At 52.1% G+C, this 230,049-nt stretch overlaps 6 protein-coding genes and 1 pseudogene across 12 annotated transcripts; 2 read left to right on the forward strand and 5 right to left on the reverse strand.

The window, feature by feature from the left end:
- Positions 1-26,668: 26,668 nt before the first annotated feature.
- Positions 26,669-34,674, reverse strand: IRAK1 (interleukin 1 receptor associated kinase 1). Of its 4 annotated transcripts, XM_032846325.1 has the most exons (14): positions 34,444-34,673; positions 34,188-34,355; positions 33,940-34,071; positions 33,737-33,846; positions 33,360-33,548; positions 33,062-33,126; positions 32,796-32,910; positions 31,914-32,032; positions 31,260-31,467; positions 30,817-30,882; positions 28,899-29,135; positions 27,907-28,342; positions 27,379-27,522; positions 26,669-26,886 (listed from the first exon to the last, which is right to left on the reverse strand). In XM_032846325.1, exons 1-14 carry the CDS (start codon positions 34,577-34,579, stop codon positions 26,825-26,827), a joined length of 2,187 nt encoding a protein of 728 aa, XP_032702216.1. In that variant the 5' UTR covers positions 34,580-34,673; the 3' UTR covers positions 26,669-26,824. The 4 variants fall into 4 exon arrangements, with proteins under 4 accessions (XP_032702216.1, XP_032702213.1, XP_032702212.1 ...); XM_032846322.1 differs by lacking the exons at positions 26,669-26,886; positions 27,379-27,522 and having other exon boundaries at positions 27,628-28,342; positions 33,360-33,563; positions 33,737-33,837; positions 34,444-34,674; XM_032846321.1 differs by lacking the exons at positions 26,669-26,886; positions 27,379-27,522 and having other exon boundaries at positions 27,628-28,342; positions 33,360-33,563.
- A 10,060-nt stretch (positions 34,675-44,734) lies between these two features.
- On the reverse strand, positions 44,735-101,436 carry MECP2 (methyl-CpG binding protein 2). The gene is made up of 3 exons (XM_032846326.1): positions 101,293-101,436; positions 47,925-48,275; positions 44,735-46,592 (listed from the first exon to the last, which is right to left on the reverse strand). The coding sequence occupies exons 1-3, from the start codon at positions 101,352-101,354 to the stop codon at positions 45,509-45,511; spliced, it is 1,497 nt and encodes a 498-aa protein (XP_032702217.1). The 5' UTR covers positions 101,355-101,436; the 3' UTR covers positions 44,735-45,508.
- Positions 101,437-118,945: 17,509 nt separating this feature from the next.
- Positions 118,946-129,780, reverse strand: LOC116860346 (annotated as a pseudogene).
- A 9,517-nt stretch (positions 129,781-139,297) lies between these two features.
- On the forward strand, positions 139,298-151,842 carry LOC116860307 (long-wave-sensitive opsin 1). Its single transcript, XM_032846314.1, has 6 exons — positions 139,298-139,409; positions 143,585-143,881; positions 146,277-146,445; positions 147,647-147,812; positions 148,787-149,026; positions 151,432-151,842. The coding sequence occupies exons 1-6, from the start codon at positions 139,298-139,300 to the stop codon at positions 151,540-151,542; spliced, it is 1,095 nt and encodes a 364-aa protein (XP_032702205.1). The 3' UTR covers positions 151,543-151,842.
- A 92-nt stretch (positions 151,843-151,934) lies between these two features.
- TEX28 (testis expressed 28) lies at positions 151,935-176,987 on the reverse strand. Its single transcript, XM_032846361.1, has 5 exons — positions 176,909-176,987; positions 163,343-163,442; positions 159,327-160,081; positions 152,967-153,102; positions 151,935-152,355 (listed from the first exon to the last, which is right to left on the reverse strand). Exons 2-5 carry the CDS (start codon positions 163,352-163,354, stop codon positions 151,999-152,001), a joined length of 1,260 nt encoding a protein of 419 aa, XP_032702252.1. The 5' UTR covers positions 163,355-163,442; positions 176,909-176,987; the 3' UTR covers positions 151,935-151,998.
- On the forward strand, positions 169,623-192,751 carry TKTL1 (transketolase like 1). 2 transcript variants are annotated; one of them, XM_032846359.1, is made up of 13 exons: positions 169,623-169,771; positions 173,582-173,699; positions 177,149-177,246; positions 178,365-178,556; positions 178,640-178,767; positions 179,779-179,972; positions 183,789-183,953; positions 184,454-184,610; positions 185,750-185,880; positions 188,047-188,130; positions 190,645-190,741; positions 190,874-190,993; positions 192,391-192,751. In XM_032846359.1, exons 1-13 carry the CDS (start codon positions 169,635-169,637, stop codon positions 192,561-192,563), a joined length of 1,794 nt encoding a protein of 597 aa, XP_032702250.1. In that variant the 5' UTR covers positions 169,623-169,634; the 3' UTR covers positions 192,564-192,751. The 2 variants fall into 2 exon arrangements, with proteins under 2 accessions (XP_032702250.1, XP_032702251.1); XM_032846360.1 differs by lacking the exon at positions 169,623-169,771 and adding an exon at positions 170,765-170,838.
- Positions 192,752-207,895: 15,144 nt separating this feature from the next.
- On the reverse strand, positions 207,896-229,962 carry FLNA (filamin A). 3 transcript variants are annotated; one of them, XM_032846378.1, is made up of 48 exons: positions 229,846-229,962; positions 229,132-229,619; positions 225,902-226,150; positions 225,724-225,821; positions 225,468-225,615; positions 224,827-224,945; positions 224,667-224,744; positions 224,413-224,575; positions 224,117-224,317; positions 223,488-223,625; positions 223,279-223,402; positions 223,052-223,188; positions 222,774-222,967; positions 222,506-222,619; positions 222,263-222,406; positions 221,476-221,599; positions 221,231-221,391; positions 221,054-221,144; positions 220,794-220,963; positions 220,415-220,532; positions 220,055-220,317; positions 219,237-219,834; positions 218,969-219,142; positions 218,717-218,879; positions 218,478-218,638; positions 218,218-218,388; positions 217,776-217,899; positions 217,530-217,686; positions 216,686-216,875; positions 216,507-216,530; positions 214,051-214,298; positions 213,858-213,953; positions 213,577-213,679; positions 213,350-213,490; positions 213,124-213,252; positions 212,740-212,913; positions 212,498-212,659; positions 212,182-212,385; positions 211,953-212,105; positions 211,701-211,823; positions 211,342-211,608; positions 211,067-211,204; positions 210,772-210,887; positions 210,108-210,240; positions 209,218-209,394; positions 208,820-209,038; positions 208,502-208,705; positions 207,896-208,155 (listed from the first exon to the last, which is right to left on the reverse strand). In XM_032846378.1, the coding sequence occupies exons 2-48, from the start codon at positions 229,502-229,504 to the stop codon at positions 207,968-207,970; spliced, it is 7,944 nt and encodes a 2,647-aa protein (XP_032702269.1). In that variant the 5' UTR covers positions 229,505-229,619; positions 229,846-229,962; the 3' UTR covers positions 207,896-207,967. The 3 variants fall into 3 exon arrangements, with proteins under 3 accessions (XP_032702269.1, XP_032702271.1, XP_032702270.1); XM_032846380.1 differs by having other exon boundaries at positions 219,237-219,588; positions 229,846-229,961; XM_032846379.1 differs by lacking the exon at positions 216,507-216,530 and having other exon boundaries at positions 229,846-229,961.
- Between the last annotated feature and the right edge of the window lie 87 nt (positions 229,963-230,049).

Consider the following 230,049-nt stretch of genomic DNA (forward strand, 5'->3'; position numbering starts at 1 on the left):
AGGCTTACTGAAGGGTCCTGTGGAGGTTTCCATCGGACAGACCCAGCGCCTGGGCTCAGCCAGCCCTGCCTCCCGCTCGTCAGTGCGCCATCCACCCGCTCGTTTCATCCGCTGTCATCGGAAGGACATCTATTCTTCAAAGACAAAGGTGAAGGCACAGTTAAAGAGGACACCGTCTCTGCCCACATGCACCTGCTCAGTGTCCCCCAAGGCCCCTCCCTGGGGCCTGCGGGTTGGCATGGGGACCATTGCAGTGACTGCTCAGATGCTTTTGAAACTGGGTACCTGGACGCCTCCCAAGTGCGTGGTGGGCCTGAAGCAAGCCGTCGCCTGGAGAACCCTGATGACCGACCTCTACCCCTCCCGCAAGGCCTGGGCAAATGGTGTGGCCTGGCTCGGGGACGGGGGCCCAGAGGCCGGGTACGCCAGCAGGTGAAGAGCGGGGTGGCACTTCCTTGGGTAAACAGCTTTGTCCCGTCACGGTGTCCCTAGGGAGGCCAGCGGGAGGGAGGGGAAGATGTGCTTCCTTGGGTGGCCCAGGTAGGAGTGAGGGTGGGAGGGTGGGGGCAGAGGGGACCAAGCTCTTAGAGGGGCTGCGTTCTTCACCGAGTAGCTGAGAGGTCCCCCCCACCGTCCCCCACGTTTGCTGTTTGCCTCGTTGCTAGACACGTCCTTCATTTGATTTCATCCCATTTCAGTAAATAAGCCTGAGACCCTTCTGGTTTTCACAACACTTCTGTGTCAGTCTGGGTCTGCACAGGAAACAGGTGGCATGCCCAGATTCGCGTGACTCAGGACAGTTTCATGGAGAACTAGACACACCGCGGTGGGGGTTGGGGGGCTGCAGGCGGGGCCCTCTACCATGCCGGGGCCAGGGCAGAGACTTCTTGAAGCCCAACCCCTTCTGGGCTGCCTGTCTCCCCTCCAAGGCCGTCAGATAAAATGTAGCACCACAACGATGTTTTAGTCCAGCCTGTCCCAAATACCGCAGGAGACAGGCTTGTACTAAAAAATTGTTCACTGTTTATCTTAAATTCATATTTAGCTGGGTGTCCTGACTTTGTATTTGCTCAATCAGCTAACCCAACCAAAGTCAGGGGCCTGGAACCTTCTCTCTGTGCTCCCTATCTTCTCAAAGTGTGGCTTCCTGCGTCCTCTCCAGCCATGGTGAGCCCCAGGTTCTCGGTCCTGGGCCTGGCGTCCCACACCACCTCAGCCCAGCACTGTCGGAGCCGCTGGAGGAAGAAGGCTGGTGGCCACGCCGCCCCTCCCTGTCTCCACCCGCATTCCCCACCCCCTCTGTCTGCTCTGTTTCTCCATCTCACCGCTGCACGGCTGAGAAGCCAGTGGTTACCAGAAGGGCCCTCTGCCTGCTCTTGGCCTAAACGGCTTAGAGGTCCCCAAAGCTGGGAGACGTCTCCGAAATCATCTGCCCCAACCCCCTCATTTCACAGAAAGGAAACTAGAAGTCCGACTTGGCTGACAGTTGCATCAGAAACCCGGCCTCCCACCCCCTGCCCAAAGTCCTGCCCATGACCGTGGCTCTACCCCTCCCTGGTGTCTCAGCCTCTCTTCCTTGTGCTCCCATAACCACAGCCTGGGATGTGCCCCCCCAGTGAAAACAGTGGGGTGCTTTTGCTGACTGTGGAGGTGACACAGGCTCCTTGGGGTGGGACCGCGGGAGTGGGGGTCGATGGACACGCCGCAGCGATGTACTGTCCTTGGCGGGGCCGGTCCGGGCTCCTTCACCCTGTGCACGCGCCATGCCCCGGAGACGGGTTAGCACACTTTTTCACTTTGTGCCAGCCTGATGGGGGCAACGCGTGTTCGCACCGTGAGTTTGCCTCCTGCCCCCACATGCCCCGTTGGAGCTCCTGCCCTCGGTGGAAGTTTGGGGTTTGTTCTTCCTCATTCTTGCCTTGTCTTTTTTCTTCTTAGTTTGTAGGAACTCTGTTTTCTATTATAAACACTAATTGGCCATCTGGCATACAGATGATGAACACGTTTTGTCAGCCTATCATTTGTCCCTTGACTTCGTGGACTGAAGGTTTGCATGGTCCCGGGTGTCTGTGTCCGTCTTTCTCTACATCGCTTTTGGGTTTCTGGTCTCGCATTGTCCAATCCTAACATCTCCTGTAGCTGCTTCAGATATTTTTGGCTCTGAAACTCTCATTATGAAATTGCTAAGAATAGGGGCCCCTGTCTGGCTCCATCGATGCAGCGTGTGGCTCTTGATCTCAGTCAGGGTCGTGAGTTCGAGCCCTGCGTTGGGCATAGAGATTACTTTAAAAAATTATTTAAAACAGCAATTATAAAAATAGTTAAAATTTACGTTTAGCAATAAAACTGTTCAGCTGTTATTGTCAACACGACGGTTTACCAAACCGGAGTCAGCGGGTGCTCTCTGTGATCACGTCGACTTGAGGAGAGGAGAACTTCTGTGTGAGAAGTTTCGTCACAGCCCGGGGAGGCAGAAGCGCTGCCAGCAGGTAAAGCACTTCCCCCTCACGTCCGGAGATCTCCGGAAGCTGCAGTCTTTGGATGAGCATAGCCCAGATGGTTCGGGTCCTCCGGTGTGATTGGAGAGCCCCTCCTTCCCCTTCCAAGTGGAGGCTTGGGTCCCGGTTCCTTTCGACAATCCCCATGCCCGTCGCAAAGACAAGCAGCCTTCCTGCTAGCTGCGCCCTTGAGCCCCTGCCGCCTTTCTGCCCCACAAGCTGGCGGCCGCTGGGCCACACGGCTGCACGCCAGGAGGCGTTGCCTGCGGTGGCCGTGGGGCTCACTGATGCCAGGGCCTGGCCCCCGTGGGTCTGGTGAGCCGCCCAAGCCTGCCTGCTGTCTGCAGCCTGGGCCAGGGTGGCAGAACAGCTCCTTCCAACCATGGTCATGTTTTTCTAGTCTTTTCTCCCACTTCCTGCCCCTCGCTTTGATCTTTGCCCTCTGTTTCTCTTCGGAATCGCTGACTTCTGGTTTTACTTCTGTCTCTTTTCTCTCGGCCCCGCCTGACTTCCACTGGGGCCTCTGCCGGGGTGTGTGCATTGTCCCCGCCTTGGCCGGCTCAGGGCTCTTCCTTTGAAAGACACGAAACCTGGCAGATGAAATGGGAGCCCCACCCTGGCCTTCCTGCCCCAGAGGTAACCCCCACCCAGGCTTGGGGATACCCTGTTCCCCCACTTGCTCATCCCTTTCCCGGTGCATCCTTTTCCTCGTGCACTGTAACTTTCTATAAATGCCACGCAGGGTCCAGGCCTTTCTCCCACCGGCTGTGGAACTGGTCTCCTGGGGTGCCCAGTGACGTAATCCCTCCCTGGGTACTGTGTCCATGCATCCCTTCTGAGTATCTGCTCGTGCACAAGTCCCCAGATCCGTCACCAAGAAGTCGCCGGAACTACTGCCCGCCAGAGTCCCCACGGCTCCCTGTCAGCCCTGGCACTCGGTGCTGGCGGAGGACTGACTGGGGCCCACGCAACGGGGGTGAACGAGAATTTCATTTCCTCCTTGGTTGCCTCTCCTGACCTAAAGTAGAGGTTGTCTGAGCAAATTAAATATGCATGCCGTTGGAGCCAGCAGTGCCACTGCTGGGTGTCCCCCCAAAAGAAGTGAAAGCAGGGGGCTGGGGAGAGATGTGCACCCACGTTCGTAGCAGCATGAGTCCCAGTAGCAGCCCCAAGGGCCCCGAGGGCTCATCGAGGGATGAACGGAGAAGCCAAACGGGGTCTCTCCACGCAGAGGAACGTTCTTCCGTCTTCAGAAGGCGGGAGCTCGGTCGCCGGCCGCGACCCGGCTGAGCCCGGGAGCCATTCCGCGGAGCGAGGGACGCCGGCCGCGAAAGGGCAGGTGCCGCGGGAGTCCGATCCGACCCGGCGCCGGGAGCAGTCGGGCGCAGAGAGACGGGGCGCGGGACGGCGGGCGCCGGGGGCGGGGGGCGCTGGGGGAGAACGAGGGGGCGCCGGTGTCCAGCGGGGGCCGAGCGTCAGTACGGGAAGATGGAAAGATTCTGGGAAAGGACGGTGGGGACGACCGCGCCGCTCGACGTAGGAATGCGCTTCGTGCCGCGGACCTGTGTGCTTGCACATGGCTAAGGTGGCACAGTGGATGGGCTCTGTATTTAACCACATTTTTTTTTTTTTTTTTTTTTTTTTAGGGAGAATGAGCAGTGGGTTGGGGGGAGGAGGAGGGACAGAGGAAAAGGGAGGGAGGGAATCTCAAGGAGGCTTCATGCCCAGCATGGGGCCCCAACGTGGGGCTCTATCTCAGGACCCTGAGACCATGACCTGGGCAGAAATCAAGAGATGCTCAACCGACTGAGCTCACCCGGGACCCCCTAAGCACATTTTTAAGTATCAGTGTTGATTTTTGCCACTGGCTAGTTTGGGGGGTATTCTGAAAGTTCTCTGGACCTCACTTGCCTTCTTGTTCCAGGGCTGGGGGGTGGGGGTGCGCAGCTCCGCGGGCGCCTGCGTGGTAAGTGCCCTTCGTGGCACTAATTAGGGGCTTCCCGTCTGGGAGAGCGAGTTCAGAGAAGCTGAATGACCTTTGAGTTCCTGTTGCTGCTACTTTGTTGTTTGTAACTGGAGCCCTCGTCACCGGACTTGGGATCCAAACATCGTTTTGAAAGCACACTTTTCAGTTGAGACAGAGGTCACATCCCGTACCATTCCCTGTTTGGTAGGTTTTAGTCCTCTCACAGGGTTCAACAACCATCACTACTGTCTCCTTCCAGACAGTTGTCATCATCCGCAGAAAAAGGCTGGACCCATTAGCTGTCGCTCCTCATTCCCTCTTCCCCCGGCCCCCGGCACCCACTCATCTCCTCTCGGCCTCCGTGGATTGACCTGGAACGGACATCCAGTGTAAATGTCTTTTGTGTCTGGCTCCTTTCGCTCAGCATGTTCGCAAGGCTCATTCATTTTCTGATGCGTCAGTAATGACTTATCCATTCCTCTGGCACCACGTTCCCCCCTTTTGGCTCTTACGAAGAATGCTGTTGCAAACAATTCTGTATCCTTTCCTGGGCGCACAGATGTTCTCCCTTCTCTTGTTGCTATTATTTCCTTATGGCCATTCTGGTGGGTGGGAAGCTTTGAAAAGACATTCTTGATTTTCAAAAGCCTCCGATCAGAACTGTAATAGCACACGCACTGGGACGGGGTGGAGGCGAGCGGTGGACGAAGGAGGCCCCCAGCACCAGCTTCACCAGGGAGAACCCCACCTTTGTCCGGTGAGCAGTTCGGAAATATCTGACATGGGAAACTCTTCCTCTCTGCTATTTGGATGGGCTTTTTTTTTAAATATTTTATTTATTTATTTGACAGACAGAGATCACAAGTATGCAGACAGGCAGGCAGAGACAGACGGAGAAGCAGGCTCCGCGCTGAGCAGAGACCCCGATGCAAGACTTGATCCCAGGAACATGAGACATGACCTGAGCTGAACGCAGACGCTTTAACCCACTGAGCCACCCAAACGCCCCATCGGATAGGCTCCCCCCCCGCCCAGATGATTGTTGCTTGTATCGTACAACCCAAGAGGTCAGGGTCACTGAGCCTTCAACACCCACAAGGGACTGAGCCAGACCCACCGCAGACAACACATGTCACCTCTGACGGGACTTCAGACAGGGACACTGTCAGAAACTGTCATAGCGTATCAAAACTGCAATGTCCAGGCATATGCCGGCAACCAGACACACCTAAATAAAGTATGAGTGCACAAGGTTACACGTGAAAGAATGAGAGAAAAGACACACTTCAGCACCTGCTATCGGGCGAAATATGCATTGGGACCAAAGAACAACATTTTGGGAACAATGTGAAAATCGTTTCGAGACACATAAAGCAAAACCGGGCAGGACTGCAGGGCAAGATGGACGAATCCAGCGGCCGAGAAGGAGCTTTCTACGGGTTTCCTTGAGGGTATGTCAGTCAAACAGAAAATAGTTTGGCGCCGTTGCTAGAAACATGAACAAGCCCGTGACTCTGGGTGCTCAGATGGGCCAGTGCCCCCTGTGCCCGCCCCCATGCCCATGAGTGGCATCGAAAGCCAATGATGACCTCGTAGCCACAAGCAAGAAGCAAGTATGTTCGCAGACCTGCTGTCAGACCGCGCTCTTGGAGCCCAGTGCAGCTAGGTCAGAAGCAGTAACACAAGTACCGCACGCTGCAAAGTTGTACAAATCACAGTAAGAATTGTTTTTTTAAGATTATTTATTTATTTATTTGACAGAGAGAGAGAGATGTCACAAGTAGGCAGAGGGACAGGCAGAGGGAGAGGGGGAAGCAGGCTCCCTGCTGAGCAGAGAGCCCGATGTGGGCTCGATCCCAGGACCCTGAGATCATGACCTGAGCTGAAGGCAGAGGCTTAAGCCACTAAGCCACCCAGGTGCCCCCGCAGAATTTTAAAATACAACTACATTAATTAAAAATAACTACATAATAACACTGGTCAGTGATGGAACTTCAAGTGAGCCTTACAACAGGGGAAGGTGACATCAATTCTTTCTATGAGCCTATTAAGGGTATGACTCGAACTTTCCACACACATACACTGGAGGCCCCAGCAAACCAATCCCCAACGGTAAACACTACTGTGACCTCTATCACCACAGATTGGTTTTGCATGTTCTAGAACTTCCCATAAATGGAAACATATGACATGGCACATCTATATGCACACTAGCGTGTACATTCCTTTCTAGTACTAAGCGTCATTCCGTAGTACTGAGTCACGGAAACTAAAGGGACCCCAGGCAAACCTGCTCTTTTTTGTCTCCTATTCCTGCTTCTGTTCTTGCTAGGAGCTACAGCCCCACCTTATACAGCACTTGGCCTGCTATGCCCCTTTGCTTTAACTGGGTGACTTCTGCCCACTCAGCAGCGTGGCCTTGAGCAGGCCGCCTAAACTCTCTGAACCTTCCCCCTTTCACCCCTAGAGTAGAAATAGTATCTGTGGCTTCACTGTGTTCAACTCTGCCCACGGAACCTGTCATCTGCAGGAGGACACTGTAGAGTGATGAGGGCACTGCGCAAGCAGGCAAGAGTGGGAGTTCATTCCAAGAGCGCAGAGATGAATCAGTTAGGAATCATGTTGCCATTGTTAGTGATATTAATGTGTCAAAGGAGAAAACATGACATCAGTAGATGTCAAAAAGGTATTTGAAGTAATTCCACTTCTGGGTGTCGACTCCAACGAACGGAAACAGGGCCTGGAACAGACACTCACACACCAGCGCGCAGAGCAGCGTGACGTACAGCAGCTGGAGGGGGGCCGCCCAGGCGCCGTCACCCGATGAACGGAGGAACATGTGGGAGAGCCTACGACGGAATGTTATTCAGCCTTAAAGGGGAATAAAGTTCTGTTTTTAAGGATTTTACTTTGGGGGCACCTGGGTGGCCCCGTCAGTGAAGGGTCCCGCTCTTGGTTTTGGCTCAGGCCGTGATCTCAGGGTCCTGGGATCGAGCCCCACGTCAGGCTCCGCCCTCAGCTGAGTCTGCCTGAGACTCTTTCCTCCTCCCTCTGTGCCCCCCCCACAAATAAATAAATAAATCTTAAAAGAGAGAGATTTCATTTTTAAGTAATCTCTATTCTCAACATGAGGCTCAAACTCACAACCCAGCGATGGAGAGTCATGGCCCTACTGACTAAGCCAGCCAGGGGCCCCCAAAAAGGAATAAAATTCTGATATCTTTCAACGCTGATGAACTTCAAAAACATCCTGAGTGAGATAAGCCAAGATAGAAAAGGGTACACAGTGTGTATGATTCCATTCTATGAGATGCCTGCAGTAACTCAGAGAGACAGAAAGTAGGATTGGGGTGTTGGGGGCCTGGGGAGGGGACTGGGGAGTGAATGTCTAAATGGGGCAGATTTCAGTTTGGGAAGATGGAAACATTCAGGGACAATGTGAGTGATTTGAGCTTAAACGGCACTGAACTGTACTGTTAAAAATGGTTGAAATAGGGGCACCTGGATGGCTCAGTGGGTTAAAGCCTCTGCCTTTGGCTCAGGTTATGATCTCAGGGTCCTGGGATCTGAGCCCTGCATCGGGCTCCCTGCTCAGCGAGAAGCCTGCTTCTCCCTCTCCCACTCCCCCTGCTGTGTTCCCTCTCTCGCCGTCTCTCTTCTCTGTCAAATAAATGAATAAGACTTTTTTTAAAAAGAAAAAGAAATATACATCACAAGCCAAAAGGTAGTGCTATGCCTAATGGTGAAAGCCGGGAGCATTTTCATTAGCCAAGAACAAGACAGTATCCTCAAGATCACTGCTATTATTTGACACTGAAAAAGAGAAACACGAGGAGTGTATGTTGGAAAAGACAAAGCCAAGTTCTCATTATTTGCAGATCAGATGATCGTACAGCCGAAAATTCCAAGAGACTCAACTGCGAGAGAATTCTAAGAAACTCGCGGAGGGCCCTGCTCTGTAACCATTTCCTGCAGCCGCGCCACCAACCAGAGAAACTAACCGACGCGCGAGGGAGCTGTGGTCGTCACTCTACCAAGCGTTGCCGGGTGAGATGCCAGTCCGTGCTCCGTGACAGTCCCAGCCCCCGTGGAGAGGGTTCCTGCCCCTGCCGCGGCTCTGACTGCGGCCGCAAGAGATACACGGCGGCTGCGAGCCCAGCGGGCAGCCCTCCTCGGTCCGGGAAGCGTCCTGCGGTTTCATCTGCCGGAATCGTCTTGCCAGCCTGGATTCTAGTCTCTTCCCTGGGCCCGACTCGAGACTGGGCCCCACGGGCTCTTCAGGCTTGTCCGACTTCGCCCCGGGCTCACGCCTTCGCCCCGGCTTGGAACCACGCGGGCCTGTGGGAGAGGACACACGCGCTGGTTTGCCCGCACGCGCGACCGCCCCTCTTCCGTGACTCTGAATCCCCCTCTCCATACCAGGGGCCAAGCCTGTCGCTTCTTAGGATTCCCGTGGTCCTTCTCCTTCTGCTTCGTGACATCCAGGCCGTTCATCTTCAAGCAGGCGCCTTGCACCCAGTTCACAGCACCCCCGCACGCGCACTTCTGCGCACCTCGGCCTTACCCGCGCCACGGCTCCGGGGGCCGACGGCCCTCCCGTGGGCAATCCTTGCTGCCGGAGCCTGCGACACAGGCCATTTGAAGGCCACGATCTCCTGGTGTGGCCCAACGGCGGCCGCCGATGGGTCCGGGTACGCCGCGCTGGGAGCCCCGCCACTGAGTCATGCAGAGGACCAGCCCCCCATCCGCTCCCCTGAAATGTCACGCCAACTGGCGCTCCCTGTTGCCAGGGCGCTCGCGTGACACAGCAGGGCTGCTGGGAGGGCCACTGCCACTCCCTTACGCCCCTCAGCAAGCTCCAAGGAGAGGTGGTTCCCGCGAGCATGGCAGCTTTTGACCTCAGGATGGGAGCTACTCAGCCGGGACCTGAAACCGTGGACGGTCACCCGGCCTCCGGCCTCCGGGGACTCACACGCCCCTCACCCCCACCCCGGGCGGTTCTTGTCTAAGAAGAGGAAGTTGCAAATCACTTGATTGTGTATTTCAGGAACTTCCCCAAAATCCATTTATCCAAACATTAAATTATTCGAGTAGCCTTCGTCGGGGTAACAGCTCCCGCCAGAGGACACTAGCGGGCGCCGTGGGGCCTTCGAGGGCCCCTCCGAGGCCCGTGCCTGCAAGCGTCGCCCCCCAGCCTTCCACAGCCGTGCTCGCCCCAGTCGCTGTCACCGAATGTCCCGCCGAATCCGCTAAAACCAGCGCGCCCTGGGCCTCACGCTCCCAAGAAGCTTGGTTTGGCCCGACTCGCAGGGGAGCGGCCGCCACCGCGGGCGCAGGGGTCTGTCGTGTGCGACTGAAACCGACGTCCCTTCCTAGCGCCGCGTGACTTCCTGTCGCCAGGAGGAGCAGCTCGGAGACAGGAATCCCTTCCCGCACCGTCGTCAGCCTGGGTCAGAGCCGAGTAAACGGGCACCTCGCGCCGGAACGTGCCTGTTCCCGGACGGCAGGGCTGGGACCCGGCACTTCGGCGAGCCTCGTCTCGGCTCTTCCTGAGTCACGGCCCCGGGCCGCGGCCGCCCGTCCGACGGGATGACGCCGCCGCCCGGACTCCCAGGCTCTGTGAGCTCCTCCCGGTTTCCTCCGCCGAGGCGGTGCTCTTCCTCGTTGCACGGAGTCCAGTCAACTCGGCTTTGCTTGATCAACAGGTTTTCCCGGTGGTCACTTCAGGGGGCCCGGAACCGAGAGCTACAATCCGACGATGGGCTGGGGACCGCCTCATTACCTCTGACGGGGCTAGTGGCTCTGGTGGAAAGAGACGGTGCGCGTCCTTAAAGCAGGTCGTGTTGGGTTCCCAAGTTAATTAGCTCAAAGATGCAGAAGAGTGTCCAAAGCCAGCTGCCACACTGGCAGGGCCACATCTGCCCCCCCCCAAGTCCCCATGTGCCTCAGCTTGACAGGACCTCCGAGTGTGGGAAGAGTTCGTGTCTTCTCACATCCGAGGCTTCCTGGGCTCCCACCTTGCGTGACCACCTTCATGGAAGCCAACATCGGTTTATTGAACACGACTGTGGATTGTGCCTGTCACATGGCTGGGCCTCTGGCCCTTTAGACACTGGGTCTGTGCTGGGCAGCTCCACCCCAGATACGATTATTGTCCTGTTCCGTTTTTCTGCTTCTTTTTGAGACGGTTTCGGAGCGTTCTCTTTTTCAAAGAATGTCATAGGGACCATGCAGCTTTTCATCTTGAGGTTCTGAGTTTGAGCCCCATGTTGGATGTGGAGCCTCCTTAGAGAAAAAGTAAATAGTATATGGGTGCCCAGGTGGTTCAGCGGGTTAGGCCTCTGCCTTCTGCTCAGGAACTCAGGTTATGATCCCAGGATCCTGGGATCAAGCCCCACGTACGGTTCTCTGCTCAGCGGGGAGCCTGCTTCCTCCTCTCTCGCTCTCTGCCTGCCTCTCTGCCTACTTGTGATCTCTCTCTGTCAAGTAAATAAATAAAATCTTAAAAAAAGAGTAAATAGTATATTTATCAAAATTTCCAGTTGGAGTGTACCAGGAGGAAGTGCTGTCTTTTCCTGGTTCATCCTAATTTCTTAGCACCGCACTCAGTAATCTGTCTGATTTCCATTTCTTGGAATTGGTGAACAATTTCTCTGTGACCCACAGCATGGTATTTTTCTGAATGTTTTGTATGTGCTTGGAAAGTGTGTATCCTCTGTTTGCCGGGCACAGTTCTCTGTGTATCAGATCAACGTTGGTCTTTTGCATCAAACATTTAAATGTTAAAAGATAAACTCTTAACAAAGAAAACACAACTGACCTTTCTTTTTTTTTTAAGATTGTATTTATTTGCTTGACAGAGAGAGATCACAAGTAGGCAGAGAGTCAGGCAGAGAGGGAGGGGGAAGCAGGCTCCCTGCTGAGCAGAGAGCCCAAGGCGGGGCTCGATCCCAGAACCCCGAGATCATGACCTGAGCTGAAGGCACAGGCTTAACCCACTGAGCCACCCAGACACCCCCACAAGTGACCTTTCAAAATGATCTTGAACTGGGGATAGCCAGAAGCCTTGAAGTCAAAGATTAGTAAATTTTTGCATGGAAACTACCACGAACCAAGTCAAAGACACGTCACAAACCAGGGTAGCATACTCACAACACATGTGTGCGCAGATCAAGGTTACGATCGGGAGTACGGAAGGAACGCTCTTTCTTCCTTAAGTACCAATAAGAAAAAGTTGTGGAAATCTGACCACAGATATGACTAGATTGGACATGGAAGGGAACTTTGGGGCACCTGGGGAGCTCAGTCAGTTGAGTGTCTGACTCTTGGTTTAGGCTTAGGTCATGATCTCAGGGTCATGAGATGGAGCCCCGCGTTGGGCTCTGAGCTCAGCATGGAAGCTGCTGGAGATGCTTCTTCTGCCTTTCCCCACCCTGCTCACAAGCGCTCTCTCTGGTAAGGTCTTTCTCAAATAATTAAATAAGTCTTTTTCCTTTTTTTTTTTTCGTTTTTTTAAAGGAAGGAATTTCAAAGTCCAGTAAAGACAATAAAGCAGTGTCTAACCTCACTCCTACTGAAAGAAATGCAAATAAAAAGCAAACTCTGCTTTTTCACTGATTAGATTTACAAAGGTGAAACTTTTGCCCAAACGCAGCAAAACGACCTAGTAATCCGGCTTCTAGAAGTCTCAGCTAAAGATACCCTTGCCCAAGTCCGCAAAAATAAACGTGCAGGGATTCCAGATTGTTTATGGTGGTAGAGGCACAGACAGAAAAGCCGGGAACGATGCAGCTGCCGCCCCCAGAGTACCCGCTGAAGCTACGTAGAGCGTCTTCGTACTGTGTGGACGGGGCAGTTTTGCCGAAGAGCGAGAACAAGGCTCATCTGCACGGAGCGCGGGGGGGGGGGCGGTCGGCGCGTGCAGCGTGAGTCCTGGGAGGCGGCGGCGGAGCGTCGTGGGGCCGCTCTTGGCCGGGCAGAGCCCAGGCCGGGAAAGCGAGAAACGGTTCTTCTTGTTCTGTGCGGTTTGGATGTCTTTGTAATGAGCACGTATTTTTAAAAGGCAAACTTTGTTCCAAAAAAAAAGACTCTAAAAAGTGTTCTGGCTAGGGAGGGGGAAAGGCCCCGTGGCGGCCGGGAGAGGGACTCCCTCTGATCCCAGGTTGGCTGGACTCCCGGCCCGCTCGCTGGTTGCCGTAGAAACGAGCTGGAAGTGGGGGAGTCGGTGATCGCTGGTAGCCGCTAAGGCAGTGACTCAGCAGAAAACACGACCCAAGAGGGAGGTCTCCATTCACTGCTCCGCCCGCTGACTTCCATTCTCTACTAGCAAAATAACAGCAGGGGAATGCTTTGGTGTGACATTTGCAATCTGGTGAGGGGACGTGGAAGGAAGGAGGCCGAAGTCGCCCCTCTCTGCCCGGGGCTCGTGAGACCCGGGCTCTCCGCCCGCCTCTCCTCGGCCGCTACTTAGCCCAAAGCCCGGACCCCGGGCCCTAGGGCCAGAGCCTCTCGCGGGCTGCCTGAAGCTTCCTTGGGGTTGCCACAGCAACTTGCGGCTCATAGACCAGGAGTTGGCTCTTGGGGATCTTCAGGAAAAAACGAAAACCAAACCAGAACAACCCCCCAGCCACTAGTGGTGGAACTGGGTATGGGTCGGAAACCGACCGAGAGAAGGGCTGAGGGTGCGGGCTGGGCCGGACCCCACTCGTTGCCTGTGCACGGGTCTGTCGTGACGGACGGTAAAGCATGGCAGAGTTTAACATCTTGCTATTATTTATTTATTTCTTTATTTGTGAAGCCACCGCGCTGTGCTCACACTGACAGAACTGAGGGCCGAGAAGCTGGGCTGGGCTGAGCCCCCGGAAGGGCAGGGCGGGAGGCCAGCGCGGGCGGCAGGGGCGGGTGGGCTCAGAAGTTTGGCGGGGATGGTGGTGGCCTGCCTGGGCCCAGGGCGGGCAGGGGAGACGGTACAAGGCAAATGGGAGAAGACAAGATGTGCTGGTTCTCGTTCTTCAAGTTGAAGCAATACTTGAAGAGATAATGGCTTGGAATTTTCCAAAACCCCAGACTGAAGGAGGTTACAAAATTACGAACATTAAACAACGGAGATACAAAGAAAATCAGAACCCGGCACAGCACAGTTAACCTGCTGAAAATCCCAGACAGAGTACTATTCAAAGTGGCCCGTAAAGGCACTGTGACCGACCGCTGGCTATCCAACGGAAAGACCAAAAGCTGATAGGACAGTGCCTGTGGACGTTGAAAGAGAAAGATGGCCAACGTGCAGGTCTATACCCAGAAGAGTAACCTTTAAAAGTGAAGGCAAAAAAAAGAAAAAGAAGGAGGAGAAGGAGAAGAAGAAGAAGGCGGCGGCAAAATCAATATATTTCCGGCCAAGGTTGGGGCCACTCGAAGCTAGCCTGCCCGTACTGTAAGAAATATAGAGGTAGTTCTTTAAGCTGAGGGAAATGATCCTACACATGAAAAGAAGCTCAACATTATTGGTCATTAAGGCTGTGGACATTGAAAGTGCGGTAACATAGTACTTCTCACCGACGAGAATGGCTGCCATCAGATGGATGGATAGTACCAAGTGTTGAGAAGAACGTGGAGAAATTGGAACTCTTGTCCACAGCTGGGCGGGATGAATTCTATCTTAAGAAAGTTGTCTGGGGGTGCCTGGGTGGCTCAGTGGGTTGGGCCTCTGCCTTCAGCTCCGGTCTTCGTCTCGGGGTCCTGGGATCGAGACCCGAATCGGGCTCTCTGCTCAGCGGGGAGGCTGCTTCCTCCTCTCTCTCTCTGCCTGCCTCTCTGCCTACTTGTCATCTCTCTCTGTCAAATAAATAAATAAATAAATAAAATAAAGAAAGTTGTACAGGGTCCTGGTGTGTTTGCCCCAGCCCTCTTAATAAACACATGAAGGAAATGCACATTTCCTCTATAGCATATTTGTTATGTACAATGTTACTTTGAAATAGACCCAAGTCTATGTTGTGGGACCCACGGAGGGTGTTTGGTAATGTTTATAGGAGTAGTCAAAATCAGAATATTTATTGACGTCTCCTATAGTGTGGGTACCCTCTCCTTTTCTTGACCCAATTTTCTGTCAAGAAATGAAGTAACTTGAGAAAGAACGGGAGGGAGAGAGGAAGCAAGGGAGGGAGGAACAGAGGGATCCAGGATGGAAGAACCAATCTGCACTAGGAAGGGAACATGTGAGTGAGTGCACGTGAAAATAACAGCAGCAATGCCTTTGGGGGATTTAAAATATATGAAAAGAACAGTGTCAAAGGCAAGAGGGGATAAATGCAGAGATGCATGAGGGTAAAGATGAAAAAACGAGAAAGGGGGGGGCACCTGGGTGAGGCATCTGCCTTGGGCTCAGGTCATGATCCCGGGGTCTTGGAATCGAGCCCCGCATCGGACTCCTTGCTCAGCACGAAGCCTGCTTCTCCCTCTCCCTCTGCCGCTCCTCTTGCTTGTGCCCTCTGTCTCTGTCAAATAAATAAAATCTTAAAAAAATAACAAAGAAAAAGGAGAAAGGAGGGAACGAGATGGAGCAACTGCCTGAAAGCAGAACTGTGTGTGCGCATGCGTGTGCGCGTGTGTGCTGGGGGGGCATTACTGGTTCAAGGGCACAGAGCTCATGCTGGTAGGATCGAAAAGCCCCAGCCTGTGGAGAGTGGGGATTGCTACACCACAGTGAAGATGTAATGCACAGAACGGTATACAAATAGTCCAGGTGATACGTATTGTCATTTAAATTCGGCACCACACACACACACACACACACACACACGCACGCGCGCGCGCGCACACACATATTGGTAAATACATTAAAATGTTAATGGATAAACAACGATTGCCAGGCTGGATAAAAGCAGGGAAAAGGGGTGCCTGGGTGGCTCAGTGGGTTAAGCCTCTGCCTTCGGCTCAGGCTCTGATCTCAGGGTCCTGGGATTGAGGCCTGCATCGGGCTCTCTGCTCAGCGGGGAGCCTGCTTCTCCGTCTCTCTCAGCCTGCTGCTCTGCCTGCTTGTGATCTCTGTCTGTCAAATAAATAAATAAAATTTAAAAAAAAAGTGGGGGAAAAACTCCAGGAAGATGCTGCTTAAAAGAGACATTATGTTTTTTAAAAATTTATTTACTTGAGAGACAGAGAGAGACAGCACCAGCAGGGGACTAGGTGGACGGAGAAGCAGACTCCCTGCTGCGCAGCGAGCCTGAAACGGGGCCAATCTGAGCCAAAGGCGACACTTAGCTGAGCGAGCCACCAGGTGCTTCGAGACATTATATTTTTTAAAAACAACTTTACTGAACTAGAATTGATACAAAAGGAACTGCACGGTGAAGGTTTTATCTGTGAAACCATCATCCCCAAAGTTTCCTTGTGGCCCTGGCAGCCCCTCGCGCGGGCGCTGCCCGAGCAGCTCTCCGCGCCCAGAGGGGAGTCTGCACCGCCCAGAACCCGGAGCTGGCGCTGTGTGCCCGCGCTCGTCCGGCCACTGAGTCGCTTCCCGGCTTCTTGCACAGCCGTCTTCCGTTGTATGAGCACGCACTTTGCTTGTGCGGTCGCCTGATGTCCATCTGGGTTGTTGCCACCGGCCAGCTGTCGTGGGTAGGGGCGTCGTGAGCATCTGTGTCCCAGTCTGTGTGTGGACGCATGAATGCAGTTCCCCTGCGGAAATCCTGCAAGCGGAACAGTCACACCGCGTCGTACAGGTGCGCGATGACATTGTAAGGCCCTGTCAGACCGTTTTCCAAAGCGACAGAACCATCTTACAGTCCCACCAGCTGTGTGTGTGCAAGAGCAAAGCCGATCAGGAAAGCCCTGCGCTATCACCGGCCGCAGAGATAAACTGGACTTCCCTGAAGCTACGAACCACTCACCAAAAGGCTTCATCAGGAGAGTGAAGAGGACTCGTGGCGTCCAAGACGTCTGTCCTGCCTGCCCACTGAGGTTCGGCACCGCTTGTCCCTGCGGGGATGCACCCCCGAGCCGGGGACACAGCGCTCGAGCGCAGTGAAGATGGGGAAATGCAGGCACCGGGCTCGACGGGCCTGCATGGACGCCAGCCCAGGCGGGACAGCCCCCGGCTAGCCAGGAGGCCAGGAGGCCGCGGGTGGTCTCTAGTCACACAGGGGGACAGTCTATGGGAACGCAAAGCAATGAGGCCCCGCTGCAGGCCGCGCCGAGGAGCCGGCAACTCCAGCATGTGTGTGGGGCTCTTCCGCGTGAGGGATCTTTCTAGAACGACGAAAGTGTCTTTGTACTGCTTTTAAACATGCCCGTGAGCTCTTTGGCACTCCTGTCAGCCAAAGTTGGGCTGTAATTCCTGTCCCCCGGGAGTACAGACCGGCCTTAGCCACTGGCTTCTCCCGATGACAGTGCCCAGAGACCAGGCCGGCGAAGGCGACACTGCCTGCCCCGGGGCTCTCTCAAGACACTCCGCCTTAAATAAGTCAGGCAGAGAAAGACAATTATCATATGATTCCCCCTGATATGAGGAATGTGAGGGGCAGGGCCGGGGCCATGGGGGGCAGGGAGGGAAAAAAAGAAACCAGATGGGACCGGGGAGGGAGACAAACCATAAGAGACTCTTTAAAAAATTTTTTTAATTTATTTTTTAAATTTCTTTTCAGTTTTCCAGATTTCATCATTTATGCACCACACCCAGCACTCCATGTCGTCCGTGCCCTCCCGAATACCACCACCAGGTTCCTCAGAGTCCACAGTCTGTCATGGTTGTCTCCCCTTCTGATTTCCCCCACCTCCCTTCTCCGTAATAGATTCTTAATCTCAGCAACAAGCTGCGGGTTGCTGGGGGGTGGGAGGGAGGGACGGGGTGGCTGGGGGATGGGCAGCAGGGAGGGCGGGCGCTACGGTCAGCGCTGTGAACTGTGTAAGCCCGAGGATTCACACACCTGCACCCCTGGGGCTGATAATACATTATGTGTTAATAAAAAAAAAAAAAAGATGCTCCGCCTCAGCAGCCAGCTCCCTCGCTGGGAAGAAGCCACATGGTTACGTTCGGGTGTCTTCGCCCCAGCAGGGCCCGCGGCTGACAGCGGGGCGCAGGGCCCTCCGGATGGTGCCGACTCGCAGCCCTCACACCGCTCCCGCCGACGCGCAGTAGAGCAGATGAGGCGACCCATCTGAGGCCTGCCCAGACTGCAGGTTCTGGGGCAAAAGGGAGGTCACGGTCTCAGCCCCGAAATTTTGGGGTGGTTCAGGGCAGACAGATCACGGTCTAAGCCGTGCCTGCCACGTGGCTGGATACATACATGAAAAGTCACCGAGCCGCACACGCGCAGGTGGTGTACTTTTCCGCTTGCCGGTTGTCCCTCCTTAATGAAGTCTATTAAAAATGCCCAGCCTCGGGGCACCTGGGTGGCTCAGTCGTTAGGCGTTTGCCTTCAGCTCAGGTCATGATCCCAGGGTCCTGGGATCGAGCCCCGCATCGGGCTGCCCGCTCAGCGAGGCGCCTGCTTCTCCCTCTTCCACTCCCCCTGCTTATGTTCCCTCTCTCTCTGTGTCAAATAGATAAATAAAATCTTAAAAAAAAAATGCCCAGCCTCTGAGGGTCTGGCTCCGACAGCCGGGTGGAAGTTGGGCGGTGGTACTGCTACACATTGACCCCGGAGGCTTCTGGTGACCGGGCAGCCCAGGTTCCATGTTCTCACTGAGGCTTGTGTGGTCCGTGAGACACAGACGAGGACATGTCCAGGGACAGCTGGAGTATGGGTAAAAAGCTCAGGGGAGGACACACTGCTAGGGATGTCATTTGGGAATGACCGATACACAGATAGTGTTTCGAGCCCTGAGGATGAGTGAGGTCAGCACAGGGGTGAGTGGAGGCTGCAAAAGGGGCCCGGGGTGCTCCCACGTTTTTGAGGTTGTGCAAAGGAGACAGAGAGGGCAGTGTTTCAGAGATCGCAAGAGGAGGGTGGTCAGAAGGGTCCGTAGGATAAAGTGAGAAAGGAGCCACTGGGTTTGGCACCACAATCATTAGTGTCCTTGACACAGCACTTGGGTGCAGAGTGGCAGGGTGGGGGCAGATCAGAAGGGGTTCAGTATTCAAAAAACTATAAAGTACTCATGAAAGAAATGCAGGAGGACACAAAGAAATGGAAAAACGTTCCATGGTCATGGATTAGAAGAACAAATATTGTGAAAATGTCTATGCTACCTAGAGTAATCTACATGTTTAATGCAATCCCTATCACAGTACCATCCATTTTTTTCAAAGAAATGGAACAAATAATCCTAAAACTTATATGGAACCAGAAAAGACCTCAAATAGCCAGAGGAACATTGAAAAAGAAAGCCAAAGTTGGTGGCATCACAATTCCAGACTTCAAGCTCTATTACAAAGCCGTGATCACCATAACAGTATGGTACTGGCACAGAAACAGACACATAGATCAATGGAACAGAATAGAGAGCCCAGAAATGGACCCTCAACTCTATGGTCAACTAATCTTCGACAAAGCAGGAAAGAATGTCCAATGGAAAAAGACAGTCTCTTCAACAAATGGTGTTGGGAAAACTGGACAGCCACATGCAGAAAAATGAAACTGGACACTTTTCTTACACCACACACAAAAATAGACTCAAAATGGATGAAAGACCTCAATGTGAGACAGGAATCCATCAAAATCCTTGAGGACAGCACAGGCAGCAACCTCTTCGACTTCAGCCACAGCAGCTTCTTCCTACAAACATCGCCAAAGGCAAGGGAAGCAAGGACAAAAATGAACTATTGGGATTTCATCAAGATCAAAAGCTTTTGCACAGCAAAGGAAACAGTCAACAAACCCAAAAGACAAGTGACAGAATGGGAGAAGATATTTGCAAGCGACATATCAGATAAAGGACTAGTATCCAAAATCTATAAAGACTTATCCAACTCAACACCCAAAAACATATATTCTAATCAAGAAATGGGCAAAGGACATGAACAGACATTTCTGCAAAGAAGACATCCAGATGGCCAACAGACACATGGAAGAGTGCTCCACATCACTTGGCATCAGGGAAATACAGATCAAAACCACAGTGAGATACCACATCACACAAGTCAGAATGGCTAAAATTAACAAGTCAGGAAATGACAGATGCTGGCGAGGATGCGGAGAAAGGGGAACCCTCCTCCACTCTTGGCGGGAATGCAAGCTGGTGCAGCCACTCTGGAAAACAGCATGGAGGTTCCTCAGACAGTTGAAAATAGAGCTACCCTATGACCCAGCAATCGCATTACTGGGTATTTACCCCAAAGATACAAATGTAGTGATCTGAAGGGGCATGTGCACCCCAATGTTTATAGCAGCGATGTCCACAATAGCCAAACTCTGGGAAGAGCCTAGATGTCCATCAACAGATGAATGGATAAAGATGTGGTATATATATACAATGGAATACTATGCAGCCATCAAAAGAAATGAACTCTTGCCATTTGCAATGACGTGGATAGAACTAGAGGGCATTATGCTGAGCGAAATAAGTCAATCAGAGAAAGACAATTATCATATGATCTCCCTGACGTGAGGAATTTGAGAGGCAACGTCGGGGGTTTAGGGGTTAGGGAAGAAAAAAATGAAACAAGATGGGATCAAGAGGGAGACAAACCACAAGAGACTCTTAATCTCACAAAATAAAGTGAGGGTTGCCGGTGGGGAGGAGTGTAGGGAGAGGGTGGCGGGTGATGGACATTGGGGAGGGCATGTGCTATGGTGAGTGCTGTGACATGTGTAAACCTGACGGTTCACAGACCTGCACCCCTGGGGCTAATAATATGTTAATAAAAATTAAAAATTTTAAAAAAAGAAGGGGTCCAAGACGGGTGCCTGGTGGTGCTCAGTGGGTGAAGCATCTGCCTTCAGCTCAGGGTGTAAGGGTCTATTTTACTGTCCCTGCTCCCCTTCCCCCAGGGGACTTAAAAACAAGTCCCGGAGACCAGCTCCAGGTGTGGAGGCCAAGGAAAACAAGGCTGTACCCACCTCGAGTCTGGCCCTGACAGGAGTACAGCCATCTTGGCAAAGCAAAAGCCGGCACCTGGCACTGTAAGAGTGGGTTAGCATAAGAACGGCCATCCTGAAGGCCGGGATGCCATTTCACTGAGCGGCCCTAACCGGCCCACACGGCATACGTGAATTGAGACAACAGAAAGTAGCTAAAACCTGAAAAAACAACTTAATCATATACCACCAGGGCGGTTAGATGGTGGTGCCACAGGGACCAAATGTTAAAGAAAAACAAATACTTAACTTGCAGAGATCACAATCCTGCAAGACAGGAGTCTCCCTTGGTTTGCAAACGTCCTGGTGGTTTACAACAAAAAGGCCATTCTTCAATGGCCCAATTTCCAGAGACAAATGGCTCAGTTCCTCCAGGCCAAAGGTCGTCCTCCCCACCACAAAACTGTGGGAGGTTGAAGGAGAAGGAAATGTAGTTAAGGTGAAAGTTCTTCTGAACCTAAATCTCACTTAACCGCCAGGGTGACACCGGGGTGGCAAAAAGGTTAAACAAAGTTAAACTGTCAAAGTGGGGTGCAAGAGATGTATGTAGCCATGAAGAAGTGCCTTGAAAATTTTATATAAACCCTTGGCTTTGAGTGCTCAGGGTCCTTGTTGAAACCCACTGCGCCGGGCAGATACTTGGACCCCAGCTAGCTGGAAATACACCTCGCTGTGTGACTTGCATTATCGAGAGTGTTCTCTGACTAATTGAGGGGTGGTTGACTCCGTACCCTAACAGCATATAACAAACACAGGTCATGATCCTGGGGGCCTGGGGAGGAGTCCCGCATCAGGCTCTCTGCTCGTTGGGGAGCCTGCTTCTCCCTCTCCCTAACTCTTCCCGTTCATTTGTGCTCTCTCTCAATCAATCTTTTAAAAAAAGGGAGTTGAAGAGGCCATGGGGAGATGTAAGGAAATAGACAACTATTTTTTTTTTCTCATTAAACTTTTGTTTTAATGGGTCTCAAAATTCTGTGACAGATTTTTGGTCAAGTTGTTTCCATTAAATAGAAAACTATTTTGAGAAGTTTGGCTACCAAGAGGAACAGGGGCACGTGGGTGGCTCAGTAAGTTAAGCATTCAACTTTTTAAAAATATCTTATTTATTTGAGAGAGAATGAGAGAGAGAGAGAGAACATGGGGTGGGGAGGGCAGAAGGACAAGCAGACTCCCCACTGAGTGCAGAGCCCGACACAGGGCTTGACACCAGGACCCCGAGATCACAACCTGAGCCAAAGACAGACACACTTAACTGACTGAGCCACCCAGGTGCCTCCAGCATCTGACTCTTGATTTCCATTTAGGTCACGATCTCAGGGTTATGAGATTGAGCCCTGTGTTGGGCAGCATGCTGGCTGTGGAGCCTCCTTGAGATTCTCTCCCTCTGCCCCTTCCCCTGCTCACTCCTTAAAAAAAGAAAATGAAATAAAATAAACTGTTTAAAGAGGAACAAAGAATTGGAGTTGTGATTCGAGAGTGGTGTTGGGTCGAGAATGGATGCTACTGAGACAGATGTGATGATGCAGGAGAAAGACGGGGTGACATTAGGAGTGAAGAACTCCTCAGAAGAAGGAGAAACTTGTGACTCTGGCCATGGCAGATGACAAATACTAGAATAGCCTTCTGGTTGTAAACAACTAGAATGCAGGCAAAATATTGAAAACAACAGGCAGTGCCAGACTGTGATCAGAAGGAAACCAAATGCAGTGACCCCAGTGAGCAGCCTGGACTTCTGCCTTAAAGCTCTTTCAGATCATGGTGCAGGAAGGGGTCTCCTGAGTTGAACCTGTGGCCTCCGTTATTAGCCCTAACAAGCCAATAGTGGAGAGAAAAAAAAAAAAGATCAGAAACATCTGATTAATCCAGAAGAAGTCAGGAATGGAGGAGAAAAGGAACAAAGAACAGATGGGACAAAAACAAATAGCAAGAGGGTAGACTTAAAGCCAACCATTAAATGTAAAAGGATTAAACAGGCCAATTAAAAGGCAGAGATTATCAGAAAGGTTAAAAAAGAAAGAACAAACCACGTGCTGTCTACAGGTGCACTTTATTTATTTTTTTTTTTTAAAGATTTTATTTATTTATTTGATAGACAGAGATCAGAAGTAGGCAGAGAGGCAGGCAGAGAGAGAGAGAGAGGAAGGGAAGCAGGCTCGCTGCTGAGCAGAGAGCCCGATGCGGGGCTCGATCCCAGGACCCTGGGATCATGACCTGAGCAGAAGGCAGAGGCTTAACCCACTGAGCCACCCAGGCGCCCCTACAGGTGCACTTTAAATAAAGACCCAGGCAACTTCAAAGAACAGAACCGAAAAAAAGTATCCAGATATCAATTAAGCATAAGGAAGTGGGAGTGACTACACCCAACAAAGCAGGTAGCAAAAGAAGGAACATTACCAGAGATGAAGGGGGGGGGGTATTTCCTAATAATAAAAGGGTCAGTTTGGGGTGCCTGGGTGGCTCAGTGGGTTAAAGCCTCTGCCTCCGCCTCAGATCATGATCTCAGGGTTCTGGGATCAAGTCCCACATCTGGCTCTCTGCTCAGCAGGGAGCCTGCTTCCTCCTCTCTCTCTGCCTGCCTCTCTGCCTACTTGTGATCTCTGTCAAATAAATAAATAAAATATTTTAAAAAATAATTGATAAAAGGGTCAGTTTATCAAGAACAAGTAACAGTGCAGGATGCCTGGGTGGCTCAGTCAGTTAAACGTCTGACTTCAGCTCAGGTCATGATCTCAGCGTCCAGGGATGGAGCCCTGTATCGGGCTTCCCCAGGCAGTGGGAAGCCTGCTTGTCCCTCCGCCTCTCCCCCCACTTGTGCTCTCGCTCCCTCTCTCTCAAATAAATAAAATCGTTCAAATGGAAAGAGCACATAACACTCCTAAATGTGAATGCAGCCAACGGAACTTCGAATTAGATGTAGCAAAATCTGACAGAACCCAAAGGAGAAGGACAAATCTACAGTTACATTTAGAGACGTCGCTACTGTTCTCTCAGTTGGCCAGAGCAAACTGGGAGAGAAAATGAGTTAGGATACTGAAGACTTGGATACCTCTAGCAACCACCTCGAGCTAATCTACATTTCTAGAACACACCACCCAACTCTAGAATGTACGCGCTCTTCAAATAAACATGGAGCATTCACCGACCAAAACCATGTGCTAAGCCATAAACCAAGTCTCAATAATTTTAAGACATGAAATCAGACAGAGTAAATTCTCTGTGCTACAATGTAATTAAAAGCACCTAAAAAGTGATAGGCAAAATCCCCAAATAATTGGAAATTAAATCTACATCCAAGGGGCGCCTGGGTGGCCCAGTGGGTTGAGCCTCTGCCTTCAGCTCAGGTCATGATCTCGGAGTCCTGGGATCGGGCCCTGCATCGGGCTCTCTGCTCAGCAGGGAGCCTGCTTCCCCCCTCTCTCTGCCTGACTCTCTGCCTACTTGTGATCTCTCTCTCTCTCTCTGTCAAATAAATAAATGAAATCTTAAAAAAAAAATCTCCTTCCAAGGAAGTCATTGGTTAAAGAAGTAATCACAAGGGAAATTGGAGAACACTATGAACTCAATGATAATAACAGAACATATCGAAATGCACAGAATGTTCTCAAAGGGAATTTATAGCTTTAAACGCTTATGCTAGAAAAAGATTTACTTTTTTATTTTAAGTGATGCTTCACTGACCAAGCCATCCAGATGCCCTGAGAAAAAGGTTTAAAAGAAACGATTTAAGGTTACACTTTAAGAAACTGGAAAGGATGAGTAAATTAAGCCCCAAATAAGTTTTATTACTCTAAAATAAGTACAAGAGGGACGCCTGGGTGGCTCAGTTGGTTGGGCAGCTGCCTTCGCCTCAGGTCATGATCCCGGCGTCCTGGGATCGAGTCCCACATCGGGCTCCTTGCTTGGCGGGGAGCCTGCTTCTCCCTCTGCCTCTGCCTGCCATTCTGTCTGCCTGTGCTCGGTCTCTCTCCCTCTCTCTCTGACAAATAAATAAATAAAATCTTTAAAAAAATAAAATAAAATAAGTACAAGAAAGGAAATTATAAAAGAGTGGAAATCATCAATAGAAAATGGAGAAAAGAAGGAGAAAAATTGAGACCAAAACTTGCTTCTTTAGAATGACCAAACAAAATCAATAAGCTTCTATCTATGCTGATCAAGAAACAAAGAAAAGACACAAAACACCAATGCAAGGAATGAGAGGGGCCATCAGTGCAGATCCTGTAAAGGGTGGGTAAAGGGGTATTATCAACTGTATGTCAACTTAGATACAACAGGCAAATTCCTTGAGAGACACAATTACTGAAACAGACACAGGCAGAAACAAAATGCGAATGGTCCAGTCATCTGAGGGAATTTAATCTTAAGATTTTATTTTTATGTAATCTCTAGCCCCGACATGAGGCGCACACATGACCAACAGAGCCAGCCAGGCATCCCTTAAGGAACTGAACTTGTGAGCTTCCCACAGGGGAAGCTCTGGGTGGAGATAGCTTCACTGGTGAACACTGAGGGACACCAAGCACTCCCGAGCCCTTTAAGGACACAGGAGAAGGGAAGGCTTTCCAGCTGGTTTTATGCGGGCCCCGGTACCAAAACCAGAGACATGTTACCAAAAAACTGCAGGTCAATGTCCCTCAGGAACACACAGGCAAAAATTCCCAAGAGATACTGGCAGTGGCTAAAGACAGAATGACAGCCATTTCGCACCCAGGTCTGAGAACAAGGCAATGACGTCCGTCTTCACCACCTCCACATAACATGGGTTCGAGGCCCTAACCAGTGCAGTTGGCAAGAAAAAGAAGGGAAAGGCATACAGATTGGAGAAGAGGCGAGAAGTACCTTTATTTCTGGAAGAAATGGCTGCATATGGAGACTATTCCAAGATGTTTACCCCCAAAATGCCTAGAGTTTCGTCCATTCCTTGATTTTGGTACCAGAGGATGAAACAAAAACCTGCTGGAGCTACTAACTGAATTTAAGCAAACCTAAGTAATGTGGAACACAACTCAGTTGCGGGGATCGAGCCTTACATCAGGCTCCCTCTCCGTCCCGTGGTCAGCGAGAAGACGAAATGAAGGGTTTCAGTGGCTTGCCTGCTGGACTCCTGGTTTGGGCTCAGCTCGTGATCTCAAGGTTGGCAGACGGAGCCTTGAGATGGGCCCACGCGCCGGGCATGGAGCCTGCTTGGGATTTTCTCTCTTCCTCTCCTTCTGCCCCCCCCAACCCAAAGGAAAGAAAATGAAATTAAGGTACCATCTACAATAGCACCAAACCCCACAAAAGCTGTCGGAAGCGGGAACAAGGGCCCCGGAGGACTTGTTGGGGGCGGGGCAGGGTGGCGGGTCTGACGCTGGGCTGGGCAAGCTAGGATCCCCGAGGTGAAAAGCATCGGAAAGACTCGAGCCTCTCAGGGCGACAAACTCCACGAGGACAGCCAGAGATGGACACGTGAGCTTTTATTCCTCCCGGCCAGCTCGCACTTGGGCGGCGCCCGGCTCTGCGGGGCATGTAGTGTGACTGGTGACCGCAGCCGCAAGCTCGGGCTGCTTTCGAGACGACCAATGCCAGGAGACCGGACTCGCTCTTCGGAACGGGAGTCCCATCTTCTTCCTCCCTGTCTGCCTCACTTCCAACTCCCCACATTCCTGGGGCCTCCTGCTGTCGGGGAAACTCGAGGTTGGGGCCTAGCCCTGAGTGAGACCCAGCCAGCGGGCTCTGGAGCCTGGGCTGGCTTGGGTGTCCCCCGGGGGGAAGGGCGGGGGCCTGGCCAGCAGGCCATCACATTAGGCTTTGCCGCAGGGTCCCCGGGGCAGCTCGCAGACACGGGCCTGATGAGAGGGGAACCCCAGAACGTGCACGGCTTACTTTTCCAAGTTACGAACGGCGGGGAGGGCCCCGAGACCCATAGGCTCTGTTCTACGGAGAGGCCAAGTCCAGAGAGAAGGGCAAAGGGCCGCCCCGGCCAGATCCCAGGGGAGCCAGCTCCCTGCTCCACACTACCGAACCGGCGCCCCCCCTCCCTGCTCCTCCTGGGCCTGAGCAGCCAGCAGCCCGGGCACAGGCATTCCTCTCGTGCCCCCCTGCACCCCTCCTGTGAGAACGGCTTTCCTGGCCCCCGAACGCCTGAAGGCAGTCCTCTGAGAGGCCCCGGCCCTACGAACGGCTTCTAGCAGCGGGCCGGGGTGGCTCAGAGCCCGCCCGGGCACCCCGCCCTGGAGCAGCTCTCCGCCCGAGGAGGCCCCCACCGCGCCCCACCCGCGGGCTGCTGAGGACTCGAGAGCACGAGAACTTCCGACTATGAGAACTTCGACTTCCAGGTTTGGGTTATCCGCCGGGTGAACAGATCAACTCTGAAACTCATCACTCTCCTCGGGCCCCAGCCTGTCTTGGGGTCCCACACCTGAGCCTGCGGAAGGAAGGGCCGCCGGTTAGTACACAAGGGCCCAGTGAGCACACAAGGGCGATGCCCCAGCTGCCAGGAGGCGGGGCCCAGGGCCGGGCCGGGCCTCACTCTCAGCCCGGAGCAGTCTGTGCAGTCAGGGGTTCCTGTTCCTGAGCACTTCTTCAAAGGGCACCTGGAAGGGAAAGTACCTTCACATGTTCTGGAAGCAACTGGAGGGGGGGATGGCACCCCTAGTCTAAAGGAAGGTGTTGCTGTCGGGAGGAGGTGAGGGAGCTCCCACAAGGCCTTGTCCAGAACACAAGTTCCCTGAGTTGGGGGAGGGGGCGGTGGCAGGCCGGGCTTCTAGCCTTCGTGAGGAGGCCCCGCCTCGCTGCCCTGGAGCTGTCCCACACCCTCAGGGAACAGACACTGCGCTGCTCGCCTGTCAGGAGGCCCTGGAGGCAGGCCACCCAGCTGCAAGCACGCGAGGGGCAGCAGGGACCAGTCCCAGGGTACCTGGGAGGGAGCCGGATGACAGCAGCTGCAGGCTGTCCAGGACCCCGTCCTCGTACAAGGCCAGCTTCCGCACCATCTTCTGTCGAGCCGGGTTGATGATGATCTGTGGTGGCTGAGAGACCACGGAGCTGCTCAGGATCGATCCTGGGGCGGAGAGAGCACCGTCTCAGCTGGGGGGGGGGGGTGCCACGGGCCCTGGGAGCTCCTCAGTGCCGCTGCTGGCCTCACAGGTCTTCCCAGCCCCCAGCTCAGCTCCCAGCCCCTTTGGGACGGAAGTCCTCTGTGCCATGTCTGCAGGAAAGGCCTGGAAGGGGCCACACTGTTGCCCTGGCTCCCGGCTAGGCCAGGAACCCGGCCCTGAACAAAGCCTTCCTTGTTCCCGGCTTTCAGGAAGTGAGCTCCTGGCCTCTTGTCACCCACCTGGAGGTCAAGGCCTGGAGCTTGCTGAGGACAGACTGGGGGTGGGGTGTGGGGACTGTCACCAAGAGAGGCCCCTGATCCCTCTTCCCGGCACCTGTCCCCAGCTACCTTCCATAGCTGTCAGCTGCGGCCCCGGGCCACTCCCCCAGCTCGACTCCTGGGTGGTGCCCCCTTGAGTCCAGCCGGCCTTCCCCAGGGGTGCCGGGGCCCACGCCGTGGCCCCTTGCCCCGTGCTGCCTGGCCAGGCCGGGTCTGGGGGGCAGCTCCGGCTCAGGCGCCAGGAATGCAAGGCGGCAGACAGGCCAGACACACTCTCGTCACTCTCCACGGGCTGGTTGGGGCCCTTCTGGAGCCACTCTGGGGCCCGGGCTGGTGCTCCCGAGGGGAGCGCCTGGGGCTCCGGGGGGCTGGCACCACACGGGGCACTGCTGGGCTGGGAAATGTAGGAGTTCTCCTGCGGGGAAGAGGGGCCGAGGCCAGCAGAATTGGGCTCCGGGACGGGTCCTGCCACGGCCGCCTGCAGCTTCTCTAGACTCTCATACACCTGTGGGGGGAGAGGGGACTCTCAGGGCAGGACAGGGCCCTGCCCCAGCGTGCTGCCGTCCTACCACAGGGCGGCTCTGGGCCACCCGGGGGCCTCAGGGCTTTTTATCCACGTCACAAAGACTGCCAAGAAGTCACTGGCCACTAAAGCGAAGGACTGAGGGTGGCTTTTGTCCGTCTTCTGGAAAGCAAATCTCACGGCCCTACTGCCCTCAAACGGAGCCTCCCAGTTGCCCCAGTGTCAGAGGGAAGAAGCGGCGCTTGGGCAGGGGCCAGAGAAAACGCAGGTGCAGTGGCAGCGGAGTGCCCCGAAGGGGGCCCCCGTAAAAGCCCTCTGCTCCTCTCCATCTCCCAGGTGGGGTCTGGCGGGGGCCTCCAGCCACCCCAAGCAGAACTGAAGAGCAAGCTAAGAACGTCTGGAGACTCTGTCCCCAGGAAGCGGTGTGGCAGGTGCCATGGGCAGCACCCGGAACATGGGGTTTCTGACAGCCACCCCCTGCCACGGGCAGCCAGTCTCAGTGGCTTTCCATCCCTACCCCACCTCCTCCCAGGGCTACCTGGGTCATGGGGGGTCTCCTCTTGGCCCGGCGGTGCAGGCAGCAGCAAGCCAGCTGGCCCAGGGCCAGCCCCAGCTCGGGCGGGCATGGGCCAGGCCTGGGGTCCAGGTGCTTCTTACAGATCTGGGCGGCAATGGGGGCAGCCCAGGCATCTGTGGCCAGACCCGCTTGCAGTGTGGTCCGGGTGCTTTTCAGAGTCACCCCGGCCTCCTCAGCCTCTTCTTCAACGAGGTCCTTCTGTGGGACAGATCCTATGAGCTCAGCCACCCCCGGGCGGGCATGCCTCCAGCCCCCTTCCCCAGGCTCTCATCGCTGACTCCTGTGGTCTTTGCTGAGATTGATGAAACACCCACTGTGTGCCCAGCTTTGCCTCAGGCCCCTGGGAGCCAGCAGCAGAGCGCCCCGGGCCCACCTTTGGAGAGCTGACTTCCCGGTGCGGCAGAGACACCAACGAGCCTCTAAGGCAACAGGAAAGCCCAACAGATGGGCCACGGGGCTTCTGACTGGGGCCTGAGCAAGTGGTTACTTGGGAGCTGGGATCTGAAGGCATAAACCAGCCAGAGGTCAGAGCCAAAGAGGAAAAGGAGCACCCCGCAGAGAGGTACCCAAGGGCGCAAACAGGACTGGAGGCCATGTTGGCTTTTGAGATGGGAAGGACCAGGAGGAAGCACCTGGGTCAGGGGGTGGCCTTTCAGGCAGAAGGAAAGACTGAAACCAAGGCCCTGGGGCAGGCAGTGGGGAGCTGGCTGAGTTTGGGGGACAGAGAGAAGGCTGGTGATGGCAGGACCTGGGGAGCAGTGGCCACATTAAGGGACTGGGCCTTCACCCCAAGCACAGTGGGAAAGCAGACGGGCTGCCACGATCTCGTTTTATTTTTGAGACATTGCTTTGGCCACGGCATGGAGAACAAATGGGAAAGGTGCAAAGAGGCCCAAAGAAGGACCCCCGAGGGAGCCGGCACGCCGCCCTGGGGCAGCTACAATGTGGAGAGCTGGCTCAGCTCTACACATGGGATGTGCAGACGGACGCAGAAAGTGAAGGAAGGACAGCCGCCAGCTGGCTCCCCGATTCTAGCCCAGACCCCCCGAGACACGATCCCGGACACACACAGCCCCGAGCCGGGGAGGGGAGCAGCAGGCGGGCGCAGGCGTGGACTGTAAGGAGCCCGCGCTGCCCGCCGCGCTCCCGGCACGCGCCCAAGGTCTGTTTGCACGTGGCCGAGCGGGCCCAGCGAGGAGCACCGTCAGGCTGGGACTAGGACCCGCGCCACCTTGGCCCACAGAGAGGCAGACAGAAGCGACGGGGTGGGGGCAGCCCCATTTCCCCCCGCATCCTCTCCCAGGGCCCTGTGTTCTGTTTGCCACTGCAGCTTCTGACCCTGGAGCCCCGGGACAGCCCTGCTGGGATGCCCCCTTCCCCGCTCCCATTCCAGGTGGGGTCTGGAAAGGCCCCAGTGTCTGCAGCAGACAGACAGGTTTTTCCTCAGCAAGGTCAAGGGAAGCTGCTTGGAGCCCTGCCTACTTTCACAGATGAGTCAGCAGTAGCCGAGGCTGGCTTCTGTGGGGCACTGATTCCAGATCATTCCACCCTCCAGGGCTGCACCTGTTGGTTATCAGGAGTAGCGCTTCCCTGCCTCCCTCCCTGCCTCTCTCCCCCCTCCCACCCCCTCTCCCTGCCTGCCTGCCTGCCAGCCTCCCTCTCCCCTCTGCCTCCCTCCCTGCTTCTCTCCCTCCTCCCACCCCCTCACCCTGCCTGCCTGCTTTGCTCTCCCCTCTGCCTCCCTGCCTCTCTCCCCACTCCCACCCCCTCTCCCTGCCTGCCTCCCTCTCCCTTCCACTTCCCTGCCTCTCTCCCCCTTTCCACCCCCTCTCCCTGCCTGCCTCCCTCTCCAGTCCCTGCCCCACCTCAGGACGCTCACCAGGTACTTGGTCCGGGCACCATGCGTCCTCACGGCCCTCTGGCCAGCCAGGGTCTCCAGCACTACCTGGGGAGGGCAAGACAGAGAGTGTGGCAGTGGCTTCCGGGGCCGCAGCAGGGAGGGAGGGCCCCGTGCGGCGGGGCTTGTGGGCTGGATGGGGCGGCCAGGCCCGAAGAGGCCACCGAGGCTGACGGGCACAGCCCTCGGGCGGGCAGATGAGGACAGCGGTTTGGAGGGCCCACGTGAGGAAAAGGATTGCAAAACTGCAAACAGGAAACGAGATGCAGGCAGTGCCCCACAGGGCGGGAGGGCCATGTCAGGGACAGAGGGGCCCCGGAGCCAAGGCTCCTGTCAGCTTCCTGCCAGGTTGGCCTCTGGTCTGCTATGGAATGATCCAGGCCCTCCTGTCTTTGCGTGGCCGAGGAAAGGGGCCAGGCGCTCACCACGCCAAAGCTGAAGGTATCTGTGTCCACGGCCAGCCTCCCCGTCTTGACATAGTCCTCAGGCAGGTAAGCCAGGGTGCCACGCACGGTCTGCGTCCGGGCCACTGTGCTGCTCTGGCCGGGACTGGCCCCTGCAAAACGGCTGAGGCGGGCCAGGCCGAAGTCTCCCAGTTTGGGCATCAGTCTCTCATCCAGGAGGACGTTGGAACTTGGGGAGGGAAGGAGCAGGGTCAGGTTGGCCCCGGCCAGCTCCGCAGCCCATGCTTGCTGGGCCCCGACAGCACCGGACTCGGGGTGGCCCAGCTACCGGGGGGCTCCCTCACACGGTTCAGTCCCTGCTCGCCGGGGGGTGGGACACCCATCCTTGACCTCTGCTTCCACACCTGTCCCACTGCAGGTACTCGGTGACCCAGGGCCCCCAACTCTCCGATGTCCCAGGCCTCAGGGTTCCACCCAGTCCCTCACCTCAGCCTCAAGCGGGAGAGGGCGGACCTGCTCTTATGGGAGACACCCAGAGCAGGGCTCCTTGGGACTCGGAGGGCAAGGGCCTCTGCTGCCTGCTGGCAGAAGGTTTGGGAACATCATTCCCTTGCCACAGCCTCCATCCCCACGGTGCTCAGAGGCCCCGAGGGTCTGGCTTTGTCCCCTCCTCACCTCTTGATGTCCCCATGGATGAGACTGGGGCTGTCCTGATGTAAGAACTGAATGGCGCGTGCTGTGCCCAGAAGGATGTCCAGTCGCTGAGGCCAGGAGAGTGGGGGGCAGGCCTGGGTCTAGAGTGGCAGAGGAAGCAAAGGGCACAGGTGAGGCTGGGAGGCCATGGTTCCTTGACCCCGACTCTCCTTCCACCTGTCACTGTGGGTTCTACACAAGCCGCTTCATTCTCTGGGTCTCAGTTTCCTCTTCTGGGAAATGAGGAGTAAAGTCTGCATGAGCCGCTTCCCCAGGAGGTGGGCCCCGAGCTACTGCGCTGCTCTGTAAGCACGAGCACCGTGCTTCCCGGAGGCACTAGGACTCGGGGCGCTCCTCCTTCTCCCTGGGGCGACCGGGATGGTGTCGGAGGCATTCTCCCCGGCCCCGCCCCACACAGCACGCTTGCCCCAAGAGCCAAAGTGCCCTACGTGCCGCTGCCGGCCCTTGTGGCTTGCGGGCACGTGGCCAGAGGAAGGTCAGCTGCAGGTCCAGACGGCGCGGCTCACTGACCACTGCCCCCCCGTCTCGAGGGCCACACTGACAAGACCCCCCAGCTACTCTGCTCGTAAAAGGAAGGGGCAAGAATCGGGGCCCCGAGTCCATAACCCCCTTGTCAGAGGCAGCATGACCCAGGCTCCCAGGCCCGCGGAATGGCCCAGGGGAGAGCACGGGAAGGGTGCCAGGCAAACGGGCGGCCCACCTCGGGTCCAAGCCTGGGCCTGGCCCCTGCCCACTGGCAGGATCAGCTCACAGGGCCCGAGAGCCCAGGCCACGCACCCCGCTTCAGTTAGGCGCTGAGAGTGCTGTGGGCCCCGGGAAGGGGGCCCGGCTGCGGACGGCTACCTGAAAGTGGAGGCGGTCTTCCAGGGAGCCATTGGGCAAGAAGCCATAGACGAGGCAGTAGAAGCCGCTCTGAGCACAGTAACCAGCAAAGTCCACGATGTTGGGGTGACGGAACCTGCTTGGAAAAGCAGGACCTGAGCACTCTGGCCCCCAGCCTCCACCATGCTTTTCCAGCTGGTTGTGGGGGTGGGCCGGGCCTGGCGGGCTCTGGGGCCCTGACCTGGTTCTCCCTCTGCCCCTAGCCAGGAGGGATGCCCCAGACTCACCGGGACAGCTGCTCCACTTCCGTCAGGAAGCTCTGCTTCACTGTGATCCACTCCAGGTCTGCCCCCTGCAGCCCCCAAGGGAAACAAGGGCGGAGAGGCAGCATGAAGCTCCTGGAGCCAAGGCCTGATGGCCACTCTCACTGCCACCTGTCCTGGGCCCAGAACCACCAAGGGGCTGGGGACCTTGAACTGGGCAGTCAGAGGGCGAAGGAGGTACATGGGGAAGCAGGGGAGAAGAACCGGAAAGCGGGGGTCTGTTGACGACCGGCCAGGGCCCTCTCGAGGAAGGCACACCCACCTCCTTTAGCCTCTTCACGGCGTACAGCGTGTTCCTCATCACCGCCCGGTACACACACCCGAAGCCGCCCTCTCCGATCTTCAGCTCCTCTGAGAAGTTGTGGGTGCCCTGGGAGATCTCATTGAGGGGCCAGCAAAACGGAGAGGCCTGGGCTCCCTGCAGGGGGGACACTGGGCTCTCCGGGTTAGTCTGTGGGCAGAGATCCTGGATCAGGTGAGGTCCTCTGTTTGCCCTGTGGCCTTAAAGTCACAAGCGCCCCTCAGCCCAGCTGCCTCCTGGCTGGCCCTGTTGGGCTGGCTGGGGTGCCCCGGTGTACCACAGGCTATACTGTTTTGCTCCTTGTCTTGAATCTTTCCCTAGGGGCAGGACCCACCTACCTTGGTGGAGGAAGGGGCTGGGTATGGTGGTGGTGGTGGTTGCTGGCGGGAGGCAGGGCTTGGGACAGGACCGAGCTCAGCCCCAGAATGGGTCTGGGAGCCTGGAAAAGCTTCATAAAGTTACCAGTGAGAGGCAGGCACAGAGCATGGTCAAGGTGGCCCTTTCCAAAGGTCCATCAAGCCCGACACCCGGGCCCTCTTACCTGGGGAGGGGACTGTGGAGGCTGACGTCGGCAACGTCCGGGGGCGGGGGACCTCGGCCTCACAGGGCGCATGGGGGCTGCTGGGCCTCGGGGTGCTGGTGCTGGGGGGCAGGAGAGGGGCAGGAGGGTGCCCTGGGACACAGGGGAAGAGAAGGGCGGTTAGGGCCAGGCGGGGGGGGGGGGGGGGGGGGGGGGGGGGGAGGGGCCCCAGATCGGGGTCCCGGGGTTCCCCGGGGCCGCGCGCTCACAGGCCGTGATGATGTCCCGAGCGCGGAGCAACTGCAGGTGCGTGAGGATGCTCACGAGGTCGGCCACGCGGGCGTTGCGGTTGATCCAGGGCCACAGGACGCTGGCCGTGCGCTGTCCGGAGCGCTCGCACAGCCGCAGCTCCGTCTGGTCGCGCACGATCAGGGCGGCTGCGGGCCGGGAGGCGTCAGGTCTGGGCGCCCGGGACCCGCGGCGCCCCTCCCCCGCCTCAGCGTCCGCCCGCCCGCCGCCACCCACCGAACTGGCACCAGTCGGCGGGCTCCAGGGCGTCCATCACTTTGTAGAAGCGGCACATGACCCAGGGCGGCACCTCGTACAAGAAGTGCTGGGCGCCAGGGGCCGCGGGGTCCCCCGGCCCCGGCCCACCGGCCATGGCCGCCGCCGCCGCCGGGCCAGGGCCTCTCGGGGCCTCTCGGGGCCTCTGGAGGCCGCGGCGGGCGCGGGCCTTGGCCGGCCGGGTCCGCGGACACTGACTCACTTCCCCTTTAAGCCGGCCTCGTGCAGCGTCCCGCGAGGCGGAAGGGGCGGGGCCCGGGGCCGCCGCCATCTTGCCCGCGGCTGCCGCCGTTTCCCCCCCCCCGCGACCCTCGGCCGCACGGGGGCGCCGCGCCCCTCGGTCCGGTTGGGCGGCGAGGCGGGCTTCTCGGAGGCGGGGCCGCCTGAGCGGGGCTCTGAGGGGTGGAGGAGCGCGGTTCCGAGCACCGGGGCAAAGGGCATGGCAAGGGCCGGGCCTGGCGGGCGCCCTGGGCGGCCTCCTTATGAACTCTTGGGCTTCTTTCGGGAGGCAGCGGACATCGTCAGAGATCCCGGGCAGGGCAGGGTCAGACGTGGGTCACGGCCGCGTCCTGTCCCTGTCGGCTGGCCCATGAGAACCATCTGGAAGCTGGTACGGCGGGCTGCCCCGGCCCAGAGCGCTGTTGGCCGCCGCCTCCGCCCCCCTGCATCGCATCTTTTCCACCCCAGGCCCCTGCTCCAGCAAGTGTTGGCGCTTTGCGGTGTTTGCAACTTTTCCTTCTCTGGCGCCCTCTTCCCACGAGCGCATAAAGCGGGTTTACGTCTCTTAAAGACAGGCCTTCGGCTTGTCCGCTTCCTCCCTCTCGCGCCGTGCTTCCGGCTCCCTGGGCCCTCCCCGCCCGTGAGGACGGCGGGCTCCCGCCTCTCGGGCGCCGCGTGCGCTCCTAGCCTGCCTGACGCCGTCTTGCCCACCCGCAGCGCTCGGCCGCCGCCGCCTTCCTCGCGCGGGGGGCGCTCCTCCATTCCCACAGCCCTGTTACCTGGCCGTTTCCCCGAACGTCTCCGGTCCATTCTTCCCCCAGCCCACTGCTCCCACGACTCCCTCCTCCCCTGAGGAGCCCCGGGAAAGACCCCAGCGAGCAGCCACAGGGCCTTCGTCTTCTTTTTGTCCAGTCGGACGAGCGCTTGCATGGCAACGGGTCTCCTTCCCTCACCACCCGCCCCCTCCGTCCTGGCCCCAGAGGGCTCCCCTTCGGGAAGGCTCTCCTCTCAAGATGGGCCTCCACGGGAGCCAGAGCCATGGCCAGTCCCAGCCTGGCCCCCAGCGGCTTCGCGCGGGGACGGCCTTGACGGAGACCGCGGGCTCGGGCGGGGAGCACGCACGTGCACCCACAGCTCTAGCGGGGCCGCGCCTCTGTCCTCCTCGCTCCCTGCCGGACAGCGGCTCCCAGGACGGGCCTGGCACGCGACACATGCCCAATACACACGGGTAGAATGCCAACCCTTTGTGTTCACCTTCAAAGCCAGGACGTTCGAGTGCACCTTCCAGCGGCTGTGCCCGCATTTATTTTCCCGTGAAGCTTGCCTCTGAGCGGTTGTTCCTTCCGCCTGCCGAGAACCGCTGTGGCCGCGCAGGCCGCTGAGTGCCAGGCTGGCAAAAGGTCTGCAAACCCCACAGTGATGACAGCGCCCCCTCTGGGCAGGGGGCCTGGTCAGCAGAGGCCACGGGAAGGTGTCAGGCTAGAGGTCCAGGGGCCAGAGCTTGGGGCCAGACAGCCAAAAGCACCTGGACAGAGGGGGCACCCTGCCACGGCCCTCTGGAGCGCGACACTTGTGCGGCTGTGCAGCATGGCTGCGGCGCGCTGGCCTCCGGACCTGGGGCTCGACGCCCGTGCCAGGTCCTTCCCAGCCTGCCACCCCAGAGCTCCCCATCACACGTGGCAGCAGTGTGCCTACGAAGGTGGCCTTGGAACCCAAGGGGAGGCAGTAAGTGTATGGAGCAGGCTGGTCTCTCCTCCCAAGGCAGTCCTGAGAGCGGCTGGCTGTTTGTGTTCAGGGACAGCCAGACGGAATCAGGAAACACAGCAGCATGCTGTCCTGTGAGCTGTCTGATAATGAAAGCCCAGACCTTGAGTCACTTTCACAGAGAGATTTATCGAGAATGCTAACAGCACAGGATACAGTACTTCCCAACAAAAGGTGCAAACGCGTCACTTAGAAAGGCATGCTGAGTATTCTTTGCTTTCACACGTATTAAAAAACTTACAAAAATAAAATAAAACTGCGTGCTGCCCATCTTTTCAAATAGTAAAAGAACCTTATGAAAAAAATCACTTGATTTTACAACAAAAGACACAAACGGACATTTTTATGTAAATTTATAAGGCAAACTCTTTATATAATAAATAGGTTACAGGGATTCAGTGGGGGGGTGTTTTTGAAACGTATACAGGTACATTCAGACAGGTTTACTGAAATGGTACAAATTTCCTTAATAAATTGCCTTTTGTTTTTAAATATATCAGTGCTTTCAGTCATTTGGCTATACACAAAGAACCTTTTTTTGAACACTACAAAAAAGCAATCAATATTTTTTGTTTTTAAAACGACCTACTTATTTTCTAAAGTAATTGTCCCAAAACACAAAAACTGAAGGTGAATGTGATGGAGGGCTTTGGAGACATCTCTAGCCAAGTCTGTCCTAGGCTGCTCCCTATCCCACACACACCTCTCTCCCACCCTCACTGGGCTTCCGAGCTAGAGCCCCTCTGTCTGGGGTGGCCAGTGTCACTGTGACTCAGGAGGGGGCAGCCACTTTGCCTGGTCCCTCCTGATACTAAACCCATGTGCAAATAGTCATGACAGTCAGCACTGTCTTCGCCTTTGGGGGGGGCTGGGTGCTAAGGGAGCACACATCTGTCCCTGTTCGACGAGCCCAAAACAATGTCTGGTGGGGGTAATGGCTTTTTTCAGAAGGATCTGCTTTGGCCAGGGGAAGGGAAGTGGGGTTTCTCATGTCCAAATTTTGCTGGGGATCAGATGACAGCAAAGAGAGTGCACCCCCTCCACCATCGTCACATCACCCAGGACGATCAAGAATCTGGAGGTCACGTTACTGTCGTGTACTCTGGGACTGGGGGGGATGTGATGGGGGGGGTCCTGAACGGTAATGCCCACCACCTGGCCCGTCCAGGAGGAGCTGCATCAGGTGGAGAGTGGCCCATCGGTCCTGTCAACACACACCTGACCCATGGCCACAGCGGAGGTCTCCAGGGAGATGGCCACCCGTATCCTGAGCTCTGCTCCTCAGGCCTGCCCTCCGCCTCTCCCACTGAGGCAAGGTCGGCTCTGTCGCACCCCTCCTGTCTCCCTTCGAAGAAACATCAACCTTGTCTGTCCTTAAAAATCATCACGATGCTAATAATCTCGGGGGTTGGGGGAAAGGCAACAGAATCCAGGGTGGAACAAAACCTGGTTTTGCTCTGACTTTGAAAATGGCAACACATCAGCTGTTTGGTCCGTTGGCTTAGGCTTAACTACTTCGGGTGGCATCTGGCTGCTCTGGGCCGGGGTCACCTCTTCGGATCTCCCCTCCTGGGGAAAAAGGACACCCCCTCTCATCTTGGTCACCATCCCCTCCCTCCAAATTCTTTTGTTTGTAAAGAAAAGGTGTCTAGAAGCATTTGTCTCTGGAACAATTACTTTAAACATGGTTACAATACAGACTTCAGTTCAAACACAGAAGAGATTTACTTAGCAAATTTCCTTTCACCCACCAAAATTACACAAATATAAGCCTCAACACCACAGTTAAGAGGACCAGTAGAGAGAACCTCATGTTTGGAACACAAAAGGAGAAATAAAAACCAAACCAAACCCAAACAGAAAAGCCCCAGAAGAAACGATGGAAGGATGAGGGAGGAGAGGAGAGCAAACACAGCACACGTTACAGTGTCCGGGTACACGGGAGCCCAGCGCGAGGAGAGGGCTCGGCACACATTGAGTAACAGTCCTGGTGATATTTGGTCAAATATTCAGCAACTACTGACTCTGGAGCGGCCGCTATTGATTGAAGCAGTGACAAATCGAACGGAAAAGGAGGCCTTGGTAGCAAGGGAAGGAGCAGGCTTCAAGTTCTGCAAGCCTTTTGCACTCCACCGTCCAGCTCCCCAGAAACACTCAACTGGGTGGGCCCTGCTCCGTCCAGGCGGGCAGGAGGTCACCGGGTGAGGCTAAGTTGGGCGCCAATTTCGGATCTCAGTCAGAAAGCGCACCCGTGGACACATGCGGACACCCACCTGTTAGCGGCAAGCAGCAGCAGCAACGGCCTCCTCGCCTCCTCCGCCCCCATCCCGGGCTGGGCGGGCAAGGACACGGCGACCCAGTGCTAATACTGAGCGCAGGCGGGAGGGGGCCCCACACTGGGCCCAGAGGCTGCCCCAGCTCGGGTCCTCCGAGGGGCATGCGGGCAGCCTGGCCGCCCGAACGGCTTACGAGTGTTTCTCTTTTGGTTCAGGCCTCAGAAGAAGTAATGACACAGGGAAGGAAGCTTTTGGCCCTGGTGATTATAATGCTCTCTGCTTTGGAAGAACGAGTTTCTGGGTGGTGGTGGTGGTTGTTTTTTTGGTGTTTTTTTTATTACTTAAAAAAACGATCAAAAAGAACTGTTACGGCTAAACTCTCTAGCACGTATTGCTCATTAAGAATTACAAAAGCAAATGCAGTTACTCGTAGGATTGGGGAAAAGAGAAAGGGTGTTTCTGGAGTCTTTGCTACCTCCTAGAGGGGACCCAGTGGACTCTCGTATGTGGTTGTGGGGTCCCTGGTGTCTACCCGGTGCAACTCACACATTCAGAGATGTGATGGGCCTCCCATCTGCCCTCCAGCCTCAGCGAAGTGGAAGCCCTACTGGCGGGGAGGCCTGCCAAGCTGGCTGGCTGTGCAAGACCGCTCTGCCTGCGCCCCTGGGAGGGCTGGGGGTGGGTCAGGCCAGCCCCTCCCCTGTGCACTCCAGCTGCCCCACGCAGAGGTCGCAGAGGGCCAGGTGGTACTAGCTACATTCCAGAATTTGCCAGGGCAAGGAAGCACTCCCACACCCGCCCGCTGAGGTGAACTGTCCCCCGCCAGCATCCCGGGACCTCTCTCACAAGCATGGGAGAAACAGTGCAAAACCCGGATGCTGCCCGGAGCCTCCTTCGCTTGGCACAGGGAAGCCCTTGAAAGAAGCGAGGAAAGACCACAGATCTGCTTGGACAGAGGAAGTGACCAGCAGACAGATTTGTAGTTTTTTTTGTGTGTGTTTTTTTTTTGTTTTTTTTTTGTTTTTTTTTTGTTTGTTTGTTTGTTTTTATTTTCCCTTGTCCTATGCTATGGTTATCAGAAATATTGTAATTAAGCAACAGGTATAATTTTAACAGGTGTGTGTGTGTGTGTGTGTAGCCACAAGCAAAATGAGTGTATAATTGTGCAATATACAGATATATATATATAAAAATTCAACTGCTCTGTGTGTCTAGTCGGTGCATTAAATAAAAGGGACAGAAAAACTAAAAGCAAAGCTAAAAAGCAAAACAAAAGCCCAGGATAGAGGAGACCAAGCAGGCCTATGCGTATAGCGTATAAGATACTGGATATAATCAGGGTCACCAGGAAGAACACCTTTGTCACTGGACACACAAACACTGAAGGGAGAGGGACTACCAGTGAGCAGGAGCCAAACCTCTTGGCCTTTTCATCTCATTGTCTCTCGCTGCTGAGGACCTGAGAAAAGGTAAGCTAGAAGGGGGGCAGGGAAGCAAAGGCAATTTGCAAGTTTCCCTAATGCTCTCCAGACTCAAAGGCCGGACTTCCCTTGGTGAGGGTCTCAGTACCTGCTCTTGTGCCTGCCCTCCCTCTGGCCCAGGGGCTCTCGCTGGTGAGGGGCGAGGGGGACACACACCACAGGACATGCTCAGGCCTCTGTCGTCACCTCTGAGTGCAGAAGGGCGCACCACTTCACCTAGACCCTCGGCTCCAAGGACAGCAGACCAGGGGGAATGTCCTCAGGGGACAGGCAGAGACCAAGGGGGAGACCTCACCCTCACCTTCCTAGTTGCGGGGGCGCTAGTCAGAACTCCCTTTTCCCCCAACAAATCAGTACTTGGGGCACATCCTGCAGAGATGAGAAAGGAGCAAGAAACAGGTGGTGCTGGGTGGTGAGGACGTTGCAGGCCTTTGGAGTCACTGGTGACACTCTGCTTCCCACACCAAGCGCTGGGCTTCTACAGCTTGGGGACCAGGCAGGCAGCCCCACAGGCAGGGGGCTCTTCAGTGCTAGGACGGCCCCGAGTCTCACATCCAGCTGCTTCAGGCTGGACTCCCCTTTTCCTGTAGCACAAACATGGCAGGCCAAGCTCCAAATATTTTTAGATCGGCAGTTTTGCAAAAGCTTGCTCTTACTCGTTCGGAAACATCGAAATGCAATTTTCTGCCAAATGTTGTCTAGGTTTTCCTTCTGAATTGTTGTTGTTCACTTTTCCCCCCTTTAATATGTAACTTTAGACCCTGGGGGAGGCAGTATCCTAGTGATATATAACAATTAGACTATGCCTCTTCTAAAGACTGAAACAGCATCTGAAAGAGAAAGACGCAAAAATGGAGACTCGACAAACCCCTCCAGAGTGGACGAGTTTACTGCTGGGGAGAGCAAAGGTGGGGCCCTTACAGGGAACAGAATAAGACCGGGAACGCGACACGGTGGGGCCACAGGGGCAGGGGCTCCACCACAGGCCAGGCGACACTGCCATGCTTGCCCCCTCCCCTGACACCATGAGCCAGGACTCTGAGAACTGGCCAGGAGAACACCCACAGGGCTCTAAACGCAGCTTGCCTGCTGAGGTCTGGGCTACCAGTCCCAAAATCTGTGCGTGAAACTCACATTAGGGAACAATTCGGAGCAACACTGACTAGAAAAGGGTTTCTCCAAGAACGGGCCCCGCAACCTTCCCTGGCTCCGCCCACCCAGAGCTCCAGATGCAGAGCTCCGGGAAGGGGGCGCGGAGCCTGGCTGCCAAGCTCCACCTGGTTATACCCGTGGCTCCCTCCTGCGCTGCCGCGGCTCACTAAGTTACTGAAATCCAGAGATCCTGTCAGCTAAAAAAGTCCTTTCCCCCCAAGCACGGTAGCTTGTTGCACGCTAGGACCTTCCTCCACGATCCCTGTCAGCAACCAAAAGCTGCGCGGAAGAGCAGGTGACAACCTGGGGCCGGTCCTGGGTTGTGGTGCCACCGTCTGCGGCCTTTAGCCTGGAATGGTGCCCCTGAACAGACTGTTGCCCACCCCCGCACAGGGGTCTCAGGAGTAGAAGCCTGGTGCCAGTTGTGGCCAGTGTCCCTGGGCCACCACCACGGCTTTCCCCTTCCCGGGAGCTGAGGGAGCTGAGGTCCTTGGGTAGTTTGGCACGGACGGACTGGGGAACGGGACATTTCTAGGTGTCGCCTGTGCCTTCTGATAATGGGAATAGAGTAGCAGCAGAAGGGAGCTGTCTTTGAGCCTGGCTGTGGCTCAGTGCCCTGGTTCACTACAGTGTCAAGGCCAGCGATTCCACTGGTTAGGGCAGGCCCACCAATGGGCAGGGCAGGGCAGAGCTGGGCTGGGCATTGTGGGAGGAGCTCAAGGGCATACAGCATTCTGTTGGGAGAGGAGGTAGTAACTAACAACTAGAACCAGGGCTGGGGAGACCAAAAGTGACTGTGACCTACCCCTACAAACAGGCGTCTGAAAGCTGTTGGTTAGTTTCTAAATTCTTCACACAGTCCCTAAAAGATGCCCCCAATCTTCGTGATGTTCAAGCACACACAAAATCAAGGTCACACCCCCAAACTGGGCTGGACATGGCTGGTGAGAATCCCATGGCCTGGCTTTCCCTCCAACCTGTCAACCTGACCCAGGACCGGGGTGGTACGGGAGCTGCAGGGCCCCTGCCTGCCAGGGCGACAAACCACCAAGGCGACCTGATTAATGGTGACTTACTTGTGATGCCTTTATTAGGTGAAGAAGAGGGAACGTGGAAGAAAGGGGAGGGGCGAGAAAACCCCAAGGAGCCTCAGGGGCTGCCTGCAGCTTTGGAACTATAAGGAGAAGCAGCTGGGAGCGAGGGGGCTGCAGGTCAGGCTGGGCCAAAAGGAAATGATACTTGAAACACTGCTCTCAACCACCAATGCCCAGTCAGCTCCTGAATGGTCTCAGGTGGAAGGGGGGCGTGGTGGGCCCGCACTCTTCTTCCCCGGACCAGACGGTACTGAGCCGATGGAGAGGCCGGATCTTGACACTGGTTCTGGGGGTCACATTCCACTGGACTAAGTTTAATGCATAAAAACCCAACCGACCTGAACGGACGGCACCTCCAGGACAAACTGGCCGGACACTGTACTCGCGTGGACAGGCATCCTTTGTGGGTGCCTGGAGTGCAAGGCCCCTTCAGGGTCAGGAGTCTTTTGTCCTTGAAGGAAGAGGGATCCTCAAGGACTTGCCCCCTCCTCCGACCCCCCTTCCCTTCCTGGGGAGGAGTCAGAAGTGAAGCCCAGAGGGCCAACAGCAGGGCGGGTCTGGTTGTGGGACTTGCTTTCGCAGCATAAGGAAATGGGTACAAAAATGCTGCAAAGGCCAACCATGATTCTGCAAACAGAATGCGGGCAAACTCCCTTGCTTCTAACCATTCTGGAAGAGACAAACGCGTTTTTTCCTTAAGCTACTGATTGGAACTGTCAGCTACGGTTCCTGATCACTAAGGGCTGGCAAGGAAGTGCTGGACGGTTAGGGTGTTTCACTCCTTCATGGTTACGCCGCAGTAAGGAAGCCAGGGGACAGTAACTGAAATACACGAGACAACACGCACTTGACAGTTCATGGCGGCAGCTCGCATGGGACGTGCTTGTGGGTGTTTCTGGAAGCATTAGACTGCTGTCTCACTTGCTACTTTGATAAGGTACTTCTCAGGTGGACAGATTTAGATACAAGAGACATCTCTGTAAACACAGAAAAGGACAGACCAGTATGATGACGATGTGCAGCTAGATAAGGACTTCCTGAACACAGAACGCAGGACGGGCTCCCGAACGGAGACTGAGCAATGAACACCCACAGCAAAGCCAAGCCTCTCGGCCCCCACACCGTCCCCCGGCACAGAGGTGGACATGTGTCATACGCTGGCCCCACCCATCTCCAGCCAAAGCCAGACGTCTCCCACCAGAGGAGAACTCATGGTTACCTTACAGGAGGAGCAGAGAGGCGAGGGGGAGTGCAGCTCAGGTCTGAGGCAGCTGCATTTCTTCCCATCGGCTGCACTGTCGCACCACACTATGCTAGCTGGGCCTGGCTGAGGCCAAGGTCAGGGCTGGGCTACTTGAGAACTATGGCAGGCCACGGGGACCTCTGTGCTACCCTCAGCTCCCAAATCCAAATCTGCCCAACTTCTCCTGCCTGTTTCTCTCGAGTAGAAGGTTGGGAAGGCCCGGAATCCAAGGTCTGCCCAAGGGAAGGGTGCTCCCTAAGAGAGCGAGACCTTGCTGCCCTCTTGCCCTTCGGAGAGGCCAAGGCCTTAGGGCCAGGAGGACTCAGCAGAGCCTGGGGCTTCCTCAGGGCTCGAAATGGGGTGGGGCTAGGGCTAGAGCTGGCAGTGGGAAGGCCAAGGGCAGGGTGTGATCTGGTGGCCTGAGCTGGCCAGCATCAGCTCAGGTAAAGCTGGGAGCTGTGGGTGCCTGGTACCGAGGGGATGAACAAGGAGGGGAAGAAATGAAAGGATGAATGAAAGAAGGCAGAAATGGAAGGACAGAAGAGAAAGCAATCAGGAAGTCCTTATAAAATTGCAGCAAACACTTAGAGTTTCGGAGCTTCGTGGGAACCCTATGTGCTGAGCCCACTTTAAAACAAGCGCAGGTACAGGTAGTTGTGAACACCGTCACGTCTGGTGGCTTGAGGGACACAGTGTCACCAATTCAAGCCCGTTTGCTCTCAGAGCATGTTTGTTTTGAAGTGGGAACATGAAGACTCAATAGTGCAAATAGTTCTAAGCTGTCCCTAAAGGAGTAGAATTGGAAAGTTTTGGAAGAACATTTTCCCCTCTTTCCCCCGGCACCCCAACTTGCCCACTAGGCCTCTACCTACCAGCCACAGACTGCTCTGAGTGACTAGGAATTCCATCGGCCCCACTGCCCTCTGCCACCCGGAGAAGCCCAGGAGCTCGGGGCCAGCCTGCCTGTGCCTCGTCCTGTTGCTTCCATGCCCCCACCCCCCTGCTCTCTCTCTCTCTCTCTCTCTCGTGCCACTCACTGGAGAGTGGCCCTGTGCCGTCCTCTCACCTGGCTCAGGCCAGTCTACACCCAGCAGCACAAGGACTGACCCCTTCCTAGCCAGGCCAGAACTGGAGCAAACAGGTGCTACTTCCCTGTCCTGTGAAATGTCCTAGTCAGTTTTGGGTTGGGACTAGCGTGGGGCCGGATTTGTGCCACCACGGGTGAGATCACGCAGGGGCTGTAGCCACTGGCCATCTCTGTCTTTTTTTCTAAACGATCCACCTGTCTCTCCTGCCTCACACCTCCTTGTCCCCATGTGGGTGGGGATGGGGAAGGCGGGGGAGCCGGAGGGTGGGGGTGGGGCAGGGTTGGGGGGGAGAGGAGAGCGGAGACGGGGGCACCCATGGCACTCTCTGTCCCTAATGGCCACATGGGGGGGGCGGGGTGAGGTCGGATGGGAGGGGAGGCGCAGGCATACCCTAAGAAGCCTGGTCAACAGCTTGTCTGGTCAGTAGTATCTGCAGCAAGCCTTGTTGAAGGAGCCTAGTTTAGAAAAGTGCAAAGCTACTTCTGGCCCTGGTTAGGTCTTCAACCTGACTGTGCTTGTCGGTAAGAAAAACATCCCAATGCTCCAACTACTCCCACCCTGAAGCCACGAAACTCTAAGTTTACTGAAAGAAAAAAAAATATTTTTTATTTCAGTTAATCGGGAAGCTTTGTCAGAGCCCTACCCAGAAGGAGAAGAGACGACAGCTGCCTTTATTCTTGTTGGTTCGCTCCGCGTCCGCCGGGTAAAGTCAGCTGACTCTCTCGGTCACGGGCGTCCGGCTGTCCACAGGCTCCTCTCTGTTTGGCCTTGGCATGGAGGATGAAACAATGTCTTTGCGCTCTCCCTCCCCTCGGTGTTTGTACTTGTCTGCGGCCGTGGCGGCGGTCGCGACCGCGGGCTGAGTCTTAGCCGGCTCCTTGGGGCAGCCGTCGCTCTCCAGCGAGCCCGCTCTAGCCATCTTCTCCTCTTTGCAGACGCCGCTGCTCAAGTCCTGGGGCTCAGGGGGGCTGGCGGGGTCCTCGGAGCTCTGCGGCTCGGGCGGGGGCGGGGGCGGGGGCGGAAGCAGCGGCGCCGGTGCCTTCGGGGGCTCCGAGTGGTGGTGGTGGTGGTGGTGCTCCTTCTTGGGGGGCGACGAGGCGCTGCCGCCGCGCCCCTTCGGGCTGCTCTCCTTGCTCTTCCGCCCGGGGCTCTTGCAGGTCTTCAGTCCCTTGCCGCTCTTCTCGCCCAGGGTGGACACCAGCAGGGGCTTGACCACCTCCTTCACGTCGATGCTGACGGCCTCCCGGGTCTTGCGCTTCTTGATGGGGAGCACGGTCTCGTGCACGGAGCGGATGGAAGACTCCTTCACGGCTTTCTTCTTGGCCTCGGCGGCAGCGGCCGCCACCACACTGCCTGGCTTGCGCCCCCGCTTCTTGGGAATGGCCTGGGGGTCGGCCTCGGCTTTTCGCTTCCGGCCAGGGCGTTTGATAACCATGACCTGGGCGGACGTGGTGGCCCCGCCCCCTTCGGCCCTGCTCCCTGGTGAAGCTTGAAAAGGCATCTTGACGAGCAGCTTCCCGGGACTTTTCTCCAGGACCCTTTTCACCTGCACACCCTCTGATGCCGCTGCCTTGGGTCTCGCAGTGCCGCTGCCTTTGGGGCGTCCCCGGCCTCTGCCAGTTCCTGGAGCTTTGGGAGATTTGGGCTTCTTAGGTGGTTTCTGCTCTCGCCGGGAGGGGCTCCCTCTCCCAGTTACCGTGAAGTCAAAATCATTAGGGTCCAGGGAGGTGTCGCCTACCTTTTCGAAGTACGCAATCAACTCCACTTTAGAGCGAAAGGCTTTTCCCTGGGGACTGTGGGGACAAACGGAGAGACAGAAAGAATGATTAGAAGCTTCCACACTACTGTACAAAGATGAGGCAGAGCAGAAGACGGTGAACTCTGTGACAGCACCTTCTGCAACTGATCTGCCTGATGACGTGACTGCATGAGAGTCCCATGAGAGAAAAGCCAAAACAGGCGAAAACTAGAGGGGCATGGCCACGGTCACACACGAAGTGACTGGGTCGGTGGGCACCTGCAGGGTGTGCTCTAGTGACTGGACAGCTGGGTGCCGGCTGCTCTGCAGCTGCTGCCCGGACGTCCCTGAGGGTCCACCTGCCACTAAGGCCCCTCCTCTGGCCCCCAAAGGGGCCTGGCCTGGGGACCCTCCTGAGCCATCAGGCTGAGGGGCCACTCTGCTGGCTGGGGCCTGGGCCTGGTCAGTAAATAGAGTACTCCTTTGCCGGAACCTGGGCATGCCGCTTAGCCTCTCTGGGATCGGCTTCCTCATCTGTCCGCAGGACAGTGCTTTGCTCCCCCTTGTCAGAGTTGTTGGAATCAAACGAGGTTGTCTGCAAATGTCCTTCCAAAACCGTTAACCTTTTCTGGATCGCTAAGGGCCGGAACTGAAACGTACTTATTCAGTCCTCCTCTGAAGCTCTGCCTTGGAAGCTGCTGTTTGGACACAAAATGCCCAACGAGCAGACCAGCTCAAAGCGGGACAGCACACCAGGGACAGCTGCAAAGGCACACGGAGAGATGGAGAGGATGTCTCACGGAGCGGACTGAGCCCTGTGAATTCCTACTTCTCCTGGGTCATGAAAGACACGTCACAGAATGACTCCCAGGAAGGAGAGGAGTTTAACAGGTTCTGAGAAGAGCCCCTCAGCTGGCTGTTTTCCAGCGAGGAAATAAATGGGAGGAACCCATAGAGCTCCGTTTGCCTTCCAAGCACAGGCCACTACACGTGGCAGGTCCGGCCTGAGCAGGGCCTTGTGTCCTCAGTGTTTCCCAGGGGACCTCTCCTGGTGTCCTCCCCGTGGCCCTGGGGAGGCTCTACTGCTCTGCTACCTGCTGACAAGACCTCAAGGGCTGGTGGCGAGAAGTCGCACTCTGCTACCCTGTGTCCATCTCACTCAGGGTGGCGAGCTCCACACACCATCGTTCCAATCGTACCTGCCGCGGTCTGCAAGTGGTCTACTGAAGCCCGCAACACAAGAGGGGGAGACGCACACATTTTCCTGCTCTACAAGCAACATAGGACTGCCACTCTAAGGGATCCCCACCAGTGTCTTAGCACCTGTCCCTGACCTCCTGCCAACCCAGCCTTCCCTGCTCTGCAGGTGGGAGTCGCCCCTACTTACTTGATCAAATACACATCATACTTCCCAGCGGAGCGGCCCGACTTCCTTTGCTTGAGCTTTCGGGTCCAACCTTCGGGCAGAGTGGGGTCATCGTACATGGGTCCCCGGTCACGAATGATGGAGCGCCGCTGTTTGGGGGAGGCAGAGGCTTCTGGGACAGCTGGGGCCGAGCCCGAGCCTTCTGAGGTCTCCGCTTTGCCTGCCTCTGCCGGTTCAGCGGAGTGGTGAGCCGGGGGCTGCAGGGGCTCATGCTTGCCCTCTTTGTCTTCTTTCTTATCCTTCTTCACCTTTTTGAACTTCAGGGGTTTGTCCTTGAGGCCCTGGAGATCCTGGTCTTCTGACTTTTCTTCCCTGAAGTATTAAATAAGCATGTAAGTGCCACAGGGAGCACACGAATTTCTCGAGAAAGCGGGCGGCGGCAGGCAAGGCAGGGCTCTGAGAGCCAGGGCTGCCCTGCCGCTGCCGCCTGCCCAGGTCCTGCTGCCACTCCCCTTCATGGATTTCTTTAGGGCCTTGGGGCTTTGCCCGACCCGTCCTGTGACCACTTGGGAGTCCCCCTCCTAGCATATAGGAGAGTGAGCAGCCTGGACAGGGGACAACTTCCTGGGTGGAAGCAGCGTGTGGCTTCCTGGTGCAGCGCCGTGGAGGGGGCCACCTTACAGACTGTGCCCAAGCGCCCCCGGGCCGGGTGGCTCACAGGAGGCCCCTGACTGCCAAAGGGGGCTGCCCACCCAAAACGCGGGCGGGCGGGGCTCCTGTGCGTGCAGACCTGGCCTGGGCGTGACTCTGGCTTCAACAGTTTAAGTTTCCTCAACTATGTGCTTGGTAAAAGCCAGTCATGGGGCACAGCACGACTTACTGACGGTGACAGAGCCTCAGGCTGCCTACTTGGGAGGCGGGCACGGCACAGCGCTGTGGAAAGAACAAGCTTCGGAGCCAGACAACCTGAGCTCAAATCCTGACTCTGTAATTTTAAAACATGGGCCCAAGCAAGTGACCTCAACATCCTGTGCCTTAGTTTCCTCATCGTGACAATAGGTACCAACACCCCAGAGGGAGAGAAGTCGCAAAGGCGCTACGTAAACACTGGCCAACTCGGGCAACCAGAAACTGCTGCCCAGGGTTCCGGAGTGAGAAGAGAAGCCATCCCGGGTCTGGTGAACTTTTATCACTGGACGTTCCCTTACCACGTGACCGACCAGCGGAGGAAAGAGCAAGGACGAAGGCACAGAAGCAGACCTCCCCGCCCCGCGGTGGGCGCCTCCCGTTCTCCCGCACTGACAGAGCGGCTCCTTTCCTGGACTTTGGCTCCACAGGGCAGGGTCCCTTCCTTGCGTGCACTGGAAATGACCATCATGAGGCCCCGGACCCTGGAATCAGAGTCTGGCCATGATGTTCTCAGGGCAGGGCTAAGAGGGCAGAAACACGACCTGGGCTGGGGAGGCTCGGAAAGAATCATGGGCTTGGAATCGGCTGTCTGCTGGCCTTTTGGCAATTCATTCTATTTTTTTTTAAGATTTTATTTATTTCAGAGAGAGAGAGCAGGAGAGAGGAGAGGGTCAAGAGAGAGAAGCAAACTTCCTGACCATCAGGGAGCCTGATGTGGGACTCCCTGAGCCGAAGGCAGACGCTTACCCGACTGAGCTACCTAGGCGCCCTTGGCAATTCATTCTAGAAAAGAATAAGACTATTCTTGTCCTCAGTATCTCAGCCCTAGAGCTGCCCTGTCCCACAAGGCTCGCGTCAGTACTGGTCACTGCCTCCTGGCTGGTCTACCCCAAGCAACTTCCCCCTTGTTCACACTGTGGAGACTCCAGTGAAGGCACTGCGGTGCGCACTGGAAACCAGACTCAAAGAATATGGGTGAGCTGCCAAAGGGGGGTTCGTATCAGGACTCACTTGGCACCATGAGGACATGCCTTTTCTAAAAGGCTCAGGTCAGGGGTCTGGAAACAAAACTGCCCCTAAGTTCCTCCCTACCCTGGGTCATCCCCTAGCAGTTCAGGGCTCTAACCACGGCTGCCGGGGTCACCCCGATTCAGCCCGTGGCCCACAGATCTTTTCCTGCTGTGAAGTGAGGGTCTCTAATCTGCTACAGCACAGAGCTCAGTTTTCAATTCTCACAGTCTTAACGTCTCGGCAGGAAATGAGGAAGACTCTTGGGAAGGTAGGTGTGGTCTGTGGCCTGCATGCCCCATCTGAGAGGGGAGAGGGAGAGCTTGCCAGAGGCACAGAGGCAGATGGACTGGAATGACCACTTCTACACAGGCCACCAGAGGGGCACTGCTGAAGGCCACGGCTGCTCCCTAAACCTGGACAGTCTTGGAGTCAGGGGACAACACCACACCCACGGGAAAGATCTCTGACTCCTCCAGAACGCTCATTTATATGCCCCAAACAGTTTAACCACCATAAGGTCAAGTAAAAAACCACATGCCCCAGCAATGCCTCTTAGAAACAATCAAGAGTATCAACGCCATCAGCGGCAATCCCTTCTAAAACTCTACCCTAGAGAGACAACCCCAGAAATGCAAAACAGCAGGTATATGATATTTGTAATGGCATTGTTTTTCCTGCCCCAATGCTGCAGATCGCGCGGAGCGCTGCCGGCAAGGGCTGAATGAAGGGCTGTCACTAAGCCTACAGCCGGGTAGCCACGCAGGAGAGGCTGCGAAAGAGCACCCCGGCTCACCCACACTGTCCGCAGCCTCTCATGGAAGAAACGAGGGAAGAAGGGCTTTCTAGTCCCAGGGAGGGTGAGAATGAGGTAAGGTATAGGCGTGAGGCAAAACCTCTCTGAATCACGTGGAAGTTTACATAACCAAAATGAAAACAAAAACAAATGGTAACAAAACCCTACTATACGGAAGAACGCAAGCACAAACACATGAATTTAACTATACATCAAACTGGTACCATACCATAGAGAAAAGATTTATTTCAAATACCTCTGACCACAGTGCTCTGCACATCCTTGGTGGGACGTATTTTAAGGCCTAATACGGCCCCCAAGCACAGGGAACACACCCCGTGTCCATGGAGGGAACCAGGCTGGCCCTGAGAGAAGTGGGTGGTTGTGGTTCTAAGGTGGCCTGTAAGGGTAGAAAGGCAGAGGAATTCTTGGACGGAGAAAGAGAAAGTCAAAGGACATAGCTGCTGGTCTGGCTGAAAGGGCTCCTTGCACTAGGTGACACTGTGACAAGGTGAGTGTCCAAAACAACAAACTGACTGGAATACAATGAGGAACAAAAGAAGGAAAAGCCTACAGGAAGCAAGGGGGCAAGTCATGTGGCTCCGTGCCAGAAGGTTCTGGGTAGCAGAGAGGCCTCAAGGGGGATGTGGATGGCTCTGTCAGGGTGCTACTGGGGAGCCCTGGGCAGGGGAAGGGATGAGGGCTCTTATCTTCAGAGGGTCACTCTACTTGCTAGGTGGAAAGCAGACTTCAGGAAGCCAAAAAGGAAAGCAGGGGGACCGGTGGCCCAGGGTGGGGACAGTGGAGGATCTGGGAAGTAACCAGGAGGTGGAGCGACAGAGCTGAAGACAGGCTGGTGTGGGTGAGGGGAAGGGATGAATGAAGGATCATGGCCAATGCCTAGGAGGACAATGGTGTCACTGAGGACAGGGAAGCCTGGGCCAGGAATAGGTGGGGGTTACAGTCACGTCCATGGTTAGAAGTTCGAGGACAGGAGAATATAGCTCTTTGATACTAGCCACTGAGGAAAGACCCAGCTGTGTCCAGACTCTGACTTGGCCCTAAATGAACTGTCTTGAGTTTTCCTTTTTTTTTTTTGGTAAGTTTTTTCTTGTGGTAAAGCATTCATAACATAAAATTTACCTTTTAAACCCTATCTAAGTGTATAACAAATGAACTTTTAATAGCACCAAAGGTGAGGACTAAAAGAACTTTTAACTCAATCGTAGTATTTTAGTTCTTTTAAATTAAGATTACTTGAACCAGGGGCGCCTGGGCAGCTCAGTGGGTTGAGCCTCTGCCTTCGGCTCAGGTCATGATCTCAGGGTCCTGGGATCGAGCCCCGTGTCTGGCTCTCTGCTCAGCGGGGAGCCTGCTCCCCGCCCCCCACCTGTCTCTCTGCCTACTTGTAATCAAATGAATGAATGAATGAATGAATGAATAAATAAATAAAAACTTTTTAAAAATTACTTGAAGCGGTTATGACAATATGGTGATATTCAAATCTGTTCACCGAGGGGGTACCCAGGTTTGTCACTCTATTGTGACTGCTACTTCTCTGCAAGAGCAAACGACAAACACCCACAAAGCACCCTGGAAGTCAGTCCACTGGGTGGGGACTGGGGGTAAAAATGATGCAAAACAGGAATCCACCTGCTCGGTCCCAGGGCAACCCGACTCCCTAAGGCCTCCTCACCCCACCAGGGGGTCACAGAGTTTGCTGAAACACACATTAAAAAAGAAAAAAACAGCCCTCTTCATCCTCCTTTGAATCAGACTATACACCCCCCACACACACATGCACACGCACACACACTCACAAACCTGAGATGAGTAGGAGAACTGAGCAAACACCTAGTTCACACGTTCGTTTATTCTGGAGTTGAGAGGATCCCCAGAAAAGCCACCCATCCAACTCGTCAGTGCTACAGATGAAAAGAAAGAGAAGGACACGAAGTTCCCTTCTGCGCTCGGGGAACTTGTGTGCGGTCCTGGTTGAGCTGATGTACGTTCGTCAACCGCCCTTGCCCTGAGCCAGACTCTGCCAGGGGCTGGAACAACACGGCAGAATGGCCATCATTCTCTGGTATTCAAGAGCCCCCAGTTTAGTCAGGGGGACAAAGAAGTAACAAAAGAACAGTGATACCCTTCCCTGTTCTGGGGCCAGGGGAAGCTCAGAGATGGGGATTCCCTGGAGGAGGAAGGCCTGAGCTGGGTTTCCAGGGTTGAGGAGTTCTGCTGGCTGGCAAGGAGGGCTCAGGACAGACCAGTGACAGCGGGCAGTCGTATGAATAGCTCTATCCCTAGAGGGAGGAGTGACTAATGACTCCTACCCCGTGTCACCAATGGCTCTGGGCTGGCCTTCTCTCCCATATTCTTTTGGATTAAGATGGCACTTCTGAGGAGCCTTCCCCAACCCTATGAGCAAGAAGACCCTATGCCCCCCCACGTAGTTGGAATACACCACTACACAGGTCAACCCCTCCATGCCCTGATAGCGAGGGCCTTCTTCACGGTCTCTCCATTCGACGCACAGTGCCAGGCACAGGAGCACCACGTGACAATCACAGCCCAGAGGCTGTACTGCCTTTGCTTCTTTTGATGACTGTATCCCTCTGATCAAGAGCTTCGAGGAGCGGGGGCTAGGCTTAGCACCCAAAGCAGGCACGGTCTGAGGAAGTGAATAAAAGATGAGTTTGGGTGCTACCATCGCCTGCTGAGCACTGGTGAGCTGGGCAGGCAGAAGATGAGGCTGGGGCAGTAAATGAGGGCCTAGGAGAATGGGCAGTGATAATCTGTGGTGACGGGGAGGACAGGGTCACGGGGACAGCATGTGGGGAATGGAGTAGGCTCCTTGAGGGTCAAGAGTGCACTGTATGCCCCTGGGAGAGCCAGGCTCGAGCAGCACTTCTGAGGGCAGCACAGCGACAGTGACTCAGGGAAACGCGCAGTGCTCAGGTGGCAGCACGCTGGGAAAGCGGGGGAGTGGGGTGGGTGACATCAATGGAAGTGGAAACTGTGCAGGTTGACAGTGGTATTTTGAAGCAGTTTCGGGCAAGTATTCCAACGATTAAGGAGAACACTTTCACATTATATGAATACATTAAGAGGGAAAGCTAGAAACCTTGTTCAAGTGCCTTCTTTCAGTGGCTCAAAGAACCACAGTGGTGTTATCCTGCATACAGTACAGCTGTGAGTGCGAAGGAAGGGAAGGCGTCAGGGTTCTTTCCCTGTGTTTGAAGAAAAATCATTGTAAGGGGCACCTTGCTGGCTCCGTCGGAAGAGCATCTGACTCTTGATTTCGGTCGGGGTCAAGAGTTCCAGCCCCACGCTGGGTGCAGAGATGACTTAAATTAAAAAAGAAAAGAAAAGAAAAGAAAATCACTGCCAAAGGTGGCCTTGCCTAGGCTCCCACTTCAAGCGTCACAGGAACTGTGCAACAGGACCCGCACAGCGTTGCGGGAAGCGTGCGTCTGTGGCTCCCGCGGGAAACGCTCGGCTGACGGCGATACGGGCTGCGAATGCCAACAGCCATTTCAGTGTGTTATGTCTCTTAACCAGAATTTTAACCAGAATTGTCAATGACTCTGTTAGTGAGCTCTAATCACATAGCTTCGGCGTGGTCTACCCCTCCCATTTTCCCCGTAACAACGCTTACTTTTTACTGTGTGACTTGTAGAACGCAGGAGTCTTTCAGGAACGCACGTACCACACTGAAGCACAGGGGCCCTCACAAACCTTAAGTATCTATGAGGCAGGAAAGAAGGCTCTTGAATAATAAAACATCATCTAGTAACTGTGCTTCTAGAACACAAACGTTAGATCAAATCTTTCCTTTAATCTAGCGAAGGAAAATCAGAGTTGCAGGCATCTTGCTTTCAAGCCGCGTTACTGTACCCCAAGGGGCCTGGCAGAGAGAACTGCCTGTACTTTCTTTCACAAGGAAAGAAACCTCCAGTAAGCCTGCAGAAGGCCGCCCTGGGAAGCTGTACCTGGCGCTCGTGTGACCCCAGGCGCCTGTACGTTACAGGGGTGCAGGCAACCGACAGCTGGCAGGTGCGGCTGGCCAGACACCTGGGACTGAGGAGGGGCTACTCAACCCCTGAGACTTTCAGATGAAAAAGAAACCAGGTGAAAGCAGCAGCTGACAGGTGTTTTTCACTTCAATTGGAATCCAGCCTCCTCCCGAGTGAGCTCCCGGGATCCTTCCAGAGGCACAGCAATATCCTGGCCCCATTTCAGTCATGTTTGCACAAGGCCAATTTCAGGATACAGCACTTCTCGGCACGGTTCATTTCTCGTCACCCATTCCACTGAGCTGCAGAAGGGAGGCCGAGCCCCACAACGAGGCCATGACCCACGGGGCCAAGGCGGGGGCTACTCCCCGGGCGAATGGTCGGGCACCAAAGGAGAGAAACGGCCGTCTTGCAGCGGCTACCTCCACCCTGCCACGTCGTTCACTCCGTGCCTCCAACCCTCTCTGCCTCCAGCACGCGCTGCAGACTCCCAGAATCAAGGAGGCTTAAGGCAGCTGCGCCTGGAGATGCCAGCTGCAGTCCCTTTAAAGATCTGAGAGAAGCCCAACTGGCACAGGAAGAGAGCGTCTCGGTGGTCTCTGGGGAGCAACAGAGCAAATGGGGTTCAGCTCCAAGGCTATGGCAGTAGAACCCGAAGTTCAGCGGCTCTGAATTCCGTGTATTTTTAAATACTTCAGCTTTCAGGAGATGCAAGAGAAGCTGTGTTTTGAAAAGCTAAATAAAATACAGCTCGTGACCGTCAAAGGGAGCTCCCTCTGCAAATGAAGGCGCTGGGGCCGTACGACAGATCTCACGTCCACGGCATGCGTCCGTCGCACAGGGGGAAGAAAAGCAGGTTTACACAAACACTGCGACCGCGGAGAACGGCCAGGCAGTCCCTCTAAAGGTCAAACACAGAGTTCCCACAGGACCCAGCGTCTCCACTCCAGCTGTAGACCCAAGAACCGGAAACAGGGACCGGACGAACCGCACACCCGTGCTCACGGCAGCGTGGTACACAGCAGCCGAGATGCGGAAACGGCCCAAGGGCCCACGGACAGATGACTGCGCAAGCAAAACGTGGTCCATCCACACAATGGAACATTATTTAGCTTTAAAAAGAAATGAAATTCTGGCACAGGCCACAACATGTATGAACCTTGGGGACACTATGTGAGTGACATCCGTCAGCCACAAAAGGACAAATGCTACCTAATTCCATTTACATGAAATGTTTCAAATTGGCAAACCCATAGAGAGAGCACATCAGTCATTACCAGGGGCTGAGGGTAGTGGGTAATAGGGAGTGACTCCTAATGATTGTCGAGTTTTGGGTATGTGTGTGCATGTTTTAGTGGTGATAAAATGTTCTGGGACCAGATAGAGGTAATGGCCGCGCAACACTGTGGACGTACTAAATGCTGATGAACTGTTGACTTTAAACGGCTGAATTTCCCGGCATGTGAATTGTATCTCAATTTTTCTAACACCCCACTAAAATGACAGCTGACTCTATTACCATAAATCGTAAAGGTAGGTTTTACGATGCCCAAGCAGTGCTCAGGGCCCACAGTGGTGTCCAAACAACCCTGTCTGGCTACAGGCAGAGCCCAGGCAGCCAACGCTGCCGCCCATCTGAGAGAAAGAGGCCCGCGCAGGACGGAGGGCGATACACGCCAGACTAGACCAGGCCGATGTGCATGTCATCTCTGAAGCCCAGGACATGGTAACCATGGCAGCTGAAAAGAATTTAGTAAAGGAAGTTTAATGACATAAAAAAGTTTAATGACTAGGCATTCAGCCAAGTTGAAGGCTGCTGGCGAAATATTCTGAGGGCATTTGATCAATCTTTTTTTTTTATTGTGGTACAATGCATGTAACATAAAATTTGCCATTAGCAGCACTTAGTACATTCACGGAGTTGTGCAACCGTCACCACTAGCTAGTTCCAGAATATCTCATCACCCCTGGAGGAAACCCCATATCCATTAAGCAGCTACTCGCCCAGGTCGCCTTACTCCCAGCCCTCAGCAGCTACTAATCTGCTTTCTGCCTCTCTGCACTTGCCTATTCTGGACATTTCATATAAATGGAATCAAATGAGAGATGGCCTTTTGTGACCGGCTCCTTCCACGCAGCGTCACGCTTTCTAGGCTCATTCGGGTTGCAGTGTGCATCGGGACTCGATCCCGTCGTTCGGGAACGGCGCGCTTCGTGCGTGCGCCTGCTGACGAGCAGCTGCGGGGTCTCCGCCTTTTAGCTACTCTGAACATCTGCGTGCAAGTTTTTGCATGGGTACGTTTTCAGTTCTCTTGGGTCTACACCCAGAATGGAAATGCTGGGTCATATGGGAATTCTATGTTTAACCTTTTGAGGAACTACCAGGCTGTTTGCCACAGGGTTTCCTCTGATGTTGAAATGGGGCTGAAAATGGTCTGGAACTAGATAGGAGTAGAGTAGGGCAGCAGAAAGTGCCGCCACTCTGGAACGCTCAGTAGGTAGGGACGAACTTTCAACGAAGTCATCACAGGAAGACCAAGGGGCAGGGCGCGCACAGGGCAGTGTTGCAGCCGCTCGCTCACTCAGTAGCTGACATTCTTCTGGGCACTGAGGATGAGCTGTGCTCAGGCCAGGAATGCTGCAGCAAGAAGACAAGCTTTCTACCTGCACCTATGTCTTTATTCTATTTTATTTATTTATTTGCAGGGGAGGTCGGGTAGGAGGGAGGGAGTGCACACATGAGCAAAGAGAGAGAGGGAGAGGGAGATAATCTCCAGCAGACTCTGTAATGAGCATGCAGCCGACCCGGGGCTCCATCCCAGGACCCTGAAATGACCTGGGTCCAAACCAAGAGTCGGAGGCTTAACCGACTGAACCGCCCAGGCGCCCCCTTACCTTCATCCATTTCTTATTTTTCTCTGGTGTTGACTGTCTTCTGAGCAGAGAGTCGGTCATGAAACCATTGCAATTCTACCACATGTTGTGACAGGGGAGATACCGAACGTAGGGGAAGAACTCCGGAATACGGACGCAGTGCAAAACAGTATGGCCTGATGATGTGAGGCTACTAGGGCTGGGGTGGGGGCAGGGCCCAAGCTGGTAAAGCCGGCGAGGCTGTGGTCAGGAGGCGGTTTCCCAACCGGCTGCGCCATGAAGGCAACTGGAGAGGGAGCTGGCCGGGTGAGTTAAGAACCAGAGAAAACCAAGAACCCAATCCTCACTACTGATGTTTCTGCTATTTTATGTCTTCTCCTGGAAAGCCCATGTTGTTTGAATTTGCTCTTCATTCTCTAGCTTTCACATCTGGAAACTTCTCTTCCATCATGTCCCCAAGTGCCTTGGCTCCTGTGCCATGGGGTGCTCACAGTCATCACATGCATGAGCGGCTGGACACCTCCAGCGACAAATACGACAAATACCCAGTCCTCAGCATACCGACAGCCCGTCTCCACATGCGCTCATGTTACACTTGCCTTTTTGGGCCCAGCAATACGTTCCCACAGCTGCTTCTTCCCCAACTCGTCCGTTGATACTGGTTTCTTCTTACCTTTGTATACTTTATGTTAGTTTTATAGGCTTTTATCAAAGCGTTGGCTGCTTTTATCAAAAAACAGAGTATTTGCCAAAATAAATTTTCAACAGAGGCAATGTATTTTTGGGGAAAAAAGAGGCAGAAAGGAAATCTCTAATAATGGAAGCAAGAACTCTGTAAGAGCCTCTCACTAGGGTAGGTCACCTCCTATCTGCATTCTTAACAAGGTTCTTCTTCCCAGTGATGACATCTGAGCCCACTGAAACAGCCAACGACATAGAAAAAAAGGGGCAAATCTGCCAGTGCTGGCGATCAGAAAGGGAGCCACTGACGGCTGCGGCACTCTTAGCGTCTGCGCCGTTCTCCCCGGCTCAAATACAGGAGTGCAGGAGGGACCCACCAGGAAGGTCTGTGGATAGGATTCCCCAACAGAGCCCTAAGAAGTCTTCAAGGCCAGAACAACAGGACCCTGGAGCCAGGCCGGCTGGAGTGCAGTTTGCTGGTGGCAAACGGAAGACTCTGGAATACCACTTGTACCCTCCAAAGAAAGGCGAGTAAGAGGCTGAGGCTTCCCTGGGCACTGCTGAGAAGGGGGACAGCAGAGAAAGGCTGCAGTGCCAAAGGGAGTCTGCATGGCTGGGATACCCAGAAAGCGATACACAGATATGAATGGAGATCCCATTTGTCCCAGCAACCTCCCCAGGTGCACCCTGGGTCCCCATCCTACACTGGCCCTGGTTTTGGACAACAGGGGTTCAAAGCCATGGGGAAGCACTGGACAAGCAGGAGGGATGAAATTTCTACCCCGCAGACAACTCTGGGGACTGGCTAGGGAGGTAAGCAACACGCCTGGAGACAAGTATCGGTGCGTTCAGTCACCTCCCTTGTCTGAGTGCTAGCCGCGGAGAAGATGCCTCGGGGAGCCCGGACACTGTTCCTCCAGTCCAGAGCCCGCTGGAACTCCCTTCAGAGCCTGACGTTTACCTAGAATAAAAGCATCCGAGAACAGCCAGAGAAAGTGTAGGGGACAGGGCCGTGACTTGTTTCCCATGACCACTGCATCACATGCCACACGACAGAATCGATTCCGCGTGGACTAGAGAAGCTTTAAATGGCTGGTTACCACCTCCCACATACTTGCTCTCTCCCAACCTCTAATAAAACTGAGAAACAAAGGTAGGAGGAGGTGTGAAGGGAAGCCTCCGTCAAACAAAGGGACAGAAAACCTACCCAGCAGCCTACTGGGGCTCTGGCCCCTGTCCCACCCCCGGAAGCCATGCTGGGGAGCTGAAAATACCCAGAGACCTCAGGCAGTAAGCTGGAGAGAAAACAACTGGGTGGGAGTCTGTCACTTTTTCCGTTTAGACCCAGGAACTACAGAATCTCCTGCTGGGAAGTTCCCAGAAAGCCAGGTGGGCTCTGTGGGAGGTGACCACTCTGGGGTACATACGGACCCAGGGAACCATGCAGAGCCTGAGCTGCGCCTTTCTCCCGCATCCCTGTGGAATGGCATATACGTCCCTCAAGCAGCTAGACTGAGCCTTGGCATAAGACATTTACTACATTTCTCTGGTCAGAAAGATGAATCCGGATACTGCCGGAGACTACTGAAGGGCGCAGCCTCTCTGACCGCACAACACCAAGCTCAAGACAGCCCGGGGGAGACAGCAGTGAGAAAGGACGCCAAGAGACCAGGAAGAAAAAGCCAAGAACTCCCCCGCTGTACCAAAGCTAACAGAATATCTGGAAATGACATGATAACTCTGCAAACATATTATGGCAAAAAGAAAAAAAAAGGGGGGGGGACAGCTTAGGAAAGGCACAGTCGTTCGCCAAGAAGAGAATATGCTGCAAGGAAAAGGAGGAAATTCTTCAAAACTTTGTAGGAGCGCGTTTTCAGTAAGAATTCAAAGATGAGATGATAAAACACGGTGAAAACAAAGAGGCAAATTCCCAACCTAGACAAACTGCAGACCAAAGCACATCATTATGGAACTAACAGATACGTTTAAAAACAGCCAGAATACACGCAGCTGAAAGTCAGCTCAGACAAACAGTGAACGCAGATGAAAACAACGAAAGCTACAGCACTCAGAGCAGAGCTAACAGCACTGGAAGAGAGACAAAGACAATCCAACAGAAGGATAATTTGAGTTCCTGTAGTAGGGAGCCCCAGAATGGAACAGAAGATGCTACCGAAAGTACAAGAGAACAGACCTGAAACAAAGAGGAGCTACACTTGTACCTTGAGAGAACACAATGTGTTCCCAGGAACATGTGACAAGGAACACTTCGCAGTGAGACAGACTCTGGTCAGCCTCCTCAACTTCCAGGATAACGGAAAGAACGCGCCAGGCGTTCCTAGGGAAGAAGCAAACACAATCATCTTCCAAGGCAGAAACAGCAGAGGACCGGGGCGCCCGGGTGGCTCAGTGGGTTAGAGCTTCAGCCTTCAGCTCGGGTCATGATCCCGGGGTCCTGGGATCGAGCCCCGCATTGGGCTCTCTGCTCCGTGGGGAGCCTGCTTCCCCCCTCTCTCTCTGCCTGCCTCTCTGCCTACTTGTGAGCTCTCTGTCAAATAAATAAGCAAAATCTTAAAAAAAAAAAAAGAAGAAAGAAACAGCAGAGGACAAGGAGTGCACAGCACCCACACAGCCGCAGGGCAGCGCAGGGCAGCGCAGGGCAGCCGTGAGCGGCACAGGCCCGGAGACAGCGGGCAAGGAGCTCACGTCCTGGCAGCGCCATCCGTGCCGCACTCATGGGTGTGCACACGCTGCGCACAGAGGGCTGCAAGATGGGCAGGGCCCTGAGCCCTGGGGGAGGCCTCTCTGACGGGAGCCTGAACCCAGACCCGAAGGAAGTGAGGGGTGAGGGAGTGGGTCATGTAAAGTGGGGCCCAGGTACAAGGAGCAGCAAGAGCCACGGCCCTGAGCCAGGAACAACCTGGCCTATTCTAGGAAAGCTGAGGGGGGGGGGGGGGCAGGACCCAAGGGAATAAGAAGGGTCCGATGAACTCAAAATGAAGCGGGCCAGCCCAAGTAATTTGCAGGGCCCAGTCCAAAATGAAAACGCAGGGCCTCTGGCTAAAAAAAATGGAGGCATTCGAGATAGCCACAGTAGAGCGATAAACTTAACCCGGTTCTTCTAAGGCCCAGCCACTGTGTAGGCTACGGGCCCAGGAAGCTGGCTTTGCTTCCAGGCAATGGACTTCGGATTTCACTCTGAGAGGGTAAGAGGCCCCCAGAGGGTTTTACTCCGAGGACGGACATGACCAGATGAACAATTTAAAACACTCACCCTAATGATGAAGTTACAGCGTGTGAGGCAGGGAGGGCAGGGAGAGGAGAGCTCCCGCACACACAGAGATGGCAGGGGCTGCAGGGCGAGTTCGTGGTATGGGTGCTGAATGTTTATCAGGGACCGACATCCGGGAAGAGAGGGGCAGGAAGCCGGCCTGGCAAGCTGAAGTGCTCCACAGGCCCGACACAGCTCCTGCGCACTTGGACAGAGAAGGCAGGGGTATGTGAGGGCGGTCGTATCCCCACCTGGCTCTGTCACCTGGTGCTGCCCCGGAAACGGTGGTATGACCTTGGCGAGGAGCCTTTTGCTGCTGAGGCGCAGCAGAGCACAAAGGACCTGCAGGCGGCCCACTACCCATGCTCCCGGCACAACAGCCTCCAGGCCGGTGATTCAGTGGCTGGTCTAGATGCTGGCGGCGGAGGGCTCGTGTGCGCTAGGGGCAGGGGGAGTACAGACCAAGCGTTCTGACTTCCAAATCAGATGTTTTCAACACTGAGGCATTTCACCTTCTAAAGATCTAAAGGGCTGCTGGGTATGTAAGCCTGCAGTTTGGGGGAGGGTCTGGGCTGGAGACAGGTATCAGGCGTCCTCAGCACCGAGGTCCGAAGAGGCAGGTGAGTGACAGAGGCACACGGATGCCAAGTGTGGACAGCCCCCCCACCACTATCTGTGGCTGTGATAAAAAGGAGTCAGCAAAAGAGACAGAGGAAAAGAAGTATGATAACGGGTATCTGCCCAGATTATTGGTGGCAACTGACAGAGACCAGCTCTAGCGGATTTATGCAGACAAAGATTTGAATAATAGGCTATTGGAAGATAACAGGTGGTGATGTCCCCATGATATAAATATACTTAACACCACAGAACGCTACACTAGCCAATGGTTCAATGGGTAAATTCTGTCATGAATATTCTACCGCAATAACAAAAATTAAGGAAAAAAGGCTAGTGGGTGGCCAGACGGTCCTTAGAAGGTTGGAGGAACAGGGTGGAGTGCAGGTGGCCAGAAACAGTGTTCCAATCCTGCTGCCAGGCAGGCACAAGGCGGCTAACATTGCCTCTGCCACCGTGAAGGGGGCAGCCCTGACCACCACCACCACGGCCACTTTGTGGCCCAGCAACCTGTCCTTTCAGCATCCTTTCAGACGCTGAGCTAGGGCTCCTCTGCTGGCTATGACCCCCTCTAAGGATGGGTCTGAACACGCCGCTCATACCCATGCCCTTGTGCAAGACTCCGGCAATTTACTTGGTAAAGGGCCAGACAGTGAGTGTTTTGCGTGGCAGACCGGAGGGTCTCTGGCAGAGCAGACGCAGCATCTGCCTGGTACACTGGAGAACAGCTACAGATAAGCATAAAGGAAGGGGCGGAGCTGGGCTGCAATAAAACTTTATTTATAAAAACAGGCAGTGGGCCAGATTTAGCCTGGGGCTATAGTTTGCTGACTGCTACCGTGGCTCATAGGGAAACTGAAAAGGGAAGCATCCAGGGGATGGATGGCTCAGTGGGTTAAGCATCTGCCTTCGGCTCAGGTCATGATCTTGGGGTCCTGGGATCGAGCCCCGCATGGGGCTCTCTGCTCTGCGGGGAGCCTGCTTCCCCCTCCCTCTCTGCCTGCCTCTCTGCCTACTTGTGATCTCTTGTCTGTCAAATAAAATCTTTAAAAATAAATAAAATAAAAAGGGAAGCATCTGGCGTTTAAGCAACTAGTCAGGTCACGCGGCCTCCCATCAAAGTCATAAGGTGGGGGGGGGGTCCCCCCCCACACAGAGGGGGGCTTAGATGTGAGGTGAAGTGTCCAAAGAAAATAAAACTCAGCCAGTGACACTGCACCAGGAAAGGGTGGGGTCCCCAAAGGGACACAAGGGAGGAAGGGTTTCCAGGAAGGAACAACCATGTCAAGAGGAAGACTCACCACTGGCCATGGCAACATAGGCGTCTATAGGGAACATCCACTGGGGGGTAAAGAGACTGCTCTGTGGACTATGGGGGAAGAAAACTTCCATGAACTGGGCTGAGCAGAATAGGAGGTGAGTAGGGGAAGGCGAGTTGTCAAGTCTAGAAAAGCTTGCCCAAAGGGCTAATAAAACTGGGAGGGAGATGAGGAGGGAGTGCTCAGTGAAGATGGGAAATTCTAAAACACGTTCGTATGGTGATGGGCATGAGTCATGTCAGAGGAAAGTGACAGGGTCCCAGGAAGGGTGGAATCTGTGAGCTAAGAGCACAGGAAGTCTTTGTTACCAGCAGAGCTGTTAGAGCTCTGTGGGTAGAGCAGTTTCCAGTGATGGCAAATTCCAAGCTGTGATTACAGCAGTGGGTGGCAGAACTCACTGGAACAGAGGAGGGCTTAAGGGCCATCTACATGCACACGTAAGTCACCTGTGGGATGGAAGGGAATGGGATGGAGACACAAAGACTGCAGGCCTGGTACCAAATCCTTGGCAGAGGGGGAGTGTCTGGGCAGTGAACTAGCCTACAACAGGGGGTGCGTGGGCTTGGAGAGCTGAGTGGCATGAGTGTCACAGCCATGCTTTTCAGGTGGACATGGATCCTAGACACAGCTTCTCCTCCTGTCTGAGGCCCATGGGCTGTGATGGTCTGCAGGCTGCTCTCTTAGCGTGAGGTACTGGTGGGCAGCCAGGAATGAAAGAGGCAGATCTAACCCAGATAAGGCCTAGGGGCTTACTTAGGGTTCTCTTCGGGAAGAGATACTTGAACTGAGTCTTCAAGAGTAAGCAAGAGGGCAAATGTGGCAAGGGAGCGATGGACATAGCCAGCAGTAGGAGAGCAGTTCTCTATAGCCGAGGGGTGCACGTATGAGAGAAAGAGCAGCAAAGAACGGAAGAGGACAGAAAGAGGCAGGGGTCACATCAGAGGTCCTGATGCCATTAGAAGACAGGGGTGGCATTCTTGGGTTTAAAGCAGAGGAGTGAGATTTGACTCTAGGGACCTCGTGGAAGATAGAAATGTGTAGGAGTTGGCAAGTTATTGGAGGAGTCCTAGTAAGATGAGGGCTTGGTGGCGAAGGAAAGGATGTAGAAGACACAGGTGGGAGAAATAAAGGAATGTGGGCAGTGAAGCGTGTGGCAGGTTCCCAGCTTGCATGACTGCTGCTGCCATCGACGGCGATGGAGACTGAGGATGCGGTGTCTGGCTGTTTGTTCTTCTGACCCACCCACCTTATTTTGGGGGAGGAAGGGGGTGGTGGGGGAGACAGTGGGTCGAGGAGAACAGGAGGGAGAAAAGAGGGCAAAAAACCCTCAGATGCCTTGTGTGGTAAAATCTGACCAATGCGCACAAACACCCCATATGCTTTTTCTAACATGAAGCAAAACAAGTTTTCTTTCCCGCATACTTCTTTCTGTGCTCTCTGTCGCCACCTAACGGGACATCAGCTGAAACCGGAAGACTTACCTGTGGACTGACCAGCAGGCAACAGGAGGCTCCTGAGATGGGGATGGGCGGGCAGTATCTGGATGCAAAAGGACCTCTCCAGCTAACTTTAGATGTCTGACAACACCTCTGGGGTCCATGGGACCACCTTCTGGAAGACCAGAGGCTCCTGGAGCTCCCAGAAATGTTCTTTCATTAATAATACCTTGTTCAAGAGCGCCTGGGTGGCTCAGTTGATTAAGCATCCGACTGTTGGTTTTGGCTCAGGTCATGACCTCAAGGTCATGAGATTGAGCCGCACGTTGGGCTCACACTCAGCACGGAGTCTGCTTGAGATTCTTTCTCCCTCTGCCCTTCCCCTCACTTGTGCTCTTTCTCTCTAAAATAAATAAATAAAATCTTAAAAAAAATAATACCTTGTTCAACCTAAGATCATTACCGTGACTTCTCTCCCAGGATCAACTATCAAACTGAAGTATTCTGAGGAAACCACTGTGTAGTTACCACGGACTCTTGTTTGGTGGGACAAAAACTGTGGGGCACCTGAGCTTGGCTGAGCTCAGTTTTAGGCTCTAGTGTTTAATGTGCCACCTTTCCTTTAGGGTTATGAATTTGGGAATGCAAAAAAAAAAAAAAATCTTCCAGTGAAAAGCCCCAGCTACGGGGACAAGATAAGAGCTGCAGCCCCTGCTGTGTATTCATATGGGAGAAGGGTTCCAGCCACATATTAATAATCCCATCATGGGGGCCCGACCCTTATGTTCTCTTCTGACCCTAATTACCTCCCCAAAGCCCCAGCTCCATGGTATTATTACTCTGGGGGTTAAGGTGTGAACACTGAATTGTGGGGGGAGGGGACACAAACCCACTTTCGTCCACAACAATGGGGATGTTGATTTTCTACTGTTAAATGGAAAATGAAAACGCGGTGGATGGCACTATGTACACTGTGTGATACCAATGAAACCTCAGTCTGAGGGGCGCCTGGGGGCTCAGGTGTTTGAGTGGTGATTCTTGATTTCAGCTCAGGTTGCAATCTCAGGGTCCTGAGCCGGAGCCCCACATTGGGATCCATGCTTAGCAGGGAGAATGCTTGAGACTCTTTCCCCTCCCTCTCCTCTCCTCCCCTGTTCCCACAGATGCACATGCCTTCTCTCTCTCAAAAAAAAAAAAAAAGATGAGGTGCCCGTGTGGCTCAGTGGGTTGAAGCCTCTGCCTTCAGCTCAGGTCATGATCCCGGGGTTCTGGGATCGAGCCCCACATCAGGCTCTCTACTCAGTGGGGAGCCTGCTTCCTCCTCTCTCTCTCTGCCTGCCTCTCCGCCTACTTGTGATCTCTGTCAAACAAATAAATAAATAAAATCTTAAAAAAAAAAAGAAAAAGAAGAAGCTTCAATCCAACAGACAGTAGTAGCACGACAATGAGAACGTATTTCATGCCACTGTGAACTATACACTTACAAATGGTCAAGATGGGGCGCCTGGGTGGCTCAGTGGGTTAAGCGTCTGCCTTCCGCTCAGGTCATGACCCCAGAGTCCTGGGATCAAGCCCCGCATCGGGCTCTCTGCTCAGTGGCAAGCCTGCTTCCCCCTTCTCTCTGCCTGCCTCTCTGCCTACTTGTGATCTCTGTCAAACAAATAAATAAAATATTTTTCAAAAATGGTCGAGATGCATGAGCCCTGTGTTGGGCTGCACGCTCAGCGCAGTCTGCCTGGGATCTCTCTCCCTCTGCTTTCCTGCTCATGCTGTCACTGTCTCCCTCTCCCTCTCAAATAAATAAATCTTTAAAAAAATGGTTAAGATGGTAAATATTATGTTATATGCATCTTACACATTTAAAAAAAAAACAATCCAAGAGAAGGCAAGAAAGAAGAAAAATAAAGAACAGAAAGTATGGAAAAAAACGAGTGTACAAATACAACAGGATGAGCAACCTAAACACTTCGGCAATTAAACAGATGTTATCGGACAAAACAGATTCTTTTAAAACGCCACTATTTGCCATTTCCAAGACCTACATCTGACCCATAAAGACACAAATGCGAAGGAGATGAGAAGCGGCAGTGCTGACCGAAAGCACAGGTGGTGCAGCACTACTGCCCGTCAGGTGTGGTGAAGCTGAGGGCAAAAGCACTATTCATGATAAAGACAGTCACTTCATAATGCCAAAGGGTTCGATTCACCAGGAAGAGAAAACGGTTTCTGAAACTGCAAACCTGGGGGCCTGGGTGGCTCAGTCAATGGAGCGTCTACCTTTGGCTCAGGTCATGATGCCAGAGTCCCGGGACGGAGCCCCACATCGGGCTCTGTGGGGAGTCTGCCTCTTCCTCTGTCCCTCTCAGCCCATGCTTGTGCTCTCTCTCGCTCGCTCGCTCACTGTCTGAAATAAATAAAATCTTCTAAAAAACCTGAAAACCTGGCCTCAAAATAAATAATACAACCCAAATTAACAAAGCCCATGAAGAAACGGACGTGTCCAGCAGCAGAGAACACTGAGACACGTGCTCCCCAGCAGTGAGTAAGTCACACAGACAAAATGACAGTAAGAAGAGAGAACACCTCCATAACCCAGGGAACAAGCCTGAGGCGCTGCGCTTGCACGGGCTCCTGCCCTGCCGCCGGGCAGTGCACACTGCAAGCAGGCGGCGCGCACTCCTCCGCGCGCTGCAGGGGCTGGGGTCACGTGCACCACATTCTCAGACCACACCGCAGTTTAGCTAGAACTTGATTTTTTTTTTTTTTTTACGACAGTTAACTAAAACAAAACAAAACACAAAGCCACATGCTTGGAAATTAAAAAAAAAACACATTTCTAAATTACTGGGGGGTTGTCAAACAAAGACTCATAAAGGGAACTGAAAAACCCTTTCAGCTGACTTAAAGTGATGACAGCAGACATCAAAACTTGATGCGCGCAGCTGCGAGAGTCTGCAGGTCAGCCTGAAACGCTTGTATTTGGAAAGAAGGTTGGAAATCAATGAGCTAAATTTACAATTTGAGGAGCAAGAAAAAGAAAAGCAGAGAATGTTCTCCAAGAAAGGAGAAGACGTGACAGAGAGAAAAGCAGAGTGTAATGAGCTGTAGGCGCACAGCAGTCCAGGCCAATAACGCCAGCAAGTTCGATCTCTGAAAAATAAAACCAACAAAATTCCACCAAGACAAGGAAAACAGAGAAGGTACAAGTAAACAACACTAGAATGAAAAAGGAGACCTAAATACAGATGTTGCATAAGTTTATAAAAGTTATGCACAACTACATGCTAGTAAATTTAGTAACAGACATAATGGACAAAAATATACCTTAGCCACACTGACCCGAGCAGGTGCAGGGAACATAAAATTAGGTTTCAAATTGTGTGTACGTGCACAGAGCACCTCACAGGAAATGTACCAGACCCTGGAAGCAGCTGTTCCCCGCAGAGAGGCCAGGGTGGCAGAGACCAAGGGTCACCCTATGGTGTGCACTTCCTGAGTTATGAACGGTGTGCATGGGTCACCCGCTCAACAGCAGAGTCAAGGCCCCCACCTGGCTGGGTGTGCAGGCCGGCCCTGCAGCTGGGGAGTCAGCAAACCCCATTTTTAGTCGGCACTAGGTCTTCTTTCTCCTTCTTTCTGTTCTTTTCATCTTTACAAATTTAGTACATAGAAATGGCATCTTCTTTGTTTTCATGGGTGTCTCTATCACTGAGACAGAATTCTCCTATCATCACTGGCAACCTGCATCTCTTCTATAAACTTCCTGTTCATGCTCTCCGTTGGTTAGTGATGACTAGTGCTAAGTTAGCAATAAGAACTGTTACATTCAACGTTAGGCTGAAAAGGAAATTTTAAAATCTCCCCAACTCACAATAAACAACTAGGGAACAGCCCAAGATCACTGCTCCCCGCGCCCAGTCAGAGGCATGACGTCTAGGAGGAGTCACGGGACGGCAATCTGCAGAACTACCAAACCCTCAGACTCGGCCAAATCCCATGAAACTGCACCCAAGCGTGCCGCACACGTGTGATCGCTCACCGAACAGCCTGTCTGTCAAGCACCAGGCCCTGGTGGCGGCCAGGGTCTGCGCAGAGCCTCGCTCAGAGTGGGCACTAACAGTGCTTCCCGCCCTTCCTCACCTGCTTTCCAGAACTCCAGAAGTTCTGGAGAAAGCTTTCCAGTTGAGGCACCATCAGTTCTCCGACAATACAAGTCCACAGCCCAGACAATACATGGTCCAGCCCAGAGCTCAGAGCAGGACACTGCGCAATACTCTTACAGTCATCACTTTACAATCTCACAGGGGTCAGAACGCAGCAGGGCTACCAAAGGCAGCACTGAGGCTCGAGGAGGGAGAAGTGACTTGACAGCTAGCAGGTGCGGGCTGGGATTTAATCGTAAGGTGACATGGCTCAAAACCCTATGCTCATCCACTACGCTTCAGATAAAATTGTGAGAGTCACATGTTTTTACCTTGCCTAGACCTCACACACTAGAGCAAGTCCCAGGTCGCAAGCAACAGAAAGCAATTCTAGTTAACTTCAATCACAAAGCAGTTCTCTGGCAGATCGGGAAATGGAGAGACGACTCGTGAACTAAGACCAGAGGAGCAGCTGCACCACTGAAAACACAGCCAAGGTTGTACAAAATGGGCCACGGGGCTGGGACACCCACCTCGGGCACCAATACCGCCTCGTCCCTGGACTGGCCACTACTGCTGGCTTCCTGAGGCGTGTGACATGAACACGACTTCTCTCAAGAGTCCAAGTGCCTGAGGATAGCATGGGTTTGGCCAAGCTTGGGGCTCACTATCATCCCGTGGCTTCCAGGGAACAAGGAGAGGGAAGACCTGTCATCTGGAGCAGGCACTGCCAGCAGCTACCCCTCTGCGCCCAGGTTCACTACTGGCCTTCCTAACAGGACCCTGCACTCAGCTAAGGAAAGACATTTTCCAGCTCCCAGCAGAACTGGGATGACTTTCTGGCCAAGGAGACGGTGGCAGACTGCATTGCCTGTCCTGTTTTTCGTGTCTGCTCTTGCCCCACGGACTGTGGGCAGACCAGTCTCCCCGCCCACTGGCTCTGCACTTGCTCATATGTCTGGCTTCCACTGATGAGACTGAGGAGGAAGAGACTTCAAGTGGCTTCTGTGTTTCTGCTCATTCCTTTCGGGAATGACATCTGCCTAAGAAGAGACTGTCCCTGACAGTTGTTTCTCCCTCTCTACTCCTGGAACGACAGGCTTGGGAACAGAGCTGAACCCCATTTGGCAGCTGACCTAGACCTTTGAGTGTGAAATAAATAATTGCTCTAGTCACTTTTCATTCCTCAGTAAAGACTGACAGATGTGGAGACGGAAATGGAAGTTACTGAGTGGGACTAGAAGGTGAGCCCGCAAGTGCTCTTCTGCCTTTCCCCCACACCTCCTTCTTCCCACCTGGAGGCAAGGATGAGACAGCTAAGCCTGCAAATGCCATCCTGTGACCATGGGCAGCCTTGTGGATAGAAGGTACCTGCTTAAGGTGATGGAAGAAAAAGACTGAGGGGCCCTGGATCCCAGATACTTCTGGAGCCTCTGCAGTGGCCATGGACACGCTGCCTCCAGACTTCAGGGCAAAGGAGAGAAGTCAATTAATCCCATCGTAGGCTTTCTTAAGTAGAAACTAAGGTCCACTTCTACCTAAGGGCCACAAAATGAGAGATTCAACACCAAAAAAAAGTATAAAGGTGCTTAGAAACAAACAAAACCCATACCAAAATGTTCACAATAAACCACACGTGAGGTTCACTTGTTACATGGCTTTTTCACCAAGTTATCACAATCACTATAACTCAAGACACTGAAAAATGACAAAATAAATTCTGAGATTGTTTCTATTTCTGTTAGCTAAAAATGCAGCCTTGATTTGTTTGTAAGTGAATCAGAGAGACAAAAATAAACCCAGATAATTCAGAATGTATTGAGGACAACACATATGCCTACTATGTGATAAGCTCCCAGCATTATTTATTCTAAGAAAACTTGCTTTACTGCAAGAAATATAAAAAGCTTAAGAGTAAAACAATTAATGACGTAACACACTACCTCCTCCAACACCAGATTCCTTTCCTTGCCTTCATAGTAGTGGGTGCCATAACCTGACCAGAACAAAAACAAAAACACTGCAAATTGCTGAGACTCTGAAAGTTCAATTAGCTAGAGCATTTTGCTCTCCCAAACTAGAGCCACCGAGCAGGAAAACGAGCAGCCCCAGCCTGCTGCGTGAGCCTGGACACCGGGTCCAAGAAGCAGGCATACATACATGTGGGCCTGGAGGCCATCTGGTGAGCCAGAAACTCTCCCCTTATGACCCCTGGGAGACTCAGGAGTGACTCCATCAGCCGCTCGTGCTGGGCACCGTACTACACAGGGGAACATCCCAAGGAGCTGCATGGGGTCTCTGCTCCAGAAGCTCATAACACACTAGGGAAAGCACAACATGCCAGAAAACCACTGTCCTTTTTAGCTATGGGGGCTACCCTGGATGTCTGCTGGGGTCCTTAAGGGCCCAAGGAGGGGAGCGGTCAGGCTCCTCAGGCCTGAGAGCTGGGGTGGGCAGTGTCAGCCTCTTCTCAGGAATCAGTTCCTGAGGTTCTGCCCAGTCGGGTGAAAAGCCATAAAGGCCATCCTCACGGGTACTTTAAGCAGCACATCTGTTGGTAAAACACAAATGTTGTTACACAAATACGAAGCCACAGATTGCAAATACACCTGACAGTTTTTAAAACTCATTTCTCTGGTTTTGCAAAGCTACACTGGAAAATCATGCTGTTAAATTATACACTCATAGAGGATATATGTTTAAAAAGTGGGGTAACCGTGTGGGTGTTATTTAGGCTTTCATCAATTTGTTCCATGTTTTTGGATAACTGCAAATCCCCAAAAAGTAAATCAAAGTAACCACTCTGCATATCTGCCCTTTATGTGTACTTTCTGACTCCAGAATGTTGGTTTGATTAGCCCATAAACAAAACCGTTCCACTTGGCCACAGAGAAGCTAATGAGCCCACAGCAGAGCAGACTGCGTTCTCTTCTGTCCCTCTCAGCATGAGACAAAATCTTAGGACAAGGTCCCACTACAGAATTCAGTCATCCATGCATGCAGTAAGTACGCATGATTCTAGGCACTGGATATGCAGCAGGGAAGAGGGAAGAAAATCCCTGCCCTCATGGGGCTTTGATTCTAGTGAGAGGAAGAGGGCAGAGGGACAGAGAGAGAGAGAGAGACAGAACACAAATAAAACCAATGAGTAAAACAGCATATGGCAGATGATAACAAGTGCTAGGCTAGATAGGGGGAACTGGTGGGGAAGAGGCAGATGTCAGCTTTTGGGGAGGGCCACACTGAGAAGGTGACACTTGAGCAGACTTGAAGGAGACCAAAAAGGGAGCCGTGGTGAAACCTGGAGGAAAAATGTCCACAACAGAGGGAAGGACAGGAGTATACCCAGAGGGTCCAGGAAGGGAGGCTAGGGAAGCCACAGTGGATGGGTGACAGGAGAGTGGCAGGAGAGGTGATCACACCAGGCCACTGTAAGAACTTTGACTCTAATTCTGAGGTGGGGGGGGGCAGCGAGGGTCCTGCATGTTGCAGGACTGAACAGAGAGGCAGGCGGCAAGCAGCAAGGTTGGAAGCCTGGACCAGGATGGGACCAGCAGAGATGGGAACTTGTCAGGGAGAACAAACAGGGCCTGCGGACAAATGGGACATGGTGTGGAAGCTATGTGGGTAACGAGTACCAGGCTTCCAGCCAAGGAGCAAGAAGACCAGGCAAAGAGAAGGCATGGGGGAATTGGTGGTGGTGTCAAAGCCCAGTCCTGAACAGGTACAGCTGGAGAAGCCCGTCTGAAGACAAGCAGATACTAAGTCAGCACTGGGAGCATGGGTCTGGAGCTCAGGGGACCCGGTTAGCCTGGAGACATAAATTTGGCAGCCAGGGCTTTGCAAATGGCTGGAGAGCCATGAGGCTGGATCAGATCACCTGCGGAGTGCAGGTAGAGAAGTCTGAGCCCAAGGCCCTTCAACATCACAGGGGCCCAGAGGAAGACCCAGCACCCAGTCACGAAGGACCTCTTGAGGACTACCAAGGACCTCTGAATACAGCAGATAATCTTGCTCTGCAGGGATGGTACAATTAAGATAAACATGGCCAGTCACCCATTCTGTTAGAAAGGGACCAATGCTGTGGTTTGGAAGAAACAGGGGGGTCAGGGTAGGCCCCACTGAGAAGGTACACACTGCTGCAAAGTCTTGAGGGAGGGAGGGGACTGACTCGTGCGGATAACTGGGATCACGGACACTGACAGGTCAGGAAAGAGAAGTAACAACCGGCTCCTGGATTTAACACTGCGAAGGCCATCGTTCGTGTTAGCAAAGGGCCTACTAGAGAGAGCTCAGGGAAGCGTGCGGAGACAGGGTGAAGTCCAGCCAGCAAAGGGAAGCAAAGAAGCTGGAGGGGGCAGGGTCAAGGCTGGAGAAGCAGCAGCAGGCTTCAAGGGGGATGGGAAGGATCTGGCACTGAGGAGAGAATCCCCGACACAGGAGAGGGCTGCAGAGACAGCAGGAACAGCAGCAAGGCCGAGGAGAGGAGTGGCGCACAGGGTGGGAGGCAGATGCTGGTGAGGAGATGCAGGCCCTGCTGATCTCTCTGGACCACTTCCCTGCTCTCCGGGAACCAGGAGATGAGATACCAACCTCGAGAAGGTGTGATGGCTGATGAGGAGGGTGGGACAGGCAAGGAGAGACTGGGAAACCGTAGTATGTTAGCCAGAGAAGTCCAGGGGCTCTACCCAGCTGTGTGGCAGGTGGATGACTGATTTTCATCAGGGTTAAGGTTTCGACAACACAGTATGACAAAGTATGAAGGTGGTGAGGCCGTGGAGGTGGCATGCCAGGGAATGACGACGACTGCCCATGCCACTCCCATCGGGAAGGAGAGAGTGAGGATACGGGGAGGCCTGCCACAGGGAGCAGGTGGAGCCTTCACGGGCACCTGAGTGCCTGCAAGGACGAAGGCTTGTTACCCAGCTAGGTACGGAGGCGCTCAGCTAGACACAGAAGACACAGCTGGACACAGAAGGAGCTCTACTTCTGCACATGATGGAAATGATTAGGGCTACGTTTTCTGGCACCAGCAGCTACTGTAAAAGTTGTCTGACTTTGAGAAAGAACAAAAAGTTGTGGCTATGCTTCAGAGCATGTGCACCTTTAAGAAGTCATTTTTTTAAAAAGATTTTATTCATTTATCTGACAGAGAGAGACACAGCGAGAGAGGGAACATAAGCAGGGGAGCAGCAGAGGGAGAGGGAGAAGCAGGGCTCTGGTTGAGCAGGGAACTCAATGCAGGGCTTGATCCCAGGACCCTGGGGTCACAACCTGAGCTGAAGGCAGACAGATGCTCAACGACTGAGCCACCCAGGCGCCCCAAGAAGTCATTTTAAAAAAACAGGCACAAGTGTAAGCACTTTCATGGTTTTTTTCTTTTTTTTTTTTTTTTAAAGTAAGCATTATGCCCAATGTGGGGCTTGAACTCATGACCCTGAGGTCAAGGGTCATATCTTCTACCCACTGAGCCAGGTAGGCGCCCCAGCACTTTCACTTTTTAAATGTCTCACTTCCATGTCTAGTCACAGCACAAGGTAAAAGGAGTATGAGAACAGACTTAAAGGAACCCTTGATTTTTAAAAAAAGATTTTATTTATTTATTTGACACACAGAGAGAGATCACAAGTAGGCAGAGAGGCAGGCAGAGAGAGAGGGGGAAGCAGGCTCCCTGCCGAGCAGAGAGCCCGATGCGGGGCTCAATCCCAGGACCTCAAGACCATGGCCTGAGCCAAAGGCAGAGTCTTAACCCACTGAGCCACCCAGGCGCCCAGGAACACTTGATTTTAACTACACAAACTTCCCAGTGAGTAACAACGCTGTTCGGTTACAGCTCCCAAACTGTGGCAGCCAGAAAGTCGGGAGTTCCATGTGTGAAGACCATTCCGGACAACATAAACACCTCACTAAGTCTCCTCTGGGAGCGCCGTTAGCTGAAATACCGTGGTCGTGCTACACAAAATAAAACTGCATGGCCACTGTCCCTCCCTCTGCTTATCACCTGGATTCTACTGAAAACTACTGTTCTGCAGGGACTCCTGGCCTTCCCCAGGCCCTCCCGCCGTGGTGATGGACAGGCTTCTATAGTGGGTTTAATGGTGGCTCCCAAAAGATTCATACGTGCCTTCGGCCCTGGATCCCCAAACATGACCTTATCTGGGAAAAGGGTCTTTGCAGATGTGGTTAAGGGAAGATCTAAAGATGCGCTCCTCCTGGATTAGGGTGAGAAGCCACGAGCGGATGCAAACACCAGTTGCAGTGATGTGATCATAAGCCAAGGAGCACCTAGGACCACCAGGCAGCGGCCGGCCACTGGAAGAGTCAGGAAGGATCTTCCACTAGAGCCTCTGGAAGGAGTGGGGCCCTGTGACACCTGCATTTTGGACTTCTGGCCTCCAGCACTGTGTAAGCTCTAATTCTCACTAGACAACTGAACCTTAACCAAGGATGCATGTGACTTTAGGACATCTGGGGGGCTCAGTCGGTGAAGTGTTGGCCTTCAGCTCAGGTCATGATCCCAGGGTCCTGGGATCCAGTCCCGCACTGGGCTCCCTGATCAGTGGGGAACCTGCTTCTCCCTCTGCCTGCCACTCTCCCTTACAAATAAATCAAATCTTTAAAAAAAGATAAGGATCCATGTGACTTCTACCCTCTCCACCCTGACCGAAGAGGAAGTTCCCACCCAAAGTCCACCCTCTAGTGGCCACTCTCCGTGCAAGAACTGCTTTTCCAGGGCTCTGGGCCTCCTCCTCATGCAACCATGCTCTCACGCCACCCACCCGAAAGAGCCTCTGCGGCACCGTCACCCTCCCCGCCATGCTCATTTCTCCGGTCCTCATCTCGGCACTTCTCAAAGAGTTGTCTCTACCGCGTCTCTACTGTGCTCCCCTCGGCCGCACATACACTATACCTGATCTCTACTCCCTCACCTCCCACTCGCCCCAATTTGCCTTCTGTCCCCATTACCTCTGATGAAGTTCACTACATTACAGCCACGTGCCTGCTTAAGATCCTTCATTAGACACCAAACTGCACACATGCGTTTGCTACCAAGCGCTTCAAACCCTGAAGAAACAAAGTACAGATGTGGGAAGAGGAAGAAAACTCCAACAGAGAGGACAGCAGGAGTGGACTTCTGAACAGATATACTTCACAAATTTCCAGATGCTGGAAGGAGGCAGAGTATGCTGACTAATAGAACAGAGCAGAAGGTACTACAAAGGAGATGGGAACCCATGTGCTGGTTAGAACCCCGAAGAGGCTCTCAGAGTATCAGAGTACCAGGGACAAGCAGTGCCCCTTGGACTCTCATACACATGGATCACTCGTGGGGCTTCTGAGCGTCAGACTGTGATCCGGAAGGTTGGGGCAGGGCACTTCCAGAAAGCTCTCAGGTGAGGCTAATGATACCGTGGCTGGTCAGTGGAGCACCTCTGAGTGGCAAGGTACCACTTTCTCCCATGGGCAAGAAACCAAAGGGTCTTTTCTAAATCCAGGAAGGGCTGGAATTTTCCCATCTTCCCAGTAAGGCTCCTGGCATGGCTGACAGGCCCAGGTGAAGCCCATCTCTATCTGGCCTCTGAGAGTCCATGGCACAAGGGCTGACTCCTATCTGCTGCTTACCCTGCGAGGCCAACTCTGGTTAACCTGCCCCGCCCCCTACAGAACTCCTACTCCAAACCCTTGTTGCGGGAGAGACCCCACAAGAAACGGGAGACCCCCAGAGCAGAGGCGGTGCGCCAGCTACCCAGGCCGCTTGCTCCCAACCTGCATGGCTCTCTAGGGCTAGGGGAAGAGACCTGGCAGCATGGAAAAGAGAGCAACTCTGTCCCTAGAGGAAATATAATATCCTGGGGAAAAGTCTAGAAGACAATATAGCTATAAAACCAGAAGAGAAGTGTCCACAAACAAGAAAGAAACAGACAATAAAAGAGTTCAGAGATTAAAAAGGATTAGCTACAAATACAAAACAACAGTAAGGCATTGTTTACAATAGGAAAAGGCTGAAAAGGATCCAAATGTCCGTCCAGAAAGAGCTGCTCCACTAGAGCGCAGTTCATTTACAGAGCGGCGTCTATGCGGCAGGCACACGGACGAGGAGGAGCGAACTCCGTACAGCCATCAAAAAGGAGAGAAGCTACAAGGACAGGGAATGCTCTCCAAGACAGACCAAGTGAAAACAAACTAAAAAACTGTGAAACACCCATCATGCTAACCGTCTCGGTCAAGAAGGAGGAGAAACAAGAATGCGTGTGTACTGGCTTATCTTTTTAAGAGGAAACACGAGACGGATGAGCAAAAACCTGAAATGATAACCTGTAAAGGGGTCAAGGGGGGTAGAAACAGAAATATGACTTTGGAGTACACATTTCTTATATAGGATTGACTTAAAAAAATTCAAGTCTGTCCTACTAGATCCAGTAGACGTCATCTCACATTTCAACGCTGCTTACGTGCACATGAAGTGTGGGCATACAAGCCATTAATAAAAAGAATCACTATTACAATTGTAACTTAAATTAGGCTTGACTTTTGAACCATTAAATATTTCACATATTCCAAAAAGAGAAAAAAGCCAACAATGCGGAAAATAAACCTTGCTGTATATAAAATCAATAACATAACCACACAGAAAAGAACTATTCCAAGTGACTTTCCCCCAACATATTATAAATAAATTCAAATATACAGAAAAATTTAGCAAGCTGCACAGAGGACACCCACATTCTCATCACCTAGACTCTGCCGTTGTTGACACGGTTCATCTAGCCAGCAATCCATCTGATTTTTGATGCATTTCTAAGTCTGCACACCAGTACACCCAAATACTTTTGGCATGCATATCATTAACTATAGTTGAAAACTCATTATCATTTTCTTAGGTAAAATTTACCTCTAGTGAAATGACAAATCTTCTAAGTGTATCATTTGATGAGTTCTGTCAAAGGCATGCATCTGTGTAAGCCAAACCTTTTTTTTTTTTTAATTTTATTTATTTATTTGACAGGGATCACAAGTAGGCAGAGAGGCAGGCAGAGAGAGAAGAGGAAGCAGGCTCCCCACTGAGCAGAGAGCCCAATGCGGGGCTCAATCCCAGGACCCTGAGATCATGACCTGAACTGAAGGCAGAGGCTTAACCCACTGAGCCACCCAGGTGCCTCAAGCCAAACCTTTCTTAAGAGAAAACATCACTATGGTTCCCTGCTACCATTTCTCATTCAGTCATACTCAACATCCTCATCAACATCTGGTATTGCCAATTTTCAATTCTGGCCATTCTGGTGGGTGTGCAGTGGTATTTCATTGTGGTTTTAATTTGCATTTCTCTGATGGGTAATGTTAAGCATGTTCTCATGGTTGTCATTCAGATGCCTTCCTTTGCGAAGTATCTATTAAAATCTTTTCCCCTTTTTATTATTGAACTGTGAGTTCTTTACATATTCTAAGTACAAGTCCTCTGTCAAATATATGATTTTCTATTTTCTCTATGAGTTGTCTCAACTATTTTCTCAGTGATTTGTCTTTTCATCTTCTTAATGGTAGCCACTGAAGAGCAAAAGTTTTAAATTTTAATGTTGAAGTTACTAACCCCAGTACCTAAGAATGTGACCTTATTTGGAAATAGGGCCACTGTAGATGTAATTAGACAGGTCATCCTGGAATAGGGTGGAACCCTAATCCACTATGACTGGTGTCCTTATTAGAAGAAAGCTATGTGAAGACACAGACACCTGAGGAAAACACCATGTGATGAGGAAGGCTGACACTACTACACTTATGCAGCTGCAAGTCAAGGAATATCAAAGATTGTCAGCAAACCACCAGAAGCTGGGAAGAGGCAAGGAAATATTTCTCTAGAGGTTTCAGGGGGTGCACGGCCCTGCTGACACCCTGAGTTTTATGCCACCCAGTCTGTGGTATTTTGTTACAGCAACTCTAGAAAACTAACATGGATAGGGTCAAGGTCCTTTTTTCTGGTATATAACCATCATTTGCTATCATCCGGAACCATCTGGTGAAAAGGCTGTCCCTTCTCCCATTGAACTGCTCTGGTGTCTCCGTGAAAGATGAAAGGATCATTGAGGTACCCGGGTGGTTCAGTTGGTGAAGCATCCAACTCTTGATTTCAGCTCAAGTCATGATCTCAGGGTTGTGAGACCAAGCTCCGCATCAGGCTCTGTGCCAGGCATGAAGCCTGCTTCAGATTCTTGCTCTCCCTCTCCAACCCCCCCTCTTCTTGTTCTCTCTCAAACAAAAAAATGATCATAGGACTTTGATCAGTTTCTGGGCTCTCTATTCTATTCACTGAACTAGGTCTTTATCCTTATGCAAGTACCAAACAGTCCTGATTACTGTAGATTTATAGTAAGTCAAAGTCAGGTAGAGTAAATGTTCCAATTTTGTTGTTTTTCAATACTGCTTTGAATGTCTTAGTACTCTGCATTTTCCTATACATTTTACACTCTGCTTGTCAATTTCTATAAAAAGCCTGTAATTATGATTGGAATTACATCTAATCTACAGATCAATATGGGGGAACTAACATTATAAATATCAGTCTTTCAATCCATGAACATAGTAAATCTTTCTATTTATTTAGGTCATTAATTTCTTACAGCAGTGTTTTCAGCGTCAGTGTATAGACCTTATACATTTTTCATTAAATTATTCCCAATGCTACTGCATTATAAATTTTACTTTCCAATTAATTTTTGTATAATTGACCTTATGTCCTGAGACCTTGCTGAATTCACTTTTCAGTTTTAGTCGGTTTTTCTTTCTCTCTCTTACAGATTCTCAGATTTTCTATATTAACTTCAAAAAGAAACAGTTTTATGTCCTTTTAACATTAATGCTTTTTTTTTTAATCTTTTCTTGCCTTATCATACTGGCTAAAACCTCTACTACAATACTGAACGTAAGTATTAAGAGTGGACACCTTTGCCTTGTCTCTGATTTTAGCGGTAGCATGTTCAATATTTTACTATTAAATATAGTTTATCTTAGCTTTCTTAAATGTATTGTATCAAATGAGAAAGTTCCCTTCCATTCCTAATTTGGTGAGTTTCTATTATGAACAGGCAGTGAATTCTGTCAAATGCTTTTCCTAAGTTTACTGAGATAATTATGTTTTTTCTCCTTTATTCTCTCTTTTCAAAAAGATTTTATTTTTTGAGAGCGCGAGCGAGAGAGAGCGCGCGCACAAGCACATCTGAGATCATGACCTAAGATGAAATCAAGAGTGGGCCACTTAACCGAGCCACCCAGGTGCTCCCTCCTCTATTCTTTTTTTTTTTTTTAGATTTTTATTTATTTATTTGACAGAGACACACACCGTGAGAGAGGAAACACAAGCAGAGGGAGGGGGAGAGGGAGTGGCAGGATTCCGCTGAGCAGGGAGCCGGACGCAGGGCCTCGATCCCAGGACTCAATCCCAGGACTCTGGTATCATGACCTGAGCCGAAGGAAGAGGCTTAACGACTGAGCCACCCAGGCGCCCCTCCTTTATTCTCTTAATACAGCAAATTATAGAATGGTTTTTAATGTTAAGTCACATTTTTAAAAGATTTTATTTATTTATTTGTCAGAGAATGAGAGAGGCAGAACATAAGCAGGGGGAGCAGCAGGCAGAGGGAGAAGCAGGCTCCCTGCTGAGCAAGGAGACAGATGTGGGGCTCGATCCCAGGACCACGGGATCATGACCTAAGCCAAAGGCAGACGCTTAACCGACTGAACCACCAAGATGTCCCACACCTTCCTCCTTTTCTAATATATGGACTTAAAGTTATAAATTTCCCTCTAAGTACTCCTATAGCTACATCCTATACATCTTAATACATTTTATTTTCATTATAATTCATTATTGTTTGTAATCTTTTCTAATTTTTCTTTTGACCTCTTCTTTGACCCATGGGCTATTCAGATATGTATTAATTTTAATTTTTTTAATAAAGATTTTTATTTATTTATTTGACAGGCAGAGATCACAAGTAGGCAGAAAGGCAGGCACAGAGAGAGAGGCAGGGAGCCTGATGTGAGGCTCGATCCCAGGACCCTGGGATCATGACCTGAGCGGAAAGCAGACACTTTAACCCACTGAGCCATCCAGGTGCCCCCAGATATATATTAATTTTTAAATAGTTGGGGATTTTCTTTTAGATCTTATTGTTAGGATTTCTAATTAATCCCATTCTGATCAAAGAACATAATTCAAACTTCTGAAATTTACTGAGACTCAAGTTATGGTCCAGCAAAATGATACACCGTTGAACTGTAATATGTACATTTGAAAAGAATTATGTATTCTCCAATTGTTGAGCTATTCTATAAATATCAATTAAGTCATTATGACTGGTACTGTTCAGATCTACATCCTGATTTTTTTGTCTAGTTCTAACAATTACTAAGAGTATTAAAATTGCCAAGTATGATTACAAATTTGTCTGTTTCTCTCTTTAATTTTGCCAATTTTCTTCAGGTATTTTGCAGCTTTGTAATTAGGCACATACATATTTGTGACTGTTAATGTCTTCCTGATAAACTGACCCTTTTCTCATTATGAAGTGTTGTTTCTTTATCTCTGGTAATATCCTTTGTTTTGAAATCTGGATTTTTTTTTTTTTTTGGATATTAGTATTGCTACCCCATCTTTCCTATGCTTACTGTTTGCACAGTATACTTTTTCCTATCCTTTTATTTTCAACCTAGTGGTGTCTTCATATTAAAACCACTTCTTGGGTGCCTGGGTGACTGCCATTAAGCGTCTGCCTTCGGCTCAGGTCATCATCCCGGGGTCCTGGGATCAAGCCCAGCATCAGGTTCCTTGCTCCACAGGAAGCCTGCTTTTCCTCTCCCACTCCCCCTGCTTGTGTTCCCTCTCTCGCTGTGTCTCTGTCAAAACAAACAAACAAACAAAAAAAACTGCTTCTCTTATAGACAACATATAGTTGCGCCTTGATTTTTTTTTTAAGTAGGCTGCTCACCCAACATGGAGCCCAACACAGGACTTGAACTCATGACCCAGAGATCAAGACCTGAGCTGAGATCAAGAGTTGGACGCTTTCAACCAAGTGAACCACCCAGATGCCCTGGGCCTTGATTTTTAATCCAGCCTACAATCTCTGCCATTTAACTGAAGTGTCTAGTTCATATTCATTTAACGTAATTATCTATGTGAGTAGATTTAGGGCTACTGATTCATGCTTTTGTTATGAGCATATTTTCTTATACGTCCTTGAGCATGGTTACGACAGCTGCTTTAAAATCCTTCTCTGCTAATTCCAACACCTGGGTCATCTTGGGGCAGGTTGCCATTGATCGCCTTTTCTCTTAAACAGGGGTGGGCAAAGTATGACCTGCAGGCCCAATCCGACCCACTGCCTATCTTTGTAAATAAAATTCTACTGGAATGCAATCATGCCTATTCATTCATGTACTGTCTACGGCTGCTTTCACCCTACAACAGCAGAGTTGTGTAGCTGTGACAGAGCCTATATGGTCAGCAAAGCCTAAAATAGTTACTATGCACAGAAAAAAGTTTGCTTACCCCTGCTCCTGAGTAAGGGTCACATTTTCCTATTTTTTCAAATGTCCAGACATCATGAATGATACACTGTCAGACTCTGGGTTCTGTTATGTTCCAATAAAGAGTATCGATTTATTTGGCAGGCAGTCAACTTGATAGAATTCAAACTCCAAAGGTCTTCCCTATGGTGGACAGCATCTATAATCTCTGTTCGTTTCTTTTGCCTTAGCTGGAATTTAGCCAAGTTTATAAGAAGAATCTGGGCCCCCTGCCTATGGCTATCTGCTTTCCAGGATTTCTACTCCTGATTTCCAGCTGCTGTGATTGCTGTGAACTCTGTCCTGTGATTCTTCAACCACTAAGACAGCAGCTTAGTAGTAGTAATAACATTATAATTTTATAACTACTTTATGTATATTATTAGAAAAGCAAATAATAAGTATGTTAATTAAGAATCAACATCGTCAGGGCACCTGGGTGGCTCAGGTGGCTAAGCGTCCAACTCTTGGTTTTGGCTCAGTTCATGATCTCAGGTACCTGGGATCAAGCCCCATATTGTCGGGCTCTCCCGCTCAGAGGAGAGTCTGCTTTCCCTCTCCCTCTCCCCCTCCACACATTCCCCATTTGTGCACTCTCTCTCTCTCTCTAAAATAAATAAATCTTAAAAAAAGAATCAACATTTTCAGTGTAAGAAAAAAATATAAAAGGATAAATATTAAAGACGAGCCCTCAAATGTTAAATTTCCACTAAAGACATCATTATGTGTACATTAGTTAAAACTATTTTTCAGCATATTTTTTAGCTTAGTCCATTGAGAGAGCCTAGAGAGATTGTCACCCCAGTAAGAATGAGCACATTTAGCACCCAAATCTTGGCTCCTAAACACCATTTTCCACTAAAAGGAATCAGAACTCTTAGAAAAGCACACATGGAAAAGGCACACGTGCTTTCTTGTGCCAGAAAGCAAAGAATCACTCAAAGACTGAGAGTATGCCAAGAAGACTCAGGTGTCAGCATGAAGGGACTCACACTGGCCACATCTGGAATACTCTGATAAAAAAAATAATGATTGTAGCTGAATTATAAAACATTCAATCAATAAAAATCCATGAGTCCACACTGACCTGAAAGAGAAGAGAAAACACAACAGCAGAGAGTTTGCTACCATCTGAGGGTGACTATCACACCCACTCCTTACTCTGGAATTTAGTAATTAATTTAGTAATTAAAGGCAAAGATTTAGTACTTATGCTGTCTTTTTAGAAGGAAATACAGATCCTCCTTATTTGATGAGGGAAAGTTCTTTACAGAATGCCAGTATTAAATGTAGAAGAGATGACAGAATTAGAAAATCCATCATTTTCTAACTCCCAAAGAAGTAATAGATTGAGGCATGCAAGGATCATCAATGAACGCTAAAATCATTAGATGAATGGTTGTTGGGAAACAGAATCCTTGTGTCATGCCAAAGCATCATACCACATATTACTTGTCAATTACAACAGAGAAGCTGCATCTGCATCTGGAAAGACCTGGCAGTCATCTGCTTCTTCAACCAAATGGTAAAATGTAGCATCAGGAACCACAGGAGAACTATCTAGTATATGCCTCCTGAGCTAATACCAATACAAAATATTTTTTTTAAAGATTTTATTTATTCATTTGACAGAGATCATAAGTAGGCAGAGAAACAGGCAGAGAGAGGAGGAAGCAGGCTCCCTGCTGAGCAGAGAGCCCGACGTGGGGCTCGATCCCACGACCCTAGGATCATGACCTGAGCCAAAGGCCTTAACCCACTGAGCCACCCAGGTGCCCCAATACAAAATAATCTTGCCTAAAATGGTTACCTAAGCAAGCCCATAAATCTAACCTCTCATTTATAATTAATTGTAAGTGATAAACAAGAAAAGAGACACATGGAGAATGAGGGCCTTCTGTGAAACAACTGGGCTAGTGCTTCAAAAAGTCTACGTTGCAAAAAAAAAAAAAAAGAAAAAGTCTACATTGCAGGTGGACTGGAGGTGGAGAGGCTATTCTTATTAAAAGAGAAAAAGGAAACATACTCAAATGTAAGGTATAAATCTTAATTGCTTTCTAGTTCCCCTCTTCCCAAACAGCTGTAAGACTCATTTGGGAAAAACCAGAATTTAGAATAGCTGTCTGATGATAACAGAAAACTGTTAATGCTTTTAGATGTGCTCTGGGTACTGTGTCATATTGGAAAATGTCCTTATTTTCAGGAGATGTATGCTGAAGTACTTAGGGATGAAATGTCATGATGTCTGCGAATTCCTTTCAAATGGTCAGCAAAAAGATATAAAAATGCACACACCTAAACAGACCAAGCAAATATGTCAAAATGTTAACAACTGTTGAATCTAGGCAGTGGGCACACAGGCTTCACAGTAAGTAGAGATAAAGATTTGGCTGAAATGAAGAATGTAACAGAAGGGATGGAAATAGAGTCTAGGAGATCTTCCAAAATTCAGAGTGAAAGAAAACAAAAGAAAAATAGGAGAAGATTGAGACAGAGGACCAATATAAGAAGTCCAAAATTAAGCTGAAAGGAATCTCCAATAAAAAAGAGAAAATGGAAAAATGAAACATATTTTTTTAAAAAAAGAGCTGACCAACAGACAATGACTGAATGACCCCAGTACAATGAATGAAAAAGACACAACTTCAGACACATTCTCATGAAATTTTAAGACACCAAAAAGAAAGAAAAAAAAATCCTAAAAATGTTCCATGGAAGAAGAGAGAAAAGAAGGCCACCTACAAAAGAACCACTATCAGATTGACATCAGATGTTTCTTCCCTTAGTGACTTTGCATGTTAGAAGACAATGGAAGCAGTGCCTTCAAAGTTAGGAGGAAAAATGATTTTCAACTTGGAATCTTATGCTCAGTCAATAGAAGAGCAAAAGAAAAGCATTTCAGATATGCAGTGACTCAGAAGACTTGTCTATTAACAATGCTTTTGGCTGCAAGTAACAGAAAAGCCAACTCAAACTGGCTTACACAATAAGAAAATATATTCTCTCATGTAACTGGAAGCCCAGAGCCCTTCTGTTCCTCTGCTTCCCCATCCTTGGTGACAAAGTGCTGTCACTTTCCACTAAGTGAGGTTTAGTACCTCAATCTGAGGTTACACCAGAGCTGCTAACAGCATTCCTGATTTATGTCCAGTGAGGGGAAGTATAGTCTGCCCTGAACATACCATCAAAGCCCCTCCCTTCATTCTGAGTGGACCAACTGAGGCCACAGGTCCAACCTCAGTTAACAGTTGCTATGGGAATGCAATGTGCAGAATGACTTCAGGATCCTCGCTGGTGGTGGGAGTAAGGTGGAAAGGTGAATTACACCAGGGTTCTGTTAGGAATCAGTAAAGAGGGAACAGACGTGGGTAAGCAACAAGAGTGTCCACTACAGTTTACTACCCACACAAACTATCTCGGTAAGTTATTTAAAGACGTATTCCAGAAAACAAGAAGTAAGCCATGTAAAAGACATGGCTTCTGGGAAACAGTGGCTCCAACCCAAGAGCTTTGTGACAGGAAGATCCAGGCGGCAGCTGTGTACAACCTTAGGGAGCGAGTACTTGCCCAGATTGCAGGAGTGGAATATCAGAGGGGAAGGGGAACTGACACAGAGCTGCAGGCAAGAAACAGCATGGCTGAGGGACACCTGGGTGGCTCAGTTGGACGACTGCCTTCGGCTCAGGTCATAATCCCGGAGTCCCGGGATCGAGTCCCACATTGGGCTCCCAGCTTCCACGGGGAGTCTGCTTCTCCCTCTGACCTTCTCCTCGCTCATGCTCTCTCTCTGTCTCTCTCTCTCAAATAAATAAATAAATAAAATCTTAAAAAAAAAAACAGCATGGCTGAAAAAACTTTACAACAAGATCAGGGAATACTATTAAAGAAAAGCAAAAGCCAATCAGAAACAGTGGGAATATCTGTACAAGAAAGTCAAGATCCAAATATGAAGCAGGGGGCGCATGGGTGGCTCAGTGGGTTAATTAAGCCTCTGCCTTCGGCTCGGGTCATGATCTCAGGGTCCTGGGATCGAGGCCCACATTGGGCTCTCTGATCTGTGGAGAGCCTGCTTCCCCCTCTCTCTCTGCCTGCCTCTCTGCCTATTTGTGATCTCGGTCTGTCAAATAAATAAATAAAAAATCTTTTAAGAAACTGTTTTTTCCATTGAACAGATACTATTTTTATAATTAGAAAATGCAATTTAAGGGGCGCCTGGGTAGCTCAGTCGGTTAAGCAGCCAACTCCTGATTTGGGCCCAGGTCATGATCTCAGGGTCCTGGGACTGAGCCCTGCATCAGGCTCCGCATTCAGCAGGTAGTCTGCTTCAGGATTCTCTCTCTCCCTCTGTGCCTCCCCCTGCTCTCTCTCCAATAAATAAATAAATCTTTTTTAAAAAATGCAGGGCACCTGGGTGGCTGAGTGGATTAAAGCCTCTGCCTTCAGCTCAGGTCATGATCCCAGGATCCTGGGATTGAGCCCCACATCGGGCTCTCTGCTCCATGGGGAGCCTGCTTCCTCCTCTCTCTGCCTGCCTCTCTGCCTACTTGTGACCTCTGTCAAATAAATAAGTAAAATCTTTAAAAATAAAAGAAAATGCAATTAAGTTATTTTTATCTTAGGGAAAGGTGGTATTATCAATCTGTTTTTACGGACATGGGTAGATATCTACAACCTATCATTGAGGAAGGAAGGCAAGTCACAACACCACACTGTATGATCCCATTTATTTAAAATAACATGTATGTATGCACAAGGGTGCATAAGGAAGACTCTGGAAGAATGTTTAAATGCCAACAACAAAGGTGACTTTGACACTATTATTTGTTAAGCAATTTATGCGCTACTAAGTATTCTTGGGTTAGGGGCGCCTGGGTGGCTCAGCCAAGTTGGTTAAGCCTCTGCCTTCAGCTCAGGTCATGATCCCAGGGTCCTGGGATCGAGCCCCATGTCGAGCTCCCTGCTCAGCAGGAAACCTGCTTCTCCTTCTTCCACTCCCCCTGCCAGTGTTCCCTCTCTCACTGTCTCTCTCTCTGTCAAATAAATAAGTAAAATATTTTAAAAAATGTATTCCTGGGATGTTTGGCTGGCTCAGTCGGTGGATCATGACTCTTGATCTTGGGCTTGTGGATCTGAGCCCCACACTGGATGTAGAGATGACTTAAAAATAAAAAAATCTTAAAAAGAAGTATCCTTAGGGGCACCTGGGTGGCTCAGTCATTAAGCATCGGCTCAGGTCATGATCCCAGCGTCCTGGGATCGAGCCCCGCATTGGGCTCCCTGCTCAGCGGGAAGCCTGCTTCTCCCTCTCCCACTACCCCTGCTTGTGTTCTCTCACTGTTGTCTCTCTCTGTCAAAGAAATAAATAAAATCTTTTTTTTTTTAAAGAAGTATCCTTAAACAGTTTTCGTTGCATTACACTTTGCACGGATTCTACAGACTACCGAGTAGGCTCATAAAGACACTCGGGAGAATAAGCCGCAGCAGGCTCTGAATGCCGCGCTGTCTCCCTTTATTGCGCCTGCGCTCTGGGGTCTCTCGAGGCTCTTTCCCCACATGCTGACTACTCAGGAGCTGAGTACTCGATGTTTGAGGCTGCACGGTACGATGTGCCCAGGTGTTCTTAACCTTCTTCTGCCATGGACCCTTTGGGCTCAGTGGTACCCTCCTCGGAAGAGTGGTTTGAAATGCATAAAAATATATGTGCTGCCGCAGCAAGCACTGAAATGCATAAAAATAAATGCATAGGAAATGATTAACAACATATGTCAACATGGGTGCTAGAGTAATATGTGCTTCTTCAGGAAACCACTAAATAACTAAGTCTAATAACTACCCTAGGTCTGATGCATAACGAGGACAAATGATGTTTCTAAAATATCTGTAACTTTAATGTGATATGAAAGCATCTTTCATCTCCATTAGTGACTAAGTCACAGGTACTCCTAATACTACCATGGTCTATGGCCTACATACGTCATTGAAGGAAAACCGAATTTTCAGTGAGAGGTTAGTGAAAATCAAGTAGTATTTTTCCCATCCAAGGTCATGGAACCCATGGATTCTCAACCACGACTCAGAAGCCTTGGCTAGGGAGGCAGAGGGCCAGGAGGATAGCAGGAAGGCAAGACCTCAAAGACAGATCAAATAGTAACAGGAGTTTTCTCCACATGGTGGAATTTCCAGAGTGATTTCCATATACATTTTCTGAATTTTCTGCAATGATGCTTTACTTGTGTAATTAAAAAAGAAACAGCTTAATAAATACTATATTTTAGTTTGTCTTAAACAACCTGGAAGAGTAGCTAATAAATTTTAGACAGTTGTTGGGGCACCTGGGTGGCTCAGACATTAAGCGTCTGCTTTCAGCTCAGGTCCTGATCCCAGAGTCCTGGGATCGAGCCCTGCGTTGGGCTCCCTGCTCCTCCCTCTCCCACTCCCCCTGCTTGTGTTCCCTCTCTGTGTCTCTCTCTGTCAAATAATAAATAAAATCTTTTTAAAAAATTTATACAGTTGCTTATAAGCTACATTTTTATAGGGTCGCCACTTAAGACTTTCAACTTTTCCTAACTCCTTAAGTATTATGACAACTTTAATCATTCCTATGTTCTTACAAGCCTAGGGAAAAAATTCACTAGAATTTTTTATTCTGGAGTTAAGCGGAACAAAAAGACAAACTGTCACAACTGCAGATGTTTGTCTGTTTTTTTTTTCCCAAGTCTAATTCCAAAAACAGCTGAAAATATTAGAGCAAATTAGGACTTAATATGGACTGATACCTTCTGCTGTTTACAAAAACACCAAAAAAACACACAGAAATTCACATTTTAAAAATATATTATTAAATATCTATAGACAAATTTAAAATTTAACTTATCAAAGTAATGTCAAAACTTAAGTATCACTAGAAGTCCCAGAAAAACCAAAATGCTTTAATCTTTTCAAAAACAATCCACATGTAGAAAGTCAGTTTGTGCTTAAAAGTGCTCAAGCTCGTGTTTTAACAATGTGGAATGTTGCAAAGAAGACGGGAACAAAGGGAAATGTGCATATCTCAGAAGCCTTCTTTGCCTTCTTTCAAATCTAAAAATAAAACCTTTGGACTGCCCTATTAATAAATCTAGAAAATGGATGCCTTTTTTTGTAGAAAGCTTTCACAAACAAAGAAATAAAAATATCTTCTTGGTTAATAGGACCAAAGGATGTAAACATAAACCAGATGTCAATGCCTGTTTCTCTAAATTCCATTCTCCCTCTGGGCTCTGGTGGGGCTTCTGCTGCAAAGATGTTTCCACGGCCCAAGGAGACATGTTGAATGAAGGCCTACACAGAGCAACATGGACCAAGCTCAAGAGCCAACTACGGAACGAAAAGAATGAGTTGCAGAATGTTACACAGAGCAGGAAAGCCTCCGGCACGTTTGTGAAGGCAGTTTTGAGTGTTATACGTTATTACGTGGGACACAGCACACAGCTTGCACGGAGAGTGTCCCCCGCTCCCTCTGGGGACAGGCTACCCCGGGGAGGCAGGGCGAGCTAGCGCAGCCGCAGCCGGGACCTCACTGGGCCCATCACACCAGAACCCCCAGGAGGAGGAGGATGTGAAGAGGGCAAAATGCTAACATTTCTTAAGTGTGAGCGCCCGAGCAGCTAGCACCTGAGCAGGAAGGCAGAGGGCCAGGAGGACAGCAGGAAGGCAAGACCTCGAAGGCAGAAGGGTCAGGCTGGCCTGCGGGAGGGCAGAGAAGCAGGCACGCAGACAAGCAGCACAGAGCGCTCTGCTCCAACCTTCTGGGCCCGGGCTCGTGGGGATGACAGTGCCGCCAGCCATGGCGGCTCATCGAAGTGGACCCGGTCCCTGATGAGAGAGTGAGCTCGCCTTACGCACTGCTTCCTGCACCATGAAAATCTTGGTTAAAAAATTAAGGAAAAATCAGAAGAGCTAAGCAGGGGCTTTGGCACCAGAGCTGACTCTCACGATACCCAGCTCCTCTCAGTATCAAGTATGGGAGAAGGAAGTGTGTTGGAGAAGGGGAAGCCCTCTCCTCACAGGTCTCGTGGAGGGAAGGAAGGTTCCATAAAGAGACCTGAAGTGGGAGTCCTGGGGACCTGATGCGTGGGTGGGAAGTCACTCAGGGCAGATGGCCTTCAGAGCAACGTGGGATGGAAAGGGGACAGGATGGATGGCCAGAGCTCCTCACGCTGCCTTCTGGGGCTCACGGACATCTCAGAATGTGGTGCAACTTAGAAGGAAAGCAGAGCGCATCTGGCACAGCTGGTGTGGTGTGTCTCATTTCCTACCAGCGCACTCCACAAACAAAAACGCTCCTTGCCCTCAGGCCCGGCTTGCTGCCTCTGTGTCCTCTCTGTGCTCCAAATTCCTCAGACCCAGCCCACCAGTCAGTTGTCTCTTGTCTTAGCCTCTGAACATGGTCTCTCCCCAACTCGTACTTTCTTCTGGACTAGCTAATGTCGCCTTATTGTTCAGGTCTTGGTAGTCCCTTTTCAAAGAAGTCACTTCCCTGACCCTCACTTCCAAGTGTAGGCGGGGCCCCTCTACCATTTGTGTGCTCCCTCAGTGGTCAGCGCTCTTCCGTCATAGCATCTGGCCCCTTGTAAAGTAAAGGTCTGTTTGCCCATCTGTATCTTCCTTTAGATCAGAAGATAGCTAAGGGTAATCCACAGCATCTCGTACAGCACATGACACATAATACATGCTACACCGGTATAGGGTCAATTAATCAAGTGTCGCTCCGTAAAGAGTACAAGAATTGAAGAGAAACAAAGCAACAGCAATCTTGTCCTGAATCTTTCCAGGACATTCCTTAAGCATATTACAATACAAATAAGACAGAAGGTCCAGCAGCTTCAGGAGACCTTTCAACTCTGAGTCCCAAGGAGCCATTGCAACTTAGTACCAAAATAAAAATGCTCCATTTTCTTCAAAATTCACAAATGAGAATTGGCTGAAGTTCCCCTTGTCAAGTAAAGGGTCCTGCCACATAGGCTCTGCTCACCTGATGTCACATCTGATGAAAGGAAAGCTTCTGAAGTTTTGCTTTCTAGCGCTAACTGCTAAAAATTATTTCTTCCTAGCCTAATTAACGGCTCTCTAGTCTCTACAAATAGCACCACAGCCATAAATTTGTGTGTTCATTTACTCATACACAGTCTTTTCTTTAGAACTATGCAATTAACAGGGCACCTGGGTGGCTCAGATGGTTAACCGTCTGCCTTTGGCTCGGGTCGTGATCCTGGGTTCCTGGGATCGAGTCCCACATCAGGCTCCCTGCTCAGTGGGGAGCCTGCTTCTCCCTCTGTCTCTCTCTCTCTCTCATGAATAAATAAAATCTTAAAAAAAACTATGCAGTTAACAGGCCACCCTTGATTTAGCAGTATCTCTCCAAGTTTAAAATGCATATACTCTTTAAGCCAGCAAGTCCCACATCTAGGAATTTCTTCTACAACCCTTAAAAAGAATGATATGGCTCTATGGAAACGGATATCAATCTCCAAGATACATTAACTAAAAACAGCAAATTTTGGAAATGTGCAAGGTGTTTTACCGTTTGTGTAAAAACGCACACCCATCCTTGTGTGTGTACATGCCCACAAAATATGTAAACACAATTATAAAATAGATAACAATATGAAATATCTAGAATAGTCAATTTCATAGAAATAGAAAGTGGAAGAAGGGTAGTGGCCAGGTGGGGGAGGGGGAACAGGGAGTTAGGGTTTAATGGAGATGGTTTCAGTTTTGCAAGATGAGAAGGGTTCTGGAGATACATAATGGGGACGGTTGCACAAGAATATACTTAATGTCACAGAAGTGTACGTGTAAAAGTGGCTAAAATGCTAAATGTTAGGTATATTTTACCACAATCTAAAAATTACACCCAGGTGCGTGTGCACGGGCACACACACACATAATTAATAAGAAACTGGTAATGATGGCTGCCTCCATGGAGAGAAATGGCTATTTGGGGACAGGGTGGCAAGTAGCTCTTTAACCATATAACCTCTTACACAACCTTTTTCGTTCTGTACTATATACCCATTTTAAAAAGTTCATTAAAAAAACCCAGCCTATACAAGAAGCTTTTTCTTAATTATAAATCATTTATATCCTTTATTAAGTAAAAAATAATTTTCAATCCAAATCAGGATTCCACTTCAGTTTTAAGGTTATTTATTAGATTTAAATGATGAAAGCTGCAAAAAATTACTTTTTCCCTAAGAATATATTCACCAAAAGCCTGCCTTTATTTTTATGAGCTATTACAGAAATGCTTCAAAATCATCATAGAAGAAAATTACCATTTTTATCAGTACACAACTTTTATCCCATCACAACCAAGCTAGCTGAATATAGAACTGTTTCACCAGCAAAAAGCCCTCATCATAATTCAAGACAAAAATCAGCCTGCAATTACACGAGTTAGGAAACAAACGACGCTTATGTTGCAGTCTACCCTAAGCGCTCACTTCTGTGTCAGAATCTAAAACACACACGCGCACGCACGCATATATGCACGCACATGCACACACACCCTCTGGATTCCTCCTAGTTTATCCAAAACCTACTTTGTGAAGATCCACTATTTTCTCGAGTCTTCTGGAATGAGCACTGGAGCCGTTGCCACTGGTACTGCAGCCTCTTTGGCCCCGCCCAAGTCAAGGAGAAAGCGACACTTGTAGGGCCCCAGACTGCCTCTACCTTGAATCAGGGGCTCCAGGACTTGTTGGGGGGAATGAACAGATGATTATATGCTGACCAGCTAGCCATCAAGTCTCATAAAGAAAAACTTCAGAAAGAAAAAAGTAAGAGATGCTTTGCTCACTCGAACTCAAGTCTAAAAGTGAAGACTTCACTAAAGGTGGAGACGAGGCGACTGCCTCACCGAACGGCTATGACACAACCGGCTAAGTGGGCTCTAGACCTCATCCCGACCCAAAGCTCCACATGAAAGAGGCATTTTTATAACCATATGAAAAACAGGAAAACTTACCTATAATTCTTTTGTATGTATCAATATAGTACATCAATCTTTTTTTAGGAAGAAAAACATACGGATGGATATTGACATGTTCTTCAGGTAGGAAAGGACGAAGTATAAAAGTAAAAGAAAAAATCCTAACAGAAATTTTGTATATCAAAGAAGACAAGCAGAATCAAAAGATATACGACAAGGTAGGAGAAGTATCTGCGTGATGACAGAGGGTATCCTTGACACATTACAAGTTCTTACAGATCAACTGAAGAACTAATACCCTGACGGAGCAGCGAAGGCAGGACACCCACAGGCAAGCAACTCCCAAAGGCCAAGTACAATGGCTGCAGACACTGAGGCCCGGCCCCAGGAGCGGCCCGAGGAGCACAGATTTAAACGATGGGCATCCAGTTCTGGGAGGGTGTGGAAAGAGGCACTTTCTCATACTGCCATGGGAACCGCGACAGCCACTTTAGGGGTGATGTGGCAGCACCCTCAGCAATTCCGAGTCTAGGCGGCTGTTCTTCAGAAAGACCAGCGCATGTGGAAGTTCATCCAGCAGCATCTTTAATAGTGAACCGCCGGGAAAGTCAACAGGGGGACAAGGCATGACAGTAAGTCGGCACCAGATCACACCGCCACTTAACAGAAATGAGGCAGAGAGAAATATATCACAAGTCAGATGCAAAATATGTATAGTATCATCCTCATTTTGTTAAAACACAAAATGTGCACATCTGTACAGCCTGAGAAGATTCAGGACCTGCATTTTATAGTTGTTACTCTGGGCATCGCGAGCATGGAGAGTAATGGTGAGCTTTCATCTTTTCACATGGTATACTTTAAAATGGTTTGTTTTCTATAAAAGCATGCATTATTTTTATAATTTTTTTAAAAAGGAAAAAAAGAAAAATAATAAGATAAGAAACTTATCTAGTAAAGACAGGTTCTGTCCTTGCAGAATTCCCTTCAGTTTCTTGAAGCTCAAATGGCTGTGTCTTTCCCACTTGTAACAGATATTTTTCTAAATATCTCTTCCTTTCTACATGTATTAGAAGAAACTATATAGACTGACCACTGCCTGTTTTATAAAATCCATTCATAATCTGAGAAAAAGACTATGAAAAACATAAACCACCCCCAGGCCTCACATCTACCAGAAGAAATGCAGTCACTGCCATGATACATTTAGTCCACACCATTTCTGAGACAATGCACAAAGCACCAGCCACACAACTCCCACCAGCATAAATATGTGGTGTACAAAGGACGTCCTGTCAACAGGGCCCAGAGTACACCCCACAGCAATAAAGCAGAAATGACAATTTGAGTCACAGGATCGGGACTGGAACCAAATTTGGGACTTGGAGGCAGCGCAATGCTCCTCACTTCGTTCCACACCTTCTATTTTCCCTCACCCCAGCCCTGCCCTCACACAGTCCTCTAACAGGCAATGTTATGGATGGCCACAAAGCTTTAGACTCAGGTGTCAGAAACCACCAGAGAGAGACAACAAAGTGCTACCTGGGGTTCTCAGCGGGAATCACAATGGCAGCGTATGCGTAAACTCACATTTTTTCTTAGGAAAAGAAATGGAAAAATTCAATCAGTACGTTCTGCCTTACCACATGGAATTTTGAAATCCAGGTGTCAAAACATCAAATGTGGAGTGACCACTGATTTTAAAAAAGCTTGAAGTACTGAGCCTGACAGTTGAGAATTAAGGAACCACTCATTTTTACAAAATTAAATCCCACACAATGGCACCAAGGTGGCCAAAAGTGTGGCTTATAGAGCACCTGAGTGTCAGACCTCATATGGCTTGGATCCTCAGCTTTTCCAAAGGCACTCATCCTACTCTACAGTCTCAAGAGCCAGACCCGTGTCTGGGTGCTCTCCTTAGTTCCCGTGGGAGGAGGGTAGCAAGCACAGCCATTAGCGGTGCGCTCTGTGGTTCTGTGACAGCTTTCAGGAAGCCATCCTTCTAGGGGGCCGCGCACCGGTTCCCGTACCTGAAAATGTTTTACCACTGCTCACTAACATTGACCAGGAAGTCATTTACCCAAAACCAAAGCAAACAAAGCACCACGCTGAAGACCGCTAGGCAACAGCAGCAGTGGCAGGTGAAGAGCTGGGTCAGGGCGCCCTCGGCTCGGCTGACCTGCTTCAAGGTGAACTGAAGTTGCAGATCACCAGTTCCGGCTCTAATCTGACGCCCGCCCCCAGATCACGCTGTGGCTACCAAGTAACCCTACCCAAACTGACCTTTCAGGGCTCAGGGAAGTGACTTTTTTTTATTATATGGCACAGTTTGGCACAGTTATAGCTTTAGTCTTTGGGGTACTTTTATACTGTCCAAGAGTAGTACATCTTGTTTTTTTTCCTTGTTTTGTTTTGTTTTTTTTTTAAAAACAGATGGCCAAACCAGGACATATACTAAAAAAAAAAAAAGGAAGGTTACTTACCTGAGCCCTAACATTCCAGCTACCATGGAATCCTGTTGGAGCTGGTCTACAGAAGCAAGATGTATTCTGGGGAGTCACATGTCACATCAAAGCAGGAACTGGTGAGTCTGTATTTTTATGGAGCCTAAAACAAAGAAAATCGTAAGTTGAAAGCCCCCATTGTGCTGCACGACCTTTTTCCCAGGGCTATTTGGGACATTTTGAAGATAAACATATAGACAAAGTACTATGCTATTTCCCAGCTTACCTACTAGAAACAAAGGATAAACCTCAAATTCCTAGCACATAACACACATGCTAAAATAAAGATTCGTGTGTGTTAGAACCGACACTATCACAAGTCACCTCTGAGGGACACTTTGGCACTATAAAGCGTACTGTCAGCGGTGATCCCTGGTAAGTATTTCTTGCACTACGTCATACAGAGAGAAAACATGTTCAAGAGAACATTCAACATCAGAATGTCATCCGAAAAAGAACACATGAAATCCAGAGGCAAAGTCTCCCTTCTTTTTCAAGCAGCTGAATTTGAAACGAGCTGCTGTAACATCACTTAAAGGAGCTTCAACCCTGAGGGGGCGGGGGAAACAGCACCACAGAAACCAAACGCCCTGGGAGATCCAAAGCCCTCCTCCAATATACTCAACTCTGTTTCAGAGCGATCACTTTTAAGCCTCAGATCAGTTAAATCACAATGCTCAACAAACTAAGTTATTAGTTTGATAGTTTCTCTTTTGCTTTTGAATATATTCAAAAGAAGACTTCTGTCATTACATTTTTCATCAAGATAACATCATTTCCTTGTTAAAATCTAAACTGCCCCGTATTAGCTAATCTCTGGTTAGCGTGGGGCCCAAGAGCAGCACTTCCACCTTTACACTAAAAAAGCCTCCAGTATACAATTTAGAGACTATTCACACTAACAATTACTCATGTAATTAAACCCAGAGGAAGGTCAACACCAACCAAGTCTTCTACATCTGGTCTATAACTACTGGGATGGTACCTAGAATTATCTATTGAGGTGCAGTGAGGCCTTAGAATTCCCTTAAACAGTGGAGTCATAGAATACTTTGAAATCCAGAAGTCAAGGTAACAGTACTACTCAGTTAGCTACAGAATAAAAATCAAACCAGTATCTTGGCTGGGAGGCCCTGGCAAAGCTACAACTTCTCAGAGCCATGGTTTTTTACTTGTAAACTGAGGGAGCTGGACTAAGGTTCCTTCCAGCTCTGAAATTTTAAGATCTTTGATTAACTCAAGATTTCACGGAAAAAAGAGCAAGCAAATGAAAGCAGGTAAGTAAAACCCAATGGAACAGTAATTTGCAGGTTCATATATATGATGCCCCCAGCTCCTAGGCAAGGAAGACAAGTCAACCCTTCCTAAGGCTTGCTCCCCGCAGTACAGACATTTGCAGGAACTGCAGAACAGCCATGCTGAGGACACCTTCACGTGCCAGCAGACCCAGTAAGTATGCCCCGAAGAAGTTATAAAGGCCAAGGCTTTATTCTTGAGTAGAATGGCCACACACACCCCTTCGATATGGGAATGGGGATGCCCTGCCTGCCACCAAATACCCACTCCCACTCAGATCCCCCCAACACCATACCTACCATCAAAAATGGCAGAACCAAGTATTTAAGTAATGGCACGCAAATCAAGATTTCAATAGGAAAAGGTTCCTTGCAAGAGAAAGGCAGAAGAGAACAGATAAAGGCAGAAGAGCATAACTTTGTGTAAGTGAGCCCAAGGAAGAAGAACCCATTCACATCTGTCCTACTGGAAACGAGGAAAAGGCACAGTGGTCACAGTGGTGACAACAGCAATCTGACTGGAGAAGGCTGGTACAGAAGAATTGAGACAAGGTCCTTCCGTTGAAGCAGAAATAATGCTCTGCCCAAGAAAAAAGACAGACTGTGTCTGCCGGCCACATGAGGCTGGTCTGCATGCATGTTACCGCAGCGGAGGGTAGTGAAAACAAGCAGGTGTCCTGCTGCGCTGCCTGGGACTCGCCACCAGTCCAGGACTGTTTCCCCCCATCCCTCCACCCCCATGTGCTTAAAAAACTACAGTTGATCCTTGAACAACACAGGTTTGAACTGTTCGGGTCCACTTACATGCAGATGTTTTTCAGTACAGTACTATCAATGTATTTTCTCTTCCTTATGATTTTCTTAATAACATTTTCCTTGTTGTGTTTAAGAATACGGTATATACTACACATAACATACAAAATATGCATCAATCAACTGTTTAAGTTAATAATAAGGCTTTCGGTCAACAGTAGGCTATTAGCAGTTAGATCTGGGGTGGGGGGGGTCAGAAATTATACGTGGATTTTCAACTGCACGGGGGTGAGAGGTCGGGGCCCCTAATCCCTGCATCGTTCAAAGGTCAACTATAGTCACTACGAATGTCAAACATTTTCTGGGATTCTCTCCTCACAGATAACTCAGGTAGCCTGGCGACAAACTGCCTAGCCAATTAAAAGATTTCTACTGACAGTCACCTTTATAAACGATGACAGGTTCCAGGACATGTCATTTATCATGCAAATAGTCCCAGGCAGGTGGGTCAGCGGTGGAAACTGGACTGGAGTAAGGAACTAACAATTTTGCTTCTGCTCTTCTCTATTTCAGATGAAAGAAGCAAGGTTCTCATTCAGTGCCCACACAGGGGATGGAGTATTCGAGCGGAGGCAACATCATATTGGACTTATCTAGCCAAACTCCACAGCTTCTTTTTGTTAAACTCCACAGTTTGCCACTCCACCCCTTCTAGCTTTGGCCACACAGAGGCAAGGTGAACGGGAAACAATGACTCTGGCTAGAAATTGCAAAGAGAACACAAAATTGTATTCCAACCCTCCCAATACATCAACAGCACAAAAGTCAGAGTAGAGTTTGACTGCATCATGCTCTATTGGGTGAAATAAAGACTTGGTACTGTAGCTCTAAAGCACTCCAGACACATCTGTAACAAGAAACAGGATGCCGTGAGAGCCCATGAAGCAAGAAAGCTGCAGGTCTCTTCAAGCTATTAGAACATACTGACTTCAGATGCCACCAGGCACTTTTCAGAGAAACTACGTTCTGGAAGCTGCCTGTGCTGCTTAAAAGGCTAGAGGTATGATGAACAGCTAACTGGAGGGGCACTCGAGAAGGCAAGTGCATTGCCAATGATGCAAAACAAAGCAGAGTCTTCGTCCTGGCACGTCATAGGCCGAGATGCACAAACCTTGGAATCTCTGTCAAGTGGGCTTACGCGAGTGTGTGGCTAGGAAAGTCCCTCAGTGATCTGTCACCAAGCCAACAAGCCACCAAGCTGACGTGCCACAAATGGGTATCTGTAACAACTCATTTAACCAACTGTACTCTACTAGATGGACTGTGTCCCTTAAGGTTCTCATGTGTCCCGGTAAGAAAATAAAAGCAAGTGTTTCCCGGGCTTCCTGACTGGCATTTGAAATATTAGTCATAAAAGGTCCATAAATAAGCCTACTCCCTAAAGCCCTGGTGGAAATTCCTAAAAGACCGAAGAAACCTAGATACCGTTTTTTGTTTGTTTGTTCTTGTTTGTTTTTTAAAATAAGGATCCAGCAGATATCAAAAGACACAAGAGGTCAGCGTACTCTTGTTGTTAACTGAAGTTGCTGAGATCCAGATGAAAATTCTGGCCATGAAACACGAATTTCTTCTCAAGTAATAATTGCCTATTAACACTGAATTTTACTATCACGGCACAAATAAGCTTCATTTTTCTGGTATAACAAAACACCTAAAACTTGTGAGAGTCTCCCAAAGTCTAAGCCACTTGGCATCAGGCGCTGCTAGATTTGCTTTCACCACCACCAACCCCCCCCCCCGGGAATTCAATCCTACCATCTCACAATTTGGGGTACTGATCCCCCACAGAACAGAGACACAATGTGTGAATGGCTCTGCAGAGTCCATTCCTGTTCCTGGAAAAAGAACCAGAAGCACACATCTGCCTGACCATGAGTCAGGAATATCACTTTTGTGGTGGAGCCCATTTCTGCTGTGACCAATCCACAATGAACACACTCAACACAGGCGACCACCACAGAGGTAGGTATTCCAGAGCAAGCTTTCCCAATCTCAGGTCCACTTAGCAAGGTCATAAACGGTCTCCTCTGTGAAAGCAATTTTTTTAGACTCTTTACAATGACATTAAGTCTTCAGGGCAAAACCACAGTAACATTGCCACAGCATGTAAAAGTCACCTGAGTTTCAGTGTGGGCAATTCAGTTATAACCAAACTAAGAAGAAAATAAACTTTCAGGGGGCAACTGACAGGAACCACAGCGATGCGATGCACTTGCCCCATCTGGTAATGATGATCTTGAGCAGGGCGCGCTCCAGGACTATAGAAGCCGGTTACATACTATGTCCCACTCCACTTATGTAACTAGAAGATCTCCGGCGAAGGGGGGCGGGGAGGATGGGAGGGCGCTCACATTCTGAGGCCACGGAACCCCCAAAGACCCTGGGGGCGCACTCCCACCGAAGAGCCTCCGGTGCTCCCGGACACACAGTCCCTATCTAAGGTTCATGATGGGAACTATAAACGCCTCTTTATGATGAGTTGTGGGACCAGGAACACAACGTCTAGTCCCTTTTGTGGGTGGGCAATAATTCCCACCTACTTTTCCTGCTGGAGGGGAGAGGAGATGGTGGACCGACTCGCTCGCACTGGGGCCAGAAAGTCATGGAATGGGCGAGAAGGAGGGGGAGGCAAAGCCTGGAGATGGGGGTGAGAGCGCAGGAGCCCTTGTGGCGCACTCTCCCGACGGGAGGCGGACTGCGCACGCGCGCTGGTGGGGGGGCCGAGTAACGGCACAGGGGGCGCGCGAGGGAGGGAGAGGGGAGAGCGCGATCCAGGGAGAGGCCGGGGCGGCGGGCGCGCGACGACGCCGCGGGCCCGAAGCCCCGAGAAGGGCACGACGCGCGCGCAGCCCCGACAGGCAAAACCCCGGCGACAGGGGCGCCCGCGGGGCCGGGGGCCGGGATGCGCGCCGGAGGCGGGAGGGAGGGGGGCGCCAGGCGAAGTCGGCCCTGGACGACCGCGCCGAGGACGGTCACCGCGAGTGCGGGTGACGGGCCGGGTGGGGGTGAGAGAGCCGTCACCGGTGGCGGCGGGAGGGGGAGGGTAGAGAGGAGGGACGCCATCCGCCAGCCGTGTCGCCCGACCCCGCGGGCCCCTCCCGCGCCTCGTCCCGCCCCTACCCTCCGCCCCCCGGCAAGGGTCCCCGCCCGCGGCCGCGGCGGTCCCACTCACAGTCTCTCCTCCTCGCCTCCTCCTCCTCCTCCGCTCGGCGCGGCAGCGGCGGCGGCGGCCATTTTCCGGACGGCTTTTACCACAGCCCTCTCTCGGAGAGGAGGGAGCGCGCGCGCCGCCGACGCCGGGACCCCGCACGGCCGACGTCGCGCCCCGCCCTCCCGTCCGGCTTGCGCGCTGCTGCACCTGCGCGCCCGCGCCCCGCCCCCGGCACCGCCGCGAGCCCTCCCGCCATTGGGTGCGGCGGCCAGGGTGGGGCGGGGTCTCGGTGACGATGCTATCAATTGGCTGGGGTTGGTGTCCATTCCCGCTAGGGAAAAGTGGGTGGAAACCCTGTCCAGCTCCCGATTGGTTGCCATCCACCGTCATTTGGGGGAAAGAGGCGGCTAGGGCGCGGAGGGGCTGGTTTAGTGGGAGGAATTTGAATATTAAGGATTAATGGGCCCTTGCGGATGCTGGGGCAAGTGAAGGCCTAGGCTCCGCACGCGTTTTTTGCGTGGCCCTCCTGGGCCGTTGACCCGCTGTACACAAACGCACAAACTACGCTGCTGTAAGAGTTTCACCGCACCTGTATTTTCTCAGTATCACCACCTTCACTAGGAGCAGCAAACTTGCCTAGCCTGGAGCCTGACGTTGTTCCAGACAACCGACCTTCGTTTCAGGGCCCTTCCCGTTGCATTCTTTTCCATCTGGGCCTGCCGTGTGCCCCATGCCCTATGCCACACTCTCACAGGGTCAGGGAATAAATAACAAACCACAGCCGTGGTCTTCCTGAAACTCTGGTGGGAGAAGACTGTGCATGGCCAGGCTGCACCGAGATCTGTCATTGTTGTATCAGATGCTTTGGTGGAGGTGTGGAGAAGGGGCACTGAGAGCACAAGGAAGCAACACTTAGTTCTGCCAGGAGGGGAGAGGGAACACTTGCTAGAAAAGGTGATTTGTGAGCTAAGATCCAGCAATTCTGGGTCAGAAAAATATTTAGGAGTATGGGAAAAGTTTTATCCAATAGGGTGTGCAGGACAGGACTATTTCTCAAGGCAACCTTAATCGTATTCCACCTATCTAGTTCATCCAATGCTCCTTGTACTGGTTCTGTGCTTAACAAGGAACCTTCTAGGGGCGCCTGGGAGGCTCAGTTGGTTAAGCAACTGCCTTCGGCTCAGGTCATGATCCTCGAGTCCTGGGATGGAGTTCCGCATCGGGCTCCCTGCTGAGCAGGGAGTCTGCTTCTCCCTCTGACCCTCTCCCTCTCAAGCTCTCTCTCTCTCTCACTCTCTCTCTCTCAAATAAATAAATAAAATCTTAAAAAAAAAAACAAGGAACCTTCTAATTCTGATTTGGTGGCTCCCCTTCATTTATTAAGTACCTGCTACATGCCAGGCACTGTTCCAGGTTCTGGATTCACAGTACTGAGCAAGACAGTAAACATTCTTGTGGCAAAGATTCATACTAAGCATACAAATTAGTATATAATATAGTATTGCATAGTGATAAGGGTTTTGAGACACACAAAGCAAGAGTAAAGGGGTGCTATTTAGATATCTATAGACTTTTGCCTTTGTTTTATTCCCCATATGGATATCTGTGGAGAGAACATTCCAGGCAAGTTCAAAAGCCCTGAGGAGCTACTGAGCCTGGCATGTTGGGAAGAAAGTTTATGTGGCCAGAGAATAGCAGGGTGTGCAGTTGGAGAGGCAGCTAGAACGACCATGGGAACTGGGAGCCTCTCCTGAGATGAAGCCTTTGGAGGACTTTGAACTGAGAGTTAACATCATCAGATCCATGTTGTATGTGCAGTGTGGAGAGTTGTCCGTGAGGGACAAAACTAGGAACAAAAGTCCAGTCAGGAGACCCTGACAACCGTCTAGGAGAAGTGATAGTGGCATGAACTAGGGTGGTAGCAGTGGAGGTTCTGAGATATTGTAACACTCATTCTGGATTTTCAACGTCGAGTAGAAAAGATTAGATGTATAGAGAAAGAGAAGGAACGAGAATGATTCCTGAGTTTTCCACTGAGCAACTGAATGAATCGGTACCTTTCACTATGATGGGGAAAATTGTACGAAACCACATTTTCAGAGGTACATATCAAGAGTTCCGTTTTGACCATGTTAAGCTTGGGTGCCTATTAGATGTGCAAGTGGAGGTGTTGAGTAGGCGTTTGGGTTAACAAGTCAACAAGTTGAGCATTCAGCTCAAGAAGCTATAAAAGAGGGGTAACTGGGGGGCTCAGTCAGTTAAGTGTATGACTTCAGCTCAGGTCATGATTTCAGAGTCCTGGGATAGAGCCCCACACGTCAGGATTCATGCTCAGCCAGGAGTCTCCTTTTCCCTCTGCTCCTCCCCCTGCTTGTGCTTGCTCCCAAGTGTGTGTGATCTTGCTCTCTTTCTCTCTCAAATAAATAAATAAAATCTTAAAAAAAAGAAAAGAAATTATAAAAAGAAACAGCAGAGTAAACCTGGAGAAAATAGGAAGACAATTAAGAATGAATAGAAAGGATGAAACAGAAACGAATGATAGGAGTGGAACATCAAAAGCTGATTCTTTGAAAAGCTGAAAAGAAAAAGCCAGCCCTTTAAGAACCTAAATATAAAGAGAGGAAAGACAAATTATATTAGAAATGAAAAAGAGATGCAACCACAGATATATAGATTATACAATAGGTAGTAGATAAGACATAAAATTTTAAAAGGATATTATAAACAACTGTATGGCAGAAAATTGGAAAACATAAAATGAACAAATTCCTAGAAAACCAATGAAAGTATGCTATAGGATATGTTAGATAGATGTAAAAATGCTAGACAAATAAACTGAATCCAGCAGATTATAATTATATTTCATAACCAAGTTGAAATTTATGCTAAGAATGCAAGGATGGTTTAAAATTAGAAATCAATCTTAACATTTAAGGGGAACAAATTATATGATTATTTCAATAGATGCAGGAAAAGTGTTTAATGAAATACAACACCTACTTATGAGGAAAACAACTCAGAGAGCTATGAGTAGAAGGGAGCTTCCTCAATCTAATCAAAGGTATCTATTGAAAAGCTCAGAGCAAACATCGTATTTAGTGGTGTTAGGTGAGAACAAAACAAGAAACAGAACAAGATCTATGGTGCAACATCGTTCATGTAAAATAAAACACAGGTGTCCTCCTCCGATTCTCTTTGAAACCTCATCCTTGGAATTTCATCAGGAGGAGAAAAACCCATTAGCCTCAGTAAGGAACGATCAATTCCCTGGTTTTTAGGATGCAGACATATAGATATAGCCAGTAATAAAAAGCTGGGAAATGTAATTCTAAAAAAAGACTCAACTTACTCTGGCTACAAAAATTATAAAATGGCTGGGAATAACCTTAAGAAATGCCAAAAACCTATATTTAAAAACTATAAAACTTGACTGAAAAACATAAAAGAAGACGAAAGAAAGAAAGAAGAAAGGAAGGGAGGGAGAGATCTTGGAACACCATATCAAAAACTAATGATGTATTGTATGGTGACTAACATAACACAATAAAGAAAATAAAGTGCTAATCACAGATTTAAAAAAAATAAAGAAAGATGGGACGCCTGGGTGGCTCAGTCATTAAGCGTCTGCCTTCGGCTCAGATCATGATCCCAGCGTCCTGGGATCGAGCCGCACATTGGGCTCCCTGCTCTGTGGGAAACCTGCTTCTCCTTGTGTTCCCTCTCTCTCTGTCTCTGTCAAGTAAGAAAAAACAAACAAACTACTGCATTCCTGGAAGGAAAGAGTTACACAATAAAGATGCCAATTCTTCATAAATTAATCTGGAGATTCTTTTCCCCAAGTCAAAATCAAGGAGTTTCTGTGGACTGTAACAAGTTAATTCTAGATTGGGAAGAGTACGTGTACAAGACTAGAAGTCAAGACATTTTTGAAAAAGAAAACCAATGAAGAGGATCTTGCTGAATTCCTTAGTTTGACTAAACAAGGCTTAAATAATACAATTTCACTTTTGCCATTGAAAAGTAGAAAAACATAGTAGAGTTTAAAGTATTCACCAGTAGAATTAATAATGTGTCATTTTTAGAAATGGGCTATAATATTTTTTAAATGGGTCCCCTTAAAATTTGGACTGTAAAAGATAAAAACCAGGAAAACTGGAGCACCTGGGTGGCTCAGTTGGTTAAGTGTCTGCTTTTGGCTCAGGTCATGATCTCGGGGTCCTGGGATCTAGCCCCACATCGAGCTCTCTGCTCAGGGGTAGTCTGTTTCTCCCTCTCCCTCTGCCGCCCCCCCCCCTTGTGCTGTCTCTCTCTCTCTCTCTCTCTCTCTCTCTCATAAATAAATAAAATCTTTTAGAAAAACCAGGAAAATATAGTATGACTAGCAATTGACAGAAAACCAACTACCAGAAGGATTTTATCAATATGACAGACAGAGCACCAACTCCTAATTGATCTGTCTAAAAATTCCTTGGACTGATAGGAATATTTACTTTTAGGAAAGCACATCCAAAAAGGCAATGGAAAATAAGAAGGGCAAAACGGGTGGTCTGGAGTTGTAGAACTAGCATCCCAGATGATAACAAAAAATTAAGAACATAAATTTGTTTCAAGCACTATGGAAAATTTCCTAAAGTTACTTATGAATTAGACACCTCAAAAAAAGTCTCAGTAAATTCCAAAATGTTGAAATCATACAGTCCAGTCTCCGGCAACTTTGTGATAAGATTCAAATTTAGGAACAAAAGAATGGGCAAAAGTAAAACAAAACAAAATGAAAAACCACTTTCCACTTGTAAGTTTTAAAACAGACTTCAAAATAACTCTGGCTGAAGAGGAAACAACAGCTAAAATGATAAACTTCAGAAATGACAAACAATGACCTACGTTATGTAGCTAAAGTAGTCATCTAGAAAAATTAATAACCTTGGGGGCCCTGGGTGGCTCAGTCGGTGAAGCCTCTGCCTTCAGCCCAAGTCATGATCTCAGGGTCCTGGGACCAAGCCCCACATCAGGCTCTAGGCTCAGTGGTGAGTCTGCTTCTCCCTCTCCCTCTGCCTCTGTGATCTCGCTCTCTCCCAAATAAATAAATAAAATCTTAAAAAAACTTAATAACCTAACTACATGTACTAAGAAATGGGAAAATAGATGAGAAATGAATTAATTCTGACACATTATATTCACAGTTGTATGTGCACACACACACAGTTTTCCTTCCTTTTTAAAGATTTATTTATTTATTTATTTACTTTAGAGAGAGAGCAAGAGCGAGCATGTTTGGGGGGAGGGGCAGAGGGAGAGAGAGAATCTCCCTCAGAGTCCTCCCTGAGCTCGGACCCCGACCAGTGGGCTCAAGCTCACAGTGCCAAAGATCATGACCTGAGCCAAAACCAAGAGCCAGATGGTCAACCCACTGAGCCACTCAGGCGCCCCAGAGTAGGCTCAGAACCAGCAGGCATGTGGTGGAAGGCAACAGAACAAAATGGGACCGAACACATGAGAATTAACTGAAGATCGCAATACAGAATGACTGCAACAGTTGGAAGCTCTTCTTCTCTACCAGGTAGCTGAGCTGGCAGCTGGTGCAGGCCTGCAAGAAAAACCCATGACCATCCTCTAAAGAAATGGAATGAAATGTCTACAGAAAGGTAGAGCTTCCGGCATGGAAGTTGGCAACTCCTGAACAATTTTCTCTTCGTTCTAACATTTGGAGAATGTGAACTCTGTTCTTTGGTTCCCTGGCCTACACGGAAGACTCATAGCAGGAAAACAGACCTATTTTCCCTAAAGCAGATTAAATCCACAATAGCTATCCAGCATTTCTTTATTAAATATTAAAAAACCACTAAGAGGGGCACCTGGGTGGCTCAGGGGGTTAAGCCTCTGCCTTCGGCTTGGGTCATGATTTCGGGGTCCTGGGATCGAGCCCCACATCGGGCTCTCTGCTCAGTGGGGAGCCTGCTTCCTCTTCTCTCTCTGCCTGCCTCTCTACCTACTTGTGATCTCGGTCTGTCAAATGAATAAATAAAACCTCTAAAAAAACCATTAAGAATCCTCAGAAATTTGAAGAAGGTCTTTGACATTAAAAATAATCAAGTATAACCTATAGGAAAAAATGAACTTAAAGGAATTCCAGAAAATGCAAGGAACATATGGAAAGAAAATTTTAATTTAATTAGCATACTCAGAAAACTAAAAGAAAATATTGTATCCACAAGACAAGAATAGAATATTATGTAAAAGGAATAGAGAAGAAAAAATAATTATTGGAAATTAAATGTGATTATTGACATTCAAATTCCAATAGAAATATTGAAAGGCAAAACTGAAGAAATCTGCTAGGAAATAGAACAAAACAATACAGACAAAAAATATGAGCAGAAATATAAGGACTAGGAAGAACAATTTGAGAAGTCCAGCAAGCAATTAACAAGAGTTCTTGAAAGATAAAAGTGAGAAAAAAGAACAGGAATCAGAATAAGTAGCATCATCTTCAAAACACTGATAAAAGATAATAGGGCTACAATTTAAAAAAGATAATAGGGCATGGCGCCTGGGTGGCTCAGTCGGTTAAGCATCTGCCTTTTTTCTTGGGTCATGACCCCAGGATGCTGGGATCCCAGGGTGACCTGCTCCCTGCTTAGTGGGGATTGGGGGGCGCATCTGCTTCTCTTCCCTGCTTGTGGTCTCTTTCAAATAAATAAATAAAATCTTAAAAAAAAGATAATAGGGCAATGTTTTCATAATTCTAAGAAAAAATGGTTTTCAATCCAGATTCTACACCAGCCAAAATATCCATCAAAGGGGGTGCCTGGGTGGCTTAGTGGGTTAAAGCCTCTGCCTTCAGCTCGGGTCGTGATCCCAGGGTCCTGGGATCGAACCCCGAGTCGGGCTCTCTGCTCGGCGGGGAGCTTGCTTCCTCCTCTCTCTCTATGCCTGCCTCTCTGCCTACTTGTGATCTCTATCTGTCAAATAAATAGATAAATCTTTAAAAAAATCCATCAAATATGACAATGGAATTAAAATATTTTTAGATATGCAAAAGCTAAGAAAATTTCTCTCAAATATCCTTTCTTAGGAAACTACTTGAGGATGTTCTCCAGCAAAACAAGGGTATAAGCCAAGAAAAAGGAAAATGTGGGATCCACAAAACAGTGGATCTAATCCAGGAGCACAGTGATAGGAAATATCAGGGATGCCAACTGGGCAGAAGGCCTGATTGGCAACCAGAGCAGATTGAAGTAGGAGAATGGCAGGCTCTGGGAGAGAGAACTCCAAGAATTCAAAGAAAGGGCGTGTGTGTGTCAACTCAAATATGAGATGGTGTGATTGGGAGTTTGAAGAAAATTGAATGCGATGATGGTTAATTAGTACAAGAAAATAAAGGAAAGCACCTAGAAACAGGAAAACAAGAACTGATGACAAATTTATGATCAAAATAAGAAAGAAAGTAAAATATGTCATAATTTTACCAACTAATGGTGCACAAGAAGAGAGAATTCACTGGACCTTGATGCTGAAACAGCTCTCTTTCCCAATGGCCCAGGGTTCATCAGTTCAATTTATACAAAGGAAATGTAATCCTAGAATGTGTCTTCTTGATCTGGCATCAAAAATATTTACATAAATATCATAACCCACATTCAGGTTATGCTATCTTTGGTTTTCAACTTGTCTTTGGTTTTCAACTTGCAGAAAACTTGCTTATATACACAGAACATGGAAGGATAGGTTTTCATTGCAGGATGGGACACAGCCCTAACTCAGAAGGCCTGGGTGCTCCTGAGGGTGGTCTTGGGAACTCCTGCCACACTGTATTTGATATTCATACTGTTATCTTTAGTTGTTTGTAAGTATAAATATTACACTTGAACCTCTTCTATTAACTTTCTTTAAAAAAAACATTTTATTTATTTGAGAGAGAGAGACAGAGGCAGGGGGAGGGGCAGAGGGAGAGGGAGAAAGCAGACTCTCCACTGAACAAGGAGTGCTACACAGGACTTGATCCCAGGACCCCAAGATCATGACCTGAGCTGAAGGCTAATGCTTAACCAACTGAGCCACACAGGTGTGCTAACTTTCAATAATAATGTATCTTTGACCACTGGATAGCAGCTTCACTTGACTTTTGAACTGTCAGAACATTTACATCTCATCCTGATAAAGAGGAAAAGATAAATCTCTAAAAAGGTAGAGAGTGGAGGGAAGGGGAACAGAAACATTGGAAATTGAAGGATGCCAGTAGGCGTTATCCATTTTTTCCCTTACCTGAATGTCATGGAACTTAAGGATATGATTCAAGGGTTCATCACAGTAAATATACAAGATGGGCCAAGAAACTGTTGACTCAAGAGAAGACTGCCTTACCAGATATCCAAACACACTCTGTAATGAGGGGGGGGGGTGCAGAGGGAGAGGAAGAGACAGAAAATCTCAAGCAGGCTCCACACCTAGTGTATAGCCCAACGTAGGACTTGATCTCACGACCCTGAGATCATGACCTGAGATGAAATCAAGTGTCGGATGCTTAACCTACTGAACCATGCAGTCACCCATGGCTCCCCCTCTTCTTGTGTAATTCAGGAAGAACTCCTGCTATGGCAAACTGTGGTGGGCAGCGACCGAGTTCTAACCACGGTTAAGTTCAGGGATGTCCTCCAAGGGACTTCTGGGAAGCCACAGACGTTCTGCTCCTCCTGGAATGGATTGGGTCTGGAGGTGACATCTGAAACAGAGGCAGTAGCTCAATCAGGCATCAGGGATCTCTTCATGAGAACTTTCTCTGTGGTTAAGGGTTCCCCTACTGTAATTACTTTTTCTGTTGCCTATAACACAAATTGTTTGTGACCCTGGGAGACTTGTGACCAATTCTGTTATTTCCCAGTTTGGGCCTTTCATTTTGTTTTCTTTTGGTTCTTTTCTCCCCTTGCTTAGGTTGGCCGTTGTTTTATCTTTTGGTCTTGTTTTTGGGTTCTCAAAAGAATCAGTTTTGAGATTGATTTATTAGTTCTCTGGTTTCTCTGTGTTCCAGCTCAGTACTTTCTGTTCTCATCATTCCTGTTTTCTAGATATTCTGCAATTTTTTTCTTAGACTTCTTTTAACCAAAGATTTTTTTAAAGGGAGTTTTAAATTCTAAAGGTAGGCTTTTGTTCTGTTTTCCATTTTAATTGTCAACATTCTATTCCAAGAATGTGCTCCAGAGCACCTGGGTGGCTCAGCGGGTTAAGCCTCTGCCTTCGGCTCAGGTTATCATCTCAAGGTCCTGGGATCGAGCCCCACATCTCTGCTCAGCGGGGAGCTGGCTTCCCCAATCCCTGCCTGCCTCTCTGCCTGCTTGTGATCTCTGCCTGTCAAATAAATAACTAATAAAATCTTTTTAAAAAGAATGTGTTCTGTATTCTTTTCTATTTTTTGAAATTTCTTCAGGGCTCTTTCTGGCTTAATATTTGGTCAGTGGTTATCTCTCACTCCCCTCTGCCATGATGCCACCATGGGCTCTTCCTTGTGGTCTCAAACTGGCTATTTTATCCATGAAGTTCCTCCCAAGAAAACAGAAACTACATCAACCAAGGGCATTGAATGCCAGGAAAGGGGCACCCAGCAGTACTGGGAGGTTGATGTGGAAGAAGCTTGGTGATCCATCCAGGTAGGAAACTGCTTCCACGCCTAAGGCTGGAGCTCCCACCAAGAGTCCCTCCTTGATTCCAGGTCTTCTCCCTGTTCCCCTCCAGCCTTAGGAAACCCATTGAACAGTATCTACTAATAAGAGCAATTTTTGTTGAGAGATAAGGAAATCAGCCCACTTGACCTTTCTCCCACCTCTTCTCTCTCTCCATCCTTGGTTTCCTTCTCTGAGTTTTATTTCTGTAGCCTTGTTTCTCACAGTTCGTGGTCTTCGTGGATGTCGTGGTCTTCTGTCAGACTTCGGAGTGCTGCCACTCCGTGTGCCTGCGTTGCTCGCGTTTGGCATCAAGCATTTCGGCATGGGTTTCAGATTCTCACTCATTGACAAAATGGGATGATTGCACCCGAACCCATGACTGAAGACACCCCTTGGCTTACCTATACCCTGTGGGCCTGCGCTCGAAGCCACGGCTCACTGGTTTGTCCCCAAGATGTGCCAATTCATCTGAACAGCCTGTGCGGCAGCTGAACTCTTCAGAGACGCATCTGTGCTCAGCTGCCTCCTTTCTAATCAGTGGAGAAAGCAATATTGGTGTGTGACAAAGGAGGATTCAAAGAATATTAAATGGCACCCCAAAACTGTAATGAATCTTCCTGAACAGAGCAGTATTTCATTCCAGCAGAGGAAGCACAGTTTGCTGGAAATATGTGAAGAAATGGGCAGAAATATAACAGTCTTATCCTTGGGGCAAAACAAAGAGAATGACACAAGTTGGTGTTTTGCATTCTTTTATGGCATGATCAGTCAGGTGTAACCACAAGCAAAGATGGAGGGGAAGCAAAGAAAAACGAAGTTTAGGAGCGCGCCTGGGTGGCTCCGTTGGTGAAGCATCAGCCCTCAGCTCAGGTCATGGTCCCGGGATCCTGGGATGGAGCCCCGCATCAGACTCCCTGCTCCATGGGGAGCCTGCTTCTCCCTCTGCTTCTTCCCCTGCACGTGCTCTCTCTCTCCCTCTGTCCAATAAATAAAATCTCTAAAAAAAAAAAAAACAAAGAAAAACAAAGTTCATTACAATCATAGGTCTTCGACACAGGACACCTGCCATGCGGAGCTGCACTGGGACGCCGCAGGGCGGTCAGGAGGCAGACAACAGGAGGGAGGGGAAGGTTTATGCCACAAACTTGACTGTGGTTTCCATGAGAGAGGCAAGGCAGGACAGGGCGAACAGTTTAGGGTTGACTAGTTTTAATAATCTTAGTGGGCTTCGGGCTACCGGGTGTCTCTAGTTGCCTGACACCCGCCCCTGGGATGATTAGGGCTGAGGCAGACCCCCTCCCGAGCGGTAGGAGCCCGCCCGCCGCAGGAGGTCTCGAACTGGATTGATTAGTTTGCATATCAAAGCCGTGCTCCTGGCTGGAGCCACGTCAGAGAACTGGCTAGCTTCCCCCCTCTCTCTCTGCCTACTTACGCTCTCTCTCTGTCAAATAAATAAATAAAATAAAATCTTTTTAAAAAGTTAAAACAAAGATTTTATTTATTTGTTTGTCAGAAAGAGGGGGAGAGCACGAGGAGGGGGACCAGCAAACGGAGCACCAGGCTCCAACCCAGGACCCTGGGACCATGACCTGAGCCGAAGGTAGACGCGTCACCGACTGAGACCCCAGGTGCCCTGAAAGTTCATTTAGGATAGCAAAACATAATACACAGGAAATACTCAAATCTTTACAACGGAGTTGGCTTAAACTGTAATCTGTGACACTGGTTTTCCGACTACGTACCACACCTCCAAGAGCAGCCGCGCTATCCCGCTTTGTGCCTTGGCTCTGCTGTCCTTCTGGGCACCCGTTTCTCCCCAGGGTTACAAATTCTGGAGACCTGATAGCTTTTTTCCCCCCACTGTAAGGGGCGTGCCATGAGAGCAGGGCTGCTCCTTGTTCTCTGCTCTATCCGGAGCCTGAAAAGTGCCTGGGCTACAGTCAGCCCTCAGATGTCCGGTGACCTGACAGATAAACTCCCAACACACACCTGCGCCTCTGTCCCCAAAACATTTATTTCAAATGTTTGCATACTCAAGGGATATATTTAAATAACATGCAAGTCTAGGGAAGGCTTGCTTTACCTGAATGCATGAGAAAGCTGAGGTGTATAAAATCTGAGCCATGGGGTCGCATGGGCGGCTCAGTGGGTTAAGCGTCCGACTCTTAGTTTCGGCTCGGGTCGTGATCTCAGGGTCGTGGGATCGAGTCCCACATCAGGCTGCGCACTCAGCTGGGTCTGCTTAAGATTCCCTCTCCCTCTTCCGTCCCACTCGTGCTCTCTTTCTCTCAAATAAATAAACAAATCTTAAAAAAAAAAAAAGCCCTGGGTGATGGGTAAGGAGAGGGCAACCTCATCACTTTGAAGAGAAGCTGGACAGAGTTTCTGGGCGGGGATCCGGCCTCAGCTTCCGTGGGAGCTCCGTCCTGGGGAAGCCAGTGGGCAAGGTCATGACTGACCACCAGGCATGTGGCAAGGCTGAGATGGGGACCAAGGACTGCATGTGTCTGTCTTTTAGGTCACATTTTTTCCGATGGAGACTGGTTGCTTCCAAACCTGGAACCCAAAGTCAGGCCAGACCCTCCTCCGCAGACTTCGTTCCCTCTCTCCTTCCTCTGTTGGAACTCGTGTCCCCGTGGCCCTGGTCCTTTTTTGTTGTGTGTATTTACCGCACAGGTTTTCGAGGGAGGGACATATTCTCCAGCAATTCCCTAAGGAGCGTGCAGGAGAGAAATTTTCGAGAAGTTGCATGTCTGACAGAGTCTGTATTCTGCCTTTAGATGTGCGTGATAATGTGGCTACTACGGAATTCCACGCTGGTCGTGATTTTCCTCCAGCGTATCTAGAAGCACGTACCTTGGAGAGGGTCTGTTTTCAGCCACGTGCTGGGCGCTCGCCGGGTGTTTTCAACTAGGCGGCTCCCGTCCTGCAGTTCTGGACCTGCGAGCAAAGCTCAGTCTCACCCCAAGTCTTTGGAGAAGATTCTATTTTTAAAAAAAAAAAGATTTTATTTATTTATTTATTTGATACAGAGAGAGAGAGAGAGAGAGAGCAAGCAAGAGAGAGCACAGGAGGGGGAGTATCAGGCAGAGGGAGAGGGAGAAGCAGGCTTCCCGCTGAGCAGGGAGCCCAATGTGGGGCTTGATCCCAGGACCCCGGGATCATGACCTGAGCTGAAGGCAGACGCTTAATGACTGAGTCACCGAAGAGCCTCTGGAGAAGACACTTTTGACACCTTACTTCAAGGCCTGGATCTGGGTGCAGAGGACAGGATGTCCGTTCTGAGCACACAGGTGGGAGACATTCATGGGCTCTCTCCATTCCAGGTAGCACTTTATGCCCTCGCCAGGTACAACGAGGCAAATGTCCTTCGGAGGATGAATGGGAAGCAGCCTGTGGTACGTCCACGACAGGGAATGCTACTCAGGGACAAGGTGAGGGTCATCCCACTGAGTGAAAGAAGCTGGACAGAAAAGGAGTCTATGCCGCATTTATATAAAGAGTCTACACTCCATTTACATAAAACCCTAGAAAAGCCAAATGAACACGTAGTGATAGAAAGCAGATCGGTGTTGCCTGGGGACTGGGCCGTCGGGACTGCTGGGGGGAAGAGTTTACAGAGGGACATGAAGACTCTTTTGGGGGTGATCACTGTGTTCATGATCTTGATTGTGGTGGTTTCACAGGAGTATACATGTGTCAAAATGTGCCAATCTGTATACTTTATGTTCTATTATTTTTTTTTTAAATATTTTATTTATTTATTTGACAGAGATCACAAGTGGACAGAGAGGCAGGCAGAGAGAGAGAGAGCGAGAGAGAGAGGGAAGCAGGCTCCCTGCTGAGCAGAGAGCCCCATGCGGGACTCGATCCCAGGACCCTGAGATCATGACCTGAGCCGAAGGCAGCGGCTTAACCCACTGAGCCACCCAGGCGCCCCTATGTTCTATTATTTTTTTACGTGTGGTTTGAACTCACACCCCTGAGATTAAGACCTTAGCTGAGATCAAGAGTCAGACGCTTAACTGACCGAGACACCCAGGCGCCCCCCACTAAGTGTATACTTTAAGTGCTACATTTGGATGCATGTAAGTTATACCTGAGTAAAGCTCTTCGAGGGGTGCCTGGTGGCTCGATCTGTTGAGCGAACGACTCACTCAGGTGGCTCAGGTCCTTTCTGCTCGGGTCATGATCTCAGGGTTGCGGGATGGAGCCCCGTGTCAGGCTCTGTGCTCAGCAGGGTGTCTGCTTGGGATTCTCTCTCTCCCTCTCCCTTTGGCCCTCTCCCACCCCCAAAATGAATAAATAAATCTTTTTTTTAAAAGCTGTTTGAGGGTGCTTGGGGGCTCAGTTGGTTAAGCCCCTGCCTTTAGCTTGAGTCGTGTTTCAGGGTCTTGGGATCGAGCCCCCACATCAGACTATCTGCTTGGCAGGGAGCTTGCTTCCCCCTCTCCTGGCTCATGCTCTCTGTTGCTGTCTCTGTTTTTCTCTCCCAAATAAATAAATACAATTTTAAAAAGAATTTTATCACCTAAAGAAGCTTCCCCAAACAAGAATTTAGTCCGGCCTACTTTGAACTTTCTCTGAATGGAATAATGCCAAGTTTGTTTCTTTCTTTTCGCTAACCATCATGTTGGTGATACTAAATACAGCGACGGTTCGTTCGTTAGCATTCCTGTGTGATATTTCCGCGTGGAATTCTGGGGCGCCTGGGTGGCTCAGTGGATTGAAGCCTCTGCCTTCAGCTCGGGTTATGATCCCAGGGTCCTGGAATGGAGCCCCGCATCGGGCTCTCTGCTCAGCAGGGAGCCTGCTTCCTCCTCTCTCTCTGCCTACTTGTGATCTCTGTCTGTCAAATAAATAAATAAAATCTTAAGAAAATAAATAAACTGGAATTCTTTTGGCGTGCTCAACACAAGTCCTTGGTCGGATAGATGTGTGACGGTCATCTCACTAGGTAGCTTTTCATTTTCTTTATGATGTTTCTGATGAATCCAAATACTTGATTTTAATGTGGACCAGTTCTCAATCTTTTCCTCTGTGCTTTTTGCTTTTGCATCTTCTATCCAAATGCTTGCTTACTCCTAGCAATGAATATATTCTCCCATATTTTTCTCTAAAAGAGTCCTAGTTTTGCCTTTCGTGTTTATGTTTCTAATCTACGTGAGATGGACTTTTGTCTATGGTGTGATGCTTCAAATCTGGAACAGCCAGTCTTTCCCCTCACCCTTCATCTTCAAGAGTGTCTCCTCCTGGGGTGCCCGGGTGGCTCAGTCGGCGAAGCGTCTGCCTTAGGCTCGGGTCACGATCTCAGGGTCCCGGGATGGAGCCTCCTCAGCAGGGAGCCTATTTCTTCGTCTCCCTCTACCCCTCTGCCTACTTGTGCTCTCTAGCTCTCTGTCAAATAAATAAACAAAACCTTTAAAAAGAGAGCGCCTCTTCTATTCTTGGAGCCCTGCATTTCCATAGAAAGTTTAGAATCAGCTCGTTGTATGATGATCTTGATAGGTATTGCCGTGAATGTGTGAATCAATTTGGGGAAACAGTATCGAGTCTTCCAATCCGGACATTTATTTAGGTCTTCCTTAACGTCTCTCGTTAAACTTTTAGCATTTCCTCCCCAAAAGGCCTGCGAGTCTTTTAGAAACGTATTCCTAGGTATTTTGTGTTTTTAAAATGTTATTGCAAATGGTATATTAATTTTTAAAATTTCATTTTTGAACTGTTCACTGCCGATAGAAGTATAGGTAAGTTTTATATATGGATTTTATATCCAGCAACCTTGTTAAACTCTCTTAATAACTGTAATGATTTATCTCTAGATTCTTTGTATTTCATAGTCCACATCAAATCACCTGTGAATAATGACAGTCTTTTCCTGCCTTTAGCTTTTCCTTATTACTAGGGCCAACATTACAACGTTGACAAAAGTGGTGATGATAATGAGCACCCTTTACTTATTTCTGATCTCAAGGGAAAGCCTTCAACATTTTACCATTAAATGTGGTGACTATAATTATTTTTATAGGGCTTTTGTTAACGAAGCTCACTTTAATTCCCAGTTTCCTGAGTTTTCTTTTTTAATTATGAATGGATGTTGAATTTTATTGAATGCCTTTTCTGCACCTATTGTGATGATCCCATAAATTTTCTTCTTTAACGTATTAATGTGGTTAATTACAATAAATTATTTTCTATTGTTAAACCAACTTTGCACTCCTGAGATAAATGCAGCTTGATCAGTATGTATTACCATCCTTATATACAGCTAATATTTTAAAAAATATTTTATTTATTCATTTGACAGAGATCACAAGTAAGCAGAGAGAGAGGAGGAAGCAGGCTCCCTGCTGAGCAGAGAGTCCGAACAGCTAACATTTTGCTTAGGATTTCTCATAAGGGAGCTTGCCAATAATTTCCTTCCCCATGATGCCTTTAATAGGTTTGGTGTCAAAGTTATGTTTGCCTTCTAACAAAAGTATATCCTCTTTTGTTATTCTCTGTGAGAATGTGTATAATACTAGAACCATTTATTCTTGAATATTTGGTAGATCTTCCTGATTAAGTCATCTGGGCCTGGAGTTTAATTACCGATAAAAATATTTTATGATTATATGACTGTTTAGGGTTTCTGCCTCTTCCTTGTGTGTGTGTGTGCGTGTGTGCGTGTAGACATTTAGTTCTATTGTAACTAGGCAACTTGTATGTTTTAATGTTTAAAACTGAGCATCATCTTTCCTTCACAGTGAAACAAAAGGAAAATTGAAAAATAAACAGGAATGAAATGACAATAGAGAATGTCAGTTCCAGGTAAGATCCTACAGGTTCCTGTGATCCTCCCACTGACTGGCAGGGCTCAAGTCATCATTAGGAGACAATTTTATTTCATTGATTGATTGATTGATTTAATTTAAATTCTAGTCAGTTCACTTATAGTGTAATACTGGCCTCAGGAGTAAGATTTAGTGATTTGTCGCTTACACGTCACACCCAGTGCTCATCACAGCAAATGCCCTCCTTAACACCCATCACTCATTTAACCCATCCCCCACCAGCCTTCCCTCCAGCAACCCTCGGTTTGTTCTCTGTGCGCAAGAGTCTCTCATGGTTTGCCTCCCTCTCTTTTTATTCCCTTCCCCTGCATTCATCTGTCTTGTTTCATTCTTTTTAAAAAATTTTTTTAAAAATTTATTTTAGAGAGAGTGCACGCACGCGTGGGGGGGGGGTGGACAGAGAGCAGAGGGAAAGTGACAAGCGGGCGCCCTACTGAGCACAGAGCCCAACCCAGGCCCCATCCCACAACACCAGATTATGACCTGAGCCGAAATCAGGAGTCAGATGCTCAACCGGCTGAGCCACCCAGGTGCCCCACATCTGTTTTGCTTCTTAAGAGAGATTTTTATTTTGAAAGTGTCATCTTTGACTGCAAGGGTGTCAGTCAGAAGAAAAGCCATGTGGTCAAAATGCCCACAAACCCACGTGAATATCTCAAACCCACCCTTTGCTGACCATCTATAACCTCATTTTTAAGGTTCTTTTTCTTTTTTTATAAGAGTAAGTGGACAGATACAAGTTGGTAAATGCTAACTGTCCATACCCACGTAGAGACACAGTGTAATCTCTGAGCTCAACATCCAGAGAAAGGAGGAAAACAACTAGAATTCCAGACACCACTACGCAGGGGCCTCCCAGCTTCCAGCTTCCTTCTGCTAAGGGAGCAGAAGGTTTTTCTTTTTTTCCCACAGAGCACAGTGGTGTTGATTCCATAGTTTTTGTTGAGACAGGAAGGGATAAAAATACATTTGGAAAGAAAGGGGTAGATATGTTTTCCCACTGCATTCCGCTCAAGGTGCTTCCCCCCAAAATAACTTGAGAACCATGGTATAGAGGGAGGGAAAAGAGACTTCAGAAAACAGGGCAAATGAGCACAAGAGAAGGAAAAAAAAAAGAGTGCAACTTGCTCCCAGGGACTGCAGAACATTAAAAAAGGAAGATTGGAATCCAGGGGTGTTCCATTACTCAGCTCGTCCTCCCTGGACGTCGTCATCTTCATCTGCCTCAACTTCGCCTTCATCTCGTCCTTCATTGGTATCTTCCAATCCTCCCTCTTCAACATCATCGTCTTCTCCTCCTTCCCCTCCTCCCTCATGCACATCGGGCACCAAGCAGTGCTGTCACGGATTTGGCCAAATACCATCTTGGGTGACCCGTGCGGAGTCGTCTGCCCCTGCATGAGGCATGTCTCTTCCTGCTGGCGGGCTGCTGCCTTGGACTTGAACTTTTCTAGTCATATCCTTTCCAGATTTCCATTTTATTTCAGTGGAGTTTGAAGATGGATCACCACTCTCATTCAGATGAAACTCTGGAGAGAACTTTATTTTCAAGCTAAAGGTTTTCACCAAAAATTTTTTTTAAAAGTGTATTCTGCACCCTGATTTAATATCTTCAAATTCGGTCACTTCAACTCTCGTCAGATAACGCAGGGCCTCTTCGTCCCCCTCCCCAAGCAGAGCCGACACTTGTGGATGGCTGACAAGTGTGGTTACCCCCAAATTTGGAATTTTGGTGATAAAGTCTGACCTCTTCCGAAGAAAAGGTTGGTGGAGTTTGCTTTATTTCCGTTCCACTTTCAAAATCTCCTCACTGGCCTGTTCTTTAAGTCTGCCCATTTCCTTTTGTACTTCATCGATCCATTCAAATTGCTTCTTGCTGTTCCTTTTCTCCCTTCAACAAGTGCTGAGAGGCGGCCTTCTCCTCCTGCTTGGGGGCAAGGGGCACTCTCGGTTTCTTCAGTTGAGGCGGGAGCAAAGACTGGCGTTTCGGGGGCCGTGCTGTGAGGAAAGTCCATGAGACAAGAGCAAATGCACGCCTGGGAGAAGCTCTGATTGCTCTCTGCCTTTTCCTTTTCTGGGGATTTGTTCATTTCAACAGCATTTTTCAGTGCATTGGCGTGAGGTTGTTCATAACACCCATTATCTGAAATCATGACCACATCTGCAGCTACGCGTCATTTTCCATTCATGATACGGCTCCTCCGTGCCCTTCCTCTTGTCCTGACGAGGTGTATCCATGTTATGATCCTGCCGGGGAAGCTCCCACCTCAGCCAGGCAGTTCTGCTTCCCCCCCCCCCACAGCTCCATCGATCGTGTCACCATGCTGGGACAACACCATCCTGTAGACAGTGATGCAGACATCGTGTCTACACCGGTGTCTGAAGTGGGAACGACACAAAGACCCAAATACAAGTGGGTGAGCTCTATTCCGAACTTAAGGAAAAGTGGGTTTTCTCTCAACTAAAGCAGGACTTTTTCATGAGAAAAGAGCTGAACTTCCTTCCACTGTATTTCTGATTGAAGTTCACAACCATATTGCTTGTTAGTTCTCATGAAGAGTGCCATATCTAGCGTTTCTTGAAGGTGTAACTGGGACAGGACCCAGGTGTCACTCACATAAGTCATAAAGAAATGGCAGATTTTTAGCCCTTGGAAAAGTAACATCCCTTATACCTACGGAAAAAAATTATCTAAACACGCCTTTCTCTGCAGCCTGTCCCCAGAGCTGCACCTTAAGCCAGCGTTCTCTGACTGCCTGCCTCACTATGCCTGGACACGTGCTTATCATCTCTCTGGCTAAGATTGTTGCTTTCAGAATGACAAAAATTAACAAGACAGGAAACAACGTGTGTTGAAGAGGATGTGGGGAAAGGGGAACCCTCTTACACTGTTGGTGGGAATGCATGTTGGTGCAGCCACTTTGGAAAACACTGTAGAGATTCCTTAAGAAATTAAAAATAGAGCTTCCCTATGACCCTGCCATTGCACTACTGGGTATTTACCCCAAAGATACAGATGTAGTGAAAAGAAGGGCCATCTGTACCCCAACGTTCATAGCAGCAATGGCCACAGTGGCCAAACTCTGGAAAGAGCCAAGATGCCCTTCGACGGACGAATGGATAAGGAAGGTGTGGTCCGTATACACTATGGAGTATGATGCCTCCATCAGAAAGGATGAATACCCAACTTTTGTAGCAACATGGACGGGACTGGAAGAGATTATGCTGAGTGAAATAAGTCAAGCAGAGAAAGTCAATTGTCACATGGTTTCACTTACTTGCAGAGCATGAGGAATAGCATGGAGGACATTAAGAGAAGGAAAGGAGAAGTGAAGGCAGGGAACTCGGAGGGGGAGACGAACCATGCGAGACTGGACTCTGAGAAACAAACTGAGGGTTTTACAGGGGAGGGGTTGGGGGGTTGGGAGAGCCTGGTGGTGGGCATTAGGGAGGGCACGGATGGCATGGAGCACTGGGTGTTATATGTAAACAATGAGTCTTGGAACACTGCATCAAAAACTCATGATGTACTCTATGGTGACTGACACGACACGATAATAATAATGAAAAGACGGTTGTTTCCACAGTTTGGAGGTTCCCCCATGGTCACTCACCTCAGGGTAGCTGCCATGAGGGCAGAAACTTAGCCCTTGGCAAGTCCCAGCCGTGGAGGTGAAGGTCCTTGAGTCTCTAGCCCTCCTTCCCAAGAGGGTTGCTGCTGACTGGGGAGCTGACTGTTGGTTGCCGCGACTGAGCTGGCTTCTGGGTTCTTGTCTGTCAAAGTCTGTGGGGCCATTTGAGATTTCTGGTCCCCTGGTCCATCTTGGTTAGTTTCTCTTGTCTTTCATGGTGAGAGACTGAAAGTCCTGTTTCTGGCAGTTTTGACTGTGTTCCAGGATACAAAGCTGACCGGGCTCCTATAGCATGTTTGTCTTCCAGTTTAGAAACAGCGAGCCTGGGTGAGCTGTCCAGTCTCCCAGAGTGAAGTGACACACAAGTCATTCTTTCTGTACTTCCTGTCTGGGGCCAGAGTCATTGCGCCCAAGGGTTAGCAGTTTCTGCGGGGGAGGGCAGGCGGGGTCCGGACAGGAGCCCTCCCTGGGGACTTGGGCTCTGTCTACACTTAGCTTCTAGCTCTAGCTGCAGAACAGGTTCTGCCTGTTTTCTGTGGTCTTTGCCTAGAGCTCTGCTCCCTGGGGTCCAGGGGAGCAGGGCACGCGGTCCCTGGGGGAGTTTGGGGCACCTGTAACATCTGGGGCATGGCTATTGCGGGTCTGGGAGGGAAACAAGTCGAGTCCCAGCCAGCTCATGAGCCCAACCTCCACCCTGGCTCCGTGAGGCTGGTTCTGACTGCTTTTTCTTCATTTCTCCCCCTTAAAAGAACCAAGGGAATTTTAGGAAAATACACAAGTGGGCTAAGGCAGGATGCCAGGAGAAGCTGTGGACACCAGCATGACGTCAGAACCTTCCCACTGATTCCTAGCTTACCCTCCGTGCACCCCAACAAATTCCCAACTTTCTATAGTGCCCCGTGAAACGGGGGCAGCCCCTGCACCTGTCAGTCTGCACCCAGGGGTTCCCGAGCCAATGGGCTCAGCCCTCCGGGAAGACACTGAAACTTGGTGCCCAACAAAGATCCCCAATTCAGACACAGTCGCAGTGGAGGCACTTCTGTCCCCACCGGAGGCCTCCTTCACAGTCTCCTGCATGTGGGAGGGTTTGAGGATACTCTTCGGGGGGATGAAGGACCGGTTTTGCTCTGTATGCACGTCAGTGGGAGGAATTTCTCTGAAAGGTACCTTTGCTCACTTCTGGAGGAAATGAACAAATGAGGACACGAGTCTCTCAGGGCCACAGGAATTCCTATTTCCATTGATTTCAAAGACATTTGAAGACTGGAGGAAAACCTTTTTAAAATTTAAGCCCACACTTCTGATATTGTGAAAGTACCAGCTCCTTAAGGTTAGGAAACAAGAAACCACAGACTGGGTTGGAGCCCAGGCAGGTTTTCTGAGCAAAAATCTCACCACCAGTTCCCTCACAGCTCAGAGGGCTGTCCCCAGGATCAGGCGACAGGCTCTAGAGGCCCAGGCCCCCCTCACACCCCGGGCAGGCGTGGTGCCAGTGCTGGAAGACCGCCTCAAGTAGCCCGACTTCTCTTTCACCTCGAGGAGAGGGAACAACAGGAGAGCTGCTAGGTCAAGGGTGGTGGGTTAGGGTGGTTCAGGGAGGCTGCAGCCAGGCTTCAAGGTCATTGGGATGGTCCTGGAGTAGAGAGAGCAGTGATGGCACTGCCCCGACAGCAGCCCCATAGGTACAAAGAGGGAGATGGACCATTTCAGCTCACACCCAGGCCACATCCAAAGAGCTGGTGGCAGAGCAGGGAGTCGTTTGTTGTGATTTCTTTTATTTTTCCAAATAAACATACATTTTTGGAACTAAATTTGTATTCTATTTCTTTAAGAAGGCCCAGGTGCACTTGGGTGACTCAGTCAGTTAGACATCTGCCTTTGGCTCAGGTCATGATCTCGGGGTCCTGGGTTCGAGTCCCTCATTGGGGTCCTGGTCAGGAGGGAGTCTGCTTCTCCCTCTCCCTCTGCCATTCCCCCTGCTCATGGGTTCTCTATATCTCTCTCTCCCTCTTTCTGTCTCTGAAATAAATAAATAAAATCTTTAAAAAAAGAAAAGAAGGAACCAAATTGAAGGCCATCTGGGTGGCTCAGTCGGTGCAGTGACGAGCTCTTGATGTCGGCTCAGGTCATGGCTCATGGGTGGTGAGATGCGAGTCTCGTGCCAGGCTCCCTGCTCAGTGCAGAGCCTGCATGTCCCTCTCCCTCTACTCCTCCCCCTGTTCCCTCTCTCTTAAATAAATAAATAAATAATAATTTTTTTTAAAGGGCCCAAATTGTATAAACTCCAGTCCCCGTCCAACATGGATCTGTCCTCCAGTATGCCTGTTCCAATATTTAAATAAGTTAAAGATATCGATCTTATGGGGGCAATATCATATCCTGGTTTCTTCGATGCACAAAGGTAATTTCCAAATGCTCAAAAAGGAAAAGAGAAAAATTAATTAATTAATTAAGTCATTGAATTTGTGGTTATCATACACTAATAAGTAAAGATAAAATATGTATGAATAACCATGTAAAACCAACTATGCTATTAGTAAAAGTCTAAACTGTAGTCTTATTTCCTCAGTACACTCTTTCTCTCTCTAAAACAGGTTTTGGATAAGAGAAAATGAAAACTGTTTTGTTTTTTTTTTTAATTGCCAGGATGTCCTGGTTGCTAAGTTACAGGATAAGGAACAAGGAAACACACATTGCTATCAGGCCAAACATTAACAGTTGTGGAGAAGCTTCGGGAGCCTCCTCCTGTATTAAACACTCTTCCTAGTATTTCAAGGGCCTTAACGATGTAAGAGACAAATGGGGAAGTGGCCTCAAGCCTGACAGAAAAGGGAAGACAGAGTTTCCCCTCCCCAGGCGCCTTCATGGGGCCAATAGATGGCTGTCACAGGCTCCACCAGTCACGGGATCCTCTGGCCATGTAAGTGGGGCACTGGGTGGTTTCACGTGGCTAAGGCCCTGGTCATTCCACTCACCTCCAGATGACATGACCTTTCATTATTTGTGATTAAAAGTTTTGGACCCCACTTATGAAGTCCTCACTTTAGCTGTACTCCACTTGGTAAAATAAAGCCAAGAAAACCATCTAAAACTCCCAAGCTCCTTCAATACTTCTCAAGGTAAACCCTTGAATAGTGTTGTTAATTTTCATTTAAAAGATGGTTCTGTCTTCTCCCCGATCTTATTACAGTATAAAATATCACATGAACACTACATTGGTTTTTGCAAGATTTGAGATGTATTTATTATTCATTTCTTACAAGATGCTTTATTAAGTGGAACTTTCTAAACTCATGATACTTATGCTGTACACCAGATAAGTCATCACTTCTTACACTAAGTAGCTGTAGTTAGTGAGTGTAATAGCAGGAAGTGTGTCGTCCCACAACGTTACTCCACTTTGTATAGTGAGTACTCCTTTATTCACCAACTGCGATTGTATTGCTCTTCAACGTCAGCCTACTTATCATTTCTTAATCCATTGACTTGGCGACCTTGGGTGAATAATAAATTGAGGCGGTTAGCAAGTAATCTCTACCTGGACAATCTCGAAAGGAATTACAATTCATACAGAGAACGGAGAAATACTCCATGCGTTTTACTTCTATATTGTTGTCTGTGTATAAACCCCATTGGCCCTCATACCACTCAAACTCATGAAGTCACTGTGGCATAATTATTGTTTTGTGCCATGCCTGGTTGTTTTAATTACATTTTTAAAACTTAAAGTCTTAAAGCTTTCAATCGTATTGCCATCCGTACATCTTTACTGTGACAGTACATAAGTGTACATTTGCATAATACATATAAAGGTGTATTAAGTCAATAAATGTTTTAAAGACTTATGTATAATAGAGTAGAGAGGTCTGGGTCTTTACGTAATCACTAGTTTTTCGCGCTGGTATTCTAGCCAGAGGGTAGAGGTTTTTCTCACCCTAGTAGGAATGGACAGCTCAAAATTCTGTTCAGAGGTGCTTCTCTGCCTCCCCTTAGCATGGTTACTTCACAACAGAGGTCAATTATAAGAAAATAAGCAAGCCAGCAAAACAAGTAGCAAAAGCTCTTTCTTAGAGTAGGAGCTAAAATTCCTACTGGTTATCATGTTACTTTCTCCCGTGGGTTGTTATCAAATATTGTGACTCTGGTTACACTGTCAAGGCCATGGGCGTTTCTGCTTCTAGGACACCTATGTTCTTATCAAGCAACTGACCATTCTCTTCTCACAACTCTCTTTGTTGTTTTTTTTTAATTAATTTATTTTCCCCCTCCCCCCTCCCCTCCAGCAACCCTCAGTTTGTTTCCTGAGATTAAGAGTCTTTTATGGTTTCTCTCCCTCACTGGTTTTGTCTTGTTTCATTTTTCCCTCTCATTCCCTCTGATCCTCTGCTTGGACACAACTCTCTTTGACGTGAGCTTTTTCCAAGATCAGTCCTCAAATTAATAATGCTGACGAGAGTTGTCTCCATGCCACGGCCTTGGTAGATGGAGGCTTTGTAGTGCCAAGGGTTACTCCTCTGCCAGCTTGGGTGACACCCTGTGCGGTGCATGTGAGTAACGGGCGGTGTGGGGAATAATGAGGCATGATCCCTGTGTGCCGGGGTTATCACAAACAGCTCGATGGGATTATGAAAGCTACATTTATTAAAATTTAATTTAAATATGTTAAATTATTAAATTAAAATATTAAATTAATTAAAATGAACTTAAATATGTTCTGGTAGAAAGAAATAAAATACTGATACATGGTACATTGCAGACAAATCTCAAAAACATGATGCAGAAATCATCAAAAAGTGAGTCAACAGGTAAATGAGTAAACAAAATGCAGTCTAGCTGTGCAATTGGATGTTATCCAGCTGAAACACGGAATGGCGTTCAGACACCTGCTACAACGTGAATGAACCTGGACAATATTCTGCTGAGTGAGAGAAGCCAGACACAAAAGGTCACATATTAAACGATTCCATAGCTCTGAAATGCCCAGAATAGGCAAATCCACTGAGCCAGAAAGCACATTGTGGTTGCTAGGGGCTGGGTGGGGGGGAAGCAGGGAATGGCAAGTAACTACTAACGGGTGCGGGGTTTCTGTCTGGAACAAAGAAAACGTTCTGGAATTAGTGATAATTGTACATTGTGAAGGTACCAAATACCACTGAACTGTATGTTTTAAGATGGTTAATTTTACATTAGATGAATTTCACTTCAATGAGAAAACACTTGGGACGTCTGCGTGGTAGAGTCAGTCAAGCACTGGTTTAGGTGAAGTCATGGTGTCAGGGTCATAAGATCGAGCCCTGTGTCAGGCTCTGAGATCAGCACGGAGTCTGCTTAAGATTTTTCTCTGTCGGGACACCTGGGTGGCTCAGTGGGTTAAGTGTCTGCCTTTGGCTCAGCTCATGATCCTAGGGTCCTGGGATCGAGTCCTGCATTGGGCTCCTTGCTCGGCGAGGAGCCTGCTTCTCTCTCTGCCTCTGCCTGCCACTCTGCCTGCTTGTTCACGCTCTCTCTGAAAATAAATAAATAAAATCTTTTAAAAAATAAAAAATAAATTAAAAAAGATTTTCTCTATCTCTATCTCTATCTGCCTCTCCCACTCATTCTTTCTCTCAAATAAATAAATCATAAAAAAAGAAAAGAAAAGAAAAACACTTAAAACCTGTTTTGGTACTCATATAACTTCTTAGAATGATTTTTTTAAAAAGATTTTATTTATTTATTTGCCAGAGAGAGGGAGAGCAAGTACAGGCAGGCAGAGTGGCAGCAGAGGCAGAGGGAGAAGCAGGCTCCCCGCCGAGCAAGGAGCCCGACGTGGGACTCGATCCCAGAATGCTGGGATCATGACCTGAGCCGAAGGCAGCGGCTTAACCAACTGAGCCACCCAGGCATCCCTTAGAATGAATTTCTAAATGCACTTATTTTTACAGAAGAGCTAATACGAGTGGTCTTGGCACAATGACTTTTATACCTTCTCTGAGATTATACTATTCTCTGCGATAAGGTTGAAAATTCCCTTGTTTATTAGCAGCTTTAGTGACACATGAAATGGACAGATTGTCAGGCTCAAGGTGGTTGGAGATAAATGGCCCAGCAGGCCAGTGTCATGGCTTATCAAGGGGTGACAACACAGACACCAACACTCAGGAAGGCAATGCTGCTTTCAGAGGCCCTACCAGAGACCTCAGTGCCAACTGCTCAGCAACTTCTTTGGGGCCCTTAGGTTTTCTCTTAGATGTGGGGATGACAGAGCATTTCTCACTGGATGGATGGACTGCTTCCGAAGACGACCACCTCTGTCGCCCCCGCTGCGTGCTCCCTGTTGCAGTACGTCGTGAGCACCCTGCTTCCCGACCAGAGGTGGGGTCTACTTCCCCTTCTCTAACCCAGGCCCAGCCCGGCGACTCGCTCTAACAAAACGTGGCACAAGTGACACCGGGTGACTTCCAGAAGATGCTTCGCCTTTCCTGTGTTTTCCCTCTCGGAAGTCAGTACCGGCACGGGAAGAAGTGTGGGCTGTCGCACTCGAGAGGCCACAAGGAGAAGCCGTGGAAGATGAGCCGCCACACGAATGAGAACCATACGGCAGCCGGCGCCAACCGCCAGACACGAGACTGGGGCCATCTCAGAGGTTCCAGCCTCCTTGGCTCTGCTCCCAGCTGAATGAAGTCACACGAGGGACCCCGACCAACACGGTGCAGAGCAAAGAACGGGCCTACCCCCACCCCGCCCCCCTCCCCAGCTCGGTCAGCACATAAACTTGAAAGAAATCACAAATGATTGTTGTTTTAGGCCACGGGGTTTTGGGGTGGCTTGTCAGTGGAAACACTTGAGATCCAGACCAAATCATGGAATACATGTGAGCTCCTGAGAATTGCCCAAAAGTTCTTGAAAAACACGCCTGAAAAGCTTGCAGAGGAGTAAAGCTGAGGATGGCTAGGACCAATTCCAACCAGAAGCAGATGACTTCCTGGGGCAGGCGGCTGGCCCAGGACCAGTGGAGTAAGACATAATTACAAAGGCCTTTCAGGGAACAAGTGAAACTGATGAGGGAGAGCCAGCTGTCATTATCTGTCCTAGAATATTTCTGGCATTGTCCTTAGTGCTCCATTTTCTAGTAGTCATAGACAACGAAATCTTTTCTTCTCGCTCTCTTTTTCTCCATTTCAAAGGTTATGCTTGTGCGGACTGGCCTGGGCGGCCCACTGACATCAGGATCACGCTAGATTTCATGGAGCCCACCACCGGAGAGAGAAGTATTACAATGCAGAAAACGCATAAGAAAACCTGAAGGCAGGGACCACGGATCGAGCTTGAGACGCTTGCGTAATGCAGGGATTCAAAAGCTCACACCTGTCTTTTGAGAGAAGAATTTGTGCCAAGAGCATATTCCCCTTGCCTTGTATTCATTCGAATTTGTCTTAGCATTCTGACCCTGCACCCCCCAAATTCATGTAATTCTCACATGCAAAATACATGCATTCCATCCCGACAGCCCCGAGGGTCTTTATGAGCTCCAGCATTGACTCCAAAGTCCAAAGTGTAAAGTCTCATCTAAACATCGTATAAATCAGAAATGGGTAAGAGGTCTGAGTCATCCTGAAGCAGATTCCTCTCCAGCTGTGAACCTTTAAATCAAACAAGTTCTGTACTTCCAGAATACAGTGGTAGCACAGGCAAAGGATAAACACTTCCGTTCCAAAAAGGAGAAATTGGCAAGAAAGGGTTGAAGGATGGCGGGGAAGTCTAAAACCCAACGGGTCAAACAACAGCAAACCTGAAGTAGTTGGATCTTCTAAGATTTAGTTAATTTATTTGTGAGACAGAGCAAGAGAGCACAAGCAAGAGGCAGAGGGAGAGGGAGAAGCAGACTCCCCACTGAGTGGCGAGCCCGACGCGTCCCTGTCCCCACGGCTTTGCTGGGCATGGCCCACATGGCAGCCCATGCTTTGGGCGGGGGTCGTTTGGCCCAATCCCCCCCCCCCGGCTTTCACACCGAAGAGGCAGCACCAAAGATCTCCGAAGAGCCTTTGGGGTCCTTCCTTTGTCTGGAAAAATAGCTCTCCGGCCGCATCCCCCAGCCTGCCTTCCTGCCTGCCCGGCTCCTTCCCCTCCAGCTCCAGTGGGCAGTTCGCCTGCTGTGGGGGCTGATGAAACCTGGGCTCTCGCACCCACACTAGGCTCCTCACCAGAGGCTCGCATGACCGCGCCCTGAGTGTTCTCTTCCCGATATGCTTGCTCGTGTCCTGCAATACGGCCAGGCCGAGAATCTTACGAGGTTTTAAGTTCCGGTTCCCTTTGGATTAACCATTCCATCTTACCCATTTCTTCTCGAATTGTGCCGTCAGCACTCAAGATGAGCCAAGCAGCACCTTCGCTCTCTGCCGACATTCCCTCAAGCAAGTGTGCAACCCCAGTACTCACAGGACAGCACCACACGAACACAATTCACCGGCGCCTGGGGGGCTCAGTGCGTTAAGCCTCTGCCTTCGGCCCAGGTCATGTCTCAGGGTCCTGGGATCGAGCCCCACATCGGGCTCTCTGCTCAGCGGGGAGCCTGCTTCCCCCTCTCTCTCTGCCTGCCTCTCTGCCTGCTTGTGATCTCTGTCTGTCAAATAAATAAATAAAATCTTGAAACAAAACAAAACAAAACAATTCAGCCAAGTTCCTGGCCATTTCCCAAGGCTGGCCTTTCCGACAGCTTCCCAAAGCGTGTCCTCATTTCCGTGCTGTTTTCCACCAACACCCGGCTTGTGACCCCACAGGCGCTCTGACAAGGTTCTCTGTCCATCTCTCCTCTATAACTTCTGGAACCTCATCAGAATCCCCTGTGAAGGGCCATTCATGGCAACGTAGCCTTTTTCCAGCACATGCCTCCAGACTCCAGCCGCTCGCCATGATTGACTTCCGAAGCTGTTTTGGCACCTTTAGGGATCTGCTAGACCAGGACCCCAGAAATCAGTTGCTTACGGAGCGACAAGTCGGAAGTCCGAGACAAGGGGGCCAGCGCGGCGGGATGAGGGTCCTCTCCTGGGTCACAGACTTCTCACTGTGCCCTCACCAGGCCAAAGAGGAAGAGGTCTTTCTCCCGCCCCTCTTCTAAGGGCACAATCTCATTCTCCAGGGCTCCACCTTCATGACCTAATCACTTCCCAGGGGCCTCACGTCCTAATGCCAGCACACTGAGCATTGTGATCTCAATGTAAGGGGGGGGCACAAACATTCAGACCGTAGCAGAATTATGAGACATGTATAACTAATGTCAGGTGCGGTACCAAGTGAAAGGAGAACTTGACCGAGGCCATTGTATCATCCCTAAGCATCATAGTGCTGGCCGCACACTGTGCCTTTCCCCGCCGGCTGCTGGGCTTCGAGCCAAGTGGTTAACTGTGTTGGTCAATCAGAGTCAATCCCCTTGCCTCCTAGACTATAAGCGGAGAAATCGATTTCGTGAGCACAACTTCACCAGGAACGTCACTTGCAAAAGTAAAGCTTAAGTAATCAGACTTGGACACCCAGCCTTACAGACCAAGGTGTGGATGGACCACACAGAAAATGGCCCGGGGCCTCTGCAACAATGACATGGAGGGTTGCCACAAGAGAGAGCAGCCAGCAAGCTGCTCCACCGGAGAGGGAGGGATCCGGCCAGTCAGACCCGTCGGGGTCAAGCTTTTCGTCCTCGGTTCCAACTCAGAGGCAGCAAAACCATTTCTAGAACAATGGAAACGAAACATATTTCTTGCCACGCTGTGTAAAAAAGGCAGGACAGATAAAGAACACACGGCAACAGATAAAGGGAGTACACACACACTGAAAACAAGGGACCCTGAGCAGCAGGACCCACTACTGGTAAAATGGATTCACCCAGGACTTCTATTTGGAATATCTTTCCTTATCAGTGGCAGCCAGTCAAAGGGAACCATATCGTCCAGGCACATCTTGTTGATAATGTTAACTGCATGTATATCGTGTAAGCCTTTGTTCAATTCCCACTGTCAGTGAGAATGAAAATAAGAAACCAATTAACTGGACCACGAATTGAATTAATGATCTTAGTACAAAAAAGAAAACGACAATAAAGGCAACGAGGATGTACTAACGCACCTATAAATGGTCCCAGTGGTAAATTTCATGTGTACTTTACCACAATCTAAAAGTCAGTTAGAAAGAAAAAGATAAGGAAATAGCTTTCTGAGTTCAGGTAGGAGTAGGAAGGCGGCAGAAAACCCAAACTCCCCCGCTTCGAAAGGACCAGGGACGCCCTGCCAGAGCCGCGCCACACCCCCCCGCATCTACTGAAAGCGGGAAGCACAACGGGCAACCGGGGACCTGTAGGACCAGAGGCCACTACTAGACTCAAGTGAAATTCTGCGCGCCACTGGCCCCCGGGACGCCCCGAGCAGGATCTACTCTTGCAGGACGCGGCCCGACCCTGCACGGGGACAGCCGGGGACAGACATGGGAAGGAGCGGGGCAGAGGCGGGCGCGGGTGCAGGCTCGGCAGAGGCGGATACGGAAGCGGCCCGGGCGCCGCGCTGCGCCATCCCGCGGGGCGAGGCGCTCGGCGACGCCAGCAGAGGGCGCCCGAGAGGTAGAGCGCGGCGGGGGCGGCCCCTTCGGCTCCCCGGGATCCCCGGCCAGAGCCGCCTGTTGGGAAAACAAGTCTCTCCAAGCCCAGATCCACTTGGCGCGCCGTGGGGCGGTCAGACCGCGCACAGACTCCGTTCCTTCCAGGAATCCTTTCTGAGGCTCAGTTTGTCCCAGGCTTGGCCGGCGGACTCTCCCCGAGCTGGCTCCCGTGCCCCTTTACCGTTCGCCCACGGGTTCTGGGCCAGCGGAGATGCTCCAGGCTCACCTTGACCCTCTTTGGACAGACAGTCCTGGGACGTGTGAACACCATGTATAACCTATACCTGCGGATTTGTTCCCCATCCCCTCCAGGCTCCACTCCCAGCGTGGGGCCCAGCGTGGGGCTTGAATTCACTACCCGGAGATCAAGATCTGAGCTGAGACCAAGAGTCAGGAGCTCAACTGCCAGAGCCACTCAGGCGCCCCCATATACGCATGGGTTTAAACCTAGAGTTCAGATCGAATTTGCCAGTTAGCATGCACTATCCCATCTCTCCCCTTCCTCTTACCCTGAAGACCAGGATTTGTAAACCGAACTGCTCATTTTCTCTGACCTGGGATATAAAGAAGCCAGTTTGCAATGCTAACGGGAAAAGAGAACCCTCTGTGCCGGGCTTGCGGCTCCGGTACTCCTCCCACCCTAGGCTCCCCTGGGCCTCATGGGCACACAGGCTGCTCCAGCAAACGCCCGAGAGTTACGAAGTGATGGGCCCTGGCCGAACGCAGCTTCAAGCCCAAAGTCAAACATGGGCTCGGCCTGTTTGCGGCGGCGCCCACAGGGACACTGACACCTGCGGAGTAGAGTGCCACATTTAGAGACACTCGAGTTGCCCTATTAGACAGCTCAGTGTGAACAGTTTAAGGACGTCTTTGTGTTCCTCGGGAGTTCTCTTACACGTGGACCTGAGGGAGCACGTCTCCCGTGATGTGATCTGCTGTTCCCAAGGAGGACTTTTACCACTTTCATGTTGCCAGGCAGACACATGTGTTCACTATAGGCTGCGATGGAGTTAATATAATGGAGAATATATATTTTCCAATTTTAATTGTGGTTAAATACATATAACATAAACTTTGCCATCTTGATCATTTCCTGGAGTACAATTCAGTAGTGTTAAACTTTGTGTAGCCAAGCTTGCCAACTTCTTCATTGTGTGAAACTGCAACTCTTTTTTTTTTAAATATTTTATTTATTTATTTGACAGACAGAGATCACAAGTAGGCAGAGAAGCAAGCAGAGAGAGAGGAGGAAGCAGGCTCCCCATTGAGCAGAGAGCCTGATGTGGGGCTCGACCCTGAGATCATGAGCTGAAGGCAGAGGCTTTAACCCACTGAACCACCCAGGTGCCCCGAAACTGCAACTCTATACCCATTTAACATGAACTCTCCATTCCCCCCTCCCCCAGCCCTCTGCACCCACCCTTCTACTTCTGTCTCTATGACTTAGACTTCTTTTTTTTTTTAAAGATTTTATTTATTTATTTGACAGACAGAGATCACAAGCAGGCAGAGAGGCAGGCAGAGAGAGAGGAAGAAGCAGGCTCCCCGCCGAGCAGAGAGCCCGATGCCGGGCTCGATCCCAGGACCCTGGGATCACGACCCGAGCCGAAAGCAGAGGCTTTAACCCACTGAGCCACCCAGGCACCCTGACTTAGATTTCTTTAGGGGTCTCATATAAGTGGAATCATACAGTATTTGTTCTTTTGTCACTGCTTTTGTAGAATATATCTTTTTGAAGGCTCTTTATACACAAACATGAAATGGTTTTAAATTACAGCAGAAACTAGATACAGTTTAAGGATTGGCTTTGAACTAGATTGTAACTATGGACCAGAATGGGAAGAAATACTTCTTTTTCTCCAAGTAAAAACAGGAAAAATGGATTCAAAAAGACAAGGAACCAGAAATGAAGAAAGGGAAAATGAAGCAACACAAACCCAGTAGGGTTTTCTGGAGGAAACTGTCCTAATAGTGTAAGTGAACAAAACGTGTGTTCCTTAGCAGTGGAGGCCTGGTGAATTTCAATCCATTCAAATTTCAGATATTTACACCAAAACTTTCAGCGGGGACTTATTGATTCTGTTTGTGTGGATACAAAGACCTCTGGGGAGGAGCTGCAAAGGTCCGAGGCTTACTGGGGAGGGCAATACAAACGAGGATTGAAAACTAACAAGGTTGTAGGGCCCAGAAACTGAAGAGAGACACCGCTCATGGCCAGTTTTGTGATCAGGGCTCCCGCGTCTCCGTAGATGCAGAACTCTTCAGATTTTCTACTTCTTGAGCCCATTTTGGTAAGCTAGGGTTCTTCTAGAAGTTGGTCCTTTTCACCCAAATGTTCACATCGATTGGGACAAGTTGTTCCGCATAGTCTCTTTGAGTAACATCTGTGGGTCAAGGGGACAGGCCCTGTTCGTTCCTGACATTGGCGGTTTACACCTGCGTTCCTGGTGCTCACAGCCTCCCTCCGCCAGCCGAACCCCCGCTGCCTGTGGCCCCGACTTCTCGGCTGAGGACAACCTCCATCCTTCTAGTTGCTCAAGCTGCAAACTCTGGAGTCGGCCTTGGCTCCTCTCTTTCTCCAACTGCTTCCGCCGATGCCACCAGGAAATCCTGTTTGCTCTACCTGCAGAAGCTTCCGGGGACCTGACACTCCTGCCTATCCTGCTGGCCTGGCCCTTCCCTGGTGAAGCCATCACTGTCTCTCACCTGGACCCCCCGAGTGCTTCTCACCTGATCGCCCCGCTTCTGCCTCAGTTGTTCCCCCTCTCAGGACAGCAGCCAGGTCACATCGTGTCACGTTTCCCTGAAAATCGTGCAGGGCTCTGTGCGTCATTCCCATTGAAAGCCAACATGTGGAAAATGGACTCTGGGACACACATGCTCTGACTGCCGTTCCCTCTCTGACCTTTCTTCTTTCTAGTCTCCACTCACTCTGCTCCTGCTACCCTGGTCTCCAGAACAGGGAGGATACTGTTCTTTGAACATTCCAGGCATGTTCCTGCCCCAGGGCCTTTGCACTTACTTGCTGGTTCTCTCCTGGGTTGTCTTCCTCAGATCTCTACATGGCCCCCTCCTTCCTTCCTTTAAGTCTTTGTTCCCATAACCTTTTCTCAGAGAGGCCCCCCGGATGCCCTATGAAAATGGACACCCATTCCCTTTCTACCCTGCCACCCCCAACCCCTGTGTCCCGTTTCCCTTTTCCTGTTCTCCATCCTACTTGTCACAGCTTACTTATGATGTCTGGTGGCCACTTTCTCTTCCCCTGCTAGAACGGCAGTTGTGAGACGCAGGGATGTCCATGTATTTGTTCCCTGGCCCCACCAGGTGCTCGATGACTATCTGTGGAATGCATGGTTGACTGAATTCTCTTTACCAAATACTGTGCTGGAACTTTTCCAAAGGATGATCTCCTTCAAGCCTTACAGCAAGTACGTGTCATGCCCTCTTCCTGATAAGGACACAGTGCTCAGAGATGGTGACTGACTTGCTCAAGGTCACAGAGGGAAGGCGTGACAGCGCTCCAGGAGGCCCACAGCAGATGGGGGGAGATTAGGGGCCTGAGCTGAAGAGAATGGAGATTGGACCACAAAGGGGACATTGGCCGGAGGGGGACTTGGTCAGCTGGAAGGTGAAGCAAATCTGATTGTTGTCAGGTTCTGAGGTGAGCAGATGCCGTGGGACAGTCACAGGAACGGGGAAACTGTCCAACCCTTGCCTTTGGACTTTCTACACATGGTGAGTGTTGACGGATCTCCGAGGAACTCACAGTGGGAGAACTTTTCCAACCAAAAACCAAAAAGGAAACGGAGTTGCATTTGGCCACATAAAAATTAAAAGTCGATGTATGTAAATCTATTTGAACGTCAAAGGCAATGGATGGTCTTCGAAAATGTTACGCCAGCTGAGAGAAAGCAGACACGAAAGGACACCACACCGTAGGAGCCCACCTCTGTGAGGCGCTGGGGGCTGTGGGGAGGTGGCAGTGTCTAATGGGGACAGAGTTCCGGCTTGGGACGATGGGAAGTGCGCTGGAGACGGATGGTGTGTTGTGCTGTACACGTGCAAGTGGTGCACATGGGAAATTTGACCTGATGTACGTTTCATCGCACACACAAAAACGTCACAGACAAATGAGCCAACAGTCCCTTGCCCTGTAGCCTGAGCTGTTTCTGACACAGCCGCTGGCCTGTGGGATGCAGGGCGCGGACTCGGCACCCCCACGCTGCATCGCTTGGGAGCAGCGGGGTCAGAGACAAGGCCGGCATGTCCTCTTGCAGCCTGGCAGCGAGGGTGTGGTGACTGGGGCAGAGTGGCCCTCCAGAGCCCTGAGCCCCTCCCCTTCCTGTGCCTCCTGCTGCTCTGCGTATTTTGGCCCAACTCCTCGGGCTCATCCCCCTCTCCAGTGTCCCTCCCCGGGGACCCAGTGCGGGCCTCAGGAAGCGCACGTGGGCGTCCAGGTGCTAGGTGACTTTCCGGGACAGTAATCTGCTTTACGCTAAAATGAGACTTGATCTTCTGTTAGCCCTAATCATCAATTAGCACCCCACTCCCAGCGATGTGACAGCCCGGGGCTCACCACTGACTCCAGCTCCTCTGGCCTCCGCCTCCCCCCGCCCCCTCCCCGGGTCCTCGGGCAGACCCAGCTCTGTCATCAGGGTAATGCTAAACAAGGGCAAGCTCTGGGGCCCGAGAGGGAGGCTCCCGCACACATCCTGCTTCAGTTCTGCCAGACCCCCACTGAGATGGTCCCTTCCACACAACAGGGTGGCCCTGGATGTCCCTGGTCATCTGGTGGGGTCGGGGGCAGGCAGGATTGGTCATCTCTCCGAAGAAAGAGGGTGAACCTGGCCTGAGAGGGAGGGGTCGGCCCGTCCAAGGCCACCCTGCCAGTCCTTGGTGGTGCTGGGCAGAGGCCATCCCATGTCTGGTGCTCAGAAGGGGCCAGGTTCGATGGTGACCTCAGAGAAGATCCACTTTTATTTTTATATTTTTAAAGATTTTATTTACCCATCTGAGAGACAGAGAGCGAGCGTAAAAGCTGGAGGAGAGGCAGAGGCAGAGGGAGAAGCAGGCTTCCCACTGAGCGGAGAGCCCAATGTGGGACTCGATCCCAGGACCCCAGCATCATGACCTGAGCCAAAGGCAGTCGCCCAATAGACTGAGCCACCCAGGTGCCCCCAGGAGGTCCACTTTTAGTTCCGACATTCTCACAGGCTCTGATTCTTTGACCCTGGTGGGGTACGGGCAGACAAAGCTCCCTGGGACCCAGGAGGAGGGAAAGGTGTAAACCGGGAAGTCACAAAACCTCGTCACATCAAGCTACGCTATGAGGCCCGCGCCTCACAAGGCGCCTTGAACCTGCTGTGCTCATGCTAGCTGCCCCTGCTTCGCATTCTCTTGGGTCGTTCCTGGAAGTACCGCTGGGCCATATGAGGAGTCGCCAGACTGCTTTCCACTGGGGCTGCGGCTTCACAGTCAAATTTTAGAATATTTCCATCACCCCCCCCAAAAAACCCCTGTTCCCACGAGCAGTCACTCCCCGCTGTCCACCCCCACCCCCGCCTCCGACAACCACTCATCTGTTTTCTGTCTCTGCGGACTTGCCTCTTCTGGACATTTCCTTTCCGTGGAAGCATCCACTATGGGGGCTTCCGGGTCCTACTCCGCAGGCCGGCTCCTGGCGCCGCGGCCGGAACTCTGTCCCTGGCTATGGTGCACAGCGCCCTGCTGCACGGCCAGGCCGCGCTCTCTTCATTCATTCATTTTTCTCCTGTTTCTACATTTTGGCTTCCGGTGAGCAGTGTGCTCTGAGTGTCCCCATACACGTCCGGGACATATATCTTCACTTCTCTTCAGCAGATTTCTAGGAGTGTAAGTGCTGGGGACACGTTCCCTGGGCTTTCCAGCTACCCCTGGGCAGTGAGCCCAGCTTTCCAGGCTGCCAGTGGGGCCTGGCAAGACTGTGGTCAGGACTCCTTCCTTCGATGCCACACGGAGTTCCTAGCCTGGCCCCAGGCATGCGGCAGACGCTGACCCATGCTAGGAGCCATTCTCACTCTGGGTGGCCACCCTGGGGCCCCACGGAGCTCCAGCCCCCAGGCAGGCAGCCAAGGCTTTCCCTCCACCACCTGCAGCAGCGGCCATGTCACCAGGAGCCGTAGCCTGGGGTGCTGCTGAGTCATGGCACTGAGAGTGTGGAGGTGATGTCATGTGCCCAGGTCTTGGCTTTCCTGAGTTTCAGGCCAACCCAAAAGAGGTGATGGAGGCAGCTGAATTTCAGGACTGTGTAGAGAGGAGCCGGCAGGACCCATGAGAGAAGATGTGCTCCCCTGTAGACGGGGACAAGGGCTGCAGACATGGGCAATCAGCATGTCACTGGAGCGTGGCCAGGCCCAAGGCCTGCAGCCAGACTACAGTGGGCGAAGAGGACCCCGGAGGCGGCCCGTCGGAACACTCTGTTGACAGGTTTGCTTTGAAGGAGGTGTGGTCGGAAGTGGTCCAAGGAAAGGTTATGAACTCAGGGGACAGAGACTTGAGCAGGTGGAATGTGAATGCATGTGGGCACCTTCGGGGGCTCTGGAAAGGCTGCTGGGAGGGCTCCCCCATGAGCCCCATGCCACCCCACGAGCCCTCTGCTGACGTAGCTCATGGGGAGCGTGGGGAGCAAGGGGGAGCAGGCAGTGGAAAGCAAGATGCGCAGTGCAGCCTCTCCCCACCTCATGCCAGTCCCCCTTCCTCGGGGAGGACCCCCGCTAGCACAGCTTGCATCCAATTGAGTCCGCGAGATGGCGTGACCCTCAGGGGGCCCCCCTTCCAGGCCTCAGCACTGCACCTCCCAGGGCTCTGTGGCAAACCAGGCAGGGAAGGCAGGTCTAGGCTCTGGGCTGCTTCACTACCCCACGCCACAATCCGGAGGTCTTGAAGCTTGAGTCCAGCTGACCTAAGAGCGAGTGCCAGACGGTGGGGAGGAAAGGGAGTGTGAACACGGGTGAGGGCCCATGGCAGCTCCCAAGCCACCTGCGCAAGCTGGGGGCTCCAAGTTGGGTTCCCAGAAAATCCTTCTGAGCTGCCCTTGCAGGCTCATCTTAGGAGCCAGGAGGCAAGGGGTGGGGGAGGAGGAGGTCTAAGTCCCAGGCCCAATTAAGAGATCAGGTGGGGAAGGGTTTGGGAGCTTTTAAGGTGAGGAAGCCTGGGCTGATCCCACGGGCCGGTATAAAGCGCCATGACCCCCAGGCAGCGCCAGGGCTGGCAGGCACTGAGGACAGGGCTTTCTGGAGCCATGACCCAGCGGTGGGGCCCCCAAAGGCTTGCAGGTGGACACCCGCAGCCCAGCTACGAGGACAGCACCCAGGCGAGCATCTTCACCTACACCAACAGCAATGCCACCAGAGGTGAGCGAGCAGGTGCTGTGAAGGCTGGGTCACACTGGCTGGAGCAGCCTTCCAGGGACACTGGGCCTTAGTGGCCACACAGGGGGCCGCTGGCCACCCAGCCCCGTTGCGAGACTTCTCTTCTGCGCATCGTCCTCAGCTGAGATGGTCTTCTCGCTTAATCTTTATGATGACGTGAAATGGGGGGGCATTCTGATTATAAAAGGACACCACAATATGGAACTGGCATTTTCAAACCACACAGACTTCCCAGACGTTTTGAGAATCCCTGTCCCAGGGGTTCTCACATCACTACCTATTTCGTTGCGGTCCCAAGCTGCTAACGAGCGGTCATTACATTCAGTTCTGGTGCATCTATCTGGATGCACTGCCCTGAGCTTCCTGGGGAAGAAGCCCGGTCTGCCTCATTTTTGCATCTCCTGAAGCCAAAAGGAGGCAAACAGTGGGAGTGGGAGGCTGGGCAGCTGACCCAGAGGAGGGTGAGTGACTTCTCCAAGCTTAGGGTTGGAAGGGACAGCGGTAGTCATCTTCTCCAACCGTGCTCCCAGCGCCCGCAGCCTTTGGCTGCACCTTCTTGGGGACGAGGCTCGCGTGGCTCCCAGGGCGGCTCTTCCTCTGCAGGGGCGGCGTGAGTTATGCCCTGGGAGTGGGCCAGTCCAAAAGCTCTGCATGCAAGCCCTGGAAAGAGCTGAGGACACCGGTGACCCCTAGCCCCTGGCCCCACTTCCCCAGTCGCTCCTCCAAACCAAAGACCATCTGTTCCTTCGGGAATGTCTCACATGCCATGGTGTCCAGAAGCCACACCAGCTCCTTGACAGCCAGGGTTCCTGGGCCGAACTAACTGAGACCCCCGAAGTTTGCACTGACCCGATTGTCCACATCCCGTCATGTCCTCGGTGGAGATGCAACAGTGCTCTCCCCGGAGGACCCTAGGGCTTCACTGAGGCCTGAGGTTCCGTTTTGTCCAATCCCCAAACTCAAGTACAGACTGAAGCGGAGGCCAGTGTGTAACGCCCCTCACCCCGATTTCCGGAAGCAGGTCTGAGATATCACACCCTTTCCTCTGCAAATCTTCAGGGAAAAGGACTCTTTAGAAACGTAACCGCAGCGCCATTGTCACACCCAGAAGGTAACGTTGCCTTGGTATCATCCAATCTCCTAGTCGGTATTGAAAGAAAAGTCACACATTTTGTTCTCCCTCTGCTTGAGCCACGCTCAGATTGACTGCTCTCTTCTCATCCTCTTTGAATTTCGAGGCTCCCCCTCTACCTCCTTGTAACTGATTTGTTGAAGGAAAGGGGTCGCTCGTCCCTGGGCTCGTCCACTTCAGACTTCGCCGGCGGTTTCCCACGGGTGGCTTCCCCCCACCTCGTTTGTCATTACGTTTGTGCAAACTAGTAGTTGCTCAGAAGATCTGCTTGGAGGCCAGTTGGATCCGCTGGGTGTTTTGGCAACAGCTCTCCATTAGGATGGCGTCCCTTTTCCTGGGGTGTTGGCAGCTGCTCTCATTCTGGTTCCTTTACCCCACGTGCATCCATAGCTAGAGTACTTTGACAGAGGGAAGAATGCCCTCATCGACTCTTGGGCTCCCCAGGGGCACAGTGTGTATAGGAATGTCGAGAGAAATGCCCCTTCTTTCTTTTTATTGCTCCGATTCCAAAGTGATGACTTGGTTTCCCAGCGGAGAAACCTCTGTGTCTCCTTTCCTCCCACTAGGAATCCTATTCTCAAGGGCTTTGCCTGGGAGAATTAGAATATCATTTAATTACTCATTTGCTTGATCTCAAAGACACTCACAACGGTTTCAGAATAAGGACACCAACACTACCATCAACAATGTGATTACCCAAAACTTAGCTGTTGGACAGGTCTTTTTATCTAGTGTCTTTCCAAGTCCTTTAGAATAATCTAATGTTCCAGTTCCAGTTCAAGTCCTTTAGAATAATCCCTTCCTATGTGATTATGCCTCTGAGTGGATATGCATTTAGTTTCGTTTGTTTTATTGTGGATTTTCTGGGATTACTTTTTTTAAATTAAACGTTGTTTTTATTTTTATTTTTTAAGGATTTTATTTATTTATTTGACACACACACACAGAGAGATCACAAGTAGGCAGAGAGGCAGGCAGAGAGAGAGGGGGAAGCAGGCTCCCTGCTGAGCAGAGAACCCGATGCGGGTCTCGATCCCAGGACCCTGGGATCATGATCTGAGCCGAAGGCAGAGGCTTTAATCCACTGAGCCACCCGGGCACCTTAAAATTTAATGTTGTTTTTAAATTATGTAATAAAATACTTACAAGATTCCACATTGAAATCTAGAGAACAAGGTCTATTCAAGGAAATCTTGCTTCCTTGTCTGCCCTCACACCTAATTCCCTCCCCGCAGAATTTTCTTTAGAACCTGTTCTCCTGGGACGCCTGGGTGGCTCAGTTGGTTGAGCAGCTGCCTTCGGCTCAGGTCATGATCCCGGCGTCCTGGGATCGAGTCCCGCATCGGGCTCCTTGCTCGGCAGGGAGCCTGCTTCTCCCTCTGCCTCTGCCTGCCATTCTGTCTGCCTGTGCTCGCTCGCTCTCCCTCTCTCTCTGACAAATAAAATCTTAAAAAAAAAAAATATTTAGAACCTGTTCTCCTGTGAGTTCACTGTGATACCCATTTCTGTACGAAATTCGTCCTGTAGATGACCCTCCTCTGTGACTTCCCACCTTCAGAGCCCTCCTCTCCCCTCCCCCACTGCACACTGCCTTGTCCCCTCTTGTCCCTGCCCTGCCCAATTTGGACTCCATGGGCTGTCTGGGAAGGATGCTCTGGCGGCCTCATTTTGAAATTATCCCCAAGCCAGAGTGTTCCAAACACCTCTCAGTTCCAGCTGCTGTTCTCAAACTGACCCGCTGTAGTTTCCGGGGACAGTCTGTTGGCAATTTGGGGGGGATGTTCTCCGTTCCCCAGTCTATCAGCAACCCCATTGTTTCCCTCTGCTTCCTTCTGCACAGAGACTGGTACCACGCAGGCCTTCGGTACTCAGGGGTCTGGTCCCAGGGAGCCGTGGTTGTCGTGGGGTCCACTTGTGCTGGCGCGGGGAGCGAGATCTACCCCATTGCTCGTAGCCAGGGGTCCCAAGAAAGCCTTACTTTTTTTTTTTAACTAACATATAATGGATTGCTTGTTTCAGGGGTGCAGGTCTGGGATTCAACAGTCTTACACAATACACGGTGCTAAAACTGGTTTGAGTTGGGCTTTTGAAACACACCACGGAGGCGTCCTTGTAAACCTGGGACTCCCCGTGGATGCTTTCCCAGGCGCTGCACAGCCTTGTTGGATGGTGGTGGGCACTGGCTTATAACCCGTTCCCCTATTCTGCCAAAAATGATGGTGGTGAAAAAGGTCCTTCCGAAACAGAGAGGTGCAGAACTACTGTGTTGTAGTAAAGGGGCGTTAGCCCTCCTTTTCCATCGGTGTGCATTTCCTAGGGCCGCCATGACCAAGCCCCCCACACCGAGTGGCTCAAACGAGCAAAATCCCTTCCCTCACAGACCAGGGGGCCGGAAGTCCAAGATCCAGGTGTGGGCAAGCGTGGCTCCTCCTGGCGGCTCTGAGGGACCGTCGGCTCCGGGCCTCTCCTCTAGTTTCTGGTGGTCACTGGCCATTGGTGGCATTCCTGGGCTTGGGGAAGCCTCACGTCGAGCTCTGTCCCCCTCCTCACGTGGCCTTCCCCCGCGTGCCCATCTCTGCATCCAAATGACCCCCTTTTAGAGGGACCCGGTCCTGTTGGCTCAGGGCCCCACCCTAACGACCTCATATAACTCGATCGCCTCTGGGTAGACCCTGTGTCCAGATAAGGTTACACTCGCACGTGCTGGCGGTCAGGACTCCGACATGTCTTTTTGGGGGGGATACAATCCGACTCATAACTCATTCATTCATTCTCCGAACACCGATTGTGTGCTGGACCTGCGTGTGAGATGGACAACGGGACGCACGCGTGGGTAGCTCCGATACCGGCTAGAAGGTCACAGAGGAGCTCGGAGACGGTGGTCCCAAGGGGCCAAGCTGCCTCTCAGCTTCCGGAGGACAAGCGTCGCTCTGCCGAGGCAGGGAGGGCCGGGGAGGGCATAGTTGTGCAGCTGGTAATGCCGGTCCCCAGCTCCTGTCCCCACTCTTCGCTTCCTGCCTTGCAGGCCCCTTCGAAGGCCCCAATTATCACATCGCTCCCAGGTGGGTGTACCACCTCACCAGCACCTGGATGATCTTCGTGGTCTTTGCATCTGTTTTCACGAACGGGCTTGTGCTGGCAGCCACCATGAGGTTCAAGAAGTTGCGTCACCCCCTGAACTGGATCCTGGTGAACTTGGCAGTCGCTGACCTAGCAGAGACCATCATTGCCAGCACCATCAGTGTCGTGAACCAGGTCTATGGCTACTTCGTGCTGGGCCACCCTCTGTGTGTCCTGGAGGGCTACACTGTCTCCTTGTGTGGTAAGCCAGGCTCAGGGCAGACGCAGCCCACCATGTGTAAAGGACACACTCATGCAGCAATCCCCGAGGTGTGCCCAGGGTACATATTTGAAGGGAGACGGACCTGCAGGGCGAACAAAGCTGGAATCATTATGGGGTGGGGCGGTTGCCATCCAGCAAGCAGGCATCCCGAGTGCCTACCCTGAGATGGGCCTGTTTGTGCAGCTGGCATGGGAGGAGACAGCTACAGCACCAGACAATCCCAGAATCATGTGGGAGGGAAGGGCTCTGGTCACGGCAAACAGAACTTGTGCTCAGGTCAGGGACATGTGCCCTTTAGCTCATCTGTGCCAGCTTTCTCCAGGGAAGGAAGCACGTCCCATTCGAGCTCTTGGAATATTGAAACTAGATCCCAGATCCCCTTCCCCACCCCCATCACTAACACCTCTGTGGGCCTTGGATCTGTCCGGGTCGACATCCGCAAAGAAGAGGCCACGTGCTGGGCGCAAGAGTATAGGGACCCCGCCCTGAGGTCGTTCCAAGTCCTGGCAAGAGGGGTCCCTATCCCAGATGTGACCACATGGCACCATCAGTTCTCTCAGAGGAGCTGGAGGAGACAATGGAGGACCTGAATCTTAAGTCAGACAGACAAGCAGGGAGCTGGGACGAGACAGTCGAGGAAGGAGAGCCGGGGGCCGCCGGCACTTGACAGAAGGAGGGGTGCGGAGGCTAGAGCGGGAGCTGGACCTGCACACGTGGGGTTCCAGGTGGGAGGGGCTGCCATAAGGCCAGGTTTCTTTCTCTGGGGCCTACAAGGAACAGGAGGACAGGCAGGCCCGCTGAGGCTGAGATCCCCTCCGGGAGCTCTTGGGCCAGGCCCCCATGAAAGAACAGAGGCCTGAGGGTTGCAGCTCGGTGCTCATCCAAGAAAACAGAGAGCCTAAGGGCCACGGGGCTTGGCACATGGCGCAGCCTGTGTCTCCAGGCCCCTTGCTGTCACACCAGCTCTTCTGAGAAGCTTCCCAGAACCATCTGGTCATCATTCCTGGGTCCTTGGTTCCCACATCCACCTTAGGTTTGCCTAATTGCTACGTAAACTGATCTCCAGTTCGCATTCTGAGGAGGTGGAGATTAGAAGAGAAAACAAAGACACAAGGACGGCAAGGGCCTGGGGAAGGAGGGGGGTCCCTGGCCCCAGATTCGAATTCTTCACGTAGTGAATGCCACTGGATTAGGTTACCACACCGCACCTCCATTGTCCCATCTGTAAAATGGGGGCAGGACTTGGGGGCGAGGTGAAGCTCACTGTGCAGGGGCACACGCTGTCCCCCCCATATCTAACTGCCTCTCATTACGGATGACGGCCCAGCACTCTCCCAAAGCTACAGACGGGGCTGCCCAGGGAAGGTGAAGCAGAAAAAATCCATCCCCAGTTCCAAGTGCTCAGTGCACCTTTATCTCCACTTGGATCAGTCTCTGGTTCTGTCAGGAGTCCCCACTCACTTCTGTCTCTGACTGAGGTCTGTTTTCGAGTCACAGAGGTGCCAAGGAGCCTGGGGACCCCTCCTTGGGAGAATGTTTACCAACGTGCAAGACAAGATGCATAAGATTACAAAGGAATCCAGTGATACTGAAATATAATAATCAAAGTATTAAATATTGATTAGTGACATAGTCCTTCATTAAAATTATTAGCAAACGTATTATTTAGAAGTATGAATGATACCGCTCTTTATTAAAGTACCAGATAACTGGATCTGGCCGGACAGCCCCTGAAACTGCCAAGTGCAAAGGAATGTAGTGATATTGGGAAATGTCTGCCGCCTCTGGAAAGTGACCAAGTCCCAGGCATTGCTGATGCCGCTGTGCTAATAACGGAAGGAAATGCCCAGTGTCCACTAGAGGTTACCGCGAACAACGCTGTCTTTTTTCCTGCCCCAGTTCATGGAGCCCTGAATGCTGCCCACAGACCTCCAGCGTAAAAGCAGGACAGGAAGACACCATCTCCACCTGCCAGGTGGTGGGCAGTGGTGGGAGATCTGGGAGCCTAAGCAAACGTGCAGAGTGGCAGAAGGGGCATAGGTCGCTGGACATGTCCTGTTTCCTTGCCCTCAGCTGGGACCATAGCACCTCAGTGCAGTCACGTGGGTGTGTGTGTGGCCATCGGGAGGGGCATCGGCGTCCGAAGAAGGGCTGGTGGCCAACGGGAAGAGAGCTAGGAAGCGGGGTGGCACTGGTCTGAGAGGAAAGAATGGGGAAAGGGGGTGTCAGAGGAATTGAGCAAGACACCCACTGCCCCCTGGACCCGAATACACTTTTGGGGAGAATTCAGTGTTGTAGGTAGGTGTCGGCTGGTCTGGATGGAAGGAGGGACTTTGGAGGCTCAAAGCCCTCATCTGCCTTCTGTCCACTGCAGGGATCACGGGTCTCTGGTCCCTGGCCATCATTTCCTGGGAGAGGTGGATGGTGGTCTGCAAGCCCTTTGGCAACGTGAGGTTTGATGCCAAACTAGCCATTGCAGGCATTGCCTTTTCCTGGATCTGGTCTGCTGTGTGGACAGCCCCACCCATCTTTGGCTGGAGCAGGTGAGCTCGCTGGGAAGGCAGCTCGTTCAGGGCACAGGGTGAAGGACGGTGGGGGAGGGGCAGACTCCTGCTTCCCTCTGGGACCTTGGGGCAAATTGCTTCCTGTTTCTGGGCCTCTGTGACCCCATGAGTAAAGTGAGGATGGACCCAGCTCTCCCTGGGACCCCTCTGAGGGTGCAGTGTCTACAAATGTATAAATCTGTCTGCCTGTGGTCTCAGAGGCTCTGGAAAGGTCTGTTTCCCCCAAGCGAGAAACGCTTGTGGGAGCACACAGAGAAAGGCAATGAGTTCGAGCCCTGGGAGGAGCTGTAAGTGAAAGCAGGGCCCCTTAAACCACTCTGCCCCAGGCCTCTTTCTCAAACATTCCGAGGGGCCTCCCTTTCAGAGGCTTGCTTGGGTTGTCTGTATAGCTGGGCCTGTAGGTCATTTGTGTCTTGGCCAGGCCGCTTCTTTGGGGACTCAGATGTTATGAGTACTTTACCACAATAAAAAAAAAAAAAAAAAAGAAGGGGTAGGGACGCCTGGGTGACTCAGTGGGTTAAATCCTCTGCCTTCAGCTCGGGTCATGATCCCAGGGTCCTGGGATCGAGCCCCACGTTGGGTTCTCTGCTCAGCAGGGAGCCTTCTTCCCCCTCTCTCTCTGCCTGCTTCTCTGCCTACTTGTGATCTCTGTCTGTCAAATAAGTAAATAAAATCGTAAAAAAAAAAAGAAGGGGCTATGAGACCTAGAACTGGACAAATGTTTATCAAAATCCTACCCACCGGTTTCCTTTGGGGGTGATGAAGGTGCTGGAGAACTAGATAGAGGTGGTGATTGCACAACCGAACACCACTGAACTGCTCGTTTCAAAAATGGTTAATTTATGTCATGTAAATTTCACCATAATTTTCGAAACCATACAATCCAGGGGCTCCTGCCTGGCTCAGTCCGTTGAGCAGCCGACTCTTGGTTTTGGCTCAGGTCGTGGTCTCAGGCTCCCGGGATGGAACCCCGTGTTCGCCCTGCTATGAGCAGGGAGCTGCTTTAAGGATTCCGTCTCCCTCTCCCTCTGCCCCTCCCCTTTCTCTAAAATAAATGGATGGAGCTCAAAAAAAAACAAAACCCAGCCGTCTTGCCACCCAGGTCGGTGTTGCGCCTGGCCTGAGGGGTTCCCAGGCCACCCTGCCTGCGTCAGGACAGGCTGCCAGCCCTTCTCTGCAGGTACTGGCCCCATGGCCTGAAGACGTCGTGTGGCCCAGACGTGTTCAGTGGCAGCTCGTACCCAGGGGTGCAGTCCTACATGATCGTCCTGATGATCACGTGCTGTATCATCCCGCTCAGTATCATCATACTCTGCTACCTCCAAGTGTGGCTGGCCATCCGCGCAGTAAGCCCCCAAACCCTCCAGGCTTCCCCGCACCCACCCCCCTGGCCTGGCAGGATCCTGAGGGCCAGAAAGCTTAGGGCTGGCACAGAGGATCACCCAGTCCTCTCTCCTGCCCCCAAACCACACAGGAACCCTGCAGTTCCGTGGGAGCAGCCCCTGCAGCCCGGGCTCCCTTATCCTTGCCCCTGCGAGATGGGAGGGGACAGCCCCCCTTCATGTGGGGCCCGATAAGGAAGCAGAGCTGCATTTCCTACCTGACCCAGGCTGGTTCCCCTCTGGGGGGGAAGCCGGCCTTTCCCAGGGAGTCCCGTGCAGCCAGCTGTATCCACAAGCAAAACGTGTATCCATAAGGTCTTTCTAGAGTGAAGGCCACAAGCTCCCTGCCTTCAGCCTGTGATGTGCCCCTGCCCCGCTTGCCCACCCTTCAGCCCCACTGGCAGTTGGGGATCAGAGGCAACCTAGCTGCCTCCTGCAGGAATCCAATCATGGCTTGAGCCACGTTAGCTCTGGGCTGTGTCCTTGCCCACCGCAGGCAGTGTCCAGCCTCTGGGTCTCCTCGCGCTCAGCCCGTCAGACCTGAGCGCTGGAGGGGACACACTGGTAAGGGACCGCGTGAGACTAAGAATGGCTTCCTTGGCTCCTTCCCGAACTCCTTTTGTGTGGCTTAGCCCAGCTAAGCCAAGAGCCTGGAAGGCCCTGGCTTGAAGCCCTCTTCTCCAGGGCCAGCTGTGTGCCACCTCCAAGCCTCCCTCAAGGCCGGCCCTGTCCGGCCTAAGCCAGGCTGCAGCCTCCCTCGGGTGAGAGCTGGCCGCTGACAGGCACAGGTGGGCCCATCGCCCTCTCTCCATCACTCTCCATCCGGGTGCTGACTTCTTGACTTACTGCCCAACAATAGCCATAGAGTCCCCTGGGGTAGGAGCCCAGAGGGACTCTTCCACTCCCCGGCTCCAGGCATGAATCTCTGTCTCCCCCAGGTGGCAAAGCAACAAAAAGAATCTGAGTCCACCCAGAAGGCGGAGAAGGAGGTGACGCGCATGGTGGTGGTCATGATCTTTGCGTACTGTGTCTGCTGGGGGCCCTACACATTCTTTGCATGCTTCGCCGCTGCCCATCCTGGCTACGCCTTCCACCCCCTGGTGGCTGCCCTGCCAGCCTACTTCGCCAAAAGTGCCACTATCTACAACCCCATAATCTATGTCTTTATGAACCGGCAGGTAAGTCACATCGTTGGCAGGACAAGCTAGAAATTGACTGCAGAAGAGCCCAGGGAGGGCCCCCACCTGGAATCATGTCTGGGGGACCCTGTTAATTACCTCTAGGACAACAACCAGGGAAAGCTCAGCTAAGACCCCGCTCTGGATTCTTCCAGGGTCTCAACCCAAGGGTGGGCACCACAGGGCATCCGGTATGCTGCTACCCTTCCCTTCCGTTGGCCTCAGGGCCATCCCGGAGCTCGAACACCCAGGGAATGCCTGAACACGTCTCCGTTTACCCTGCCTGTGCCCGTTTTGCCTTTATAAGCACAACTCTCCCCTTAATTGTCATCTATCTGTCCATCTTTAAACCCTTCAAGAGGCCCTGCTTGGCTGCACTGACATGTGGCTTCGGTGACTTTATGGGTTAGTTCAGGGGAACATGCTGTGCCTGCCCAAGGCCTCGGCACACGGTGGCCATCAGGGGCTGGCACGTGGAGCCTCAGCTGTGAACCGCCCAGGACCCCTAGACCTCACAGCAGGTTACAGGGGACCACTGAGGCTCCACACCTTCTGAGTATGATTTGCCCCATTCTTCCTCAAATCCATCAGATCTACTTCATTAAGGCACAGCTGTGGGCGTGTGACTTGATGGTGACCAGAAAGGTCCATGGGCCAGAAATACCACCCTCGAGGGGGCCTTGCATTACACCAGACCCAACTCCCGTTCCTCCCAACCAGCTCTTCTCTGTTCCTCCATTTCATGGTTGGTCCATGGCTCCATGCCCTCTGGCCCGGCCCTGACTTCCTGTAGAGTTCATTGAGCACACACTCTTTGGGTCATGTTCAAGTATTAAGTAGGACCAGTGCTGGAGTTGATTCCCCAGGACTCCATTGCTGGCCCCTCAATACCTCGAGTGTAGCTGTAGCCCTGACTGCTGTTTCCTGGCTTTCCTGAGGGTCTCTTGTTAAGTCTGGCTTTTGTTTATGAAAGCCTAGGCCATCTTGACTTGTACTATGTTTACTTGAGTCTTTCCATCCTCCGCTTCCAGAACTCCCTCTCCTAGGCAAGATTTCTGCACTTCTGGACCCCACCAGGCTTTCAAACTTTGCTTTCACCCTTTCCACATTGTCATCTCTTCCTGCTGCATTCAGAGAGAGGTTTCTGTAATGGTGCTCCATGAGGACGGAGAACGTTACTCTTTTTCTCCACTGCTGATCCCCCCTGGAACACAGTCTGGCACAGAGTGGGTACTCAGGAGGTGGATGTCGAATGAATTCCTCAGCTAAATGACTTCCGCTATTTGGCCCATTTCTTGTGTTATTGATTTCAGTAACTGTGTGTTTTCTTTGTGAGAGTTTTGATGTTGGAGGGAGCTGGAGGTAGTCAAGAATAAGCCTGGAATGTACAGGAGATGCCTCTGATCTGCATTCTCAAGGCACTGTGGTTAGCTCAGTGATGACATGAGACTTAATCTGAGAAATGAATACATTCCAGATCTCTTTAGGGCCAAGCAGCAAAGATGGCGGCCCTCCTGATGCTGGAAGATTCTCCTGGTTAAAGACATGAGATAGCAGCTAGACTGTTATCAGCCCAGTTCTGTGTGTCCTCAAAGCTGATGGAATGGAAATGAGATGACAATCGCATGCCTTTTCACTGAAATGCCTCCGAGTCTCTTCCCAAACATTCTGGAGACAGGCCATTCTATGCACGGGCCCCTGAGCTGGCATCATCTTTGGTTTCTGTACCAGCTTCCTGAGTGCCACAGACTGGGGGGCTTAAACCAGCAGAACTCTTTTCTCACCCAGTTCTGAAGGCCGGAAGTCTGAGGTCAAGCTGTGGGCAAGGTTGGTTCCTTTTGAGGGCTCTGAGGGTGACCCTGGCTTCTGGCGGTGGCCAGTAACACTTGGTGCTCCTTGGCCATAGACAAGCCACCCCGATCTCTGCCTTCACCTCCACGTGACCTTCTCTCCGAGTCCGTGTCTAAATTCACTTCTTCTAATGACGCTAGTCATTGGATTAGGGCCCACTCTACTCTAGCATGACCTCATGGTAGTGTACATCTTAATCACATCTACAAGGATTCTATTTCCAAATAAGGTCATGTTCACAGGCTCTGGTTAGGACTCGAACATAGCTCTGGGACATGGGGAGCAGAGTCACAATCTGACCCACGACAGTCACCATCATACTCTAAATTAAACGACTCAGATGAACGAACAGGCAGGAGTAGACCATCGCCACGTGTAAGTGACAGCCTCGGGCTCCTCTACTCTCCATACAGGGTTCTGAATAGTGGAAGAGAGGGTGTTCAGTCATCCAGGCGACGTTTATTGAATACCTTCCTCAGAATTCCCCAAGAATGACTTTTAGCAGAGTACATGGCCCTTTCTACTCTGTTGAGTAACACTTTTTGTCCTGCCAGTTTCGAAACTGCATCTTGCAGCTTTTTGGGAAGAAGGTGGACGATAGCTCTGAACTCTCCAGCGCCTCCAAGACAGAGGCCTCGTCTGTGTCTTCAGTGTCACCTGCATGAGTGTCTCCCAGCCATGACAACAACAAGGTCTGCTCCCACCAGGAAACATAACCCCTGCCCCCACACCAGCACTTTCGCTGCCACCCCCTCCCCCACCCCTTCTTCTCTATCCCTGTGAAAGGAACGTAGTTTCTCTTTGCCAAAAGCAACAAAGTCGTAGAGGCCACCACTGCAGCCTGGGGACACCCGAGCCTCTGAGGGTCTGGTCACTGGGTCACAAGAGGGCATGAGGGGGACAGAACTGCAGATCCACAGTTCCCAGATCAGCCTCAGACACTTTAATATTTTCCAAGACTTGTGTCTGCAGATGGTATCGAAGGGTCATGAGGAAGAGAAGGGCAAGGCGGGCTGGTGGTGATGGAATCAGAAAGGGGGAACTGAGAAGTGGCTATCTGGGCTGGGCTGGCTGGACGCCCTTGACACCCAGAAGGCGGTACGAGCTAGCAAACCCAGGCTTTAAGTCCCATCTGATAGAGGCTTGGAGTCCTTGGAAGACAGTCTCCATCTGGAGGGGACCCAGGCCTGCCAGTCTGAGGCAGGGAGGACGTGCCACTTCTGCCAGGCCAGGGCCCCAAGACCGACGAGCACGAGTGTGGTGCACGTGCGCAGGCGGGAGGTCACCAGTGGCAGGGGACAGGCACACACAGTGGAGACGAAGACCAGGAAGACAGCGGCCAGTGTGAGGAGCAGGCTCGCGCAACGGGACACAAACTTCTGGGGACGGGTCCTGAAGTTCTCCATCATCTCCACTTGTGTGGCTCGTTGTAGCGTTTCGAGCTTAGATATGCGGTTCTTGAAAGTCTCCATGACCTCCTGCAGGTGACAAGAACGGCACCCCCACCCCGTGAAGTGCGGTCACTCCCCCGAGTTCCTCAGGGGAGCCCCGCAAACATGGGCGAGCCGAAGACTTAGGAGGGAAGTCAAGAGCCTAGAGCTCTCCCATGCCGAGGGCCCTGTCCCGGCCGGTAACACCAGGTGTGGCCGAAGACTGAGCGGCTGGCTGTGCCGGAGCTCTCCAAGGACTGGAGTCCGGCTGAGGGCGAGGAAGACGGGGAGCCCAACCGTGACAGGCGAGGGGAGCCCTGCCCCGCGCTTGCTAACTCGGGCTCAAAAGCAGGGCCACCCAGAGGGAGCTCCCCGCACCAGAAGAAGCTGCCATGACTCACCACACGCCCCCACGTGGCCCCGAAGCACCCCCAAGTATGAGAACAGCAGCGCCCAAAGCCGCAGGCCAGCTCGGCTGCGTCAGGGCCGGGGTGCGGGGCGCGGCGTGAGCACAGAGACGCGCTGCTGCGGCGCGGACACACGTGCGAGTTGCCACTGGTCCGTCTCTCCCCGGTTCGCAGGGGCATCGCCCTCTGCGTCTCTCACCCCGACGTCCTTCTCAGCGGCCACTTCCTTAAAAGCCCCCCCGAGGTTCTCACCCATATCTCCTTGGCTCTCTCGTAGGACAGATAGGCCACCTTCTCCTCCGCGCTCGCCAGGCTCTGCCTGAGGCGGCAGATCTCATCCAGGCGGCCCTGCAGGCGCGCGTCCGCCTGTCCCTCCAGCAGCGCTTGTCTCGGGAGCAAAAGAGAAAGTGATCGTCCCGCGCCCGGCCCACGGGCTGCGCTGCTGGTGAGCGGCCCTGAGTCAAGGCTGCAGCCGGTGCCGACGGCTCCTTCCCCTTCTGTCCTCCTCCAGGCTGGCCTCAGAACGCCGCGAATGCACAGCGGCCGCACACACGGACACGCAGGTCTGTTTCGCAGACGGCTAGCATTCCGCAACAGCTCTCCAAAACCAGCCTCAGACTAGAAGTTGCAGAATGACGACTCTAAACTGTCCACGCCTGCCACTAAACTCTCTGTAAGCTCCCGGCACCAGTGTTTGGTAAGCAGTACTTATCCCAGAAAAGTCTGCAGCTTACAGGGATGGAGCAGTCACAAAAGACCACATACTGTATGATTCCATTGACATGAAATGTCCAGGGGCACCTGGGGGACTCAGTCAGTTAAGCATCCGCCTTTGTTCTGGCCATGATCCCGACGTCCTGAGATGGAGACCCGAATCGGGTTCCCTGCTCCGCGGGGAGTCTGCTTCTCCCTCTCCCTCTGCCCCATCCCTGCTCATGCTCTCTCTCTCTCTAAAGAGATAAATAGAAAAATCTAAAAAAAAAAAAAAAGAAATGTCCAGAATAGGCAAATCCATAGAGACAGAAACAGAGGCATTTGGGGGCGGGGGGAGAGGGTGGGAAGTGACTGCTCATAACATGGAGTTTCTTTTTGGAGTGATGAGAATGTTCTGGAATGAGAGAGTACTGATGGTTGCGCAGCTCTGTGAATATACTAAAAACCACTGATTGTAAATGGGAGAATTTTATGGGATGGGAATTATATTTCAATAAAGCTGTTATTAAAACAAAAACAGGGACACCTGGTGGCTCAGTCGATTAAGTGTCTGCCCTTGGCTCAGGTCATGATCCCAGGGTCCTGGATTCAAGTCCCACATTGGCTCCCCTCATCGGACCCCTTGCTCAGCAGGGATCCTGCTTCTCCCTCTCCCTCTGCCTGCTGGTCCCCCTGCTTGTGCACACACTGTCTGACAAATAAATAAATAAGGTCTTAAAACAAAGAATTGTTGCATAACTTAGTAAATTTACTAATGATCATTGAAACATACACTTAAAATGCTGCATTTTATTGCATGTAACTTATACCTCAGTAAACCTCTTAAAAACCATGAACAAGGGGCATCTGGGTGGCTCAGTGGGTTAAAGCCTCTGCCTTCGGCTCAGGTCATGATCCCAGGGTCCTGGGATCGAGCCCCACATCGAGCTTTCTGCTCAGCACGGAGCCTGCTTCCTCCTCTCTCTCTGCTTGCCTCTCTGCCTACCTGTGATCTCTCTCTCTCTCTGTCAAATAAATAAATAAAATCTTTAAAAAAAACCCATGAACAAAACGTCACTAACCAGTATGTATTCAACCAGCCATGTATGTAAGTTGTAAAGCACCAATACATGTGTGGGAAAGATATGGGCCCATTGAGGATAGCGAGGTGGGTGGAAGGGGAGCGGGGTTGGGAAGGGATGCTGTGACAGCTTCAAGCGAACTTTGTAAAGTTTTACTTCTTAATAAAATCACATGTGAAGCACATATGGTAAATGCGAAGATTTACGAGGCCCGCAGGTGGGTACACGGTCTCGATCATGTTATCCTCTACATTTTCCCCGGGTTTGGAATTTTTCATAGTTTAAAAAACACTTTGAGGTTCTTCATTTGGGCACCAGAAAGGATGAGCTGGAGGTCAGAGGCCATGTGGCTTTTAGTGTCGTCCTTGAGGGAAGAGCCAAAGACAGGAAGGCTGTCCCATGCGTGTGGAGTGGGAGGTGCAGACAGGTGCCGGAGAGCCCTGGGGGCACAGAAGGGCTGGGGCGCAGTGCCCAGTCAGATCTCAGGGCTCCGGCACACACAGGGCATAACCAGGGGTGCTGTCGCACAGACAGGAAATATGAGGCAAGGAGGTCAGTTTCGTCCTGCTTCAAGCACTTGACTGACATCCACATGGAGTCATCGCCCAGGCAGGTAATGAGCTGAACAATCACTTGCTGAAAGCCGGTTTGTCAAGAGCTGGTTCATGACCGTGTTTCAGGGAATATCGGGCTCTGCCCTACTCCTTATGGAGAAGAGACAATGGGCAGGCAGTACGGTGCCCCCTTGAAAGGACATTCTGCATGCCCGTCTCTCCATTTATGTGAAGGGTTCAGACACAAGAACGTTCAAGTACATGTTCATGAATATACTCTTCACAGTTATGAAGTCAATGAATAGATTCTTCATTAACATATTTATACAAACTGACAAATATATTCTTCAATGCGTTCTGGAATAGATTATTGAATGAGAAAATGTTGAGTCATAACGGTACTCTAGTGACTTGGCTCCGGCCCCCAGCCTCCTTGGCTGCGGCACTGCTGCCACTCCTCTCCGTCCCTCCATTAGTCAAGGACCTCTCACTCTCCCACTTGTACAGCTGCAGAGGCAAATGGACCACTCTAGAAAATGCCCTTCCAGGGGTGCTTGGGTGGCACAGTCAGTTAAGCATCCAGTTCTTGTCTTTGGCTCAGCTCATGATAGAGTCATCAGATCAAGCCGCACAAGGCCCCGCATCGGGCTCCGTGCTCAGCAGAGTCGGCTGCAGTTTCTCTCCCTCTCCCCCTGCCCCTCCCCTCCACGTGCTCTCTCTCTCTAAAATAAATAAATAAGTCTTTTTTTTTAAAGAGAGAGGAAACACTCTTACAAAGACAAAATGACAACCAGCCAACCAAAATGCCCTCCAATCTTCCCAAACTGTGAAACCTGCCCTCGCCGACACGGAGTGTCCTAAAGCTTATCGCTGTTGAAGAAGAGTATCGTTCTCGATCATTCCCGAAGACTGGTCTTCAGTGCACTGAGCTTGAAGCTAGTGGCTTGCAACCTGAAGAAGTCTGAAATGGAGAAACTGATGTAGGATGGATCAAGCCTTATGGGCAGGGTGGGGGTGATGTGGCAGGGACAGAGTTGGTCCTCCGGAGCAAACGTGTAGTCACACGCATGCTTACAGGAGGGAAGCAGAGGGAGCTTCTACACACAGAGCAGAGGCCCAGAGGAAGACAGAACAGAGATGTGAAGATCAGAGTGATGTGGCCACAAGCTAAGGAGCCCGGCAGCCACCAGAAGCTGATGCAAGAACGTTCGTGGAGGCTTTATTCATCACAGCCCCAGCCTGGGGGGCTCAGTCAACTCGGTGACCACCTTCGGCTCGGGTCCTGATCCCGGCCTCCCAGGATCAAGTCCCGCATCGGGCTCCCAGCTCAGCCGGGGGTCGGCTTCTCCCCCTGACTTGCTCCCCTCTCATGCTTTCTCTGTCTCTCTCAAATAAATAAATAAAATATTTGTTTTTAAAAAAGCTCCAACCAGCAGCAAGTGAATGTGTCAACTAACTGTGGTGCATCTGTACAAGGGAACAGAGCTAAGCAAGAAAGAGGGAACTACTCCTCCATGCAACTCCGATGAATATCAAAACTCTTACACTGGTGCAAGAAAACAGACACAAAGGGTTATACAGTGTATGATTCCACTTACACGAAATACCCAGAAAAGCCAAGTGCAGAAAGACAGAAAGCACATTGGTGGTGACTGGGGGTTGGGGCAAAGTGAATGGGGACCAATGGGGTCTCTCTCCGGAGTGATGACAATGTTCTGGAACCAATAGAGGTGGTGCTTGCACAGTATTGTGAATGTACGAAATGCCACAGAATTGTCCATTTAAAGATGGAGGAGTTTGTTTTGTGAACGTCCTCTCAATTCAGATATAAAAAAGCAAAGGGCGCCTGGGTGGCTCAGTGGTTTAAAGCCTCTGTCTTCAGCTCAGGTCATGATCCCAGGATCCTGGGATCGAGCCCCACATCGGGCTCTCTGCTCAGTGGGGAGCCTGCTTTCTCTTCTCTCTCTGCCTGCCTCTCCGCCTACTTGTGGTCTCTTTCTGTCAAATAAATTAATAAAATCTTAAAAAAAAAACAGAAATAAAAGAGCAAGCCCTCTTGAAAGCAAATTCAGCTGTGAGAAGTGTCATAGGACTTTTCAGCTTGAAATCTCAGCTTGTGACGCACCAGAGGAGACATGACAATTACAGGAGTCTGGGTGGTGCCCACACCAGTATGTCTACAAGGTGACACTTCAGTGACTTCAACACATACGGCATGTCCGCATCTAGCTCACATAGAAGTTTTTTTTAAGAGATTTGAAGGATGGGGCGCTTGGGTGGCTCAGTGGGTTAAGCCTCCGCCTTCGGCTTGGGTCGTGATCTCAGGGTCCTGGAATGGAGCCCCACATCAGGCTCTCTGCTCAGCGGGGAGCCTGCTTCCCCCCCTCTCTCTGCCTGCTGCTCTGCCTACTTGTGATCTCTCTCTGTGTGTCAAATAAATAAATAAAATCTTTTAAAAAAAGATTTGAAGGAGATGTATGTTTTAAAAATGGCATTGAATTCCTGCGCCCCCTTCAACTAGATCAGGAAGCCATGTGGCGGGGACATGCTGACATGCGCTCAGGCTTGTGTCTCTCCGAAATTCCATTTCCCTATCAGTAAAGTGGGTGACTGAATGGTACAGGGGACAGGGCCACTTGGTCCCTGCTGTCACTGCTATTATGTGAAGTCGTCTCCCACCCATTCTCTCCTTGTCTCCTGGTAAATCTGAGTCACACAGACCTGCTTCATTGCTTCTCGTGTATATTAATCAAGGTAGGCTGATTGCTGTAGCCAACAAGCTACTTCACACTCCTGTCACAGTCCAGTGGCAGTGGGGGCACCTGTTCCAGAAGTGCAAGCTTGTAGAATTCATGGGGAATCCGGGAGTGGTAGGTGGCCCTGCTGCCCCTCACTGCTGCTGGATTCTGATTTGCTAAGGGGCTAAGAGCTTCCAAGAGCAAAACGGTCCTGTTGGCCAAGGCAGAATGGAAACTTACAGGGATTTGTGTAACTGCCACTGAGCTCTAGTCTTGCTTTGTATAAATTCGACCTTGGAAATGAATGGTATTTTGGCAAAGGGGCATTAAGAGTCCCAACATTTAAGATTTGGTTGCCATGTCCTACAAAAATCACATCCAAAAGAGATCTGTAATTCTGATTCATTATCTTACTTGACAGTGGGTTGCCCCGTAATACTTGTTTGAAGATTTATTTATTATTAGAGAGAGAGAGAGAGAGCATGAGCAGGAAGAGCAGAGGGAGAGGGAGAGAGACTCTCAAGCCGGCTCGTTGCTGATCACCGAGCCCGTCACGGGGTTCCATCCCACGACCCCAAGATCATGACATGACCAGAAACCAAGAGTCAGACGCTTAACCAATGGTGCCGCCCACCCAAGCGCACCACCCCCATCATATTTTATAATTGTCCTTTCTAGATTTGTCAAGCAGTGTTAATGCAGGTAACGTTTACCTGAGAAAACATTAGAGGACTGATTCCCAAGTTTCTTTCCGCGCCCCCCCCCACACACAAAAGTACTAAGGGACCGCAAAGTTCTTACTTTACTGAGAATCTTGGTTTGTAAGTGAATCCCTCCCTCCATGGCCAGGCTGTTGGGAGGGTTAGAGCGAGCGCAAGCAGCCAATGCCACAGACTGTGGGCGTCAGGGGGAGACTGTGGCACCACTGAAGGCCGGCAGGACCCTCCGAGAGGTCCAGGTAGGCATGGGATGGGTCCTTTGAGAGACCGAGTATGCCTTTTTCTCCCTATTTGTGAGACCTAGTCTGGTCTTAGATGAAAATGAAGTTGACCCACCACACAGTGGGGAGAAAGCATTCCCCAGAAGACAAACATTTTCAGACCTTCAGACCAAATATCCTATATGGGACCTTTGGCCCCAACTCAGCTACGAGCACAGGTGAAGGCTAGTGGGGCACCTGCTTCCCACGATCTATTCTAGCAGGCGCCGGACCGCTCCCTGAAGGGCAGCGAGCATCTGCTGGGCTCCCCACCACCGCAACGGGTCAGAGCCCCCAGCTTCTGGGACCACCGAGTGGGACCCTGAGCTGGAACCGCGCCGGCAGCAGGCCCGAGTGCAACAGAGGGCTGGGATGAGCCGGGATGAGCCCTCCCCACTCTGGGGACGCCCCGCTGCCCAGAGAAACACTCACTGGCTTTGCCCCCCTTCCCCTCCTGTGACCCTCCAAGTTCACATCCTCACTGCCCTTCACTCTCCTGCACACAGTCCTGGGGGGGGGCGCTGTCCCCAGAGCCGGGGCAGCAGAGGGGAGGATCTCCCGCTCACCTGCATTTCTCTTCCCGAAGGGACACTAGAGACGCCTGCAGGTCCGTCCCATGCTTCTCCTTCAGGCTCTGAAAGGACACCTGGAGGCTGACGTGGAGCTCCCTGGCTGCCTTCAGGTCTTTCTTCATCTTCTGCAACAGCAAGTTGCGCCGCTGGGCCACACACTTTGTCTCGGAGGGCTCCCCTGGCCTCGAGGCCGGGAAGTGACTCTCCAGGGGCACGTGTCTGACGACGACAGACAGCTTGGTGGACAGGCCGTCTGCCCTGCTCGGCTTGGGAGGCTCAGAAAGCCGGGTCTTCTCGCTGGGCTGTTTGCACTCGTCCAGGCTGCTCTTTGCCTTCAGCGCGAAGCCCCTGGGCCTGCCGCCTTCCTGCAGCTCCTGCAGCTGCTGGTAGCAATGGCGGAGCCTTCGCTCGATCTGAGCAATGGTGGCAGAGGCGCGCTGGTTCACCCTCTCGAAGGCCTGCCGGATGTGGGGGGCCTGGTGCCGGTCGGCTTTGGACACCAGCTTGAGGTAGCCCATGGTGTTCTCATCCCGGCTGGCCTTCTCCACTCTCAGCTGCTCGGAGAGGTAGAGGATGCGATGCCTAACACTGTCCTGTAAGTTCCGGGCCAGCTCCCTAGCTGGGAGACTGCAATGGCCGCTGGGGCCATCCTCGGCGGATGACAGGGACCTGCACGAGGGAATGTTGGAGGCAATGTTGGAGGGGATGTTGGAGGGAACGGTGGCACTTGAGCTCTTGCTGTCTTCCGCCTGCATTGGGAAACAAGAAATCATTAACAGGTACTTCTTTGAGCTACAAATAGTAGGACAGGACATGGAATTGCCTCATGCTAAAAATACTTAGGCGTAAGCACAGATACTCACATATGCAAGATGTGTGCATTCAAGATGGGCCCAGCACAGATGAGGAGGTCAAGTTCAACTTCCAGGCCCCTCTCCCCTTCTTTTCGGCACCTGACTTTTTTTTTCTTAGATGTCACAACCCTCAGATCAAGAGTCGCATACTCCTCCAACTGACCCAGCCCCTGACTTTTTGCTCTATGAGTGTACCTCACTAGAACCCCCAGAATCTTCCTTGGCTAGAATCTTCCCTCCACATTTGTCCTATCTGTTCTTGGACTTCTTCTCTTCCAAGAAATACCAACTGCATTGTTTTATAAATCTCATTTTGTAAAGAACTACTCTTGTAAAGTATGGAATAAGCTTGCTCCCATCAACCCAGACGGTTTCTTATATTGCTACTACCAGGCAGATAGAAGTGGTAGTTAAGGAGATTTGCATCCTGACAGGTTCATTTCTTCATTCAGTCATTCATTCAACACGTGTTTCCCGAGCACCCACAACGTGGTACAGAAGCCAGACACGTTCCTTGCTCATATAGAGCAGGTGGTCAAGTGTGAAAATGTCTATTGTGATGCCTATGAATGAGTCTCTTGCATAGACAAGTTAATAAACCACTCGGAGGGTCAGTTATCTCATCTCTAAAATAAAAATGCTTATAGCAGCATAGCTGGAACACAATGGACCAGGGAAGAATGAATGGTGATGAGCCAGGAAATGTAGGTGAAGTTAGAACAGGTGAAGGGGCGACTGGCTGGCTCAGTCCGTGGAACGCGTAACTCCTGATCTTGGGCTTGGGAGTCCAAGCCCCACATTGAGGGTAGAGATTACTTTAAAGTAAAATCTTTTATTTTTCCCCCAATGCTTGTAAACATTTACTAAAAAATAACTATCTTTGTAAAGATTTTTATTTATTTATTTATTTGAGAGAAAGAAAGCCAGTGAGAGGAGGAGCAGAGGGAGAAGAGGGAGAAGCTCTCCCCAACTGAACAGGGAGTCTGACATGGAGCTCAATCCCAACACCCTGATATTGTGGCCTGAGCTGGAGGCAGACACCCAACCGACTGAGCCACCCAGGCGCCCCCAAAAAAGAACTATTTAAAAAAAATAACAGGAAGTGGTATTGTTTTATATTTAAAAAAAAACAGGTTGAAGCCTCTGTTCTGTTTCTACTTTTTTTTTTAAAGATTTTATTTATTTATTTGACAGAGAGAGAGATCACAAGTAGGCAGAAAGGCAGGTGGGGGTGGGGGAAGCAGGCTCCCTGCTGAGCAGAGAGCCCAATGCGGAACTCGAACCCAGAACCCTGAGATCGTGACCTGAGCCAAAGGCAGAGGATTAACCCACTGAACCACCCAGGTGCCCCTGTTTCTACTTTTTAACTGTAAAAGCCTTCACAAACATTTTCAATCTGCAAAGGATTTCCTGGTGGTAAATCAGGGGTGATTATATGATAATACATAGCTTGGTTCTGTCTATTTTATTGTATGCAAATCACACCTTGATTAAAAAAATGGTCATACCATTATGCATCTAGTAGACTGGCAAAATTTAGACCAATAATAATAAATGTTGGCAAGGATATGGAACAACAGGACCTCTAAATCACTCCAGGTGGGAGAGTAATTGGTACAAGTACTTTGGAAAAGCACTAGTAAATTGTAACATTGAAGACATGCATACCAAATGGCCCAGAAATTGCATTAATAGGTATAGCCTTGAGAAACAGGTACACTAATGTCTCCAATAACCAATGACTAGAAACAACCCATCTGCCCATCAATAGTGAAATGTGAAAGTGAACTGTAAAATGCTCAACAATATACTACTATACAACAATGAAAATGAACTACAGCCTTGAAAACATGAATGAACAAGCATAATGTTGAACAAAAAAGCTAAACACGGAAAAATCCTTACTCTCTATGGTTTCATTCATACAAAGTTCAAAAGCAGGCAAAACAAAATGATGTTGTTTAGGGACAGTAGACAATAAAACTATAAAGAAAAGTGTGAACATGGATAGCATAAACCTCAGTATAGTGACTCCCACTAAACTGGGAGAAGGGGAATTGATTGGAAGAGACATGTGGAGGCCAAGGTGCTTGACCCGAGTAGTAGATACAAGCAAGTTCATCTTATCATTATTTCCTAAAATGTATGTTGGTGTTTTCTGTGCCTTTATATACATATGCCAAATCTCACATTTTTTAAAGTTTTTAAATAGTTGGGACACCTGGGTGGCTCAGTGGGTTAAGTGTCTGCCTTCCACTCAGGTCTTGTTCCCAGGGTCTTAAGATTGAGCCCCACATCAGGCTCCCTGCTCAGCTGGAAGCCTGCTTCTCCCTCCCCCGCTATCCCTGCTTGTGTGCTCTCTCTATATATATCTCAAATAAATAAATAAATAAACTAAATTTTAAAAATAAAAGTTTTTAACGGTCAACAGATGGTTGTATAGTGCATTAGAAATAGCTGAAGAGAGAATTAGAAAAACGCAAAACAGGGACACCTGGGTGCCTCAGGCAGTGAAGCAGCCAATTCTTGATTTTTGGGTCCAGTCATGATCTCAGGTTTGAGAGATCAAGCCCTATGTCAGGCTTTGCATTCAGCATGGAGTCTGTTTGAGGTCCCCTCTCTCCCTCTCCCTCTGCCTGTCCCCCTGCATGCTCTCTCTCTGAAATAAATAAATAAAATCTAAAAAACGAAAGTATCCAGAATGTAACACAGAGGGGACAAAGAAATAGAAAATTTGAAAAACAGAAGACATGGAAGATAGAATGAGAAAGTCTAACAAAATGAGAGAATGGCAAGATTTTAAGAGATAATTGGGCACCTGGGTGACTCAGCAGGTTAAGCCTCTGCCTTCAGCTCAGGTCATGATCTTAGGGTCCTGGGATAGAGCCCCATATTGGGATCTCTGTTCAGTGGGGAGCCTGTTTCCCCCTTTCTCTCTGCCTGCTTCTCTGCCTACTTGCCATCTCTGTCTGTCAGATAAATAAATAAAATCTTTTTAAAAAAAGAGAGAGATAATCACAAAGAACTTTCCAGGACTGATGAAAGACACAACTCCACAAATTCAAGAAGCCAAATAAATCCCAAACAGGAAAACAGAAGTAAACCCACACCTAGACACACAACTTTAAAAACAGCCAGATTTAAAAAACTGATTACCTTTAAAACCATGACCTTCAGACTGAAAGCTGACTTCTTAGTGGCATCAATGAAATCCAGAAGAGAGTTGAGTAATATCTTCAATATGCTGAGAGAATAGCTGTCAGAGAGAAAAAAATAGGTCATATTCAAATAATCAGAAGTCATTGTCTTCAAAGTTGTCAGCAAAGCACTGAGGAACAAGAAAACAAGTAATGCCTCTGAATTTGCGGGGGGGGAATGATTTTTAACCTAGAATTCCACACCTAAACTGCCTATTGTGAGATTAGACTCAAGACATGAAAGAACTGAAATCCCTTACTTCACCTGCATTCTTTCTCTGGAAGCTACTAGAGAAGGAGCACCACCAAAACCAGAGAGGGACCTAAGAATGAGGTAGAGATGTGATCTATAATACAGGTCAAAAGGAAGCAAGTAGAATCTCCAGGATGATGGAATGATGGAAGGGGTGCCCAGGCTGGCAGCTGGACGGCAAGTCAAAAGGCTCCAGGAAATGGGTACCTGGATGGTTCAGTTGGGTGAGCATCTAACTCTTGGTTTCAGCTCAGGTCATGATCTCGGGGTCCTGGTATCGGGCCCCGTGTCCAGCTCCACACTCAGCATGGAATCTGCTTGTCCTGCTCCCTCTGCTCCTCCTCCCCACCTCTGTCTCATGAATAAGTAAAATCTTTTTTAAAAAAGGCTCCAGGAGAGGGGCACCTGGGTGGCTCAGTGGGTTAAAGCCTCTGCCTTCAGCTCAGGTCATGGTCCCAGGGTCCTGGGATCGAGCCCCACATCGGGCTCTCTGTTTGGCGGGGAGCCTGCTTCCTCCTCTTTCTCTGCCTGCCTCTCTGCCTACTTGTGATCTCTATCTGTCAAATAAATAAATAAAATCTTAAAAAATAAAAAAAATTCTTTAGAAAGGGCTCCAGGAGAGAGCACTCCAAGGAAATGAAATGCATGGAATGCTGGGCATCTTTGGCCAGCTAGAGAGAAGATATGGAGAGCTGGAGGAATTGCTAGTCAATGAGAAGTAGTAGAGAAAAAGCAATGTGGTGGGAGGGGACAAGTATTAAGTCTAAGGTAAACAAAACATTGGGAGAGAAAAGAAAAGTCATCAGAGTGATGGCTCAATTACAACTAGTGTTTCCGTGGACTTGATAATGTGAACATCAATGATCTAACTTAGATTACCCATACACCATACTGGAAGGATTTGGAGAGGGTGTGTGGGAGAGAGATATATTATCATCGTCTTCTTTTTTTTTTTAAGATTTTATTTATTTATTTTGATAGAGACACAGCAAGAAAGGGAATACAAGCAGAGGGAGTGGGAGAGGGAAAAGCAAGCTCCCCACTGAGCAGGGAGCCCCGATGCGGGGCTTGGTCCCAGTACCCTTAACGACTGAGCCACCCAGGCGCCCCACATTATCATCTTCTATAGTGAAATAAATAAATAATTCTTAAAATATAAAAATAAAAAATGGTATAAATGATTTATTTAGGGGCTCCTCAGTGGCGGAGTCAGTTAAACATCTGCCTTCTGGGGCACCTGGATGGCTCAGTGGGTTAAGACTCTGCCTGTGGCTCAGGTCATGGTCTCGGGGTCCTGGGATCGAGCCCCACATGGGGCTCCCTGATTGGCGGGGAGACTGCTTCCCCCTCTCTCCCTGTCTGCATCTCTGCCTACTTTGATCTCCCTCTGTGTGTCAAATAAATACATAAAATCTAAAAAAAAAGAAATTTGCCTTCGGCTTGGTTCATGATCTTAGGGTCCTGAGATCAGACCCTGTGTCGGACTCCCCACTCAAGGAATTTGCTTGTCCCTCCCCCTTTTCTTCTGCCCCCCCCACTCTTGTGCTCACTCTCTCTCAAATAAATAAATAAAATCTTTAAAGTAAACACAAAACAAAACAAAAAATTATTTCTTTAGATAATTGGAGGTAAATACCAAAAGAAAGAGCCATAAAGGTTGAAAGTGGTTGATTCTAGGGAGTGGATGATTTAGTGGGTGGAGTGGACAATTTAGTGGGTGGAAACCAGTGATTGACATTTTTCTTAAAGATTTGTCTTTATTTATTTATTTGGTAGAGAGAGAGAGATCACAAGTAGGCAGAGAGGCAGGCAGAGAGAGAGGGGGAAGCAGGCTCCCCACCGAGCAGAGAGCCCGATGTGGGGCTCGATCCCAGGACCCTGCGATCATGACCTGAGCTGAAGGCAGAAGCTTAACCTACTGAGCCACCCAGGCGCCCCGGGATTGACATTTTTTGCAATAAATTTGTAGAACCATTTAACTCTTCAAGCTGAAGGTTAGACAACCATGGCTTTATTTTGTACAGATGTAAGTTAAGAATGGTTTTTACATTTTTATTTTTTATAAAGTTTTTAAAAAGATTTATTTATCTTTATAGAGAAAGAGAGAGCACTCCTGATTGAGCACAAGCACAGACAAGCAGGCAGCGGGGGAGGGGCAGAGGGAGAGGAAGAAAGATCATCTCAAGCCACCTCTGCACAGAGCTCAGAGCCCCACTCAGGCATCCCAGTACCCTGAGACCATGACCCAGGATGAAATCAAGAGTCAGCCACTCAACCAACTGAGTCACCCAAGCACACCAGTTTTTACATTTTTAAATTGTTGAAAAAAATCAGAAGAGTATTTTGTGACATGTGAAAATTATAGGAGATTCAAATTTCAGTGACCATAAACGAAGTGTGATTGGCACACAGCTACACTTGTTCATTTATGTGTTGTCTATGGCTGCTTTTGTGCCACAAAACTGCACAAAGGAGACCACATGGCCTCAAAGACTTACTATGTGGCCATTTATAGAAAAAGTTGGCTGAGCCCTGATTTAAACTATGTTCATATAGGGGTGCCTGGGTGGCTCAGTTGGTTAAGAGTCTGCCTTCAGCTCAAGTCATGATCCTCCTGGGGTCAAGTCCCACATCTGGCTCCTTGCTCAGCCAGGAGCCTGCTTTCCCTTTTCCCTCTGCCTGTCATTCCCCCTGCTTTCTGTGCTCTCTTTCTCCCTCAGTCAAAATAAATAAATAAAATCTTTTTAAAAAAGGAAGTAGGGGACACCTGGCTGGCTCAGTCTGTACAGCTCCCAGCTCTTGATCTCAGGGTTGTAAGTTCAATCCACACATTGGGTGTAGTAATTTCTTACAAATAAAATCTTTAAAAAAATAAAATATAGGGCACCTGGGTGCCTCAGTGGATTAAGCTTCTGCCTTCAGCTCAGGTCATGATCCCAGGATCCTGGAATCGAGTCCCGCATCGGGCTCCCTGCTCAGCGGGGAGCCTGCTTCCCCTCTCTCTCTGCCTGCCTCTCTCCCTACTTGTGATCTGTGTCTGTCAAATAAGTGAATACAATCTTAAAAAAAATAAAAATAAAAAAATAAAATATAAAGGAAGTAGGAAATAGAGAAAATTAAAATTCGTTAAAGACTGGTTCTATTGTGGGGGCGCCTGGGTGGCTCAGTGGGTTAAAGCCTCTGCCTTCAGCTCAGGTCATGATCCCAGGACCCTGGGATCGAGTCCCACATCGGGCTCCCTGCTCAGCAGGGAGCTTGCTTCCCCCTCTCTCTCTGCCTGCCTCTCTGCCTACTTGTGATCTCTGTCTGTCAAATAAATAAATAACAAATCTTTAAAAAAATCAAATAAAAACTAAAGACTGGTTTTGCTGTGGAATTTAGATATAGATAGAGGTATCATTAATGACTCAGAATTGAGAGAATACATTGGTGGAAAATTAACCACTGGGAAAAAAGCCACGTACATAATATCCAAATAACCAAGAAGAGAAAAACAATTGCACTCTGTTAATCCAAAAAAAGGAAGGAAAGGAGGCACAGAAAGAAACAAGATATTAGGGCAAATAAAAAATATAAAATAGGATGCCAATTAAATGTGATTATCAATGACTCTGTACCATGGTCTTGAAGAAAACAATACCATAAATATGTCAGTCTCTACACATCAACCTATAAATTCAATGAAATCCCAATTAAAAACCCAACAGAAGTGTCTTATAAATCTTAAATTAGCTGCTTCCAAAATTAACTTGAAAGAGAAAATGTAAAAGAATAGCTAAGACATTTTTGAAAAAGAATAATAAATATAGTGTTGGGACAATTGGCTATTTAAAAAAAATAAGTTATGTTGAGCACCTGTGTATGCTGTAAGTGCTACCTTATGTAAATAAAGAACCAAACATAAAAATGAAACAACAAAAGCATTAAAAACATAATAATGTTTTTACAATCTTTTCATGTAGAGGACATTTCTAAACAAGACTGAACCCAACGTTCCATAAATAAAAAGATTTATATATTTTACTTCATTGAAACCAGCTTTCAGGGGCTCCTGGGTGGCTCAGTCAGCTAAACATTGGCCTTGGGCTCAAACCACAATCCCAGGGTCCTCAGATCGAGCCCCCTGTCAGGCTTCTCTTTCTGCCTGCTCTTCCCCTTTTTTTGTGTGGTCTGTCTGTCAAATAAAATCTTTTTAAAAAATAAGGTTTCTCTTAACATTTAAAAAAAATTTTTAACTTATTTTTGTGTGTGTGAGAAAGAGAGCGCCCACGAGTGCACATGAGGGCGGGGGACAGAGGAAAAGAGGGAAAGGAAGAAGCCAGACTCCTGCTCGATCCCAGAATCCTGGGATCATAACCTGAGCCCAAGGCAGATGCCTAACCAACTAAGCCACCCAGGCCTCCATCGCTTAACTTTTTTAAAAAGCCACAGGTTGAGGGGCGCCTGGGTGGCTCAGTCAGTTAAGCATCTGCTTTCAGTTAGGGTCATAATCTTGGGGTCCTGGGATCAGCCCTGCGTGGGGCTCTGTGATCAGCAGGAGTTAGTTTGTCCCTCTCCCTTGCCCCTCCCCCCACCGCCATCCTTCTCTCCTCTCAAATAAATAAAATATTTTTTAAGTTAAAAATAAATAAGAAATAAATAGCAACAGCTTGGGAGAAAAGATTTGCAATTATCTCTCATAGAGAACAGGCTAGTCAACACAGTATGTAGAAAATACCTACAAATTAGAAAGCTAAAACAATCCAATATGAAAACAGTAAAGGATAGTAATAGACAATTCAGGAACAAGAAACTACTGATGGCAATAAACACAGCAAAAATGTGCGACTGCAAAGATATCGGGCAAACAGGAATCAAGGTAGTAACTAAATACTGTTTTCTCATCCACAGAATGCTGCACGTTAAAAAGACTAATGACAGCCAGTGTTGATGAGGATGTGGGGAAATGAGCACTCACATACGCTGCAGTAGGGGCACACATGGCTTCCGTGGAGCGATTAGGCAGTATCAAATGAAATTTTCAGCGCATGTGCCCTTTACGCAAGCAAGACCGTGGGAGCGTATCCGCATTCAGTGGCGCTTAAGGGCTCTCAGTAGCTCGGCAGTTTTGAATTAAGATGCTCCCCAGTATCTGAACTTAGGATATAGTGTTGTGGGGATGGTGTCATTCACTGGGGCGAGTCATTCATGTTCTTTTAAGATTGCCTCAAAGTCAGAAGGACCAGCTCTCCGAGACTACATCGGGACCTTGAGGAAATGGGAGCTCCCAGAAGTCAAGTTGCCTGAGGAAAGCTGCAGGGTAGCTAGCGTTGGGCTAACGCCACCTCAAGGATCACAAGGAGCTTGCAGCTTGCCATACAGAAGGTTCTAGAAAGAGAAAAAGAGGTAGCGGAAAGAGACAACGCTGTTTCAGAACAGCATGCCTCATTGCCTGAGAAGCCTAACTGGGGCAAGGCTGGTTTGGAGGGTGAGGGTCGGGGGCCAACAAAAGGTAAAATTCTAGCGTGGCTTATTCTTTAAAAAATATTGTGATTAAATGCGTAAAACAGGATTTCACTTATTGTAACACTTTAAAGTGAGTGAAAAAGTCCCCTTTGATACATTTGCCATGAGCGGAACGACCACAACATATAGTTCCATAACCGTTTTACCACCCAAAAGTAAAACCACCCTCCCCCCACCCACCCCGCAGAGGCAGTCGTCTTTGAATTGACAGCACAAAGAAATATAAAAAGAAATTAAATTATTTCGATCAATGTCCCACAGGCAAAAGACAAGTGTTCAAAATCCACCGCGCAGAGAGTGTCGCAGCACCTCGCGGAGGGAGCGTCGAAGCACCGCTCCTGGGACCCTCGAAGCACCGCGCGGAGGGAGCTGTACGCGGAGGGATCTGCACAGCACCGCACGAGGGGCCGCACTACACCCCGCGGGAGCCATAAGGCACAGCCTCACACAGCCAGCGGCATTCGCTCGTCAGACGCCGGCCACGGTGGTAGCGATGGCGGACGCCAAGCCGAGCACCACGACGGCCGCCGAGGAAGCCAAGCCTGACGCGAAGACTGTGCAGGTGCTGCGGGACATGGCCAATCGCCTGCGTATCCACTCCATCAGGGCCACGTGCACTTCGAGCTCTGGGTAAGGTTCCCTCTCCCAATTCCTCGTGGCCTCAAGCAGCCGGTCTGGCAGCGACAGAAAAGCCTGAGGTGAAGGGAGCCGTGGGGGGCTGGGCGGGCTCAGTCGTAGAAGCCCCGTTTGCGACCGTGGGGCGCTGAGGCCACGGCGCCACGGCGAGGGTGGCGGCCCCGACTCTCAGGGCCTCCGGCGTGCAGCAGGGAGGAGCCCGGAACGCGGCGTGGCCGAGCGGTGATGATTCCGGGGGAGCGCGGCCGGGCTGGCGCGGGCAAGGGGAGCGGGCGGGGCTCGCCGTCGATGCCGTCCCGATGCCGCCTCGATGCCGCCTGGGGGGCGTAACAGAAGCAAGCGAGGGGCGAGGAAGAATTGGCCAAAGGGAGGCTTTGCGGTCAGCTAGCATTTTGTGAGGACTTCGGCGTCAGTGTTTTCACAGATGTTGGCTTTGTGCGGGGTGCTTGTGTGGCTTTAGTTCAGGGCCGTGCTGGCCTCAGAGGGAGTCGGATGTTCCCTCGGTTTTGTTTGGAAGCTTCTGAGGAGGATTGATGTTAATTCTCTAGCTGTTTGGTAGGATTCGCTGGCGAAGCCATCAGGTCGAGAGTTTTCCTTCGGCAGAGGCGTTTTTGACTACATAATCGATATCTTTATTAGTTACGGGTTTATTTGGAATTTATTTTTGGGGTCCCTGGCTGGCTCAGTGGGTAGAACGTTTGATTCTTGATCTCAGGGTCGTGAGTTGGAGCCCCATATTGGGCACGGAGAGTATTTTATAAAAATTTCTATTTCTTCTTTGTTCCGCCTTATTGAATTGTTTCTAGAAACTCCTTAGGTTTTTTTCATATCTCTGAAGGTTTTTTAAAAAGATTTTATTTGAGAGTGTGCGGCGCCCGCTAGGGGGAGGGGAAGAGGGAGAAGCACGAGGCCAGGAAGGTGGAGAAGCAAAGGGGCAGACGGAGAAGCACGAGTGCAGGAGGCGGGAAAGGCGAAGAAGCACGAAGGGAGGAGGAGGGGAGGGCGGAGAAGCACGAGTGCACGAAGTGGAAGGGGCAGGCGGAGAAGCACGAGTGCAGGAGGCGGGGCGGGCAGAGAAGCGCGAGTGAAGGAGGCGGGAAAGGCGGAGAAGCACGAGCGCGCGCAGTGGAAGGCGCAGGCGGAGAAGCACGAGTGCAGGAGGGTGGGGGGAGGCACAGCAGATAGAGAAGCTGACTCCTCGCTGAGCGGGGAGGCTGGTTGTGGGGCTTGATCTCAGGACCCTGGGATTGTGAACTGAGCTATTCAGGTGACCTGAAACAAGTTGTAGTTTAATTGATTTATTGGCGTAGAGTTTTTCACGGTACCATGTAGTTCTTTTTATCTCTGTACAACGGTAATACTGTCTTCATTTCTGAAATAAAATCTGTAATTTTATGGGACGCTTAGGTGGCTCAGTTAGTTAACTGCTTTCTGCTCAGGTCATGATCCTAGGGGCCAGGAATTGAGTCCCATGTTGACCTCCTTACTTGGCAGGAGGCTCCTCCCTCTCCCACTGCTTGCCCTTCCGCCTGCTTGTGCATGCTCATCCTTGCACCTGCTCTGGCAAATAAATAGTTTTTTTAAAAATTAGTAATTTCAAATCTGATTTAGTATATTTTTTAAAGATATTTATTTATTTATTTACTTGACAGAGATCACAAGTAGGCAGAGAGGGTGGGGGGGGGAGCAGGCTCCCTGCTGAGCAGAGAGCTTGATGCAGGGCTCACTCCCAGGACCCTGAGATCATGACCTGAGCTGAAGGCAGAAGCTCAACCCACTGAGCCACCCAGACGCCCCTGCTTTAGTACATTTAAAAACTAAAATTTTTTGGTTTAGTCTAGCAGAAAAATTTGTTAATTTTGTTTATCTTTTCAAAAAACCAACCTTTGTTTTTGTTTTTTCCTGTGGGTTTTCTTGGTCTCTCTGTTCTAACCTTTATTATTCTATCTGGTGTCTTTGGGTTTACTTTTTCTGGTTCTTAGGTTGTAAAGTTGGTTTGATTTGAGATCTTTTTTAATGTAAGCACTCACAACTGTCAATTTCTTAGCACTGTTTTTGCTGTATTCCATAAAATTTGGTACACTGTATTTCTATTTCCATTTTTAAGTATCTTCTAATTTCTCTTCTGTTTTCTTCTTTGACCCACTGGTTAAGAGTGTAGTGCTTAATTTCCACAAATGTGTGGATTTTCCAGTTTTCTTTTATTACTTTCTAATTTCTGTATTAGTGGAATAGAATGTTCTGCATGGTATCTCTTTTAAAATCTTATTTTCTATCCTGAGCTTTGATATTAAAAGTACAGTTTACATGAATTTAAGACCTGCATGTTTTGGGATTTTCTTTTACACTTCTTGCTTTTTTCATCTTCAGAATTAATAGTGGTTTGGCTTTGTACAAGATTTCTCTAGTAATTTTTATTTATTTAAATTTTAAAGATATCTAACAATTTTTAAAACCTTATCCACTTATGGGCGCCTGGGTGGCTCAGTCAGTTAAGTGGCTGCCTTCGGCTCAGATCATGATCCCAAAGGCCTTGGATCAAGCCCCGGATCAGGCTCCCTGCTTCACAGAGAGCCTGATTCTCCCTCTCCTTTTGCCTGCCACTCTGCCTCTTTGTATTCTTTCTCTGTCAAATGAACAAAATCTTTTTTTAAGATTTTTATTTATTTGATAGAGATATCACAAGCAGGCAGAGGCAGGCAGAGAGAGAGGGGAAAGCAGGCTCCCCGCTGAGCAGAGAACCCAATGAGGGGCTCGATCCCAGGACCCTGAGATCATGACCTGAGCTGAAGGCAGAGGCTTAACCCAGGCTCCCCATGAACAAAATCGTTTGAAAAGAACAAAAAAAAACCTTATCCACTTAGGAAATACCTGCAAGGCAAAAGATTTAAGTCTCCATTTTCTAATAGTGAACTTTGAAAGAAGAGATTGTTAACATACGTGAGCTGGACCTGGGATCTCATCCCACATCGGCCTCCTTGCACAGCAGGCAGTCTGCTTCTCCCTCTCTTTCTGCCTGTCACTCCTCTTGCTTGTGTTCTCTCCCCCAGCCACCCCCTTCTCTCTCTGACAATAAATAAAATCTTTTTTTAGAAAGTTTTTTTGTTTGATGTAATCCCACTTGTTTTTTATTGCGTTCCTTGTGGTTTAGTTGTCCTATCCAAAAAAAAAGTCCGTATGAGGAACCATGTCAAGGTTTTTTCCTGCTTTCTTCTAGGCATCTGATGGTTTCTGGTCTTACATTTAAGTCTTAATTTATTTCAAGTTAATTTCTGTGAGTGGTGTAAGGTAGGATTTCTATTTTCACGTTTCCACATGTGACTATCCAGTTTTCCCAGCACCATTTATTGAAGAGACTGCCCTTTCTCCATTGAGTATTCTTGGCTCCTTTATCAAATAGTTTTTCATGTACGCATGGGTTTATTTCTGCTTTATGGTGTTTTTACTTAATGATATTACGGATAAACTCAAGTAAATTAAAGAATACTCAAGTGCTTACGGAGTGATTAGGTGAACTTGCCCCAAGTATACAGGTGCTCCATTGATAGAGGGGGGTAGTCTTGGAGATCTCTCTCTCCACGGAGAGAGGTTATGAGGTTACTGGGCCTTACAGCATCCTTAAAAGTTAGGAACTTGGGAGGCAATGGCCCCGAATCCCTTTTCCTTGACTGGATTCTTCCATGCCTGGGAGAAATGACTGCTGCTTCCAGTCTGAGGAGTCTGTGTACTAAAAGGTCTCCTGCACCGTGTCCCTGGTGAGTCACTTACCTGTGAGAAATGACCTGTGCTGTGTCTGTCTTTAAGCCACCCCACATCATGCAGCAGTGCTGCTGAGATCATGTCCGTGCTGTTCTTCCACATCATGAGATACAAACAGGAGGATCCTGAGAATGCAGATAATGATCGTTTCATCCTCTCCAAGGTAAGCCAGCACAGGAGCCCAGGGCCTGTTCAGATGCTTACTTTTTAAAAATCATTTTAAAAGGTACTGTATGGCAACAAGGCCTGAAATGGGCTCTGTTGATCTTTTTGGTTCTTCCTTCTTTGCCTCATGTCTTAGTCCGTTTAGTCTGCTATAACAAAATAACCACAGATTGGGTGGCTTATAAACAATAGAAATTTATTTCTAACAGTTTTGGAGGCTGAAAGTCCAAGGTCAGGGTCACATGGTCACATTCTGGTAAGGGTCTTCTTCCTGGTTGCAGATTTGTTATATTCTCACATAGCAGAAGGGGAAGTAATCTATCTAGGGTCTCTTTTATAAGGGTTCTAATCTCATCTGTGGGGGTTCTGCCCTTGTGACCTAATCACCACCCAAAGCCCCCCCACCTCCTAATACCATCACCTTGGGCCTTAGGTTTTCAACATACAGGTTTTGGGGGGCACAGATATTCAGAGCATGGCATCTCACAAAGATCTAAAAAGTGTTCTAGCAAGGATTACAGTGGTGGGAAGGATGACTTAATGGCAACTGGCTCCACTTTTTTTCCATTTTTGGTGCCCTGCCTTATCCTATCTAGCACCAAAGCTCTCTTTGACCTATCATGCTCTAATACTTTGCCACCTGAATAGAGGTGGGCAGCAGTGGATCTGACTTACTTGAGCCTCAAGGAAAATTGAGCTTAATTTGGGGAGAGATCATCCACTTGTCAATTACGTTTATTTTCCCTATCTCTGTAGATCTGATCTGATACAATGGGGATCTTTCTCATTATACTAAGTATAATACCAGGTACTTCATGATTTGAGGTAACAGGAAAGAGGAGTAATTTAAAAGCAAGATCAACCTAGAAGAACATGCAGTTCTTTTGATGCTATCTGAAAGTTTGCTGTGTCCTAAGCAAAACATTTAAAATTCAATTGGTACAGCACCATGTATAAACAGAAACCCCATATGTGGGCTGTGTAAATTAGTTTAAAGAATAAAGACAGGTGCTTAGGTGGCTCAGTCAGTTGAGTGTCTGACTCTTGATCTCAACTCAGGTCTTGATCTCATGGTTGTGAGTTCAAGCCCCATACTGGGCTCCACACTGGACATGGAGCCTACTTAAAAAAGAATAAAGTCAGAATATGGGTGTGAGTGGAGTATCTGAGATCATAATTTTGACCATACCCTCGGGTCTGAAATGTAATCTCAAATGAGGTTTGGCAAAAAAATAAACTAAAATTTGTGAGTGTGTAGAAAGAACAAGGTGAAGCAAAAATGGCCCATTGGCAGTGAATCAAGGTGAAGAGTATATGGGACTTCAGTGTGTTATTCTCAAAACTTTTCTATAAGCTTGACCTTCCTTCACAATGAAAATCAAACAAATGAAGATGTACAAACACAGCATGAACATTCAGATCCCTGGTTTAAAAAGTCAGATGGCTAGAGTATCACATAACTGCTGCTATCGCGTTCACAGTCATTGGCCTGAGCGGTGCAGAGGCGGTCTGGTGTGCAGTAGCAGGCTGGGCACTGTTTAGCTGTCAGAACTTAAATGCTCATCAGATTTAAGAAACAGAATTAGGAGGAAGGAGAAAGCACAGAGCGTAGTCCATCTTGGCATTGGCTGAGAATGGAATAAGTGGACTTGCTACAGCAAAGGAGCCGAGGTCCTCACAACCGGCGCTCCTGGGGCATTGAAAGTGCAGTGCAGACAACTGTGGTAGGAGGCCCACAATGAAGGCCTAGCAGTATCAGGATTGCTGGCTGTGAATCACTGTGGAAGCTTGCGGGGAGGGTCTTGTGATTCCCCCAATCCCCACCACTAGGCCTTTGCTTTTGTTTTAATGGCTATGGTTTTCTTCAGTCAAGCAGGCAGGGTGGGCCTTTTAACCAAAAAAGGCCTTTTAAAAACTCTTTCTTGAAGCATACTTTGTGCCGGAACAAAGGTGAGAAATCCCACCCAAGGGGGAAGTCTTTCTGAGTGCACACAGTACCTCATATGCGTTTTTATTCTAGCTCTTGTCCCCCCTAAAGTATGAGTGTATCCCCCTACACCCAGCATAAGGATTCTTACGGAAGAAAAGGGAACCCATGTGGGAATACTTCCATGGTGCCAGGTATCGTGCAGATGCCTGCTAGTTTTCTCAATCAGTCCTACAGCCCCCTGCTGCCTGACAGCGGTTCTTCATTGTACCCCAAAAATGAAGAATCCTTGAAGAAGTGAGCTTATTTACTGCCCCCCTCCCTGCCCGCTTTAAAGCCAGAGGGAAGCAGAGTGGGTCTGAGTGCAGAGCCCAGACTCAGTCCAAGGGCACACAGACAACTGGGGGCCAGACCTTATGGATGGGAGTAATGCTAGGAACCGTGGGGTGGAAGACCGCTTCATTGGGAGGGTTCTGCTGGGCTAAGGATACAGAACAGAGAGGGAGTCTCTAAGGGCACAAAGCATGTGAAGAAAAGTTCGAGGAGATTAAGAACCCTGGGAGGAGTGGAGAAATAGGGTGGAGCAGCATGGGGAGGGATGAGACTAACAAGCCCCACTGGCCCGTCTTTGGTAGCAACAACAACCTAATGATTTGCTTGAATGGAGCTGACTCTTGCATGGTGAGAAGGGTGAGACAAGAAACCTAGATAATCAGCATGTCAGATGGGGGCGGAGTGGACAGGCTGGTGCAGGAACTTGGGCTCTGATTGGCAGGAGTTGGAGAGACCTTGGACCAGTCTCTGCAGGGTGGGGAGCGGAAGGGGTTTAACAGGCTCCCCCTGGTGGCTGTGTTCAGAATAGCTTTGGCGGGGGAGTTGGGAGGTCACTGCAGTGACAAAGTCAAAAGATGTGGCCAGTTCAAGGTGGTGGCAGGGGAAGCACTGAATAAGTTCAGTGTGTCTTTGGAAGCTTGGGACCTTTGGAACTGCCCTGTGGCACCCAGAGGGTATTTTCTCCATGAGATAAAGATAGCCTGTGCATAGGCACAGGAGGAGGGGAGAGGAAGAGTAGTAGTGGAGTAGTGATTAATTTCTGGCATTTCTAGATGACCGCTTCTGAAATCTCATTTGACCTGAGGTTTTACAAACCAGGGAAATTGCAATCTTCTTCAGTGTTTTTGGTTTCTATTTAAGAACCCACATTCTCCAAAAAGATTGAACATCTGGTTTGTTCATGACTAGATAAAAGACCTTATGAAAATGGCGAGGCTCATGCTTACGTTTTCTGCTTTGCTCCTGGGCTCTGTTGAGGCTACTGTGTGTAGAGAAATTGTCAGTCTGGATGTCCTCACAGGTCCACCTGACCTGGATTTACAGTGACTCCCCCTGTCTTGGTAATGTTGATCCAAGACTTGGGGTGCCTGTAAGTGTAGGAAAGAGTTAGAAACCCCAAAGTGTGGGAGGGGCCATTCCAAAGAACAGCCTGTGCGTCTAGGTTCATTTGATCCCTTCTTTTACAGAGGCTGTCGTTTGTTGATGTGGCAACTGGATGGCTCGGGCAAGGACTGGGGGCCGCTTGCGGGATGGCATACACGGGCAAGTACTTTGACAAAGCAAGGTGAGGCACTTACCCAGCAACTGCTTACCAGGCTCCACCCCATTCCTCAGGCCCCTTGGCTTTATGTATGGCGTATTAGTTTGGGAAGTTAGTAATTGTTTTGAAAGTTCAGACAACCAAATGTTCAAGCAGAAAAGAAACCGTGTTTCTGTAAACTGTTCTAGCTTCTCTGGTTGGGTTCTGCAGTATAGAAACTGGTTTACTTCCATTATTTTCCAAGAACGATCGCTTTCTGTTTTTCATCTCTCCGTGAGCTTCATGATACAGTGACTAGCTGGTGCACTTGTACGAGGGACGCATACGGTAATAATCAAACGGCTTGGGCGCCTGGTGGCCCAGTGGGTTAAGCCTCTGCCTTCCGCCCAGGTCATGATCTCAGGGTCCTGGGATGGAGCCCTGCATCAGGCTGTCTGCTCAGTGAGGAGCCTGCTTCCCCCTCTCTCTCTCTGCTTGCCTGTCTGCCTGCTTGTGATCTCTCTCTGTCAAATAAATAAAAATATTTTAAAGAAATAATAAAAAATTTTAAAAAAATAATCAAAAGGGTTCTTTTTCTACAGGGCCTCTTTCATTTCTCATGACTGTCTCTATTAGTCCCTATCCTGTGGTTTAATCAACAATTTTTTAAAATTTTGCAGCATTTTTGTGGGGCATGGGTTGTGTTTTATTGGTATTAACATTTTTGTGTTTTTGTTGAGGAGAAAATTTACAGTTTACAACAGAATATATGCTCCTGAAGTAGACTGTTTTGATTGTTACGATTATCGTAAATTTGTAAGAACAGAAATAGAAGATGGTAGTGCTTAACATGAAGCTTACTGAGAAATTATATTTAAAATGTCATTTGGGTGTTTAAGGGGACTGTTTTCGCCCCATCCCCTCTTGTTTGTGGATCGCAGAGAAGTGGCAAAAGGATGTTAGAATGAGAAAACTTGCCAAAGTTGAAGTCCATTTTATGAGGTCCAAATTTTTAAAGCTGTGTTTCCGTAACTGTCCAGTTTGGACAGAATTGACAATGTGAAGCAACTATTTGTTCGTTTCCCTCCATAATATCTATTTGCCTGAGTGACCCAGAAGATTGCTGAGCACAGTCTTTCTTAACATTTCTTGGCTTGCCCCAGCTACCGCGTGTTCTGCCTCATGGGAGATGGCGAGTCCTCCGAAGGCTCCGTCTGGGAGGCGTTGGCTTTTGCTTCCCACTACAATCTGGACAATCTTGTGGCCGTCTTCGATGTGAACCGCCTGGGCCACAGTGGCGCCCTGCCCCCCGAGCATTGCATAGAAGTCTATCAGAAGCGCTGTGAAGCCTTTGGGTAACTGTGTCCTGTTTTATGCCACCTTCTTTCTGCCCAGTCCCCCATTTACCTTGTAACCTGGCCTTCTCCTGGGTTGGCAGGTGGAATACTTACGTGGTGGACGGCCGTGATGTGGAGGCGCTGTGCCAGGTGTTCTGGCAGGCGAGTCAGGTGAAGAACAAGCCCACTGCTGTGGTTGCCAAGACCTTCAAGGGCCGGGGCATTCCAAGTAAGCAAATGTTTTTTTTGCTTAGGGTTATTAAAAACATCTGTGTGCATAGCAATGTGGCAGAAGGAGGCTCATGATGGCAAGGCAGGCCAACTGGCTTCGTGTTCAGAGATGATGCCTGTAATATGTGCTGGAGGCTCTTGCTTCCCTTAGCCCTTATAGGTAGCAGGTCTGATTAGGATCAGAGGGGAAGCCCAGACCCCCAGCACAAGAGCAATGATTTTTTGTGTGCTGGAGGGAGTGGCTAGGAGGGCAGTCCATCAGTTAGAGAACTGGTAGAGAGTGATCTGCACAGAAGTGCAGCGTGAGAAAGAGTGCTACTGTGCACATAAGCAGACAAGCCAATAAGGGCCTGCATCTGTGCAGGCACCATTGCCTGTGCCCATGCTGTCTTGGAGGATACACAAGGCGCTAGAGAAGCAGCACCTGTGGAACTGAGGGTCAGGGAAGGAAGGGCATTTTGAAAGTCTTAAATTCTTGCAGATTTCAAAGCCGACACCTGAGCTTATTCAAGTATAAAGAGTCACAAAGGGTGTGTGGTTGCTCCGTGTTTTCATCAGTGCTTTAGAATAAAACTGTTCTGGGGGCGCCTGGGTGACTCAGTGGGTTAAAGCCTCTGCCTTCGGCTCGGGTCATGATCCCAGGGTCCTGGGATTGAGCCCCACATCTGGCTCTCTGCTCCGCACCAGTCACCTCCCCTCTCCAAATTCCTCTGTGTTTTCCTGTCTTGCTTCTGGCAAAACCCAAACTCTTTATACCCACAGGATCTTCCAAGGTCCACCCTACCTGTCTCTCCAGCCTCATCTCCCACTCTCTTCCCTCCATTTACCAGTATATGGGCCAGAGGCCTCCCCCGAGAGCTGCTGGGATGTTTCAGGCTGTCCTGTGAGGCTGCAGTTGCAGTACAAGCTCAGGCTCCCTTTTTGTCAGGTGTCTGCTCCTGTGACTCTGTGGTGGACAGACACTCAATTACATATACTTATGGAACGAATGTCTTTTATTGGGTTGCAGGTGTTGAAGATGCAGAAAATTGGCATGGAAAGCCAATGCCAAAGGAAAGAGCTGATGCAATTATCAAACTAATTGAGAGCCAGATACAGACTAACAAGAATCTTGACCCAAAGCCCCCTATTGAAGACTCTCCTCAAATCAACATCACTGATATAGAAATGAGCTCTCCGCCTGCTTACAAAGTCGGCGAGCAGGTAGGCAAACTATATTGTTCTCATTTTTAAATACACGACAGGACTCTTCATGTGCTCTAATCTCCATGGGTGAACCAGTTATTGGATCGCATGACATGTAACTTAAAGGTTATAAGTAATAGAGGTGGTTTTAGTATCTTTTACTATTTTTTAAAATTTATTTGATAGAGACATCACAAGCAGGCAGAGGGGGGGGGGAAGCAGGCTCCCTGCTGAGCAGAGAGCCCGATGCGGGGCTCGATCCTAGGACCCTGAGACCATGACCTGAGCCGAAGGCAGAGACCTAACCCACCGAGCCACCCAGGCGCCCCATCTTTTACAATTTTTTTTAAGATTTTACTTATTTTTGAGAGAGAGCGCAAGCAAGCATGAGCGGGAGGGAGGGGGGCAGAGGAAGAAGCAGACTCCCCAGTGAGCAGAGCAGGGAGGCCAATGCAGGGAGCACAATACAGGACTCGATTCCAGGACCCCAGGATCACGACCTGAGCCGAAGGCAGACGGTCAACGGACTGAGCCACCCAGGCACTCTTTTAGTATATCTGATACCTAATTCTTTCATTCAAACTTAGGTCTGAATTTTCTTACTAAAAAATGTACTAGTACCTAGTACTTACTAATACTCAGTATTTACTAGTACTTAGTACTGCACAGCTTTTGCTTGCAAAATTCAGTTTGTGGTCTGGCAGTCTCATGAGCTTGAAACTGCCACTGTTTTGTGTCTGGTCTAAGGGTGGGCACCTGGCTGGGCCAAGTTTTTAAATTTACTCCCTAGATTAATAGAAAGAAGTAGGTCAATTCATCAAAGACCAATTCTGCAAAAAGGAAACAAATTAGGCATGAAACCCTGACCATAAAGCCTTTTACCATGTTTATATCCTGCCTTTTGGTATAATACAGCAGACCCAAAATAGGCAGTGTCTTCAGGACCTAAGGAAACAAGGTGATGAGCCCAAGAGGAAGGAAATACTTTCTAATCCTTTTTTCTTTTCTTTCTTTATTTGGAGACATGTATAGTGTTGCTTGTATTTTCTTGGTCTGGTAATATGGGTTAAAACAAATGAATTTTGACAACTCAAGAAATTAGAAAACAAATTAAAAAGCAGAAGAAAGGTGGTAATCCGGAAGAAGCACATATTAATGAAGGACACTTTGGCAACACTTCACCTGTTCACACACTTGGAACTCCTAGCACAGCTCACGGGAATTTATCCTACAGAAGTATGCAGATGTGTCCCTAAGAATGAATGTCATTGTTTGGACCTAGAGGGTATTATGCTCAGTGAAATAAGTCAATTGGAGAAAGGCAATTATATGATCTCACGGATATGTGGAATTTGAGAAACAAGGCAGAGGATCATAGGAGAAGAGAGGAAAAAATGAAACAAGAGGAAACCAGAGAGACCCTTAATCCCAGGAAACAAACTGAGGGTTGTTGGAGTGGAGGGGGGTAGGAGGGATGGGGTGGCTTGGGATGGACACTGGGGAGAGTATGTGCTATGATGAGCGCTGTGGGGGGAAAAAAAAGAATGAAGATTACAGCTTTGAATGCTGATGAAACGGAAATGACCCAACTAGAATAGAAGCTAAGAGCTTGCGCAAATTACTAAAATTTTTTAAAAATTTAATTTATTAGAGCATGAGCAGGGAGGAGCAGAAGGAGAGGAAGGGGAGAGGCAGACTCCCCGCTAAACAGGGAACACCCCCCCCATCATGACCCTGAGCCATAAGCAGACACATAACTGACTGAGCTACCCAGGTGCACTATTATTAAATTTTTTTTTAAGTTGTAAAGCAGGGGCACTTGGGTGGCTCAGTAGGTTAAGCAACTGCCTTCAGCTCAGGTCGTGATCCCAGGATCCTGGAATCGAGCCCCACATCGGGCTCCCCTGCTGAGTGGGCTCCCTGCTTCTCCCTCTCACCCTCCCCCTGCTTGTGTTCCCTCTCTCGCTATGTCTTTCTCTGTCAAATAAAAAAATAAAATCTTTAAAATAAAGTAAAGCAGCATAGAGGATAATTCTCTTTTTGTGTAGAAAATCTTAAAAGGAGGCACCTGGGTGGTCAACAGATATTTGTTCGTAGATCATTTCCAAAAAGATGCTGCACAGACTCATTTCTGTCAACCTCTGGACAGGGTACTGGATGGCTAGGGGACAAAAGATCAGGAAGAAAATGGTCACTTTGCTCCATAGCCTTTCAGAACTTGAATTTTGTACTGTCTACATGAATTGTTTATTTTTAAAAATAGGGGCACCTGGGTGGCTCAGTTTGTTAAGCATCTGACTCCTGGTTTCGGCTCAGGTCATGATCTCAGAGATGTGAGATCAAGCCCCACATCAGGTTCTGAGCTGGGCATGGAGCCTACTAGAGATTTTCTCCCTCTTTTTCTCCCTGCCCTTCCCGCCCCTCCAAAAAACATTAAGTGTTCAGACAAATGAAAAAAAAAAAGACAAGCAAAGTTTGTTTTTTTTTTTTAAATAATAGCTTTATTGGGGCACCTGGGTGGCTCAGCGGGTTAAAGCCTCTGCCTTTGGCTCAGGTCATGACTCCAGGGTTCTGGGATCGAGCCCCACATCGGGCTCTCTGCTCAGCAGGGAGCCCTCTTCCTCCTCTCTCTCTGCCTGCCTCTCTGCCTACCTGTGATCTCTGTCAAATAAATAAATAAAATCTTTAAAAAAAATAGCTTTATTGAGAAATGACTCCCTATATTACAATCATCCATTTGAAGTGTATAGTTTAATGGTTTTAAGCATATAAACAGAATCCTGAAACTATCTGGAGGAACCACCCCCCACCAGGGTGCCTAGGGGGCTCAGTCTCTTAAGCATCTGCCTTGGGCTCAGGTCATGATCCTGGGATCCAGTCCCGAATTGGGCTCCCTGCTCAGTGGGGAGCCTGCTACTCCCTCTCCCTCTGACCGTCTCCCCCCAAATCGTGCTCGCTTGCTCTCTCAAATCTTTAGAAAAAAACCTCACACCCATTAGCAGTCATTGTCCATTCCATCCAGGCCCAGTAACTACTCATCTACATTCTGTTTCTGTAAAGTTGCTTGTTCTGGATATTTCCTTTAAAGAGTGTCATATAATATGTTAACTTTTTGTCTGATTTGTCTTAACACAGTGTTCTCAAGGTCTATCCTTGTGGCATGTACAGTGTTCCATTTTATGAATATACCATACATTTTGTTTACCTTTTCAATCCTTGATGGATGTTTGTGTTGTTTTTACCTTTTGGCTGTTGTGAATACTGCTGCTTTGAACATTTGTGTGCAAGTTTTTGCTGAGATACATTTTTCTCTTGGGTATATAGCTGGGAGTAGAACTGCTGGGTCATGCGGTAATTCTCTGTTTAACATTTTGAGGAAGTGCCAAACCTTGATTTCTAATAGAAAAATGCAGTAATGTGACGATGTCAGTTCTCCCCTAAATTTAATTCATAAATTCAGTCCAACGTCAAATAATATGCTAACGGAATTTTTTATTACTGGTATCATGATTTTAAAGTTTTACATTTTATTTTTTTGCAGTTAGCCTTATTGGTTTTATAGTTTAAAAAGTCAACAGGCATTTGCATTTGGTGACATTTAAGTTTTTTGGTAAACTATATGAATGGGGCAGAAGAATAAGTTTATTTTTGAGAATTGATACCCAGTGAGTCAGGTATGGATTTAAGATGGGCTAGCAACCCATTTTTAAAACCCTAAAGGAGATTATTGGTAAATCACAAATTTGTTTCTAAGATAGAAGACAACTGGTAATCACAAAATTTCACCTTCCTTCTAAATTTGCTCTAAGAAACTCCACTGTTTGACTTTTCCAGATCGCTACTCGGAGAGCATGTGGTTTGGCTCTGGCTAAGCTGGGCCATGCAAATGATAGAGTCATTGTGCTGGATGGTGACACCAAGAACTCCACCTTCTCAGACATATTCAAGAGAGAACACCCTGAGCGCTTCATTGAATGTTTCATTGCTGAGCAGAACATGGTGCGTGTGCTGTGGGTGTCCCTCTTGGGTCTTCTCACTGACAGTGGCCTGCTGGGCACAGGAGGCGAGCCCCATATTAAGGTTTTTCTTTCCACTTAAAAAAGCAAAGGAACTGGAGAATAAATGTCTCTGAGGAAACAAGTAGAGAGTAGCCAGGCAATTTGTGGGGTGCCTTATGGGACCACTAGGAAGGTCATAGTAGACAGAACCATCTCCAGGTATACTAAGGGCAGCAGGCCGAGTCACAGCCACGACACCAAGGCTCTAGGCCCAAAGTATCCCAAGCTTGTCAGCAGCTTTAGGTGTTAGGAAGATCTGTCAGCACAGAGGTAGCATTCCCTCCTGCTACCAGTTGCCTGGAGCCAAGCAGGGACCCCCTTTAGATGGGTGTCCACAGCCAGCTAGCCACGTCCCTGCCTCCGCCGGCCCGTACATTCATTCATGGTGCTTCTCTGGCAGCCGTTCCAGGGGTGTTCTGATTCGTCTCCTTTACGTTGCAGGTGAGCGTGGCACTGGGATGTGCCACCCGTGGTCGGACCGTTGCTTTTGCTAGCACCTTCGCTGCCTTCTTGACCCGAGCATTTGATCAAATTCGGATGGGAGCCATCTCTCAAATCAACATTAATCTTATTGGGTCCCACTGTGGAGTATCCGTTGGTATGCGTTCTTAGTATCCTCCTTTTGCTAGCCTTTTTCCTTTACAGAGAAAGATTAGCATGTGAGTGGTTGACCTGTCAATGTACTTGGGGGTTCCATGATGTTTGATTATTTCTAATCTGTCATTTTTCCTGCTGTGTTGTATTTTAAAAGTTCTAGACACTCTGGGTTACTTTTGAGAGGATTTCTTGGTGTTACTTCAAAGTAAGTGCCCACTCTTTCAGTCATTGAGAAACAATGATCAGACTTTCTTTCTGCTCTTAGTGTGGTGCCCTTTGTCTAAGCGGGGACAAGCAGCATGAGTCCAGGAAGTGAGGAGCACAGATTGCCAGGGCTTTCTGCCTAGGCTGAGCTGTCTGGTCAGATGGAAATGGAACCCTTGAAGAGTGGGATACAGAGGAGTGGGGCTGAGGGAAATATAGCTCTGGGGCATTAACCTGGCAGGACAGGCTAGATGGAAGCAAGGAGAAACAGGAAGTCGGAAAAAGGATTGAGATGTGGTGTGTATTAGCAGTAGATAGAAAGTGAGGGTTACTCTGTGAGAGTCTGAATAAAGAGGTCAACATGGCTGACAGGTGGAGGAGTCCAAAATTGCACAAAAAGTTTTTTTAAAAAATGGTCTCCAGTAATTTCTTGCTTGAGAGACATCAGGAGATTGTGTTCATGAATGACAAAAATGACAAGAAAGATGAGGTGCCCGGTGTGCCTGTGGTGGTGTAGGTCCTCGGGGTAGATGTGACAACTTGTGTACACTGCTAGAATGCTGGAGGGGAACAGGGCCAGGAGTGCACTTTCGGAGTCCTCTCTGGGACTTCCTGGGAGAAGTCTCTCAACGGGCAGATGCCATGTGCAGAGTGGGGGGAGAGCGAGGCCCGCAGCTTTTCAGGACTGAGCCTGGCCCAGACTCCAGACTCGCCCAGAGTCTTTGCCTGGGGCCAGGTGTGTCTAAGTACTAAAATCAGTCAGCTAAGTGACACAGTCGCTCTAGGTCCAACCGGAGGAGCTAGGGTCCTGAGATTAGAGAGTTGTCCCAGGCAAGGCACCGTGCACAGTAATAGTCCTTTCCTAGCTGCAAGAGCTAGGCTGTCGTGGCATATGTTGGGCTTTCTTTTTGCACAACTGTGGCTTTGCTTTCTTAGGTGAAGATGGTCCCTCCCAGATGGCCCTGGAGGATCTGGCCATGTTCCGATCCATTCCCAACTGCACTGTTTTCTACCCGAGTGACGCCACCTCAACGGAGCATGCTGTTCTCCTGGCAGCGAATACCAAGGTATTTTTAAGGGGACATTGGTTCAAGCAGAAAATGCTTTTGGGGTGTGCTACTAGTTTGCTACTGATTGTTGGGTTTCTCCCGTTTTTCTCAGTATACACATGATAGATATTCATTACGGAAGATAACGGAGGATTTAAAAAAAAAAAAAAGAAAATGAACAATTGGGGGCGCCTGGGTGGCTCAGTGGGTTAAAGCCTCTGCCTTCAGCTCAGGTCATGATCCCAGTCATAATCCCAGGGTTCTGGGTTCGAACCCCACATCGGGCTCTCTGCTCGGCAGGGAGCCTGCTTCCTCCTCTCTCTCTGCCTGCCTCTCTGCCTACTCTCTCTCTCTGTCAAATAAATAAAATCTTAAAAAAGAACAATTATTCAAAAGTGATGACACACATAAAACATGAACACAGTCATGTTGTGAAAGTGCAAAACAATGCCAGACAGCATCTGATGGCCCATACAGGGCAGGGCTCAGCATGAGAAATGAGGGTGCTCTGGAGGCTCCAAAAAGTGGGGAACTGTCAGCAATGTCACAGGAGTAGGCTCCAGCAGGAAGCTGTCGAATGCCGCTCTTAGATACACCTCATGGTGTCACCACCTTGTGACATCCGGAAAGCTGAAGAGTGCCCAGTGTCTCCACTGCAAACAAACCTCAGAGTCCTCAGACCTGGTCTGCCCTCTGAACATCTTAGAAGGGCAAGAGTGTGCATTCTGCCCCCACTTGTTCCTCCTCAAGTTTCACACAAGGACAGCAGACGCACTCACCCTGATTCCTGTCTAGAACCCAGCTACAGGGACGACTAGAGACTAGAGTCTGCACTTTTTCATCTGTTCCAACTGGTGGTCACCAGACTCCCGTCCTTACCCATCCTTGCACCTACCCATGGCCCTGCAGAGACAGCGCTGGGCATGGGTGGGGTTGGTTATGCAAGTTCCTAAGCATTCCCGACTCATTAGAGGCCTAGGATTCTTTGGCCTTTTTTTTTTTTATTTGAGAGAGAGACAGAGAGAGCATGAGCGAGGAGAAGGTCAGAGAGGGAAGCAGACTCCCCGTGGAGCTGGGAGCCCGATGCGGGACTCGATCCCGGGACTCCAGGATCATGACCTGAGCCGAAGGCAGTCGTCCAACCAACTGAGCCACCCAGGCGTCCCGGCCTTTTTTTTTTTTTTAACCTAAGTGGGCTCACACTGTATGTATTGTTCTGTATTTTTTTACTTACTACATCCTGGAAGTTGCTTTATGACTGTGCATATATAGAGTGATCTCTGCTGCAAGATTCAATTTCTCGAAAGTTCATAAGAGGCAAATGTGTGATAGAAATTAGTGGTTGCTTTTCAGGTGGGGAGAGTGGAGAGAGACATGAGGAAACTTTCTGGCATGTGCAAATGTTATTCATATTCGGGTGACAGTTACGTGGTATACGCCTTTGTCAGAATTCGTGGAGTACTGCACTTAAGTCAACTTCACGTCGGTAAAACACTGACTAGAATTGATTTATGGTGTGAAGGGATGGACAGAACAAGTGCCCTAAACCAGTATGTCCTTCTATAGCGTATAGAAACTTCAGACACTCGAGTATTCATTTATGCGGTATGTGTTCAAGAATGTACTGACTTACGTTTCTCATGGGTAAAATAGTCTTTTTATATTCTAGTGTGTAAGGTATTTTCAAGAATGAAGTATTACAAGTTGTGGCAAAAATGAGTTGCTTAACTTAGCTTTCTGTTAAACATGAGTCCATGCTATGGCCTGAATTTGCGTTCTGTGGAGACCGAACAAGTCCGCGTATTTAAGAAAGCTTTCCTACCATTGCCTGTGACAGCACAGAGAGTTTGTCGCTGGCGGCGTCTGCCTGGGTCTTGCGTAGACTTTTGCCTGGCTTGGTAGTAATCTGATCTGGTGACGCTGACCTGTTTGCCAGTGGTTGTAGACGCTTATTCTTTACTCCAAAATGTTCGCTTCATTTTTAGTAAAAAGAACTGTTTAGGCTTCTTCCTCCCCCCCCCCCTTTTTTTTTAAAGATTTTATTTATTTAGTTGTCAGAAACACAGCTAGAGAGGGAACACAAGCCGGGTGAGTGGGTCCTTCTCCCCTTTTTAAAACAGGTTTATTAGTTGACATTTAGTTTGATTTTTTTTTTTTTAATGTGGCTCTGGTGTTATACCCTAGGGGATGTGCTATGTCCGGACCAGCCGACCAGAAACCGCGGTTATTTACGACCCGCAAGAAAGCTTTGCGATCGGACAGGCCAAGGTAAGGCCTTAAAAGCTCTCCAGTGTCTTCCAGTGTCCCTTCATGTGGAGACAAGTGGTCTGAAGCTAGCACTACCTATCCCCACAGTCAAGGCTTGATCTATTCTTCGTTTTAGTTTGTTTTAATTGACCTTTGCCTGCTTTTGCTCAGAAAGGAACATTCTACCACTGTCAGTGGAGGTAAAGTTTTCTGTTATCCAGATGAGTTTCCTTTTTTTTTTTTTAAACTTGTAAGGATAAAGTGGTAACAACTTAAAGGTACTTGAGTTTTTTGGGTGTAAATTATCACAGCCTCAAGCGAAACAAGTAATATAACCCATTTCAAATTAATACTAGATCTATTAGATTGGGATTTTACAGATCCAAGCCAAGAATAAAAGGGAACATGAATGGGGCGCCTGGGTGGCTCAGCGGGTTGAGCCTCTGCCTTCAGCTCAGGTCATGGTCTCAGGGTCCTGTGATGGAACCCTGCATTAGGCTCTCTGCTCGGCAGGGAGTCTGCTTCCCCCTCTCTCTCTGCCTGCCTGTCTGCCTACTTGTGATCTCAGTCAAATACATAAATAAAATCTTTTAAAAAAAAGAGAGATATGAATGCATTGCCTACGGGCCTGATAAAGGCACTAGCATCACTGCGCACTCCCGATCTTCTGTGTTCTCACAAGAGCCCTAGAAGCACAGACTTAGCAGCAGCCCTGAGTTGTAGATGAGAGAGAAGGTGAGCAGCTTAGTCAGGATACACAGTCGTGAGCTGCAAGACCGAAACTCAGACCCAGGCATTGACCTGGCCTCTGTCGGGACCATGTGTGCAGAAAACCAGTGGAGTCTGTGGCGAAAATAAGTGGCTCTGCTCCACCACTTGGAGAGGAGGGCTTACAGGTGTTTGGGCATGTTTCCTTCCTGCCTTTTTGAAGGCTGAGCAGGGAGCCTGATAGGGAGTTTGATCCCAGGATGCTGGGGTCATGACCCAAGCCAAAGGCAGATGCTTAAGGACTGAACCACCCAGGCACCCCAACAGCCAGAAGCCATTGTTTCTAGTGCTAAGAATAACTGAGCAGTGATTGGCTTTAGTGCCACAAAAAGCAGGTATATGCAGAACAGTCCATGACCTGCTACTCGGTAGCTGAGCATCATTGAATGAGAAAGCAGCAGTACTCACCTCCAGTGTTAGCTACAGCTTTTGCTGTTCCCCACCCACACTCCCACACTGAAACTCAAGGCCATATGTTTGCCTTTGAGGTTGGAGGTGTGGGTGGGGGTCTCAGAGACATCATGTGATTTGCAGAGCTTTTTCAAAGCCTGTCTTTTTTTCTCCCTAATATTTGCCCCATCCTGACAAAATGAAGTAAGTTTCCAAATGGTAAAGGATGTGAGTTAAAATGTGTCTCATAATGTGCATGGCATGGACAATTCAAGAGCTAGGCTTTGCAAAGAGGACTTAAGGGGCGACTGTGCGTGTTTATATGTATGCATATGAAAAGGCTAGAACATTCTCAAAGAATGGGGTGGCTTAGAAGCCCTGAGTATTTGTACTGTCAGCAGTGGTTCTTAAGCTACAAGGAAACCTATACAAAGGGCTGAAATGAATAATTTCAGATGCCTTTGGTTGGGTGGCTTTGGAGTAAATAAAACTCTATGAAAAAAGGCTAGTGCCCTATCTTCGCTTGCAGAAGAGCAAGCAGTTCAGAGTGTGGGCTTTGATGTCAGATGGGCTTGGCTGCTAGTCTCTAAGCTGGGCAAGTTTCTCCCACTCTGAGATTCATTCTCGCCAACCACAGAATGAGCCCCTAGTGCATTGGCCTTAAACAGGGCGCTTTGGCATGCAAGGTCCTTGGCACAGAGCATGTTGCAAATGCCCCAAAATGATCCCCCATTAACTTGTTCATTATCAGAGTCCAGTCTGTGTAAATGTCCCAACAAAATGTCCAAGTTGTCCAGGGGTGGTGCCCTTCTAGACCCTCTGTACTGAGTCTGTGGTCTGCAGCTCGTGGCCCGTATGACTCGCTTCTGGCCTTCTGCCTTTCAGATCCCAGTTTGAAATCTGCCTTCTTTGTAAAGGGTATTCTCTAAGAACTTAGTAATTAGACACCATAAATCATGAAGCATGATAGATGAATTTGTAAAAATGAACATGAAGGAAGGCTTATCAAAAAGGGTGTCCTTGGGGCGCCTGGGTGGCTCAGTGGGTTAAAGCCTCTGCCTTCGGCTCAGGTCATGATCCCAGGGTCCTGGGATGGAGCCCTGCATCGGGCTCTCTGCTCAGCGGGGAGCCTGCTTTCCTTCCTCTCTCTCTGCCTGCCTCTCTGCCTACCTGTGATCTCTGTCAAATAAATTAAAAAAAATATTTTTTAAAAAAAGGGTGTCCTTGTAAGTGTACTGATTCAGCTTTTTTAATTCAGTGAATTATTAAGAAGTGAAATTGGTAGGACTGGGGAAGAGCAGCCTGGTAGTGTTCTCTCTGAGATACGCTCTGCGTACAAGTAACTACAGCTTTTTTGCTCTCTGGGCATAATACCAGGTCCTCCGCCAGAGTGTCAATGACAAAGTCACAGTTATCGGAGCTGGAGTTACTCTGCATGAAGCCTTAGCAGCTGCTGAAGATCTTTCTAAGCAAGGTCAGTTGGTTTTTGCAGGACATTGATGTTTAAGTTGGGGAGAGGTAGGACTTGGTCTGCCTCACGTGCCCCACTTGGTCTTTTTTTCCTAAGTCCGTTTCACATACAAAGCTGGTTATTGCTCTTCTCCAGATATTTCTATCCGTGTCATCGACCTGTTTACCATTAAGCCCCTGGATGTTCCCACCATTGTCTCTAATGCCAGAGCCACAGGCGGCCGTATTATCACAGTGGAGGACCACTACCCAGAAGGTACGTGCAGGCCTTGAGGGTCATTGTGAAAGTGGGCTTTGGCAGGATGTGTTTTTGATTTCCGTGACTGGAAGCATGACATGCCCCAGGTGTCACCCAGCCAGGTGCTCCTCCGACAACCGTTATTACTGCTCTTTGCAAGTGCGTTGTTTTTGGGGTCTCTTACCCACCTACGCGTGTTCCTCAGGGCGGGGCCATCCCCATACTCAGTTGTGTGACCCCAGCACAGCGCCGTGCCTGGTGCCGAGTGGCTCAGTGGCAGACAGAAGACTGTCTGACGGCATTGTGGGTAGGAAGGGGTCTTAAAAATCTTGACAGTTGTGCTTGAGTTTTGAATGGTTAATTTGCTCCCTTCCCAAAAGGGGAATAGTGCCTTGCAAGCAGAGAACACAGCAAATGCAGAAAAACTGTGTGAGCCTGGGAGAGGGGGCTGGGAAGGTTAGGTGAGGCATATGAGGCTACAGGGAGTTCCATATGGTCGTGTGCGTGGGCCCAAGAGCACAACTGTGATCCATAGTGATTTTCTAGGAGCACTCTCAGTGCTTTCGCAACTGAGGTTATTGTAGGGAAAGGACACACACCTGGGCCCAGGAGAACCTGCGGAGAAGCCCACCCCTGTGGCTCCTTCCCTCCCTTCTGTGAGGGGCCTGCTGAGTGCTTTCCCTTCTCCAGTAGTGAGAAATTGCATCACTGGAGACCCAAGGAACCCACTCAAGACCTCAGCACTTGGGTTTTATTGGGCACCAATCACACAGGCTCCCTCTGCCACACACCAAACCTCCTGACTCCCAGGGGAAAACAGGCGCTCCCAGGGCCCTGCACCAGCCCATCACCCAGGTGTCAGCCAAGTGCCAGCCTTGCAAGCAGCCCTGCCGAAGCTTCAGGCCTGCCTGGCCGTTCTTGTCTGTATAGTTGATTGGTTGCTTTAATCATTTTGGGGTTCCCGACAGCTTTAAGAACTTGAGCTTGTAGCCCCCTAAGTCTGTGGAGCCCCAGCTGAAAGCGCTCCTGCTGTAATGGGGCTGGGAGCAATTTGGAGACTTATAGGTTTTATGGTTTTTTTTTAATATTTTATTTGCGGGGAGGAGAGAGGGAGAAGTAGACTCCCTGCTGACCAGAGACACCCCACCCCCAACTCGGGGCTTGATCCCAGGACCCTAAGATCATGACCTGAGCCAAAGGCAGATGCTTCACCGACTGAGCCACGCAGGCGCCCCTGGAGACCCACAGTTTTGAATGAGAACTCTGGCTAGTCAGAGAAGGCTGTTTCATGAGTCAGTGGCTAGCGAAAAATATTTTTCCCTAGGAACCAGCAAATTCAAAGGCCTCTATACTTTGGGGCTTTAAGGCTGACTAGCCACTATCAAAACAGAGCCTCCTGTCCTTTGTTTCCCCAGGTGGCATTGGGGAGGCTGTCTGTGCAGCCGTCTCCATGGAGCCTGACATCCTGGTCCATCAGCTGGCAGTGCCCGCGGTGCCTCGGAGTGGGAAGCCCAGTGAGCTGCTGGACATGTACGGAGTCAGTGCTAGACATATCATAGTGGCTGTGAAGTGTATGTTGATGAACTAAAATACATTAGTTGGCATTAGACGTAGAAGACTGGCTTCTCTACCTTATGTTTATGCTCCGTTGGCAGACTATCATTTAAATCTATACTGTTTTGTTATTAAAAAGTAAAGCAAGTTGTAACTACCTTCTGTTAAACCGTAACTACGTATACAAGTGTAACTCTCATCTTTGATTCGGTAGAGTGTGTTATAAGCTTACACATAAGACGATAGCTGACAAAACAACCACGTGAAAGTTTGCTGATAAGATAACTGGGAACTGGGCTGGGGATCAATGTAGGATCAGTTTCTCAAATGTGTATGTTCTCCTTGTAAGTGAAGGGCAGCTTGCACTGTAGATGTGCCGCGCAGGGTTTGTGGCCCTGTGGTCCCCTGCCCCCCCCACCGGGGTGCTGCTGCCATCCTACCTGCTGCTCCCTGGGGACCGTGGGATTTCACTGCACTGGAACCTCCTCTGGTGTTTGCCTTCATCTCCCCTCGACGGTGCAGAGGCTATGGAGCAGCAGCGAAAGCCCTCAGGATGTCCTGTGCTGCTCGCAGTGACTGTTGTGTGAAAAGAGGACACAACTAGTTCCAGTCTCCACACTGCACACTTTGTGAGGTCTCAGAAATGTCTCGTTTGCCCAGTGACCAAACTGTTAGCTCAATTATATTCAAATAAGCATACTAGTTAATGTTAATAAAATCCTTTAAAAAAAACAGCTGCTTTATTCTATTTGTGCTTCGTGTGTGTGATTTGGTTTCTCCTTGATGAAATTCTAGTTAAGGAAAAAGTTTCTGTCTAAACCAGGAAAGAGAGTCCCCTTCCCCACAGCAGAAGACGCGGGGGAAGGGTATTGGGCGGGAGGTGGATGGCTGGAGCAGACAAGTGGGATGTCTGATAGTTGTGGTCCTAATTTTGATTGCCCTCATTTGGTGGTCATCAGGAGTCTGTTCTAGAGCATGTGGGGGCAACTCAGAGCTGCCCCGGCCCTTGGGAGCCCTCAGGGCCTGCTCGCTCTGCCCCTGTGCTTTTAAATCACTGAACTGGTTTCCTGGCCTGTGCTTGTTTTTTAAGATGGCAGAACCAGCAGCTTCGGTGTAAGACAGCCCATAGATAAAATACAGCCTTATACAAACACATAAAAACATCAAACGGATTTTTTTGTAAAAAAGTAACGGTTGATACAGGGTCACTGTAGAAAATACAAATAAGCAAAGGAAATTTTGACCTCAATTACTTGACCATCTCACTCCCCACACAATTCACCCTTTCCAACCGCACAGTTCCGTAGTTTCTAGGATGCGTGTCAAGTTGAACAACTCTCCCCAGGGTCATTTTGCGGACATCTGCGTCCAGATAGAAACTCTGAACCCCTTGGTAGTGGCTCCCACTCCCCTTCCCAGCCCCTGGCAACCGCTCATGGATTTTGTCTCCAGATTTGCCTCTTCTGGACACTTAGCAGGATGGGCATGGTATGGGGTGCGGCCTTGCGGGCGCTGGCGTCTCTCGCTTCATGCGGGCCTTCGAGGTTCCTGCACGCGGTAGCAAGTGTCGGGAGCGCACGCGGTCCTTCCCGCGCATGCTCTGCAATTCAGCGGCTCACCGCCAGGCGCTGGGCGCGTTTCACCTCTCCTCTCGTGAGTGATGCTGCGGACGCTCCTCCGCAAGCCTGTGGGTGTGAATTTGCAGCTCGCTCGGGTGTGTGTGAACCGAGGAGTGGAGCTGCGGCCCCGCGGTTTCTGTTGACTACTCTGCGTGCGTGTGAGAGCGAGCGGGTCTGCGAGGAACGGGAGCCCGCGACCGAAGGCGCCCTGACGTCTGTGAGGCACGGAGTGCTCGCCAGGAGAGCCACTGGGCTTAGAGTCAGATGCGTGGCCAGGCGTGAGCACCACCCCAGCCTGGGCTCAGGTGTGAAATGCCCCATCCGGTGAGATCGACAAGGATAGAACAGTAAATATGACCCAGGATGAAAGTCCCCTTCCAAAAGCCTAACTTCGGGCCCGACAGGTGCTGGGCTGAGCCTGATCACAGAGAAGGAAATGGACTTGGGGCAGCTACAGCTGCTGCGCACAGAGCAGCCGAGCGCCCGGAGGAGGAAGCACGCGGTCCGAGGGTGCAGGTGCTGACCTACGTCGGAACGCTGGGGCTGTGACCCTTTGGCCTCAGTTTGTTTCATCTGTAAAAGGGGATGACGCTGATGATGGTGATAATACCTCACAGGACTGTGGCCGGGATTTTGGAGGGCCCATGGAAATGTCCGCACTGACGGCTTTTTCCTGGTGTGTTCCTACTCCCCAGGCCCAGCCTGAGCCCGCCCCCCATCCCCCAGCCCTCCCCCACCTCTACCCGGCCTCCCCGCTCCCGCTCCGTACTCCAGCCCCTTTGGGGCCTCATCCCGGGCTTGGCAGAGAATAGGCCCCGCCTTTCCCGGCCTGGCCAGCCCCCTCTGCAGCACTGGCTGCTCGCACCCCCTCCAGACCGCCTGTGCCCTACCCGGACTCCCTCTACCCACCATGTATTTGACACCGCCTCACTCCTGCCGTGCCCGCCCTCCCGGCCAGCCCCGCGGCCCCCTCAGAACCGGCCAATCTGAAAGCCGGCGGCAGCCGGGCCACGTCGCTGGGTTTTGTCCCGTCACTCATTGGGCGCCAGCCAATCAGCGTCGCCGGCACCAGGCTGGTGCGGGAGGGGGGCAACGCCCCAAGCGACGAGCAACCGCAGGGGCTTAGCTGCAGCCCCCTTGCTTCGAGGGGCTGCAACGGCCCAGGTACCCAGGGACCAATCGGAGCAGGGCACTGCCCTTAACCTTGGGCGGACCAGCGATGGAAAGAGGTATGACCAGAGAGAAAGGGACACTGCTGGTGGCGGGGTGACGGCCTTAGAGGGGCAAGGGCACGGGGCTGCGGAGGGTGGAGGTGGGTGGAGGTGCAAGTTGGGTGGTGGCACAGGTGTGCGTCCCAGGCCCTCGTGCATTACCAAGTTCGAGGAAAATGATACACGACACAGCGCCCTCTTCAGCTCAGGCCTCTGGAGCAAAAGGGGTCGGGAGCCGACTTCTCTGGCAGAGCAGCCCACCCACCGGCGTGCCGGCCCAGCTGCGGCCCTGCCGGCCACAAGAGACGGGTAGCTTTTCCCTCCGCCGAGCAGCCAGCCAGCCGCACTTGGGATCAGAAAAGCAGTGGCTTGGAATTTCAGAATCCTGAAAAGAACGCACGGTGATTCCCTACTCCGTGAGGAGGACGCACAGAGAGTTACAGAACCCTCAAGGGAGGGACCCAGAAGCGCACCCGGAAGGAGGGGCGGAGAGGTACAGCCCCCGCTCTTACCAATTTCTGCCCTCCTGCAGCATGCTGGCGCTCCGAGGGACTGATGTCACCCCTTTGTCAGCTTCAGCTGAGGCCCACCAGAGGCCCCAGTGCCAGGCGTGGCGGTCCCACTCCTCCAACCACCGCCTTTTCTCTCACACGAGAAACACGACCTGGGAACTCCGCTGACCTTGGGATTCTGTAACCCGCACAACTAAACGTTGTTTGATTTTCGGCCCTGCCCACCCTGGCAGGCAGAGGCACTAAGGGAATTTGTAGGGCCCTCGTGGAAGTTCTCTGGTTGTCATATGGGTGACATGAGCCGAGCCCAGAGGGAAGGAACCCGGACTCGTCCTTCTTTCTCGGCGCTCTCTCAGGTGCACTCGGGGATCGTCGCGCACCCCCATCTTCATGACCGTCCTCGCCGCGCCCGGGCGACCCAGGGCGGTGGCCGCTCCGGTTCCCCGCGGCGCTCACTGCCGGGGTTGGCCCTTCATCCCGGTGAGCCGTAGGTGAGGGCCTGGCGACCCACGAGGCCCCTGCCGGCCACGGGGGCCTCACGTCCCCCTTCCCACTGGCCGGGAGCGAGCCCCGCACTGCGGCCCCAGGGCTGACCAGACCTGCCCCCACATTCCGTCCCCGCGGTCTGTCTTCCCGGACCCCTTCCCGTGCGGATCCTGCATCCGTCGGGCATGAGTCAGGCTACGGGAAACAGACAGGGTTTCCCAACCGAGGGGACTGACTGGGAGGCTCGGTCACTCAGGGACTGGACGACTGGAGTCACAGAGGTAATGCGGGAGGAAGCTGCCGCCCCCAGAGCAGTGGCAAAGGGGGAAGAGGTTGGCGTCCGGGGAGCCTAGAAGCCAGGACGGGGGCGCCTTGAAGAGCCAGAGCCTGGAGCCCTGAGGAGGGGCTGCTGCAGTTTCCCAGGGAAGGAGGAGCCCCACCGCCCAGCAAGAGGGGAACCCGGGCAGGAGGTCATTTCGGAGGCCCCGGCTTCCGGGTCACTAACCCCTTCCTCAGCGGCACCCGTCTGGGGTCCAATCCATCTGTTGGGACTTTTATTTCAATGACGGTGTTTCTTTTACTTTTAAAGTGCTTTTTCAGGGACGCCTGGGTGGCTCAGTCAGTGGGGCGGCTGCCTTCGGCTGGGGTTGTGATTCTGGCGTCCTGGGATCGAGCCCCGCATTGGACTCCTTGCTCGGCGGGGAGCCTGCTTCTCCCTCTGCCTCTGCTGGCCGCTCTGCTTGTGCTCGCTCGCGCGCTCTTTCTCTCTCTGTCTCTCTCTCTCTCTCTCACTCTGACAAATAAATAAATCATCTTTTTTTTTTAAAAGGCTCTTTTTGAAATCTGCCTGGACACTTTTCTTGTTTTTATGTTTTTACTATTATTTTTTAAGGGTTGTATTGATTACTTGAGAGAGAGGGAGGGAGAGAAAGCACGAGGTGGGAGGGTCAGAGGGAAAAGCAGACTCCCCGCTGAGCCTGGAATCCCAATGGGGGGCTCCATCCCGGTCCGGGGACTCGATCCCAGGATTCCGGGATCATGACCTGAGCCGAAGGCAGGCGCCCAACCACCTGAGCCGCCCAGGCATCCCCAGAGCGCTGGTTTCAGGCGGGATCTCCATTCCGCTCTCTCACCTCCCGAAAGCCCTTCCTCCTAGAACCCAGGAAACCCAACCGGGCAGCTCCCCCACACAGCCCCAGCCCGTCCCTGAGTCCCTGATCCCTCCTCTGTTCTCATGGGCTCTGCTTCCTCCGGCATTTCTCTTGCTTACCTGTGGGCCACCTATGCATTTCAACAGCGTAACTAATTTTCTCATTATGGATTCCCTCGTCTTTCTCTCCAACTGGACTGGCATCTCTGGATGGCAGCAGCAGGGGGCCGAGTGGCACCGCCCCACCCACCCCGGCCCAGGCTCCGCCGATCGGCACCGAGCCTGTGGCCAGCTGTCCAGGACCCCGGGGATTGGACCAGCGGGTCCACCTGCCAGGCTCGGGCCAGGAGGAGTTGGCAACGGGGACTCGTAAATTCTGCCCCGAATCTCCGCACTGTCCTCACGCTTGGCAGGAGGTCTTTGTGCCCAAGACACGCAACCCAGAAATCAGCAACTGACAGTTGAATACATTTGGTTATCTAGAAATGTGCAACGTCGGGGCGCCTGGCCGGCTCGGTTGGTAGGGCATGTGGCTCTTGATCTCGGGGCCGTGAGTCCCAGCCCCACGTTGGGTGTAGAGGTCGCTTAAAAACAAAACCTGTTTTATTTTTGTTGTTGTTGTTTGTTTGTTTTTTAAGACTTTATTTATTTATTTTTCAGAGGGAGTGAGCACAGGCAGACAGAGTGGCAGGCAGAGGCAGAGGGAGAAGCAGGCTCCCCGCTGAGCAAGGAGCCCGGTGTGGGACTCGATCCCAGGACCCTGGGATCATGACCTGAGCCGAAGGCAGCCGCTCAACCAACTGAGCCACCCAGGTGTCCCCAAAATAAAACCTGTTTAAAAAATGGGCAGCTTCTTGACAGCCCAAACCAACAAGCCTAGTCTTTCAAGGCCAAAGCCACACTGAGGGAAACTATTCGCGACATCCATAACAAAGAACGGACAGCCCTAGCGGAGGACGAGCGCGCCTCTTTGCGGGAAGCGATTAGTTCGTGTCTGGCAGCGCGTTGAACGCCGGTAGGTCTCCATCCCGCGGTTCCACTTCCAGGTGGTTATAACCTAGAGGGAGACTGGCGCCGGTTTCACAGCAGGCTGTTGCGGCGCCAAGATGCAGTGCGGAGAGCGAGCGAGGACAGGCCAGAGTCCCGGCAGCCAGGGATCCGTTCCGGAAAGCACGGTGCACCTGTGCTCTCCGATGCCGTGCGGCCGGAGAAGGGACGTACACATTTGTCTACTGACGTGGCCGGTTTTCCAAGACGTGTTGCTACGGAAAAGAAGTGGAAAAGGAAACAATGGAATCAACGTGTAGTGTGTAAAATCGAATAAGGACGTTGGAGATTGCAGCAGCAGAATACAGTGAGAAGAGAGAAACAATTGTTAACAATGTGGCTCAAGGGGCGCCTGGGTGGCTCCAGTGGGTTGGGGCCTCTGCCTTCGGCTCAGGTCATGATCCCAGAGTCCTGGGATCGAGCCCCGCATCGGGCTCTCTGCTGAGTGGGGAGCCTGCTTTCCTTCCTCTCTCTCTGCCTGCCTCTCTGCCTACCTGTGATCTCTGTCAAATAAATTAAAAAAAAAAAAAAACAATGTGGCTCAAACTAATGTCGCTTTGTAAACATTTTCAATCACGTGCTGTGCAAACATGCAGGGTGGTCAGGGAAGATGGTCCAGCCGCCCTGGAAGGCGATTCCGCAGGTCCTTTCAGAGCGAAGCAACTGGGACGCCCGGCGGACTCAGTTGGGAGAGCGTGGGACTCTGCACCTCGGGATCGTGAGTCTGAGCCCCGCGCTGGGTGTAGAGGCGACCTCAGAAAGAGAAAATCTTTGACGCTTCGGCGCCCGTCTGCACGGGACCCAGCGACCGTACTCGTGGGCGCTTATGCCAAAGAGATAGAAACTTCGACCACACCCGTGGGCACTTATGCCAAAGAGACGGAAACTTGGGATCCCACGAACACCTGTGCATGAGTGGTCGTAGCAGGTGTGTTCCTGGAGGCCTGAAATGGAGAACAAGCCAGGTGTCCCTCAGCAGGTGAACGCCTGAGCCTGATCAGTGGCTCCACACGGAGGACCGGAGCCAGCGGCAGGAAGGAGGAACTAACTGTGGATTCATGCAGCGGCCCGCGCGGATCGCAAGGGCATTACGTGTGTGTGACGGGAGGGGTGGGGGGGGGAGCCCACCGCAGGCTGCCCACCCCGGCCGCCACCGCACGGTTCCGTGTACCTAGCAGTGTCCACACGACGGAATTCTAGACAAGAATACAACGCTGGGGATCGTAACGGGGGCCGTGGGTCGGGAGGAGAGGCGAGGAGGCTGTGCTCACGTCAGGTCAACAGGAGGGGTCCTCGTGAGGGACCCACGGGAACGCGGATGCCCGTGGCAGTCACGTGACTCTCCACGCAAGGAAACGGCTGAGCCAGCGCGCCTGCGCACACACACGGACGCAACTCACACGGCGGCTCTCGGATGGCACCAAGGCCGCTTCGCGGTGTGCGATGGCAGGAGGCGTGCAACCTGCCGACCCTTGGGGAACTGTGGCAGGCATCCTGGGGTCTGTCACTTCCCCGCCCGTCACTTCTCCAAGATACAAGCTCAGGGGTGCCTGGGGGGCTCGGAGGGTTAAGCTTCTGCCTTCGGCTCAAGTCATGATCTCAGGGTGCTGGGATCGAGCCCCGCATCGGGCTCTCTGCTCAGCGGGGGGCCTGCTTCTCTCTCTTCTGCCTGCCTCTCTGCCTACTTGTGACTTCTCTCTCTGTCAAATAAATAAATAAAATCTTTTTTTAAAAATCAATTTATACGGTGCATGGGTGGCTCAGAGGGTTAAGCCTCTGCCTTGGGCTCGGGTCATGATCCCAGGTTCCTGGGATCGAGCCCGGCATCGGGCTCTCTGCTCAGCGGGGAGCCTGCTTCCCCCACCGCCCCCCACACCCCGCCTGTCTCTCTGCCTACTGCTCTGCAGGGAGCCTGCTTCTCCCCCCGCCCCCAGCCTGCCTCTCTGCCTACTTGTGATCTCGGTCTGTCAAATAAACAAATAAAATCCTTAAAAAAAAAAAAAAAGAAAGAAACAAGCTCAAACCAAAAGCACGCAAGCAGGGCTCCGCGTGGACAGACAGGACGACGTGCGCGGCTCTGCACAGAGAGCCCCTACCGTCCTTCCCCCGACCCCGGCCCCCCCGCCACCCGGGACGCCCGTCCAGCCATCGGACAGTTCCCAGGGCCCGACCGCGAGGAAGGAAGCCGCGGGAGCTGAGCCCCGCCGGGCGCGCAGGCGAACGGCCTGTATGGATTGGGCAGAGGAAGTGTCCGTCAGGCCGCAGGGGCTGGGCTTCGTCGGCGGCCTGGGGGAGGGTCCCGTCAGGAGCCGAGCTTCCTCATTGGCGAAGCCAGCCAGAAGGGGGCGGGAAACTGGCGCCCCGCCTCCTGAGGGGCGGAGCTTCCAGTGGGCGCGCCGAGGGACGTGAGAAGACGGAGCCGGGGATGGCCGGGGCGGGACCCAACAGGCCTGGAAGACGCCCGAGCCTTCTCGACACCGCCCTCCGCTCCTGGGCTCCGCCCCCCGCCCCTCCGAGTCCTGGAGGCCCCGTTTCCCGAGACCTGGGGGGGACTTACCCATTCTTCCGCGGGGAGGCGGAGGAGGAGCCTCTATGGAGTGCAGGCCCCGGGCGGCCGCGGGGCGCGGGGAGGGGGGAGCGCGGCTCCGTTGGGCTTCTCTCCCGCTGCGCCCCGCAGGGCCCCCCCCCCGCCCCAGCGCTGTCCTGAGAGTGTCTGGCCCCTAGGCCGCCACGGCCAGTGTACTGGGGACCCCAGGGTCCTAGTGAGGAGGGAGGGGGCGGGGGGAGGAGGGAGGGCGGCGACTGTCTCCCGCTCCCCCCGCCCCCGCCCCAGGATGACAGAGCGCCCTGTCATTCCGTCTCCAACCCCTCCCAGTCCTGGCCTCTGAGAGCTGCCCTGCTGTCCGCTCCTGGGCACTTCCACCCTCCCAGGACCCAGACTGTGGCCCTGCCTCCCCCTACACCCACCCCCCCACCCCCCCACCCCCGCCCACTCCTTGCGAGCCCCGCGCACTGTGTTCCAGGGCCCCTGAGCGTGTCTGTGTCAGGGACGGTTCCCTGTCAAACATACATCCCAAGATCCCAGCACCCCACCCCACCCGCACACACCGGCCTAGTATCCAGGAAAACGTAGGCAGAGCTGGGGCCTGTACCCGGGAAGGTGGTGTTCGTCAGAGGTCTCTGTCCACGCTTCTGGGCGTGTGGACAGCAGGAAAGTAACAAAGTCTTTCCACGTCACTCGACCGGTGTGGCGCCCTGGGAGGGAAAGCCGCTCCAGCACACCCGTGCTCCAGGACCACCCGTGGTGGGGACCATCGGCGGTGCCTGCGGGCCTCTCACCTGGGGAGGTCAGTCAAGGTGAGCCCGGCAGACCAAGCTCGACCTCGAGCTCGCAGCTTCTCTCGGAGCCAGCGGGCGCGATCAGGAACCATCCATCCCGGTGGTTCTCACGCTGGAGGGCTGCACAGGAACAGTCACCCCCGGGGGCTTGTTCAAACTCGGGTCACCGGGCTCCACCCCAGAGTCTCTGATCTGGCAGATCTGAGGTGGGGCCTGAGAAAGGGTGCCTCTGACAAGCTCCTGGCTGTGGCCGCTGCTGTCCCTGCGGGTCTGAGACAAGCCCCCCCACCCCTACCCTACCCCCACCCCCACCCCACCCACCGCCCTGGCCCTCCTGGTGAGAAGCAGTGCTCTGGAGGCCTGAGACTCCTAGGGGTGTGTGTGCCTGCCCTCCCTGGGGCTGGCTCCTTTGCAGGGTCCCCACGGGTCTGGCAAATGTCAGGAGGGTGCTAGCCCTCGAGAGACCAGGGACTGCCCTCGAGTGGCAGTCACCCTTTCCTGCCTAGGTGGTCTGGAGGGCACCGTCCACAGCCCAGGCACGAGAAGAGTGTCGGCTTTGTCCAGGTGCTCGGGAATTCCCAGACTGGGGCTCGTGACATGTGGACGCGTGGGAGAGAGGAGCGGCGATGAGCCCCGTGCCTGGGAGCGGGGATGGACAGAACTCTCTGATGAGGCAGAGGAAAGACCCAAACGCTGGGCTCGGGGATGGGAAAGGAACATGGGCCCTGAGATCCAGAACGTGGATTTGGGTGGCGGGGGGGGGAGAGTGGCGGGGAGCTTGGAGACCACACCGGGGGCTGTCCGCCCGAGAACGGCCCCGACTGTTGTCTGGTCTGTGCGTGCGGTCGGCCCTCGAGCTGGTGGGAAGCCGCTGCCTCTCTTCACCCAGGGGCTTCCCAGCTCCTCGGTGAAGCTGCCCAGACCCGCTCAATGCCCAGCACCACTGCCCGCCCGCCTAGGCCTGTCTTGCTGGTTGGTGTTCGCTTGGCTACGTGGTGGCCTGTTGTCTGGTTGGAGCCGCAGGTGAAGTGCGAGGCCAGTCACTGGCCACCGTTTGTCCCCAGAAGGAGCCACCCTGGGACCCCAGCACCTGAGCGCATCCTGGCCGTGAGACCAGGTGGAGGAGCTTCTGGCTTTGGTTCTCCCCGCTCGCCTCCTCCACGCCCTGCAGCCGCTGGCTCGTCAGGCTTGTCCCCGTGGACTGCTTCAGGCTCTCTGGGTGTTCATGGGATGAGCCCTGAGTCACACCTTGCTGCTGTTTTTTCCCCCACCGTGTCACTTGTCCCCTGACTTTGTGGGTTGGGGGCGTGTGTTTGGTCAGGCAGACAGTTTTGGGTTTTGTGTCATCGGACTTTCCAGGCTTTTCCTTGTTTTTTAAGTCGCTTTATTTGAGAGAGGAGCGCGTGCACGCCCCTGTGGGGAGGGGTGGGGGGCGAGGGAGAGAGCGGATCCTCAAGCAGACTCCTCCCCGCAGGGGCTCCATCCCAGGACCCTGAGATCAGAACCTGAGCCGAAACTGAGAGTCGCCAGTGGGATGCTCAACCGACAGAGCCTCCTCAGGCGCCCCGGGTCTTCTGTCTTTGCAGGTTTGCAAACAGAACCCGCGGAAAGCCCCAGAAAGCAAGCAGGATACGCGGCAGAGCTGCTGTGGGGCCCGCGAAGCCCAAGGAGCGTGCGCTCTGCCCTTTGCACAGGGGTTGCTGCTGGCAAACAGCCCCGGAGGCAGTCGGGGGTCTGGGGAGCAGGAAGGGCTTTCCCATCCCAGCAGCCCCGTCAGCAGCCCCCCCCAGGCCCGGGAGCTGGGAGGCCCCCACCCAGGCCCCACCCAGGCAGGAGGCTCCGGACCTCCTCCGCTGGGCCCAGTGGCTCCTGCTGCCCCCCCACCCCCGCCGCCCAGTCCTCCCCACCTTCCCCAGGGGCGGGGGCCGCTTGCCCTGCTTGAGGCGGGTGGGGGTCACCTCTCTGCAAGCAGCGCAGTCCCCGCTCTTCCCCCCACTCCCCTCTCCTCCCCTGTGCTCCAGCCTCCACGGAGCAGCTGGCAAGCAGGTCGGGGCGGGGAGCGGAGCGGAGAGGGGCAGGCCCCTCTGTGGGGGCGCAGGCCCACAGGCCCCTCTTCGTCCCCGACGGGCAGTGTCAGGTAGCCCCGTGTGCATGCTGGGCTCTGCTGGCTCAGGGGGCGGCAGGTGCCAGGTGGCCTGTGGCGGGGTGGGCGGTGGAGGCGCGGCGGTCGGTCGGGGCAAGGAGCTCCCGCTGTGGCCTCGGGAGCCCAAGGGCGTCTCCTTTCCCCGGAGAAGGAAGAAGCGCCCGCCCCATCCTTCCTGGCCGGGACTCAGAGATGACTTCCCGGTGATGACAGGCTCGGACTCGCTCGGGTAGCTCCAAATTTGTCACGCAGGTTCTGGGGGCGGTGCTCTCCCCGTTGGTTCTCGCCGCTGGCCAGTGCCAGGGAGGGCCCTTGGTGGCAGCTCCTGGCACCGTCTCGGGCCGCCCTGTGCTTTTTGGACCCGGGGACAGTGGGTCTCGGGGGAGCCTGGCTCTGTGTCTCCCCGGAGCAGAAGCAGAGAGACTGGGGCGTGGCTTGCTGGGCCTTGGCTCGGCGGGGACTGTGAGGTCGTGGTTCCTGGGGCCATCCCTCCGCCGGGGTGTTGGGCCGCGTGGTCCTGGAGACGGCTCCCCTGGAGACACGCAGGCCCCGGGGAGCCCCGCACTCCCGGTGACACGTGACCAGTGTCTTCACCACCCCCCTGGCCTGTGCCTGAGCTGAGCCACCCTCCTGTCCCTGGGCCCTGGGCAGGAGGAACAGCCAGGAGGGCCCGGCTTCCCTGTAGCCTTCCCTCTGGGGCCACCCGCCCAGGAGGGCTCCCGAGGGCCCCACGGGTGCCGAGTCTCCCCTGCCCCAGCTGTGCAGGGGCTCCTCCTAGTGGCCTCTCTGCCGGTGGGCGCACTCCCTGGCCGCGGATCCTGTCCCTGCCCGCCTGTCCCCGCTCCAGCTTCGCTGCCCAAACCTGGCCCTCACCCTCTCTGACCGGCCTGTCCTCAACAGATGTGCCCACCCGAGGACAGCCCCCAACCCCACTCACTGTGCCGTGCTTCCCTCAGCCCTCGTGGCCTCAGGCAGGGCCCGCTCGGGGACCCCTGGTAAGACAGCCCCCCTCGCCCCCGAGGGGTGGAGGTGGCCAAGCCAGCCGCTGAGCAGCGGGCCAGCGGGCCAGCCGGCCCCCCGCTGGTTAGTGCCGTCCCCTGGATGACCTACCTTCCATGTGAGGAGGGGACACGGCTCTCTGCGGGGAGCCTGTCTGAGGTTGGAATGGGCCTTCGGGAGCTGGAGCGGGAGGAGGCCCGTCCAGAGCTGCAGAGTGCTGCTCGCACCTGGGGTCCCTATGGTGGCACCTGTCACCCTGCGTGCTCGCGGACCCTGTCTTAGCGGCCACCCCATCCTCCTTCCTCTGGCTCCGTCGGGGTTCCGGGGTGGGAGCTGCCCTGAAGCACCTTGGCCCTATGTCCTGGAGGGAGGTGAGGCCCCCCCCCATGCCGGGTAGCCCCCTCGGGAACCCCACAGTTCCCCAGACTAACGTTGCCCTTGCTGAAGTGCTGGGACTCCCTTCCTGTGTCACTGAGTGGCAGCCCACCCACCCTGAAGGGCCAGTGCTCCCCTTTCCTCCCCCCCCAGTCCCCTTCCAGCCTCCTGCTGGGCAGTGCGGGGCAGCGACAGGCCACAGTGAGGGTCAGGAGCAGAGGTGAGGCTGGGCCAGGGTGGAGGCTGGCTGTGGGGGGGAGCGGGGGGGGGGAACACCCACGGGGATGCGCAGGAGATGCGCAGGGGGCAGGACCTGCAGGGCAGGGGGCTGCTCCAGACTAGGGTGAGCAGCGGTCCCCTCCCTAGACTTAGTGGAGGAGATGGGGCCAGCCTGGGGAGGGCGTGTGGCCGGGACCGCTCCTCTGCTCCCAGTGCCTGTTGGCAAACAGGAGTGGGGCCTGTGGGGGCCGAGGCTGCACCAACCCCTGTGGCTCTCGGCGGGTCCCCGGGCCTTCACAACCCGGGTGGGAGCCCGGCCGAGGGCCTGGACCTTGCACCCCTCCCTGTCTCCTCCTAGCATCCCGGCTGGAGGGCAGGGCGCTGGTGGCGGGGGTCGGGGGTGTCCTCCAGGGGTTTTCTCTGTACCAGGCCGGTTTGCCCCCAGCAGGATGGAGTCCCGGGACTCCTTTTCCTGGTGCCATCGGCCTGTCCTACCCTGGGGCCCTTTGCAGGGATGGCGTCCCAGTCTTGCTACCCTCCCGCCACCTCCTCGCCCGCGCCCGGGCCCCCGCCTGCGCGGGACTCAGGCTCAGGCCTCGTCTGGCCTGTAGTCTCTGTCCGGCACTGGCCCCAAGGGCTTGTTCTCCCCCAGGCTGGCATCCTCTGCCCTTGCTGCCCGACGTGTCCCAGCTGCCTGGGCACGATGTGGTGTCTGGGGACGGACGGGGGCTCCCGGTTAGCTCGGCTCGGCTCTGGAGCTGTGCTTCCGGGGGGAGGGGGGCCCTGGCCAGCATGTAGAAGTGGCGGGGCCTGACTTTATTCACCTGTGTCCTGCGTGCCTCCAGTGGGACAGCCTCTCCCGGGGACTGGCCACCGGGAGCCTAGGGTAGCAGACCAGACCCAGGTTCAGGAGCAGTGTGGAGCCAACGGCACTTTAGTGGAAATCAGTAATTGCCCTTGCTGTGTGTTTGTCCGTGCATTTTGGGCAGGGGCACCTGTGGCTTGGGGAGGTGGCCACAGCCTGTTTTTTTTTTCCCTTCCTTGGTTTGTGTTCTTCTTTCACTGGGCGGTGGTGTAAGTGTGCTCTAGGCCCTGCGTTCGTGATGGCCCAGAAGTGCTTCCACATAGGGGGATGGCCAGCAATCCTGGAGTTGCCCCGTTAAGGGAGGCTTTGGAAGGCCTAGATTTGGGTGGGTTTTAAGTCCCTCCCTGCATGTTGGGGGCAAGGCTGCTTGTAGGAGGAAGTGGGAGGAGGGGGTGGCTATGAAGGGCCGCTCTGAGGCCATCAGAGCTTAGAGGGGTGCAGAACCAGGACTTAGCCAGAGTAGTGGATGTTGTGTTTGAGAGTGGGAGATTGTTGGGTGGGATATGAGAAGGGGTGCAGCACAGGGGTTTAGCTAGGGGCTCAGATCACCCCACTGTGCTGAAGAGGGCATCTCAGGGAAACAGGGCGCGTAAGGCATGGCCTTCCGGGTGGGAGGCAGCTGGGGTTCGAGGAGGGCAAACTTCCAGTCTGTCGGCAGCAGCTTGAAAAGGGCCGCTGTACACGGAGAGGCCTTGAGATGCTTTGGGGCAGAGGTCCTCATGACCGTCCCTTACGCTGGGGGATGGTGACACATTTAAGAAGCCTGGGAAATGGCCAGGGACTGCTGGGATTTCAAGGCCCATTCATCTGGCCTTCCTTTCCGGCACTTTGCCTTCTGTAGTCCAGTCACATCCCGGCTTTCCCTTAGGATGGTATCCGTTCCTGGTGTGGCCTAAGAAGCGTGCACCGGTGTCAAGCCCTGTCCTGCTGTGCTACACATCTCACCCCTTCCATTGGTCTGAACGCAGGAAGGCGAACAAGACTTAAGTGTCAGTGGGTCTCCAACAGTTGGGGGGGGGCAGTGCGCATGGTAGGGGAAAGCAGGAGCCCCTGCGTGCCAGGCTTGGAGCTCTATCAGCTTGTGGCTTATGCCCACACTTTGATCCATCCTGCAGTCACCCTTGCAAGAAAGCTAGAGCCACCCTGAGGAGAATGGAAGCAGAACTTTATTCTTCTTGGCTAGGGAGGAGAACTAGCAGGGGGTCGTGCATAGTACCCCCATCCCTCACCCCTCCCGGAACCAAAGAAGATAGGCAGAGCCACCAAAGGGCTACCTCTGCTCGCCTCTCTCCTTTGCCCAAGTGGAGGCAGGTGAGTGCAACGCAGGGGTGGGGTGGCTGCAGTGATGGGGCGGCCAGGCCGGCAGGGGCTCTGGGGCCGAGGAGACTGGGGGCAGGGTGGGGCTGCTCAGGTTGTGGGGATGGGTGTGGGGCACGTCTCGTCCTGGGAGCTGCCGGCGAGTACAGGCAGAGCTCAGGGGACCAGGACACGGTAGGGGCTGCCTGGGACGTGTTCGTCACCCCACTTGACCACCAGTGTGTACTCTCCCTTGTCCTTGAGCAGGTAAGACACACTGTAGAGCCGGCTGCCCACGTGCTTCACCAGGATCTCCTCACAAGGTGTCCGGGGGCCGTGCACCCCTACCAGCAGCATGTTGTTGCCTGGCAGGGAAAGGGCCTCAGTTCCTAGCCTCAAGTCTCCTCCCTTCAGTGGAGACTGCGCTGACCCCTCTTTCTGTCTTGGTACCCTCCTGCTGCCACCCCCATCTGTTGAGGGGTGACAACCCTTCCTAGAGTTGCCAGCAGCCCTGCTCCCCTCCCAGCGGAGGCAACTCCCACTTCTCCCAAGTCACTTTCCTGAAGGGTAGAAAAGATGGCAGAGAGGCCCAGATGGGAGGCACCCCTACCCCACCTAACCCCTTCTTCTCATGTTCCTGAACCCCAGTCATCCAGTCTTCTCTCTGGCCTGCTCCTTTGGATGGGCGGGGGCAGGGGCGGGGGCACCCACCTGCTTTGCTGCAGTCTACTGTGAAGCTGCTCTTTTGGCCCGCGTAGGCCTTGCTCAGCCCCAGGCCCTTGGCCAGCACCTTGCTGGCATCCGTGGACCCTGCCCCCGGGGCCCCATGCTGGGGGGCACCGGCAGCCTTGGTCAGGGAGTCCACAAACACCGATGATGTCTCATGCAGGCTGTGGTTGCTGACAAGACGGGGACCTGCAGGGCACAGCCCATTAGGGCACTGACAGGTGGCCAGAGGGCCAGGCTTTGGGATGGGCACCAGAGGGCCAGGCTTTGGGATGGGCACCAGAAGTCTGGTGCGAGGCTCACCTGTGACTTTGGCCTTGAAGGGGCTGCCCCCAATGTGGTAGGGGCCACCGTACTTGATGGAGATGAGGTAGCTGCCAGGTGCCATGGGAGTATAGGTGACACGGTAGCCCTCAGGGCACTCCTGGCAATCCATCTTCACCTTGGAGGGCCCGTCGATGGTTACCGACAGGGCACCCGCTCCAGCATTGCTCGTGTTCACGATAAACTCAGCTGGGCTCCCTGGGGGCGGGGGAGGTCAGGAAGAGCTGGCCTGCACTGCTTCCCCAGCCCCCGACTCTCACGCCCGTCCCTCCGGCATAGCTATATCACCTCTGCACACCGCCTGCTGTCATGGAGAACCTGGAGGAGGAGCCCTGGCGGTGGGGTCCACACCTTGGAAGCCGCATTCACTGACCTACCTGTGACACCACCTTCCAGGCCGGCTCCATAGGCGGACACCAGGCCTGGGTCCCCTCCATGCCCAGGTTCCCCAACACGGATCTTGAAGGGGCTTCCAGGAATGTGGGTGCCGTTGAACTTGACGTCGATCAGGTAGACACCATTCTCCCGTGGGATAAAGCGCACGGCATACTTATCTGAGGAACGGAGGGGCACGCTGTGGGCCTGAGGTCCCTCCTCCAAAACCAAGCAAGTGGCATCTGTGAGGAGGTCCCCTTGCCCCATCAGTCCAGCTGGACCACACCGGGCACCCACAGCCCGCACCCCAGACCTCCTGAAGCCCCAAGCAGCCCACTGCTGGTGCTCACTTGGACTGAAAGCTACAAGCCAAACACCTGGCTCTCTGCCTCCCTGAAAAGGTTACCATGAAGGCCATAGTCCTTGCACGTGAACAGGGGCACAGAGGCGACAGGAACCTGAGGTCCCATGGCTGCGGAGGGGCAGGACCAGCTATGAGACTAGTGAAATGGGCTGGACCAGCTCTTCTCACCTCTAGGCTGCCTCAGACCTACATGGCAAGTGGCAGGCCCTGGCTAAGGAGTGGGCCAGCCCCGTGGCTAGACTTCAGGTCTCTCCCCCAGGAGACTGCATCACATTGCCCGCTGCAGGCTTTCTCCTTCCTAGCCACTGTGGCCTCTGAGCCAGACACACCCCCCGGCAAGGGCTTGGGTCATGAGTGGGGGAAGGGTCGCCTGGCTGAGGGAGCCCCAGAGTAAGTTCGGGCCCTGCTTCCAGAACCTGTACCGTCCTTCTGTACTCTCAGTCTGCTTCCAGCCGGCTGGGCAGGCCCACTGCTCCCAGCAGGACCACGGAAGATGGGTGGGTGGCCCGGGCGGGGACAGGGCCTCACCTTGGTCGATCTCTGTGACATAGCACTCCTCCAGGGCTCCCGAGGGGCTGTGCACCTTAGCATCGATCGCCCCCTTGGCCCCATTCAGGCTGACTGCAAAAGAGGCTGGCTGGTTGACCTTTAGCCCTGACTCCTGGAAGCACAGCAGATGTGGTTAGACAGGGTGGCTGGGGCACGGGAGAGCAGGGTCCCAGCAGCAGGAAGGCCCCTGGGGTTACACTTACCCATCTGGCGTCCAATCTGGTTTAAAGAGGGAGAGCCACTGATTCTTGGGGGCCGGTAAGCTACACACACACGCGCCCGCCCCCAGATCCACACTCTGCAGCCATACACCCAGACAGCAGCAATGGAGGGCAGCCCCGCCCCGTGGGCAGCCCTCAGCCCTGGCAGGCTGTCCCTCTTTAAACCTCAGCCCTGGTGCTCAACGGGCACAGGCTTCTGTTCAAAGCCTTTAGACCTGAGACACGAGAAAAACTCCACACAGCGGGCAGGGGTGCTTCCTGCCAACCCCAAGCATGGGCTGCACCCGGCCAGAGCAGAGGCCCGGCGCCCCGAGCTGGGCTGGGCGGGTCACTTGACACAGGGCCAAGGCCGGCTCTGTGCGGCGGCTCTGGTCTGGCCGGGCCCAGGAGCCCCAGGCAGGCGGTTTCTCTCAGTGCCTCACCTGAAGACTAGAAACAGTAAGGCGGCGGGCATCGCCAGACGGAGAAGCCACAGGTACTACGAAGGGGCTGTCAGGGATGTGCTCCTCGTTGAACTTGACCGAGACCTCGTAGTCACCTGGGCAGGGAGAGAGCACAGAGGGCACGCTGGAAGGCCCCTGTCTGTCAGTGTTTCTGCCTCCCACCTCCCACAGATGGCTTGGGTGACCCTGGGACCTCAGGGTGGAGGGTAGGAGCAAGCCAGAACGGCCCACACCCAGGGGCTACCTCCCCCAACCCCAGACAAGCTCTCAGTACCTGGCTCCTGGACCACGTAAGCCACGCCACAGGAGCCGTCCTTGCGGTCCTCAAATGAGATCTCGGCCTTGCTGGGGCCCTCAACGGCGATGGCCAGGCCCCCAGCACCAGCTTCCCTGGTCCAGATGCTAAATTCAGCTGTGGGAAAACAGGGTGTCCTCAGAGAGGCTCTCAGTCCTCTCTAAGCCCCACTGACAGCAACCTGGCTGCTACTTCCTCACGCCCCCTCCATCCCCTAGGCTGAAGAGCAAAAGCCCCTCAAGGTGCAGGGCTACCTGGCACGCCGGCTTCAGCCCTTTCCAGGCCAGGGCCTCCAGCACGAACTTTGTGGGCTCCCCCTTCCCCCAGGGGCCCCACGGTGAACTGGAAGGGGCTCCCGGGCACGTGCTGGCCCTTGTACTTGACGCTGACCGTGTGCACGCCCATCTCGGCGGGCACGAAGCGGATGCAGTAGGTATGGTTCTCCCCTTCCACAATCTCGGCCTCGTGGCTCTTGCCTGATGGGCTGGTAACCTGTGCAGTCATGTCCTGGATGCTAATTTCTGCAGGGAGGGGGACAGCTTGGTGAGCAAGGGTCCTGGGCCCCACCCCCTCTGCTTGGGGCCACCTGGGCCTGGCTCCCCACAGGTCCTACCAGGGATCTTCAGGCTGAGGTCGCAGTGACTGCCCACGTTGGCCACTGAAGGGGCTCGTCGCCGGCGTGTGATGCTCTCCTTCACCCGGCCCTCTCCTGTTACCCTTACAGAAAATGGGCTGCCTGCAGGAAGAGAGCACAGCTCACGTGTCACACAGGTTACACCTCTGCGGGAAGGCTCTGGTATGCTGCATGGGTGGGGGGGGGCATGGAGGCTCAGTCACGGGGGCCGTGCGTGGGTGCCACACTCACCAGGCACATGCTGGTCAGCGAACTTGATGTTGATGATGTAGTTGCCGGGCTCTGTGGGGCAGTATGTGACCCTGCACGTGCCGTCCTCTAGGTCCTCTGTGTTGATGTCCACCTTGCTGGGGCCCTCAATGGACAAGCTCAGCCCGCCGTAGCCTGTGGAAGGCACGCTGCTGAGCCGGGGGGCCGAGCCCCGGGCTCCTGCCCCAGCTGGTGAGCCACCACCACCTACCAGCATCACGGGTGTCGATGATGAACTCTGCAGGCTCAAAGGTGCGGCCTTCATGAAGGCCCTGGCCCGAGACCCGCACGCGGCTGGCATCCCCGATCTCCGACTGGCTGATCACCACGGGGATGGGGCTGCTCGCCACGTGCTGGCCGTTCTTCTTCACGTGCACCAGGTGCTCCCCTGTCTCCTTGGGCACGAACGAGATCCCTGGGCGCGGGGAGGGGCTGTCAGCTGGGGAAGGGCACGCCCTCCCCTCACGGCCTCCCTCCTCTCCAGAAGGCCCCTCCCCTCCAGAAGACCCCGCCCCTCCACCTCTTACCAACGTGGCCATTGCGCAGTCGCTTTAGCAGGCAGGGCTCCTCCCGGCCGGATGGGGGCACCACCGTGGCGGTCAGCAGGCTGAGGTCCGTCTCGGAGATGTTGATGGGTATGTCAGCCGCAGAGCCCACCTTCAGGTGGGACATGCGCATCGAGTCGTCACCTGCCAGGGGACAGTCACTGTCATGTCCAGGTGCGAGGGAGACTGTGCCCACCTTTGTCCCTGCTCCCAGGGCCACCCACCTGTGACCCTGGCGGTGAAGGGACTGCCTGGGATGTGCTGTTCGTTGTACTTGACCAGGATGCTGTAATCCCCGGGCAGCACGGGGAGGTATGAGACGCTGCAGGTCCCATCTTGGTTGTCCGTGCAGCTGATTTCTGCTTTGGATGGGCCCTCGATGGCCAGGGACAAGCCCCCTAGAGAGAGTTGTGGGTGGAGGGGAGAACGGCGCTCGGAAACGGTGCACGGACCGCCGCGAGGGAAGAGCCCCAGCAGGCCGGCCGGGGCCAGGCGGCAGGGTGGGGAGCCCCAACTCGGGGAGCATCTCCCTTGCGCCCAGCTCGCCACTAGATGAGGGTGGGGGTCCCTCCGCACAAAGGCGGGCTCAGAGCAGAGCTGCTGCTCACCCTCTCCTGCGTCCTTGGTGTTCACGGTGAAGACGGCCGGCTTGTTCACCACTCCGTGCGTGAGGCCAGGCCCGTAGGCCGTGACGTGGCCACAGTTGACGTAATCCACGTAGAACTGCAGGGGGCTTCCTGAGGCAGGAAAACGGGCCATGGGGAATGGGGTCTTGCGTCACCTCCCCAGGCCCCCTGCCCCCTGTGAGGCAGGGCCAGCGGGCCAGAGGCACACCTGGGATGTGCATATCATCGTAGCGGATGTCCATCTCGTGCAAGCCAGCTTCGCTGGGCGCGTAGCGAACGGTCACGGTGCCGTCCTTGTTGTCGGTGATGGCCGGCTGCGCCACCTTGCCCGAGGGCATCCTCACCTCCCCTGCGGGGTGGTGCAGCCGGGGTCAGGGCTCCCGCGGGCCAAGCCTGGCCCCTGTGACTCCCAGGCTCCCTCCTGCTCGCACTCACCCGTGATCTCGCCTTTCTTGATGGTGAAGGGGATGACAAGGTCGAAGGGCCTCAGGCTGGTGACGTCCAAGCCATTGACACCCATCAGGGGTCGCTCCGGGGCCTGCAGTGGAGACAGGGGCCCGAGTGAGGGGTTGCAGGAGGGGAGGAAGGCCCCAGGGAAGGATCTGGGGGTCCCTCCTCAGGCACGGCAGGATGGGGCCGCACGGAACACCCCGTTGGCCAGCCCCCGAGCGTGCCCTCAGGCCAGGAAAGCCTGAATGAGGCAGCTGAGGCCGTACCCAGGTCTGCTGGCCTCCTTGGGCGTACGTGTAAGGTGGGGCCAGCTGCTGAGGCCGAAGTGGGGGCTGTGCTGTGGGCTGGTCCCCGGCTAGAGCCTGTGGAGTAACACAAGGGGGGGGGGGAGTCTGGTGTCACAGAGGACAGGGACAGGGCCAGCTCCATCGGGACCCCTCAACCCTAGCCCCTCCTGACCGTCACTTGGAAAGGGCTGTTGGGCACGTGCTCGCCACCAAAGCGCACGCAGATGACGTATTTGCCCGGCTGGGGAGCTGTGTAGAAGATGTCAAAGGTGCCGTCCTCGTTCTCTACCACATCCACATCCGCCTCCGAGCCGTCGGGTGTGCACACGGTGCAGGTCACCTTGCCTTTGCCTGCCGCCTTGGTGTCAACCGTGATCACCGTCTCCTCCCCAATCTGGATGGTGGGGCCAATGCCAGCACCTGGTGGGGCAGGGCGGGTCCCCAAAGCGGGGGCCAGTGTGTGAGCTCGGCACCAGAGCTGTTCCCATCTGCCTGCCACCCGCCCGGGCCTCTCATTGCCACCAAGCGCAGCCGCCCCGGCCCCGCCTCCATCCCCCCAAAGCTGGGACGGTGAGTGGTTTCTCAGAAGGCAGGAAAAGGTTCCCCAGAGCCGCCTCAAGCCAGGGAGTCCTGTCTTGGGGATAGCCCTACATGGGAAAGGCCCGATGGGTGGCACACAGGTATCTGGGAGAAAGGAAGGGGCCCGGAGGCCCGAGAGGCCACCGCTGAGTCGAGACACAAGCGTTCGCCTCCACCTCCCCCGCCAACTCAGCCTCGACCAGTGCCATGGACCAACACCAGCGCCCTGGCTGGGTCCGCAGCCGCCTTCATCCCTGCAGCCTGGCCCTGGGCCCCAGCGCGGTGTGCGGGTGTGGTGCGGCAGGGTCCTGTGGCAGCGTGGAGGTGGCGACGTGACACTGGCCTCCCGCCCCCCCAGGCCTGACGGTGAAAGTGGAGTTTCCTGACGACTGAGAATGCGCGCTCGACCGCAAGCTGGAAGGGAGGGGCGGCCGGGCGCGGCACAGGCGGGGAGCCGGGAGCAGGGAGCGGGAAGGCAGCGGGGGTTAGCGCCCAAGCAGCACGGCACAACAAGCAGCAGGAGCACCCGGGGGAGACGGGGATGGGAGGCCCAAGCCACAGCCACAACTGCTAGCAGCCTCGAGGGCCCCAGAGTGCCCGAGGAAAGGGGAGGGACAGTGACGTTATGGTCTGAGCTCTGCCGTGAAGGCTCAGGGGGCTGTGGCTGCAAGGCCTGGCAGTGAGAGTGCTTCCTGCAGGGAAGCAGCGGGGAGCACCGGACCCACTCGAGTGCTTTTGGAGGGGTACCCCTGCCCAAGGGCTCCTGCCATGCTAGGCTCTCTCCAGCTCCAGACTGGGCCACCTGCTGCCCACCCGTCACCCACCCCCACTCTCAGCTCATGATCTGGCCCGCCACCCAGCTCGCGGCTTGGGCCCTGCCTTCCCGGTCCGTCCAGCTGCTCCCCCTGCCCGCCCGGTCCATCGGCAGGTCTCAGCCGCCCCGTCGTCACACTACGCTTCCCAAGTTGGCTGTATGCTTAAGCCGCATCACCACCAGCCTGGCCCAAGCCATCGCTATGACTAATCTGAAGGTGACTTCAGCTCCCCTGCCGGGCTCTCTGCCTCCGTTCTGCACACAGTGGCCACATAAACCGCGACCACTCTTCTGGCCAAGTCTTGGCCCTGCTCCCCTGCCCTAGGCACGCATGCCTGTCTTCGGAGATCCTGGAGCCTGTCCTTCTGAGCCACTGAACCCCTGTCCCAAGACCCTCGTCACCCTCTAAATCTTGTCCTGGCAACCTCACCCAAGCTCCAGGCCTGCAGCCTCCAGAGGCTCCCAAGTAATTGTCACCTCTTATTGGCGTCCCTGGCTGGGGCTAGAGCTCCCCTCCCATGCCCAAGCAGGAGAACCTCCATGCCTGGTTGGGCACTATACGAATAACGTCACTGCTGAGGGTATGGGGTAGAGGGCAGGGAGAGGAAAGGAGGCAGGGAGGGTGGGCAGGCCGCCGAGTGCACTTTGGGGCTCTGAGGCTGGGCTAGGCCCTGCCATGCTACCCGCCCAAGCAGGCGACGCTGCTGCTACTGCACTACCAGCCCGCCCCGCCCACTCATGCAGTCTGTACCTCCCCCCACCGGGGACACGGAGGCCCCCGGGAGATGGGGCTGGAGGTCTGTGGATCTGGCCAGGGCCGGGGACTCCCACTGCTAAGGGGAGAGCCCTTGTCCCCTCAGCCCACGCAGGAGCCCTTGCCACAGAAGGACGAAGTGAGAAGAAGGCAGGGCCTGCTGCCCGCCCCCGGGGCTTCCCCAGGGAGCCAAGATCCCCAGACCCCAGAGCCCCTAGTGGGGTGCTTCTCAGGACGCACCTCACCCCAAAGCTCTCAGCTGCAACCCGACATCTCGGATGGGGAAACGGAGGCCCAGCGAGAGGGAGGGCCGGAGCACTCACGCTCCGCTCTGGAGGCCGCCCTGGGCACTAACCCTCCAGCCCCCAGTCCCTGCCGAGAGCTGCAGCTGGAACTGCCCCGGGAGCCAGCCCGGGAGAGGAAAAGGAAGCTGCCCTCTGGGCAGGAGGGGCATCGGGAATGGCCCCAGCAAGCAGCTTACCTAGCCCGTGACCTCCGATTGACACTGAGGTGAGAGGGCAGAGAGCAAGGAGAAAGGTCAGGTGAGTCACTCAAGGGGGCGGCCCCCACTCCCACACGCCGCCCCAAGCAGCGAGCCCTGGCACACAGGCACACCCAAGCCCCGTGCTGAGCGCCGCAGCCGCCGGCGGGCTGGCTCACCTGTCACAGTGCACTTGCTGGCGTCCCCGGTGGGCACGGCCCGGACGCGGTATGGGGAGAAGGGGATCTCGTCGCCGCCGTACTTGATCAGGATGGTGTAGCGGCCCGTCACGTCTGGCACATAGGCCACGGTGTATGTGCCGTCGTGGTTGTCTTGGATGTGCGTCTTCTTGGGCTTGCCCTCGGGGTCCTGCGCGGTGGAATGCGGGGCGGGGGGGGGCGGCGGTCAGCTTGAACGCGGTGAGGCCCCAGGGCACCTCAGACCTTCTCGGAGGAGCAGACACCAAGGGGACCAGCCTCCGAGTCCTTTGACTGCCATGGCTCAACATGGCTGCCCGCACCCGGAGTCGTCCGTCCTTTACTCGGCCACGGCTGGGATCCGGAAGGGAAGTCCCAAATCCCAGATGCACCCCTGGCGAGACAGGTGGGGGCCAGGGAGCCTGGGGCCCACCCTGCTGTATGGCCATGACCGCCTCTTGGCTCCTGCCCTCTGCCCCGGGGGCCTGCTCCAGCACTAGCAGGAGCTCCCCTGGAAGATCTCAAGGTCCTAGTCTTATACCTGACCCGTGAGAAGAACACTACTGGTGGGCCAGATGAGGCACCCAAGGCTTGGGTCATGTGCACGGAGAGGCCTGTGCCCACTGCCACCACCCTAGAGGCAGGGGATCTGGCCTCACTGGCCTGGCTCCCAAGGCAGACCACAGCCCCGGACTGGTCCGCTCATCCGAGTTGTGTGCCCTGTGATGTGCACTGCACTGGCCTAGGTCCCTTATGTCCCCTGCCTTCTCTGTGGCCAGAGCTGCAAGCTGGCTGAGCCAGGTGGCCGCCCAGGCAGCCAGCTCACCGTGATCTGGACGGCTAGCAGGCCCTCTCCGGCGTCCTTCGCATCAATGGTGAACTCCACAGGCAGGCTGGCGGGCACACCAGTAGTATTGAGCCCGGGACCGCTGGCCTTCACCTTGCTGGCATCATGCGTAGGCAGCACTTTGACCTTGAAGGGGCTGTTGGGCCAGGGTGTTACGTGAATGGTCAGGAAGAATCGGTGCTCGGCCCGGGCCCCTTCCCATAGGCAGCAGGCCCTGCCTCTCACCTGCGGGGAACCTCTTCCTCCCCGTATAGCACCGAGATGCTGTAGGGCCCCTCCCGGCTGGGCACGTAGTTTACAGTCTGGGTGCCATCAGCGTTGTCCACAACGTCCACAGGCTCCACCAGGCCTGGTCCCGGTCCCAGAGAGAGACTCAGCCAGTTTCCTGGGGCCCCCCGGCCCCACCACACTGGACCACCCAAGCTTTGGCTGGATGGGCCCTCCACTCCCACCCCAGGCCTCGACCTTGCTTTGCCCTCACCTGCCCTTCCCTGGGAACGGTCCTGAGCTGCTGCAACACCAGATACTAATCTGGGGGCCACCTTGGAACCTTGCCCGCCCTCCCTCCTGCCACATTTGCTCAGTGGCTGAGTCCTGTTTCCTGGTGGGCCTCTGTCCCTGGGCACTGGCTCCATTGCCACCCACTCCCGGTCACTCAAACGCTCACCTTTGGGCCCCTGCACTTTGACTTGCAGTGGGGCCACACCAGCCTTGCTTGTGTCTACCTGGAAGGACTGAGGGAGGTTGGCACGGACCATGCCCGGGCTCAGGCCAGGCCCAGAGCACTTAACCTTGGATGCATCTGTCACGTCATGCACAGGGACCTTGAAAGGACTGCCTGCGGAGCGGACAAGGATGACCACTGTGTGCGAGAGCCAAGGGCCGGCACACGGTCCCAGGCCAGCCCTAGCTACCCCACCTCCTTACCTGGTACTTGGTGGCCCCCGTAGGTGACATTAAGGCTGTAGGTGCCCGCCTCGTATGGGATGTATTCGACCGAACAGCTGCCGTCCTTGTTATCCATGCAGGACATTTTGGCCTCGGAGGGGCCCTCCACAGCCAGGCCCAGGCCCCCAGTGCCGGCTCCCCTAGTGCAAACGGACAGCCCATTATCTCCTGGGGCTGCAAGGCCCGTCGCAGCCCCTGCCTCCCAGGTGCCCGCTCACCTCGTCTCTACGGTGAACTTGTTGGGCTTGTTGGTGGTCCCGCTCTGGATCCCTGGCCCGTGGACACGCACTCGGGAAGGGTCACAGCCCTCGGTCACAGGCACCTGGAATGGGCTGCTGGGCACGGGGCTGCCGTCATAGGTCACGTCCACAGAGTGGAGTCCTAGAGGAGGGCGGGCCAGGTCAGGAGCAGCCAAGGCCTCCCCGTCTCTCAAGCCCCATGCCCTGGGAGCCCAGAGCCCTGGCACCTACCGTCCTCATACGGTGTGTACTCCACTAGGTATGTGCCGTCGCCACGGTCCCGCACGTAGGTCTCAGTCAGGCTGCCCGAGGGGTTGGCCACGCGAGCCTTGACGTGTGGCCCTCCGGTCTGGGTCAGAGCCCGGGCATCCACGCTGAACTCTGTAGTGGCCTCTCGGAAGACACCTGCAGGGGCCGGCACGGCGGGGAGGCATGGGGCTCGAGGGGCCCTAGCGGCGCTGGGGCCCCTCCACCCCCATGCCCCATGGCGAGGCCTCACCTTGGCCCTCAACCCCAGGCCCGTAGCACTGGACGCCTGCGGTGTCCACGGCGGGCTCCACCTGCAGCTTGCTGGGGAAGTTGGGCACAGGCTGGCCACCATACTTGATGGTGACGGTGTAGGCCCCAGGGCAGAGCGGGATGTAGGTGATGGTGTGTGTGCCATCGCCATGGTCCTGGATGTGCACTTCGGCCGGCAGCCCCGCCTCTGAGCGAATCTCGATGGTCAGCTCCGCACTGCCCGCGCTCGAGCAGTCTACGTGGAACTGGCCTGCCTCCCCGGCCGTGGCTCGCTCCAGCCCAGGGCCCGAGCACTTGACTTTGGACGCGTCGAAGCAGGGAACCACGTGGGCCTTGAACGGAGAGCCGGGGATGTGGGTATCGGCGAAGAGAATGTTGATGTTGTAGTCCCCAGGTTCGGTGGGCACGTAGGACACGGAGCACGTGCCATCTCCGTTGTCTAGGCACTCAAGCTGGGCCTCACAGGGGCCCTCCACAGTCAGGCCCAGGCCACCCACGCCGGCACCCTTGGTGTCGATGGTGAAGCGGGCAGGGGAACCTGCACTGCCCCCCTGCAGCCCGGGCCCAAATGCCTTCACCTGCGGGAAAAGGGGCGGGTCAGGAGCCCAACCTGAGTCACCTCCCTGACCCCTGACCCCCGGCCCAACTGCCCATTTCCCTTCTCGTGTTCTGGCTACCCTCTCCCATCAGCTAGGAGCCCAGCTGGGCCCATGCAGGGCCATGGGTCATGAGGACAGAAATGAGAAACAGGGAGGGTGAGCCTGGAAAAGAGGAGGTGGCCCCCCCCACCCCAGTTACCTTGCTAGGTTTGGTGGGGGGCAGGGCTTCCACAGGAAAGGGGCTGCCGGGCACAGGCACACCGTCGTAAGTCACCTCAACCTCATAGGGCCCCTCCTCTCGGGGCACAAAGCGCACCACGCTGTTGTCAGCACCCAGGCCCGGCTCCACCTTGCAGGGCACTGCTGTGCCCGAGGGGCCCGTGATCTTGGACGCCACTTTGCCTTGGCCACCAGCACCCTTCGATTTGACTGTGAACTCCTGGTCCTTGCCGACGTCCACTTCTGTTGAGATGACAGAACCAGGGAGAGAACTATGACATCTAGCCAAGGCAGCCCCTGGGGCAGCCTCAGTGACTGTGACGGAGTCCTGGCTACTTACTCTCTCCCAGGCCAGACACCTTGATCTTGCTGAGGTCTAGGCTTGGAGACACCCCCACCGAAAAGGGGCTCTTGGGGATGGGATCCCCTCCATAAGTGACATTGATGCCCACTGGACCCTGGAAAGGGCACAGAAAGGCACAGCCATGAGTTAGGACCTTGGTCTCCCTGGCCCGTGTCTTCCCCACTTAGGCACAGAGGGTGAAGGGTGAGAGAAACACGGACTTCACTCCCCCGCCCCCAGCCTTCCATTCCGTGCTGGCTCTGTCCCAGGTGGGAATCAAGAGTAGGTGGGAAGCCCTCCAGAGCAGCCCACCCAGCCCAGCACTCGAGGAAGCCCACGGTCTTGGTAGCCGTAGCTGACGAGTGCGCGGAAGTACCTGCTGCACGGGAGTGTACTTGACCGTGTAGGTGTTGTCATGGTGGTCGATGATGTCCACATCACGCACTGCGTCCCCCTTGGCCAGCCCTGAGAACTGGACGTCCAGTTTGCCTTTGCCAGCAGCTTTGGCATTGACCGTGAAGTGGGTGGGTTTGCCAAGCTCAACACCTGAGGCAACACAGTGGCCATGTAAGGGGACCTCACCCCTGGCCTCCTCGTGGCCCCCCGACTACCCCAGCAGGTGCTGCCCATGCTCACCAGTGCGACTGAGGCCAGGGCCTTCGGCCTTCACCTTGCTGGCATCGTGAGAGGGCTCCACCTTGACCCGGATGGGACTGGTGGGTGTGGCCTGCAGGGGTTGGGAAGAGTGCGGGTCAGGGCACAGCCATGACCCAAGGTGCAGCACTGTTAGGGGCTGGGAGCCGCAGCACCCACCTGGTCAGCAAAGAGGACCATGATGGTGTAGCTCCCGGCTCCACGGGGCGTGTACTTCACTGTGAATGTGTCATTGTCATTACGGATGATGTCAAAGTCAATGTCAGCCTCAGTGGGGCCCACCACGCCAGGGGCGCACTTGATGCCGATGCTCACATCACCTGCAGCGGGGGGTGGGAGCAGAGGCTGGCATCACACTCCGGACTGCTCACCCACTCACCCTCCCACTCGGGGCAGGGCCTTACCCTGGCCAGCCTCGGTGCAATCCACGGTGAAGTAAGTTGGCTCATGAGCTTTGAGCCCGGTCTTGGCCACTCCTGGGCCATATACCTTGACCTTGTTTGGGTGGCTCCCGGCTCCCACATTCACCTGCAGGGCACAGTGGCAAGTGTGAGGGCATGAGGAGCCTGGAGGAGGGGCAGGGCTTTTCTCCTCACTGCCGACAAGCACAGAAAACGGTAAGCAGTTTGGTGGTTCCTCAAATGATTACACAGAATGTGACCGTCGGGCACAGCTGCTCTATGCCGACGTACAGATGTGTCGGGAGAGGGGCGCTCGCGCACCCCCACAAACGCCTGTCCTCGAACGTTCACAGGGCGTCGTTCACGGCAAAACACCCACGCAGTCCACCCACACCACAGTATTATCACTCCGACTGCAAGCGGCGGGAAGTTCTGCCTCGAGCTGCAGCCTGGGTGACCCACGATGACAGTGACCAGCTACAAAAGGCCACCTATGGATGCACGCGTCCACAGCAACCGCCCCGGACAGGCAAACCCACACAGCCATCGCACAGATCAGTGCTTGCTTCAGGCTGGGGGATGGCGTGTTGGAGGGCAGAGGACTTTCTTGTTCAGATGATGCAAATGTCCTAACCTTTGGTTGCGATCACTGCTGTCTACCTCCCAATGTCCTCAAAAGCACCAAGCCATACACTTGACATGGGGGAACTGTACAGTGTGAGTTCTGGCCAACAGAGCTGGGCCAGGCACAAAGCAGGCAGCCGAGGGAGACGGCTACAGGGCCGCTCACCCGGAAGGGGCTGTTGGGGATGCTGACGCCGCCCCAGGACACCATGGCCGTGTGCTTCACGGGCTTCCTGGGCACATAAGAGCAGCTGTAAGTGCCGTTGCCGTTGTCCTTGACTGCTGCCTCCACGGGGCATCCCTCATTGTCCTGGAAAGCAGGTAGGAATGGGCAGCCCGCTGGTTGGCGCCCAAGCCTGGGTACCCGCCCACCCTACCTCACCACTCCCAGCACAGATGGGCACCCCACCTGGACTTGGACCCGGAGCGTGCCCTTCCCACCATGCTTGGCGTCCACCGTGAACTCGGCCAGCTTGTTGACAGCCACACCCGTCTTCTCCAGTCCAGGCCCGCGTGCCTTCACCTGATGAGAGACACCGCCCGATCTCAGGGGACCAAGTGCAGGCCCCCAAGGACCCAGAGTGGCAGGAACACAGTGTTGGGGATACCAGCCCAGCCAAGCCTCCCAAGTCCCTAAGCAGAGGCCGAGATCCAGGGCAGCAGCCCATGCCCTTTACCCTGTCTGGGTGGAAGTCCTGGGGTGCTTCGCGGATGTCAGCCATGAAGGGGCTGAGGCGGATGTCTTCACTGTTGCATAGGACGTGCACTGCGTACTCGCCGGCCTCCTGGGGCCAGTAGCGCACATCACAGGAACCGTCACCCTTGTCGTCACATTCAATCTTGGCCTGTGATGGGCCCTCCACCGAGAAGCCTGACAACAGCCACCAGTCCCATCAGCGCCCCAGAGCCTCAGAGCCGTGGCCTTGTTACCCTCTGTCCCCAGCCTCCAACTCACCCAAGGTGCCGACATCGTCCCCGATGGCCTCCACCACGAAGTCCGCTGACTTGCCAACGACACCACCTTCTAGCCCGGGGCCCCAGGCTCGCACCTTCTGATTGCCACACTCTGTGCCCACCTTCACCTCAAAGGGACTGTGAAAAGAGCCACACATAGGAGTGCTGAGGGCCCAGCAGGGGGAGAAGCCTGTTCCTGGGCTTTGAGGGCTCTGTCCGGGGCCTCACCTGCGCCCGATGTTCTGGCCACCCCATGTGATGGTGACAGTGTACGTGCCGGGGACCATAGGGTAATACTCGAAGCCATAGACGCCGTCCCCCAGGTCCTTCTGCTTCACACGCTCCTCGCCCTCTGCCCAAGATAAGGGAGGGCCTCAGGCCTGCCTGGCAGCTGTCCTAGGGCCAATGCCACCCGTCCCAGCTGCACCCCAACTTACTGGGACCCTTCACAGTGACCTTCAGCTCCCCACTGCCAGCACCCTTCGTGTACACCTTGAAGTCCGCTGTCTCTTTCACCCGTACCCCCTTGGGTTGGAGACCCCGGCCAACGGCACGGCAGGCACCTGGGTTACAGGCTGTGGGGATAGGGCCAGCTAAGCCATCGGGAGCTGGCCCTGGGTGACCCCACCCTTTCCTCCCACAGGGCTGGGCCATCAGAATTAGGGCGTCCCTCCGATTGTGGTCCCCCCAGGATAGTGAAGAACAGTGACCCCAGTATCTGTAGGCCGCCCAGCCACTCCACGCCAGCCGCGGGCCCCCCCGCCCAGCCCGTCCCCTCCCAGAGGAAGACAGATCCAAGTACCGTGGCCCCTGTGGGCAGAGCAGAGAGCAGCAGGGTTCTAAACAGCTGGAGCGGGCTCTTCCGAAGGTGAGAGCGTGGAGAAGAGAGACGGAGGAGGGCGAGAGAAGAGGAGGAAGGGCCCGAGCAGGGGATGAGAGAGAGCCCAGACAGTGGAAGCACAGAGGCCCAGGCCAGGGGCGGGAGCGCCGCTCGCCCTAGCTGCCCCCTCCAGAGGGAGGCCCAGTCTACAGCGCCCCCGCCTGGGGGCAGCTGGGACCGGCCTACCTTGGCCGACAGTGACAGTGTAGGGGCTGCGAGGGATGGGCACGCCAGCGAAGGTGACGTGCACCGTGTGGACCCCCTCCATGGTGGGCTGGTAGCTGCAGCGGTACGTGCTGTCGCCCCGGGCCTCCAGCTGAGGCTCCACAGTGCCTTTCTGTCCCGTAGGGTCCTGGATCACGACCTCCACCTCCCCCGTGCCGGCTCCTGCCATAAGGGACCAGAGCTCAGCTCCCCACCCGGTCCCGCCCCCCACCCCACTCTCCTCCCGGATGGGCTGGCCCCAGCAACCGCCTCCTCACCTGCCGTGAAGATCTCAAAGTAGGTGGTCTTGTTGGCGATGTTGCCATTGGGCTCCAGGCCAGGACCCTGGGCAGTCACTTTGCTCGCATCGCCCTGGGACTTGTCCACGTACACCTCGAAGGGACTCTTGGCGATATGCTGGCCGGCAAAGAGCACGGTGACCTGTCCCCAAGAGGAGCAGACGGTGAGGGCAGGGTGAGGGCTTTCCAGCCACTACCTCCCCTGGCAGCCTCCCCCTGGGCTGAGGGCTTACCTTGTGAGTCCCAGTCACCTCGGGCACGTACCACACAGAGAAAGTACGGTTCTTGTCATTATTGGCAGTCACCTTTGCCTGTGGCAGGAAGGAGCACATGAGTCCCTGCTCCGAGCAGAGGCCCCGCCCCACGCTGCCACCTGCTTGACGGCAGCCCTACCTCCTCCTGGTGGCCGGCCGGGTCTTCCACATACACCAGCACCTCCCCCTGGCCAGCGCTTCTGGTCTCCACAGTGAACTCTGCACGCTTCTTCACCATGTTGCCCGTGGGCTCGATGCCTGCCGGACAGGCGCTGGCAGCTAGGAGCTCGCTCGCAAGGCCATCTCCTCGCCCCCGCGCACCACCCCCCTCAGGCCAGCACTCCTCCCTGCCGTCACCCCATCCCTGCCATCACCCCATCAGGAATGCTCTGAACTGGGTCATCTAATATCGAGTGAACCCCGGCCCAGCATGCACAGCCTACTCTTGTGCCCAGCTGCATTCTTGCTGTAGGACAGGCCTAGATCTGTTTTCTGGAACTCTTGCTTGAGTCTGCCTGGGCCCTAGCTCGCATGCCACACCCTGGCTGGGTTTGGTCTCTGTTGACAGTCCCGTGGCTGGGTCGTCCCTCCCTGACTTCACTCCACCTTGTGCTTGGCACTTCCAGCCCAGTGGCCAGTTTTGGCCAGCCCGGACCCATTGGCTGGACGCTGAGGGGGCATTTGATAACCCGGCCCCCGCGTGACCAAAGGGCTCCCAAGACCTCCAAGTCCCGCAGCGGTGAGGTCAGCACCCAGGGCATCCCCGGCCCGACGGCTCACCTGGCCCGTAGGCTCGGGCTTTTTTGGGGTTCAGTTTAGGCCGCAGGGGAGCTCCTGGCTTCAGCTTGGCCTTGGGGAACTGGGACAGGTAGGTCATGACAGAGTGCTCGTCCACATTGGGATCCACGATTTCCTCTGGTGTGATCACCTATCACAGAGAGCAGACAAGAGTCACATGACCTCCAAGCCATGTGATGCCGGTCCCCACGGGCACCACAGTGCCCCAGAGGGCCCCAGGCAGCCTGGCAGGGACTACCTGAGGGATGCCCAGCCAGTCGTCAGCCTGCTGCATAGCCTCCCTTGCGTTGTTCACAGGCTTGCTCGCGTCCCATGAGTCCCAGTCAGGACACAGGCCTGCGGCACAAGGAAGGCTGTGAGAAGAGGGGAGGCACCCACGGACCCCCCTAGCAGGCGGTCTCCCCCTCCCCCCTCACCTGGGGCACAGCTGTCAACGAGAGCGCCCAGGGCCCTGCCGCTCTGCCAGTCCCGGCTGAAGTTGGTGATGGGCAGCTGCGGCAGCTTATTCTGAATCCAGCCCAGGAGCCGCTGCTTCGGCGTCTGCTTCTTGGCTTCCTCATCCTCCTCCTCGTCCCACATGGGCATGGAGATGGAGTAGTGCAGGATCAGGGTCCAGATGAGGCCCAAGATCAGCTTCAGGTTCCCGTCCACAATAGCCTTGCTGTCTGTGAGGAGAACGAGTGGCAGCACTGAGCGGGCAGGGGGCCGGCCACGGGCATCCCCATGCGCTCAGGCACACAGGCTGTCGGGCCACTCTCGGGTGGCACAGAGCGTGGCAGCAGAAGGTCCCCAGGGAGGAGGGAGAGGCTCCCCGAGGGGGTGGCCTGGGGGTCCTGCCCAATCTGTTCAGGGTCTCTGTGGGGAGCAAAGGAGATGAAGGAGACTTCTGGGGAGGGGGGAGACCCCCCCATTGACACGTGGTGACAGCAGTGTTGCTGGAGGCCCTTGGGACGGGGAGCCTGGAGGAAGGACCGACAACAGACCCAGGCTACAGATAGGGCCCGGGGAGGCCTCTGGAGGATCCCCCTTCCCCCACAGTGCTTCACAGCGGCCCATCTCCAGGGCTCTCCAGGGAAGCGGGCAGGAGCAGCAGCGTGAATCCGGAACCCAGCAAGTGCAGAGAGGAGACCCCCGACCTGACCCAGGTGGGGGGGGCGAGGAAGAGGAAGGCTGCCCTTGGGGCAGTTGGGAAAGAAAACTGTTGCCTCATGCGGGGTGGGTGGGTGGAGGGCCACAGCAGGCAGGGGAAGTAGAGGCGTTGGGCAAGGACCCTTCGAGTGGAGGATGTGAGCCCCACCCCCACTTCCTCAGTTCGCCTCCACCTCCCACAGACCCTAACCCCGAGTAAGCCTGGGGAGGGCGGGGCTTGAGGACAAAGGAACCCACGGTTGGGCCCCGTGACACCCAGGGCTATGGTCAGGGCACATTCCAGGGACCCCTGGCCCAGCCCCAGGAGGACAAAAGCAGAACTGATGAACCTGGGTGGGGTACTCAGGGCCCCAGCTTGGGAGCTGGGGTGACAGAAGCCATGGGTGGGGTCCGAGTCCTGCTGCCTCAGCAGAGCTCTCCCGCCACCGCCTGCCCTCCTCACCACCTAGCGGGGCACTGGGCCTCAGGCGGGTGGCGGCCAAGCTCACCACAGGGGAAGTGGTTAGGGCGGGCACCTAGCGCCCTGTCACCATGGTAACCCTTCCAGGCTCTGGGCCCCACCCAAGGCACTTCTGGGTCTCCGCTTCCTAAGGGTGGGGCCCTGAAAGGGGGAGGGCTTTCCGAGGGACACGAGTCCTGCACCCCCCCCCCAAAATCAAGAGAAAACACTTGTCTGATAAGTCAACTTGAGGGTGGAAGGAAACGGATGGACACCACCGAAAGGGCTGTCAGTGGTGGGCAGCCTCCGAACCCGGCAGGCAGGACCTCGAGGACCGGCTGAGCTGCTCAAAGCAGCCTCCCTGCTCCCAGACTGAGGTCAGTCCCGGGTTCGGCACTACTGCCTCTACTGCCTCAAGTATGGCCCCAAAGAGCAGGCGGGGCTGGTGGAGAAGAGGCTTCAGGCTAGGGGTGACTGGAAGGTTCAGAGAAGACCAAGAGCACAGGACCAGCCAGAGCTTCCTAGTAGCGCTGCCCCCCCCCCCCCCCCCCGGTCCAGAGTCCTAAGGGGACGCAGGACACACAAGGCCTAGCGCATCATTGGGCTGGGCCCTCCCCCTGGTCCATAGGAGGCCAGCCTAAACCCTCCGACATCCCCCTCACAAAAGAGGGAGGGCAGACAACCGGGGCCCAGGGTTGGGAGACAGCCTGGTTGGATGGCCCCGCCCCATCCCACCCCATTTCCCCAGCCCCGGGGCTAGCCTGCCCCCTCCCTCCCCTAATCACTGCTGCTTTCCAACATTTTTTTGCCTTATATGGCAAAGCTCTGGGAACTAGGCCTGCTCCAGCCAGCTCACTAGTGGAGGAGAAGGGAGGAGGGAGGAGGAGACCCCCCCCCAGACAGCTGGGGTGTGGCCTGCCTCCCCACATCCGGTTGCCCCCCCACCCAAGACTCAGAGATGACTCAGCTTGGCTAGACTGAGGCTGGGACTGAGGGGTGGGCCTCAGCCCCGACTGGCATTCCAGAGAAAGAGGTGGGGCCCTGGAGACCTGCCCGCTGAGTGGCTGGGGGCACCTGAATCCTGTGTCCCTCAGACTCTCTGGCTCAACAAGACTCACGGCCTTAAGGACAACTGGAAGAACGGTAAAGAAAAGAAAGCTCTCCTCCTTCCGCAGTAACAGACCACCCTGGGGTCACTAGTTCTGGTGCAAGTCCCTGAATGGCCCCCACCCTGAGAAGAGCCCGGGATGTCGCAGAAGGTCCAGTCAATGCAGTCTCACCAGCCCAGTGACACGACCCTGGGTTGGCCACGAGCTCAATGCATGCTGGAGTATCTCCCAAGAAGCTCGTGCACTCTAGATGCAGAAAAGCAAGTCCTAAGTGGAAGCAAGAGTTTGGCCCAAGCTCAATAGTGACTTGGTGTTTGAGTGGACTACAAACCAGATCCCTTCAACGCCCTTTTGCTAACTGTGGTCCTCTCTGGCCCCAAGTTTCCCGAGGGGAGATCTAAACTGGGGGGTCGGAGACATCTGCAATGTTAGGACTCATCTCCCAGTGCCAAAAGAAAGCCAAGAGCCCTAGACAATGGGACTCACAAGCTCCAACACCCTGTGTGGGAACCACAGGAGCGCCTGAAGGCTAGAGGGCCCTTCCCAGACTGCTGAAGGGAGTTGGGGCTGGAGAGCTCAGGACTCCCCCTCCTCAGAGATGGGGCACCGGGCGCAGGGCCAGAGCCCTGCGGCCAGTGCCCGCCTTCCGCAGGCCCTCTCCCACCGCGGGTGCAGTGGCGGGGGCGCGGCCTGCGGAGGATGTGAGCTCAGCCTGGGCGCGGGCCAGCCGGGGTGCGGCGGGCGGGGGCGCGTAGCGGTCTGCACGCCCCGCCAGCCTGCCAGCGCGCCTTTGTTCTCGAGGCCTGTGTGTTGGAGCCCAGGGGCCCCGGGGGGCAGCGCCGGGGCTGGGGGGACCTAGCTAGGAGGGGCTGGCCCAGGAGAGAAAGGAGGACGCGTGGAGCCCCCGCCCTCAACCTCCCCGTGCCACGGGAGCGACCCGCGCCCTCACCGATGGACACGAGCTTGATGCTCTCGCGGTCCAGGAACTCGAGCGCCACGGACACGTTCTCGAGCTGCATCTGGCGGAAGGTGGGCCTCTGGTTGTGCTTGCGATGCATCTTCTTCTGGCTGAGCACCTCCAGCAGCGCGATGAGCCGCAGCCCATCGCTCAGGTCCGTCTGCAGATTGGCGATGCGCTTGCTCACGCACTTCAGGTGCTCGTTGCACCAGCGCGTGAACGTATTCTGTTGGATCTTCTTCCACGGTGCGTCCTCTGCCAGGTCCTTCTCGGTGGCTGGCATCTCGGCGTCTCGCGTATCAGCACCGCTGCCCGGAGCCGCGCCTGCCGCGCTCTGGCCCGCCCGGGAGTGGGAGCTACTCATTTTGAGGCGCGAGGAGCTGAGGGGCGGTGCTGAAGCCTAGGCGAGGGGACGGCCCCTTAATTAAAGTTGCAGGCACCTCCGCACGCAGAGGGTGAGGCAGACAGCGGAGATTGTGCTGCGGAGAGAACGAGCCCTTTAAATGCGGGCGGGGAAGGGGGGGAGGGAGAGTTCAGTGGGGGGGGGTGGAGCCACAGTGGGCGGGGTTGTGGGGTGGGGCTTCGGGCCGCACCCGCCCCGCCCCGCCCGTCGGAATGCCTCCTTCGGACCCCAGTTCTGGCAGTTCGGACCCAACCCAGACCCTCCGGGCTGGGTGGTTGGACCCTGAAGGGGTTAAGGCGCACCCTAGCCCCTGTGGCCTTGCACCGCCACTGCAGGAAACGCTGCAGCAAGAAAAGGCTTAGCCGCGTCTGGCGTTGGACCACCTGGCCTCCGGCATGCACGCCATACAAGGGACTTTCCTCCTCGGCCCCTGTGGAGGAGTGCGGGGTGTTGTTCCTGGTCACGTGGGCTCCGCCCCGTGCCCGCCGCCCCCGCAGTTCCCGCCC

The sequence above is a fragment of the Lontra canadensis genome, unplaced genomic scaffold (genome assembly GCF_010015895.1).
Source record: "Lontra canadensis isolate GAN:19392208 unplaced genomic scaffold, GSC_riverotter_1.0 scaffold174, whole genome shotgun sequence".
NCBI lineage: Eukaryota > Metazoa > Chordata > Mammalia > Carnivora > Mustelidae > Lontra > Lontra canadensis.

Excerpts from the sequence above, each read along its gene's own strand:
- IRAK1 (XM_032846325.1), bottom strand. The coding sequence starts at position 34,579 with ATGGCCGGTGGGCCGGGGCCGGGGGACCCCGCGGCCCCTGGCGCCCAG. Across the intron at positions 32,033-32,795 it reads AAGACCGCCTCCACTTTCAG|ACCCAGGCCTGCCCCCCACT; the intron begins GTAGCCGTCCGC and ends CTGCCACTCTAG. Across the intron at positions 28,343-28,898 it reads GGAGACCCCCCATGACCCAG|GTGTATGAGAGTCTAGAGAA; the intron begins GTAGCCCTGGGA and ends CTCCCCCCACAG.
- MECP2 (XM_032846326.1), bottom strand. The coding sequence starts at position 101,354 with ATGGCCGCCGCCGCCGCTGCCGCGCCGAGCGGAGGAGGAGGAGGAGGC. Across the intron at positions 48,276-101,292 it reads GGAGGCGAGGAGGAGAGACT|GGAAGAAAAGTCAGAAGACC; the intron begins GTGAGTGGGACC and ends TTAATACTTCAG. Across the intron at positions 46,593-47,924 it reads TATGATGTGTATTTGATCAA|TCCCCAGGGAAAAGCCTTTC; the intron begins GTAAGTAGGGGC and ends TTGTCCCCACAG.
- FLNA (XM_032846378.1), bottom strand. The coding sequence starts at position 229,504 with ATGAGTAGCTCCCACTCCCGGGCGGGCCAGAGCGCGGCAGGCGCGGCT. Across the intron at positions 221,600-222,262 it reads TCCCCAACAGCCCCTTCCGG|GTGAATGTGGGAGCCGGGAG; the intron begins GTGAGCGGCCCT and ends TGTGCCCTGCAG. Across the intron at positions 213,253-213,349 it reads CGATGATATGCACATCCCAG|GAAGCCCCCTGCAGTTCTAC; the intron begins GTGTGCCTCTGG and ends TTCCTGCCTCAG.
- TEX28 (XM_032846361.1), bottom strand. Across the intron at positions 153,103-159,326 it reads CTTCGGGAAGAGAAATGCAG|ACAAGCGCTGCTGGAGGGAC; the intron begins GTGAGCGGGAGA and ends TTTGCTCCCGAG. Across the intron at positions 152,356-152,966 it reads AGAGAGCCAAGGAGATATGG|GAGGTCATGGAGACTTTCAA; the intron begins GTGAGAACCTCG and ends TGTCACCTGCAG.
- LOC116860307 (XM_032846314.1), top strand. The coding sequence starts at position 139,298 with ATGACCCAGCGGTGGGGCCCCCAAAGGCTTGCAGGTGGACACCCGCAG. Across the intron at positions 147,813-148,786 it reads TGTGGCTGGCCATCCGCGCA|GTGGCAAAGCAACAAAAAGA; the intron begins GTAAGCCCCCAA and ends TGTCTCCCCCAG. Across the intron at positions 149,027-151,431 it reads ATGTCTTTATGAACCGGCAG|TTTCGAAACTGCATCTTGCA; the intron begins GTAAGTCACATC and ends TTGTCCTGCCAG.
- TKTL1 (XM_032846359.1), top strand. The coding sequence starts at position 169,635 with ATGGCGGACGCCAAGCCGAGCACCACGACGGCCGCCGAGGAAGCCAAG. Across the intron at positions 178,768-179,778 it reads CAAGGGCCGGGGCATTCCAA|GTGTTGAAGATGCAGAAAAT; the intron begins GTAAGCAAATGT and ends ATTGGGTTGCAG. Across the intron at positions 183,954-184,453 it reads TCATTGCTGAGCAGAACATG|GTGAGCGTGGCACTGGGATG; the intron begins GTGCGTGTGCTG and ends TTTACGTTGCAG.